At 42.5% G+C, this 288,358-nt stretch overlaps 5 protein-coding genes, 1 long non-coding RNA gene and 2 other non-coding genes across 11 annotated transcripts; 4 read left to right on the top strand and 4 right to left on the bottom strand.

Annotated features, from left to right (window-relative positions):
• Positions 1-80,977: 80,977 nt before the first annotated feature.
• On the bottom strand, positions 80,978-81,049 carry TRNAS-GGA (transfer RNA serine (anticodon GGA)). The gene has a single exon. It is a non-coding gene; the product is annotated as a tRNA-Ser (tRNA).
• Positions 81,050-81,828: 779 nt separating this feature from the next.
• On the top strand, positions 81,829-103,598 carry NDUFB6 (NADH:ubiquinone oxidoreductase subunit B6). Of its 2 annotated transcripts, XM_069574171.1 has the most exons (5): positions 81,829-81,994; positions 88,065-88,968; positions 92,471-92,563; positions 99,498-99,542; positions 103,428-103,598. In XM_069574171.1, the coding sequence occupies exons 2-5, from the start codon at positions 88,789-88,791 to the stop codon at positions 103,494-103,496; spliced, it is 387 nt and encodes a 128-aa protein (XP_069430272.1). In that variant the 5' UTR covers positions 81,829-81,994; positions 88,065-88,788; the 3' UTR covers positions 103,497-103,598. The 2 variants fall into 2 exon arrangements, with proteins under 2 accessions (XP_069430272.1, XP_069430273.1); XM_069574172.1 differs by lacking the exons at positions 81,829-81,994; positions 92,471-92,563 and having other exon boundaries at positions 88,667-88,968.
• Positions 103,599-103,713: 115 nt separating this feature from the next.
• SMIM27 (small integral membrane protein 27) lies at positions 103,714-104,926 on the bottom strand. The gene is made up of 2 exons (XM_069574173.1): positions 104,790-104,926; positions 103,714-104,463 (listed from the first exon to the last, which is right to left on the bottom strand). Exons 1-2 carry the CDS (start codon positions 104,832-104,834, stop codon positions 104,341-104,343), a joined length of 168 nt encoding a protein of 55 aa, XP_069430274.1. The 5' UTR covers positions 104,835-104,926; the 3' UTR covers positions 103,714-104,340.
• On the top strand, positions 104,475-115,643 carry TOPORS (TOP1 binding arginine/serine rich protein, E3 ubiquitin ligase). Of its 3 annotated transcripts, none has more exons than XM_069574166.1 (3): positions 104,475-104,835; positions 106,431-106,625; positions 112,098-115,643. In XM_069574166.1, exons 1-3 carry the CDS (start codon positions 104,833-104,835, stop codon positions 115,008-115,010), a joined length of 3,111 nt encoding a protein of 1,036 aa, XP_069430267.1. In that variant the 5' UTR covers positions 104,475-104,832; the 3' UTR covers positions 115,011-115,643. The 3 variants fall into 3 exon arrangements, with proteins under 3 accessions (XP_069430267.1, XP_069430268.1, XP_069430266.1); XM_069574167.1 differs by lacking the exon at positions 104,475-104,835 and adding an exon at positions 105,004-105,712; XM_069574165.1 differs by lacking the exon at positions 104,475-104,835 and adding an exon at positions 105,011-105,180.
• An 18,368-nt stretch (positions 115,644-134,011) lies between these two features.
• On the top strand, positions 134,012-181,429 carry RIGI (RNA sensor RIG-I). The gene is made up of 18 exons (XM_069574168.1): positions 134,012-134,203; positions 140,619-140,753; positions 143,767-143,948; positions 144,911-145,058; positions 146,099-146,221; positions 147,717-147,818; positions 148,217-148,370; positions 149,093-149,351; positions 151,449-151,611; positions 153,925-154,044; positions 157,655-157,812; positions 158,781-158,916; positions 159,992-160,140; positions 162,936-163,026; positions 165,573-165,743; positions 167,204-167,355; positions 177,756-177,899; positions 179,945-181,429. Exons 1-18 carry the CDS (start codon positions 134,098-134,100, stop codon positions 180,281-180,283), a joined length of 2,832 nt encoding a protein of 943 aa, XP_069430269.1. The 5' UTR covers positions 134,012-134,097; the 3' UTR covers positions 180,284-181,429.
• On the bottom strand, positions 173,130-179,240 carry LOC138432708 (uncharacterized). The gene is made up of 2 exons (XR_011253951.1): positions 179,081-179,240; positions 173,130-174,461 (listed from the first exon to the last, which is right to left on the bottom strand). It is a non-coding gene; the product is annotated as an uncharacterized lncRNA (long non-coding RNA).
• Positions 181,430-187,968: 6,539 nt separating the features above from the next.
• ACO1 (aconitase 1) lies at positions 187,969-254,526 on the bottom strand. The gene is made up of 21 exons (XM_069574169.1): positions 254,341-254,526; positions 229,151-229,269; positions 226,019-226,187; positions 224,513-224,650; positions 217,084-217,153; positions 216,797-216,980; positions 216,141-216,280; positions 213,910-214,081; positions 212,139-212,239; positions 211,060-211,176; positions 209,994-210,153; positions 208,338-208,473; positions 206,130-206,214; positions 205,200-205,356; positions 203,935-204,059; positions 202,259-202,363; positions 201,379-201,521; positions 198,011-198,158; positions 192,806-192,928; positions 189,578-189,763; positions 187,969-188,817 (listed from the first exon to the last, which is right to left on the bottom strand). The coding sequence occupies exons 2-21, from the start codon at positions 229,245-229,247 to the stop codon at positions 188,704-188,706; spliced, it is 2,670 nt and encodes an 889-aa protein (XP_069430270.1). The 5' UTR covers positions 229,248-229,269; positions 254,341-254,526; the 3' UTR covers positions 187,969-188,703.
• On the top strand, positions 200,790-200,861 carry TRNAG-UCC (transfer RNA glycine (anticodon UCC)). The gene has a single exon. It is a non-coding gene; the product is annotated as a tRNA-Gly (tRNA).
• Positions 254,527-288,358: the final 33,832 nt, after the last annotated feature.

Genomic DNA, 288,358 nt, shown 5'->3' with positions numbered 1-288,358 from the left:
GGGACTAGGGAATGACCTCACCGTAGGTCACGCCTTCTGACTCCTCAGGGTGTCTCTTCGAGCAGGAGTCCTCAGGCCATCCAGGCTGGGGGGAGCCAGCGCCAAGCCAGCTCCAGCCCCAGGTCAGGGCAGGGGATTCAAGGCTCAGGTGTTTCCACAGCCAGCAGCCTTGTGTGCAGAAATGGACACCCTGCTGCTCCTCTCCATTCCAGTGACTGGAGGGCCTCATTAGCCTGTGCACACTAACAGCTTTCTTTAGGGACAGCGGGGTCCATGGGGATGCGGAGGCTGGAGGGAAGCTGGAGAAGTGATGGAGTTTTCCAGCTCTCATGCAGTGCGACCTGACTTTATCCCTCCCTCCTGCTGCAATTCCAGCTGCCTTCCCCGCTGCTTTGTAGTCATTTGGGCCTTTTTTCCCCCTTCTGGAAGCCCCGATGACAGGACTTCATTATTGAGAACGTGGACCCAGATAGAAGCGCATTAGAGGGAGGAAAGTGCTGTGCGAGAGCCAGGAAGGGATAACTCGACGCCCACAGCAAGGCAGCCAACAGCGTGTGCTGTCCTTGAAAGGTGTGGTCAGCAGTTTCTAGCCCTGAAATACATCAAGCTGTCAAGGAGGCAGGCTGGCAAGTCCCTGGGGCCCTCTCCATCTCAGGCTCCCCTGGGCACCCCTTTTCCCTTTCCACCAGCCCCAGGAAGTTCTTAAAGGGCCACCCTTTTAAAAATACTATTTTATTTCCCCGAAGATTCTTTCATTATGGGGGGTGGAGTTCTTCATCTTTCTCTTAAAAAATAAAAAGGAATTATAATTGCACTGTCTTTTAGGGTCCCTAAAAGACTCTGATTGTAATTCAAACAATTATCCTGTCTCAGTGAAATAGTTTAAACATATGAGGCAGTAATAGCAAGTACTTTAACACTGCATACTGTGTGCTAGGCACAAGGTGCCACTTACATAACAACTCATATATTTCTTAGGCATCCTATTTATTCCTCAGATGTGATATTACTATTAATCTTCCTTTGACCAATGAGGAAACTGAGGCAACAAGAGCTTAAACAATTTGTTTGAAATCTGTGAGACCAAATATGTAGTAGATGTTGGAATTAGGAGACCAGTCTGGGCGTTCTGTGCTGTTACCCCTGGCTGGCTTCATACACGAATAGTAGTTCAGTCTCCCTTCAGGCCAGGCCTGGGTCTGCTTCCACTTCTGCAGTGCCCTGGAGATTGGGGCAGGAAGAGAATGATACCGTTTGCACTGAAAACTCATGCTTGCTAATTTCCCATGGTTCCTCCCCTTTCCACATTTGCAAACAGCGTGGTGGCATGTCCTCAGTTGCAGAGTCTCCACCTGCAATGGGCTTATAATCACTTGGGCAATCTGTTAAAAAAATGAAGAATGAGACAATGAGCATGTGTGTGTGTGTGTGTGTGTGTGTGTGTGTGTGTGTGGTGGGGAGTCCTAGACGGATAAGTCCCACTGTTGAGATCCACAGGAAGTGTCTATTTCATGAACATTGCATTCTACATAATACACCGAACACATTGTGGTAGCTCAATGATGCAAACTAAAGTTGGCAGTTTTGCTCTTTAAAAAAAGTAAACATGAACAAAAGCACTGTCAAAATCTTTTCTCTGTACCTATCAGCATTTGTGGGAGGTGAGCACCCACAATGACTGTACGTGACACTTCTCTGGTACAAGTTCATCCTCTGCTTTCTCTCCAGGGACCCAACAAAATTCTCTTTTTTTCATAGTATTTAAAAATAAGGAAATTGGTGGTGACATTTTGCAATATGGTATGACAACTGGTGAATTTGGAAAATGATAATGTAATGGAATTAGGTGAAACTGCTGAAATTCTTATGTTTCCCCATGGAATTCAGCCAACATTTTGTTTTCTATGATCCTGCAGAAATAACATGAAACAAAATTGAACTTTCTCATCAGCTGGAGAAACTGCAACTTCTGTTTATCTAGTTGTTATCACGTACAAAATATTTTCTCATGGCTTGGAATTAGAAGGGAATCTGAACTTTTGACTACTTATTGGAATTCTTGAAAAAGCCCTTGAATGGTAGGGAAATATAAGTAGTAAATAAACAGCCACCAGGAAATCCTGTAGTGGGAAGTTCCCAGAGAGTGAAGGATTCGGGGAACTGGAGGGGATGTTACTAACAAAGATTGGAGCCCACATGGCAACGGTGGTAATAAAGCAGCAGCAGTAATGCACCCCAAACATTCTCCTAAGTTTTCAGAGAGGGATGATCTCAGCACAGAGAACATGTAAGTATGGAAAGCACATTAACCAGAGTGCTGACCCCCTAGTGCAAACTCCAGTTCTACATGTCCTGCTCAGCCCAACTGCCGGCACCTTCAAAACCCTTAAAAGCTTTGTCTTAACAGCATCACTTATCTCCTTCTCTCGGGCCCCATCCCAGTGGCGAAGCCAGACCTATTTTTTTCTTGTCTCTTCGTAAAAGGAGCAGCTGGAACTTTCCTATTCTCCTCCATCCCACTTCTCACCCAGCTTCTAAACCTGGGCTCACTTTAACAATACCTTCAGCATCCAGATGGAGAGGAAGATTCCTCCAGAGAGCTGGGATCTGGCCGGTCCTTCCTGGTGAGGCTGGTTCTGCAGCCGTGGGCATGGCAACAGGAGGAGAATCAAGTCCTGCCAAGGCTTTTGTCCAAAACCCATTGGTTTAATGAAGGAACCATCTTCTTGTCTAACTGAGAACTAAGCACCCCAGAAAAGTCCACTGCAAAATACTTGAGGAATGGAAAGAGAACAGGTTTGAGAAGCTGGGTGATATTGAGGAGGTTCTCAATGGGAATCTTTTGTCTGATTATAAAAAAGTTTCAGTCACTCAAATCCATGCCTAATCAGTGCCCAGATACAGACAGATGGTCTTAAACTGGGATGCTTGAAACCTCTAAAATTGTACATAAAGTTGTGCATGTGTGTGTGTGTGTGTGTAAGCGTCTTCTAGAAAAGAGAAACAGTATCTTCCATTGTATTCTCAAAGGAGTCTGCTCCCCCATGCCCACTGTCACCAAAGTTAAAAACCAGTGACTTAGAGACCACATAATTTTTTTCTCAAGTTTAATCTTGCAGATTTTTAAGCTTACTGTTTTTATTGAGATATAATTGGCATAATATTTTAATATTAATTAATATAGTTGCTTTGATAGTAATTTGACATTCATTTAATATAGTTGCTTTATAATATTGCAAAGCAAAGCAACTATATTAAATAAATATTAAATTACTACCAAAGCAATATAGTTGCTTTATAATTTTGGGCCTTCCCTGGTGGCTCAGTTGGTAAAGAATCTGCCTGCAGTGCAGAAGACCCAGGTTCAGTCCCTGGGTTGGGAAGATCCCCTGGAGAAGGGAATGGAAACACACTTCAGTATACTTGCCTGGAGAATTCCATGGACAGAAGAGCCTGGAGTGCTGCAGTCTGTGAAGTTGCTAAGAGTCAGGCACGACGCAGCAACCAGGCACACTTATAATGTGCTAGTTTCTGCTGTACAACAAAGTGAATCAATGATCTATACATGTATATCCCCTCCCTCTGGGACCCGCCACCCCTACCCTCGAGGCCATCACAGAACACTGAGCTGGGCTCCTTGTGCTATTCAGCAGCCTCCTGCTAGCTGGCTACCGTACACATGGTGCTATATATATGTGATTGACTTCTAATATTAATAGAATTTTGAGCTCAAAGGAATCTTGGGGGTGATACTTAGTTCATTTTTGTTACTTTGAATTTTTTTCTGTATAAAAACTTGTCTGATTAACATGAAATGTTTCATAAATAGTGACGTCCTGTTGGCCTTCCTCTTCCAAAAACACCTTCCAAATGGATCTAGGGAACTGCGTCATGGTGACCTAGAGCAGAGCTGTAAGTAGCGGGATGATCGTTCACCCATATGTGCCAGAAGGATGGATGAGGGGGTGGCAGGAACATTCCTGTCCTATCTTCTGGTTTATTTTTACATCCTACTTGGAGCACAAAGATGGGACTTCATGGTTTAGAACCCCAAGCTCCTCCATTTCCAAAGGAACTGATAAAATTCTTTCTTACTAGAATTACCAGGCATAGTCCCACCAAAAGACTTCACGATTTTCATGGCCCAATTCCTCTCCAGAACACTTAAACATTTATTTCTTTTACTTTTCTGGTTAAAGCGGCTCAAAGATACATAATTTAAGATGATCATCATTTGAAAAACGTTTAATTTATCCAACACAAATATTGAAGAGCGAAATCACCTTGACACTTGGCACCCTTCACTGCAGCTGGGCTCACTCTTCCCAAGTCCAAGGTTTTCACCTGGTAAATGGAAGTTATTTTAAATTTCATTTATGTTAATTTTGGCTGCACTGGGTCCTCGTTGCTTTGCCAGGGCTTTCTCTAGTTGCAGCAAGAAGGCGCTGCTCTTCACTGCAGTGTTCGGGCTTCTCATTGTGGTGGCTCCTCTTGTTGTGGAGCACAGGCTCGAGGGTTCACGGGCTTCAGGAGTCGCAGCCCATGGGCTCAATAGTTGGCAGTCCACAGGCTCTAGAACCCAGGCTCAACAGTTGTGGGCCGCAGGCTTCGTTGCTCTGCAACATGTGGAATCTTCCTGGACCAGGGATTGAACCCATGTCCCCTGCGTTGGCAGGTGAATTCTTATCCACTGCACCTCCAGGAAGTCCTGGACGTTCTTTATGAAGAGCAGGGTGAGGAAACCTCAGGACTCTAATTTTTACATAAGATTCCTCTAAGGTGAGATGGGAAGCAGGAGAACAGTCAGCTGATTCTTTTAGTAGGTAGGTCAGAAAGGAAGCCTTCCTGTTAAGAAGTAGAGTAGAAAGAACTTGGCCACCACTGGCTGTTAGGGCAGGGGTGGGGGAGAAGTTAAGGATGACTCCCAGGCTTCTGAGTTGGCAATTGGGGCACACAGAAAGGAGAGTATAGGGGAGAAATAAATGAGACCTACCTTGGATATGTTGCATTTGGATCCAGGTGGAGGATTTGGTGTGCAGCTTGATATGAGGATCTGAAGCTCTAAGGAGAGCATTGGGCTGGAGATATGATTTGAAAGACAGTAGGATACCGGTAGCCTACACACCTACAGGAAGTTAGAGAAGAGGCTCTCAAAAAAGGAAAGCAGACAATGATGTCAAATATCTTAGAGAAGTCAAGTAAGAAAGAACCAACTGTCCACTGGCTTCAACAGTGAGGAAGTCATTGGCGGCTTTAGGATAAGCAGTTTCTGTGGATTTGTATGACAGAAGCCAAATTGTATCTGTTGGAAGATTGGATGGACAGCAAAAAGTGTCAAAATGGAATGGAGGTGACTCCAGAAGTCTGCATTAAAAAAGAAAAAACATACAGTGATAGATGGAGGATGCTGGAAGTTTTATTAGTTTTTAGGTTTGAGGAGACTTGAACACGGCCAAGTGATGATGAAAAGAAACCAGAAGGAGGGAAAACTTGAACCAGAAGGAGGAGAACAAATGAGTCATTGATCAAACACATTTCTGGAAGGCAGTGGAGTCCATTCAGGAGCACTGTGGTGACACTGGCCGTGAAGCAACCATCCTCCAGGACCTCAGGGAGGAAGGATATGGGTACAGATAAACGTGTGAGTCGGGGGCAGGGTTCTGAGGGAGGCCATGCTGGGTCATCTCATTTTTTCAGTTAAAGGGAGTGGGATACTTGAGGTGAGCTAGGGAGCATAAGGAAAGTGGCAAAACTTTGACCCTACCATGGAGAAGAGAGGAAGGGGAAAACTGACCAGTGAAATAGACAAGGTTGGCTCAAGGCACTGGGCGTCCAGTTGAGATGGGATATCCTAAGTGTGCATCCTGATGTATGCACTGTCCTACCCAGCTGTGTGTGTGTCTCTAATGCTTGGCTACCAGTGTGTAGAGCTGGAGAAGGCAGATCCATCTGGGTTAATTCAGGGTTGAAGATTTATAAGATGGGAGAAACAGCACAACAAAGGGGTGGGGAATCTGGGTTTTTCTGGGCAGAAAGTTGTTGAAGTGATGGATCACGGGATCTGGGCAAGAGAGGGAAAAGATGAAGCAGGAAAGAACTGATGCAAAGTGAAGGACTGAGACGATAGGGAGCACTCAAGTTGATGAAGAGCTTGTGAAGACAAAGAACAGGTTCCTCAGAGGAGAGCTGGAAAGCAGGTCGGGAAAGACAGGGAAGTGTGATCAGAGAATGCCTACACTAAAATATGTTTTCCAAAACACTCTATTTCCACATCATACTGTGAAATCTAAAAGTGCGTTACAAATGAAAAGATAAATGTCTGGTAAATTACTTGTTATTTTGTTTCATGTGCCTGTGGCTCTCTTCCACGTGATAATTCGGTTCTCTTTTCATTGATGGAGAAAAATGTGGACCAAGTCTTATTTCTCTGTATTATTTCTCTGATGCTTTGGCCATTTTATATTATTATTATATTAGTATTTTAAATGTATAATCTTGGGAAAGAAGCCAGTGTTTTCCATTTCACCCAGCAGCTGTTATAAGGATAAGCAAGATTTCAATACATCTGCTATCTCTGGCTTTGTCATTTCCCTAAATTTAAGTTGATTATAAGAAAATTTTAACTTACAGATCTCAAGAGGACAGATCACATCAATAGAGCCCACATGGCAAGTGACTGATGGTAACAAACTGGACCCAGGGGATGATGGAAAATGTCAGGAAGGCTGTGCACACCATTGTGACCTATTTTGGAGCTGGGCCAGAAACCTAGTTGGATATACACGGGCTAGATGGGCATCTCAGGTTGATAAGGTACAGGTTGCCTCCGTTCCGTTAAGGCTGCCTCCTTTGTGCTTCTGGAAGAGATGTTAAGAATTAAGTGTGTACATAATTTGAACAAGTTCAATGGGAGCATAAATATTTCCTTTGTTATGCCTCGTTTTGCTAAAATATGTATTTAGCAAGTATGCAGATTAGGTTGAAAAAGCAAACAGAATTTCGAGTAATGAATTAGAATTCCATTTGCAGAGCGAATTAACCTAAGAAATTGTGTTAGTCAGTAGGACTAAGGTGTGTTTCAAGAATCCTGTTCCACACAACTCTGTGTAAAATGGATAACTAATAAGAACCTACTGTATAGTACAAGGAACTCTACTCAGTGCTCTGTGGTGACCTAAATGGGAAGGAAATCCATAAAATAGTGGATATATATATATATATATATATATATGTATAGAACTGATTCACTTTGCCATACAGCAAGAAGCTAGCACAACCTTGTAAAGCAACTATGCTGCAATAAAAATTAATTTAAAAAATATGAAGGCATATCCAAATGTATATAAACAGATAATTGAAATCATGAACGCTATACAGTTTTGTGTTGCAATTATTTTCTTATTATTGAGTCAAGGTCATATGGATGTAACATATAGCGTGGTGACTATACTTAACACTATATCAAAAATCTGAAAGTTGCCAATAAAATAGACCTTAAAGGTTCTCATCACAAGGAAAAAAATTGTAATTAAGTGTGGTGATGGATGTTAAGTAGATTTATTGTAGTGATCATTTCACAATATATACAAAAATCAAATTATTGTGTTGAACACCTGAAACTAATATTTTTGGCAGAAGATAATGTTATATGTCAATTGTATCTCAATTTTAAAAAAGAATCCTGTTCAGTTGTTTTATAGCTGGACAGAATAAAGATGGAGTTGGCACGTGTTTGAGGGCCACCAGGGTCTATGAAAAAGATAGCAAAAGTAAAAAGGCAAGCAAGGATTTATGTTTGGGTCACCACACTCAGGGTGCTTAGCAGTAAGGTTCTGGTTCCTTTGCCAAGCTTATCCCTGCAATTTTAAAAATAGGGAACGTGTCTAGTCCATAATAGGCACTTAGTTAGATGGCAGGTGGTTCAGACAGTAAAGAATTTGCCTTCAATGAGGGAGACTCAAGTTCGATCCCTGGGTCAGGAAGATCCCCTGGAGAAAGAAATGGCAACCCACTCCAGCATTCTTGCCTGGGAAATCCAATGGACAGAGGAGCCTAATGGGCTATAGTCCATGGGGTCTCAAAGAGTCAGACACAACTGAGCCACTAACACTTTCACTTTCTGTTCTCATCCCCCTGTCTTTGCTACAGGCAGTGTTGTTGGTCCCTACGTCTCAAGGCATTAACATCATCTAATTCCCATGCTCTTAGTCTGCGCTCATCAAACCACCTGCTAATGGTAATTTGCCTTCCTACGTAGACTTTTCCAAAAAAGATCAACTGCCTGGAATGCTGACATGAATATTCTAGTTTGCTTAGCAGTTTTGTCTTTCCTTGTAATTAATGGAATAATTTTCTAGTTGTATTTACCAGTCTCTTGTGAGATGGCTAATTAGAGTGAGTTGCTGTCCCTGGTTCCAATGAATTTAGGGGAAAAAATGTAAAATTTTCCACCTTTAAAGATGATGAGCAGGCCCAGATTCTACAAAGCACCGGCACTCAGAAACCCCAGGTGATCTACTGCGAACTCTCTTTGACATTTTTTCTGTTTCAACAAATGCCATGCATGCCTTCTCAAATCATACACTGACAGGTTTCAGTGCCTAGAATTCCAATAAATTGCCTGTAACTCAATTAATCTTGACCATGGTGAGGAGCCTTGTGGTGAGGCCATGGGTCTCAAACTCCAGTCTTAGCTGAATGCTTGTAAAAATTCATATTCCTGGCTCTCCCCATAGAGATCCTGCCTCTGTAGATACAGGTAGAAACAGAGTCTGCATTTTTAAGCACAACCGAGTCTGATACACATAGTCAATGGACTTCACTTTGAAACAATTGCTTTAGATCACGGTTGTAGCTCATTTGTGACTATGCACCCTAGCAAGGGGATATTTTCTGTTCTGAGTGCCGTGAGTTCTTCCCCCACAGAGTGAAGCTTGATGCACCCAGAGGGAGGGAAGTGGGGGGAAGAAGCTAGTGTAGAGTAACAACAGGGAGAAAGAAATGCTGGCAACCTGGCGAAGGAGCTGGGAGACTTTCTGCTGGAACTCAAGCTGCTTGCCTGAGCCCGGTCCCCATCATGGAGTGAGACAATTTGTCTGCCTGACAGATTGGTCCTGTTGCCACACTCCCTCACTCAGGAGCATATTTCAGGTTTAAAGGGATGTTTCCTTTAATTTGGCAAAGGGCAGATAATAATGGTGGCAGCATGCTGTGTTGTAAATGTGTAATTGGCACTCTAAGAGGCTTCTTTCTCTTTGTTCTAGAGGTCAACAACACTGGAACCCTCCTCCAAATTTAGTGCTGGAAATCTTTATTTATTGGCAGTTGGCAGTCTCAGCCAGAGAACCACAGGATGCTATTGTTAGTTGCTCAGTCATGTCTGACTCTTTGCAACTCTATGGACCTTAGTCCACCAGGCTCTTTCCATGGAATTCTCCAGGCAAGAATACAGGAGTGGGTAGCCTTCCCTTCTCCAGGAGATCTTCCCAACCCAGGGATCGAATCCCGGTCTTCTGCACTGCAGGCAGATTGTTCACTGTCTGAACTACCAGTGGAAGCCCCATAGGAGGCTAGAGCAGGGGCTAATTCACAGAGTATGGTTGAGCCCCTCCCTGCCTATTTAAAAGATGGTGAAACCAAGACAGAGGGAAGACAGGCGATTCACCAAGTCCCAGGGTCTCATGGAGGAAGAAGTGGAACTAGAACTAGGTCTCCTGACCTTGTTGCAGAACACGCTGCTGCCTGCTCCAGAACCAGCTAACAGAAAGCTTCCTGCTGAGTCAGCACAGATGAGCTAGCGCTAGATTGGCCCTGTAGCTGTTTAAGCGTATTTTATCATACAGGAAGCAGACGCTACCAGATGCTTTGCATTTCAACTTCCTCCATCTGAGTCTACATAATTCCTTGCTACTTTAAGCAACCCACTTTTTTGGGTCATCTTTTTTTTTTTTTCTAAACCAGTAATCTTTCTAAGTCAGCATTCCTCCTAAACTAAGTGCAGTCGCCATCTAGTGGTTTGAAGATCACAATAAAGTTTCCTGTTGGGACTTCCCTGGTAATCCAGTGGTTAAGAATCTGCCTTGCAATGCAGGGGGCATGAGTTTGATCCCTGGTCAAGGAACTAGATTCCGCATGCCTCAGAGCAATTAGGCCCATAGGCCACAATGAAAAATCCCACAATTAAAGACCCTGTGTACTGCAACTAAGACCCTAACACAGCCAAATGAATAAATAAAGAACTTTGAAAGAAAACTTCCTGTAGAAGCTCTGTAGGTAGGCCAGTGGAACCAGAGAATTTTTACCACCTGGAAGAGAACCTGGTGGATCTACACACTGGACACCTTCACGTCACACAAGAGAAAAGTGAGGCTCCAGAGAAGGAAGCAACTTGCTGAAGGCCTCACCGGTTAGTGGAATCACATGGAAAAAGTTGACAATGTGAGCTTTGTCTGGTCCCACCCTCTTGCAGAGCTTTCCAGGTGGCGCTACCAGGAAAGAACCTGCCTGTCAATGTACGAGACGGAAAAGATGAGGGTTCAGTCCCTGGGTCAGGAAGATCTCCTAGAGGAGGAAATGGCAACCCACTCAAGTATTCTTGCCTAGGAAATCCCACGGACAAAAAGAGTCGGACACAACAGAGCTGTGCTCTGTGCCTGTGTCATGGGAGAGTGGTTCCTCCACACTTGGGCCTCCAGCCTCCACTGTTTTCCCACAGTGTCATCAAGCCAAAGCACTTCTCCACAATGAGAGGCTCCATCAGTGTGGTCGGTGGCTGGACAAGCGCCTGCTCTAGTCGAACCCACTGAACAGTGTGCTTGGCTTGCGGTTGGCGGGGTGTGCCTCCTGCCTCCCCTCCAGCCGCACACTTCTGCGTCCCTTCTGGTTGAGCGTCTCTTTCCCAGGACTCCTTTGTGTTGTGAGTGGGCTTCCTGACAGACAGCAAATCTAAGCATCTGCTTCCAGAAGTAGGGTGACTGCTCGGGCCTCATCCCCGTCTATTTATAATGTGTGTCTGCTTCAGGCAGTCCCAAAGAAGGTGCTCGGGGCAGAGCGCAGAGCACAGCAGACCTGCAGGAAGAGGCCTGGGCCGGACAGCTCCACGGGGAGCAGGCAAGGGCTTGGAAGGCTGCAGATGGTGAGGGTGCTAGGGTGGCAGAGTGTGGGCTGCAGTTTGTTTGTTTTTCCCTTTGTACTCCAAATAAGCTGAGGACTTTCTTTTTCTCGCTGAAATCCCCTGGGAGAAAATGGGGACAGGAAGAGTGGCAGGCAGAGGCAGCCCCCATAGGGAAGGTTTCTTATCCTGGGGTTCCCTGGAGGGCTTCCAAGTGGGATGCGTTCCGAAGCCTCTAGAATTATACACACAGATTTTGTGTCTGTGTATGTTTTCTGGGACAAAGAGTTTCTCTTTTTTATCAGCTCTTCAGAGGAGTTCATGACCCAAATATGTCAAGAACCCCTGGTGTAAATATCAAATCCATCTCCAAACTCTTCAGAATGAACCAATTTTTCATCCCATTCTGGAAGGTTCAGCCACGAGTGTTGCTTTCTCTTACCACCTTCTCACTCAGACCTGCTGTCATTTTTAAAAGCATGTGTACACATCAAAAACAAGTCTATAAGTAAAATCTTTCATTCTTTTACGATGGGTACATATCCAAGTCCCAAACTGAGGCAGGCAGAAAATATACATTTCTTTCACTTTTCTAAAATGGAAATTAACTTCTGTCATGAGCCCTCATTCCATCCTTGTGTCAGAGACTTAATCTGTATGTTTGAGATTTTCTGTTTCTCTCTCTGCCCCAGGGGATTATGTTTCAGTTCTGGGTGCTCACCTAGCATGAGGTGCCCAGATAGGACCAAGGCATTGAGCGCAATAGGAGGCATCTGTCCTCCATGTCATCTGTCCACAAAGGCATCTGCTGAGATCCACCTTTTGTCCCATTGAGTCCTTGGCCGTGGGACCACATGTGCCACCCCTGAGCTGTCTATCTTCTAGTCCTGGCCTTGGCAGACCTCCCTGCTGCCTTTTGTTTTTTGGCTGTGCTAGGTCTTCACTGGGGGCCCAGGACTCTTCGTTGCTGCAAGAAGGCTTCATCTAGTCGTAGCAAGTAGGGGCTACTCTCTAGATCTAGCGCCTGGGCTTCTGTTTGCGGTGGCTTCTCTTGTTATGGAGCATGGGATCTAGGGCATGCATGGGCTTCAGTTGCCCACCGCATGTGGGATCTTGTTCCCAGACCAGGAATTGAACCCATGCGCCCTGCATCGGCAGGCAGGCAGACTCTTAACCACTGGACCCCAAGGAAGTCTCCTTCCCTGCTCTCTTTATGATGAATCCTTGGAGCTGCTCATGGCTCTGCCCTCCTCAAGCTGAGGCTCTGTGGTCTGGCTTCTCTCCAGGGTGCACTGATCCAGGAAAGAGGGTGCTTTGGATCTCTCTTTGAGGTCCAAAGTTACCAAATTTTCCAATTTGTTTTTCCAGAAGAAGCTGGAAATTTTCACTTTATGTAAACTGTTCTGATTTTTAAACATTGAAAATTAAATGTGCTTTGGAAAAAGATCACTCCAGGTCAAATGAAAAAAACATCTGTGGCCCAGCTTAATACCTAGGGCTGCCACTTTGCGCCTCTGCCCTAAAGGCTTAGACTTATGCAAACCAAAGCAAGGGCAACACTCCACCCCTCTTTATTTTCTTTCTGTTCTTGGATATGTCACTGCTCTCCCCAGGGCAATAAACACAGGATTGCCTACTAGAACAGGAAAGAAGGGGAAAAGGGAGATATCTGGGGGCAAAACATTATATTTCTAAAGTATTATCCTTCTTTACCTTGATACTGATCTTTTAATGTAGGGTCTATATTTCATAAAAGTAAACTTCTTTTATGTCCAGGAAAAAAAGGCTCATCATTGCACAATATATTTTTGGTAATGTGATCCCACCCAGCAAATACTTTGAGTGGAATTACGCAGCTTTCTATTGGGTGTCCTTAGTGATCATTTAATTTTCGTTTCTGAGACTGGATTAAATAAAAGAGACACCTGAAGCCTAGAGGTAAGTGACTTGGCCTTGGCCACCCAGCAAGTCACTGCCAGCCGGACTCACAGTCGCTGACTCTCAGCTCTTTCTGTTTAGCACCTCCTCCCAGACAAACCAGGGCCCTGGTGGGCACTGTGCTCTGCTCGGGGTGGGAGGAGGCTGTGGGTGCTGAAATGGAGTGCTCAACTCAAGGAGGAAAGACCCAAGAGGCCCGGCCCCAAGAGAAGTTAAGTTACGGTGGGTGAAAACCAGAGGCCGTGATCATCAAAAGGGACTCGGGAGAGAGGGAGAATCCATGGACAAGCGGCAGGTCAAAAACCAGGAGTTTGGGCTGGGCTTTCTGGAGGGGCTTGAGACCTTGGTGGGTGGGTGGAAAGGACCACCAGTGACATCAAGGCAACCGGGACATTTTGTACTGTAATTGGGATACTTTTTACCTGAGAGATCTTTCTTAAAACTTGATTTCAAATTATATTACTCCCTTAAAACTGTCCAAGGGCTTCCTGTTGCCTATGGGACAAAGTTCTAACTCTTTGCTTATTGAAATATTTATTTATTTGGCTGCACCAAGTCTTAATTGTGGCATGCAGAGTCTTTAGTTGTGGCATTCGGGATCTAGTTCCCCTATCAGGGGTCGAACTTGGTCCCCGTGCATTGGGGTCTTGGAGTATTAGCCAGTGGCCCACCAGGGAAGCCCCCCTAACCCTTCTTTGTAACTGTGCCCCCCTGTGCATTTCTAATATTTTTCAACACCATTACTCAACCTTTTCATACTCTAGCCCAGTGGTTTTCCAACAGTATTGTAACTTGAATGAATGTGTATCACAATTGTCTAGAGGTCCTGAAAGAACAGATTTCTAGATCCCCATCTTCAGAGGTTTTTTTTCTTTATTTTTTTAATTGGAGCAAACTTACTTTACAAGGTTGGGTTGGTTTCTGTCACACAACAACGTGAATCAGCCATAATTATACATATATCCCCTCCCTGTTGAGTCTCCCTCCCCTTCCCCCATCCCTCACCTCTAGACCATCACAGAGCACCTGGCTGGGCTCCCTGTGTTTTACAGCAACTTCTCACCAGTTATTTATTTTGCACACGATAGTGTATATTATATGTCAGTGTCCATTCTCAGAGTCTTAATTCAATACATCTGGGGTGGGACCAGAAATTCTGTATTTCTCCCATGTTCCCAGGGGAGCCTGATGGTCTGGGCGCTATAATTTGAACACTACTGTTCCAGCCATGTGCTTGATTGTTCCCTGAGCCAGCAGCAGCAGCAGCAGCGTCGCCTGGGAGCTCTTAATACTTAGACATGCAGGTAGTCTGACTCACACCAGACCTATAGAATCAGAGTCTGCATGAAAAAAAGCCTCCTGTGATTCATATGATACTAAAATCTGAGACACACCATTCTGGCCTAATAGTTCTCTGCTCTGGCAACACCTTAGAATCACCTGGATAGCTTCACAAGCTTAATTTTAAAATTTCATGGGGGCCTGTGCTCCACCCCTAAAGATTCTGATTTCATCAAACTGTTGAAAGGGACAAGGTGTCTGTCGCTTTAAAAGCTCTGTGGGTGACCAGTATGAATACAATCCTGTGACTATGTGAATACATAGCAAGGCGGAAAATGACTCCCCTGGCCTCCCAGAATCACCACCACCTCACAGACGTCATGCTGCCGCCTTCCCTGCTGTTACTCCGCACTGCTCTCCCCTCGGCCTGCAGCAACACTTCTCCTCGTCCTTCAAAACCCATGCTACCGAACCTCCTCTGTGAAGAGGCCGCTGGCCTCTTCCCCAGCAGAGTTCACTGCTCCTCTTTCAGGAGTCCACGCTTGGTGCTCGCCATTGGAGGCAGATCATATCAAACTGTAATCATGCCTTTTCATATCTCTTTCTCTCCCTTGTGAACTTCTTTGGGGCAAGGAATCTGGTTCATTTGCTTTTTTTAAACTGTTTTTGTTCAGTTGCTCAGTTGTATCCAACTCTTTGCAGCCTCATGGACTGCAACACGCCAGGGTTCCCTGTCCATCACCATCTCCTGGAGCTTGCTCAAACTCACGTCCATTGTGTTGATGATGCCATCCAACTGTCTCATCTTCTGTTGTCCCCTTCTCTTCCTGCCTTCAGTCTTTCCTAGCATCAGGATCTCCTCCAATGAGGAAGTTTGTTGGTCTTGTTCCTTACTCTATCCCCCATGCCTGGGAAGAACTAGATGGAATGGATAGATGTTGAACAAGTGGTGACTGTAAGGCAGCTTGCTTTCCTCCTTCTCCTTTCCCTTGGATCATTCACACCAGGGACTCTAAGCTCTGTTTTGAATGCTGTAGCTTATCCCAAGTCAGGATCACCAGGAGCTCCTCAAAAGATGCTCTTGCTTTGGAAATTTACTGACTCCAACCACAGTTTTTGCAGGCAAAGTGTGAATCAACCTCCGGTAATATCCTAAGTGCTTCTTAGAGACATGGTAATCTTCGGTAATGACTGAATATCATAGAGTTGTAAGACCCTAACTTCTTCATTATTCACCCTCACCCTAGGTACACAGAAACACACAGATGCCCAAGGGAAGAGCTCAAGTTATACTGAGCTGTTGTACATTGAGCATCACTGGCACACCAGGTCTCCACACTGTGCTCTGCCCTTAAGAACTCAGAAGTATTTACTGTCCTGTGGGCTGAGTCAGCAGTGAATTTGACCATCTCTTGATGACAGCTTGTTTTGCCAAATCTCTGACAGAGAATGACAGAATTTTAGAACTGGAAGGGATCTTGGAGATCATTTCGTTTAACCTCACGTGTTTGATGGATGAGGAGGCTGAGGTCCAGAGACATGTCACTTGCCTAAAGTAACACAACTCATTTTGTTGCTGAATAAGAGCATTAGTTGGTGTCCTGAGTTCTTATTGTTGTGGTTGTTCAGTTGCCCAGTCATATCCAAATCTTTGAGACCCCGTGGACGGCAGCATGCCAGGCTTCCCTGTCCATCACCAACTCCCAGAGTTTACTCAGACTCATGTCCATTGAGTCGGTGATGCCATCCAACCATCTTATTTTCTATTACTCCCCTCTCTTCCTACCTTCAATCTTTCCCAGCTTCTGGGCCTCTTTCAGTGAGCAGGCTCTTCGCATGAGGTGGCCAAAGTATTGGACTTCAGCTTCAGCATCAATCCTTCCAATGAATATTCAGGACTGATTTCCTTTAAGATTGACTGGTTTGATCTCCTTGCAGTCCAAGGGACTCTCAAGAGTCTTCTCTAGCACCATAGTTCAAAAGCATCAATTCCTTGGGTGCTCAGCCTTCTTTATGGTCCAACTCTGGTCACCTGCATTTTCTATTTATCTTATTACCAGCTCTAGAATATGTCTTATGCTGGGTCTTAAAGCACCTCATTTAGGAATGGCAAGTCATTTTCTGTTCCTTATGACAAAAAAAGGACTTTAAAAGAAAGTTATGATCTTTAAAAAAAATCCTTTTGGGTTAAAAGTGGGATTAGGATGCGTTGAAATGCATTGGTCTCAGCTTGAAAGAACATGGTGAAATTTTTTTGCTCTTCAACTAAAAGCATTAGCCTCCGTTAAAGTTTTTCTCAAAGCATAATTCTTTTTTCCCAAAATTTATAACTTACAAAGAAACAAAACCAAAACAATGTCTCAACCAAACTGATTTATTCACTGTCTCAGAGATACACTTCATATTTGTAGAATATCCTCTCCAGCCTGCTCCACACTTTTAGTCCTGGCTGACCTCTATGCATATCTCTATATTTTTCCAAATCTAGTTAAATTCTTCTCCTCTCTAATTGTCTCTGGACTGCATGCTTTGCCTGAAACAATTTCTCCTTTTTGCTAACTTCCTTAATATTTGTTAGAGAATCTAATAATTATATATTAATTTTATTGTATATTGGGAGAAATATATTTCTAATATTTTAGACTCATGATTTCCTAGTGGATTTTTTAAAAGGTGGTTTAATTGAAAGTTGTATCAGTTCATTACTGCTGCAAAATTAGTCCAACACAATAGTTTAAAAGAAGGATGTTTTGTTGAACTTACGACTGGTAATTCGGGCTGGGTTCAGCTGGACTGAAGTCAGCTGGGTTCCTTCATGTGTGTGTGGTCAGCTGCAGATTTGCTAACTGTTTGGGGCTTGCTGGCTGTCGGCTGGAGGCCCTTCCTTTCCCTCCACGTATTCCATCATCCCCCATTATGCTTGCCAGGCTCTTTTTATGGCAGAGTCAGGGGTCCAAGAATATAGCAGAAACATGTAGAGTCTCTTGAGGCCTTTGGGAACTGGCACACCATCACTCTTCCTGCATTCTATGGGTTGGAGCCGCTCCCGAGGCCAGTCCTTCCAAATGGGAGGAGCTACAAAGTCACATTGCAAGGGGCCTGGATGCTGAGACGGAAAGAGAGCTATGGACATGTTGCCGTTGATCTACTATGAAAGTTGATTTAAAGAAAAGTACAGAGGCTTCCCTGGTGGTCCAGTGGTTAAGAATCCACCTCTCTTGAGGTTTGACAGAAAACAACAAAATTCTGTAAACAATTATCATTCAATAACAAAATAAAAAGAACCACCCCCCCCAAAATCCACCTCTCGATGCAGGGGACACAGGTTTGATCCCTACTAGGGATGGCATCACCGACTCGATGGATAAGAGTTTGGGTGAGCTCCGGGAGTTGGTGATGGACAGGGAGGCCTGGTATGCTGCAGTTCATGGGGTTGCAAAGAGTCGGACACGACTGAGCGACAGAACTGAACTGAACTGAGGGGAACTAAGATCCCACATGCCTCCCACAGCAACTAAGCCTGTGTGCGGCAACTCCTGAGCCCCAGTGTCACAACTAGAGAGAAGCCTGCGTGGTACAATGAAGTTTCCACATGCCACAACTAAGACCCAAAGCAGTCAAAAATAAGATGAATATTTTTAAAGAGAGAGAGAAAAAGTACAGGTTGTAGAAGACTCTGGTAAAGACTATGGAGTTGTCACCCAAACGGCTGAACAAAGATCAAAATGCAACCCATCTGACATTTAATCACTTATCGCCTTGTAACTATTCCGGTGGGACCACCCAGTAGCACTAATTTGGAGTGCAGTTAGAATAGGGCATTACCTATGTCTTGATCTTTTCAACTTGGATTTCCAGAATTCTAGCCCCATATAAGTCTTCCCTTCAGATCTCAGGATTGGAGTTGTCTGGGGGTGAGGTAGGGAGTGTGTTGGGGTGGAGGAAGATCCCAAAGGGCATCTCACAAAATGCTTTCCTCCACGCCCTTCAGGCAGCACACATAGCAGTGGTGGAAGCTGGATCATCCCCGTGTCTCTGGACACCAGTGTTTCTATCTTGCCATTACACTGCTCTAGTTTGGGGCAAGTATTTAACATAGAGATCAAGTTATTCTTATTTAGCCACTGTGATATACCCACATTGAAGCCAGGAACATTTTTCTTGGGTACTATGACAATTAAAATTTCAGTTTAAGAAAAAATTGGTAATGAAAGAATGGATATTTCCACCATTACTGAGTTCTGCCTCAGAGGTGAGATGAGGGGGTGAGGGAGAAGCATCCTGGGTTTCAGGATGAAATGCTAAAATGAAGTTATAATACATTGAAAATATAGTTCCTATTAACTTAGATTTCCATAAGCAACTCTTTATTACATAACTAGAAAAATGTAATTGATCAGCTCTTGCTGAGAGAGACAATGTAATCAAGTTGAATCTAAAAATGAAGGAAGGAAGAGGAAATGAACTCATAGAGAAGACACTGACTTTTCACGTATTACGTATGTGTTAGTTGCTCAGTCCTGTCCAACTCTTTGTGACCCTATGGACCAGAGCCAGCCAGGCTCCTCTGGAATTCCAGGCTCCATGGAATTCTCCAGGCAAGAATACTGGACTGGGTTGCCATTCCCTTCTCCAGGGGATCTTTCTGACCCAGGGATCGAACCTGAGTCTCCCACATTGCAGCCAGATTCTTTACTGTCTGAGTCAGCAGGGAAGCCCCTGTCAAGTATTGGGTTGACCAACAAATTCATTCAGGTTTTTCCATAACATCTTATAGAAAAGCCCAAATGAACTTTTTTTCAATTATGTATGCTTATATACATATATATGTATATATATGTATCTTTGGGCATACATCTATAATGTATATGTAAATGAAATGACAGCAATACAAGGGGGAGGAGAAAGGAATTAGAAATATTTTGTTATTAAAGGTGTTTACACTACCCATAAGGCACTATAGGGTTTTTTAAAAGACTTTATTTTTTATTGGAATATAGCTGATTAACAGTGTTGTGATAGCTTCAGGTGGACAGCAAAGGGATTTAGCCATAGATATACATGTATCCATTCTCCCCCAAACTCCCTCCCATCCAGGCTGCCACACAACATTGAGCAGAGTTCCTTGGGCTACACAGTGGGTCCTTGTTGGTTATTCATTTTAAATATAGCAGTGTGTACATGTCTATCCCAAACTCCCCAACTATCCCTTCCCCCATCCTCCCCTCTGCCAAATGCACTTTTTGGCCAACCTAATCCCTTCACACTGAGTGACTGCAAATTACCTGGTGCAGTGAGGGACCACAACAATCCTAGGAAGCATCCAGCCCATAGTCCTCATGACAGGCATTGTCATCAGCTGAAACGCTAAAACTGTTTCTTACGTAATGTATTTATTTCCTAGATCTGCCTTAACAAAGCACCACAAATAGGTGAGTTAGAACAACAGAAATTTGTTGTCTCACAGTTCTGGACACTACGAATCTGCTGCTGAGGTGTCAGCAGGGCCTGACTCCCTCTGAAACCTGTAGCGTAGGGATTCTCCTTTGCCTCTTCAGCTTCAGGTAGCCCCAGATGTACCTTTGTGTCTGGCTGCAGAGCTCCAATCCTCTGTCCTTCACGCCTGTTCACGTGGTTCCCTCTGTGTGTGTCTTTCTCTGTGTCCAAATTTGCCTTTAAAATAAGGACACCAGTCATACTGGATTAGGGCCCAGTCCAAAGACCTATTTTAACTTGATTACTTCTGAAAAGACCCTCTTTCCAAATAAGGTCACATTCTGAGGTCTTGAAGGTTAATGGCAGCATATCTTTCGGGGGGAACACAATTAAACCCATGACACATGGCATGGTGCTCTTTATTTGGAATAGGGAATTCATTTTATTACCTAAAATTTGTAAACTTGCCTTTAAAATATATAAATTTAAAACATGCCTCTCAAAAAGCTGTCTAGTTTCAAAAGTTCGCAAAGGAAGTCTTTAAAAAAAAAAAAAAGAAGATTTACCAAAAAATAGGAACTATTTTACCATCATAAAACTGAAAAAAAAAACAAGTTTTTAAACACATTTGAAACTGCATCTTTGTTGTTGTTTAGCCGCTCAGCCATGTCCAACTCTTTGTGACCCCATAGACTGCAGCATGACAGGCTTCCCTTCACCATCTCCCAGACTTTGCTCAAACTCATGTCCATTGAATCAATGATGCCATCCAACCATCTCATCCTCTGTCAGCCCCGTCTCCTCTTGTCCTCAATCTTTCCCAACATCAGGGTCTTTCCCAATGTGAGCTCTTCACATCAGGTGGCCAAAGTATTGGAGCTTCAACATCAGTCCTTCCAATGAATATTCGGGTTGATTTATTAGTGAAGATCACCTGGCAGATGGCTGTCTAATCATAAGAGATGTAAATGAGAGTTATTACAAAGGCATTTGATCGTTTTCTATAGTCCGTATATCTATTAAGGGCCTGTCTTTGTAACCCATGTGTATCTGGGGCCCCACCTAGACCCATCACCCTATGGTGCTATTGAGTGAAAAAATGTATCCCAGGGTTAAGACAAAAAATATAATTGGAAGCACTTTTTTCAGTTTCCTTTGATGAAATTCTAAGGTGGGGAAATATCCCTTAGTTCAGTTCAGTTGCTCAGTCATGTCCAAGTCTTTGTGACCCCACAGACTGCAGCATGCCAGGCTTCCCTGTCCATCACCATCTCCAAGAGCTTGTTCAAAATCACACCCATTGAGTTGGTGCTGCCATCCAACCATCTCATCCTCCGTTGCCCCCTTCTCTTCCTGCTTTCAGTCTTGCCCAACATCAGGGTCTTTTCCAAAGAGTTAGGTCTTTGCATCAGGTGGCCAAAATACTGGAGCTTCAGCTTCAGTATCAGTCCTTCCAATGAATATTCAGAACTGATCTCCTTTAGGATTGACTGGTTGGATCTCCTTGCAGTCCAAGGAACTCTCAAGAGACTTCTCCAACACCACAGTTCAAAAGCATCAATTCTTTAGTGCTCAGCTTTCTTTATACTCCAACTCTCACATCCATACATGACCACTGGAGAAACCATAACTTTGACTAGACAGACCTTTGTTGACAAAGCAATATCTTTGCTTTTTAATATGCTGTCTAGGTTGGTCATAGCTTTTCTTCCAAGAAGCAAGCGTCTTTTAATTTCACGGCTTCAGTCACCATCTGCAGTGATTTTGGAGCCCCCAACATAAAGTCAGCCACTGTTTCCATTGTTGTACCATCTATTTGCCATGAAGTGATGGGACTGGATGCCATGACTAAGTTTTCTGAATGTTGAGCTTTAAGCCAACTTTTTTCAGTTTCTTTTGGTGAAATGCTAAGGTGGGAGAATATCCTTAATAAATAGTAAAAGCCCCAAGAGAAAACATTCTCATATCTCCCTGTCTCCTAATGTAGACACGGGCACACACACACACACACACCCCTGTCAGTGACTTCTGAAGTGAATGCTGCTGCTGCTGCTGAGTCGCTTCAGTCATGTCTAGCTCTGTGCGACCCCATAGACAGCAGCCCACCAGGCTCCTCTGGCCCTGGGATACTCCAGGCAAGAATGCTGCAGTGGGTTGCCATTTCCTCCTCCAATGCATACAAGCATGCTAAGTCACTTCAGTCATGTCCGACTCTGTGTGACCGTATGGACAGCAACCCACCAGGCTCCTCTGTCCATGGGATTCTCTAGGCAAGAACACTGGAGTGGGTTGCCATTTCCTTCTCCTTCTGAAGTGAATGATTCCTCTCAATTTTCTCCCTCCAACTATTTTTAATACCAACCATGTGCTTGATCTTCCTCTCTCTCCTTCCCTTTCTTCTTGAGCCCTTTATTATAGAGAATAACCAGGTGTCTCTGGTTCCTTTTGATTCTTCCCCATGACTGCCTGTTTCTCACGTGCTTCAGAGCAAAGGAGAGCCTGGGATCCAATCCAGCAAGTCAGAGTCACCCTCCTTAGAAGAAGAAGTGGGAGAGGCTGTGACTACTCAGACATTAATATTTTGTCAGCTGCTGCACTTCTATATTTTTGGATGGTGTTACAGTTTCAATATGAAGTGAGTGGTTTGTTAATATAAAGCAAGTGGTTTTATTAATAGAAGCCACTTTCTTCCTGCAGCCACGAAATGAACTCTCAACTAATATTTTAGACTATCTCTTTGAGCACCCAATGATTAACCCCCTGAGTGCATTCATATAAGAAGGTCTTGGGAAGATGTGTGCTTGTGATCAAAGACAGTAGGGCATTGGTGACAGAGAACAAGGTTGAAAAGCTTGGGTTTCAATGTGAAAAATGATGACTGAGAGACAATTTGTTTTTTAAATCAATAAAATCATTAAAGGCATAGAGCATACAAGAATGTTAGCATAGTTCCCCAACTCCTGGATATTAGAGCTAAGCTAAAGCTTAGAACCCCAAAAGGAGGTATAATTCCAAGCAGCAATTTTATAGTTAGTCTGCGTCATTTAAAGTTTGAACCTCATGAAAAAAGGCTTTTAAATGAAGTCATGAGTATCCATAATCTCATATGAGTTGAACTTTATATACCCTCCCAAAGCTTTCCAATAAAATGCCTAAGAAAAGGCACAATAAAGACAACACCAGAAGGTAACGAGAGCACCATATGCTGTGGTCTAGTGGGAATTTCTACTAGAGAGAATTTCCGTGAACAGAAACACTGATGAATGTGCCCCCTCAACCCAAAGATAAAGTTAGAGAAGGACTTTAGCTACCTCTTATTCTCTCGCTCTTCGTAAATCTGAGATGTCTCTACTAGGAAAACAGGTAGCCGCCCATCTCTGTAAGGGGGCTGTTTTGTGTGATAGGTGGAGTTGTGGAATCAGCCCCATACCTGCCCCATCATTTCTCCTTTTATATACTTTGGAAACGAAAACTCCAAGTGTGCAGCCCAGCCAGAAGCAGAGGACATGTTTGTCTCCATCCAAGGGCCCTAAACTGGGGAGGGTGGGGTGTAAGTGCACACGTATTTGCATTCATACTGTCTGAAAGTTCCACTACTTCATTTCTGTGGACCTAATCTGGAAAAGAAAAGTGTGGAAAGTACACTGATTATGTCACTATTATTGCTATCAAACTGATTCTCCAAGCATTTATAGTTACCCTACAAGATGAGTTTCTGGGCTATAATCTGAAGATTATATTCCTCTTTGAATAATGTTGATATTAGGACACAGCAAAATTTGGGGAACCTTAACATAATGCCAAAGTGTCAGTATTACTAACACATATTTTATAATTCTTGGAGTTCAGTTCAGTTCAGTTCAGTTCAGTCGCTCAGTTGTGTCCGACTCTTTGCAACTCCATGAATCGCAGCACGCCAGGCCTCCCTGTCCATTACCATCTCCCGGAGTTCATTCAGACTCATGTCCATCGAGTCAGTGATGCCATCCAGCCATCTCATCCTCTGTCGTCCCCTTCTCCTCCTGCCCCCAATCCCTCCCATCATCAGAGTCTTTTCCAATGAGTCAACTGTTCGCATGAGGTAGCCAAAATTACTGGAGCTTCAGCTTTAGCATCATTCTTTCCAAAGAAATGCCAGGGCTGATCTCCTTCAGAATGGACTGGTTGGATTTCCTTGCAGTCCAAAGGACTCTCAAGAGTCTTCTCCAACACCACAGCTCAAAAGCATCTATTCTTCGGCACTCAGCCTTCTTCACAGTCCAACTCTCACATCCATACATGACCACAGGAAAAACCATAGCCTTGACTACCTGTAATCCCTGGGGTGCAATTTGAAGAAGAAACATGGAACCCCAACATGGGCAATGTAGAAACATACTGTAGAGGTAAATAAATTGAGGTTTTGCAGTTTCAGTGGGAAAGGATTCTCCTACAAATTCAAACCCCAATTTTAGCCACTCCATTAATATATACACTTCATAAAGTTGACTATTTTTGTATAGTAAAAGAGAAGAAGGAAAGGAAATTTTCCCTAAACTATTGTCTATGTTTGTAAAGTAACTTTTTTTTTTTTTGCTTTCAAGTTTAAAAATAACATATGCTTACTGTAGAGGACTTTTAAAATGATAGCATTGTATTACTACAGAAATTTTTTAAATAATTTTTTAATTTAAAATAATATTGTAATATAGCTATATTAATTATAATATGCCAGACATCATTCTAAACACTTGATATGCATTAACCATTTGGATTTTTAGAAAATATTTATTGATTTGACTGCACCAGGTGTGTAGTTGCAGCATGTGGGATTTAATTCCCTTACCAAGGATTGAACCCAGGCCCCTTGCATTGGGACCTTGGAGTCTTAGCCACTGGACCACCAGGGAAGTCCCAGTGATTTGAATTTTAACAACTCCTCAGATAGGTTTTATTAGTCCCATTCATAGATGGGGGAAGTGAGTCATAGAGAAATGTAAGTATTTATGGTCTTTTCTCTTTTATAATTTCCTTTTATTATTTTCTGTTTTTGAAGATCACTAATAGTTCTCCTTTAACTTTTTCAAAAACAGTTAACCCATATTTTTTCTAATTATCAAAATAAGACATGAAATGACATCTTCAGATTTTCTTCTATATGTGAATGAGGAATTCCTCTTCTCATCTCCCTTTCTAGCCTTTGTTAAGGTAATTTGAAATTTAACAAAATTGTTTTTATATTATATATCCTTTTCTCTTCCAGGATTACAAAAATATTCCATTTTGTAGCAAAGTTTACAATTCTTTGGATTTATCTCAAAATGTTTCCAATGCTCTCGCTAATTCTTTTACATCTTTCTATTTTTCCCTTAAATCTCAATTCACTTCAATCTTAAAGGGTTATTGCTTGCTTCTTACTTTTTAGGAGGATGCTTATGCTTGCTTAGTGGCTTCAGTCGTGTCCGACTCTCTGCTACCCCATGGACCATGGCCTGCTAGGCTCCTCTGTCCATGGGATTCTCCAGGCAAGAATAGTGGAGTGGGTTGCCATTTCCTTCTCCAAATTTAGATCACAAAGAACATTAAAGTCACGGCTTGATTTTCTGAAGAGTAAGTCCGAATTAAAAGGCAATGGCTTACTAATAAAAGTCATTCACATGTCTTAGGAATTACATTAGTGTTTTTTCTCTATATCCTCTTCAGAAATAAACTATAAAATCAGGGATACCTTGTCCAGAGTGATGGCATAACAAATCATGTACTTAAGATTGACTAAGGCCTAAAATAACTGTTATCTACCCTTCTTGCTACTACAAAGACAGCTATAGTGATTTGTGCTAAAGTAACAACAAAGACATCATCTGGGTAAATGAAAAAATTGAAAACTACTCCTAAATGCTGACCCACAACTCCAGACTTTTTCCCTAGATGAGTCTCTTTAATTCCTAAAACAGTAAGTCTTAAGAAGTTTTACTTCTTTAATTCCTAAATAAGTTAAGTTTTACTTCTGTTATTATTTAGTAAAATAATGGTGTGCCATATATGAGAAGGGCTCCGAAAAAGTTATTTTTAGAGAGGGGTTTATACACCATAAACAAATTATAGGTCAGCAAGTCAATTTAGGTTGAAAGAAAAAGTGTAACTATTAACATACCTAATAAATTGCAACAGACTGACAGATATTATCTACATTGAGTAAGTAGAACCCATAGTCTAGCAGTGTATCAGAATATTTTGGGTGTTTGGATCCAAAATGATCCCTATAAAAAGATACAAAACTGCTAGGATATAAAGTAGAGAGAGACAATTTTAAATGGTATTTTTAATAACAATCACGTACCGTGCCAAATACACTGCATGTTTAATTAACTGCTCTGCTTTCTTAAATTCACGTTTTACAACACAAGCTTTAGAAGCTGTAAAATGATTTAGCCCCCCATAGAAGTGAAATTGTCTCTCGATTGCCTTTACATCTATCTGAATGAATTTTTAAAATCTGGGTTGGAGCATTTTTCTCCTAAAAACTCTGAAGATGTAACTACGTTGTGTTCTGCACTTAGTCTGGCAGAACAGAAGGAGGACCCCAGCCTGGTTGTGGTTCCACTATGTACAACATGTTTGTTTTACTACATGCTTTTTCTGTATCCATACAATTCTAAACTTTTTCAGAATATATCTATGCATATGTCTTTTTTTTCAAAGGGAGGCAAGAGCTGATTGCTTTGGGAGGCAATACAGGTTAAGAACTCAAGCTCAGGGCTGGTGCCCTGGGATGACCCTGAGAGATGGTGTGGGGAGGGAGGTGGGAGGGGGGTTCAGGATGGGGTACACATGTCCACCCATGGCCGATTCATGTCAATGTATGGCAAAAACCACCACAATATTGTAAAGTAGTTAGCCTCCAATTAAAATAAATTAATTAATTAAAAAATAAAATAAATAAAATAAACTAGGAACCATTACAATTCCCCGCCCCCCAAAAAAAGAACTCAAGCATGGAAATCAAATAGTATAGATTGAATCTCAACTCTGCTCTTAGAGTTGAGACCTTTGTCAATTGACCCTCTCTAGTCTCAATTTCCTCAACATAAAGTGGAATAATGATAACACTTCACTACTTAGGTTTGTTACTGGGATTCGGTGAAGTCATGGAGGTGAAATAGCATGATACCTGACCCATAGCAAGTGGTATTATTTTTGTTATTAGGCTTATCGGGAAGATGGTTCACCCTTCCAATCTTTACCCTAACACAAGTTAAAGCAGACTGATATGATCATAGATCTTATTTCTCATGAAAATTTCCCAATAATTCCAAGAATAGAGGCAGTCACCAGCTGGAAACAAAGCATTGTTTTCTTGGAGGAGTCTGAAACCATCAGAAGCTTGCAGAAGTTGGCCAAAATGTCTCCTTTTTTACACATTAGTTTTTGGTTTGGATTTTGGGTCAACCAGAGCATTTTGAGCAACGTATGTGGAAATCTTATTCATAAGCGGAGCCATTGTTCTCCTCTACTCCTCGCTTCATGCATACGTGGTTTGTGGCAGTTAGAGCTGCTGATAAAGTAGGAAAAATAGACTAAATAGGAGACAGAGTATAATAGTCTGGAGGTATGTGTAGGTAGGAATACCATATGTATACAGTGGTATTCCTACAATAGATGGATGTATTCTGTTTTCTAGTTGGTGGAGACCTTGGTTTTCCTAATAGGGAAAGAAAGTGGTAAGAAGCTAAGCAAAACCTCCTGTTTTCTGCAAAAGTGAAGGATGTGGGCTCTGAGGCAGGAAATGAGAGATATGGGCCTCTCTGCTTTGCTGCTGTCTTTTTGATCACTTGTTTCAGGCAAAACCAACTGGTGAGTTATGAGGAAACTCACGCAGCCCTGTGAAGAACTGAGAGGAACTGAGGCCTCTCACCAACAACCAGCTCTGATTTGATAGCCACATGAGTGAACTACTTTTGAAGCAAATTCTCCAGCTCCAGTCTAGTTGAGTCCAGGCTTCTCCAGATAACTGTAGCCCCAGCTGACATCTTGACCACTTATGAGAGACCCCTAGTCAGACTCTAACAGCTGACTCACTCTCAAATTCTTGGCCCAAAGAATCTGTAAGAAACAGTAAGTGTTTATTTTTTAATTTTTAGTTAAATTTGTATTGGGATAAAATTAATATTACTTACAATTTACCATTTTCACCTTTTAAAGTATAAAATTAGTAGTTTTTAGTATATTAATGATGTGCGTCTTTCACCACTACCTAATTCTGTAATACTTTCATCACTCCTAAAATAAATCATTTACCCTAAAATAAATCCTGTGCCTCCTGTTTATTCCTGACTGCCATCCCCTGAACATCACTAATCCACTTTCTGTGTTTATGGATTTGTCTGTTCTGGACATTTCACATAAATGGAATCAGACAGTAGTTGGGGTAATTTATTACACAGGAATAGACAACAGCTACCATTCTTTCTGTGCATAGAACAACTGACATGGAACAGATTCTTTTCAACCCAATTTCATTGGTTTTGTAGTTGGAGACAGTCCCTTCACGATTCTGAATAGACTGACATTCAGTCTTGTTAAATTTTTTTTCCAGCTTTTTGTTTGATATTATACAAATGTTTGTTAAATTTTAATAAAAGCTGTGAGTGAGGCTGTGAGTTAGTTATCTATTGCTACGTGACAAATTACCACAAACGTGGCAGCTTAAAACCATGCACATTTATTATCTCACAGCTTCTGTGAGCCAGAACTTGACTGAGATGTGTCTTCTGCTCATGGTCTCACCAGGCTACAGTCAAGGCATCATCTGGGGGGCTTGTTAAGGGAAGAATCTGCCCAGGCTCACTCAGATTTGGGGCAGAATTAATCTCTTTGCAGTTGTAGGACTGAGGGTTCCAGCTCCTTCTCAGCTACTGCCTGGAGGTTGCCCACACTTCCAAATGGCCACCCTCAATGGGTCATGGGCTTCCCCACCATGACCACTTACTTCTCCAAGCAAGCAGGCAGAAGCTCGAGAATGAGTGTGCCAGCCAGCTGCAGTCTCATCAAATGTAACCGAGTCGTGGGACTGCCATCATATCCCTTTGCCATATTCCACTGGTTAGAAGCAGGCCACAGGTCCTGTCCACACCCAGTGGGAGAGGACTGTCCAAACACGTGAGCACCAAGAGACAGGGATCATGGCAGGGAGGGCAAGATCTCAGAGTCTGCCACAGATTGCAAACTGAATACCGTTTTAAACAGGATGTGGGGGACAATCCTGTACAGAGTCAAACTCTTTTTTCATTTTACGTTGTTTCTAAAAGACTAGAATTCATCTGATGGTACTTTTACTGTCTACTTTTACTCACGTTTTATCATTTTTGATACAGCATTGTCTAATTTTCTTCCCACACACACAGAAGAGATTTTCTTTTCTGAACTTTGCTCCAGCTCAAAAATGGAAAAATGAGCTGCAATCTAGAGCCACTTTTCATGGCTCTGATGTCTCCATAGAGTCACTTTCCTGAAAACTTTATGAGACGATGTAGCATAACGCTTATGAATGTGAGTTCTGGAGTTAGGAAAACTTGGGTTCAAAATTAGGCTCTGCCATTCACTTGCTGTGTCACCTAAGACAAGGGACTCAATTTCTTCATCTTAGCATAGATCTAATAATAATAGCTACATTGTGGGGTTAAGAGTATTCAAGGACAAAATGCATAGCAAGTGTTTAACACACTGTTTTATGTATTATAGGGCTTTCCTAGTAGCTCAGACTGTAAAGCGTCAGTCTGCAATGCAGGAGACCCGGGTTCGATCCCTGGGTTGGGAAGATCCCCTGGAGAAGGAAATGGCACCCCACTCTAGTATTCTTGCCTGGAAAATCCCATGGATCGTGGAGCCTGGTAGGCTATGGTCCATGGGGTCGCAAAGAGTTATGTATTATAAGCACTCTATTGATGCGAACTTATAATAACAATAATGACAATAATAATAAGTATTATTGATCCAAAGGAGAGTTTAAAGAAGGAGGAAGCAATAAACAGTATGGCATAGATGCCAGGTATGACAAGGGCTGAAGGATACCCAAGAGATTCAGCAACTGGAAGGCCACTGATGGTCATGGTGAGAGCTGCACCAGTGAATGGGGGTGTGACCGGAACAGTAATGCATAGGATATGCAGAGAGAATGGGAAGTTAAGATGGAAAAGCAGATGAGAAGGGCAGGAGAAGTTTTGAAGGAGGGACCATGAGGCCATATCCATGGCATGCCCTTTGCCTCTGTGTGCAGCGGGTGACAGAGTTCACCTCACAAGAGAAGAATATCCAGCAAGTCCCCAAACCTGTGCAGGAGATTTGACTTTTCCTCTTTAGGTTAATATATTTCTAACTCTTTCTTATAAAAATTTTTTTAAATCCAAACTTCTATTTCTGGCTTCTCTGTAGTTTGCTAAATTACACCTTTAAATATTTAAAGGTTTCCCGCATACACAATGAGCTGATGAAACGAATGCAGAAAAAGAAACTGTAAGAGGCAGGGGAGATTAGCAGAGGTTACAAATTCCCAGCTGGCATGGAAATGAATGGCAGAGACTTTGAACGTTTGAGGGAAATCAAATGCAAGCCAAGGATGGTAGATTTAGAGAGTTTAATATCGCACACTCAGTTGCAAACCCATTTGGCATGTGACCAGCTATCAGTATGGGTAAAATGGAGGCGCTGATGTTTATATTCTTTTCTGAGCTAGTTAGAGGATTTATTTGTGTGGTAATAGGCTCTCCAAGCTAGAACAGTGGGGAAGATGCTTGAGTTTGTAATTTATTATTATTCCACCTAGCATTGTATTTTGTGCCAGCAGTCACACTTTACCCAAGAGCTTTCTGAAAATTTCAGTTCATCAGCCAGAGGGAAGAATAGTTCTTCAATGATAAGGGCCGTGAGCTGAATGCTGTGCCTTTACCTTAAGGGGTGCTGGAAATATTATGCGATGCAGTACCAGACACTGATAGAGCTAAAGAGCTGCCTTAGTTCTCCCCCATGGGGGGAACTTATGGGAGCTTTAACAAGCTGTTACTGTGAGCCAGTAGGAAAGGCCCTGAACTGGAGCCCCAGAGTCCAATATCAAATCCTAGATCCATTGCTTACTGTGTAAACTAGGTCACTTCATACCCTCTCTAAGCCCATTTCTTCTTCTGTGAAATTGGGCAGTTAAATCAATCTCATGAACAGTTGTACAGATGAATGAGATTTTGTGTGTCTGGCACATTGAAGTTTCAATAGATTCCACCTGAATTTGGATTTATAGCATATCTCTATTTTCTATCCAGTAAATTGAATTCTTTCTGTGAATATAACCTGAGTAACAACTTCTAAGATCCATACCCCAAATATGGAGTAGTGAGTTCCCTGTTCACAGTTACTGCTGCAGCTGTGTGGCAGAACATGCATGGGGCAGAGTGGTGAAGTGATGTAATCTTGCTGCCCAAGAAGGCAGGACTCCTGGCTGCACCTCTAAAAAAACCCCGCTGGGTGACCTTGAAAATGAGATTGACTCTCTGAGCCTACTTTCTGGTTTGTAAATTGCACCACAGGGCAGTTGCTGGTGTGGAACAAATACATTCTGAGTTTTCTTCTGTCTTGAATATTCCCAGTGTAGATAAGAAGTTCTTTATACAGTGGGCTACTGAGTCATACTTTTGCACATAGTAATTCATTAAGAAGCATTATTGCCAGGAACTCTAAATTATTCCCATGGAAGAATTTAGCAGCTTAGGAAATTCATTGACAATAAATGAATTTGTTAACTAAAATGCAGTACAGTCCTATGAAGAAGACAATTTGTTTTTTATTATCATTTAAACGTATTAATGGCAACCCACTCCAATATTCTTGCCTAGAGAATCCTATGGATGCAGGAGCCTGATGGGCTGCTGTCTATGGGGTCTCGCAGAGTTGGACACGACTGAAGCAACTTAGTAGCAGCAGCAACCGTATTAAAAGAGGCCATTATCATTCAGTTCCTGAATTCTGTTGCATGAACATTTGTTGATTTAACAATTAAATAGATGCTTGCATTCTATATCAGCCATCTATGCGTTTGTGTCAAACAGGAGCCTGGGCTGTTTGGATGTTAGGGGATATAGGAGGGGCTGTGTTCTGAGCACTTGCCTTTCTGTGATGCTATTTGGTACTGTGGTCCTAAAATACACCTTTGCCTGCAAGGATCCTGCAGGCTAATTTCGGCAGCTGGGAGTGTGCCTGGGCTGTCATGGGCTTTAAGGTACGCTGCCGCAGGCAGTCACCAGCAGGCATCTGTCTCCAGATCCAGGGGAGCTCGGAGTGATGTGACCCCAGCCCCAGTATGGAGCCTAACGGAAAGTGATAAGTCATAGCTACACATCCAAATATTTTTGTCAGAATAAATATGGGACTTGTTTAAAACTTGTGTATACACATAGGAAAAGAGTTACCTTGATCACATAAGGATCAATGCTGACCTTGTTCAGGACCAATTACTGATGCAGACTAGCAGGGAAATTACGCCTATGCTTTGAGATGCTTGGGGTCCCTATCATGGGGTCTTCCTCTAAGCCACCGATCTCAGACCTGGTTTCAAGTCCTACTGCTACTTATTAGCAGTGTGGCTTTGGGAAGATATTCTTTTCTATAACAAGAGGTGCTCTGAGACGACCCAGAGGGATGGTACGGGGAGGGAGGTGGGGGGTGGTTCAGGATGGGGAACATGTGTATACCTGTGGCGGATTCATGTTGATGTATGGCAAAACCAATACAATATTGTAAAGTAATTAACCTCCAATTAAAATAAATAAATTTATATTTAAAAATTACCAAACAAACAAACAAACAAAACCAAGAGGCTAAAAATAGTGCCCACCTCACGCATGGTGAATATGAGAATTAAATGAGATAATGCATATTATATGCTTTGGAAAGGGCTTTTCACCTAGTAAACCCTGAATTGTTATAATTATTCATGATTATTTTGTTACTGTTATGATAATAAAATTTGGGGGCTCAGAGAGAGCTGCCCAAGGTCAGACAGCTAACAGCTAACTGGTCAGGCCAAGCTGAGCACCCAGGCGTATCTGCGTATGGTTCTACCACACGGTGCAAAGGAGAAATGAGCATGGGGACTCCGAGATCACCAACAGCAAAGGCAGAACTGACTGACCAACACTACTGTGGAGCAGTCAGTTCTGGGCAGAAGCCTGTCCGTCAGGAACAGAAGGAAGTGAGAATCAGCCACTTGTATAATACAACAGTCCTTCCCACCTTTCTTCCCACAGGCTATAGAAACACTACACCCGGGCCTCTGCTGAAACCAGACATACCTCAGCAGACCTAGTTGTGAACTGAGGTTAAAATGGAAAAAAAATACACACCAAGCAGTGCAACGAGTATAGCTCCTTTATTTCGTATAACTTCCCTTTTGTCTTCCTCTGCGCTGCTGTCAGACTGCGTGTCGCCCTGGCATACTCTAGTAGGCAATCTCCTTTCAAATTTTAAATTCAGACTGGGATACAAATGTCTCTGGTTTTCCTTCTCTCAATTCTGGAGTGTTGTTTTTTTTTTTTTTTTCACAGCCCTTCGCTCAGTCGTGTCCGACTCTTGCGACCCCGTGGACTGTAGCCTACCAGGCTTCTCCGTCCATGGGATTCCCCAGGCAAGAATACTGGAGTGGGTTACCATTTCCTTCTCCAGGGGATCTTCCCGACCCAGGGATCGAATCCGGGTCTCCTGCCTTTGAGGCAGACGCTTTAACCTCTGAGCCACCAGGGAAGCCCCCTTAAGGTGCCAATGTGAAGCAAAGCTGGGCAGGGGAAGTCCCGGCTTTAGCATCTGACCTCTCGCTGATGTTTTCTTTTTCTATTTTCTGTTCCTGTCTTATAGGAACTTTCCTTGGGTTACCTCTGAGTCCATTCTAACCATGGTGTAGGAAAAAAAAAAAACTATGCCTTATCAGACATATAAGCATCATTTCTTACCTCAAAGGGAGATTTTATAATTTATAATTTTTTTTCTCTGCAACATTTGGCTTTCAAGTCTTTCTGGCTATTAAATTTTTAAAAAGACATTTGATGTGATACTGACTTCCTCTTTCCCTAGGACAGTGTGACTCTTGGCCTATCTTTAGGGGAAAAAAAAATAACACCTTAATTACTCAGAAGTTACTAAAGAAATGATCAAAGATACTTACAATACATTATCCAAAAGACACTGGTTAAGATCCATAGTTATGCCATTAGGGTGGATCTTTCATTCATTCATTTGGGAATATTTAGAGAGAGCCAACAGAGGCCAGGCATCAGTGATGGCAATAAACCACTTTCTCACTTTTCAGAGTCCAGATAACAGCACTGAGGTCAACCACAAATATAATCGATTTTCATAGAACCTTGGAGAAGCCTTGGAAAAAAATGGGTTGGTGTTTTTCTGGACTACCTGTAATTAGAATAAAGATGCTTGCTTTTTGAGGAACCATTGCATCACACTCTCTGTTCAGAGGTGCTATCTCCCAACCCTTGGTTGCATTTTGTATTGGTTATTTGTTTTTGTGTAATAATTTACCCCAAACTTAGCAGATTAAAACAGCAGGTACTGAATATTTCACCTTGGGTCAGGAATTTGGGAGCAGCTTAGTCAGGTGTCATTGGCCCAGAGTGTCTCATACATTTGCCATCAAGCTGTCAGCCATGGCTGCAGTCACCTAAAAGGCTTGACTGTGGCTGAAAACCTGCTTCCAGACTCACTCAGATGGTTCTTGTCGGGCCTCAGAAGATCTGCTTCCAAGTTCACTCATGTGGCCCTCTCTGCCAGCCAGGCAACCTCATGACACGGCAGGTGACTCCCCCAGAGTGAGAGCAAAAGGGAGTGTCTAAGATGGCAACCACCGTCTTTTATAACCAATATCATAACTGACATCCCAGAACTTCTGAAGTATTCTGTTTGTTAGGAGCAAGTTAATAGATCCAGCCCACATTCTAGGAGAGGAAGTTACCCCAGTGTGTGAGTATCAGTAAGTAGGGATTATTGGGCACCATCTTGGAGAGACTGTCTGGGGTAATTTTTTTTTTGACCTGCCCTGAATGTGTTTTAGGTTACAGATCAAAGTATAGATTTCTATGATTTCCCCTAATTCTTTGGCATAAATGATCACAGGCATTTAATGAACTGTTCACTACATTATGCGTTAGTCTCAAACTCGTTCAGGCAATCCAGGCAATCCATGATGCTGATGCAGAACCAGTAGAAGAGACACTTCTTTCTAAGGTGTCTTCTTATTTTTGCTCGTTTAAAAATATTTATTCAAGATAAATGCAAATTTTGGTCATTCTAGGTAAACTGTTAAAATTGCATGTATTCCAATTTTTTACTTTTCTTTTTTGGTAAGGTGTCTTCTTATAAGCTTCCCTGGTGGCTCAGATGGTAAAAGCATCTGTTTGCAATGCAGGAAGACCCAGGTTCCATCCCTGGGTCAGGAAGATCCCCTGGAGAAGGAAACGGCAACCCACTCCAGTATTCTTGCCTGGAAAATTCCATGGATGGAGGAACCTCATAGGCTACAGTCCATGGGGTCACAAAGAGTCACTTACTCACTTCTTATATGCACTTGCTCTTTGCTATTGAGAGAGCATCTTGGGATACAGTTATACAATCTCAGATGAACAGTTAGCCTAGAGTCGCTCAGTCGTGTCCTACTCTTTGTGACCCGTGGACTGTAGCCCACCAGGCGCCTCTGTCCGTAGGATTCTCCAGGCAAGAATACTGGGGTGGGCTGCCATTTCCTTCTCCAGGGCAGATGAACAGTTAATGGGATGAATTAGAAATACAGGGAGTGTTTCCAATGATGATTCATGTCCTGACATTTTAGGAGCTGTTTTAACCACAAATGTACTTGAACTTATCACAGAATTAAAAATCAAGAAACCTGGATTTGAACTGCAAATTTGCCTCTAGCTCTTGACATGGGGTAAGTTACTTTACCTCTCAGAGGGTCTCTTTTCTTTATCTGGAAAATTAAAGCTTGGGCTAAACGGTCTCTAAGGGCTCTTCCAGCTCCACCAGACTGTGTCCCTTCAGCATAGTTTTTCTTCTTCAGGAGGTTTGTTTGGAACCAGGGATGCTGTCTTGCTGCTGGTTGTTTTATGTGTTGGAACTGGATAGATTGTTATCACTTGGCAATTTTCTATTTTCATTTTCTATAAACTACTAAGACATACTCCCACCAATCTTATACGGGAAAACATTGAACTTACCATGTACCAGGCACTTTGCTAAGCACTCTATAGGCGTTCTTATAACAATCCCATGAAGTAGATATCTTTTATTCCATGGTTTATGTAAGAAGAAACTGAGGCTTAGAGAATAATTTGTCAAGATCACAAGCTAATTATGATGGGAGCCAGAATTCTTTTTTTCATTTTAGTTTTTTTTAAATTAAAGTATAATTGACTGACAAGATTAGTTTCAGATGTACAACATAATGATTCAATATTTTTATACATTGGGGAATGATCACCATGATAAATCTATCTATCATCTCTCACCATGCTAAGTTCTTACGATATTATTGACTTATTTTCTATGTTATTCGTTATAGCCCCATGACTTACTTATTTTATAACTGGACCTCTTAATGCTCTTCACCAGTTTTGCCAGTTCCGCCTCTCTTTTCCCCTCTGCTAACCACTATTTTGCTCTCTGTATCTGTGAGTCTGTTCCTGTTGTTTGTTCGTTTGCTTTGTTTTTCAGATTCCACGTATCAATGATACCAGATGGTATTTGTTTTTCTCTCACTGATTACCATTTAGCATAATACCCTGTAGGTCCATCCATGCAGTTGCAAATGTCAAGATTTCAATTCTTTTTTATGTGTGTATATAGAGTACCATATCTTCTTTACTCATTTATCTATTGATAGATGCAAGTTGCTTCCATTCCTTGGCTACATAGTGCTGCAATTAACACTAGGGTGCATATATCTTTTTGAATTAGTGTTTTTGTTTTCTTTGGATAAATTCAGAAGTTGAATTGCTGGATTGTATGATATCCTATTTTTTCATTTGGTGATGGATCGCCGTTCTGTTTTCCACAGTGGCTGTTATCAGTTGACATTCCCACTAATAGAAGATGGTTCTCTTTTCTCTATATACTTTTGAACATCTTTTATTTCTTGCTTTTTTGGATGATAGTCATTCTGGCAGATGTGAGGTGAAATCTCATTAGTGGTTTTGATTTGCATTTTCCTGATGATTAGTGATGTTGAGCATCTTTACATGTGCCTGTTGGTGGGGCAAGAATTCTAAGGGTCAGTCTGGCTGGCTCAAAGCCAGGTCCTTGACCTTTAAGTTATCTCTTTTGTGCACCAGTTCCTTGGGTAACACCTATCAGTCAAGGATCCAGGATCCTGAGCAATGAAGCTAATCAAAGTGCTCTGGCCAGTGCAATAGCTTAGAAATGCTAAGCACCCCATGGAAATGAGCAGTATTCTTTCCAGAATAAGCTTGTCATGTAAGGTTGAGACTTTGAGGAAGGTGGGTCTTATGAGTACATATCATTTTCTGACAAGACCCCTAAATGTGTGTTGCTGAGGAGAGATGGAAATCAAGTGTGTGCTTTTTATTTTTCCTACTGTGATTTCTTATTCTTCATGAATGTACATTTGTTTGAAAATCTCCCCTCTATGTTTGGCTAGTAAGAGAGTTACAAAGTGGAAATGCATCTCTTGACCCCTTTGGCCCCCTTGGAGCTATAACCTTGTTGCCAGAAGGTCTTTCAAGGTAGACAGGATGGGACTCCCCGATGGACCAGTGGTCAAGGATCTGCCTTGCACTGCAGGGGACATGGGTTGGATCCCTGGTTGGGGAACAAAGATCCCACATGCTGTGGAGCAACTAAGCCTGTGCACCCCTACTACTGAATTCACATGCTCAGGGACTGCGTGGCACAGCTAGAGAGCTTACAGCTACTTCAGCTACAGAGTCTGTGCACTCCAGAGCCTGCACGCCACTACTGGAGAGCCCACACACCGCAGCTACTGAGTCTGTGCTTGCCACAGCTAGTCTGCACTCTGCAATAAAAGATTCCACGTTCCACAACTAAGACCCTAGGCAGCCAAATAAAAAGAAGAAAAGCAGACAGGACTCTGAGGCAGTTTTTTGTTTGTTTTATTGTTTATTATTTTGTTTTATTTGGGTTGTGTTTGTGTGTGTTGGCTCCTTTAGGCTGTTAGTCACACAACTAAAGCTTAGAATTGAGTTTCACCCACAGCACATTGTAGAATAGTCTGTAGGAACTTTCTCCGGGAGCCCCCTAACAAAGGCTGTCCCTGGCCCCTGGCACTTCTTAGCTCATGCTGATCATGCTGATGTTGCAACTCAAGCTAGTTTCTGCTATGGGCTGAGAAGGAAGGGCATCAGTTCAGCATCTCTTGTTTCTAATGGGCTGTTTGGGGAGGGGCCTTTTGGAGTTGGAAGAAATGCTATTTTCTGCAGCCATTTATTTGGCTGTTGCAATAAGGAAAATTTCCACTAATGTGAAGAATCCATTGTAAAGATTTTATTAGATGGGAATGGCTGCACCAGAATGATGAAAACTGCAAAGCAGCATGTATAATCGCTAACATTTCTGGAGAATTTTGCGGGAGCTTTGCACATTATTTAAATCCTTTCACCAAGCTTGAGTAATAGATACTATCTCCATCATGCAGATGATATGTACAGAGTCTAACAGATTGTTCAAAGTAGAAATCCTATAACTAGGAAAGCTAAACTAGAACTCATATCTCTCACAATCTAAAACCTATGTTTTAGGCTACTGTGCAATTTACCTGCTTATAAGTTTGAACTTTTTAATATGATTACATGTTGAAATATTTTGGATGCATTGGGTTAAAGTATATTATTAAAATTGATTTTACCTGTTTGTGTTTTTTTTTTTTAAGAAGGCTGCTAGAAACTTTAAAATGATGTAAGCCACTCCCACTATGTTTCTATTGGACAATGTGAGACAACAGATGTTTCATATCCCCAGGAGATGCAACTGGGAAAGTTGATTGGATTCCAAGCTTGGAAGGCCTTAAAGAATAATTTATGAATTACCCATAGTGTGCCAATATTGCCTACAGCTTACAGGAATATATTAATATAATGTCTTCACTCAAGGTTCACGGCTTTTATATTGCCTGGTAAGTGTAAATTTTAACATTACCACATCCAGGGACTTCCCTGATGGTCCAGTTGTTAAGAACCCACCTTCCAATGCAGAGGATGTGGGTTTGATTCCTGGTTGGGAAACTAAGATTCCCACATGTAGTGGGGCAACTAAGCCCATGCCACAACTAGAGAGTAGTCTGTGCACGTCAACAAAAATCTTGCATGCTACAACTGAGGCAAATAAATATTTTTTAAAGGTCAATATCCACAATTGTTTGAGCAGTCACCTTTCCCAATTCTTTGCTTATTGTGTTTTACGAAGTAGTTAAATAGTTGGAAAAAGCTACCAGGAATGAAGGTAAGGAAACAAGAGGGCACAATTCTGCAAGAGGATTAGGAGACAATTGTGTTGCTTCCATCTAAAAGTGATGAAAACCAAGGAGCTGAGCCATTAATCCAGGGTGCACTCTCTAGCAGGCCTCTGGCAAGAAGCATAACACTTACTTAAGTGGGTCACAGCCTGACTTAATTTCCATTCATGGAATTTGCTTCATTTTCTGGTGTCTCAGTTAGCTCCAAGGTGATGCTTTAAATAGTTGTGAGGGCATCAAGGAGGTAGTCAGAGCTTCCAGAGTAGTCATCATTAACTTCTTTTTGTCAGTATTTCTCCACCTTCTGATGAGTCTTCAGCAGAATCTGAGCTCTTCTCCTGGAATCCAACCAGCAAGCTGTTATCAGAATTGTCCAGCCACTCCTGAATACAACTGCCAACGAACTGGGAAGAATTGTGCAGGGAGAAATGTCAGCCTTGCTGAGTCAAGCAACTTTTTCAACCAAAAGCTGACTGGTAATTGTGCTGGGATTCACGAGACTGTATTAGGTTCACTCAGCCTAGATCCAGGTCCAGTCAGGCTATGCAGGCAGCGGGTACGCTACTAGCTCTCTGAATTCTGGGGTTCCTCTGGTGTGATTAGATTGTGAACGAAAATGAGAGTAAGAGCTGAGGGTTGATAAAGTCTATGCTACCTACACGCTTATGCTTTTGATTCAGATCTAGTCTGGATGAAGATGAGTGGTCCAGTTTAAATAGTCCCCCAAATAACTCTCATTTGAAAGTTCAATTGAATCAGGGCTTTGTAGACAAATGAATTGAAGTTGAGCCATGACCCTTCAAGTTAATGGCTACATGATTTTGGCCAAATCACTTTACCCTTCTGAGCTTCAGTTTCCTCATCTGTAAAATGGGCATATGCAAATTCCCTCCTGGTTGACGTCAGAGTTAATTGACATGTGCTTGTGGCCTCCAGCAAGAGTAATGCAACAAGTCATGCTAACTTTTCCCCTTCAATGTGTTTTATTATTAAAGCTTTAGTATAAATAAATACCTTTCTTGTGAAATCGAATTCCAACCTTTGGAACTGATCATGCTTACTCTAGAATTTTTTTTAACTACTTGACTTTGGAGATTGTCCAATTTTGATGATGATGATGGTGATAATGATTATTATGATGGATACTTATCTGTTTTTTTCTTTTTTTGGTCATACTGCTCAGCCTACGGAATCTTAGTTCCCCAACCAGGGATTGAACCTGGACCACAGCAGTGAAATTGTTCAGTCCTAACCACTGGACCACCAGAGAATTCCTTAATGAAAACGTATCGTTTATTCAGCACCTAACTGCAGCCATGAAATTAAAAGACGCTTACTCCTTGGAAGAAAAGTTATGACCAACCTAGATAGTATATTCAAAAGCAGAGACATTACTTTGCCGACTAAGGTCTGTCTAGTCAAGGCTATGGTTTTTCCTGTGGTCATGTATGGATGTGAGACTTGGACTGTGAAGAAGGCTGAGCGCCGAAGAATCGATGCTTTTGAACTGTGGTGTTGGAGAAGACTCTTGAGAGTCCCTTGGACTGCAAGGAGATCCAACCAGTCCATTCTGAAGGAGATCAGCCCTGGGATTTCTTTGGAAGGAATGATGCAAAAGCTGAAACTCCAGTACTTTGGCCACCTCATGCAAAGAGTTGACTCATTGGAAAAGACTCTGACGCTGGGAGAGATTGGGGGCAGGAGGAGAAGGGGACGACCCAGGATGAGATGGCTGGATGGCGTCACGGACTCGATGGATGTGAGTCTGAGTGAACTCTGGGAGTTGGTGATGGACAGGGAGGCCTGGCGTGCTGCATTCACGGGGTCACAGAGAGTCGGACACGACTGAGCTACTGAACTGAACTGAGCTGACCCCTGTGTTATGGCAATGCCATGGATGGAGGAGTCTAGCGGCTACAGTCCATTGGGTTGCAAAGAGTCGGGCACGACTGAAGTGACTTAGCACACAGTCTGTGTTAAGTGCTTTTTATATGTTATTTCATATAATCATCATAACCCCATAAGGCAGGTATTATCATCAACACTTATAGATGAGGAATGAGGTTAAGAAAAAATTAGTGACTTATTCAAGATTATAAAATTAGGTACAGAAGACCTGGGATTTAAACCCAGGCCTGTCTCCAACACTATCATGCTTAACCGCTATGTTACGTGGTATCCATTCTATTAGTTCGCCTTATTTTTCCTCAAACCAAAAGATTTTCTGTGTCCATAAAAGGTATCAAAATGTGCTTAAAAAAGGAACCATTCCCAACTTTAAATATCTTTTATAGTCTGAACTTACTTGATATATTGAAACAAAAATTTTAATTGATAAGACAATGAGGAAATCATTTTGATGAAAGAAAATTTAATTTCTTATTCTACATGGAAATTAAGAGAATAAATGTAATTCCGTGGAGAAAAGAAAATAAATTATCTTCAAACCAAAGTCTAAAAGAACTAATAGAGTTATACACAATTTATAAATAATTGTAGTACTTAAGGTTTATGAAAATGTTCAAAAATTTATAGGCATAGAAGATTGTGTTCTTTTAAATTCCAAATGTTACTTTTTTATGAGTGCAAAAATTATATAATACTCACTTGCTATCATATTATAGGATGTGAGAATGTTAAATAAATATGAGAAAATTGAGAATATGAAAAAAATTGACAAATTAAAGTAAACAATTCTATTTCTGAGGCCAAAGAAATATTTCATATAACTAAAGGGATAAACCAGTGAGCATTTTTCACGGTGGGGTTGGGGAGGAAATTCTATCTGTTGAGCTGACATCATTCAAGGCTGTTATTTGCTATTGCCAAGAGAGTTTTATTTTTTATTAAAATTCTTTTTCCTCAGTTTTGCCCAAAAGAACAAATGTCATTCTAATGCCAATATTGTCAAATGCATTTATTGCTTGGATTTACTTTTCTAAAATTTGCCCTCTCTTTCTTAAATAAAGGTACATCTCTCTCTAGGATACTAATTTTTTTTTTTTACTGAAGTGTATTTGATTTACATTCTTGTGTTAGTTTCTAGAATATAGCAAAATGATTCAGTTATATATATATATATACACATATTCTTTTTCATATGGTTTAAAAAGTTAATAAATTACAGAATATTAATGATAAATTATAGGGTAGCCATTACTTTGCCAACAAAGGTCCGTCTAGTCAAGGCTATGATTTTTCCAGTGGTCACGTATGGATGTGAGACTTGGACTGTGAAGAAAGCTAAGCGCCGAAGCATTGATGCTTTTGAACTGTGGTGCTGGAGAAGACTCTTGAGAGTCCCTTGGACTGCAAGGAGATCCAACCATTCTGAAGGAGATCTCCATTCTGAAGGAGATCAGCCCTGGGATTTCTTTGGAAGGAATGATGCTGAAGCTGAAACTCCAGTATTTTGGCCACCTCATGTGAAGAGTTGACTCGTTGGAAAAGACGCTGATGCTGGGAGGGATTGGGGGCAGGAGGAGAAGGGGACGACAGAGGATGAGACGGCTGGATGGCATCATGGACTCGATGGACGTGAGTCTGAGTGAACTCCGAGAGATGATGATGGACAGGGAGGCCTGGCGTGCTGCAATTCATGGGGTCGCGGAGAGTCGGACACGACTGAGCGACTGAACTGACTAACAAACTAACTATAGCTCCCTGCGCTCTACAGTAGGACCTTGTTGTTTATTTTACGTATGACAGTCTGTACCTGCTAATCCCAAACTCCTAATTTATCCCTACCCCCTTTTCCCTTTGTTAATCATAAACTTGTATTCTATGCCTGCAAGTCTATTTTTGTTTCATAAATAAGTTATTTTTGTCAAATTTTAGATCCTACATATAAGTGATATCATATGGTATTTGTCTTTCTTGGACTTGTTTTCTTAGTGTGATAATCTTTAGGTCCATACGTGTTGCTGTAAATGGCATCATTTCATCCTTTTTTATACTAAAAGTCCTAATTTTACGAAAGACGAGATTATTCAGAATAAGTAGAGTGTGTTTGAACAACTGGCTTATCAATGTAATTCACATTAACTACCTCAGAGGAAAATTTGTAAATCTCATGTTGCTATAATATATAGCATCTTCTCTGTTACATTTAATAGAGGCTATTTTTAAAGAAAAAGAGGAACCATTTACCATTTTGACTTTATTCATCTCATTATTCTACTGAAATGTCCCAATGACCTGTAAGTTGCTTACTTCACGACTTTACTTGTATCTCTAAGAACCGATGAGCATGCTTCGTTCTTGAAATGTTGTCTTCATTTGGCTTGAGACATCACTTTGTCATAGTTCTCCTATTCCACGGGTCATTCAAGTCCTCTTTCTCTTCTGACTCCTAAGTGTTGAGCCCTAAAAACCTTCTCATTTCTTCCTCTTTATTTATTCCCTCTGTGATACCATCCCCAGGCTCTTAGCTTTGAAAGCATCTATATGTCAGTGATTCCCAAATCTGCATTTCTAGCCCTCTTTTCTAAAGAGGACTCATAATCAACCATCTACTCAAATCTACACTTAAATATTGGTCAGGATCTCAAACTTAACCAGTCCTGAGTCAAACTCCCAATTCTCCACTGACAATCCTCTTTGTACTGTTTTCTACATATGTTAGCTCTGCTTTTCTAGTTATCCAGCCAAAACTACATTTTCTGTCTTCCTCTAGCACTCTACATTCATCAGTAAATCCTATTGGTTTTACCTCCAATATGTGCTTAGTTGCTCAGTGTCCGACTCTTTGCTACCCCATGGACTATAGCCTGCCAGGCTCCTCTGTCCATGGGGATTCTCCAGGCAAGAATACTGGAGTGGGTTGCCTTGCCCTCCTCCAGGGGATCTTCCCCACCCAGGGATGGAACCCAGGTCTCCTGCACTGCAGGCAGATTCTTTACCAGCTGAGCTACCAGGGAATCCTAAATGTATTTTTGTTCTTTGTTTTCAAACAGCACTTCAATCTACAGAATTCTTAAGGAAAAACAAAGCATCACACACACACAAAAACCCAGATATACTCACTGTCTATGTCCTCACGCACAACTGGCTGTATCATTGCAATTAGTTAAAACTGCTAAATTAAACATTTTAATGAAACTGATTTAGTAATTTTGCCTTCAATATACTATTTATCAAAAATCTGAGCACTTTTCACCACTTCCATTGCTCTTTACCTGGTTTAGGCTTCCACTGTATTTTAATCCCTCACCTGAATTATTTCAAAAACTCCTAGCTGGACTCTCTTCTTCCTCCCCCACTACACTCTGTTCTCCACTTAGAGGTGAGAATAATCTATTTAAATTGCAGGTAAAATCAAGTTACTCTTTTGCTCAAAACTTTTAATGGCTCCTTATATCATTCAGAGTAAAATCCAAAGACGATATGACCTGCCCTATATAACCTTTTTGGGCTATAACCTTTCTGCCTCTTAGTATGTTCATGGGGTCGCACAGAGTCGAAAACGACTGAAGCGACTTAGCAGCAGCAGCAGCAGCAGCATGTTCATTGGGTTTGCAAGGCAAAAATACTGAAGTGGTTTGCCATTCCCTTCTCCAGTGGACCGCGTTTTGTATCTCAAAGAGTCGGACATGACTGAACAACTCAACGACAACAACAATATAACCTTTCCCCCAGCTACCTCTCTCTTCTCATACTTTCATTTCTTGCTCCCTGAGTTCTTGCCTCTTTGTACATACACTGTTCCAGACGTACCCCTAGAACAGATTTCCTAGAACAAATAGCTTTCTCACTTTTCAAGGTTATTTGTTCAGGTGTTATCATTTAGAAAATATCTTCCCTGTGTATTCTTCCCCTCCTCCTTGGACTTCTGATATCCTTTATTCTGTCTTATTTATCTCTGTAGCACTTTTTACCACCTGACAGAATATATATTCACTTGTTTGTTTATTTTCTCCATTAAAATATTAGCCTATATTCCAGATTCCAGGAATGGCATGCTAGATGATTCCAACCAAGCTTCCCACTTGAAGACAATTAAAAAAACTGAAACACACACACACATTCTCATAAGCATCAGAGACCTAACGAGATATTAAGAGAGAACAAGGAAACAATCAGAGCCCTTTTGGACAGGATGATTTACTAATGATGAAAAGAAAAGTGAAAGGCAGAGCTTCACTGAGACTTTAGGAAATGACCCACTCTGTGCTCCAGAGCCCACAGGCTGAAATTTGGCTCTGAGGCAACTTGCTGGAAGCATTTGAGACACAGAGCTAAGCTTTTGAGAACTCAGATACATGAAGATTTGGGGACTGTATCCATCTCCTTCAAAAACAGTGAGGCCTTAATATAATATCCCCCTTTCTGACTTGAAACACTCAAAGGCTACATGCTGGAGGCACGGGATATGGATTTTCGTCTAGCCTGCACAAAACCTCAAATCCTAGACTGCTCATCTACTTGGGTGTTTTGTAGGGGAAAAAAGGAAAATACACTGTGGAAGAAAATAACATCATTCTAGGTCTCAAATTATCACCAAATGTTATTTTAATTTGGCCAGCAAACTATTAAAGGCTATAAAGCAAATGAAAATTTTCACTGAATGAAAATTCAAGACAAACGGCAACTAATATAGTTCTAAACCAACTAGCCACTCAGCATATGAAAAATTTCTCAGCATCGTAAGTCATCAGAGAGATGCAAATTAAAACCACAACAACATACCAATACCCATCAAATAAGACATAAAGAAGTCACTGATAACACTGAATGCTGGTGAGGATACAGAGCAACTGGAACTCCCAGGTATCACTGGCAGGAACATGAGATGGCACAACCACTTTGGAAGACAATTTGGCAGTTATTTAAAAATTCAATGTACACTTCTCTTATGACCCAGCCATCCCACTTGTAGATATTTACCCAAGAGAAAATAAGATATGTAAATGCTTATCCAGTGGTAAATGGATAAGATAAGTTCAGTTCAGTTCAGTCACTCAGTCGTGTCCGACTCTTTGCGACCCCATGAATAGCAGCACACCAGGCCTCCCTGTCCATCACCATCTCCCGGAGTGCACTCAGACTCACGTCCATCGAGTCCGTGATGCCATCCAGCCATCTCATCCTGGGTCGTCCCCTTCTCCTCCTTCCCCCAATCCCTCCTAGCATCAGAGTCTTTTCCAATGAGTCAACACTTCACATGAGGTGGCCAAAATACTGGAGTTTCAGCTTTAGCATCATTCCTTCCAAAGAACACCCAGGACTGATCTCCTTCAGAATGGACTGGTTGGATCTCCTTGCAGTCCAAGGGACTCTCAAGAGTCTTCTCCAACACCACAGTTCAAAAGCATCAATTCTTCAGCGCTCAGCCTTCTTCACAGTCCAACTCTCACATCCATACATGACTACTGGAAAAACCATAGCTTTGACTAGACGGACTTTTGTTGGCAAAGTAATATCTCTGCTTTTCAACATGCTATCTAGGTTGGTCATAACTTTTCTTTCAAGGAGTAAGCGTCTTTTAATTTCATGGCTGCAGTCACCATCTGCAGTGATTTTGGAGCCCAAAAAAATAAAGTCTGACACTGTTTCCACTGTTGCCCCATCTATTTCCCATGAAGTGATGGGACCAGATGCCATGATCTTTGTTTTGTGAATGTTGAGCTTTAAGCCAACTTTTTCACTTTCCTCTTTCACTTTCATCAAGAAGCTGTTTAGTTCCTCTTCACTTTCTGCCATAAGGGTGGTGTCATCTGCATATCTGAGGCTATTGATATGTATCCCAGCAATCTTGATTCCAGCTTGTGCTTCCTCCAGCCCAGCGTTCCTCATGATGAACTCTGCATATAAGTTAAATAAGCAGGGTGACAATATACAGCCTTGACGTACTCCTTTTCCTACTTGGAACCAGTCTGTTGTTCCATGTCCAGTTCTCACTGTTGCTTCCTGACCTGCATATAAGTAAACAACCATAAACATAAAAACCATACACCAATAGAGATTAATTAAAAAAAAACAAAAACAGGGCTTCCAGGGTGACTCCAGCTGATTCCAGGTTAAGAATCCACATACCAGTGCAGGAGATACAGGTTCAATCCCTGATTCAGGAAGGTCTCATACGCAACAGAGTAGCTACACCCATGCGCCACAACTACTGGGCCTGTGCTCTAGAGCCCGGGAGTCACGACTCTTGAAGGCCTTGCGCCCTAAAGCCCGTGTTCTGAAACAGGAGAGGCAACCACAGGAGAAGCCCGAGCAGCGCACCTAGAGAGAAGCCCCCGCTCGCTGCAACTAGAGAGAAGCCCACGCTTTTCTCTAAATAATAAATAAAGTTTTAAAAAACAAAAATATACAATGGAATGTAACTCAGTAATATTTACTGAATATATTATTTAATATTTTTAAATTATTAAGTAAGCATAATATTTAACCTGTAATAATACTACATATTATTTTTAAAAGAGAGTTCCTTGGTAGAAAGCCACGTTGAGCCTTTGGACACTGGTCTGATGTTTCGGTCACCTCTGTGGGCGGGTGACAGAATATACGGAAGCTCTTGAGAGCAGGGAGATGGGGAACCTTTACTTCAGGGAGGGCCGCAGCCCTTTCGCTTCCTGTTTCTCCTTCCACGTGACTCTCTTCCTTCTCATCTGACATGGCGCTCCTTCAGCCCTTCCCACTGTCCCCTGTGGCTGGGCTCACGGTCCCCTCTGGTACCAGACAGCCAAGGATGTTTTTACAGCAAGAGCATTTGCTGTGGGCTCAGCTGCCTCAACAATGTGGCCAATATTTCACGTCCCCTGGAGCAGGAAGGAGAAAGAAGCTTGTAACTTGAGGGCAAGACCTTGGTTTGCGCATCTGTAGTGACGCATCATGGCCAAGCACAGAGTCTTAGTTAGACATGCTGAACGCTCAATATATGCTTGCTTTGTGTCCAGATTTGGTTTCTTTAAAGATACTAATTGGTTCCTTGCATCCTCAAGTGTAGCAAATGCAAGCTGAAATTACTCTGGCAGGGGTGTGTGCTTAGTTGCTCAGTCGTGTCTGATTCTCTGTGACCCCATGGGCTGTAGCCCACCAGGCTCCTCTGTCCATGAGGATTCTCCAGGCAAGAATACTGGAGTGGGTGGCCATCTCTTTCTCCAGGGGATCTTCCCAATCCAGGGACTGAACCCATGTCTCTTGCATCTCCTGCATTGTGGGCAGATTCTTTACCACTGAGCTACCTGAAAATGATGTCCTCAGTTTAAGAATATCAACTATGTAATTTATGTTCATTCATTTATGAATTCAACAAATATTTACTGAACACCTCCTATGTCCTAGATCTACGCCAAATTATTTAGATTTAAGGGATACATATCCAAGAGCAAAAATCAATCATTAGTTAAAAGTTTCAACAATATATATTGACCTTTGCATATTTTGTCTCCTAGTGAATTTAATTTTTCTTCTCATTTTATTTTTCCTGTAAGGGAAGAAGATGTTTTTAGGCACAGATACCCTGGAACAGTGATTGGTGGCTCACTTTCCTGTCCTAGGAAGCTTAAAGGAATTGGTTCATTTCTGTGAGTAACAGTAGCTCTCCATGGTGGGGCATCTACATACAGGCAGATTGTTAAGGGTGCGAGTGAAGTACCAGGAGGGTCTGGGGAGCCTGTGTGTTGATAGCTTCAAATTATTTATCTACCCTCCCCTCCACGCCTGTGACTATCAGCTTCTTCAGTGTCTGCTTTGCCCTGAGGGGAGAAAGTTTCCCACACTTACTTTCTTTTTCTCAGTAGCAAAGATTCTATTGTTTGACTTTCCTGTTTTTTGCTATCTCAAGTTTTCACTGAAACAGTAATTGAATTCAGAGATTAAAGATACACAGGTGACTTGTCTATTATTAACTGTAGATTGTCTGCACCCTCCTACTCTCTCTCTCCCCAGAACACAAGGACTTCTTTCGTCTTGTGTTTTGATGATTTTCGTGTGGTTTTGTTTAGGATACTGACATTGATTTTTTAAAAAATCAAATTATTGTTGGGATTCCACAGAAAGGACACATCTAATAATGTTTAGAGACTTGCACATGGACAATAGAATCACGAACCATTTCTACTGATGCTAAGTGGTGATTGAATCACTTCAGAATCTTTCACACTTGATAAATTTTGCTGTCACTTAAAAAAAAAAGTAGATAATGTCATAGGACAGAAAGCAAACATTTGTACGTTTCTGTTATAAATCTCCTCCAAATTGTCTAGTTTCCACAAGCGTATGTTCTTTAATATATCACAACTATGATCTTGGTGGTTGTGGAGGGCACAGTAGGAAAAAAGGGGGATGGAGGGAATGTTCCAAATAGAGCCCAAGAGATGTCCGTTGCTGGGATTCAGGTACATCTGATATGTCCATCTTGAGGATTGTTAACATGGTGCACTAGGGACCTCCTGAAGAAAAAAATCCTAAAGGAAAGGGCAAAACCAGCAACAGGCTTGGCCAGTAAAAAGGCCAGAGGGGTCAGAGATGAGGTGAGTCTTCTGAGGATCTCCTGTTAGTGAAGACTTTGGTCACAGGGATCCAGCCTTCTATTGGCCATCTGCTGCTCAAGCATTCCCAGGAGTCAACTCTCCAACCCCCACAGTGTGATTATGTTAACAAACCAGACTTTGTTCCCTGCACCCTCCTGCAGTAAAGCCAGTCTAAGGACCCTGGGTTACTATGAAGAAAAATGTAGCATTTATTGCAGGAGACCAGGCAAAGAATTTAGGCAGCTAATGTTCAAAAGGCCTGAACTTCTTGCTTGGCACCCCACAGTAAACGCTACACTTTTCTTCACCACAACCTGGTGTGAATACTTTGGCTTTACTGAAAGTGGGTGAAGGGATCCAAGTTTGATTGAGTAGCAAAGAGCCAAATCCTACTGCTGTTTGTGACTCTGGTTAAATGTCACTTATCTGGGGTTGCCTTCCTTGTTCCCCTCAAGTGGCTCACCAATCATATTATCTGCCCTCACAATACTCTGCACTTCTCTTTCTTAACACTGCACAGATGATCACCAGGGCCTTTGCAAGGACCAAGCCCAAGTCCTCTTTATTTTATTGAGTCCTGGTAAGCCAGAGGTTCTTCCATCATCCATCTTCACTACTGAGCCACCAGGGAAGCCCTCCATTTATCTTGATTTGAAATAGTAAAGAAATGTGACCCTATTACAGGTTACATTTTTGAGTTTGAAACTAATGCATCAGAAATTTAATCAATAAGAAGCCACATGCAGGGTCAATTACTTTTTTATACGACCCAGAAAAGAATGCAAGCCCTCAGATAACCAACACATGGGTATGACCCTGCAGAAATCTCAGTGCTAATAAAAATGTTAGTGTGTGGAAGAGAAAGAGGCTGCATACAACTAGATAAATGATGTTCAAGCTGGTTTTAGAAAAGGCAGAGGAACCAGAGATCAAATTGCCAACATCCGCTGGATCATCGAAAAAGCAAGCGACTTCCAGAAAAGCATCTATTTCTGCTTTATTGACTACACCAAAGCCTTTGACTGTGTGGATCATAAAAAACTGTGGAAAATTCTGAAAGAGATGGGAATACCAGAACACCTGACCCACCTCTTGAGAAACCTATATGCAGGTCAGGAAGCAACAGTTAGAACTGGACATGGAACAACAGACTGGTTCCAAAAAGGAAAAGGAGTACGTCAAGGCTGCATATTGTCACCCTGCTTATTTAACTTATATGCAGAGTACATCATGAGAAACGCTGGGCTGAAAGCAGAAGCTGGAATCAAGATTGCCGGGAGAAATATCAATAACCTCAGATATGCTGATGACATCACCCTTATGGCAGAAAATGAAGAGGAACTAAAAAGCCTCTTGATGAAAGTGAAAGAGGAGAGTGAAAGAGTTGGCTTAAAGCTCAACATTCAGAAAACTAAGATCATGGCATCTGGTCCCATCAGTTCAGTTCAGTTCAGTCGCTCAGTCGTGTCTGACTCTTTGTGACCCCATGAATCACAGCACACCAGGCCTCTGTGTCCATTACCAACACCCGGAGTTCACCCAGATTCATGTCCATCGAGTCAGTGATGCCATCCAGCCATCTCATCCTCTGTCGTCACCTTCTCCTTCTGTCCCCAATCCCTCCCAGCATCAAAATCTTTTCCAGTGAGTCAACTCTTCACATGAGGTGGCCAAAGTACTGGAGTTTCAGCTTTAGCAGGTCCATCTAGTCAAGGCTATGGTTTTTCCTGTGGTCATATACGGATGTGAGAGTTGGACTGTGAAGAAGGCTGAGCGCCAAAGAATTGATGCTTTTGAACTGTGGTGTTGGAGAAGACTCTTGAGAGTCCCTTGGACTGCAAGGAGATCCAACCAGTCCCTCCTATAGGAGACCAGTCCTGGGTGTTCATTGGAAGGACTGATGCTGAGGCTGAAACTCCAGTACTTTGGCCACCTCATGCAAAGAGTTGACTCATTGGAAAAGACTCTGATGCTGGGACAGATTGGGGGCGGGAAGAGAAGGGGACGACAGAGGATGAGGTGGCTGGATGGCATCACCGACTTGATGCGCATGAGTTTTGGTGAACTGCGGGAGTTGGTAATGGATAAGGAGGCCTGGCATGCTGCGATTCATGGGGTCGCAAAGAGTCGGACACGACTGAGCGACTGAACTGAACTGAAGCACTTTGTGGTTAAAATTACATTTGGAAATGCATAAGATTTTCTTTTATTAAGTGAATAAAGAAATTTTGCCATTCTGCCCTTAAGACTTCTCCCGGGTGAGGGAGGGGGCACTGATTTACCTGCTTCCTCAGACTTGGAGGCTGCTTGTCTTATGTGCCCCATGTATGATCCTTTGAACTATTTTGGGAGTTTGAACTCTCTCTGAATTTTTGTCTCTATTATTCTTTCTCTAATACTTTAAATTGGTTTGCCATTCAGTGATCGGTTCCATATATGCAAATTGTTCTGCGATTCCAGAAGAAATTTCACATTCTAAGTGACTGGGAAAAAAAAAAAAAAGGTGTTAATTCTAAAAACTCTTTAACAGCCTACAGTCAGTTGCTATTAATTGTTCTTTCTTATTATCTTTAAAAAAAGAATGCCACTTTAAAACAAAGCAGCATGCCTCACTAATCATATCCCTAGGTTTCCTCTTTCTGCAAACTTCATGTTCCCTAGCCCAAGCAAGCTTTTTCTGAGTTTTTAATCTCAATGTAATTCACCTTTTTGTCTTATTTTTGCTGTTATTAACAATACCTTTTTAATGTATACATAAAGTGAGGAATACTATGTATAAAGTTAGATACAAGTTCTTGCTTATCAGTCTAAAATAGAAATTGCTTTCATTATACACATATTGCTAGACATCTCAAAATATTTACATGTGGGATACATGCAGATAATCTTTAATAATGCATATATATGCTTTAGAAAATGACATAACTGAATCTGGAAGTGCTCCAGTTTACAGATTCAGTTCAGTTCAGTTCAGTTCAGTCGCTCAGTCGTGTCTGACTCTTTGTGACCCCATGAATCACAGCACGCCAGGCCTTCCTGTCCATCACCAACTCCCGGAGTTCACTCAGACTCATGTCCACCGAGTCAGTGATGCCATCCAGCCATCTCATCCTCTGTCATCCCCTTCTTCTTCTGCCCCCAATCCCTCCCAGCATCAGAGTCTTTTCCAATGAGTCAACTCTTTGCATGAGGTGGCCAAAGTACGGGAGTTTCAGCTTTAGCATCATTCTTTCCAAAGAAATCCCAGGGCTGATCTCCTTCAGAATGGACTGGTTGGATCTCCTTGCAGTCCAAGGGACTCTCAAGAGTCTTCTCCAACACCACAGTTCAAAAGCATCAATTCTTCGGCACTCAGCTTTCTTCACAGTCCAACTCTCACATCCATACATGACCACTGGGAAAACCATAGCCTTGACTAGACGACCTTAGTCGGCAAAGTAGTCTCTGCTTTTGAATATGCTATCTAGGTTGGTCATAACTTTTCTTCCAAGGAGTAAGCATCTTTTAATTTCATGGCTGCAGTCGCCATCTGCAGTGATTTTGGAGCCCCAAAAATAAAGTCCTACACTGTTTCCACAGTTTCTCTATCTATTTCCCATGGAGTGATGGGACCGGATGCCATGATCTTCATTTTCTGAATGTTGAGCTTTAAGCCAACTTTTTCACTCTCCTCTTTCACTTTCATCAAGGGCTTTTTAGTTCCTCTTCACACAGATTAGGAAGCTAAAATACTTTTAAACTGAATTAAATAATTTTAAAAATCAATTATTCCCCATGCACAGAAATAAAACATGATTTACAAATGTATAGTCAACTTACGTGTGAATATTTGTAAATCACAATCTATTTAGAAAGAATAGATTCTATTTATGGATTATTGACACCACTTTAATGGATGATATTTATATTTTTAAATGGAATTTGGCAATTAAGAAAAACTGAGAATAAGATTATGGAGATAACAGAAGATTCCCAGAAAGAATTGCTAATAATTCCTATTTGCACGGTATGTGTATAAATTACCTTAAAATAACTAAACTAAATGACTACTTTGTTGAAAGAGCTATTTGCAAGATTAACTATTGCTTAGAGATGATTTTTAAGTTATCTATAGTCATTTGATTAACACATATTATTATTTTCCTAAAGGAAACCAAAAGAAGAAGTGATTCTCAGTTGTTGTGAAATACAGTAGAACAAGAAGCAAGGAAACTAGTAAAAGGTGGAAATATTATTTCTACAAGTACAGTAAATGAGAAAAAAGGCTGCAGAAGAAATGTTCATACATTGAGATATGGGGACATCATTTTCGCTTATTCATGATTTGGCTTAAACTTTATGCTAACTAGAACAGCCCATTTTGTGGCCTAGTAAACATCCATTGTACATCTGCCTGCCAGCTAAGGATCCATGTGCTGCTTCCACTGGCCTTTAAAAATTGTACAATTTAATAATTTTAAGTAAATTTACTGAGTTGTATAACTGTTATCACAATCAAAATTTCAGAATCACACACACATGTAACAGAAGCCCTCATGCCTCTTTGCAGTCAAAACTCTCCCATCTCACCCCACTACCCCCACTGCCATCCCTACCCCCTGCCCTAGGCAACCACTAATCTACTTCCTGTCCTTCCAGATGTGCCTATTCTGGGTATTTCATGTAAAGAGAATCATACAATATGTGGTGTTTCGTATGACCGCTTTCATTTAACACCACATTTTTGAGACTGATCTGTATGGGAGCATATATCAGTACTGGATTGTATTTATTGCTGGAATAGTACTCCACTGCATAGATAAACCACAGTCTGCTTGTCCATTTGCAGGTTCATGGACATTTGGGTTTTTCCACTTGGGGACACTCCTACCTATGTTAATGCTCCTATGAACATTCACATACAAATCTTTGTGTGGATGTAACTTTTCACTTCTCTTGGACAGTTTACTAGGAGTGAAATTCTTGGGTCATCTAGTAACTCTATGTTTAACATTTTAAGAAACTGCCAAATGTTTTACAGAATGGCTATACCATTTTATACTCCTACCAGCAAAGGACAAGAGTTATAGTTTCTTTATACTCTCACCAATGCTTATTATTTATCTTTTTATTCATTGGCTTTGTTAGATATTTTAAATACTGTGGGGAAACCCCATACCACCTTCCTAGATCCTTAGGTGGGTGCTGCTGTCCTGAGCTACATTTTTAGAAATAGATTCAGTTCAGTTCAGTTCAGTTCAGTCGCTCAGTTGTGTCCGACTCTTTGACTCCCCATGAATTGCTTGCAGCACTCCAGGCTTCCCTGTCCATCACCAACTCCCGGAGTTTACCCAAACTCATGTTCATCGAGTCAGTGATGCCATCCAGCCATCTCATCCTCTGTCGTCCCCTTCTCCTCCTGCCCCCAATCCCTCCCAGCATCAGAGTCTTTTCCAATGAGTCAACTCTTTGCATGAGGTGGCCAAAGTACGGGAGTTTCAGCTTTAGCATCATTCCTTCCAAAAAACACCCAGGACTGATCTCCTTCAGAATAGACTGGTTGGATCTCCTTGCAGTCCAAGGGACTTTCAAGAGTCTCAAATAGGTTAATTACCTATTATATACTTATATATATATGCATATACACAGAGTACATCATGTGAGATGCAGGGCTGGATGAAGCTGGGATCAAGATTGCCAGGATAAATATTAATAACCTCAGATATGCAGATGATACCACACTTATGGCAGAAAGTGAAGAACTAAAGAGCCTCTTGATGAAAATGCGAAAGGAGAGTGAAAAAGCTAGCTTAAAACTCAATATTCAGAAAACTAAGAGCATGGCATCTGGTCCCATCATTTCATGACAAATAGATGGGGAAACAATGGAAACAGTGACAGACTTTATTTTTTGGGGCTCCAAAATCACTGAAGATGGTGACTGCAGCTATGAAATTAAAAGACACTCACTCCTTGGAAGAAAAGCTATGACCAAGTTAGATAGCATATTAAAAAACAGAGACATTACTTTGCCAACAAAGGTCCATCTAGTCAAAGCTATGGTTTTTCCAGTAGTCATGTATGGATGTGAGAGTTGGACTGTAAAGAAAGCTGAGTGCCAAAGAACTGATGCTTTTGAACTGTGGTGTTGGAGAAGACTCTTGAGAGTCCCTTGGACAGCAAGGAGATCCAACCAGTCCATCCTAAAGGAAATCAGTTCTGAATATTCATTGGAAGGACTGATGCTGAAGCTGAAACTCCAACACTTTGGCCACTTAATCAGAAGAACTGACTCATTTGAAAAGACCCTGATGCTGGGAAAGATTGAAGTCAGGAAGAGAAGGGGATCACAGAGGATGAGATGGTTGGATGGCATCACTGATTCAATGGGCATGAGTTTGAGCAAGCTTTGTGTGTTTATGATGGACAGGGAAGCCTGGCATGCTACAGTCCATGGGATCACAAAGAGTCGGACATGACTGTGTGACTGAACTGAACTGAACTGAACCCTTTGTGGGAGCTTAGGACCTGTGCATATCTGCCAGCTGTTGTATTTAACTCTAGAAACATTAGTACTTTTTAAAATAATATTGCTCTATTTAAAGCTTACTGTGTGTGTGTACTAGAGACTCTTAATTATACCCCAACATCCAGTCTTCCCTTTTTACATAGAAATATAATTATTGGATGGGCAGAACCAAAAAGTGCATTTCCCTTCCTCCTTTGCAGTTCTGGGTGTAGAAACATAACTAAGAACAGGTGAATGGGATGTGAGCCAAAATATAGTGTATTCTGAGACCAAAGAAGTGAGCCTTTCACCTTTTTCCACATCTTTACTGGAAAGTAGGAATGATGGCAAAGGCTGGAGGTGCCCTCTTGGATACCACGTGCTAAAGCCGGCAGAGCATCAGAACTGCAGGCAGGTCTCTGACCATTCCAGGGCCACCGCAGCAGTCCCAGATTACTTAGTCAAACTTTAACAAGAGAGCTAAATGCCTTATTTAATCCAGGGTTATTTTGAGGCTCTCTGTTACAACAGCTAAAATGTGAAGTCACTAACATGAGCATCTTTGCTGATGAAGATGATCACACAAAGAAAGGCAAGGTAATGTAGGAAAAAGAGCAGTGGGCTCAAAGTGAGACTAGGGACAACCCGGTGGTCCAGTGGTTATGAATCCACCTTCCAACGCAGGGGACGCGGGTTCCACCCCTGGTCAGAGAACTAAGAAGCCATGTGCTACAGGGCAACTAAGTTCTCCTGCCACAACTACTGAGCCTGCACACCTGAAAAAGAGAGTCCGTGTGCTACAGCTAAGACCCGACACAGCCGGATAAACAAATTGATTAATTTTAAAAAATGTTGCTAGAGATTTAGCCTTGCCTTTACTTCTAGTCAGCTTTGTGACCCCAGGAAGGTCTCTATATTTGTGTGTGTGTCCTCGTCCATAAAATCAGGTGATTTTTATACAGTTAAAAATAAATTATTAAAACTTGCAAGTGAAAAGCGTCCAGTTTCAAGAGTATTTCACTCTATTCATTTCCATTGGTAAAGCAACTCAATAATACTTTAAGATGTATACAATTGAATCTTTGGTGCTATCTTTCTGTAATAAAATAAGATGCTAATCATCTTTAGTGGCTACGTCGTTTGCACGGGGCTAAGAATTCTGTATGTAACTCTGTGAACCTGCATGCTTAGTGTGTCCAACTCTTTGTGATCCCAAGGACTGTAGCCTGCCAGGCTCCTCTGTCCATGGGATTTTCCAGGCAAGAATACTGGAGTGGGTTGCTATTCCCTTCTCCAGGGTGTCTTCCCAACCTAGAGATTGAACCCATGTCTCCTGCTTTGACAAGCAGATTCTTTACCTCTGAATTCCCTGTAGATTAGCTTTTTAAAAACCTTTCCAGTGGATGCCATTATTATTCCCATTTCACATATATAGAGCACCGTGAGGGTAAGTACCTAGCTCTGTCATGCAGGTAGTGAAGTGTTGGAGACAGGAGTTAGGCTCCTGGGATCAGAGTGCAGGAGCTCAGCCACTGCCACCCTGCCCTATAGTCACTATACCTAACTAGCACTTGTGAAGCATTTCAGGAAATCAGTGGTGTTCACTGAAGAGCTTGGCCTTTGTGACTGGGAGACATTGTGACTGGGAGGCATTCGAATACTTTAAAATGAATAAACCACTCTTAAAAATGTGCTCACTGGGTTAAGGTGACATGTGCAGGAGTCATTGTGAAAAGAACACAGAACTTGAGCTAACGGTGAAGCACATCTGCCAAACGCTGAAAAGAGGACAAGCAGCTCTCAGGAACCGATGACCCGCAGCACTGGGCGGCGCGATTGTTGGGCTCCAAGGACGCAACCTCCTGGATCTGGCTGGCAGCTGTGATTCAAGGAGGGCCTGGCTCCAAGATGGGCTGTTTCCTGCCTGATGCACTTCACAGAGGCACATCAGAGAAGCTAAGCCTGATGGACTCTGAACACTGGTTGTGTGTGTGTGTGTGTTTTTTTCCTGGCAACAAAACTAAAACTGCACCTAGGGATTTATCCACCCTTTTGCTGATCTCGATGTGAACCATGCAGTGAAATCCCTGTACACAGCACTGACTGTCTCCCAGGGAGTTGCTTAAAATGCGGCTGAGCACAATGGAAGCATCAAGTCTTGTTGGAGTCAGCACACAGAATTAATCTCTGAAAGTAACTAAAGAATTCGTTACACTCTGTAAGATAAATAAATGCAGAGTATGGTAAAGTCAGAGGTGTTCAGCGCAGCTGCTTTTAGGAGACATCTTGGGGAAGGATATTCTTGGGTCACATTTTTAATGCCACTCTGGTACCTTCTATGATTGCAAAAATGCTTGGGGTTTCTTTTTCTTTACATGTATTTAATATGTGAGGTTTTAAACTTGCCCCTATTCACCTTCCATTCTTTTTAACATTGGGAAAGGAAAAGCAAAGTATCTTGGCTGTTTTTTTTTTTAAGCTCTTAGAAGTATATTTTTTAGTGAAAGTTGCTGTTGCGTCCGACTCTGAGACCCCATGGACTGTAGCCTGTCAGGCTCCTCCCCTATCCGTGGAATTCTCCAGGCAAGAATGCTGGAGTGGGTTGCTATTCCCTTCTCCAGAGGATCTTCCCAACCCAGGGAAAGAACCCGGGTCTCCTGCATTGCAGGCAATTCTTTACCATCTGAGCCAGCAGGGAGGCCCAAGTATATTTTTTAAGTAAATATGAAATTGGGAACTCGCTCACTCTTTAAAGCCACTACAAAATAAGGCTCTCTGCTTTTCATCCCATCCTTAGTTTTATTTTTACCTTGACTCTGAATTTCATGCTTTGGCTTTTTTTCTGAATTTGATTCAAACCATCTGCTTGGAATCACCAACACTGCTTATTGCAAAGTTATTCTGAGACTTTGGAGTAAAGGATATCAGATCAGAGAATGTTTGTCCCTCAGTCCCAAGGAAGTGAACAAAAATTTTGCTTTTCAGGAGGCCAAAAATTCAGCAGCAGCAGTCAAAATAGAAAAATGATAAAACTTCATGTAATAAAGTTTGAAAAGTAGCTCTTAATCTTGCTTACCACAACACCCACTCCCCAGGAAGAGAAGTGAGAACAGGTGAGTCAAAAAATTTTCTGATACTCTGAATTCACCTTGATTTGAATAGAAGTGGCCAGAAGGTGAGTGTGGAAACTCTGAGAGTAGGAGCTGCTCTCCATACCACTGTGGATCCCAGCTGAGGCTAGAGGGGCTGACAGGCCTGGCTGTTCTCCAAGGTCATTGCTGAGCTGGAGGAGCCAACCAGAGCCCACGGATTAGGAGACCCCTGGCCCTCACTGGGAAGACTGCCTGAGGAAAGAACATTCACTGTGACTCAGAGAATGTGGTTTAGGATCCCAGCAAGAGCTGCAGGCAGGTCCAGAGGAGTTCTTCCTCTCAAGACTCGAGCTGCTGAAAAGTAAATAGAAAATGACATCCAGCCCCCAAGTTGCTGTCCACTGGTTTGATAGTTTCCAGGGAAGGTACAAAGGAGGTCAAGGAGAACTACAGTAGGTCAGAGAAACTAAAGAGAAGCAGAACTTCCCAATTATAGCTTGAGCAAATAAAAATAAATGGCATGTAAAGAAAAAAAAAAGTCATGTCAACTTTATTAATCTGTTAGAAAGAAGGGGAGAGAGAGAGAAAACCAAACACGAAGGAGACAGCCTAGAAGAAAACAAAACCCAAAGAACAGAAGAAAACTCACCAGATTGTCTTGTGCTAAAGAAAAACTTTAAAATAATGCTATCAGTAAATAAGAACTCAGAGACGAAGTGCTGAAACAACATGAAGAGATGAAAGAGACTTGCAAGGCTAAGGAAACCCATCAGAACCAAAATAATGCTATTATAGATCTAACAAATAAATTAGACATCAAAGAGCGGTCTAGACACGACTGAAGAGTTACTGGCATTGAAGAACACCTTAAAACCATCACTATGAACACAGAAGAAGACTACCAAGAAGCTCAAACAATTAGGGACAAAATAAGGTGTTCAGTTCTAGATGACACAAAACAAACAAAGATAATTATTGTCCCTGAAATAGCATATTCAACAACAGGAGATAAAAATTATTCAGAAATACAATGAAGGAAAATTTCCCTGAAATGAAAGAATGGAATCTGCTATCTTAATGGTACACCATATACCCAGAGACTATTCGATGTATAACAATAGACATTGATTAAGATATTTAACTTCAGGGATAAAGAGAGGTTTCCTGAGGCATCCAAGCAGAAAAGGCTAGTTGCCTACAATGGGGAAAGGTCAAACTGGCTCCCTCCTTTTCCACAGAAGATGGGTAAGCAAGATCTACAATTTCTGCAGGAAACAGTGTGAGAGCCAATGATGTTATACTAAGCCAAAAGGCAGACATTTCTAAATACAAAACAAACTAACGAAAGGAAGGGGCGGGGGAAGGAAAAGGAAAGAATGAGGAAAATAGAGCCCATTTTAAATGCATACATTCACACACTCACACATTTCTTTGACAATAAAATCAAGCCAATCAAGAGATAAGGTGAAATCATCTAATTTTTCTTTCAACTTTTTTTTCTGAAGTTGTCAAGGATTAAGTTTTCAAAGGAAACCTCACCTATTTCAGGGCATCAAGGAGGAGGAGGATTGGAATGTTGGGGATAGGGAAGTGGGAACGAAAGCATAAAAAGTCAGTCTTTATTAAGGTCTTGCATCAGTCTAACCCTGCCTGTGCTTCAGAGCCTCATAGGGTAACATGAAAATAATTAGCTCTGCCTTGCAAGGTTATTGAGAGGAGTAAGAGAGAAAAGGTATGTGAAGACCAACAGGACCTCTGTGTTCTAAGCGCTCAGTAATTGTAGTCTCTTTCCCACTCCCATCCGTTCCTATAGCCCTAAAAGCTGGTGTTTGTTTTGTTTTGTTTGTTCACTTAGGCTCACTTTCCATTATGCCACTGTAGTTTTTCAGGTTGAGTAATTTATGGCTTAATGTGAATATTTGCTAGCCAACTCTTCATAAATCAGCCTGGAGATAATCATGGGCTTTGGCATTAGAGCTAGATTTCAGTCCTGGTTTGCCCCTCTCATATATATAATAAGAAAATCTGGAGAATAAGAGAGAAAAGAACAGAAGCAATACTTGAAACCATAATGACTGAGAATTTTCCCCAAATTAGTGTCCGACAAAAAACCACAGATCCAGGAAACTCAGAATGTATTAAACAGGATAAATGCCGCCCCCACCCTCCGTCCAGCCATTCCACAAGCAACACCTAAACATATCGTTTTCAAACTGCAGCAAATCAATCTAAAGGGGGAAAAAACAAAACAAAACAAAACACCTTTCTTGTAGAGGAACATCTGACTTCTCAGAAACCAGGCAATCAAGAATAGAGTGAAATATTTAGTGTTTTGAGAGAAAGAGAAAAAACAAGAAACAAACACCAACCTAGAAACCTGTATCCTGTGAACTTACCCTTGAAAAATGGAGAAGTACTTCCTTAGATGAACAAAAATTGAGAGAATTTGCTGCCAGTAGACCTGCCTTGCAAGAAATGTTACAAGAATTTCTTCAGAGAGAAGCAAAATGAAACAGGTCAGAAACGTGTCTACAAAAAGAAGAAAAGAGCATTAGAGAAGGAATAAGTGAAGGTAAAATAAAAGCTTCCATTTTTTTATTCTTAATTTATCTAGCAGATAACAGTTTTGAGAAAATAATAGCAATGTATTCAATGATTACAGCTTATATGCAAGTGAAATGAATAACAGCAATGATATAAGGGGTGGGAGGGAAGAATTGAGAATATTGTGTTACTGTAAGGTGTTTGTACCACCCATGAAGAAATAGGGTGCTATTTGAAAGTAGACTTGGATTAGTTGTCGATGTACATTGCAAATTCTAGGGCTCAAGTGGTAAAGAATCTGCCTGATAAAGCAAGAGCCACAGGAGAACTGGGTTCGATAGCTGGGTCAGGAAGAACCCCTGGAGGAGGAAATGGCAATCCACTCCAGTGCTCTTGCCTGGAAAATCCCATAGACAGAGATGCCTGGTGGGCTACAGTCCATAGGGTCACAAAGAGTCGGACACGAGTTGAATACTGAGCATGAGCGCAGGTATTCCATTGTATATATGTGTATGTATGTACACTTATACACTTATACATGCGTGTAAGTATCTATACCACATCTTCCTTATCCATTCATCTGCTGATGGACACAGGTCATTTCCATCTTGGCAATTGTTGTTGCAGTCTAGGCAATTGTAAATAATGCTGCTGTGAATGCTGGGGTTCATACGTTGTTTGGAATTATTGTTTTTGTTTTTTCCCAGATATATACCCAGGAGTGGAACTGCTGGGTTGTGTGGTAGTTCTATTTTTAGTTTTCTGAGAAAGCTCCATACCACTTCCACAGTGGCTGCACCGAATTACATTCTCACCAATAGCGTACAAGGAAGGGCTCACTTTTCTGAACACTGTCACCGGCGTTTATTTTTGTTCTTTTTGATGATAGCCGTTCTGACAAGTGTGAAGTGATATCTCATTTTGGTTTTGATTTGCATTTCCTTGATGACTAGCTATATTGGGTGTCTTTTCATGTGCCTGTTGGACATCTGCATGTCCTCATTGGAAAAATGTCTATTCAAGTCTTCTGCTCATTTTTTAACTGTTTTTGTTTTTGTTTGCTTGTGGTTTTTTTTTTTTTTTGATGTTGAGTTGTATGAACTGTTTATATATTTTGGATATTAATTCCTTATCAGTTTCAATATTTGCAAGTATTTCTCCCATTCAATAAGTTGTTTTTTATTTTGTTGATGGTTTCTTTGCTGTCCAAAACTTTTAAGCTTAATTAGGTCCCATTTATTTATTTTTGTTTTTATTTCCTTTGCTTTAGGAGACAGATCAAAAAAAAAATATTGCTATGATTTAGGTCAAACACTGTTCTGCCCATGTTTTCCTCTAGGAATGTTGTGGTTTCCATCCTTACATTTAGCTCTTTCATCCATTTTGAGTTTATTTATTTGCACTAGGAAATATTCTAATTTCATTCTTTTACATGTAGCTTTTGGTGTTTCCCATACCACTTATCAAAGAGACTGTCTTTTCTCCATTGTATATTCCTGCTGTCTTTGTCATGCATTAGTTGCCTGTTTAAGTGCATGGTTCTATTTCTGGACTCTCTATGCAGTTGCATTGATCTGTGTGTGGCTGTTTTTTGTGCCATTACCATACTGTTTTGATGACTGTTGCTTTGTAGTATAATCCAAAGAGGGAGAATGATTCCACCAGCTCTCTTCTTCTTTCTTAAGATTGTGTTGACTATTTGGGATCTTTTGTGTTTCTGTACCAATTTTAAAGTTATTTGTTCTAGTTTTATGAAAAATAGGTTTTTTTTATAGGGATCACATTATATTTATAGATTGCCTTGAGTAGTATGGTCATTTTAACAATATTAATTCTTTCAATCCAAGAATACAGTATATCTTTTCCATCTCTTCATGCCATCTTCAATTGATTTCAACAGAGCCTTATAGATTTCCTAGTATAGGTCTTTTACCTTTTGGGGTAAGTTTACTCCTAGGTATTTTATCTTTCTTAATATGATAGTAAATGGGATTGTTTCTTTAATCTCTCTTTCTGATAGCTTAAGCATATAGAAATGCAACAGATTTCTGTGTATTAATTTTATATCCTGAAAGTTTACCAAATTTATTGATGAACTCTAGTAGTTTTCTGGTGACATCTTTAGTATTTTCCATGTATAGTATCATTTCATCTGCAAACAGTTTCACTTCTGTCTTTCCAATCTGAATTCCTTTTATTTCTTTGTCTTGTCTGGTTGCTGTGGTTAGGACTTCCAATACTATGTTGAATAAAAGTGGTGAGGCCTACTTGTCTTGTTCCTGATCTTAGAGGGAATACTTTCAGCTTTTCACCATTGAGTATGATGTTAGCTGTGGGCTTGTCATGAAAAGAAACCTACTTTAAATATAAATATAGATTAATAGTATATCTCTCACACAGAATTTTCCTCAGCATTCCAGACTCATATGTCCAACCACCTACCTGATGTTGCTTTTTTAAATATTCAAGAACCCTCTTAATCATCATAAAAACTATGACATAAGCACTATTATTATTCTCATTTTGAAAACCAGAAAACTGAGGCCCAGAAAAGCGCATTCTTTAAATTTGCATAACTGATTAGTGTTTGATGGAATTGAAACCCAGAACTCTCCGTCCTCAAATTTCATGCTTTTGCTCAATATATCATATTATTGCCTCTTAAAATTTACATCAGAGGAATGGAGGTAGCATGCTTGAAATAATAATAATAATAATAATAATAATAATAGCTATTACTGTTAAGAAATGGAACCAGGGTATTTGAATAGGAATAAATCAAAATTATAGAGGCTTCCCTGGTAGCTCAGCAGGTAAAGAATCTGCCTGCAATGAAGGAGACCTCGGTTCAATTCCTGGGTCAGGAAGTTCCCCTGGAGAAGAGATAGGCTACCCAGTCCAGTATTCTTGGGCTTCCCTCGTGGCTCAGACAGTAGAGAATCCACCTGCAATGTGAGAGACCTGAGTTCAGTCCCTGGGTTGGAAAGATCCCATGGAGGAGGGCAAGGCAACTCACTCCAGTATTCTTGCCTGGAGAATCCCATGGGCAGAGGAGCCTGGTGCACTACAGTTTATAGGGTCACAAAGAGTCAGACACAACTGAGAGACTCCACACAGCACAGCAGCACTCTAGACAATTCAAAACTTAGACAATACAGTAGAATCTTAGGGTTGGATGGGATTTTGAAGGTCATTTGATCCATCCATCTTTCTTTCTTACTTGATTCTGAGACATTTTTGAGGTCATAGTATTTTTTTTAAGAAATGTTTTTCATTTAAAGGGACTAATATTGCTTTTCCTGAGCAATGAGGAGAGAAAGTAAACCACCTTGATATTATTTCAACTTCTGATTCCAGTTCTGTCTAATGACCTGCATCCATGATTTTTTTTTTACCTTGTAATTTGTGCATTGTGACCCCTCTGTTGGTTTCTCCCCCCTCCTTTTTTTTTAAAATTAAATTCGTTTGCGGACTTCCATGGTGGCGCAGTGGTTAAGAGTCTGCCTGCCAACACAGGGGACGTGGGTTCGATCCCTGCTCCAGGAAGATTCCACATGCTGCAGACCAACTAAGCCTGAGCGCCGCAAGAACCGAGCCCGTGCTCAGCAATAAGAGAAGCCACGAGATGAGAAGCCCATAAATAGCAACAAAGACCCACCACATCTAACATAAATTTAAAAAAAAAATTCATTTGGATTGAGATTCTCTCACTTAGTTGATACTGCATTTTGGGTGTCTCAAGCCATTTCATAGTAAACAGGTTGAATACTAAAATTCATCATTTTCTCTGCCAAGCGGGCCCTCTCCTGGTGTTCCCTTTCCCAATGATTTGTGCCACCATTAGTCCGGTTATGCCAGTCAGAAACTCAGGAGTCATCCTGGCTTCACCCCCCTTTCACTTCCCACACCTTGCTACCATCGCAGCCAGTCCTATATACCACCTTCTACAGAGCTCTCGACTATCCTTGTCTCTCCACTTCTACTGGCACCGCGTGAGTCAGCCTCTAGACTGCATTGTTGGGGTAGCCAAGTAACTGGTGGCTCCACTTTCGTTTTCGTTCCTTCCATTTTGCTCTTCAGAGTGCAAAGTAATCTTTTAGACACAGTGATCTCCTTCCTTGCTTAACATCCCACAGTGGCTTCTCATTGCTCTTAGAAAGGTCAAATCCTTTGAACACTGCCCCAAAGTGCTACATGGTCCCTCAGCCTTTCAGTGCTTGATACGCATTGTTCTCCCTCCTATGGTGGGACCTCAGTACCTGCAGTTTCCTCAGTACACGCTCCAGACACTGGCAAATGAGAAATGTTCCCTGCCATGTCAATAAATAAAGTATATTTCAGCTGTCAGCCACTACCGCTGTCCCCAGTGGTGCACCCTGTGGAGGCTGAGGATGGGAAAGAAAAGGATACTGGTCCTAGATAGCTAAGGTGCCCATCAAAGGAACTGTTTCAATGAATCCAGCATGTTCCCATACATAGAGAAGCACTAAATTAATTAACTTTAGATGTCTGGTTTTCTTCAATTAATAGTAATCTTTTGATGGGCCTCCCTGGTGGCTCAGTGGTAAAGAATCTGCCTGCCACTGCAAAAGACACAGGAGACGTGGGTCAATCCCTGAATCGGAAAATCCCCTGGAGAAAGAAATGGCAACCCACTCCAGTATTCTTGTCTGGGAAATCCCATGGACAGAGGAGCCAGGCAGGCTGCAGTACACGGGGACACAAAAGTGTTGGACACCACCTATCGACTAAAGAACCATCTTTTGATGTTCCAACTATTAATTCCTGGTCTTTGTTGAAAAACTCTTATATATTCTGACTCCTCCCTTACCTCTTCAGAGAGGTTCCTAAGAGGCTGCCTTCTGGGCTTGAAGTCCTCAGAGAGTCCATGAAATAAAACATAATTTTCAACTTTTAGGTTGTGCGGTTTTTTTTTTTTTTTTGGTTAACACACTCTTTCCTATCTTTTCACTCAATTAACTAAGACTCTGTGTGTTGATTTTATATCCTGCAACTTTACTATATTCATTGATTAGCTCTAGTAATTTTCTGGTGGAGTCTTTAGGGTTTTCTATGTAGAGGATCATGTCATCTGCAAACAGTGAGAGTTTTACTTCTTCTTTTCCAATTTGGATTCCTTTTATTTCTTTTTCTGCTCTGATTGCTGTGGCCAAAACTTCCAGAACTATGTTGAATAGTAGTGGTGAAAGTGGGCGCCCTTGTCTTGTTCCTGACTTTAGGGGAAATGCTTTCAATTTTTCACCATTGAGGATAATGTTTGCTGTGGGTTTGTCATCTATAGCTTTTATTATGTTGAGGTATGCTCCTTTTATTCCTGCTTTCTGGAGAGTTTTTTGACATAAATGGATGTTGAATTTTGTCAAAGGCTTTCTGTGCATCTACTGAAATAATCATATGGCTTTTATTTTTCAATTTGTTAATGTGGTGTATTACATTGATTGATTTGCGGATATTGAAGAATCCTTGCATCCCTGGGATAAAGCCCGCTCAGTCATGGTGTATGATCTTTTTAATGTGTTGTTGGATTCTGATTACTAGAATTTTGTTGAGGATTTTTGCATCTATGTTCATCAGTGATATTGGCTTGTAGTTTTCTTTTTTTGTGGCATCTTTATCAGGTTTTGGTATTAGGGTGATGGTGGCCTCATAGAATGAGTTTGGAAGTTTACCTTTCTCTGCAATTTTCTGGAAGAGTTTGAGTAGGATAGGTGTTAGCTCTTCTCTAAATTTTTGGTAGAATTCAAGCAAAGTCTACAAGCAATAAATGCTGGAGAGGGTGTGGAGAAAAGGGAATCCTCTTACACTGTTGGTGTGAATGCAAACTAGTACAGCCACTATGGAGAACAGTGTGGAGATTCCTTAAAAAACTGCAAATAGAACTGCCTTATGACCCAGCAATCCCACTGCTGGGCATACACACTGAGGAAACCAGAATAGAAAGAGATATGTGTACCCCAATGTTCATCGCAGCACTGTTTGTAATAGACAGGACATGGAAGCAACCTAGATGTCCATCAGCAGATGAATGGATAAGAAAGCTGTGGTACATATACACAATGGAGTATTACTCAGCCATTAAAAAGAATACATTTGAATCAGTTCTAATGAGGTGGATGAAACTGGAGCCGATTATACAGAGTGAAGTAAGCCAGAAAGAAAAACACCAATACAGTATACTAACACATATATATGGAATTTAGAAAGATGGTAATGATAACCCTGTATGTGAGACAGCAAAAGAGACACAGATGTATAGAACAGTCTTTGGACTCTGTGGGAGAGGGAGAGGGTGGGATGATTTGGGAGAATGGCATTGAAACATGTATAATATCATATAAGAAATGAATCGCCAGTCTAGGTTTGATGCAGGATACAAGATGCTTGGGGCTGGTGCACTGGGATGACCCAGAGGTATGATATGGGAAGGGAGGAGGGAGGGGGGTTCAGGATTGGGAATACGTGTACACTCGTGGCGGATTCATGTTGATGTATGGCAAAACCAATACAATATTGTAAAGTAATTAGCCTCCAATTAAAATAAATAAATTTACATTAAAAAGGAAAAAAAGCTAAGACTCTGCCTCCTAATACAAAAACTCAAAAGGAGAAAAAGCCATTTTTCCCACTTCCAGGCAGGCACATGATCTAAGCTTGGACAAGCACACCAGTCTTAAGGGAAAGTTGCAAAAAGCGCAGGGCTGATTAGTGATTATTCTGGGCCGTGCAGAGGGAGAGCTCAGTGTCGTGATGACAGGGGTGACAGTCGTCAGGGGGACAGGAGCCAGCTCCTGTAGCCGAGTCTCGACTCCCGTGGTTCCTGCCTTAGTCTGGTTCTTTAGCATTTCTATCAATTCTATTTCATTGTTTTTGTGTTTATTTTGCTTTGCTTTGTTTTGGCCACTGTGTGGCTGGCTTGGGCCACTGCTGGAGGCCTGGGCTTGCTCCCTGGACTGCCAGGGGATTTCCTCATTTCTGTCAATTCTGTGAGCCATCTGATCCCCTTGTAGGTTATTTTTTTCTACTTAACTAGAGTCAATGTCATTTTTATAATCAAGAATCTTGATGAGTAGTAACAGCGTGGTTCCCTTATTAATGACTGATGACTTATCTGCAGGAGAGGGTGTTCTCTGGTTATTTTGCCCATCATTGCATTCAAAGACAGACAGCACAGTGCCTGGAATATAATTAGGACTCAGCCAGTGATTTTCACATGAACAGATAGATTCCTCTGGATATTTCAGGAACACTTTGCACTGATTGACTATATTGTAATCTTGGTTTTGCCTTTAAGGACACAGGCTTTGTCTTATTCATCTTCGTGTTTTGCCCAGGGACTGAGTCTGCCTGACACATAGTAGGTGTTCCAGGGGTGTATGTTGATTAAATGGGAACCCCAGGTTAACTGTTTTGAACAGATGGCTGGGAGATGATTTTAGCGTCACATGCCGAATTCACATCTCTTTCTTCCCCTCCCCACCCCACCCCATCCCAAGCACTGGAAGTAGGTCATATACCAGGGTACCCTTTGTACTTATTTAGTTGACTCTATACTTTTCTTGATTAAAAGGTAGCTACCAGCATAGGTCAGATTAAAGATTCCAATTGTCTAGGGAGCTCAGCATTGGAATTCCAAAGAATGTATGTATATTTTTGTCACTGTCCTCACTCAGTGGACCTTGTGGATTTCTCACCTCTATATTAAAAAAAGAACTTCATTGAGGTATAACTTATACACAGTAAAATCCAGCAATTTAAAGTGTATACTTTACTGAGTACTAGCAGACGCATGCTGCTCTGCAATTGCTACCACAATCGTGATACAGAACATCTCATCACGTGTCTCTTTGCAGTCAGTCCTCACCTCCCCCTCTTAGCCCCTGACAATCACTGACTTCCTATCTATCCCTGTAATTGCACCTTTGTCAACATTCAGACAAGGCACTTCTGCCGCATGCAGTCTTTTTGTGGCTGGCTTCTTTCACGCAGCACAATGCTTCTGAGAGCCATCCTGGTCGGTGCTTGTATCAGTAGGTTGTTCCTTTTAATGCTGAGTCGTATTCCATCACCGGGACATAGGACCATTCGCTTACCCATTTACCAACTAATTCACTGGGGTTGTTTTCAAGGCTGGACTATTACGAATGTAGCTGCTATACATATTTGTGTGGACACATGTTGATTTCTTTGGGGTAAATCTAGGAGTGGGATTGCCAGTTTAACTTTCTAAAAAATTACCAAACTGTTTTCCAAAGTGGCTATCCCATTTGGCATTTCCATCCCCAGCATATGACAGTTGTGACTGGCATCCTTGCAACACTCCGCGTTATCATTCATTTTAAGCATTGTGCTGTGTTTAGTTGTTGTCATTGGGTTGTCTGTTTGTTTGCATTTCCCTCATGCCTAATGATGTTGAGTATTTTGTTATTTGTCTTCTTTGGTGAAGTGTCTGTTTCAAATATTTTACTCAGTTTTAGAATCAGATTTTTTTTGTTATTATTGAGTTACAAGTGTTGCCATGTGCGTTAAAAAAAAAAACAACAACCTGCTGGTATTTGGACTGGAATTGTGTTGGGTCCATAGATCAATTAGCAGAGAATTGTCATAAAAAATATTTTGTTTTCTTATCTGTAAACATGCTATCTATGACTCTGCATTTATTGTTGTTGTTCTGTTGCTCAGTCGTGTCTGACTCTTTGCAATGCCATGGACTGCAGCACACCAGGCTTCCCTGTCCTTCACCATCTCCCAGAGCTTGCTCAAACTCATGTCCATTGAGTCAGTGATGCCATTCAACCATTTCGTTCTCTGTCATCGCCTTCTCCTTCCTTCAATTTTTCACAGCATCAGGGTCTTTTCCAATGAGTCAGCTCTTCACATCAGGGAACCAAAGTACTGCAGCTTCAGCTTTAGCATCATTCCTTCCAATGAATATTCAGGGTTGATTTCTTTTAGGATTGACTGGTTTGATCTCCTTGCAGTCCAAGGGACTCTCAAGAGTCTTCTCCAACACTACAGTTTGAAAGCATCAATTCTTCTGCACTTAGCCTTCCTTATGGTCCAACTCTCATAGCCATACATGACTACTGGAAAAACCATAGCTTAGCTTAAATGGGCTTTTATTGGCAAAGTAATATCTCTGCTTCTTAATACGCTCTCGAGGTCTGTCAAAGCTTTACTTCCAAGGAGCAAGCATCTTTTAATTTCATGGCTGCAGTCACCATCCACAGTGATTTTGGAGCCCAAGAAAAAAAAAGCCTGTCACTGTTTCCATTGTTTCCCCATCTATTTGCTTTTTCACTCTCCTCTTTCACCTTCATCAAGAGGCTCTTTAGTTTCTCTTTAACACTCTGTTATTTTCATTTTAATGTGTGCAGGATCTGTAGGATGTCCTCTATTTCATGTTGGTGAATTGGGACCGCTCTGTAATTTTTCTCAGAGTGCATGCAGGATGCATCATGAGAAATGCTGGGCTGGATGAAGCACAAGCTGGAATCAAGATTGCCAGGAGAAATATCAATAACCTCACATATTCAGATGACACCACACTTATGGCAGAAAGTGAAAAAGAATTACAGAGCCTCTTGATGAAAGTGAAAGAGGAAAGTGAAAAGGTTGGCTTAAAGCTCAACATTCAGAAAACTAAGATCATAGCATTTGGTCCCATCACTTCATGGCAAATAGATGGGGAAACAGTGGAAACAGTGACAGACTTTATTTTGAGGGGCTCCAAAATCACTGCAGATGGTGACTGCAGCCATGAAATTAAAAGATACTTGCTCCTTGGAAGAAAAGCTATGACCAAGCTAGACACCTGATGCAAAGAACTGAATCATTGGAAGAGACGCTGATGCTGGGAAAGATTGAAGGCAAGGGGAGAAGGGATGAGATGGCTGGATGGCATCAGCGACTCGATGGACGTCAGTTTGAGTAGACTCCGGGAGCTGGTGATGGACAGGGAGGCCTGGCGTGCTGCAGTCTCCCTTCTGTTTCTATGAATATTTTCTTCATGTACGCAAAGCTCTGTTATTAGATACACACACATTTGTCATTATCAAGTGTCTCTCTTTGTCCCAGATAACATTCCGTGTTCTGCAATGTACTTTGTCTGAAAATATTGGTGTTTGCGTGGTGTCTTTTCCATCCTTTTACTTTTAATCTGTGTATTTGTATTATAGTGAATGTGGGGCTCCGCTTTCGCACACTGGTATTGTCTCCCAAGACACTGATGCTCTGTTTATTTCTCTCTGTATTTTTCTGTGTTACTCATTTATGGTAGTTTCTATTACTATGTTTCAAGTTTACTCATCTCTTACTCTACAGTGCTTAAGCTGTGGCCAATGTCACCTGTTGAATTTTTCATTTCAGAGATTGTAGTCTTATTTTCTAGAAGTTCCATGATTCTCTTTTTTTATATATCATTCAGTTTTCCCCTGTTCATTCTTACATTTCTTCTACCTTCTTTAATATACGAAGCGTTTTTATTACTGCTTTTAAAAACATCCTTGTCTGCTAATTCCACTATCTCTGCCATTTGGGGCTCAGGTAATTTTCCCCCTTGGTTATAGATCTTATTTTTTCTTCTCCTTCATATACTTGGTAATTTTTTAAAAATTGAATCCTGGATATCATGTTGTTTACTTTCTTAGATGATGCATTTTGTTGTATGCCTTACATAATGTTGCCTTTCTTCCTGATTGTTTCAAGGCTTGCTTTAAAGCTTTGTCAGGCTGACCATACTGTAAAACAATCACCCTTCAATTAAAATAAATAAAAACTTTAAAAAAGAGCCTTGTTAGCCAGGATCCAGAGTAGCCCACTACCAAGAAGGCAACACCCTTCTCAGGTCACTGTCTGATGTCTTTTGTGTTTTGAGATGTCTTCACCATTGCTGGTAGGAACATGAACCATTCCCAACCCTGTGTTTGCTGCAGGCAGCGTTTGATACATGACTTCTTGGACTTCTTTATCTGGACTCAGATGGTTTTCCCTCACACATGCATAGATCATTATCCCATTACTCCAGAGCTCTCTCTTGGTTAGTCTCCTCCTCTTAGAGAGGAGGCTAGCTACCTCGGCCTCCTCAGAGTTTAACCTCTGTGTCCTCAGCTCAGTGAGACTGCTGCTCTCTGGGTTATCACTTCCTATACTACAACCTGGGGCTTCCCAGGCAGCGCTAGTGGTAAAGAACCCACCTGCCAATGCAGAAGACATAGGAGACACAGGTTCCATCCCTGGGTGGGGAAGATCCCCTGGAGGGGGCACAGCAACCTGCTCCAGTATTCTTGCCTGGAGAATTGCATGGACAGAGGAGGCTTGCAGGCGACGGTCAGGTCCTTAGGGTCACACAGAGTTGGACATGACTGAAGCAACTTAGCACACATGCATATACTACAACCTAGAAACTTCCAGGCAGAAAAATGGGAAATGGGACAATTGTAGGGCTTGCCTCATTTATTTCCTTTCTCTTGGGGGTTACAGTCCTATGTTGCCTAACATCCAATGTCTGAAACTGTTACTTGATACATGTTACCTGATTTTCTAATTTTTTAAGGCAGAAAAGTAAATCCAGTCCCTGTGATTTCATCATGGCCACAGGTAGGGTTACACACACATTAGTTTGGCCAAATTTAATCCTTCAACTCTCTATACACACAAACGTGCAATTTTTGTGGTCTAGAATTTAATGATTAAGGATATATATGGGTACCATAAGTTTGGAAGAACCAGGATCAGAAATGATTTCAACATAATGTTTAAGATAACTCGGATGACCACACTACTGGTGGGAAATTATTCTAACCTGAGTTTACTGCTCTGATTTCTTGTCTATAACTGTGAATATACATTAGAATGGTTTAGAAATGTTGAACATAGTGTGATGGCTCCATTAAAGTTAAGAAGCACCCTGAAGAATGGTAGGAGTGAAGTAAGAAGGCTCTGATATTCTCTTTGTTTCTGGGAACACACTAATGTTGCTATTACCAGATTTGCTAGAGGGATTATGAGAGCTGAAGTGGTAGGAGACCCCATCAATGGTGTCCTTTGAGCAAGACTGAAGGTTGGGGAGGGGAAGGAAGGAGAAAGTCAAAAAGCCACTATCCATTTCCCTGACTTTTTTTAAATTTTCAATCAGATGCACTCGCTTCTTGCATTGAGAGGTGGTTCCTAACACAAATGATGCTGGATTTAATGGATGCTCAGATAGAAAAGAGAGACACTAGTTGTGTCTTGTCAGCAGTTGCAGAGATGCCTTATAATGGCAACTACCAGCTTCTGGTTGCTAAACACTGGCCTTGCAGCTTTTTACTATAACCATCCCATTTTTAGTTTCAGAGAATATTTTAATTGGTTGGCTTTGACTTATTTGGGGTTGTCAGAATCCGCATAACCTTGCAGAATAACCTTAGGGATTTTGAAATCTGTGTCTCAAAATAGAGCTGGGAAAAAAGGAGGAGTAGAATCTGTGTTGGTTTTAAAATCCACTTGGAGCCGGGGAACTTTACAGAGAAGGCTGCTTTCTGGACTCTCCAGCATCGTTGCTGATCTTGCACTTTGGGGAACAGGTTGTCATTTCAGTGTCGTCCGGCTGTTTGTTTCAAATGATCTGTTCAGAACAAAATATGCCCTGTTAAGAAAACTCTGGGCTAAACTCTTTTACCAAAATAGTTTGTCATACTACAAGATGAGATTTGCTACATCAATAGTATTTTAGGAAAATCAGCTACAATTGATAATGAAGTGCCCTAGATGCTTGAAAAGATATGAGAGGTGTAATGCATTAAAAAGCCGTTCATCTCCAGCTTTGTAATATTTTGAAACAGGGCCATCTAGTGGAACTATGAAACCACGAATGCATCCTCTAAAACCATACGTTCAAGTTTTTTAAATAAAAATAAAACTAAAAATTTCTATCTTAAAATTTTTAAAATCCCTTTAGTCCCTTTAAACCCCAATTAACTGTTCTTTATAGAAATAATCGGACAGAAATAAATATCTGGACACTCAAATCCCTGTTGTAATTAATTTCTTATAATCTGTGGAAACACATTCAATTAAGTTTCTGAAAGTTCTAATTTGTTTACTTTTTTCCCTTCCTATGAAAAATAGTCCCTTCTAGCCTGCCTTCTCTCATACTGTCACACCTTCCACCATGAAATCTCACTGAAGAATGAAGAAATGTATATGTTGGACAATCTGAGAATTGAATAAGACAGAGTATGATGTAGAATTAAGAACTATTTGCTACAAGTGGAACTGGAGATGAATCATCAAACACAGTGCTGAAATTGCAGAAGGTGTCAAAGAGTGTTTCCTTGGACTGTTTGAAGAGAACAGACCTCCCCTCCAAACGAGATGGAAGGCTTGTTCACCAAATGCATTTTATCCTCTTCCTGGAAACTTAGCTAAATTGCATTTTGCAGCTTTCCTTCAGGTGGAGTCCTTTGATCTAGTTCTGGCAAGTGAAATGTGGATACATGAGACATATACCCCTGCCCCTTCCAGGCCTGACTCTTAAAATCCTTTGCACCACGCTCCCTTTTTCTCTAGTCTCCCCTGCCCCACCCTCACCACCATCTGGTGGGAGTCATTGCCCACACAGAACATGAGTGCTTTTCTCGTGCTGAGTCTTCCAATCTCTGCCTTTCCAATGGAGCCTGCCCCTGTCCCCTGATCCCCACAACCTATAACGACAGTGACATGGGCATGGGATATGCTCTCATCATTTTAAGCCAATGAGACTTGATGATTATTTGTTCATTACCCTGATAAATACTGGAGAGAAAAAGAAATGGAGGGGGAAAAAAGAATATGAAGTGAGAGGACAGTAAGGTCCAAATTTCCTTCAGATACATTGAGAAGCATTCTCTTTTCTCCAGGTTTCAGAGTAAGCACGTGGTCAATGAGTTCTGAAAACACTTGGTAGATCCGTTGGACGTAGAAGCACAGAGTGCCTCCAGGTAGGGTTGGAGCTGACGAGGTCAGGAAGGTGGGCTGTGGGTGGAAATGATGAAGGTGGGCTCAAGATGCTTCCCACAGCTTGAGACATGGTGACTGCAGTGTGAAGTGTTTACAATATGGGAAACATGGGAACAAGATTTGTCAGTTTCAGCCCCCAGACTCTTATGTGATTATGCATCAAATCAGGCTAACTAAACTTTTCAATTAACTCTTTTCAAGATATTCTGCAAGATGTGGGTCTATGCCTGCCTCCATATAGTAATCGGCGTTCCAGGTATATTCAGGCTAGGTAGAGTGGGTTATCCCCAAAATTCTTCACCTGAGCCACTGATGGAAGCAATACTTGGCACAGGTTTTAACACACAAAATGTCTTTTAAGTGAGCAAAAGAAATAGAAACCACTGAGTCACAGAGGTCAAAGTTTTGCAGAGGAGCTGGGACTGAACTGAACCGTGGGCGGGCAGAGAAGGAGGGAAGCATGCCTGGTGGCAGAAAAGAGAGAGGAATAAATACGGAGATGTTGTTGAGGAATAGAAAGGCAATTGGTCTTATGGGATTGAGGTAGAGGAAGAGGGTGAAATTAAGCAGCAAAGAGAAGATGAAGGCAGGTGACTAAGAGCCTTGAAAACCATCACTGAGTTTTGTATTTGAAGCCAGAATGGATGAGCCCGAGGTCCCAGGCCAACCAAATACTGTCCTTGCGCAGTCATTTGTTCTGGTGTCTGCCATCTTTCATGTTTTCCCCACGGCATACCCATGAGCATTTCAGACTGAGAGAGGGTCTGACTAGTTACCCTGCTCCTAAATCTAAACACTAAGAGATAATGAGAAGTCCTAGACTGTGCTTCTTCCTGGAGTGCCCTCTATCCCCGACTGCCTGATGATGCTACGCCAGCCTTCAGGATCCTGCTCTACCACCTTTTGCCCTGCAAAGCCTGCCTGAAGCCTTGTCCAGGAAGCTGACCACTCCTTCCCTTGCGCAGCCACAGTACCAGATATAAATCACCTCTGAGGAGGATTAAATGCATGAAAGTACTTCAGTTTTTAAATATTTCTTTTTGTTTATTTAGCTGCATGCATGCCCAGTTCTGTCTGACTCTGCGACCCCACAGGCGGTAGGCCATCAGGCTCCTCTGTCCATGGGATTTCCCAGGCAAGAATACTGGCGTGGGTTGCCATTTCTTCCTCCAGGGGATATGCCTAACTCAGGGATCCAATCTGCGTCCCTTATGTTTCTTGCATTGCAGGCAGGTTCTTTACCACTGAGCCACCTGGGAAACCCATATCAATTGTAACTCTTGCTTATTGCATGCTTTTATTACTTACCTGGCTCCTGTACTAACTGTGGATTTCTTGAAGGCAGGATCTGTGTCTCATTTAACTCTCTATTCCTGACTCGGAGAGCAAGCCCTGCCATTTCTTGGGTGCTCAAGATGAATATATGGTAAATGCACAGATGGATGGATGAATGAAAAGTACGAAGTTTTGTTTCCCCAAGGTTGGAGACTTCACTCACACAGGCAGCCATTACATACTCTTATTTGTTTACACAACTGTCTTCCTGTATTAGATCGTAAGGCTCCTTGAGTCTTATTCACAAATTTATTCTTAGCACATTTCAGTATCTGGCATATTTTGGGGAGGAATAAATTGTTCTCTATTCTTCTAGGTCCTTCTGGCTGGTCTAAGAATTAAATTGACATGAAGTAGATTAACAGGAGAAAATCAAACAAAATTTAATAACGTGTGTACATGGAGAGGGGTTTCCCAGGTGGTGGTAGTGGTAAAGAACCCACCTGCCAATGGAGGAGACATAAGAGATGCAGGTTCGATCCCTGGGTCAAGATGATCCCCTGGAGGAGGGCATGGCAACCCACTCTAGTGTTCTTGCCTAGAGAATCCCATGGACAGAGGAGCCTGGCGGGCTACAGTCCATAGTGTCACACAGAGCTGGACATGACTGAAGCGACTTAGCCCACATGCATACATGCCAGAGACCCAGGAAAATTGAATAACTCCCAATGTAAGTGAAGACCTCACTTAAATACTGACCCAGGGATTGAACCCGGGTCTCTTGCCTGGCAGGCAGATTCTTTCCCATCTGAACCACTAGGGAAGCCCACCTTAAATACCATGTTTACCTGAAGACAAAAAAAGGTTTGAGACTTCAAAGGGAAGGAGAGCTATCCACACGAAGACGGAAAAGCAAAAGTTTAGTAAGCAAATGCTTGATGGGCCATGCTGCGTGAATGAGAAAGTGTGGAGAATAGCAATAACTCTTGGGATTATGACCACTGTATCTTCATGCTCATGAAATACACAAGCAAGGAAAAGAGAGCAAAGAAGCCATCTGAGTATTCCCACCACTCATCTCGTTACAGAAACCCATGAATACACCAGAGCAGGTGTGGGAGACCAAAGATAACTTGGGCACAACCAAGAAATAAAATGTTATTTCAAAAACTCAAACAGAAAAGAGCTAAATTTTCATAATGATAAAGAATTTTAATGTTAATTAAAATTCTAAACAGTACTTTCCTTTTCTATTACTAATGGGACCTAACGACCCATATCAGATCTAGTTAAGTAAAAAGTGAAGACAGGGCTTTTCCTGGCTGTCCAGTGGGTAAGTCTCCGGGTTGCCATTGCAGGGGGCCTGGCTTCCATCCCGGATTGGGGAACTAAGATCCCACAGCCCACGAGGTACAGCCAAAGGAAAAAGAAGTTAGTTTTCACTCTAGTCCCCCAAAAGCACACAGCTGCTCTTATGACTACAAGCTTACTGTGTTTTTCTATTTACTTTATTTACTGTTGGTCATTATTAACTTTATAGTTTATATATATTAATAGCATATAGTTATTTTTATTTATAATTCATATGTGCCTATAATACATAGTTATTATTTTTCAGAAATAAACCTATGTGATATTACAATAGTGTTTTTCAAATGTGAGTAATGTAATAATCCCTTTTAAAGAAGGGAAAGCAAATTATTTCATATTCCTAGAATAAAGTAATTTTCATGGCAACTTTCCTTAAATATTCACAAATAAGAATTCCATAAAACCTGTCTATATTGTGCTTCAACTATAGAACATAAATTAACTTACAAATTAAAAAATAACAAAAAATTAATAAAATTCAAATAATGGATATGTTGTAATTAAAAAAAAACAGTGATACTGGGTTGAATAATGGAGAGATGTATTTGGAGTTTTCTGCTTCATTGCATATTGCCTTGATTTTGAACATGCTGGAATATTGCATCATTGAGCACTGCTTTTTATTTTTCCTTTTATTTATTTTTTTAATATATTTTTATTTTTTTAATATTTTTTTAATTTATATATATATATATTTCCTTTTAAACAATGATACTAATTTTAACCAATTTGTTGTTTTGTTGGGCTGATCTGTCAATAGCATCCACCAAATTGCAATAATAACATAATATTCTAACAACAAGAAGGCATAATAAAAACCTTTTCTTTTGTCTGTTTATTACCTCATCTCCTGAATAAACTGTTGCTAGTCAAAATAGACAAAGATAGGATCTTCACTGTGAGGTGCTATATGCTGTTAGCTGGCTCCATCTGCCACTTTTCTACCCCTCCTGACTGTGAAGCCTTGTTTACAAAGTGTCTGTAACATCACATGGCCTTCCTGTGGCTCCCATACAATTGTAAACACACATGCACATTTGGGTATATGGTTATAAGGTAGTCATTGAGGCAATGGAGAGTATGCTCGCATTATATTTTTTAAATTATCATTGAAATGAAAACATAAAAGTTAGAAACTCTTGCAGAGAATTGGAGGATACCTTCTGTGTTATAGAGATAATGGTTTTTATCAATCACTCTTTCTAGGCTGATTTCTGATCAGCATCACTTGCCACTGAAAGTGCAGGCATCCAAACAGATGTAAAAACCTGATCAGTGGACATTGTTGACTACTGCTACTGGACACTGTTGTCCAGGACTACTAAATGCCTAATATGTCACAAAACTTAGTCTGCTCTGCTCATCTCAGAAGGAAATTAAGACACTTGTAGTCATGCCAACTGGGAGAAGGCAATGGCACCCCACTCCAGTGCTCTTGCCTGGAAAATCCCATGGACGGAGGAGCCTGGTGGGCCGCAGTCCATGAGGTCGCTAAGAGGCAGACACGACTGAGCGACTTCACTTTCACTTTTCACTTTCAAGCATTGGAGAAGGAAATGGCACCTCACTCCAGTGTTCTTGCCTGGAGAATCCCAGGGACGGGGGAGCCTGGCGGGCTGCCGTCTCTGGGGTCGCACAGAGTCGGGCACGACTGAAGTGACTTAGCAGCAGCAGCAGCATTCATGCCAACTAGGCTCCATAGGTGGTTCAGCTCAATGCCCTGTCTCTGGCACACCCTTCTCCCTCTGTTAGTAGTGAACTTCCCCGTGAAGCTGCTCACCGTATTAGTTTCTGTGCATGTCTGAAACACTAGTTGGAAATTTGTAGGCAAAGGTAAAGAAAGCTGAGCGCCGAAGAATTGATGCTTCTGAACTGTGGTGTTGGAGAAGACTCTTGAGAGTCCCTTGAACTGCAAGGAGATCCAACCAGTCCATCCTAAAGGAAATCAGTCCTGAATATTCATTGGGAGGACTGACGCTGAAGCTGAAACTCCAGTACTTTGGCCACCTGATGCAAAGAACTGACTCATTGGAAAAGACACTGATGCCGGGAAAGATTGAAGGGAGGAAAAGAAGGGGATGACAGAGGATGAGATGGTTGGATGGCATCACCAACTCGATGGACATGAGTTTGAGCAGGCTCCAAGAGTTGGTGATGGACAGGGAAGCCTGGCGTGCTGCAGTCCATGGTGTCACAAAGAGTTGGACACGACTGAGCGACTGAACTGAACTGCTCCCTCTTAAGCACCTTCACAGATTTTTCTGATCAACATAAGCAAGCATGGTTTCCCCCTTTCCCCTTTTAGAAATAATGATGCCTTGTATAGTGAAGTGAAGTTGCTCAGTCGTGTTCGACTCTTTGCAACCCCATGGACTGCAGCCTACCAGGCTCCTCCCTCCATGGGATTCTCCAGGCAAGAGTACTAGAGTGGGTTGCCATTGCCTTCTCCAGGGGATCTTCCCAACCCAGGGATCGAACCCGGGTCTCCTGCATTCCAGGCAGACGCTTTACCCTCTGAGCTACCAGGGAAGCCCTATATTGTATAGTAGGATGATACAATGTTCTTTAAAGCGGAAGCACAAGATGAATGAATCTTACTGGGATATAAAGGAATTTACAGGGAAAATAAATATTTTTTCAACAGTAGTCTTAAGCAATACTTAAAATGAAGACAACACAAAGGTTTTAAAATTTTGATTGAAGGAAGGAAAGGGAACGTGGATGTGGAACTCTCATCTCAGTTCCTTCTGGCAGACTCAGACAGGTGCAGGGGTGTTGGTAGGGAGGTGGTTTGCTGCACGCATTTCAGCCTTCTGTCCCACACCATCTAAAATCCACAGCCTCCATTTCACATCTGCCCCAACTAGTGCACTTGCAGCAGTCAAACTGAACTGGGTTTTAAAACCTTAGGTAGAAATACAGGCCCTTATTATTGTGTGCTAAGTTGCTTCAGTTGTGTCTGACTCTTGGCAACCCCATGAGCTGTAGCCCACCAGCCTCCTCTGTCCATAGGATTCTCCAGGCAAGAATACCGGAGCAGGTTTCCATGCCCTCCTCCAAGGGATATTCCCAACCCAGGGATCGAACCCACCTCTCTTACGTCTCCTTCATTGGCAGATGGGTTCTTTACCACTAGCACCACCTGGGATGCCCACAGACCCTTACTGCTGCTGCTGCTAAGTCGCTTCAGTCGTGTCCGACTCTGTGTGACCCCATAGACGGCAGCCCATCAGGCTCCCCCATCCCTGGGATTCTCCAGGCAAGAACACTGGAGTGGGGTGCCATTTCCTTCTCCAATGCATGAAAGTGAAAAGTGAAAGTGAAGTTGCTCAGTCGTGTCCAACTCTTAGCAACGCAATGGACTGCAGCCTACCAGGCTCCTCCATCCATGGGATTTTCCAGGCAGGAGTACTGGAGTGGGGTGCCATTGCCTTCTCCGACAGACCCTTATTAGATGGATTCAAAGTTGAAGAGGTAAGTTTATTGACAGAAGACAACTTCTCACTTTATCTCCTGACTCCTTATTTTCCCTGCCCACTGTTCCTTAGCTCTTTCCCAGCCTTATGAGCTTGTTGCTGTTGCTGCGGCTGCTAAGTCGCTTCAGTCGTGTCCGACTGTGTGACCCCATAGACGGCAGCCCATCAGGCTCCCCCGTCCCTGGGATTCCCCAGGCAAGAACACTAGAGTGGGCTGCCATTTCCTTCTCCAATGCACGAAAGTGAAAAGTGAAAGTGAAGTCGCTGAGTCGTGTCCGCCTCTTAGCGACCCCATGGACTGCAGCCACCAGCTTACCAGGCTCCTCTGTCCGTGGAATTTGCCAGGCAAGAGTACTGGAGTGGGTTGCCATTGCCTTCTCCATATGGGCTTGTTAAAGAGACCCTATATAAAACCCCATTTGTTAGATTTTATGATTTTTCAGAAAGTTAGAGTGCCCTCTTGTGGGAACATCAGGTAGTTATCCAAGTGCTGCCAACCATCTAAATTTGTGTTACCTTTCCCAGGTGTGTTGAGAGGGACAGGCTCCCCAATTGTGCTTTGTTTTTATTTAACTAATCTCGATGGATTCCACAGCTATAGGTAAATGGAAAGGGGTGGAAATATGGTAGGCATTAACCAGTGGAATAAGGTCATATTTTCCAAAACAATACTAATTTCTGCCCACCCCCCCCCAACTTTTTAAATGTGGTGGTGGTGGGAAGTGGGGAAAAGGGTGGTAAATTTCCAGAGCAAGTCAGAATAAGGACCCTCTATTCAAGAAACTACTAGATGTGTTTAATTCTTGGTTGGTTGTTTAGTTGTTGTGTCCAAATCTTTTATGACCCCATGGACTGTAACCTGCTAGGGTCCCCTGTCCAAGGGATTTCCCAGGCAAGAATACTGGAGTGGGTTGCCATTTTACTTTCCAGGGGATCTTCCCAAACCAGGGACCAAACCTGCATCTCCTGCAGCTCCTACTTGGCGAGTGGATTCCTTACCATTGAATCACCAGGGAAGCCCTGTCTTTACTCACAAAGAAAACACTTAGGCTATCAATGCCTTACACAACCCCCCTGGGAGTAATTAAACACCCAGGGACTTACACAAATATGACTATCAAGTGATCGTATCTCATCATAATAGAGATGAGAGCGCTCACCTAAGCTGTTATAAGACATAATGAGGGTTACTAAGAGCTTAAAGACAAAATTTGCTTACTACTTCAAGGCATAAATCTTTTTTTTTTTTAATTTTTATTTTTTTTAGTTTTTTATTTTTTAAATTTTAAAATCTTTAATTCTTACATGCATTCCCAAACATGAACCCCCCTCCCACCTCCCTCCCCATAACATCTTTCTGGGTCATCCCCATGCACCAGCCCCAAGCATGCTGCATCCTGCGTCAGACATAGACTGGCGATTCAATTCACATGATAGTATACATGTTAGAATGTCATTCTCCCAAATCATCCCACCCTCTCCCTCTCCCTCTGAGTCTAAAAGTCCGTTATACACATCTGTGTCTCTTTCCCTGTCTTGCATACAGGGTCGTCATTGCCATCTTCCTAAATTCCATATATATGTGTTAGTATACTGTATTGGTGTTTTTCTTTCTGGCTTACTTCACTCTGTATAATCGGCTCCAGTTTCATCCATCTCATCAGAACTGATTCAAATGAATTCTTTTTAACGGCTGAGTAATACTCCATTGTGTATATGTGCCACAGCTTTCTTATCCATTCATCTGCTGATGGACATCTAGGTTGTTTCCATGTCCTGGCTATTATAAACAGTGCTGCAATGAACATTGGGGTACATGTGTCTCTTTCAATTCTGGTTTCCTCGGTGTGTATGCCCAGCAGTGGGATTGCTGGGTCATAAGGTAGTTCTATTTGCAATTTTTTAAGGAATCTCCACACTGTTCTCCATAGTGGCTGTACTAGTTTGCATTCCCACCAACAGTGTAGGAGGGTTCCCTTTTCTCCACACCCTCTCCAGCAATTATTGCTTGCAGATTTTTGGATCGCAGCCATTCTGACTGGTGTGAAGTGGTACCTCATTGTGGTTTTGATTTGCATTTCTCTAATAATGAGTGAAGTTGAGCATCTTTTCATGTGTTTGTTAGCCATCCGTATGTCTTCTTTGGAGAAATGTCTATTTAGTTCTTTGGCCCATTTTTTGATTGGGTCGTTTATTTTTCTGGAATTGAGCTGCATAAGTTGCTTGTATATTTTTGAGATTAGTTGTTTGTCAGTTGCTTCATTTGCTATTATAAGGCATAAATCTTTTAAAATATTTCATATACAAGACAGTAAATGAGAGGAGTATAATTAAGCCCCATTTACCTATTAGTCAGCTTCAAGCATTACCAACTCATTACTAATTTTTCATTATTTAGAAGTAAATTGCCGGTTTTCCAGTGGCGCTAGTGGTAAAGAATCCGCCTGCCAATGCAAGACATAAGAGATGTGAGTTTGGTCCCTGGGTCTGGAAGATCCCCTAGAGGAGAGTATGGAAGTCCGCTCCATGCTTGGAGAATCCCATGGAGAGAAGAACCTGGCAGGTTACTGTCCTTTCATTCATAAGTATTTCAGAAGTTAAATTTAAAAGATTAAGAATGCCCCTTTAAAAATACAACCACAAAATCATAATACATGGAATGAAAAGTAATTTCTTATTATCATAAAAAATTGAGAAAGTGTTCAAATTTCCCTCATTATCTCTCTTAAAAAAATATTTAGACAAGTTTTAGGTTTACAATAAAATTGAGAGAAAAGTACAGAGGTATACGCCCTGTTTTCACACATATGTAGCCTCCCCCAATATCCACATCTCTCACCAGAATAGTGCTTTTATTTTAAGCCAACAACAAAGCTACATGGAAACATCACATCACACAAAGTCCATGGTGTTTACTCTTGGTGGTGTGAATTCAGTGGGTTTGGACAAATGTATGATAACACATCCTTCATTATAATAGTATCATACAGAATATTTTTACTCCCCTAAAATCTTCTGTGCTCTGTCTGTTCATCTCCCCCAACCCCCTCCAGCAACCAGTAATCTTTTATTGTCTTCACAGTTTTGTCTTTTAGAGAACGTCATGTAGTTGGAATCATACAGCATGTAACTTTCTCAGTTTGGCTTCTTCCACTTAGCTATATTCCAGTAAGATTCCTCCATTTTCAATGGCTTGATAGCTCAGTTCTTTTCGGCACTGAATAATATGCCACTTTCTGGATGTGCTGTTCTGCGCTTAGTTGCTCAGTCGTATCCACTCTTGGCGATCCCATGGACTGTAGCCCGACAGGCTCCTCTGTCCGTGGGGATTCTCCAGGCAAGAATACTGGAGTGGGTTGCCATGTCCTCCTCCAGAGGATCTTCCCAACCCAGATCTCCTGCATTGCAAGTGGATTCTTTACCATCTGAGTCACCAGGGAAGCCCAGGAATACTGGAGTGGGTATCCTATCCCTTCTCCAGGGGATCTTCCTGACCTAGGAATCGGACTGGGGTCTCCTGCATTGCAGGACGATTCTTTAGCAGCTGAGCTACCGGGGAAGCTCAATAAAGTATTTTAAAGCTAATGTTTTTCCTTTTTATTTTTTAAAATATAATGCTATTGCACACTTAATGCTATTGCAACTTCGCTCAGTTGTGTTTGACTCTTTCTTTGTGACCCCGTGGGTTGTAGCCCACCAGATTCCTCAGTTCATGGAATTCTCCAGGCAATAATACTGGAGTTGGTTGTCATTTCCTTCTCCAGGAATATCTCCCTGGAGATATTCTCAACTCAGGAACAGAATCCCAGGTCTCTCACATTGCAGGCAGATTCTTTACCATCTGAGTCGCTAGAGAAGCCCTGTCTGGATGTACCACAGTTTATTTAACATTCACCTACTGAAGGACATTTTGGTTGCTTCCAAGTTTGGACAAGTATAAATAAAGGTACTGTAAACGTTTGTGGGCAGGTTTTTGTGTGGATGTAAGTTTCTGACTCCTTTGGTAAATATCAAAGAACAAAATTGCAGGATTTTACTTTAAGAGAAAGTTTCATTTTGTAAGAAACCTCCAGTTCCAGAGTGGTGATACCATTTTGCATTCCTACTAGCATTGGATGAGAGTTCCTGTTACTCCACATCCCTCTCCCACAGCATTTCGTGTTGTTAGTGTTCCAAATTTTGGCACTTCTAATGGGTGTGTAGTGGCATTGTTTTAATTTGCACTTTCCTGATGACATATGATGTGGAGCATCTTCTCGTACGCTTACTTTCCATCTGTATACCTTCTTTGGTGAGGTGTCTGCTAAGATCTTTAGCCAGTTTTTAAATTGGGATGTTTTCTTATTGCTGTTTCTCTTAATTCTATAGGTTCTCTCTCTCACCTCCATATATTCTTTTAAAGAATCCGAGCTGCTTGTCTGAAGTTTCTACAAGTTAGATTTTTCATAATGTATTCATATCATTCTGATGTTATTCCTATGTTTCCTGTAAATGAGTGGTTAGATCTAGAAACTTGATCAGATTCAGGCTCCGTTTTTTGTTTACCAAGACTCGTTCACAGGCAGTGAGGTAGTCTTCCACCAGGAGGCGCAGTGGCTCTCTGTCAAGGATGTCAACCTCTTGATCTGGGCATTGACTCATTAACAAACCAATGTTTGCAAAATAGTAATATTCTAACTATGCCATCTATTCTTTTACTAGGTTTTTGTGATCTTTTGAATAAATGTCTCCTTATCAACTATTTTGTTATTTTATGATTTATATAAAGAGGCCAGAAAAGTGCTTGATTTTTCCTCTGCTTATTAGTTTTCAAAATAATGAGTTGGTTCCCTAACACCCCATGGACTGGGGTCACAAAGAGTCCTACACGACTGAGCGACTTCACTTTCACTTTCGCTAACACCATCAAAAAGTGACCAGTAAGGTTTTTTTTTAATCATAGTGAAAAAAAATCATGATTTTTTAAAATCATAAATCATTTTTTAAATCATGTATGTAAATGTATCTGATATTTTTCATTCACCCACTGAAGTCACCATACTTATTGATGCTCAAATCATTCCATCTTTGACCAGTGTAAGTCTGTTCAAGTTGTCTCCTCAATCATTTTGACACCACCCTATTAGTCTTTAAAAACCTCCCTGCCTTCAGCTAAGATAAGATGTTCCAGGCTTATTTTACATTTCCAACGGGAACCTGAAATTAGTTATTTCTCCAAAGTGATGGTTTTCAAAGTGTGATTGGGGAGCCCCTGGGTGTCCCTGTGATCCTATCATGGGGTTTGTGTGGTCACAATTATTTTCGTAAAAATACTAAGATGCTATTTGCTCTTTTAAACTCTCTTTGTCTCACAAACACATACAGAGTTTCCCATGGTTACATGATGTATGATATGATGATTGAATGTAGAAGCAGCTATAAGAATTCTGCCATCATTTATTAAGCCAGACATTAGAAAAGTTTACAATGGCACTCTTCTAAGTAGTTTTTGTTAACAGATTTTTTAAATTTTTCCACGTTTTTATGTCTAATGCACTAAACATCAATAGATATAACCCACATCAATAATCTCTTTGGGGCTCTCTCACAATTTTAAGAATTTAAAGAGATTTAGGGAACAAAATGTTTTAAGAACAACTACTCTAAGGAGTCTTGGTAGGAGCTAGAGATATTCATGGTTACTGGGTTGGCCATAGTCCCTAGGCCGTTTCATAGGCAAATTTATATATAACATTACTACTGTCCTCCCTTTTTTGGATAAAAGGTACTATGTACACTTCCCTCCACGTAGCTTTTTTCCCACTGAACAATATTATGTTTCTAGGAACTCACTTCATTGCATTCGTTTACAATTTATTCAACTAGCCATTTGTTGAGGAATTTCCATATTTTATTATTTATGGTGCTGCAGTAAACAAATTTGCAATAGTACTTTTACTATTTACTAATAGAACAATAGTACTTTTACTACTATATCTTTAGGACAGAATTCTAGAAATGAGAATACCGGATCAAAGGGTGAATGTGTACAACTCTGCTATATACTGAGATTCTTTTTACTTCTACAGTACAGATGAAGGAAAGCTTCCCCCAGTGGCTCAGCTGCAAAGAATCCGCCTGCAGTGCAGACCCCGGGGTCAGGAAGATTTCCCCGGAGAAGGGTATGGCACCTCACTCCAGTATTCTTGCCTGGGAAATCCCATGGACAGAGAAGCCTGGCCGGCTACAGTCCAAGGGGTCGCAAAAGAGTCAGACACGACTTAGCAACTAAACAATAACAGCAACCGATGAAGGAACAGACTGAGACAGCTGCTCAGGGTCACTTTTTCAGTCACTGACAAAAGACTTAATGTCTCCACACACTCTGTAGGTCACAGGAAGAGAAAATTCTAAGGTGGGAGAGCAAATACAGCATTTAACACTTGGACGTCACATTCATTGAGTCACATATTCTCATTCTTCCAATATCCAGCACACCAGTTCTTCCTTAACAGAACCTCTAGTCCTCCGACCTCTCATACCCTTCAGGTAACTAAGCGGCCTCCGGCCCCCGCCCCCGCCGCTTCTGGTAGTTTGGACCAGTACCGCCGGCGAGGTGTGCAGGGCTTTGCGCATGCCCAGCCACTACGCGCAGGTTGGAGTCGCTCGGAGGCAGGAACGTAGTGACGTTATAACGGCGCGCCGCTCCCAGGCGTCCTCGCAAGGTCGCTTTGCAGAGCGGGAGCGCGCGTAAGTGACAAGACCCTGGTTCGGGTGCGCGCCGACTCCTGCTGCCTTGGTATCAGCAGCGACATGTCGGGGTATACGCCCGACGAGAAGCTGCGGCTGCAGCAGCTGCGAGAGCTAAGAAGGCGATGGCTGAAAGATCAGGAGCTGAGCCCCCGGGAACCGGTGCTGCCTCCGCGGAGAGTGTCGCCTGTGGAGCGATTCTGGAATAAATTTTTGCAAGACGGAGCTCTCTGGAAGAACGTGGTGAGTGACCGCCCTCCCCAGCCCCCACCCACTCTCGTCCCATCGCAGTCCACGGCCTGGCTGCTGAGACAACCTGTTCGCTATAGCTGCGTTAAGGACTAACTCGCTCTGCCCCCGGAAGTTCCCCAAGGGAGAGTCAGGTTCAGTCGAGACTTAGGCTTGTCTGGGACTCCCTCTGGTCCCAAGAGTCATGCGCTGGAAGTCAGGAGTTCGGAGCTTGTGTGGCTTTGGGATTGTCTTGCCCTTTGTCTCTCAAGTGTGATGAGAAGGAGGCGAATCTTTGCCTAGATTATACAGGATGCTACAGGTTTGGCTTTCTTTTGAACTGGGGAAACTTTTCCTCAGAAGGATGGCCAAGGATTCACTAGAGTTAAAATTCAATGATTTTAGTATCCAAGGACACTTTGTGATTTTTGAGGTTGAGATTACACAGACCAACTAACACTACCCTCGACTACCCGAAAGCAGGATAATCCTCTAGCTGGTAATGCAGCTCCTTGTTAATTACTGTAAAAGAAGAGGTCCTGTTGATATGTTGTTGATAGCTGTGAAAAGAAGAGAAGCGAAAAGCAAAGGAGAAAAGGAAAGATATACTCATTTGAATGCAGAGTTCCAAAGAATAGCAAGGAGAGATAAGAAAGCCTTCCTCAGTGGTCCCTGCAAAGAAATAGAGGAAAACAATAGAATGGGAAAGACTAGAGATCTCTTCAAGAAAATTAGTGATACTAAGGGAACATTTCATGCAAAGATGGGCTCAATAAAGGATGGAAATAGTATGGACCTAACGAAAGCAGAAGATATTAAGAAGAGGTGGCAGAATACACAGAGGAACTGTACAAAAGGGATCTTCACGACCCAGATAATCACGATGGTGTGATCACTCACCTAGAGCCAGACATCCTTGAATGTGAAGTCAAGTGGGCCTTAGGAAACATCACTATGAACAAAGCTCGTGGAGGTGATGGAATTCCAGTTGAGCTATTTCAAATCCTAAAACATGTTGCTGTGCCAGCAAATTTGGAAATCCCAGCAGTGGCCACGGCATTGGAAAAGCTAAGTTTTCATTCCAATCGCTAAGAAAGGCAATGCCAAAGAATACTCAAACTACTGCACAGTTGTACTCTTCTCACTCGCTAGTAAAGTAATGCTCAAAATTCTCCAAGCCAGCTTCAACAATACGGGAACCATGAAATTCCAGATGTTCAAGCTGGTTTTAGAAAAGGCAGAGGAACCAGAGATCAAATTGCCAACATCCGCTGGATCATTGAAAAAGCAAGAGAGTTCCAGAAAATCGTCTACTTCTGCTTTCTGGACTATGCCAGAGCCTTTGACTGTGTGGATCACAGTAAACTGTGGAAAATTCTTCAAGAGATGGGAATACCAGACCACCTGACCTGCCTCTTGAGAAATCTGTATGCAGGTCACGAAACAGTTAGAACTGGGCGTGGAACAACAGACTGGTTCCAAATTGGGAAAGGAGTACGTGAAGGCTGTATATTGTCACCCTGTTTATTTAACTTATATGCAGAGTACATCATGAGAAATGCTGGGCTGGATGAAGCACGAGCTGTATTCGAGATTGCCAGGAGAAATATCAAAACCTCAGATATGCAGATGACACCACTCTTATGGCAGAAAGTGAAGAGGAACTAAAAAGCCTCTTGATGAAAGTGAAAGAGGAGAGTGAAAAAGTTGGCTTCAAGCTCAACATTCAGAAAATGAAGATCATGGCATCTGGTCCCATCACTTCATGGGAAATAGATAGGGAAACAGTGGAAACAGTGTCAGATTTTATTTTGGGGGGGCTCCAAAATCACTGCAGATGGTGACTGTAGCCATGAAATTAAAAGACACTTACTGCTTGGAAGGAAAGTTATGACCAACCTAGACACCATATTAAAAAGCAGAGACATTACTTTGCCAAAAAGGCCCGTCTAGTCAAGGCTATGGTTTTTCTGGTAGTCATGTATGGACGTGAGAGTTGGCCTAAAAAAGCTGAGTGCCGAAGAATTGATGTTTTTGAACTGTGGTGTTGGAGAAGACTCTTGAGAGTCCCTTGGACTGCAAGGAGATCCAACCAGTCCATCCTAAAAGAGATCAGTCCTGAGTGTTCATTGGAAGGACTGATGCTGAAGCTGAAACTCTAATACTTTGGCCACCTGATGCAAAGAGCCGACTCATTTGAAAAGACCTTGATTCTGGGAAAGATTGGAGGCGGGAGGAGAAGGGGACGACAGAAGATGAGGTGGTTGGATGGCATCACCGACTTGATGGACATGAGTTTGAGTCAGTTCCGGGAGTTGGTGATGGACAGGGAGGCCTGGCATGCTGCAGCCCATAGGGTTGCAAAGAGTCAGACATGACTGAGTGACTGAACTGAACTGAACTTCCTTAACCACCAATATGTACATTTAACACATCCTTTTGTTTTAGAATGGCATTCCTGGACTTTACTCTGCAGAAAATCATTCAAGTGTTGTCTTTATTTTCGGGGTCTCTTCACATTTTCTTGAAGCTGTTGTTAAATCACATCAGTTATGGGTGATGAATACTGTATCTCAGAATTCCTTGGGACTTTGCCTAAAAATAGTGGTAATAAGTAACACTTGGGTGCTTACTTTGTGCCTGGCACTTTTATGTGTGTTAAAACTTAAGTTTTTACTGCTGTAATGTAGAAAACTTTTCTCATCCTCTTTGTGAATGTGTGGAAATGGAGACCTACAAAAATTCAGTGATTTACCCATGGTCACAGGGCTAGTAATTGAAGGAGTTCACTTTGAAATCCATGTGTATCTACTTTCTTACTGTGCTACAAAGTCTGGTGCAAATTTTTCAAAGAATGTATTCAGTGCTAATGTATGGTGGTAAAATTCAACCCTCCTCCCCTCTCCCACTCTGTATCTCTGATATTACTCACTGGCAGCCACTGATTGAAAGTTGACAGCCAGTGATTTAAGGAAATAATTGTTTGTTGAAATCTGTCTTACCTTACTTAGAGTTAATGTTCTTTTCCATAATCATATCTCTTATAGCACTTATAATCTAGATTATCCATTACCTGAAAGGATAGGTCTCTTTCACTGAAATTGGCTGCCATCGAAAAACTCCATTATTAGCTGTCTTTTGCCTTTCTTTTTAAAAACAACGTGTGTTTAAAGGCACCTCAAAGTGAGCTTAGGCCACCCTTATCCCAGTAGGTAAAACATTCTTTTTCCAGCATTAGTGTACTCAAGGTTGTCCAACCTACATGTGGAATGATACAAATGGTGTTGATCATGCATAGCTGAAGTTAATAAATCAGGGAAATGACTTTACCTGAAAATTCTGTAGTTTTGATTACTCTGGTTAAATCAGTTTTTAATGCCATATTTTATCATAAATTTATATTAAGGATATTTTTAGAAGTCTTTTTAAAGGCATACATCTATGCATATATTACTGTAGTTTGGCAAAAAAAAAAGTGAGAAATCTATTTATTTCGTGTATTTTTTTTCTCCCCCAGATCTATAAGACATACCGACACAGTATCTTTGCTTTTACTCATGTACTTATTCCTGTCTGGATTATTCATTATTATCTCAAGTATCATGTGACTGTAAGTATGCTTTAAGTATGTGTTTTTCAGAATTTATTTATTTTGAACAGTACTTGTTTATTTAAGTGTATTTGACTGCGCTGGGTCTTTGTTGCTGTGGCAGGCTTTCTCTAGGTGCAGCGAGTGGGGGCTGCTCTCCGTTGCAGTGCACTGGCTTCTTGTGGTGGTGGCTTCTCTTGTTGTGAAGGACAGGCTCCAGGGCAGTGGGCTCAGTAGTTGTAGCACATAGGCTAAGTTGCCCCCTGGCAACTGGGATCTTCCCCGACCAGGGTTGGAACTTGTGTCCCTGGCATTGACAGGCAAATTCGTAACTACTGGACCACCAGGGAAATCCTAGAAGATACTGTTAATATTACACAAAATTATTTCCTCTATGGGTTTGCCTTACCCTCTTCTACTTAGTTGGAATAATCTGCCACTGATAACTTGGTCTTGAATTACTTTGAATCTTTTCAGTAGATGGCTTAATGAAACTTAACTAATGCATGGTTTTTCAGAAAGTTAATTTTTTAAAATAATTGTATTTGTTTATTATTTTTGGCAGTGCTGGGTCTCCATTGCTACACGGGCTTTTCTCGCGGGGGCGTTTTCTAGTTGCAGCATGCAGGCTTCTCATTGCAGCGGCTTCTCTTGTTGCAGAGCACAGCCTTGAGGGTGTGCATGCTTCAGTATTTGTGATGCACGGGCATCCCCGCAGCATGTAGGATCTTCCCCGATCAGGGATCGAATCCATGTCTCCTGCAGTGGCAGGCTGATGTATTTAACACAGAGCCACCAGGAATGTCCCAGAAAATTTAATCTTTATATTAGTTGGTTACAACTTGAATCGTATTTCCTCATACAAATGATGTTTTAATGATCAGGAATGTAGTTGATCTAATAATACTGGTGCAAAATTAGGGTCCTGAGTCTGGAAAGGAGAACAGAATTTCTGCTCCTTTTTTTATTGAGCACAGATCTGATATAAGATAGAATTCAAAATGGATAAAGTTCTTTGTCATCATTTCCTTTTCCTTTGTTCTATCTGGTTTTTCACAACTTACTTTCTTTAGAATTCAGTGTGTCCAGAACGTTTGCATGTGATGACTGAACTCAGCCTGTTGCCTTATTTTAAAGGTTCAGGATACCTTGGTGGGAGCTCTCCACGTGGCACTAGCGGTAAAGAACCTTCCTGCCAATGCTGGAGACATGAGACACGGGTTTGATCCCTGGGTCAGGAGGATCCCCTGGAGGAGGGCACGGCAGCCCACTCCAGTATTCTTGCCTGGAGAATCCCATGGACAGAGGAGCCTGGTGTGGGCTACAGTCCATAGGGTCGCAAAGAGTTGGACACGACTGAAGCGACTTAGCACAGCATACCTTGGTGTAGGGTGTTAGATCCCAGGCATGGTGAGGAAAGAGTACATTTCAGGGAGTGGAATGGAAGAAGAGTGGTGATAGATGCCTGCCCAGCGTGGAGTCTTATAACCCAAAGAGTGAGGAGGATATTCTTGTACCCAGGGGTGAATGTTAGGTCCTGAATGGGTGGGGGTTGGGGGTTGATGAGTGTACCTGTGTGGATAGCTGCAGCAGCAGCAACCTGGGGTAGGAGATTGGAACCTAAGCATGGAGAGGAGGACATCAGGGAGAAGTGTGGTTTGGGGCAGTGATGGAGTTGGCAAGCCAGAGTAAAGTGTCAGAACCTGAATGAGGTAAGGAGGTTATTTATACTGGAACGTGGTGGTGGTGATGATAGGAGGTTGGTTTTATGCATGTTGAATTCTATGTGGCAGGCAGTGAGAAGCTTTCCACTTTTAAATAGGAGAGTGAGTTGATAAAGTGATATACAGTAAGTCTCCTACATGTGAACGAATTCCATTCTGAGAGCACATTCATTAAATCCAGTTGTTTTTTTTTTTAAGTCCAACCAAGTTAGCCTAGGTACCCAACTAACACAGTGGTCTATGAAGTACTGTACTGTAATAGGTTTATAGTATTTTTCACACAAATAATACATAAAAGTGACAGTGAACAACAAAAGTACCTTGAAGGGTACAGGAGTACAGTATAACAGCTGACATACAGGGGCTGGCATCAGGTGAATGAGTAAGGAGTTACTAACTGGAGGAGGGAGAGGGGGTGGAAGATGATAGGGCTGAAGGAGTATCAGCAATAGGAGATGGAGGGCAAGCTGCAGTTTCACTCAGGCCTTAGGTGATTGGACATGCAGACACATTTACATCTTTGAAATTTTGTAACTTGAAGGTTTGTGTGTAGGAGGCTTGATCTGTTTTGGAAACAGTGACTTTATTTTCTTGGGCTCAAAAATCACTGCAGACTCCCTGGAAGAAAAGCTGTGACCAACCTAGATAGCATATTAAAAAGCAGAGACATTACTTTGCCAACAAAGGTCCGTCTAGTCAAAGCTATAGTTTTTCCAGTAGTCATGTATAGATGTGAGAGTTGGACCATAAAGAAAGCTGAGCACTGAAGAACTGATGCTTCTGAACTGTGGTGTTGGAGAAGACTCTTGAGAGTCCCTTGGACTGCGAGGAGATCCAATCAATCAGTCCTGAATATTCATTGGAAGGACTGATGCTGAAGCTCCAGTACTTTGGCCACCTGATGCAAAGAACTGACTCACTGGAAAAGACCCTGATGCTGGGAAAGAGTGAAGACAGGAGGAGAAGGGGATAACAGAGGATGAGATGGTTGGATGGTATCACCAGCTCAATGGACAAGAGTTTGAGCAAGCTCTGGGAGTTGGTAATGGACAGAGAAGCCTGGCATGCTGCAGTCCATGGGGTCGCAGAGAGTCAGACACAACTGAGCGACTGAACTGAACTCATCTATTTAGGAAAACATAAAAATGTAGAACTGTAGGGCGAGTTGGAGGGAGGAAAGTACTGATGTCAGGCAAATCAGCAGAGGCTGTTGCAGTTTACTAGATGTTAGTTGATGAGAATCTGATTAGGGCAGAGATAATAGGAATGAAAAAGTAATGAGCCAGAAGATACTTTTTAAATAAATAACCCAGGGTGGGGATGAAATAAAATTTCACAGTCATTTTGACTCTAAAATTCTTAGCCTTGAAAGTTCAGGGAAGCAAAATTTGCCACTTCGCAATGTCTCTTTGGCATGCAGATTAAAATGACATGCTGCTACTGCTAAGTCACTTCAGTCGTGTCCGACTCTGTGTGACCCCACAGACGGCAGCCCACCAGGCTCCCCCGTCCCTGAGATTCTCCAGGCAAGAGTATTGGAGTGGGGTGCCATTGCCTTCTCCGAAAATGACATAAGCCACTCCCATTATGTTTCTATTGGACAGTGTTAGACAAGAGCTAGAGCTTCCCTGGTGGCTTAGATGGTGAAGAATGTGCCTGCAATGCAAGAGACCCCGGTTTAGTCCCTGGGTCAGGATGATCCCCTGGAGAATCCCCTGGAAAAGGGAATGGCTACCCACTCCAGTATTCTTGTCTGGAGAAATTCCATGGACAGAGGAGCCTGGCGGGCTACAGTCTATCAGGTCACAAGAGTTGGTCAAGACTGAGCGACTAACACTTTCACTAACTTCTTAAAATAATGTAGATTAGAAGACCTGTTCCAAGAACGGAACTATTACCATAGATAACTATAATATGAACTCTAGATGTGGTAGACAGGAAGGAACCTAGCAAAGGCTATTGAAATCCCCTACTGTGTCCCATCGTCTCTCATGGTCCAGCAGACGTTTGTTTCCCAAATTTTTGCTTTTCCATCTCCATGTGAATTGCCTTCCTCTCCAATTAAGTCCCAAACACTTACTCCCAGCATCTGCTTTTGCCTTTAGCCTAAGATGGTATTTAACTCATTTGGGGAGTTACTTGGTTCTCCTGGGTCTCTCCGATGTGTAGATGTTACTGAATTTTGTTTGCTTTTCTCCTGTTAATCTGTCTCATGTCAACTTCTTAGACCAACCAGCAGAGCCTAGAAAGGTAAAGGAAAATTTCTTCCTCCACACTAGGAGGACTTTGTAAAGGAGGGCTTTCTGGGATGGGGAGGAAGTAAGTTTGCTTAGGTGCACGTGCTGCCCTGTCAGTGTCCGTGGCAATCTGAGTGGACATGGGCTGTCTTACATGGTAGAAACATGAGATGAGTGGAGGCCAGTGGGAATGAGGAGTTGGGGGTTAGTGTTTCACTTTAGAAACCAACAGAAAATCTTTCTTCAGCCACTAAAAGGGGGCAAACAATGTATGGCTAAGGTCAGAGTGTAGTTTACATTTCTGTCACTGATGAGCTTAGACAAAGTTTTATATTCATGTTCACTTACACGTCCACAGCCCGCTTTATATCATGACGGTGGTGGTTTAGTCACTAAGTCGTGTCCAACTCTTGTGACACTATGGACTGCGGCCCACCAGGCTCTTCTGTCCATGGGAATCTCCAGGCAACATTACTGGGGTGGGTTGCCATTCCCTTCTCCAGAGGATCTTCCCAACCCAAGAATCAAACCTGGGTCTTCTGCACTGCAGGCAGATTCTTTACTGACTGAGCTATGAGGGTAGCCTTGTATCATTATACCTCTTATTTTTTTCAGGGTCTTAACATGCAGGACCCTGGAGAAGAAAAAAATGTTACTGTCTGTGAAATTTTTTTAAAACATCTAAGAGTGGTTTTTATGTGCAGGAATAACTGTTCCAGTTACCCGAAATATAAATTAATATTCAATTTCTTAGTTTCAAATTTAAAACCTTTTCTTAATTTTTTAAATTCAATTTTAAAATTCTGTTAACTAGATATACATCTAGTAAAATATGAACAGTCTCTTTTCTTTGTTCTTATTATCTTTCGATAATTCAAATTGAACTTCCATAAAACAATTCCACTTACAAACATCATCAAATTCTCTTAAATGTTTTAAGCTGAATTTATATTTATATATTCAGTTTTATTTTTAAGTATTTATGACAGGGGTCCCAACCTCAGGACCAACCTCCAGGTTCTAATGCCTAATGATCTGAGATGGAGCTGATGTAATAATAATAGAAATAAAGTGACAGTGAATGTAATGTGCTTGAATCATCCTGAAACCACTCCCCGCCTCACCCCCTGGAAAAATTATCTTCCAGGAAACTGACTCCAGGTGCCAAAAATGTTGGGGACTGCTGAATTTTATAGGACACGTTAATGACCCTTAAAAGGAAAATCTTATTAAATTTAAAATTCACACATCTAAATGCATTTTAACTAGAATCCTTATTAAATTTGACATTCACCTGTTTATACCCTGGCTTAATTTACCTTGTCATAGCTATGTTTAACTGAATATTTCTAGGATGGAAAAAATACTTATCTCCTCAGAGAAAAAGATTTTAACTACCTGCAGTTGCTAGGTTGAGAATTTGAGCCATTAATATGGTAGCTTATCTGAGGAATTCATACTTCTAGATGATTTTTCCTGGACAGATGGACATAATTAAAGGCTTTGTGTCAGTAGATGTCCACAGGCCTCTCCTTTACTTTATTCTTTCTCTTGGTTTGGGTAGGCCTGCATCCTCAGTACTGTTACAGCCAGTTCACTTCAGCTAATACCTTTATGCTGCATTAAATTGAACATTCTCTGTGAAGATATTTCAGTATCTTCTTGCCTCTGGCTAATACCTTTATGCTGCATTAAATTGAACATTCTCTGTAAAGATATTTCAGTATCTTCTTGCCTCTGGCTGCAGTTTTGAGAGACATTTGAATGTCCTCACATTGTTTTATGAGTTTCTCTCCTGCTTTTGGTTCCAATTTGCCTAAGTCTTACATCATGCCGATAATCTTTTAAATGTTTGGTGTCATATCTTGTTACAGATGTGTGTGCTTAATAAGTACGTTTATTTAGCACTTCCTGTGTGCAAGGCACTGTTCTAAACATTGTAGGGATACAGCACTGAGCAAGGCAGATTGAGTCCTTGTCTTCAGGAAATGTTTGCTCTAGTCTTGGAGACTGGCAGTAAATAGATAAGCAAATGTTGTAAGTTAGTGTTACAGCAGGTGGTTAAGTCTGTAGAAGAAAAACTTAAGGGTAGAAGACTAGAGAATGACAGGGACTGCTATTCAAATTAAGCTTCTTTGAGGAAATGCTCTTTGAAAAACGTTAGTGAACTGGGGATATGGAGAAAAGCGTTTCAGGCAGAGGAATCATGAAGTGGGAGGGTTCTGAGGCACAAGCAGGCCCCACAGTGTCCTAACGCAGAGGAGCCCCTGCAAGTACAGTGCAGGCGGTGGGGTGGGGTAGGTAGCATGAGATCAGAGAGTTGGCCAAGGACGCTGGCTTTTTTTCCTTAAGAATTATGGAAGTTGAGCAGAGGAGTGATGCATCTCAATCACTGTAGGAACTTCCGTGGTGGTCCATTGGTTAGGACTGTGAGCTCCCAACGCAGAGGGCCTAGGTTCGATCCTTGATCAGGGAGCTAGATCCCATATGCTGCAGCTAAAGAGCCTGCATGCCACAACTAAAGACCCTGCGTGCTGCAACTAAGACCCAGTGCAGCCAAGTAAATATTAAAAAAAAATCACTCTACTCTTTTGCAGTGTGGAGAGTAGACGGTAGGAGAGCACACGCAGAAGCCAAGAGACTAGTAGGTGAAAAAATGGTAGCAGCTTGGATGAGGGTAGTGAAGTGGTGAGAAGCTCTTAGATTCAGGATAAATCCTCAAGGGGGAGTCAGCAGGATCTGCCAAGCAGTCAGGGTTTTTGACCTTTGTAACTAGGAGAATGAAAGTGCCGTTGCAGAGATAGGGAATAGTTTGGGGCTGAGGGATGTTAAGTGATGGACCTGGTTAAGTTTGCAATGCCTGTTTGATCAAGTAGATCTTGAGTAAATAATTGAATGTATGAGCCTGAAGCTTAGTAAAAGTTTGGGATATGATCGATGTATTTTAGAAAAAACTCTAAAACCATAATTAACAGAGAATTACTTTTATTGCAGACAAAACCATATACCATCGTTGAAAAGAAGCCCAGAATATTTCCAGTAAGTCTTAAAACATCTATTTTCTCTTTTGCTTATATTTCTCTCTCCCTTCCCAAATGATCATTAGACTAAAATTCTTCTTGCTGAAAGTTTTAAGTACCTATTGCATACTCTTAAAATAAAAAAAAGAAAAAAGGAGGAAATAGCGTGATGTACCAATTGGAGTTAAATCTGGGACATGGGCACATTCTCTTCACTCTGGCTGTAAAACTTGTGTGACTTTCGTAGTCCTAAAGTGAATTGAAAGTCCCAATAGTTGTTCACTGGTGCCCTGTTTCATGTGGGTTAAGGATTCAGGGCACTGTCCTGAGCAGACACCTGGGCATTGCAAGAGCAACTGAATTCTTCTTTTATTATTTCCAAACTTATTATCATTTCCTATGATAGTTTGACCGTAGCCTCTCCATATGTGAACTTAAAATGTTATTGTGTGCTTTAAATTGTACACTGTGGATATGTAGGCTATAAACCTAATTTAAAATGATTCTTTTTACCATTAAAAGGTTACTTATTAGTCAGTTGGTATTTTGCTGGCTGTTCATGAGGTTATTGTTTAGAAGAGTCAAATACATGTTATGTTCTTTTCCCATTTCTAGTCACAGATAATGAATTAATTACCATCAATCTCTAAGTTATGTACTTCAGAAAACAAAACTGTAGATTCTTGCTTCCATCAGATGACATAGTCACAATAATCCATTGACAACTGCAGTCGAAGGGAATTTTAGGGAGAACCACCAAAATTGGCTAACTCTTCCAGCTGGAATTCTGCTTTAGGAAATAGGAGATTTCTTCTGTATTTGTGTATAATTGGTGTTTGTCAGTGCCCAGTTCAGTTCAGTTCAGTTGCTCAGTTATGTGCGACTCTTTGTGACCCCATGAATTGCAGCACGCCAGGCCTCCCTGTCCATCACCATCTCCCGGAGTTCACTCAAACTCACGTCATCGAGTCGGTGATGCCATCCAGCCATCTCATCCTCTGTTGACCCCTTCTCCTCCTGCCCCCAATCCCTCCAGCATCAGAGTCTTTTCCAATGAGTCAGCTCTTCGCATGAGGTGGCCAAAGTACTGGAGTTTCAGCTTTAGCATCATTCCTTCCAAAGAACACCCAGGGCTGATGTCCTTTAGAATGTACTGGTTGGATCTTCTTGCAGTCCAAGGGACTCTCAAGAGTCTTCTCCAACACCACAGTTCAAAACCATCAATTCTTCAGTTAGCCTCATTTATCTTGCTGGTTTCAACCAGTTAGATAATTTATTTATTCTTCCATTTATATGTTTGTTATGTATTTTGCCATTGCTGTTTGAAGGGAAAGGAGGAGGATCTCTTTAGAAGACCAGTATTTTTTGCTACTGTGGTTCTTTCCTGTTTCTGTACCATTGACCCATTTGAGAAGTTGCCCCTTTGAGGACCTAAGAGTGCTCATCTGTACATACCTTGGAATAGGATAGACAGTAAGAAATAAACCCCCAAATCACAGTGGCTTACCAAAAGTTTATTTCCTGTTGATATAACAGACTAGTATAGATCAATTATAGTTAGGCCATTGAGAATATGCAGCTCCAAGATCACAGGGTTGAATATCTCAGAGGATGATTTTAAGGTCTAAGCTTGGATGTAGCTTACATCAATCACTTCTATTCAAGTCCTATTGGCCAGGACTTATTCTCATGGTCCCAGATATCTTTGTGCTTTTTTGTATTTCCCAGCTTCCCATACCTGGAGTTTCTGCCACAATCTATCTTTCTAGTCAACAAATGGCTCTCTGCTTCCTTCTTCCCACACATGTAACATAAGACTTTTTCCTTGGGAGAAACCCCAAGATCCCATTCCATCAATACAACCTGAGACTGCCAGATGAGGCACAGTAATATCTGTCAGGGTTAATCTTAGAGATTCTTCTCTTAGAGACTTGAGGGTCAATGACAAGTGAACTGTATCCCTTGTCCCCCCAACCACACCCATTATTCAACAGTGGAATGTGGACAGCGTAGCAGTCCCTTGGTTCTGAAACCCCACTGGTCAAACACTGTGAAGACTCCTAACCCCTGTGTGTGGGAAGTTACTTGAATGGGACTGATTTTGCTTCCGGAAGAAACACTTTTGTTCATTGTTCTTCCTGACTCCTGGCGGGGGAGCGCCATGGAGGTGCATCCTTTGTTTTCCTTTATCAATCTAGACCATATCTAAAATGAGGACTGGGAAATATGCCCTTCTTAGGGTTGTACAGCCTTTAAAGTCTACCTCAGGTTCACAGAAGGTTGAGGGCCAGAGAAAACAATCGCAGGCTTTTGTTTCGTTTGTTTGGTTTCTTAGACCATGTAGTTCTCACAATTGGCAGGCACGGAAAGAAAAACCTGGTAGAAGTCTTTGTGCTTCTAGTCAGTCCCACCTGCCAGTATCTGTGGTTTGTACACATAGTTACCAGGTTCTTTCATTGCATTGTCCTCACCCTGCCACCTCTCTACTCAGTGGCAGCCCTATGTGGAAGCCACTGAAACATACTGTGGCTCAAAGGCTACCTTGGCTTCAGTCTGATCTTTGCATGGTGCTGGGTCCCTGTGTTTACTCAGCTTTATGGGCTTCTCAGAATCTTCTCAGTGTTAGCTCCTATTCTTTAGAGATTCAGAAACAATCCATCTGATTTTCTAATATTGCATGGTCCTGAATTTTTAGATTCTTATTTTTATTTCTCTTCTCAAATCAGCCACTTCTTAGCTGGGCTTACGTTTCTTAAAGTACATTCCTAAGGCAGCCATTAGTGTACTGGTTAACCCATACTATAACTTTTTTCCAGGTACTTCTCCTAGAACCTCTAAGTTATTGGTGCTTCTAAGTGATTAGTGCCTTTTGTTTCCATCTATTAGCCTCCAGTGCCTGTGGCTTGAAGCCAGACTGCTAAGCCAGTGCCATGTAGATCAATTTTTATTACAGCAGCATTCATACCAGTTCAGGTTATTAATTTCTGTGTAAGGGTAAAGCTAGCTGTGGTAACAGGTTTTCCCCAAAATGTATACTGGCTTACACTAATACAAGTTTATAGTCCTGAGCAACCAGGACAGGGAATGGCAGGTGGTGATGGGATAATTCTGCCCTACTCAGTCAATTCATGGACTGTCGGGCTTATGGAATGTGCTATCTTAAACAGAGAGCTGAAATGAAAGCTAAGTACTTTGCCTAAAATTATATAGCTTGTCAGTGGAAGATTCCAGGATTCACACTACTTGGTTCTAGCTTTGAAGTCCCATCCTGTTCTGTGACACACGCTGTATCTAGGTGTGGAAAGTTAGAAAGACAGCTGGACCAGCTGCCTAGGCAAAGTTTGCAGGTCTGTCTTTAATATCTGTTCTGAGCCAAACAGTAAACTGGTGGCTGCCTACCATATTTAGTTGCTGGGAATATATACCACCTTGTATTGAAGTGATGGAGAAGGAAATGGCAACCCACTCCAGTATTCTTGCCTGGAGAATCCCATGGACAGAGCAGCCTGGTGGGCTACAGTCCATGGGGTTGCAAAGAGTTGGACACGACCGAGCGACTTCACTTTCTTTCTTTCTATTGAAGTGAAGCTATTTCCCTACAACTTCTTTCTAGGGCTTCTCCTATTTTTTGGGGCCAAGCAAATAAAGGTCATCCTTCTGTCACTTTGTAAAGACAACTTTCATGTTCTTTGTGGTCGTTTGGTTTGAGTAAAACTTCCCCTATTTGTTCCTTATTCCTTAAGATTTTGGATACTGCTTTCTTATCTTTAGACAGCTTCTATTTTACCTATGTCATTTTTAAAGTTTGAATGCCAGAACTGAGCTAGGTTTTCCAGATGAGCTCAGAGGGGAACTGTTACCTCTGCTGACAAGGTTTATCACTAATGCACCTTTGTTTTTCTAGGGTGATACAATTCTGGAGACTGGAGAAGTAATCCCACCCATGAAAGAATTTCCTGATCAGCATCATTGAAGATTACTTTAAAATTTCAAAGGTGTATGAGCCTAAGTTTGTTGCTACATTACCAACTTATTGAAAGTATTTTCTGGAAAAGTAATAAAATTTACTCACATATGTGTCATCTGTTTCTTCCCAGCCTATGCCATTCTCTCTGTACAATTTGAGACTGAATTATCTAACAATAAGTAAAAACTGGACAGGCTAAATAAAAATATGGTCAGTCACCTACTTTTTCTGGCCATTTTTAATCTGGAAAACACAACGTAGAAACTTGTTTAGTCACATGACAGTTTTTTCTTACACTGTACTTAATCTAGTTGATGTGAAGGTATACAACGGAATGAAATGTTGCAGTAAAAATAAGAACAGAAATTACAGCACACTTTGTTTTAACGGCTTTCTGGAGACATTTCAGAAGTATTTTAGAAACTCTAGATCAAAAGACTGTCAGATTTACTTTGCTTTGTTATCCTTCCTCCTGTTCTTTTCCTTCAACTCTTTTTGAACTGTAGCTCGCCAGGCTCCTCTGTCCGTGGAATTCTCCCAGCAAGTATATTGGACCGGGTTGCCATTCCTGCTCCAGGGAATCTTCCCCACCTAAGGATGGAACTGGTGTCTCCTGCATTAGCAGACAGAGTCTTTACAACTGCATCACCTAAGATCCTTGTGCTTTGTTATATGAGAACCTAAAAGACAAACCTCTTGGTATATGAAAAATCGAGAATTAATGGTTACTATAACGGACGGTATACAAAAGTGAATTTGGAATCATTGTATTAAAGATTTTACTTTAAATCGAGACATGTATCAGACAGAGGTAAAGAACTGTTTATACATGAAATCAAATCCAGAGGAATTACAAATTTTCGTTCATTCCGAAGATTTTGTCTGGGTATTCCTTGCTTAGTTGTCGTCGTGCAGCTACAGTTGATGCATAGATGACGTATCCCCAGGAGAGCAATACGACCGCGAGGAGCAACTAGGAAATGCAAGAGTAGGAGTGAAAACAACCTGTGAGTGGCACGTCCTCCCGGCCCCCATCAGGTTGCCGCGCACGTTGCTAAGGTGGGGATTTTAGTGACAAACTCGAATAAATGTGTTTCCGGAAGCGAGTTCACCCAGTAGCCCTTACGTAAGAAGCGGAAGACCGTGTCCTCCAGGAAGAGGCGGAGTCGAGGTTAGGGAGTGAAAGGCTTAATTCAAGAATGGATTTTAGAGTTTCTGGGCGCTGAAGATATAGGGGACCTTCCACCCGCGGGCCTCGAACGTAGAACCCCGTGGAGGCCCACCAAGCCCAATACCTACCGCGGAATAAATCCGGTCTAGGGTGCGGCGACTCACTGGCTTCATGGTAAGGCGGTGGCGGTGGTCCGCGGGCACGGGCGGAAGCCGCAGGCCCTACTGTAACCTGTGGGGCGGTGGCTGCCGGGCGGCGGCAGCCATCTTTCAGCCGGGCGCGAGCGCCCGCCCACTCGCCTCCCCGCGCGTTTCCCATCAGCCCGGCCGGCCTCTTCCGCCCGGAGCTGGGGGGGGGGGGGGCGGTGTCACGTGCCCGGGGGCCTAGCCCGCTTTAAGGGGAGGAAGGGAGAGAAACGAGAAAATAACGTTGGAGATGGGTTTGTTTTGCCGCTGTGAGGGAGAGGCTTGACTCGTCAACCGGTCTTTCAGGTGTAGAGCAGTATTAATGCGAGATAAGGTACCGTCATGTGCATTTAAAAGTTTATTTGGAAAAATAATCCACGGTTTAAGTATTACGCCGACGTCTAGCACTGAAAGAATTAATGTTTCTAACCGGATAACCACGGTAACCAGGTAGCTCGTGTATTCACCTTTTAGAGTACAACCTGCTTTTATATAACTGACGAGTCGTTGTGGGACTTCCTGTTACTGGAGTTTCTTAAAAGTTTTTGAGAACGCAATGGCTTGTTGATATCAGCTACTTTTAAGAAGAAATAACGTGGCACGAATTACCCGGCATAATGTAGCTGCCAATTAGCAAGTGCTCATCGAGCGTTTGTATGCTTAGAACTGTAGCACGATCAAATATGAAGCCAAAGGATGGGGTTTGGCACGCGGGCCGTTTTACCAAGTTCAGCTCTAGAATGTTCGGGATGCTTATATTTGAAGCGAAGAATGGGACAACCGGGCTGCGTCAGGCACCAGACGTTTTGTTTCTGTAATCTAAGCTATCACCTAAACAGGGTTTTAATACATATTTCGGAGAGCAGGTAAGGAAAAGACGTTATCTGTTTCGGGAAGATTTCAATTCCCACTGATTTTACGTCAGATGATAATTCATCCTGACTGGAGTTGATCTCTCAAAATTGATTTGGGATTCCATTGGAATCCTGGTGGTGGTTCTTAACTTTTCAGTCCAAGTACATTCCCTTCCGGATAACTCGGTTCATTAATCGAACACCAGAGATAGTTTGAGTAACTTCTCGCAGAATTTGGCAAGGTTTAAATGAGACCCCAGCCCTTGTGGCTCAGCTAGTAAAGAATCCGCCTGCAATGCGGGAGACCTGGGTTCGATCCTTGGGTTGGGAAGATCCGCTGGAGAAGGGGAAGGCTGCCCACTCCAGTATTCTGGCCTGAGGAATTCCCTGGAGGTCTCGCAGAGTCAGACATAACTTTCAAATGAGACCAAGTTAGTTGTGTCTTCCGAGTAAGTCAGAAGCGAACTTTAAGATCCCCTGGTATTTATTCGAGTTGACGGTACGTTAGCGATTTCGTCCTCAGGGGTCACGTCGCTCTCCTTCCGGGAGCGGAGGCAAGTGGGGGAAGGGCCGAGCGCGCGAAGGCCCGCCTTCAGTGCGGGCGTCCTCTACCGCGCATGCGTCACGCGGGCGGGTGCTGTGTTTTGACGCGCTGGAGGCCGGCGAAGTGGGTTTTGGTTTCTGCCCCCGCCCCCTGTCTGCCATTGGTGATGAGCGCTTTACGTCACAGGGGTCGCAGCAACCGCCGGGGTCTCCGCTGTCTCGCGAGGAGGGTGAAGCGCCCCCGCCTACTCCCGCTCCGGAGGGCCGGCGGAGAAGTCGTAGAGTTCGCCTTCGTGGATCCTGCCGTCACCGACCCAGCCTTCTGGGCCGCCGGGAACTGGCCACGAGCGCCCCAGTCCGGCCTGCGCCGGCATCCTCTGAGGTGAGTGAGGTCGGGAACAATGGGGCGCGGGGGTCCGAAGGGGGCCGGGACGGCAGGAGCTCCAGCCTGCAGCGAGGCCCAAGAGCGAGAGGGCTGCGGTCCGGGCCTGAGGCGCCGCGGTGAGCCGGCGGGCCAGGCTCCGGGCGAGCGGCTTCTGCGGCGCACCTGTGGATCCGTGCCGGTGGGCGGGGGAGGGCTGCTTTCCGAGAAGCGCTCCCGAAAGCGCGAGCCCAGCCGCGTACTGGAAGGAGCTTGGTCTCTGGGTGGGGGGGTTGGTGGGGGGAACCCGACACAAAGCACGAAATGTTCGAGTCTTGAGTCGTGGCATCGCTGCTGCCAGAGGTGTGACCTTGGATGGCCCCCTAATCTCTCTGAGCATGTCTGTGAAATGGGAGTAACAGTATTGGAGTTCGTTGTGATTATGTAATGCACGGGGTGCCTACCTTAGATCCTAGCAGGTGGCAGTTCTCAACCAAAGGAAGCGACTGTCTCTGTAACTCTCGTGGTTGTCTGTTACACCCCGTGAACCTGTGACTTCATCCATCGACTCAGTGCATCTCTCTTCACGGGCTACTTTGGTAGACTGGAAGGGGGCAGTAGTGAGGGGAAGCAAACAGTGCTTTGCGAGGAAAAGTGAATAGAATTTTTGGTAGGTAATTTTGAAGTTAATTGAAGATAAATTCAGAAAGAGTTACAGAAGATTTAATAACGGCGAGAGTTGGGGGTTTTGTTTGCTTTTAGTCTCTGGCTTTGGAAGCTATACAGTCAGCCAAAGCAGTCATGTTTAGCTGGAATGGGCGGCTTTAGAGAGTAATGGTTCCCAAGCAGTTCCTTTTATTGTTGGACCTGGAATTAAATTTCGTTGAATCTGGTCAGTGTTTAAATTTTTTAGGGTGTGGTTAGTTGATCGTTTAAATTGTTTGATTTCTTGGTATTGATGATTAGATTGCAGTGCATAGAGGTACACGGTTTCTTTAAGGTCACAAGAGATAAGGTCCCAGATTGTTTATAATAGTTGGGACTGTTTAGTTGATCCACCTGTGAACCCTTTTTAGCCATTTCGGTTAGATACAATAAATACGGTAATGATACTGATATGAGGATCATTCGCTTGTCATCCTGTTGGGCATTTATAATCAGTTAGGGGTGATGGAAATTACAGAAATTAATTTTATCTTCACGTAACATGGGATAACAGTATTAAGTTCTTACTCCCCACCAAGCACTATGCCAAGGGTTTATGTGGAATATATCTCTTCACACAACCACCTTTTCAGGTGGATACTGTTAACACATTTTAGAATTGAGAAAAATGTAAGGTTTTGAGAAATTGACTTTCTGCAGATCACACCACTAATGAGTGTTTTGATTCTCAGCCCTGATTCTGCGTTAGAATTAACATCACTCCATGAAAACATCACTCTGTCAAATTTTTAAAATGTGAGGTGTTTTTAAATGTCCAGTCTATGGTCTAATTTAGATTTCCAGCCTCCTGCCTCTTTTTATCAGCCTCCACCTGCCATCCCTCCCCCCAGTTCTAAAGATGATACATTTTATTTAGAATTCGGGAGGCAGTTAAGGGGAAGGGTTCAGAAGAACTGATTAATCTTCTCTTCTTGGGGAAATTAATTTGAAGTCCTAATTCCTAGAGTACTAGGATAGAGAAACTTTTATTGTCATCAGGTCTGCCTTTGCTGCCTAACCCAGAATTCTTCCAGCAAAACTACAAATTTTTTTTTTTTTCCAATATATATTTGTTTTGCTCTGCTGGATCTTAGTTGCATGTGGGATATAGTTGGCTGGTTTGGTATTGAACTCAGGCCCCTTACTCATTGGGAGCGCAGAGTCTTAGCCCCTGGACCACCAGAGAAGTCCCCCAAATCTTTAAATCTGTCCCCTTGCTATCTCTGTTTTATGCCTTAATTTGTATTTTTGAAACAGCTTTGTTGAGATATAATTTATATTTCATCTATAAAATTCACTTCTTTAAAATTTATAATACAGTGGTTTTTAATGTGTTTATGGAGTATATTTCTTCAGTTATAATTGAACATTTTCATCATCCTGGAAAGAAACCTTTATAATCCCTACCCAGGCTTCCCCTACACACACCCAGCAATCACTAGTCTGCTGCTGCTGCTGCTAAATCTCTTCAGTCGTGTCTGACTCTGTGCGACTCCATAGACGGCAGCCCACCAAGGCTCCGCCATCCCTGGGATTCTCCAGGCAAGAACACTGGAGTGTGTTGCCATTTCCTTCTCCAGTGCGTGAAAGTGAAATTGCCAGGTAGTGTCCGACTCTTAGCGACCCTATAGACTGCAGTCCACCAGGCTTCTCTGTCCATGGGGTTTTCCAGGCAAGAGTACTGGAGTGGGGTGCCATTGCCTTCTCTGAATCACTAATTTCTATCAGTTCTCCTGTTCTGTACATTTCATATAAAATAGCATATAATGTGATATTTTGTGATTGATAATGAAAAGATTTGTCCATGTTGTAGCATACATCAGTACTTTGTTCCTTTTTATTGTCAAATATTCCATTGTATGGATATACCGCATTGTATGGGTATACCACAGGTGGAGGCAGCCTCCACCTGCCAGCACCACCACCCTGCCTTGCACCCCCAGTTGTAAATATGATAAATTTTAGAATTCATCAGTTGATGAGCATTTGACACTTTTTAGCTATTAAAACACTTTTTAGCTTCCCAAGTGGCACTAGTGGTAAAGAACCCACCTGCCAATATTGGAGATTTAAGGGACACGGGTTCTTTCCCTGGGTCAGGAAGATCCCCTGGAGGAGGGCTCGGCAACCCCCTCCAGTATTCTTGCTTGGAGAATCCCATGGATAGGGGAGCCTGGCAGGCTACAGTCCCTTGGGTCGCAGAGAGTCAGAACTTAAGCAACTTAGCAACAATGGCTGTTCATTTAAAAGTTTTTGTGTGGGCATGTGGTTTTGTTTCTTTTGGATAGATAGATGTAAAATTGCTAGGTCATGTGGTAATTCTACTTTATTTGAATTAGCACATATTTTTAGTATTTAGTGGTGATTTACATTCATTGCCATTGTATGATGATTTACATGAATACCATTCTTTATAGCTAAAGAAACTCCTGTGTAGAAATAGGAAACAGAACTAAGGATTTTTTTCGTTTTACCTACTATACATAATGTTACTCATCATTCTTTATACACTTGTGCTGTCAAATTGGTTAACAGGCTTATAAAACTAGGGAAAGGAGGACTAAAATTCCATCTTAAAAAACGTATAATTAGTGAAATTTTGTTTTATTTGAACTTAGAATTATCAAATAATTTTCTTTAATAAATTCATTCTGGGTTGTAAATCTTTGTGTGACCTGGAAATGTTTAGTAAACACCAAAATTCTGTATTCCAGAAAAACAAATAAAGGTAAACTGTATTACCTAGAAATTCTCCAGTTGTTTTAAAAGTCTAGTGATTTCTTATATAGAGAGGCAAACTAAAGTCCAGAGTTAATGTGGATTTCTCCAGTTGACAGAGTTAGTTTTTGGTGAAACCTGGTCATCATCAGTCCAGATCTGATGCCCTCTCCACTCTTTTCCCTAATGGCCACAGAGTCTCTTAACAGTTTTTATTTTTAAAAGATTTCCCCCCCTGAGTCAGAGAATTTAAAAATATGAGAAGTAGGGGGAAATGCTGAGAAATTTATGTCATTGTTTTCAGAGTTTAAATACATTTGCAAAAATGCAACTAGTATTAATATATTTATAATTCTCTTCTGTTTAAGAACAGTGGTAATTTTTGCATTCCCACTGTAGAAGACAGAGGACTGGAGGTATTTGGACCCCCTTGAAGAAACTCATTTAGCATTGATTGGTTTCCTATTAAGATACAGCTCTGAGAAAGCTAAGATGCACTAGGTGAGCAAGTTAATTTGAAGTCTGTGGTGAAATACTTATATTCTGCAATCACAGATTTTTGTTGTGGGTTTTGTTTTCTGTTAGAGCTAGATATGGCCAGTGAGTCTCTCATTTAGAAAATTACAGTTTTATTATTTGACTAGATAGCAGTTGACTGGTCATGAGACTTCCTGTGATAGAAGAGGTGGAGAAAGATGGATAATAGGCCCAGGAAAATATAGAAAAAACTAACATTTAATATTTATAAAATGATTAGTATAGAAAGCAACTAAACAGGGAACAAGGCCCAGATGTAATGCAACTAGATTTCAGTTCTTGAAAATTCATTTAGTAAGTTATGGGCCAATGTAAACTGGTAAATTTCAAGAAAACAACGAATTTTTTAGATTCTAGTGAGAATAGATAAGGGGAGGAGTCTGAAAGCATGATTTCAAGATACTTTGTGAGTGACTAGATTAAACAAAGGTGAAGAAAAGCTTCTTAGGGATACTGAAAGGAGTCAGTGATGAACTGAATATAGTAACAATAGTAACAGTAGTTAACATTTACTTAGCAGTTGCTGTAAACCAGGGGACTGGCCTTGAATGCTTTTACAGTTATTTCATTTATTTTTTATTTATTTATTTTTCAACTTTAAAGTTTTTTTTTTTTTTTTTAATTTTAAAATCTTTAATTCTTACATGCGTTCCCAAACATGAAACCCCCTCCCACCTCCCTCCCCATAACATCTCTCTGGGTCATCCCCATGCACCAGCCCCAAGCATGCTGTATCCTCAGTTATTTCATTTAATAATTTTCACTAACAGGTCTTTTTTGAGTTTGAAAGAATCATCCACAGAACTGTTTCAAGTAGGGGAACTTTATGGTGTACAAATTTTCTCACTAAAGCTGTTTTTAAAAGTACATATATAATATCACAAACAAAACAAGTAGTCCATATTGTTTGGAGTGTATGTATGAAAGATATAAAACCATACATAGAAATAACTGAGAATTGTGATATTTTTGGTTTTTGTTTTCTGGAGAAGGATGGGCTTGGGGGAGTGACACATAAAGGGACGGTTTAAAAAATCTGGAATAACCATGAGAAAATGTTAGTTGCTAAATCTGAGTGGTGGATATTTGGCTGCTTGGTATATTTTCTTTTGCACTTTATTGTATATATCAAATTTTCCTCAAATTATCTTTTAAAAAGGAATAATAGCATAGTATAGAATATTTGAGAGCTTACTATGTACCAGGCACTTTTTCTAAGACCTTTTTCTTTTTTTAAACATCTTCACAAATCCTGTGAGGTAGGTTCTAGTATTAGTGCTTATCAGATGAAATTGAAGCATAAGGATAATAACTAGTCTATAATCATACTGGTAGTGTGGAACCTGGATATGAACCAGGAAATCTGACTTTAGAGCTTGTGCTTTAAGTACTGTATTACTATGCTACGCTGTCTCTTTATGTTACAGACATGTACTACTTTTCACTGAAGTATGTTTCAGTCATTTGCATTTTTTTCAGATTTAGTCATTTCACTTTTATCAGGTTACTGATGTATTTTTTTCCCTTTTACAGATAATGGCATCAGCCGCTAAGGAATTTAAAATGGACAACTTTTCACCTAAAGCTGGCACTAGCAAATTGCAACAGACAGTACCAGCTGATGCATCTCCTGATTCTAAGTGTCCTATATGCTTGGATAGATTTGATAATGTGTCTTACTTAGATCGCTGTTTACATAAGTTCTGTTTTCGCTGTGTTCAGGAGTGGTCAAAAAACAAAGCTGAATGCCCACTGTGTAAGCAGCCCTTTGATTCTATTTTTCATTCTGTGAGGGCCGAAGATGACTTCAAGGAATATGTCCTAAGACCTTCGTACAATGGCTCTTTTGCTACTCCTGATGTCCGACGATTCCGCTATCGCACAACTATGACAAGGGAACGAAGTGCTTCTGTTTATTCACCTAGCAGTACCGTGAATAGAAGAACAACAACTCCACCAGACAGTGGAGTATTATTTGAAGGGTTAAGCATTTCAGCAAGACCTAGAGATGGTGAAATTCCTCCATTTATGAGACAGATTTCAATAAGGCCAACTACTACAGATGAGAGATCTTTGCGGAAAATTCAAGAACAGGATATCATTAATTTTAGGCGAACTCTCTATCGTGCTGGTGCTCGAGTTAGAAATATTGAAGATGGTGGTCGCTACAGGGACATTTCAGCTGAATTTTTCCGTAGAAATCCAGCTTGCCTTCACAGATTAGTCCCCTGGTTAAAACGTGAACTGACAGTTCTCTTTGGAGCTCATGGATCTTTAGTGAATATCGTCCAGCACATCATCATGAGTAATGTTACTCGCTATGACTTGGAGAGTCAGGCATTTGTGTCTGATTTGAGGCCATTTTTGCTTAATCGGACTGAGCATTTTATACATGAATTTATCAGTTTTGCTCGCTCTCCATTTAACATGGCCGCCTTTGATCAGCATGCTAATTATGATTGCCCTGCTCCTTCATATGAAGAAGGTAGCCATTCTGATTCTTCAGTCATAACGATATCTCCAGATGAAGCTGAGACCCAAGAGCTGGATGTTAATGTAGCCACTGTTAGTCAAGCACCATGGGATGATGAAACTCCAGGACCTTCTTACTCAAGCTCAGAACAGGTGCATGCTGCCATGTCTTCCCTTTTAAATACTTCTGACAGTTCAGATGAAGAACTTGTAACAGCAAGAGCAACATCTCAGATACAAGGAGTACAGACCAATGAGGACCTAAATAATGACAGTGATTCTTCTTCAGATAACTGTGTCATTGTTGGATTTGTTAAGCCACTAGCTGAGAGGACCCCAGAACTTGTTGAACTGTCCTCTGATTCTGAGGTGGAGTTAGGTTCTTATGAGAAAATGGAGACCATGAAGACACAAGAACAAGAGCAGTCTTACAGCTCTGGTGATAGTGACGTTAGCAGATGTTCATCTCCACGCTCTGTCGTTGGAAAGGATGAGCAAATAAGTAAAGGTCGTTGTGATTCTGGTACAAAAATCAACTCAAAGAAGGAAGAGAAACGATCTATATCATTGTCCTCTCTCAGAGACCTGAGCTCATCCCTCAGAGGAGACAGAGTTTATTCCCCATATACCCGCAGACACAGAAAGAGGGGAAGATCGAGAAGTTCAGATTCACATTCCCAGAGTAGGAGTGGGCATGATCAGAAGAACCGTAGAAAGCATCATGGGAAGAAAAGAATGAAAGGCAAGCGATCCAGAAGCAGGGAGAGTAGTAGACCTAGAGGTAGAAGAGACAAAAAGAGATCAAGAACCAGAGATAGCAGTTGGTCAAGAAGAAGCCAAACTCTGTCTCTAAGTAGTGAAAGCTCTAGCAGATCAAGGTCTCGTAGCAGTGATCATGGTAAAAGAAGATCACGGAGCAGAAATCGAGATCGTTACTATTTGAGAAATAATTATGGCAGCAGATACAAGTGGGAGTATACTTACTATAGTAGGAACAAGGACAGGGATGGCTACGAGTCATCTTACAGGAGAAGGACTCTGTCCAGAGCTCACTATTCCAGACAATCGTCAAGTCCAGAACTTAGAATTCAGTCCTTTTCTGAAAGAACAAATGCTCGGAAGAAAAATAATCACAGTGAAAGGAAATACTACTACTATGAAAGGCATAGATCGAGGAGCCTATCTAGTAGTAGGTCAAAGACTGCATCTACAGGGCCTGACCGGATGAGAAATGAAAAGCCTGGTGGGAAACGAAAATACAAAACACGGCATTTGGAGGGGACCAGTGATGTTGCTCAACCATCTCATGAATTTGCTTCTAAAGTAAAGGAAGGTCATTATTCAAAATCTTCATCAAAATTGGATGGAGGCTACAAAAATGAGAGTGATAGCTTTTCAGATAGCCGGTCATCAGACAGAGAGACAAAGCACAAGAGGAGAAAAAGGAGGACCCGCAGCCTGAGTGTAGAGATAGTTTATGAAGGGAAAGCTACCGATACAACCAGACACCATAAAAAGAAAAAGAAGAAACATAAGAGGAAGCATAAGAAACACCATGGTGATAATGCTCCACATTCCCCAGTGGTGATTACCATTGACAGTGACAGTGATAAAGACTGTGAAGTAAAGGAGGATATAGAATGTGACTCTAGTGGTCCTCAAGGCCCTCTCCAAAGTGAAGTTTTGGCTCCTTTTGAATCTAAAGATGTAGTTACAATAGAAGATGAATTTGGTGTCCTGAGCAAGGAGTGTGATATTACCATACTTAATAACAACTTGAATAATGCCAATAAAACTGTGGATAATATACCACCCCAGGCAGCTTCAATTGAACAAACTCTTGATGTAAGAGAAGAGAGCACCTTGGCCTCTGATTTGGAGAACCAACCCAGTAATGTCTCTTTTCAGACTGAGCCATTAAGGACATCATCGTTAATGTCAGTGTCTCTTGGTAGAGACCATGATGTGTCTTAAAACTGCCAAAGCATCTCTTTGAGAATTCTGATGGTATAAAAAGAGAAGAAAAAAGAACAGTGTCATCTAGTGCAGTCTGTTTAGAGATGACACTTCGTGAAAACTCTTTTCCCTCTTAAAAATATTTTGTGATTTTTTTTTTTTGGTGTTAAAAAAAAATTTGTAAAAATCATTATTTGTTCAAAAAGTATGTATGTTCCACCCTCAGAGATATGCACTTTCAAGTGAAGAAAATGATATTGCTAGCAGTTTATTTAAAACTTGGGATCATTTTTAAATAAAAAATAAAAATTTTAGAAGTTATTTCGTAAAGCCATATGGTATTGCCATATTTTTAAAGTAGCCAATGAGTATTTTTGAATTTCTTTTTGAGAGTATTCTGGAAATGTGTTATAAGCTAGAAGAATCCCTTTGGACAGTCTTTATTTTTCTTCTTAAAAATTTGTATGATTCAAAACCATTTCTTCAGGTTAAATTGAGGCATTTTAATCTGCACAGCTTATCTTGACATCTGCCAAAAGAAAAATTTAAATATTTCCTTTATATACTTGTTTATCTGGACTGCCAGTAAAGCAAATGTGTATTCAACAAAAGAAAAAAATAAAACAGTAACACTTTAAAACAATCCATAAATTTTTTTTATGCAGTATTTTTTAAATCATTTTAGTGGAGCTAAAATCTTGTAAATAGTTAAGGCTATCCTTGTGTTATAAATACTGAATTTCACAGTTTTAATGTGAACTGCATTTAACCTCAAACAGTTTTAATGATTATTTTAGTTCTTTGATTATGAAGAGTATCTTGTTTTCTGTCTTCAAAATGCAGTTACAGCTTACTAAAAACAAAACAAAACCCTTGCCTGATTTCTTTTACTTAAATAGTTCTTTTACACAAAAGAGGGCTGTGTTTGTGTTCTTCTGTTTCAGAGGTGATAAAAACTGCTCAGTATTGGTAGCCTGATTGATGTACTTTGGGCACCTCATGCGAAGAGTTGACTAATTGGAAAAGACTTTGATGCTGGGAGGGATTGGGGGCAGGAGAAGAAGGGGACGACCGAGGATGAGATGGCTAGATGGCATCACTGACCCGATGGACGTGAGTCTGAGTGAACTCTGGGAGTTGGTGATGGACAGGGAGGACTGGTGTGCTGCGATTCATGGGGTCGCAAAGAGTCGGACACGACTGAGTGACTGAACGAACTGATTGATGTAGGATTGATTGCCAGTGAACAGTGGAACTTGGATTAGGTCTAAATTTAGGTGTCACTTTGCCTGGCTCCCTGCTATGTTCGTTGATTGTTCAACAGAAATTAGAATGCCTGCTGTGTGGCAGGTTCTGTTTTAGGTTTTTAGAGATTCGATGACAGAACAAAGCAGGTATGTTCCCTGTCCTCATGGGATATTTATGTATATATATATATAAACATTACAGACTATAAGTTATCTAGAGAGAAAGTATAATTTCCTATAAGAGCATACAGTGGGGGCCTAATCTTAGATGGAAGTGATGGTTGAGAAAAGTAGCTATTAAGCAGGAGCAGAGTTAGTAAAGGAGATGTACAGAAATCCAGGGGTGAAAAGGAGTCTGGTATATTCCGGGAATTAAGGCAGGTTTTATTAAGGGACAAGAGTATGGGACCAAGCTTTGTAGGCTGTGCTTAGCCTACGGGCAGTAGGAAACTGGTTTAAAGTGATGAAAATCTAAAGTTGATATTGACAGTTTTGGTAAGCTCAGACATTGAGAGGTTGTGGGATGATTATAGTTAATCAAGAAATATGAAATTATGAAATGACTAATTTTTCTTAAGTATGTAAGTGCTTAAAAATGTAAGTGTTGTTTTATTGCACATTCTGCTTTTGCATAGTATTTTAATGAAAAAGCTCAAAGCACTAGTGGAAAGCCATCTTCATACATGGCACCATTACATCATTCTGTTCCGGCCCCAAATTTCCAAGTCTTTGATTCTTTTTTCTCCTTCAGCCTTCTCATGCAATCAGTAAATCCTGGTTACTAGATATTTTTCTAATGTTTCTAATGTGTCTGTACCATCATCCAGTCTAGAGAGCCCAGATCTCTTCACTTGTGCTACCATAATGGGTCTGCCTGCATCCACTAGTTGCCTCCATCCATTCTTGATACAGCTTTCAAAAGACCTTTACAAACATTTTTTATCATTTCATTCTACTTAAAATCCTTCAGTAGCTTCCTGTTATTCTTAGGATATCTATTAAAAGGAAACAAACGTCCAAAAACATATGAATTACAAACTTCTGCGTCATTAGAGACTCTAGTCCATCTTCAGCTTTTCTCTCACTTCATTTGTGCCTTGGCCTCACTGACACGCTTTGGGTCTGCGTGTGTGCTGCTCCCCACTAATTCACAGCCTTCATGCATATCAGTTTTCTTCTACTGGAAACTAAACTCTGGCTAAACTAGGTTAGTGTTAGTGTGCCCTTCCATCCATTCCTGTCAATCATTCGCTCTTCAACAACCCTGGATTCCTTTAGAGCATGCATCACTGGTTGCAGTTGGTTACTAATGTCCTCTTTCTCACCACTTCCCTTGTGGCTCAGCTCGTAAAGAATCCGCCTGCAGTGCAGGAGACCTGGGTTTGAAACCTGGGTTGCGAAAAATCCCTGGAGAAGGGAAAGGCTACCCATTCCAGTATCCTGGCTTGGAGAATTCCACAGACTGTATAGTCCATGGGGTTGCCGAGAGTCAGACACAACTGACTGACTTTATTTTCTCTCTCACCATTCTGAAAGTTCTTTGGCAACTGTGTGTCTGCTGTAATCCCTTTTCTTTCACATAGGATATGCTTAAAACCCTTACTGGGTGGAGGTATAGGTGCTGGAGATTTTAAAAATTGCCTGAGACCTGCTTTCATGAAGCTACATAATAAGCTTTCAACCAAACATTACATTCACATAGCTTATTCATCCAAATCTATTGTCAACGAGTAATTTTCTATTACCTCAGGATTTAGTTTTTGGGACTTATTTGTGTAAAGGAAATGCAAGCATTTGTGCTTGTACTGATGCTGTGATAAATAGGAAAACTTACTGCTTCTTAGTCTAAATAGTTAAATTCAGCCTTAGCTCGGGGAAGGTAATCCAAGGGCTTTCCTAACGCATCTAGTCTAATAATGGGTGGTGTGTACAAAAGGGCGAGGGTTTATGCAAGGTCATTTCATGGCCTTTGCTTATTGGGAATTATTCTTCCATCATGGAGAATAATTTCAGTCCCCTCTAGCATAGGCTGCAGACAGTTGAGCTAGCCAGTAACGTGTCTGTGAACTTGGAAAGTTTTTTCAGAAGGTGCTTTTGGGTGCTGAAAACCACCACCCATTGTCCCTACCAGTGATGTCAGGGGATGAGAAATGGGAAGGGGTTCTTCACAGAAAACAGATTTCATCAGTATTCAGAGCGTGGATCCATTTCTAACACTAAGCTCAATAGACCTTTGTACTAATGAAATGGTGACTGATTAATCACTCTGATAATGTAGAGACCAGAATTTGTATAGGTCTGTCTGGTAATTGGTGCCTTTAGGAAAACCCACGGGCATCTGAATCATGATCATGTAACCTACCCTCAAATGGTCCAGAAAAAATACATAGTTGGAGAGGAATAATGATAAATTGTGGGAAAATTTAAGGTGAACGAGGGTAAAATACAGGAATTCTCTGTACTTTTTTTTTTTAGTAATTTTTGTGTAAGGATGAAGTAATTTCAAAATGAAAGTGCCTCCAGGCCTTCAGGGTTGCCTGCATATGAGAATATATTAGTTACCAGCCTTGGATATTTTCCAAAAGGGGGCAAAAATGACAAAAGAAACGTGACTGTTAAAGCCACTTTCTCTTCAGGAAAGTAGAAGTCACTAGACAGTTTATAAGGCTAGACCTGTTGAAAGTGAGGGTCTTGTCTGAGATACACAGTTAACTACTCTTGGTTCCATGCTCAGAAGCAAGCTTGTGAGGGTATAAAACCAAAGGAGAGTTTGCTTAATTTTTGAAATTTTGAATGGGTGGGAGACAAGATTTTGGGGAAGGAGCTCCTAGAAGGAAATGGCAACCCACTCCAGTATTCTTGCCTGGAAAATTCCATGGACAGAGGAGCCTGGCAGGTTACAGTCCGTGGGGTCGCAAAGAGTCAAGACACAAGTGGGCACATGCAGACATACTTCTAGAATGGGGAAAGTTGAGAAAGGGGAGGGACAACTGGCGAAGCAAAATGGAGAGGGGGTGGTTGCAGGACGCAGGTACGTGAACTAGTAGCTGCAGAAGGAAGTAAAAATGCACAGAGACATTGGTGGGTAGATGGCTGTGCTGAAGTGGTTCATTATCTGAAGCCTCTCCAGGAAGCAGGAAGCGGTGCCATCCTCTGAGAAAGATAGGTGGTCAACAGGATTGGGCTTGAGGAGCGGAGTGGAAAATGCTGCTTAAGGGGTGGGAAGGGGTTAGCCACGAATTGCTGGTGAGTGGGGAGGCCTCAGGGTGATAGTGGGATGTTTATGGGGCCCTGAAGCTTGCGATTTTGCTCTGGTAGCATTCAACTGTGTGGAAATAGAAGCAGAAGTTAAAGTTGGACATGGAGTATGCCTTCCATGTTTACATAGCACACGAACAAATGGATGGATTTATCTATGGTTAAAGTATCGCTGAAAGTAAGTAGCAAAAGAGAGGGTGGGCTAGGGAGCTGAGTGAGATAAATGTAGTTAAATCGGTGTGTTCTGGCATCTGGGCTGAGTAGGGAAGGAAGTGAAGTTACAAAATGACCGTTAGGGAACAGTGATTGTCAAGGGATTCGTTTTCCAGTGAGGTTCAAGTATGTATATGTGGGGGTACGCCTTTTTCAGAAGACTGAAAAATGTGTTAGAGAATGCCTAATTCTAGCCTTGATTGAAAGTAACCAACATGACTGGAGGTGAAGGTGATTGGATTTGAGGACAATGATCTGTGAGGCTAAGTATTGTCTACATGGAAGAACACTGGGTGATGCTGGGACATAACAGGATGGAGAAGAGAATGGCAGTTGTGCCACAGGTGTCACGTCTCGTCCTTCAAACTACACTCGTTTCTGCTACAGCAGCTGACTCATGCACCAAAGGTGACCAAAGCTTGGGAGATGGCTGCTAAGTCGCTTCAGTCGTGTCCCGACTGTGCGACCCCATAGACGGCAGCCCACCAGGCTCCCCCGTCCCTGGATTCTCCAGGCAAGAACACTGGAGTGGGTTGCCATTTCCTTCTCCAATGCATGAAAGTGAAAAGTGAAAGTGATTAATTTACTCATTTTGAATTTTCAGTCAGTAACTGAATCTTTTAGGTGTTGGGAAACAGTAAGTGGTATATGGCTGTTTTTAAAAGTAATGTTCAGTGTTAAAACGGCACAGAAATTAGTAAATTTTTTCCTACTTTACTTGGGGGATGAGAAGTACCACTGGATCTGTACCTGAGAAAAGCAGGAGGTAAGAGACAGAGAGTTCAACTTAGACCAAGGTCTGAGTCCAAATTCACCCCAGTAGAAACTGGCTGTGATGTTTGCAAGAACGCTAGGTGGTATGCTTTCATATGGACATGGGACAAAATTAAAGCCTCCAGTATTTGCCTGGAGTAGGCTGGCTTCTGTTTCCCTGCAAGGTTGTCTGTACTTCAAATAGGTAACAGTTCTCTCCTAGGCAGGAGGCTATGTCTCCGCTTTCCTATCTGCAAAATTCGTTTCTTCATCAGATGCTGTATACTGTCGTCCAAGACTATGCTAAGTGCTAGGGTAATAAGGATGAAAAAGACAGTACTGACAAGAATTTCGGGCTTCCGTGGTGGCTCAGACAGTAAAGAATCCGCTTGCAATGTGGGAGACCTGGGTTCAGTCTCTGGGTCGGGAAGACAAGAATTTTAAAGAAGGTGGGAATGGAACAATCAGGTTGTTATAAAAACAACTAGATATAATGAAGAAGGTTTAGAGTAGGGAAAGTCTCAGCAAAAAACCATCTGAGGAGGGCTCTGGTGGTCCGGTGGTTGGAACTCCATGCTTCCAATGCTGGGAGTGTGGTTCGATCTTTGGTCAGGGAACTAAGATCCTCATGCCTCTGATTTGGAGAACAGCCAGTAATGTCTTCTTTTCAAAGAAGCCATCAAGGCTGCTGCCATCTCCATGGACATCACTAATGTCAGTGTCTCTTGGTGTGGCCAAAAAAATATTTGAGAAGCTCTTTGCAGCAGTTCAGTCAAAAGGACCTATAGGACAGTAGTGACCCAGAGGAGAGGCTGGATTCAATAGATTTCTGAGGTAGAACAGACAAGATGTGGGCAGCATTTCGATGAGGCTGGGCTGTGAGGGATAGGGAAGAGTCTGGTAGGACCTTTTTTTTTTTTTTTTCATGTGAGAGAGAATGCTGCCAATATTCAAGGTAAGAAATACAGGAATTAGCGATAGTTGGGGGAGAAAAATGAGTTCAGTTTGAGGTGTTTGAGTTGCCTAGAGCTATGCTATCCAATAGAGTCACCACTGGCTACATGTGGGTGTTGACCACTTGAAATGTGGTTAGTAAAACCGAGGGGCTTTTGGATTTCCCTGGTGGTCGTCCAGTGCAGGGAGGGGACACAGATTCGATCCCTGGTCCAGAAAGATTCACATGCCAGGGGGCAACTAAACCTGTGTGCCACAACCACTGAGCATGCATGCTGCAGCTGTTGAAACCCGTGCACCTAAAGCCCATGTTTGGCACTCTGCAACAAGAGAAGCCACTGCAGTGGGAAGCCCGGGCACCGCAGCTAGAGAGTGGCCCGTGCTCTCTGCAGCTAGAGAAGGCCCGCCTGAGGACCCTGGAGCAGCAACGAAGACCCAGAGCAGCCAAAAATGAAAAGGCAAAACCTAGAGGACTTTTGAATTTCACTTTAATAGTCACACAAGGCTTGTGGCTATCATGTTGGCCAGGACAAGTAGAAAGTATGTCCACAAAAATTCTTTGCACAGCATGGAATAGAGGCTACCTATGCAGATGAAGATTTCCAGTGGGTAGCTGGAAGTAGGAGTGTATATCTTGGAAGAACAATTGGGGCTAGAGACAGGATTGAAGAGTCACTGGTAGTCAGAGTAGTAATGAGGCTGTGGGGATGGATGAGACCTCCCAGAGAAGGGAGGCAGAGCAAGAAGGGAGGAAGGCATCAGTGAGAAATCTAGAGAATACAACCTAAAGTCCAGTCGCTCAGTCATGTTCGACTTGGCGACCCCATGGACTGCAGCACACCAGGCCTCCCTGTCCACCAACTCCCTGAGTTTACTCAAACATGTCCATTGAGTCAGTGATACCATCCAACCATCTCATCCTCTGTAGGCCCCTTCTCCTCCCGCCTTCAATCTTTCCCAGCGTCTTTTCAAATGAGTCAGTTCTTTGCATCATGTGGCCAAAGTATTGGAGAATACAACCTAAAGGAGGCTGATAAAACGAGATGCTTTCCAAAGAGACTAAGAAGTGTTTCCTCTAGTTTCATATACTTTCTTTTTTTCCAGTTTTATCTGGTATCTCCTGTGCCAAATACATACAGTGTCCTACACACGGTATAACACAAGAAGTGTCCTTTATTTTCAAGTTCTTGAGTACCTCACTGTATCTTCATGTGATCATTGTATCAGGAACTACTGCTCTGGGTAGATCAGGTTAGACTGCCTCTGAGGATATCTAATATGACTTAGACAGAATTCAGGAAGAGGAGTGACCATCTTTTGACCTTACTAAGTCACCCTTCCTTGCTACACTTTCCTTCATACCCAGCTATGATTTTCTGGATTATACTTAAATCAGTTCATTGCAATACCCTCCAACTTTCTGTCCTCATTCACATCATTTAGGGGTTGGCAGTAGTTTCCTGTAAAGGGTCAAATAGTAAATATTTTCAGCTTTAGGGGCCATATGTAGTCTCTGTCGTATAGTCTTTAGTAGTATGATCTATAGTTTTTCCCTATAGCGCTTTAAAAATGTAATAGCATTTTTTAGCTTGCAGCCTGTAAAAACCAAGCCACATGCTAGATTTGTCCTGCAAGTAATAGTTTATTAACCTGTTACCTAGCAAGACCTCAATCTGGGTGAACCCATCTCTAGACTTGTCCCTACATACATCCTGCCAAGTGTTCCTGAAGGAAATCAGTAACTCTATAGATTGTTAACATAAAAACAGTCACCAGCCCAAACTTCGTATGATACACATTCAGTTCAGTTCAGTTGTTCAGTCGTGTCCAACACTTTGCAACTCCATGGACTGTAGCATGCCAGGCTTCCCTGTCCATCACCAACTCCCGGAGCTTGCTGAAACTCATTTCCATTGAGTTGGTGATGCCATCCAACCATCTCATCCTCTGTCGTCTCATTCTCCTCCCACCTTCAATCTTTCCTAGCATCAGGGTCTTTTTCCAGTGAGTCAGTTCTTTGCATCAGGTGGCCAAAGTATTGGAGCTTCAGCTTCAGCATCAGTCCTTCCAATGAATATTCAGGACTGATTTCCTTTAGGATTGACTGGTTTGATCTCCTTGCAGTCCAAGGGACTCTCAAGAGCCTTTTCCAGCATCACAGTTTGAAAGCATCAGTTCTTTGGTGCTCAGCTTTCTTTATAGTCCAACTCTCACATCCATACATGACTACTGGAAAAACCATAGCTTTGACTAGACAGACCTTCGTTGGCAAAGTAATGTCTGATTTTTAATATGCTGTCTAGGTTGGCCATAAATTTTCTTCCAAGGAGCAAGTGTCTTTTAATTTCCTGGCTGCAGTCACAACCTGCAGTGATTTTGGAACCCAAGAAAAGAAAGTCCGTCACTGTTTCCATTGTGTCCCCATCTTTTTGCCCTGAAGTGATGGGACCAGATGCCATGATCTTAGTTTTCTGAATGTTGAGTTTTCACTCTCCTCTTTCACTCTCACTAAGAGGCTCTTTAGTTCCTTTTTGTTTTCTACCATAAGGGTGGTGTCATCTGCATATGTGAGCTTATTGATACTTCTTCCAGCAATCTTGATTTAAGCAGGTGACAATATACAGCCTTGACTTACTCCTTTCCCAATTTGGAAACAGTCCATTTCTTGTCCGGTTCTAACTGTTGCTTCTTGGCCTGCATACAGATTTCTCAAGAGGCAGGTCAGGTGGTTTGGTATTCCCATCTCTTGAAGAATTTTCCACAGTTTGTTGTTATCCACACAGTCAAAGGCTTTAGTGTAATCAATGAAGCTGATGTTTTTCTGGAACTCTCTTCTTTTTCAATGATCAACAGATGGCAATTTGATTTCGGTTCCTCTGCCTTTTCTAAAACCAGCTTGAACATCTGAAAGTTCTTGGTTCACATATTATTAGTGCCTAGCTTGGAGAATTTGAAAGCCTAGCTTGCCTCCCAAAGAAAGGCAATGCCAAAGAAGGTTCAAACTACCACACAGTAGCACTCATCTCACATACTAGCAAAGTAATGCTCAAAATTCTCCAAGCCAGGCCTCAACAGTACATGAACCAAGAACTTCCAGATGATACACATTAGTGGACAAGCTTATTACTCTTCCTCATTGATACAATGGATATTTCTCACCTTTTCCTCTTCAGACCTTCCATTTCTCTCCCACACACTCCATATTGATTGGGCAGACTAGTCAGTGCTAAGCTCAGGCAAAACAAAAAACAAAAGAAACCCTCTAGCACATTATCATCAAAATGTATCAGAAATGATAACCTCTAGCACATTATTAGAGACACTGCCTGCCTACTTGGTCTTAACTGGCTTTCTCATGTGTCCAGTTAACTGGTGGGTCTGCTGACCTAGGCTGGCCTCAGCTAGGATTACTTTCCATGTGGTCATTTATCTTGTAGCACATTAGCATGAGCTTGTTCATATCATGGTCCTAGGGCTCCGAGAGAAAGCAGAAGCTTGAAACCTGACTCAGTATTGACACACTGTCATTTCCTCATTCAAAGTCGTAATTCCACGCAGACTCAGGGGAGGGAAAAGTGACTACTGTTGATGAGGGGAACTGCAGTTACCTGCTGCTGCTGCTGCTGCTAAGTCGCTTCAGTCGTGTCCGACTCTGTGCGACCCCGTAGACGGCAGCACACCAGGCTCCGCCGTCCCTGGGATTCTCCAGGCAAGAACACTGGAGTGGGCAGCTACTTGATAACAGGTTGTAAATACTGAGAAAAGTGACTTGTAATCTTTGCTATCAACCTGTGATAGCACTCATCTTTGCACAATGAAGTTCTCTTTCTCTCGGCCTCCGTTCTCAGACTTTCACATGCATCAGAATCACTGGGAGAGTTTGTGAAAACACAGATTGCTGGGCTCCACCCACACAGTTTCTGATTCAGAAGGTCTGGGATGCCAAGAAATGTGTTTTTCTCACGAGTCTCCAGGTGGTTCCTCTGCTACCGGCCTACACACTAGTTTGAGAACCACTAGTTGAGGCTCATCCCTCCCTGTGTGTTCTGGGTTTCACTTCCGTTCACTTTAATAACAACTTTGATTTTGCAGTTCTCCTCCTTTTCCCTTATCTCTGACTTTGCTGTCCAGACTGAGGTCTGTGGCCCACCACGATCAGCATCACCCGGGAGCTTGTTAGGAATGCAGTCTCAGGTACACTGGATTAGAATCTGTACTTTTATCAGCATGATTCGTGCGCACAGTGATGTTTGAGAAGCACCACCTGTGGGCTGTCCTCGTCAGCAAGCGAGCCTGTTCTTGATTTCCTCCTCCAAGCTCGCCTCTCTTCCAGTGTCCGTGTTAGCAGATGGCACCCCCACTCATGCAGCTGCTCAGGGGAAACCAACGGGTGTTCTCCTTGATTCCTGTCTCACGTATCCTTCCTCCAGTCCATCAGCAAATTGTCATGGGGGTTTTAAGTTTACACATCCAGCAACTTCAGCACTGCCACTGCTTTGACCCTAGTTCAAGAGTCCACTCTCTCTCACTGGGACCAGTGCTGTAGCTTCTTACCAGGTCGCTGCTCCCGCCTTCCCCCTTGCAGTTTGTTTGCTGTTCTCCTGCTCAAAATCCTGCGTTAGTTACCGAGAGTGCTCAGGATCAAAATCGTCCCTGTCTTCCGTCAGGCCGTATTTGACTGCCTTGGCCGCCTCTCTTTCCCCAGTCCATCCCACTCCCACAGCCCTGCTAACCTTTATTTTTTTTCCTGCAGACTCAGTTTACTATCACCTTCCAGACTTTGTAGTTTCTCTTCCTTTGGAGTAGAACGCTCTTCACCTAGCTGGCATGTTCTCCCTTGATATGAATCTTCCCTGATCAATCTGTATAGCATAAGCAGCCCCCATTTGCTCTTTATTCCCCTATCGTGCTGCATTCTCCTCACTGCTCTTACCTGACATCTAGTTTCTTGTCCGCCTCTCACACTAGAATGTCATAAAGTCCATTTTAGTCACGGTGCGACCATTTTCAGTCATTCAGACCAGATACCTGAACTGTAGGCTTGATTCTTTTCCCTCTTCTTTTCTGCAGCTATTGACGCAATCCTGTCTCTAAAATATATCTCTTCTCCTCTCCACTGCCACTGTCCTTATCTAAGCCTTCATGTATCTTCCATGAGTCACCTCCCAACTGAACTACTGGTTCTGCATAGGAACCAGGAAGAATGTTATCAGATTATGCTGTTTTGCTTAAAACCTTGCGGTGTGTTCCCACTGCCCTTCATTCCTTGCATTACAAGGCCCTGCTTGCCTCTTCAGCAGCACTGCCTACTATTTACCCCTTGTTCTTGAAGTTCCAGCTACCAGTGTTTTTCACTTTTTCTTGTTGACCTGTTTCTGTTTTCTGTCCCCCTGCATGAAATCCACTGCCCCAGCTTTTTATGAACAGTTGATTCCTTCTCATTTTTAAAGATCCAGCTGAATGAAGTGTGGCCTATTCGGAAAAATACACCCTTACCATTGTATTAAAAGCTTTTTTCCCAATGTCCATTATTTTCTGACTCATGACTTTACTTGCATTCTTTGCATTACTTCACAATGGTCAATTTCTTATTTATGCTTTTCCACCTGAGGGAAACTTTTGTCACTTATCCCCACGTACCCAGTTCTTTTCACAGTACTGCGCAAATGTGCTGGTTAAAGGTAATGGCCAGGTGAGCTAGCAGTTCTGCCGAATCCTTTCTTCTCATTGTTCTGTGATGCTTTCCTTCTTCCGCTTCTTCTCTGACCTCTCAAATGACTCTGTTTATGGAACTTCAGTTCTTTCCGATTCTACACTGTAATTGTTGATGTTTAATTAATTCATTGTTATTCAAAGCTCTGTAGCATAAAAGGAGGCATGTCTTTCTTTTTTAAAGGAATTTTAGATCTGATTTTCCTTCCTCAGTTAAACATTTAAACCCCATTAGTGGCAGAATAGCTTGTATGAGAAAACAGTGATAAAAATGGACAAAATATAAAGAACAAGTACTTGGAGGCATTGAAAAAAAAAAGCAGGAACTAGAGGGAAGCAGAATACTGAATGACGGGAACTGTACTGCATGAGAACTGCATTTATTTGACTTTTCTTCTGAGGGTTCCCACTAGTGCATCTGTCAGTTTGCACACAAGCAGAGAGTCACTGAGTTCAATGGCAAGCCGTCACTGAATTAGAAGCTGAACCCTGGGGCTGCCACAGTGATGACACTGAGGGGGAAATTTCTGAAAGGAAACAGAGGGACCCCTAGAATTTGTGTATAACGTTCACTCAAATCCTTCCATGAAGGGAAGAATGCAAGGGCCCAGGTAAGCAACAGCTGGAAGGCTGGAAAAGCTTCACAAGATAGCTGGAAAGGGAAGGCAGAATTTGGGGTCTGAGTTTCACCAACTTGGAAAGGCAGTGGAAACATGTAGAGCTTTTCACTAAAACCCTCAGGGCCACACCTTAACAGAAAAGACTACATCCCAAATAAGGGAATCACCTTGCATAAAGGCAAACTTTTAACAGAGGTGTGAAACCCACCAGAACTGTGAAACAAGGCCTCTATAATTTCAAAATTAATAGCTGGTAAGTTAGTATATTAGATAAAAAGCAACACTCCCCAAAGTAAAATAACAGAATCCAGAGATTCTACAGCATATCTGTGATGTCCAGGGTAAAATAAAAGATTATTAAATGTGTGACGGAATCCATAGTCAAGAGAAAAAAAAGTTACAAAACCATAGTGTGGCACCTCCCTATGGTCCGGTTGTTAAGACTCAGTGCTTCCAATGCAGGTGTGCAGGTTTGACCCATGGCCAAGGAACTAAGATCCCGCATGCTGTGTAGCATAGCCAAAAAAGCAAAAAGAAAGAAAAAACCCAACACATACTGTGAGATAATCCACATGGTGGAATTAAGCAAAGACTCTAAAGATAAAATTAGAAATATATACATGAACTTAAAAGGCAGCTATAATGATGAACATAGAGTTTCTCAGCTGAGAAATTGAAAGAAGAAAAAAACAGTGGAAATCTTAGAACTCTTCAAAACAATATTAAAAATGATAAATTCACTGGAAGCCTAAACAACATATTGGAGGAACCAGAAGAAATGACATCAGATGGAAAAAAAACATTATCTACAAATGGGAATGAATAACACTTGAAATTGTAAATGGGAAAATAGAAAAGAAAATAATTATTTTATTTAAAAGACAACTGACTTTTTACAATAAAGCTCATAGCATTGTATTATGTGGTTTATAATGCATAAAAAAGTAAAAATTAGGACAATAGCAAAATGATGGGCTGGGATGGGTGCTTGCAAGGATCTTATATTTTTACTTGATGTGGTATAATATTAATTATAAGTAGACTGAATCAGTTAAAGATGCACATTGTAATCAATAGAGCAACCACTATATAAGGTTGCTCATACATACACACACACACACACACACACACACACACACACAGGGACAAACTAAAAAGAAGACAATTTATAGCTAACAAAATCAGATGCAACAAACAGCAAAATTACAGTTTAAAACCCATAAAATGACTAAATATAAATAGATTTAATGTTCCAATTAAAAGGCAGAGATTGTCAGACTGGATAAAAAAGGAACACCTAACTATAAACTGTATCCTAAAGGTACACTCTACATATTAACAGAAGTTGAAAATAATAGGATGGAAATGATACACCATGCAAACGGTAAGCATGAGAAAGCTGTATAACACGCGAAGTAGACTTGATATAACAAGAGTCAGTACAGACGAAAAGATTCATAAAGACACCATTTATCAGGAAAGCAACAGTCCTAAATGTGTACACATCTGATAACAGAGCTACAAAATTTATGAAGTAAAAACTGATAGAGCAAAAGGGACACATGGACAAACCAGTAATCATGACTGGAGATTTTAACACCCCCTCTCAGTACTTGATACAGCAAGTAAAAACTATGAATAGTAAAGACAGGAGGCTCGAACCACACTCATACACCAACCTGACATAATTGAAATTTATCAAATGTTATACTCAAGAACTATAGAATACACATTCTTCTTAAGTATATCTGAAAGGTATATCAAGATAGTCTATATGCTGGGTGATAAAGCAAATTCCAATAAATTCCAAAAGACTGAAATCCTACAACGTATGCTTTTGGATCACAGCAGTTTAAAATCGGAAGTCAGTAACATCAAGCTATTTGGGAAATTCCCAATATTTGGAAAATAAACAGCATACTTCTAGTTAACTCATAGTTTAAAGAAGAAATCACAGGGATATTAGAAACTTTCAAATGGAATGATGTTGAAAACAAAATGTATCAAACTGATGGGATTTAAAACTTCTCAGCTGAGGAAAGGAAAATTTATAGCCTTAAATGTCTTTTATTAGGAAAGAAAAATGTATAAAATTGTGATTTAAACTTCTAACTTACCAAACTAGTAAAAGAAGAGCAAATTAAACCCAGTGGATGTAGGAGAAAATAATGATTAGAGCAGAAATCAGTGAAACAGAAAACAGAATAACAATGAAGCTATCAAAGCCAAAGTTGGTTTTTGAAAAAACAGAGTTGGTAAATTCCTGGCAAGACTGATTTTTAATTGATGTATATTTGAGTCACAATGTGTTAATTTCCGCTATACAGCAAAGTGATTCAGTTATATATATATGTTCTTTTTTACATTCCTTTCCATTATCATTTATTACAGGATACTGAATATAGTTCCCAGTGCTATACAGTAGGGCCTTGTTGTTTATTCATCATATATATAACAGTTTGCATCTGCTACCCCCAAACTCTCAGTTCATTTCTCCGCCACCCCACTCCTTCTTGGCAACCACAAGTCTTTGTTCTCTATGTCTGTGAATCTGTTTCTGTTTTGTGGATAAGTCATTTGTGTCATATTTTAGATTCTACAAGACTGATTTTTTTAAGGTAAAAAGATAATAAAGAATATCATGAATAGGTTTATACCAACAAATTTAATGATTTAGAGGAAATGGCCAAATTCCTTAATAAGCACAACTTAACCAACACTGATTTGACGTCAGGTAAAAAATCAGGGCTTCCCAGGTGGCTCAGTGGTAAAGAATCCGCCTGCCAATGCAGGAGATGAGTGTTCAATCCCTGGGTCTGGAAGATCCCTTGGAGAAGAAAATGGCAATCCACTATAGTATTCTTGCCTGGAAAATCCCATAGACAGAAGAGCCTGGTGGACTTCAGCCCGTGGGGTCACAAAAGAGTCAGACACAACTTAACAACTAAACAACAACAACAAAAAATTAGAATGGCCTTATATCCAGTAAAGAAATCGAACTGTTATGAAGAATCTTTGTGTATCAATCTAGAGGGGTGGGGTGGGGTGGGAGATGGGAGAGAGGTTCAAAAGGGAGGGAATATATGGTGTACCTATGGGTGATTCGTGTTAAGGTTTAACAGAAAACAACAAAATTCTGTAAAGTAATTATCCTTCAATGAAAAATAATAATAATAAAAGCATCTTCAAACAAAACTCCAATCCCAAGTGGCTTCACTGGTGTATTCTGTTAAATATTTAAGGAAGGAACAATACCTGTCTTACACAAACTTTTGTTTTATAAGGTCAGCATAACTCTAACATTACAAGAAAATGTACGACCATAGGTACAAATGTATGACCATAGATAAAAAATATTAGCAAACTGAATCCAGAAATATATTTTTTAAAGGGTGCTACTTCATGATCAAATGTGATTTATCCTGAGAGTTCTAGGTTGATTTAATATTAAAAAATCAATAAATGAAATTCAGTATATTTGAAATTCAATATATGATCACCTCAACAGATATTAAAAAGCTGAGAAATTTGACACCTATTCATGATTTAAAAAAAATAACTCTGAGCAAAGTGGAAATGAAGAAAACATCAATCTGATAAAGGGCATCTAGGAAAAACCAATAGCCAACCTGTTTACTGAGTCTAAGCTTGTACCACTCACTGTATGACTGGCCAATAAATTCAGAGACAAGTTGCTGGGGCAGGGAATAATGACTTTGTTTGGAAAGCCAACAGACCAAGAAGATGGTGGACTAGTGTCCTAAGGAACCGTCTTTCAAACGTGAAAACCGAGCCGCCTTTTATATTGTGACTTCCCTGGTGGTGCAGATGGTAAGGGATCTGCCTACAATGCAGGAGACCCGGGCTCGATCCCTGGGTCAGGAAGACCCCCTGGAGAAGGAAATGGCAACCCGCTCCAGTACTCTTGCCTGGAAAACCCCATGGGCAGAGGAGCCTGGTAGGACACAATTGAGCAACTTCACTTCACTTCTTTTATATTAAAAGGGGAAGGGGTGTGGCTGGTTGTTTCAAACTTCATGGCATTGGAATCCTTTGTTCTTACTGCTGTTGACCTAGGTCTGGCATGATGTTCCTACAAACCTCCGACAAGACAAATATTATGCTCTGCTTTCAAATTTTTATCTCTCTATGAATGGAAAGGTGTTAACACCTCTAAAGATCGGAGTCTTGAGAATGGACTGCCCTGTAAATTTCAGGCTCAAGGCAGCATTCTTTTGAGTTTGAGGAGCCCTTGGTACAGAGTCAGTGCGACTAAGCACAGGCAACAGACCACACAAGTTAGAGCTAAAGGGATGGATTCAGTATGGAGTCAGGTTTGTTCTCTGTTACAGAGTTTGTAGTTAAAGTGAACATTGATTGTTTCCCTGCTTAGATTAGTAATAAGGTAAGGGTGTCAACTCACTAGTTTTATTCAGCTTTCTTTTGAAGCCACAGGAGGTGCCATATGGAAAAGAAGCAAAATAAAAGGCATAAAGATTGGAAAAGAAATAAAACCCTGTATTCCCAAATGGCATACTGTTTACATAGAAAATTTTAAGAACTCTATGGAACAGTAACTCTCTAGAGCTAATAAGTGAATTAGTGAATTGCATAATACAAGTCAAATTAGTCAATTCTATATACCAGCAACAAAAAGTTTGAAAATGACACTTTAGAAACAATTCAATTTACAGAAGCCTCAAAGAATGTAAAATAGTTAAGAATAAATTTAATAGATATGTAGAAGATCTGTACTTGTAAAACTATAAAATAATGCTGAGGGTAATTAAAGACCCAGATAAATGAAAACTTATGTTCATGGATTTGAAGGCTCAATACTGTTAAAAATGTCATTTCTCCTCAAGTTCATCTGTAGGTTTGATGTAGTTCTGATCAAAATCCCAATATGCTGTTTTAAAAATAGGAGTTGGCAAATAATATTTCATGAAAGTGAAGGTCACTCACAGGTGTCTGACTCTTTGTGACCCTACGGATTGCAGCCCGTGAGGCTCCTCTGTCCATGAGATTCTCCAGGCAAGAAAATTTCATATCAAAATCCAAAGATCCCAGAACAGTCAATGTACTTTTTTTTCCTTTGGTATTTTTAAATTTATTTGGCTGTATCAGGCCTCAGTTGCAGCACGCAGGATCTTTAGTTGCAGCACGCAGGATCTTTAGTTGCAGCATGTGGGATCTAGTTCCCCACAAGGGATCACACCAAGGCCATCTGCACTGGGAGCAAGAGTTTTAGCCACTGGACCACCAGGTAAGTCCCAATATAGTCTTTACAAAGAGACATAAAGCAGTATCAACAAATAGATAAGTGGAACAGAATAAAGTTAGAAATAGTGCACAGCTGATTTTTTGACAAAGGTGCCAAGCCTATTCAAAGGGAGAAGTTTTCAAGGAAATAGTTTGTGTGAAACAAGTATGGAAAAAGTGAAAGCTTGACCTCTACCTCCTCCCACAACAAAATTAATTCGAGATGCCCATAACCTAAAGATAAAAGCTGAAAACACAAAGACCCTAAAAGAAAACACAGAATATCTTTAGTAGGCAAAGATTCACCAAAGAGGACACAAAAGGCAGTAAACAACGAAAAAACTGGTAAATTAGGTTTCACCAAAATAAAAAGGCACCTTAAAGAGAATGATGTAAGTCACAGACTGGGAGAGGGTATTTGGACTACATATATTTGACAACAGCGCACTATTTCATACCAGGCAAAAGCCCAAACCAAACCAAACAAGCGAGCAACAAACTGACCAGCGTGTGTATTTCCTGGGCTTGCATCCCCTGAAGCTCTCTCACACTCCAGGTGGGGAAGGCACCACGGGATGGCCACTTTGGAAAACAGGTGACAGTGTCCTGTAAAGTTAAGACACTAGACCACAGGACCCAGACAACCTGGGCAAAGTGGTTACACCCGCATACATCTCCCCAAACTCATAGAATTATAAATTAACATCTATGCATTTTATCGTATCTCAACTTTACGGCCCTAAAAGCAAAACAGAAAGTAAGATGAAGTGAACACCACAGAGAAACTCGCAGGGGTCCCCTTGGGTCCCTCGGGATCCGCGAGCTGGCGAGGAAACGAAACCGAAACTGCGCGGGGGACCCGCGGTTGATCACGGAGCCTGGGGGGCCCCCCGCCCCTAGTTTCAGTTTCGATTTTCCCCCCGCAGCCCGGCTTCCCCTGCAGCTCCGCCTCCGCGAGGAGTGCTCACCTCGCCAAATTTCTCGCGCCTCACAGCTGTGTTTTCGCCGAGCGGAGCCGAGCAGAGCGCAGCGGAGCCGAGCAGAGCGCAGGCGAGGCAGCGGGTCGCGGGGAGCAGAGTCGCCGGCATGACGGCCGAGCAGCGGCGGAATTTGCACGCCTTCCGCGGCTATGTCAGCAAGATCCTGGACCCTACCTACATCCTGAGCTACATGACCCCCTGGTTTAGGGACGGTGAGTGGTTGCCGCCTGCTTCTTGGTGCAAGAAAACAGTTCAGGATTTCTTTCTTATTCCACCCCTCAACGCCCTTCCCGGTCTTTCAGTCAATACAGTTAACGCAGGGTTTGTGGCGAGATCTTCGCAATATTTTAGACTGGGGATTGTCAAGAGTTTGAGAAGCCCTTGGAAGCCCACATGGGGAAACTGAGTCCCAGCGAAGTGAAATGACTTGCTTAGAGCTGCACATTTGTTTAGACTTAAAGCTGGGGAAGCATGTCGCTGTCCGTTTCATTTATGTGTGCTAATAGTTGTGTCCGTCTACTGTGTTGGTCTTTGCGCTGACATCAGAGATTCAGAATAAGATACAAGCCCTTCCTTAAAATACTTTAAAGTCCAAGGGGTTGGTGGAGACAGGCGAGGACCGAAGTACACAAATGCTAAGAAAGTGCTGTACTCCGGGAGAAGTTGAGACTCACTCTGCCAGATCTGGATCTTATCAGCAAATGACTGGAAACTTTTATAAATTTGATTTTTATTTTATATTGGGTATAGTTGATTTACAATGTTGCATTAGTTTCATGTACAGCAAAGTGATTCAGTTATACCTATACCATTCTTTTTCAGATTCTTTTCTCATATAGATTATCACAGAATATTGAGCAGAGTTCTAGGTGCTATACAGTAGGCGCTCCATAGATGACCTGTTTCGTATATAGTAGTGTGCCCACTCCAGTGTTCTTGCCTGGAGAATCCCAGGGACTGGGGAGCCTGGTGGGCTGCCGTCTATTTAGTCGCACAGGGTTGGACACAACTGAAGCGACTTAGCAGCAGCAGCAGCGGTGTGTGTATGTTTATCCGAGACTCTTAATTTATCTCTCTCCCCCATCTTTCCCCTTTGGTAACCATAAGTTTGTTTTCGTAGTCTGTGAGTCTGTTTCTGTTTTGTAAATAAGTTCATCAGTATCATTTTTAAGATTCCACATATAAGTGATATGATGTGATATTTGTCTTTCTCTGTCTGAGTTCACTTAGTATGATAATCTCTAGGTACATCCATGTTGCTGCAAATGGCATTATGCCATTCTTTTTTATGGCTAATATTCCATTGCATATATGTACCATGTCTTTTTTATCCATTCCTCTGCCATTGGACATCTAGGTTGCTTCCATGTCTTGGCTACTATAAGTAGTGCTGCAATAAATACTGAGGTGCATGTATCTTTTCAAATTATGAGAGGAGCAAGACTCACTGGAGGGAATGGCTTTAGGCTTCAATTCAGGTGTTTCCCCATAGCATATGAGTCCCGTGATGATGGATAATGGCCATTTTACAGATTGGTATTGAGGTACTTTGTGCCAGAGGTGAGCAGAGCCTTGGGGAGAAGAGAAGGGAGGGGCTGCCTGGAAAGAGTTGAGGTGAAAGAGGGAGCCTGCTCCAAACACCTACATAACTTTCCTGATGTGAGGCAGTTTTTTGAAACTGTATTAAAGCAGACAGGTAACTTGAGTGCTAATTGCTATGCACATCCGAAGCACAGGCTGTGGAGTGAGGAGTGAAAGAATGCCACCAACACAAAGCATTCCCCCTTAGTAGCTGTGCTCAGAGAGAAGTAACAAAATAACATCCTACTGACCGCAGAGGAGTTGGGGCCCTTGAAGAATGTAAGTGGTGCAAGACATCTGTCTCTTCTAGAAATCCTCCAAAGAGTGGAACACTAACTATGATGTGCATCTCATTCTTTCATGTACTGTGTATTGACTTAATAACCAGCAACTCAGCAGTTAGGCTGTGTCAGGCATTAGGCTAGCACTGGCTAGCATTAAAACATACTACTACTGCTGCTGCTAAGTCACTTCAGTCGTGTCCAACTCCGTGCGACCCCATAGACAGCAGCCCACCAGGCTCCCCCATCCCTGGGATTCTCCAGGCAAAAACACTGGAGTGGGTTGCCATTTCCTTCTCCAATGCATGAAAGTGAAAGTGAAGTCACTCAGTCGTGTCCAACTCTTGGCGACCCCATGGACTGCAGCCTACCAGGCTCCTTCATCCATGGGATTTTCCAGGCAAGAGTACTGGAGTGGGGTGCCATTGCCTACACGTATTAGTTAATAGGAAGCATCCTTTCAGGAAATGAAGGATCGATAGGAATGGTTCTGCCCTGAGATTAGAGTGCATGTGTGAAGTCAGGTAACTGAGCATAATAAAGTGTGGTGAGTGCATTGATGGAAAACCATAGTATGCTTATGGGAGTGCACAGGTGGGATTGTTTTTTAATATATATTAACTTTAATTTATAGTTATAATACAGCACAATAAAAATATCAAAAGTTTCTGTGGAGTGTGTATCTCCCTGAATAAACCTTAAAAAAAAAAAAGACAATAAACTCCTCATAAAAGAAAAAAAACCCCACATGATAAGTTTAAAAAGTGAGCTTGAGTAGCTCAGTGGTAAAGAATTGCCTGCCAGTGCAGGAGACATGGATTCAATCCCTGATCCGGGAAGACCCCACGTGCCGCGGAGCAACGAAGCCCGTGCTTCGCAACTATTGAGCCTGTGCCCGAGACCCCGAGAGCCGCAACTCCTGAGCCATCTGCCACACCTGCTGAGGCCTGCATGCCTGGAGTGCGCTCCACAGCAAAAGAAGCCGCTGCAATAAGAAGCCTCCGCACAGCTAGACAGTAGCCTCATCTCTCTGCAGCTAGAGAGCCGCCCACGTGGCAGGGAGGACCCAGTGCGGCCAGAAATAAATAATTTTTTAAAAGCAAGCTTAAAAATACTGTGTATAATATTATCTTATTTTTGAATGTTAACAATACCGTAGAGTTCTCAAGTCCAGCCCCATAGGCAGCTGTTTGCATATAGTTGGTTGACATCTTTCCTGTTCATTCCTTTGTATCATCACATAAACTCTGCTTTTCCACCCACTTTTTCTGTTTCTGTTACACTGATTAAATTCTCTATACCTCCCCTGCCTTGTTTTCTCAGCTCTTTTGGTTAAATCCTAACCCCAGGCTTCAGAATGTGACCTTAAGACCCAGCAATCTTGTGCCTAGCTGTATATGTACTTAAGAGAAATGAATATTTATATCCACACAAAATCTTGTACATGAATGCTTATAACATTACTGTTCATAAAAGACAAAATGTAGAAACCTAAATGCCCATTAACTGATGAATAGATAGACAAAACTGGTGCATCCATACAATGGAATATTATTCAGCAAGGAAAAGGATTAAATATGATACATGATTACAATATGGATGAACTTGAAAACATTATGCTAAGTGAAAGAACCCAGCCATGAGGACCACCTACTCTATGATCCCGTTCATATGAAATGTCCAAAATAGGCAAATCCATAGTTACCATGGGGGAAGTAGGGAATGACTGCTCATGGGTGTAAGATTTCTTTCTACAGTAAAGAAAAGGCAGTAAAATTATATAGTGGTGATGGATTTACAGCTATAAAAGCCATTGAATTTTATACTTTGAAAGGGTTTGTTTTATTGTTGCAGAGACCTTGGCAGAAAAGGGAGGCGTTCCTTCCTGTCTTCTTGCATTCATTCAGCATACCTTTGCTAACTGTGCATTGAGTACTAGGTCTTCTAAACTCTGAGAATACAGAGGTGAACCTGCCCAACAATTGGAATCACTCCCTTAGAATTTACATCCCACTGGCAATAGGACTTCCCTGGTGGCTCAGACGGTAGAGCATCTGCTCAATGCGGGAGACCTGGGTTCAGTCCCTGGGTCGGGAAGATCCTCTGGAGAAGGCAATGGCAACCCACTCCAGTGCTCTTGCCTGCAAAATCCCACGGATGGAGGAGCGTGGTAGGCTACAGTCCATGGGGTCACAAAGAGTCGGACATGACTGAGCAACTGACTTTGCTTTGCTTCGACAGTGGGGAAAATGATCAAGTGTCAGGTCATACGAAGGTAACTTTGGTTATCCGCCCAGACGTGGAGTTACTGTGCAAAATCAGTAAGACCACCAGCTGGTTGGTGGATAGTTGTCTGTTACCTGGCCTCACTGTGTTTTCTTTAGCTCCTTTTGCTTTTTCTTTTCTACCATATTTCCTACCATCTGTTGACCTGAAATAAATAGACTGCCAGATATTTCTCCAGCAAAGACAGACTTTTTTCAGGATCAGCAGAGAACTGCAATCTGGGATCTGCAATTGTGGCAGCCCCATGCAGGTCCCTGCAGGGCAAAGGAAGAACACTTTTATAGAGGAGAAAAGGAGCCTGGGAGGGGCTGTAGTAAACAGTCATTGGCTTTTCCTTGGCTCACTCCTTGCCAAGAAAGAAGTCTGACTTCTTCCTCTTGGGCTCTGCTATGGGCATAGATGCATTGGGGAAGGAAATGGCAACCCACTCCAGTGTTCTTGCCTGGAGAATCCCAGGGACGGGGGAGCCTGGTGGGCTGCCGTCTATGGGGTCGCACAGAGTCAGACACGACTGAAGTGGCTTAGCAGTAGCAGTATGGGCACAGGGCATGAGAGTGCCCCCTTCTGGTCTCCTGACTCTATTGTGATTTCTGTTTACTAATTTTTTGTCTTAACAAAAGCCTGGAAATAGGACCATAAAAGGACCTTTGTTTATTCTAACTCTGGTTGCTGTTCAGTTCAGTTCAGTCACTCAGTCGTGTCTGACTGTTTGCAGCCCCATGGACTGCAGCACGCCAGGCCACCCTGTACAACACCAACTCCTGGAGCTTACTCGAACTCATGTCCATCGCATCGGTGATGCCATCCAACCATCTCATCCTCTGTCATCCCCTTCTCCTCCTGCCTTCAATCTTTCCCAGAATCAGGGTTTTTTCAGATGAGTCAGTTCTTCGAATCAGGTGGCCAAAGTATTGGAGTTTCAGCTTCAGCATCAGTCCTTCCAATGATTTCCTTTAGGATTGACTGGTTGGATCTCTTTGCAGTCCAAGGGACTCTGAAGAGTCTTCTCCAACACCACAGTTCAAAAGCACGAATTCTTTGGTGCTCAGCTTTCTTATAGTCCAACTCGCACATTCATACGTGACTACTGGAAAGACCATAGCTTTGTCTAGATGAACCTTTTTGGCAAAGTAATGTCTCTGCTTTTTAATAGGCTGTCTAGGTTGGTCATAACTTTTCTTCCAAGAAGCAAGTGTCTTTTAATTTCACGGTTGCAATCACCATCTGTGGTGATTTTGGAGCCCCCCAAAATAAAGTCTGTCACTGTTTCCCCATCTATTTCCCATGAGGTGATGGGACCAGATGCCATGATCTTCGTTTTCTGGATGTTTAGCTTTAAGCCAACTTTTTCACTCTTCTCTTTCACTTTCATCAAGAGGCTTTTTAGTTCCTCTTCACTTTCTGCCATAAGGGTGGTGTCATCTGCATATCTGAGGTTATTGATATTTCTCCCGGCAATCTTGATTCCAGCTTGTGCTTCATCCATCCCAGCATTTCGCATGATATACTCTGCATAGAAGTTAAAGAAGCAGGGTGACAATATACAGCCTTCACATGCTCCTTTCCCGATTTGGAACCAGTCTGTTGTTCCATGTCCAGTTTTAACTGTTGCTTCCTGACCTGCATATAGATTTCTCAAGAGGCAGGTCAGGTGGTCTGGTATTCCCATCTCTTGAAGAATTTTCCACAGTTTGTTGTGATCCATACAGTCAGAAGCTTTGGCATAGTCAATAAAGCAGAAGTAGATGTTTTTCTGGAACTCCCTTGCTTTTTTTCTGTGATCCAACGGGTGTTGGCAGTTTGATCTCTGGTTCCTCTTCCTTTTCTAAATCCAGCTTGAACATCTGGAAGTTCACGGTTCACGTATGAAGCCTGGCTTGGAGAATTTTGAGTATTACTTTACTAGTGTGTGATATGAGTGCCATTTTGTGGTAGTTTGAGCATTCTTTGGCATTGCCTTTCTTAGGGATTGGAATGAAAACTGACCTTTTCCAGTCTTATAGCCACTGCTGGGTTCTCCAAATTGGCTGGTTGCTGTGTCCACTGTAATTGTCACTGATGACAGGAGTGGTTCTATCCTCACACCCTTTTAGTCCTGCAATTAATTCAGACTTTTGAACAAGAAACTTTCAAATGTTAGAAGAAGCCATGGTTTTTCTACCTAACCTGGTGCTACCATGACTTCTCACTTGTTATGAGGAGACTCTTGCAGGCATCTTTAAGAGACTCCTTTTCTTATGAACTGCCCTCCAGCATGCGTCCAGACTTCCACAACAGACTAGGAGAAGTTTCCAGAGAGGCTGGGGGTAGGGGTGATTGACCAAGACAGAGAACTTGCTCTTTCCTGCAGGTCCTTTCATTGCTGTGACTCCCCAACCCCGTTTGAGAAGATCTGACAACGCTTCCAATGATCAGTGGTTTTACCTCCAGTGATTAGCAGTTCTGAAGTTTGATGAGTCCCTCTTGCCTCTGTTTGTAGATGTGGTGCAGCGTATTCAGGCCGAGAAAAACAACAAGGGGCCCATGGAGGCTGCCTCACTTTTCCTCCAGGTCCTATTGGAGCTCCAGGAGGAAGGCTGGTTCCGTGGCTTTTTGGATGCCCTTCACCAAGCAGGTTAGTTCATTCTTTTTACTCACAAATCAGAGTTATTACTTGACTGTTTAAAGATTCTGTAAAGGTGAAATTCTATTAATTTATAAGTATCCACGTTTAGTTTATGTCTCTTAATCTGAGGCAATGTAAAGACCATTTTCAGGCGGATGCTATAACTGCCTACTTGAAATTTCCAAAGGAATCTACAGAGAGGTTATTACAACTAATGGAACAGTTTAGCATATTTATTGGATATAAGATCAGTATACAAAAATTAGTTGTATTTCCACCCACTGGGAAAAATGGCAAATGTAATCCAAAATGAAAACCATATCTAATAGTAACAAAGTTATATTTAGCAATAAATCTAACCAAAGATGTGTGGAGTCAATAGAGAAAATGACGAAAGGGTTTTGAAAAAATATAAAGAAATTCTAGGGAATTCCTTGGTGGTCGAATGGTTAGAACTCTGTTCGTTCACTGCCACGGCCTGGATTCAATCCCTGGTTGGGGAACTGAGATCCTGCAAGCTGTATGGCAAAACCAAAAAAAAAAAAAAAAAAAAAGTCCTAGCTAGGTGGAGATATATACCTAGGCACGTGGAGAGGAAGACCATAGAAGTGGCAGTTCTCCCTACACTGAGCTATACATTCAGTACAATTCTAAATAAAAATCCCGCATGCTTTATGAACTTGACAAGCAGATTCTAAACTGTATGTGGAAGAACTATGACCCAAGCATAGTCAGTACACTTCTAAAGAAGAGTTCAGTAGGTTGGGGGTTCCTTTTTTAGCTATCAAGATGTATTAAAAGTCACAGTCATTGATACAGTGTGATGATGGTCCTGGTATTGAACAACTGACCAATGAGACAGAGTGGAGAGCCTTCAATCAGACTCATATATTTATGGAACTCTGATGTACTGGAGATCACTGGGAAAAGAGGATTATTCAGAAAGGAGGGACTTTTTGATACACTGCAGTAGGCCATTTCAAATGGGATAAACCAGGCAAACTGTAGCTTTCATATCCATGTGGATACAAATAAACTTGTCTTCCTTACCTCATTCCACGTACATCCATATACTTGCACACACACAATAAGTCAAAAGAATTCAAGACTTAATTCATAATAGCAAAAGGTCAACTATTTTAGACCGGTATATAGAAGAGCATTTTTCTGACCTTAGGGTATGACAAGATTTATGAGATAAGACCTTAAAACATTAACCTAGATTGATAAATTTGAGGATATTAAAATTGAGAGTATATGTTTATCAAAAAACACTATATAGAAAGTGAAAAAACAAGTGACAAACTGGGGGAGGATATTTTCAAACTACATTTTCACCAAAGAATTAGTATCCATGATATATTTAAAAGGCTTAAAATCAATTTAAAAAAAAAAGAAAATATTTACAAGGCAAAAGATGTGAAGTGAGTCTTCAAAGAATAGGAAGCATGAAAGGTTAATAAACATGAGAAAAGATTCTCAGCCCAATTAGCAATTAGGAAGTTGTAAATTAGGAACATAATAGCAAAATCCAGGAAGTCCAACAGTTCAGTTCAGTCGCTCAGTTGTGTCCGACTCTTTGCGACCCCATGAATCGCAGCACGTGGGAAGGCTCAAAGAGGATTTTTAATAATGGGAAATCTTAAGGATGACAGTCCTTATGGAGTGTAACTGCTACAACTGTTTTGAAAAACAATCGGCATCAGTTTGTATAGTTACAACTCTCCTTCTATCCATCAGTTTCACTGTTAAGTATATGCCCAGAGAAATTCTTAACACATGTATTCCAGAATGTACATACAAAGAATGTTCATACTATAATCAGTTGGTAATGCCAAAAACAAGCAGGCAAAGAAACAAAACTAGAAGCAACACCAGTATCCTTCAGAAAGAGACTGGATAAATACATTTTGTGATATTTACACAAGAGTCGATTATCCTGCAATGGAGATATATGAACATAGCTACAGATGACAGCATTAACTTAGAAATGTAATATTAAACTTTCTAGAAAGTCAGAGAAAATTGCATTTAGTGAAGAATAAAACTAAAACATTTCAAACAAGCTTAAACTAGACATGTATTCTTTAGAGAATTATATGCCACACAACTATTCTAAGAAATCAAGAGTGATAAATCAAATACAGGATAGTGCTATCTTTGCAGGAAGATAGAAGAGTGAGAGAGAGGAGACACACACCCACTAAGGTACTGGAATATTCCAGGTATTAAGCTGGGTAATAGCTTCATATGTGCTAATATGGTCTTTATAGTCCAGTGAAAAGAGTGTGGGCCTGATAGTCAGACAAGCCTGGTGGTTCTCTGAAGAGAAACTTAGAGCCAAGCATTCCTGGATAATTCTAGTTGGAAATAATTTTTTCACTCAAATTTCCCATTGTACTTACTATTCTTTCCTTGGAATAATGTAGGCAGTAAGGCTCTGAGGGTCAGGAATTAACATTTATATTTCTTTTTGCCCTTTTTTACTACTTTGCACTGAGAAGATACTTAGCATGATGGTTTGACTCAATTGAAAGAAAGGCAAATCAGAGATTGTAGGTGAAGTCCCTGGGATACCGTGGAAGGAAGAGGTCTTACTGAGACCAAATATAAGACCTCAAATTTATTCTCAGTGAAAGTGTCAGTCACTCAGTCCTGTCTAACTCTTTGTGACCCATGGACTGTAGCCCGTCAGGCTCCTCTGCCCATGGGATTTTCCAGGCAAGAATACTGGAGTGGGTGGCCATTCCCTTCTCCAGGGGATCTTTCTGACCCAGGGATTGAACCCGGATCTCTCACATCTCCTTCATTGGCAGACAGGTTCTTGCCACTAGCTCTACCGTAAATGCGGGGTGCCTAAATGAATATTGAATTTTCTTTTTGAAAGATCGTAAATAATGGAAGTGATTTACAGTTGTTGTCAGTTTTCTCACAATACATTCAAATGTGATTTCTAAATCTTAATCTCAACATATTTTTTTAGTTGGTATCCTAACAGCCCCATTTTTTCCCTACTTTTCAGGTTATTCTGGACTTTGTGAAGCCATTGAAAGCTGGGATTTCCAAAAAATTGAAAAATTGGAGGAGTATAGATTACTTTTAAAGCGTTTACAACCAGAATTTAAAACCACAATCAATCCAAAAGATATCCTTCCTGAAATATCTGGATGTTTAATTAGTCAGGAATGTGAAGAAATTATTCAGGTATTTTAATTAATATTAAATATTGAATTTGGGGGAAAAATTTGACCATGAGGAATGTCTTCTGTTTTCTATGTTATTTTAGAACTGAACAATATCATTAAAATCTACTACTAAAGTCCTCAAATCTAAGGTATAATTACCTAGAAGGATACTTTTATTTGTGATCTGAGTAATCAATTTGTGTCACAGATTTTGTTCAGGTTTGCCCTATTTTCAGTTAAGATTCCTTTATTTTGTGAAGAATGTTTTATACAAATTTAAATAAAATCAAACAGTTTAGCAAATAAAAAGAAAAAAGGTTATGGACTCCAGTGGTTAAGTATTCAGTCTCTGGACACAAATCAATTTTGTTAATCCAAGCTCAGCCACTTACTAGTGGTGTGATCTTGGGCACATTTAGTGTCTCTAAGTCTCTGTTTCCTGTATAAAATGGCAATAATAATAGTACCTTATTAGTAAGGTATTTTTATAGGCTTTGAATGAGATGATATAGGTAAAGTGCTTACATATCTCTGGCACATAATAGTAATTGCTCAATGAATTTTAATTATCATGATTAATAATAATAACCATGTAAGTCTCACTATCCAGAAAAAACTATTTGTTAATATTTTGTTATGTCTTTCCAAATATGCCTATGCCAGTATACCCATATTTTGAATAGGTGTAAAGTAGTTTGTTTTCCTAATATAGCTGATGTTAATATAATAACATCTCAGAGGAGGTAAGAGCACATGGCTTGACATGGTGATACCATGTGTAAGAGGACAAGGATAAAGGGGAGTGTATCTTAAAAGATCAAGTCACACTGGGGCAAGAACGGTCGTGAAAGAGGCCTAGTGAACCAGAGCATACGATGATTTTAAATTTGATAGTGTTTGAATTGACGTTTCTTCAGTAAAAACTCATAAAATGAAAACTTGTGAAACACTTGATCAGTCCACTGCAATTGTCTTCCTTAGATAAGTTCCAACAAGGGGCTGATGGCAGGTGCAGAGAAAATGACTGAATGCCTTCTCAGATCAGACAAGGAGAACTGGCCCAAAACGTTGAAACTTGCACTGGAGAAAGAAGAGAGCAAGTTCAGCGAACTGTGGATGGTAGAGAAAGGTAGGATATTTGGAAGGGTGCGAGGGTCTGAAAATAGGTCCTTCTTCATAGTTCTGCTTGGAGCTTCTTGCATTCCTACCTGCTTTTCACTCACTGTCAGAAGCATTTTTCCCTTCAAATAATCTTGGCTATATCTCTAGTGAGAGGCCAGCGTGAAGTTGAGTTCTGGGAGGTAGGTGGTTCTTTTTATCTACAGAATTAGTTGGGTTGTATATGTCCCCTGAAAATGGATCAGGACAAACCCTTTCATCCAGAACTAGCCTATCTGCCCAGAGTATTTGGGGGAAAGGCGGAATCTGAGCTCACTCTCTGGGTTTAGATGATGAGAGAAATAGCTTGAAAATTCTAGAGGTAAAGGTTCAAACTCCACAACTCACTGCCTTTTCAGAATAGAATCATCTTAGACACTATCTGGTGGTTCTCTTGCTTAGAATCCATCTGGAACCGAACTAGAACAAGACTGAAAGGAAGAATCTGTTTTGATTAAGTGGCTGAGCTATCCCTTGGCTTCCTGAAGCTAATAACATCTTCTCGGAGCATTATTTTAAGGGCTGAGTTTGATAAACCATCTGAGTGTCTGGTCTTAGCCTTTCAGAGTCTTCTTTAAGATCATAAATTGTTTCAGAAATTATGTCTAAATACACATCTGGTGTCTTGGGTCAGGTCAGGAATGGAAGACAAGAGTGTTTCTGCTAATAGGGCTTGTCTTTGGCGTGGTTGTGGATTGCCTAGGGATCTTGTTAAAATGAAGCTTCTGATTCATTTGGGGCTCAAGAGTTTGCATTTCCAACAAGCTCCTAAAGAAGTTGCTGGTCCGTGTTCCACACTTCGAATAATAAAGTCCTAAACAACACTGGAGTTCAAACTTCAAATCAAGATTTCAAATTCAAAAAGATTTCATTTCGTTGTTTTAAAAGGTAGAGGGAACGGTTATGAGAAATTGTAATGGAAGTTTAAAATTTTATGACCTCTTTGTAGGGCTTTCACCATCAAGATCGTAATCAGATAAAGATGATAAGATGTGTTTTGTTTTCATAAAGGTGCAGAAAATGTTCAAATGAAAGATCTTGAGGATGATGAAATGAAAACTTTGGACATACAGATTGTCTACAAGGAAGAACCAGAAAACCAGAATCTTAGCCAGAATCCCTGTCCTTCTTCAGGTACTCAGCATTGTTGGTTCTTCTCCATAATGATGCTCCTGAGATATTTCGAGTGGAGTCATGTCTTGCAGCGCCAGAAGTCATAGCCTAATAGAAAGGTTTCTAAGGAAAAATCAGAACAAAAAGAGAATCTATGTTAAAACAGATATGTTCCCTACGACTAGAAATACCATTCTCTCCCTTCCATAGCGCTTGCCAGCTTCTTCCTTTTTTCCCCTTCTTCTTCTTTTTTTTGTCTTCTTTTATCACTAAGGATGTGCATGTCTACACTGAAAATGCAAATAGAGTCCTCCCAGAAGCTCAATGCCTGTGACCTCTGAAATCAGCCCTGCTTTCTAAAGAAATACTTCTGCTCTTTGTGAGTCACTTGTTCAGTTTCCTCTCAAGATCCCAGGGCTGCAGTGTATGTTGATAAGTGTGTGTACTGTACAAATGTGTGGGCCTGAGACGTGGAGCTGGGGCTGAGATCCAGCCTGCGTTGTTTGCCAACACAGTGCAGTGAGGGGCTATACCCTCCAAAAGGGAGTCCTTTCTCTAATTCACACAAAGGCACTATGAGTTAACTGTGTCCCTATAAGGCCCACTTTATGTTTCTAGGAGCATATTTTCCCGAGGAGACCAGAAAGCAGCATAATAAATTAAGTAAAGAGTAGTTTATAAAAGGGCATCAGAGGAAAAAAAAATAGGATCAATAAAGAAGGATTGGAAGAAGAATGTGATTTGGGGATAAGAACATAAGGTGAGAATTGATGGACTGTTTCTGCAATAAAATGATACACATTTTTGTCACTCCAGAATAAAGTCAGTGAATGTCAATTGCTTTAAGTTTTCTGACAGGTAAAGGTCCTTAGCGAACTCACTTAACCATTTAGAAATTTCCATTTACTTTAAAATAGGTAGGTTAGACTCCACGGATGATTTCCAAGGTCTTTCTAGCTCTTAACATTCTGTATGCTTATCTGTTAGTGAGGTACCTCTGATTATTTTTTTAAAACTTCTGATTCTGTTAAGAGAGAATACCATGTGAGAGCCTGCAGAATTATAAAGCACGGTTGCTTGTCAGTAAGAGATTACTTTGGAGTCTGGTATTCAGTTCAGTGTTTTTCAAAGACCTTAGAGGGATTTGTGGTTTTGTCTCATGCGGCATTTCCTTTAACTGGTGGTGATCTGTTTTGCCCTGGATTAGGCCATTCTTGCTTTAGTTTCTCCTGATTAGGCTTCCATGATTGTTTCAGAAAGAAATCTTTGAGTTTTTTTTTTTTTTTTTCTTTTTCTCCTTTTTTCCTTCCTGCCATTGGTACTTTGTTATTGAGGGAGAATTCTGTATTTCAAATCAGTGCAGAAGCTGGAATGGTTAATTAGAGACAAGAATTCTAAACTTTCTTAAATGAGGTCTTTCTTGCTACAGTCAGATTTCTTGTCCTTTGGAAGATAGTGTTGACTTGATTCCTCAGAGTGGTCACTGTTTGCTAACTTAGCTTCTGTTGTGTTACAGAAGTGCCTCCTGCTTATAGCCCATTGAAACCAAGAAATTTCCAACTAGAGCTTGCTTTACCTGCTCAGAAGGGAAAGAATACAATAATATGTGCTCCTACTGGTAAGTGGGTGCAATTACTGAAATAGTTTATTTCTCTGTTTGTTTCCTTTTGTCCACTTCATTGAACACTGGGGCCAAGTAGGCAAATTTCAATTGTTTCATTGTTCCATTGATCTTTTGAAAAAACCGTTATTCATATAGTTTCATAGTGTTTTCAGGGACCCGAGGAAGGGGAGAGAATGCTTGCTTTCAGCTTCCTGCAGTCCCTGGCTGTGTGCGAGTGCCTAGGAAGTAGCTTGGTTTTTGCGAGTGTGAGTTCTACAGTTGTTAATCCACCCTCATCATCCGTTTACTTGTCAGCTCTGTGGTTTTAGAGGAGCCCCCAGTAATGACCTTTCTATGGATGTATTTTAGTATACTATTAGTTACATGTTGTCTTTCTCTTTATATGTTAAAAGGTTGTGGAAAAACCTTTGTTGCCCTTCTTATATGTGAACATCATCTTAAGCAATTTCCACAAGGACGCAAGGGGAAAGTTGTCTTTTTTGCTGTTCAACTCCCGCTGTATGAACAGCAGAAATCTGCGTTCTCAGAATATTTTGAAAGACTTGGGTAGGTATAAGTTGGTCCAGCTTTTTTTTCCTCTAGGTCATGTAACCGATGTGTTTTGTGCTTTGTTTTGCTTTTAGAAAACCATGATTCAAAAAACTTACAGTAGATTAAGCTTTTTAATAATTTAGAGATAACTCCTTTATGGATACACCTGAAATCCTAAACTCCTTTGATTAAGATAAATTTTATATTTAAATGGCACATTTCACTTTTTTAATGATTTTATAATTTATTTAACATCACTCTTTTCTCTGTTCTTTCACGGTGGTGGCTTGAAAGAATTATTGTTGGCCCTCTGTATCCTCAGGTACCACATGGAATACATTCTATTAATGCCAGCAATTCTTCCTACATTATGCTTATTGATCACTTACTCTATGTCAGACACAGTAAAGAATCTACTGACAATGCAGGAGATCCCAGTTCGATCCCTGGGTCGAGAAGATCCCCTGGAGAAGAGAATGGCAGCCCACTCCAGTTTTCTTGCCTGGAGAATCCCATGGACGGAGGAGCCTGGTGGCTACAGTCCACGGGTCACAGAGTCTGCACGGCTAACACTCTCCCTTTTTTCACTTTTCTGTGTGTCAGGCTTTGCTCCAAGCACTTACCTTTTCTCCAAATCCATTCCTTTTGAACTTAGGGAGAATTTAATTGACATTCTGATTTTTGTGGTTCCTTATTCACATCATGGTTGCTAATGGGAAATTTCTGTCATCTTCTAGGTACAAAGTTTCAGGCATTTCTGGAGAGATAGCTGACAGTGTCTCTGTGGAACAGATTGTTGAGAACAATGACATCATCATTTTAACACCACAGATTCTTGTGAACAGCCTTAAAGATGGGACTATCCCATCACTCTCCATCTTTACTTTGATGATATTTGATGAATGTCACAACACCAATAAAAACCATCCATATAATATGATCATGTTTAATTATCTAGATCAGAAACTGGGAGGATCTTCAGACTCACTGCCCCAGGTATGTCCAAAGTCAGGTGGATTTCTTCCTAAGTCCTATTTACTTACCCTTGTGGCCATATTGAGGATGTCCTTCTTAGATCCTTGCATACTGTATAACTCATTAGGTTAGTTTTGATTGATTGATTCATTTATTGACTTAACAAATATGTATTAGGTACCTCCATGTGTCATGCCCTGTGCTAGGCGCTGGGCCACAAATATAAAAAGATAGTCCTTGCCTTCAAGCAGCTTAAGTTTTGTAGGGAGCCAAATATGTGAGAATTATGTCATAATTTATGGTAATAACACACAATGGAGTTCTACAGAAAAGAAATAAAAGTGATCTTAAATGTGCTATGAACGTAAAGCAAGACCTGATAGAAGTTAGGATAGGTAAAAGCTAACAAGAGTTTATAAGGAAAATAGCTGGATGGTTTTCAGTAAAGGCTACTGTGTGTCTAGAGGCACAGGGGTATGAAAGTGCATAGGGGCTCGAGAAGCTTAAGGTTTTTTTGGCTGTATGGCTTATGGGGACCTTAGTTCCCCAACCAGGGATTGAACCCAGGCCACAGCAGTGGATGTGTTGAGTCCTAACCACTGGACTTGCAGGGAATCCCCAAGAATCATGATGTTCTTCATATTGCCTGGGTGCAGAGTCTGAAGTTGTGGATAGCCACCCGTGGGGCAGGATGGGAGAGAGGGAGTGATTGACAGAACAAGAGGCCAGGAGAGACGAGCAGCTATGGGCTGAGTAGATACATTAGTACAGGAGAGTGGACGAGGCGATGTTTTTGGTGTCATCAGAGGGGAAGGGCTGAGAGGAGTCAAGACAGAGAATAGTTTATAGGTGGGGGCAGGAAGGGTATGGAATCCCTGGCATTTTCTCTTGAATGAAGGAGAGAAAGATGGTTCACTGAGAATAATCAAGATGAGAATGGAGGTGGGAGCTCAGGGTGCATGGAGAAAATTTGAAATGGGAGACACAACTGAGAGGAACACAGATGAATGGCCTGGTATTTTTGAGGCCAAATGAGGTTGGAAACCATGCCCTCTGTTTACCAGTCTCACATTGGTGTTGCATTCTCTAGGCTTAACAATTAACCATTGAGGAAGCACAGGTTAGAAGAAATCCAGTATGGTGCCCAAAATTCAGACAGAATTCAGTAGAAATCACATTTCTTACAGTTTTTTCTTCTAGAATAAAATTGATAGTTAACTAGATTCCTTGTTTATTTGAATGATTCACTCAGTCATTCAATATTTGAGTGACTCTTAGAGGAAGAAATAAATATTTATTAGAAGACCATTAAACTAAATTCTTTACAAATGTCATCTTATTGAAGTCACCCAGCTACCATTTTTTAAAAATTGAAGTTATCACTTTTTTAAAATTGAAGCTACTATTTAAAAAAAATTGAAGCATATTTGATTTACAGTATTAATTTCTGTTGCATTAATTTCTGCTATACAGCAAAGCAATTCAGTTGCTCTCATATTCTTTTCCATTAGGGTTTATCACACAATATTGAACATAGTTCCCTGTGTATATAGTAGGACATTACTGTTTATGCATCCTGTATATAAAAGTTTGCATCTGCTAATCCCAAACTCCCAGTCCATCCCTCCCCTGCCTCTTTCTCCCTCGGCAATCACAAGTCTGTTCTCTGTGTCACACATCTTCCAGTTTAAATGGCTAAAGTTGCCCAACTTTACAGAGAGATGAAGATTTTTGTCCAAGACACCCAGCCAGTGTGACATGGCTGAGATTGAAATGGGAGTCCTTGCCCTTTCCAGTGTATTGTCCTGTGTGTCACAGGGGAAACAGGGGTAAAGACGAGAGCAGTCCTGCCTGGAGAGGGTCTCTTCTCTGGGCTCCCGTGCTGACCCGTGCTCAGCTGCAGAGCAGTGCCTCCTACCTTTACTCGGCGCTTCACCTAATGGGGACCTTTCCATTTTTGATGTCGTAGAGAATGTCAGGGGCAAAAAAAAAAAATTCTTTATCTGAGGTTAGTTTAAAAAATAAAAACCCTACTTTATCAGGAAAGAGTTACATGAGGGATTGTGGAAACATCTTGCTATTTCCCAGACATCTGACAGTTTGGAATGCTCCTCACAGGTCGTTGGGCTGACGGCCTCAGTTGGTGTTGGAGATGCCAAAAATGAAGCCGAAGCCACAGAATATATCTGCAGACTGTGTGCTTCTCTTGACACGTCAGTGTTAACAACAGTCAGAGACAACTTGGAGGAACTGGAGGAGGTTTTTTATAAGCCCCAGAAGCGTAAGTGGGATCCAGTCACAAGCCCTATGGGACTTTGTTACCCTCCGCTATTCTTAGTTCAGGGTCACATAGATGAACGCTGAATTCTTACCCTTTCTCTGTCTAGAGGGAAATATTTATCTGCCAACGTGGAAAATAGTCATATTTCCAGCTTCTCTCCCCAGTGAAGCTCAGGAGTGGCCTGTAGAAAGCAATCCTTCTCACTGTTCATTTCCATAAACCTTAACAAAGGTACTGGCTGTGAGAGAGGTGCTGAGAACACCTTAGCATGTAGGTGGCTCGGTCCTTCCTGCCTTCTGGGCCTGAGGACAATACTGAGTTCCTATCTGTTATTTGAATATGTATCTGGAATTTTGGTTGAAGTAAAAGTATCTGAACTCATCATGTCTTTCCTCAAAAGATCAGAATATGATTTGATTACTAAGATTGACTAACAAAGATTGATATTTCTTGAATATCAATGCTGTACTAACCCAGCAAAGGAGAGAGGGTACGGAAGACACGTATGACTTCACCCCTCGCTCTCTAAATAGCACATGACCAAATGACTACAAGGCAGAAGAAACATGCCTAAGACAGTCAGGGCGCTGGCTGTAAGGAATGTAGACAAGGTGCTCAGCCTACGGCTTTTGATGTCATATGCAAATTTCTTTGGGCTTCCTCAGTGGCTCAGCAGTTAAAAAAAAAAAAATCTGCCTGCTAGTGCAGGAGGCACAGAAGATGCAGGTTTGATCCCTGGGTCAGGAAGATCCCCTGGAGAAGGAAACGGCAACCCACTCCAGTATTCTTGCCTGAAAAATCCCATGGGCAGAGGAGCCTGGTGGGCTCCAGTCTAAAAGAGTTGCAAAGAGTTGGACAGGCACGATTTTTTTTTTTATCATCTGGTCTCTCCCACGGGCTGAGCTTCATCTCCTTTTACTTCCCACAAACCCAACCAAGTTGCATTTCTCTGGGCTCCTGGGATGGAGGAGTCACGTGTGTTCTCCCTCCAAGCTTTGTCCATCCCAGCCTTTGCACATGACTGTGCTCACTCCTCCTCGCCTCTTCCCCTGTTTATCCCCTGACATTGCCGCCCCAGGAAGAATGAGAGAAGCCTCCCCATGCTCCGTGGCACTTTGTGCGTACTGTGTCACCGCTCTCTGCCTGGTCGTCTGGCTTGTGTATTTTCTCTCCTAAGATGACAGCCTTCTCTGGAGCGCAGCGCATGTTCTTTTCAGCTATCACCAGAACCCAGCATGTTCTGCAGATACTGCAAAAATGAATATTTGGAACATTGTGAACACGCCCGGGGGTTAGGTGGGAAGGGAGAAGATCAAAGAACAGAGACAGGACTTAAAATATGGTATTTGTAGAAACAAGATGGATATCAGCCTAGTCAGAGCAGGAGCTCTGTGTTGAGTTAACAGGAAAGCCCGAGTAAGAAGTTGAATTAGGGAAAGGAAATGCCGGCCCACTCCAGGATCCTTGCCTGGGATATCCCATGAACAGAGGAGCCTGGAGGGCTATAGTCCACGGGGTCACGAATGAGTTGGGCATGACTTAGTGACAAGAAAACAGCCACGGGGCATTTTTGAGGGAAGAAAACAGTCCCAGGAAAGTTGAGGTGCTCGCCAAAGGCCCCAGAGCTTTTGATGCAGAGTCTAAACTGTGGCTGAGGACTCCCAGCTCCCAGGTCTCTTGATTCTGACCTCTTTCCCCAGATACGCATGTGGAAGTCTAGAATCTGAAGTGTGCCTGAGGGCTTCCTTGGTGGCTCAGTGGTAAAGAATCCACCTGCCAATGCAGGAGACACGGGTTCAGTCCCTGGTCCGGGAAGATCCCGCATGCCATGGGGCAGCTAAGCCCTTGTACCACAGCTGCTAAGCTTGAGCTCTAGAGCCTGGGAGCTGCAACTACTGAGCCCACTGCTGAAGTCTGCATGCCCTCGGGCCTGTGCCCCTCAACAAAAGAAGCACCACAATCAGAAGCCCACGGACTCCAGCTAGAGAGTAGCCCCTGCTCGCCACAACTAGAGAGAAGCCCAGCAGCAATGAAGACCCAGCACAGCCAAATATAAATAAACAAAATTATTTTTTTAAAAAGTTGAATTTAGACTTGGATCATGAAAAATGTTAGAATGCGTGCATTCAACACTAGGGAGTGGCTGCAAGGTGTCTTGAGTATTTGTTTCATCATTCAGATGACCTGCCTGTGAGCTTGGGGCCTTGGGTTTTACAGAGGAGGTGACAAAGGCAGAGAAAGGTTTGGAGATATCTGCGTTCAACTATGATGTGTTCTTCCTGAGAAATACTAACTTTCCTTTGATGGCTCTAGTTTTCAGGAAAGTGGAATCACGGACTACAGACAAATTTAAATGCGTCATATCTCAGCTGATGGCAGAGACAGAGGCTCTAGCAAAGAGTATCTTTGAAGAACTTGGGACTGTAACTCTTGGTGAGAATAACCTCATTTTGTCTTCTCTCCATCTGGGAACGGCCATCTGTTGTTCACTGGGGTCTTTTTGCACTTTTCTTAGTCCAAACAATGTCAAGACCATACCCAGAGTTTAACTTTCTTGTTTATGTTATTCATGAGGCTTATAAGTCCTCCTTTATTTTCTCTTGCTTTTTTTTTTCCTTTTTAAATCCAAAGTAAATCCACCTAGACACACACACCTGAAAAATACCATATTTAATTCAATCCATTGCTTTCTTGACCTTCCAAGTTTAGCTTTCCATTATATGAATGAAACCACCATTGCCCGGAAGTCTTGGATTCAGACCTACGGGTGACCTTTGATTCTTTATTCTTTTGAGACTCTCTTGAAGTTGCCAAGTTCTCTTCTCCTTTTTAAAATCAAGTAATTAATTCATCGGGTATTGTGCCAGGTACTATGCTAGGTAAAGGAAGCACCAAGATTAAAGACAGTCTTGCCTTCAAGGAACTCAGCATCAAACAAAGATGTGAATAGTCACCCTGTAGCAAGGCAGGGTTACACACTGCTATTACGGGCGCACAGGGGAGCTTAGGCCAGGACTGGGCTGTAGGGAGGACTTCCTGGGGGAGGTAATGTGTGCGACAGATCTTGAAGTCAGCCAGGTTAAGAAGGAGAGGTGATCAAGTGAGGTCAAGAAGACAGCAGTTGCAGAGGGAAGAGAGAGCACAGTGAATTTTAGAATCTGCAGGATTTCATGCCAATTCTAACAGGTGACTAGTAGAAAGCATGGTCCTGCAGGCCATGCTGAGTTTGAATTTTATCCTAGAAGTGGGACTTCCCTGGTGGTCCAGTGGCTTAGACTCCACACTCAAAATGCCAGGGGCCTGGCTTCCATCTGCAGTCAGGGAACTAGCTTCCCACACAACTCAGAGCCAGCGCTGCCAAATAAATAAATAAATATCCTAAAAGCAAATGGGAAGCAACGCACGATTTTGAACTGATAAGTTCTGTGATGAGAAATGAAGAGAGCCAAACTGAGGCAGTGGAGATGGGCTAGTGAAGGAAGCAGGCTTGTGCAAACAGAAGTGTTCAGATTTAAGAGCTCCCTGGGTTTGGGTGGGAGTGAGCGAGTGTGGGGCTTCTCTCTTGGCACCTGTGTGTGCACTGGCAGGTGTTACTTGTTCTAGAGCAAGGAGCAACTTGGGCAGGCACAAGTGAGCTTAGAGTTTCGGAGATGTTGAATTCTCGTCTCCAAGGTAACTTCTGCGTCTGAGCTTCTCTCACGCTCAGTCTCTCTGCTTTCTTTCACAGCTTGATTTCTAACAACTTATTCTAACAGCTGCTTTGCCTGCCTCTACCCTCTTTCCCGTCGAACCCCCATTACGCAGCTCGTCTTCCTGGGATTACCCACTTTATCTCGTCAGTATCCTGCTGGCGATCCTGGTTCTCCAGGCAGAGCTCTCACGGCGGCCGCTCACCTGGCCGTGCGCGCCCTGCTCGCACAATCTGGTTCTGCTTCCCTCGCCAACTTTCCGCTCCTTGCCTATTAGCAGTTCCCTCGAACAAATTCATTCCCTTGTTTGTTCATTCAGTGCTGGGCTAAGTGCTCGGTGGTGGGAACACAGCGTGGACCCTCAGACACAAGCCCTGCCCTCACGGCATTTTCGGTTTGGCTACCGGCAGTGCCAAAGGCGGGTGAGTGACAGTGTCGAGGCAACACGGGGTGGGGGAGTGGTGGGGTGAGCGGTATTTCAGGCAAGGAGACCGGCGCCGGGAGAGAGTCTGGGGGCTTTCACTAGTCCTGAGAACTGTAGGGAGGAAAGTTAAGCAGGTAAAGGCCAGAACACAGAGCCCCCTGTGGGCCAGACTAGGAGTTTGGCTGGAGAAACCCACTTAACACTTGTGTTTTATTTTTTAAAGCATTTATTATTGTTATTTTTAACATTTATTTATTTGGCTGTGCTGGGTCTTAGTTGCGGCATGTGGGATCTAGTTCCCTGATCAGGGATCAAACCCAGGCCCCCTTCGTTGGGTGTGCAGAGCCTTATGGGTGTGCAGAGCCTTAGCTACTGGACCACCAAGGAAGTCCCTCAAGACTTAAAAACAATACATGTATTTATTTATTTGGCTGCACGGAGTCTTAGTTATAACACGCAGGACTTTTGTTACGTCATTTGGGACCCTGGTTCTCTGACCAGGAGTCAAACCTGCACCCTCTGCTTTGAAGGGTGAAGTCTTAACCCCTGGACTGCCAGGGAAGTCCCTCCCTACAGGCTTTTAATCAGTGGATTAGCATTGTCTCTCATCTGCAATTTTGGAAATTCCCTCCAGTTGTTGAATGGAGACTGGACTGGAGGGAAGGGGGAAGGAGGTAAGGAGATGAGGTAGGAGGAGATCATGGTATTATCCAGAAGCCTTAGGACATGGTCAGGGTTGTGGAGGTGGAGAAGGGTGGGCAGACATGGCTTTCTGCCTTCTTCTCGTCTCTTATACCCTCCCGCCATCTCTTCACCTGTTCAGATACTGTCAGCTGCTTATTGCCAGATGGCCTAGCTCATTTTTGCACCTACCTAAGTTCAGTAAATACCTGTTGATTACTCTGGTTTATTGATAGTCCCCTTGTTTGTAGATTGGGTTACTGCTACTTGTCTGGGTAACCACCTTTGTTTCTCTGATTAAAGATGAATGGGTGAGGGGATTTCCCTGGTGGTCCAGTGGTTAAGAATCTCCCTTCTAATACAGGGGACGAAGATTCAAACCCTGGTCTGGGAGCTAAAATCCCATATGCCGTGGGACAGCTAACTCCGTGTACCCCAGCTAGAGAAGCCCCCATGCAGCCACTAGAAAAGCCCCTGTGTGCTGCAGCAAAGACCCAGCACAGCCAAGAAAAAAGGCAGGGGGGCAGTTAGGTTTTATTCCATGGCCGTTGTTTGGCCTCTGGGCTGTTTGGTTGTCAGCTCAGAGAACTGGTAGAGCTTGGGTATGGGACACATCTGGGTTTGAATTCCTGTGCTCCCTCTATCGGAGAAGGCAATGGCACCCCACTGCAGTACTCTTGCCTGGAAAATCCCATGGACAGAGGAGCCTGGTGGGCTGCAGTCCATGAGGTTGCTAAGAGTCAGACATGACTGAGCGACTTCACTTTCACTTTTCACTTTCATGCACTGGAGAAGGAAATGGCAACCCACTCCAGTGTTCTTGCCTGGAGTATCCCAGGGACGAGGGAGCCTGGTGGGCTGCCGTCTATGGGGTTGCACAGAGTAGGACACGACTGAAGCAACTTAGCAGCAGCAGCAGCAGCAGCAGCAGCAGCAGCTCCCTCTGTATACTAGCTGTGTGACTTGGCGTGATGATTTCACTTCTCCAAGCTTCCATTTCCTCATCTATAAAGTGTATCTACGTCATGGCGTTGTGAAATGAAATTATAAATACAAGACATGTTGATTCTTGGTATGTAGTCGGTATTCAGTAAGCAGTTGTGTTTGTACGTAGACACACTGCTGAAAACTGTCTCAAGAGAAATACTCTTAAGGAATCAAAAAAATTAGAAAGCGAGACATGCTTAGAGCCTTAATGACTAGCCAGATGACACAATGGAAAACAGGTTTTTTTTTTTTTCTTTTTCAGAAAACTTATCTCGCATTCAAAATAGGAATTTTGGGACACAGAAATATGAACAGTGGATTATCGCAGTTCAGAAAGCGTGCATGGTGTTTCAGATGCCAGACAAAGATGAAGAAAGCAGGATTTGTAAAGCCCTGTTTTTGTACACGTCACATTTGCGGGTATGTGGCTTCTTTGGAAAAGGATATTTCCCTCGTAACACCTACTGGGAGCTGTGCTATGGCAGCTGAGAGAGCATCATTTAGGAACTTTCCCGGTGGTTCTTATGAAGCAAATGCCAAAAGCTATCCTATTCAACATCTGTCTTTGCTCTCTGAAACCTGGCCCTAGAGGCCGAGGGACAGAAACAAGGGCCGTGGGTCTGTGCTGTACCTCAGTATCCCCAGATTTGACCTCAGGGGTGGGGAATATTACTGTAAATACATGACCAGGGACAGCCATCTTTAAAGTCTTTAAAGTTCAGTAGGTGGGTCGTGTTGCCATAGCTTGAAGCATGTTTTCCTACCTTTGGTCAAACCACGTGCTAGGAAGTCCAGAGTCTGTAGTTGTTTGCTGGTTAACCAAGAACTTAAGCAACAGTTACCACCATCACCTCTGCTTATCGTGCCATTGAAAATATTTTTAAAATACATTCAATCCATATGAATTTGTAGAATTTTAATGGACTTAACTGAATATCTGATGTAAGGGGTCAGCGCCATCATTCTGAACAGGTGCAATTCAGTGATGGTTTTGGATGTACAAAGAGGTTAAGTTGAATGTCCAAATTATGAAGCAGGTTGATGTGGAAGTTGCTTTACTTTCATTTTTGTGATTTAATCTTTGACATTTGTTTTTCATGTAATTTTCTTTCTCTTCCAAGGATTCTAGGATCCAAAGTGATCCGAATTAATGACTAATTCTAGCTAATTGAGGTGTTTTCTTGTTTTGTTTTTTTTTTCTACAGTATGGTTCTAAGGTTTTATTGCAGTACTGTTAGAGATGATTCATCTTTAAAAACTTAAGTTGGAATAGACTTGAGACAAGTTTATTATTAAAATTAATTCTGTGTTAAGTACGGTGAAATGAACTTAAGTACAGCAGTTGTATTAGACATTAGAAACATACTGAAACTTTCCATTTTCAACAGAAATATAATGATGCCCTCATTATCAGTGAGGATGCACGGATGAAAGATGCTCTGAATTACTTGAAAAACTTCTTCAGCAATGTCCGGGCAGCAGGATTTGATGCAATTGAGCAAGATCTCACTCAGAGATTTGAAGGTGGGTGGTGTTTCCAGGGGGAGGAAGCCAGTGGAACCTGGAGACTCCAGGGGCAGTGTACACATATGGCGTCACACTTAGCAACACCTGGTGATGCTCAGGGACTTGTTCTGGGCTTACGGAGATAGGATACATGGCAGGACTGTGAGACTTCAGGGAAATCTGCACTTAGGAGAAGAATATGCTGCTTACACTATTTCCTGTTTCGAAGAAGGAAAAAATAGGATTTGCAAAGGATACATCCCATAGAAATAGTCAATTGATAGGAACATTTTTTTGGTTTAACTTTTAGTAATTTGATAAAGATTTAAAAAATATAAAAAAAGTTTTAATGATATTAAGACTGTAATTTGAGCTAACTCTGCGAGATAGTGAAGGACAGGGAAGCCTGGCATGCTGCAGTTCACGGGGAGCAAAGAGTTGGACACAACTTGGCGACTGAACAAGATTGTAATTATGTACTTCTATATAAAGAAGAAAACCGATATGGCTCTTGATGCCACTGTGTTCATATTAAGAAAAATATAGGAAAATATTAAGTGAAAAGTAAGTCTGTCTTCTTCCTCTCTCAAATGCCTTTTCCCAAATAATAATTTTTTGGGTCTATACCAAAGTATTAACTATAGATATGCTAAATACTGAACAACTAACTTTTTTGGGGGAAGGGAAATTTATGCATTTATTAGTGTATTCAGTGTATGCATTGCATTGGTGGTTATTTATTGTAAAATTCTGGTCAGAGATTGAGAGATGAAATGTTTGAACTGTAGCTAAAGGTTGCAGTGTGTTCTAAATTACTAGAATTTATAAACCTTTTGTGGGCTCCCAGGTGGCACTAGTGGTAAAGAACCTGCCTGCCAGTGCAGGAGATGCAAGACATGTGGGTTTGACCTCTGGGTCAGGTGGATCCTCTGGAGGAGGGCATGGCAACCCACTCCAGTATTGTTGCCTGGAGAATATCGTGGGCAGAGGAGGCTGGCAGGCTATAGTCCATAGTATAGCAAAGAGTTGGATGTGACTGAAGCAACTTAGCACACGCGCATAAAACTTTTGTAAAATATTCCCCTTTTTGCAGAAAAGCTGGTGGAACTAGAAGATATTTCCGTGGATCCCAGCAATGAGAACCCTAAACTCAAAGATCTCTGCTTCATCTTGCAAGAGGAATACCACTTAAACCCAAAGACCAGAACCATCCTCTTTGTGAAAACCCGAGCACTAGTGGATGTAAGCTTCTCCCTCCTTGTGGATAACAAGTTTACCCAGTACAATTTCAATTAAAAGATTGTCCATTCTTTACTTCTTTGCAATTAAGCATCCCTATATAGGGTCTGTGTGGGTCTGTTTCTGGGCTCGTTATTCTATTCTGATTTTCTCTTTGTTTATCCTTACACTGATACCTCACTGTCTCAGTCACTCTGGTTTTTAATGCCTTGATACCCTCACAGCAAGCATTTCACAAATTTTTATTCCTTCCATCAATTAAAAAATTTTTAGCTGTGTCTGTGGGCACCTAGTGGTACCTCACTAAGGTTTTAATTTGTATTTCACTAATGACTAATATGATTTATCATTTTTTTCATATGCTTGTTAGCCATTCATGTATCTCCTTTGGTGAAGTATCTGTTTACATCTTTTGCCCATTTTAAAATGGAGTTTAACTGGGTTATTTATTATTGTTGAGTTTTTAAGTTATTGTTGTTAGTTTTTTGAGAGTTCTTTTTTCTGACAAAAATGTCCTCTATCAGAATTGTGATTTGCACGCATTTTTCTTCAAGATCTTTTCATTCTCTTAACCATATCTCTTACTGAAAGTTTTAACCTTTGACAGGTCCATTTTATCTTTTTTTTTCTTTTTGTGGATTGTGCTTTTGATTTTGTGTCTAAGCAACCTTTGCCTACCCAAGAGCACAGATTTTTTTCCCATGTTATCTTCTAGAAGTTTTATAGATTTAGATTTTATATTTAATTCTACAATTCATTTTGAAGTATGGATTGAGATTTTTTTTCTCTTAGCATGTGGGTATCCAGTTATTTCATCATATATGATGAAAAGACTATCCTTTCTCCATTGAATTGCGTTTGTAACTTAGAAAGATCAGTTGGCTCTGTTCTTGTTGGTCTATTTCTGGATTCTGTTTTCTGTTCCATTCATTTGTACATCTATCCTTTCACCCATCCTATGCGGTCTTGATTACGGTAGCTTTATAGTAATTAAATCTTGAAATCAGGTAGTGTGAGTCTTCCAACTTTTTAATTTTTTTCAACATTGTCTTAGCTATCTTTCTTTCCCTTTCTATTTTTATTTTAGAATAAACTCATCCACATCTATGAGAAAATCTATTGAAATTTCATTTGGGATTGCACTGAACCTATAGATAAAACTGGGGAGAAATGATTTAATAACAATGTATCTTTTTTATTTAGGTAGGGGTTCTGTATTAGTTACCTACTGCTGATAACAGTTTATCACAAAACTAAGTAGCTGGAAACAACAGACATCTATAATGCATATGGGTCAGTAATCTGGAAACAACTAACTGGGTGTTTCCATCTCAGGATGTCTCATGAGGCTCCAGTCAAGTTGTTGGCCACGGCTACAGCCGTCTCAAGGCTGGGAGGATCAACGTCCAACCCTACTTGTGTGGTTTTTGGCAGAAGATGTGCTTAGCTCATTCATGGGGGCTTCCCTGATCACTCCGTGGGTAAAGAATCTGCCTGCAATGCAGGAGACACAGAAGACACGGGTTTGATCCCTGGAGTCAGGAAGATCACTTGGAGAAGGAAATGGCAATCCACTTTAGTTTTCTTGCCTGGGAAATCCCATTGACAGAGGAGCCTGGAGGGCGACAGTCCATAGGGGTCCCAAAGAGAGTCGGACATGACTTAGTGACTAAGTGTGCACACGCATGCTTAGCCCATCCATGGGGGCCTCTCCACAGGCCGGCCTCACAAAGAGGTGCTGGCCTCCCTTAGAGAAAGTAATCCAAGAGCGGTTGAGAGGCCGCCTAATATCAAGGTCACAGCCATGCTATAGCTCCAGCTTGGAAGCGACTCCCCTCAGGTCTGCCTTATTTTATTCATTAGAAGCAAGTCAGTAAGTTCAGTGCATACTTGAGGGGAAGGGACTGAACAGGATCTGAATTCCAAGGGGTGGAGATCACTCACAGCTACCTTAGGGGCCGCCTGCCACATCTTCTTTGGTTTCTTTTATCAGTGTTTTGTCATTTCCAGCATACAGATTCTGCACGTATTTTGTTAAACTTATACCTAAGTATTAATGCTATTATAAATGATACTTCTGTTTGTTGTTGATATTTAGAAATACAACTAATGTCTGTATATTGATCTTGTGTCCTGAGATCTTTCTAAATTCACTTATTTTCTACCTACCCACTATTCTGAACCTTGCCTTTTTCACTGAAAAAAATGTCTTAGATATTGAATTATATTGGATTACAAAGATAGACACCATTTTAGCTATTTATTGCATAGAATTCAATCATAAGAAGCTTTTGATTCCCCAGGTCTGTTAGTCTGAAAACTACTTCAGCGTACTTGTCTGTATACTTTTTAAAAATTGAAGTAGAGTTGAGTTATGGGATTGTATTTATTTCTGCTGTACAGCAAAGTGATTCGGTTATACATATATACACATTCTTTTTAAATTCTTTTCCATTATCACTTACTTTAAGCTTTTTTTCCACTTGCATTGTTGTTTAGTCACTAAGTCATGTCCAACTCTGTGAGTGGGACTGCAAACTCATAAAGACTCTCAGTCACTCCTATGCCAAGTTCCCCTGTCCTCCACTGTCTCCCTGAGTTTGCTCAAATCCCATGTCCATTGAGTCAGTGGTGCTATCTAACCATCCCATCCTCTGCCATTCCCTCTTTTTGCCTTCATTCTTTCCCAGCATCAAGATCTTTTCCAGTGAGTCAGCTTTCCAAATCAGGTGGCGTATATTCAATATTGAATCAATGCAGATAGTATACAAAGAGTGACAATTGCTTTGTATTTTCAGGCCTTAAAGAAGTGGATTGAAGAAAATCCTAAACTCAGCTTTCTAAAACCTTGCATATTGACTGGACGTGGCAGAACAAATCAAACAATGGGTATTTATATATAGTGCATTAGATCTAATATATATATAAGAACATATGTGATCTATTTTAATTCTTTCTTAGTGCTTGTATCAGTCAGGGTTCAACCAGAGAAGCAAAACCAGTAGGAGATTATAAATACATACATATATACATTCATATATAATATATAGCAACACACGTATATTGTACACAGACAGGCACACAGGGATTTAGTTCAAGGAATTGACATACACACCTGGACTGGCAAAGCCAGTCTAGTCCACAGGGCAGGTCAGGACCAGGTGGAACCCCATAGGCGGATCACCTCAGTCCTCTTTTCAAGGGCTGCCTTGTTTGGGTCAGGCCTGCCTAAAATGAAGTCCCTATTGAGTAACTGTATCAACTGATTTAAGAAGTTTAATTATATCTGCAGATTCCCTTCACAGAGACACCTAGGTGAATATCTGGGGACTGCAGTTCAGCCTAGCTCAGTGGACACATTGAAATGCCATCACCATGCTCAAATGTCAGAAACTTGTAGACTTTCCTCCTCCCATATGTCCTGCAGACAAAACCGAAGTTTTGTTTTGTTTTCAATATTGTTTAAGTATATTACTCTCTTGCTCAAATTTTCAACCAGTAGATTAACTGGAAATAGAAATGCTCTCTTTCTATTTTATTGTTATTCTTTAAAGTATAAAAAACTTATATGCATTATGTATTTTATAATTTAAAAAAGTCCTAGAGATAGTCCTAAAATCTAGGTAGAGAGGGTTAAAGGATGAAAGGCTCCCTTTGATCCTAGGTGGCCAGTCCTCATACTGACATTCTCACAGCCTTGCTCCCCACACCTCAGTGACAAGCAATGACAGGTCCTCACTGTATCTCTTATTTAAGCTGTTTATAAAAAACAGTCCTGCCCTCAGTCCTCGGTCATCACCCTTGAAGTTTCCCTTTATGCAAAATTTAAACTTCATTAATCTAAAAAGCAAAGTCAGATTTTGAATAGTTGGCTTACCAAATGAGGTCCAACACTACCTTGTGGTTGGAATTAGAGGCTTCTGCTGTATGACTCCAGCATGAGTCCAACTTGATTTTCAAGCTTTGTTATTCGTCCATACGTAAGCCCCCAGAAGATATTTGTTTGTCCATCCCTCCATCCATCCATCCATTCATTCATTCATCTATCCATCCACCATCTACCCACATTCATTGCAAACTCACTCTGTGCCAGTAACTGTGCTTCTGCCGGGCAGCCTCCCCCTCCTCCTAAGTCTAGACCACTAGGGCGGAGTCTCCCTCACCCACACCCGACAGCACACAGTTCTGGCTCCATTCATTGTCATTACATTGAATTATAGTTTCCCATATATAGCCTTCTTCCGCAAACCAGAAGCTCCCTTTAGATAAAAATGAACCTTTTAACCATTCTATCCTTATAATTGCAGAATAAATGTTTGATGAGCAAATAGTTACGTTCAGAAATTAGTGAAGTGTGGTGTCTGTCTTGGGCATGTTCATTGTTCAGTAGATCATGGCGAAAAGAAATTGTTTTGGCCTCAGCAAAATATATCTCAAGATTTGGGACAGAGTTGGAATTTTTATAAATTCTGTTAACTCTGAGGTGGAGACCACTTAAGTTCCTGCTCTTCTCAGTGTTATCAGTGGCCGGGAACTGCACAGTGGTAGGGTCCTCAACTGAAATCCCAAGCCTGGTTCTGCTAGTAAGCTGTCAGTTCACCATCCCTCCAAAACATCCAGGTCTTCACCTGTAGGAAAGGGGAATCATGACATTTGCTATATCAACCTAAAAAGGGCCTTGTGAAGTTCCAGTGAGTAAGTAGATGTGAAAAGGTCTTGTTAGCTGAGAACTCCTGTACGTGCACAAAGATGTTACAGTTAGCTATTGATATATATTTTTTTTAATTTTTATTGGAAATAGTTGATTTATTGGAAGTAGTTGCGTTAGTTTCAGGTACACAGCTAAGTGAATCAGTTACACGTATACATGTAGCCACTCTTTTTTTTTTAGATCCTTTTCCTGTGTGGGCCATCACAGAGTACTGAGCAGCTTCTTCCTGGTTCTCTTTTGTATATAGTAGTGTGTGTATGTCAGGCCCAGTCTCTGTTCATCCCTTCCCCCCTTCCCCTCTGGTAACCACGTTTGCTTTCTACATCCATGACTCTACTTCTGTTTTGTAAATACTTGCATTTGTACCCTTTTCTTTAGACTCTACACATAAGTGGTATCCTATGATATTTGTCCAGCTGTTGGTATTTTTTCAAAAAATTTAATATTTGCTTTGAGATATCGTGACTGAAACCACCTAGCTAATAGGTGCTGCAGCTGGAATTTGAGGTCAGGCAGACTTGTGACAGAGTCCAAGATGTTAGACCCCCAGCTTATCTACTCTAAAGCAAGGACAGGGATAGGCCCTTCCCCGAGGCTGTTGTGAGATCTTGAATGTAAAGCACTTATCACAGTACCTGGCATGTCGTAAGCTTTCCATAATTAACAGCTATTTTTTTCAAGGGTAAAGTTCCCTCTTGGTGAGTTATGTAATGCCCTCTGACAGGAATGACCCTCCCAGCACAGAAGTGTGCATTGGACGCATTCAGAACCAACAGAGACAGCAACATTCTGATTGCTACCTCGGTTGCCGATGAAGGCATTGACATTGCTCAGTGCAATCTGGTCATCCTTTACGAGTATGTGGGCAATGTCATCAAAATGATCCAAACCAGAGGTAAGAAGAGCTTTGATGCCAGGGCTCAAAGGCTACCATTTTGTCTGACTTGTGAATGTGCCTGTCATTCCAGCCCTTCTCCTTTACTGTGACTGGTGGCACAGTGGACCCTTCTATCACTGGCCCTTACGGTGACCTACTTGGTCAGGATGGGATGGCTACAGTTTTGTCCACAATTTTGTCTTTGTTCTTGGTCACAATGAATACTGCTTACTTGGTTAATATTGGCTGACATGTTGATGGAAGGAAAATTCCAGCTTTGAGGCTTCGGCAGTCACATGTAAGCCGTTTATGGTTGTGCTTAGGTGCTGGTGGGTCCCCTGTGTGCCAGAAAGGACATGCAAGGAGTTCTCCCACTGGAACTAGGCAGCCTCCTAACTAGTCTTTCTTATTTTTTCTTAATTTCCGTAACTACAGCTGCCACATTATTTTTCCTGAAAAACAGCTCTGAGCATGTCACCTCCCTGTATAGAAACTCCCATAGTTCCCAAATGTCCTTGATGTTAAAGCGTTTTCAAAATCCGGCACCCTCTTATCTTTCCAACCTTTTTTCCCATTCTTCCACTTTGTGCATTATCCACTTGAGCCTACCTGGCTTCATCTGGTTTCCTTTTTGAAGGGCTTGCTCATGTATTGCTGCTGCTGATCTTTGTTTCTCTTCCCCTGCTTCCACATCACCGGTTCCTCAGTCTCCCAGCTGAGATGATTAGTAATCATCTCTAATTTGAATGCCCGTGGCCCTTTTATCCATCTTTCTTATACCACTTCTCATTTTCCACCTATATTCTGGTGGTTGTGAACACGTCTCTTTTTTAAAAGTTTTGTGTGTTTGTTTTTGGCTCTGCTGGGTTCTCTCTGCTTTTTGCTTGGGCTTCTCTCCGGTTGTGGTATGCTGGCTTCTCTTTATGGTGGCTTGTCTTATTGCTGAGCACAGGCTCTAGGGTGTGCAGACTTTAGAGCACGTGGGCTCGTAGTTGTGGTGCACAAGCTTAGTTGCCTCGTGGCATGTGGTATCTTCCTGGACCAGGACTGTAACCTGTTTTCCTGGCATTGGCAGGTAGATTCCCGTCCACTGAACCACGAGTGAAGTCCTGTGAACATATCTTATTTCCCCATTTCCCCATCTGTTTATCATTCATCTTTGGGGCTGTCACAATGTCATCCTGGAGGTGCCTGCTGGGTTGTCTTTAAGCAGTGTCTCTAATAATGTGTCTGTCCCATCACACTGCACCAGGGAGACTGTGAGCAACCAGCCTAAAATGGGCTCCTTGTTTGTCTGAATGTTTAATGTGCAGCTGCACACCTGCGTTTGACTCCACACCCTACCAACTCGCTTTTCCAGAAAGTGGGATTCAGTGAACCAAAGCTGAATTTTAGGAACATCCCTGCTTCTTTCACATTCTCAGATTTGTCAGAGTTTTACATCAAAGACACCAAGTAAAATGTTTATTTTCTAACAGGTAGAGGAAGAGCAAGAGGGAGCAAGTGCTTCCTTCTGACTAGTAATGCTGATGTAATCGAAAAAGAACAACTGAACATCTGCAAAGAAAAAATGATGAATGACTCCATTTCAAGCCTGCAGAGATGGAATGAAGCAGTATTTAAGGAAAAGGTAAGTCTTTGCATCCATGTTACTCCTTCAGAATCTAACTGTAAGCCATGAACAGGGACCGTGAACATGGTTGGTACCTGTTATCATTTTGCTCTGAGTGTTTCTTAGGTTATATTTTTATTTTTTTAAGTATTTGTTTATTTGTCTGCATAGGGTTTAGTAGCAACACGTAGGATCTTCGTTGCAAAGTGCAGGCTTCTCTCTAGCTGTGGCACACAGGCTTAGAAGCTGTGGCAGACTTAGTTGCCCCACAGTATGTGGGATCTTCGTTTCTCAACCAGGGATCAAACTCTCTTCCCCGGCTTTGGAAGGTGGGTTCTGAACCACTAGCCCACCAGGAATTCACCCCACAGCGAATATCAGGTTCATTCTGCTTTACTTCTCAATGAGCTAAAATACATTTTATTAGCGCTAATGCTTGAAGCTATGCTTTTAGATCTAAAAGGAAAACAGCTAGAATAGTTCCTACACGGACAGTTCATTTTGAGGACAACACCCTAACTGCAAGACACAGCTCTTCTTAGTCTTTTCTTCACACCTCTCTCTAACGTCTGGAGTCCTCAGGGAGAAGGTCCTGGCGCACTGTGCTTGGAGCTGTGCCCAGTGTTGGAAGGCCTGTTTACACATATGGATGAGAGAGTGGACCTTGATGGAGCGTGTTGGCTCCGTCCAGCCTCTCACTGGTGAACTTAGTTTGACTTTAATTTTCTTTATGACACAGCATGGAAGCAGATTAGGGAAAGAGACACACACACACACACACACACACACACAGATACCCCCACACACAGACACCCATACTTTCTCTAGACTGTTTGCAGAGACTTCATCTCAGACTCTGGAAACACTGGACCCTGCAGGCCTGGGGAAGAACTTTAACGTTAGACAGTGGTTCCAATCTCAACTCTGCCACTTACAAAATGTGTAACTTCAGATAGTTCCTCTTTGAAATTATCATTCTTATATGTAGAGCTCACAGGGTAGTTTTGGAGATACAGTGAGATGTATGCATTGCTTCCTACAGTGCCTGGTTTAAGTGCTTAAAATGGGAGTTGTTACAGGACAAGGGTGAGAGGCCTATTTTAACTTCATGAAGATGAGTCTTATAATTCAGTAGACTAATTCCATAGAGTTCATAATTTTGAAAAGTCGTAATCTGTATGCTCAGAAAAGTATTGAGAAGGAATGAACTATGGAAAGCAAACTAATGCTTACTGTAGGAAAAAATTACGTTATGTCAGTGTTGACTCATTTTAAAAAACATTTCTTCCTAAAGTTAGGAGAACAAGATATTTGAAAGTACCTCGTCTACATTTTCACTGAGAAGATTTGCAGGGAAATTCTTTAGTTCCTCTTAATTTCCCCCCTTAATTTTACTTACGATAGGGTTTTTTCACTGAGCCACTTCTCCATTTTGTAAAATATAGGGATGATGCTGATTAAAGGCTTTAAAACCTTTTTAGCTTTGGCATAATTTTTTTAATCTCCTCCACTAGGTAATGTTGTGCTTACACTCACGTGTGGCAAAAGCAATAGAGTAAAAGCCTGTTGAGGAAGACAGAGGCTGGAACAAACATATAGATATTCTTTTTTTAAAAAAAATAATTTTATTTATATTATTTTTGGTTGTGCTGTTTTTGTTGCTACCAGGACTTTTCTCTAGCTGCAGTGAGTGGGGCTACTCTCTAGTTGAGGCAAGTGGGCTTCTCATTGCTGTGGCTGCTCTTATTGGGGAGCATGGGCTTAGGAAGTGAAGGCTTCAGTAGCTGTGGTTCTCAGGCTCTGGAGCACAGGCTCAATAGTTGTGGCACACGGGTTTAGTTGCTCCACAGCATGTGGGATCTTCCTGGACCAGGGATTGAACCCGTGTCTCCTGCATTAGCAGACGGATTGTTTAACACTGAGCCAACAGAGAAGCCCTAGAGTTCAATTTTTTTTTTTTACTTTTTAAAATTATATTTTAAATTAAAATTTACTTTTCTGTTTTTTGACTTTTTTTTCAAACTTTCTATTTTGTATTGGGGTATAGCTGACTAACAATATTGTGGTAGTTTCAGGTGAATAGCGAAGGTACTCAGCCATACGTTCTTTTGTAGCCAACGCATCAGGTCATAGAGTGCCGTGAGGAGAAAATGGACTGTTGTTAAGTATCTGTTGAATTAGGCTATTTAATTCACACTGGGGAATTCCCCTAACATGCATTGAGTGAAAATGGGCAGAGATGGTAAAGAGTGAGCAAGGACCCAGCTGCAGGGTGGCCAAGAGTCTCTGCTAGCTGGTAACTCTGTGGCGGTTGGGAGCGCAGAGTCTTGGTCTTGTCCCTGTCCGGTTGTGGTGACCAGCGCACACTGCCATGTTGAAAGAGGCGGGCTTTGCTGTCAAGGGAAGAGGCTTAGGAGAAGTATACCAAGGTAGGGGAAACCTTATTCTCTTAAAAGTCAAAGGATTTATGGTTCTCGGGGTGAGCCCCCTGTCTGTGGCGTTTTGAAAAAGCAAAGACTAGAAATCTTGTCAAGAAAACTAGAGATACCAAGGGAACATTTCATGCAAAGATGGGCTCGATAAAGGACAGAAATGATATGGACCTAACAGAAGAAGATATTAAGAAGAGGTGGCAAGAATACACAGAACTGTACAAAAAAGATCTTCATGACCCAGTTAATTACGATGGTGTGATCACCCACCTAGAGCCAGACATCCTGGAATGTGAAGTCAAGTGGGCCTTAGGAAGCATCACTACAAACAAAGCTGTGGAGGTGATGGAATTCCAGTTGAGCTATTTCAAATCCTGAAAGATGATGCTGTTAAAGTGCTGCACTCAATATGTCAGCAAATTTGGAACACTCAGCAGTGGCCACAGGACTGGAAAAGGGCAGTTGTCATTCCAATCCCTAAGAAAGGCAATGCCAAAGAATGCTCAGACTACCACAGAATTGCACTCATCTCACATGCTAGTAAAGTAATGGTCAAAATTCTCCAAGCCAGGCTTCAGCAATACGTGAACCATGAACTTCCAGATGTTCAAGCTGGTTTTAGGAAAGGCAGAGGAACCAGAGATGAAATTGCCAACATCCACTGGATCATCGAAAAAGCAAGAGAGTTCCAGAAAAATATCTATTTCTGCTTTCTTGACTATGCCAAAGCCTTTGACTGTGTAGATCACAAGAAACTGTGGAAAATTCTGAAAGAGATGGGAATACCAGACCACCTGACCTGCCTCTTGAGTAACCTATATGCAGGTCAGGAAGCAACAGTTAGAACTGGACATGGAACAACAGACTGGTTCCAAATAGGAAAAGGAGTACGTCAAGGCTGTGTATTGTCACCCTGCTTATTTAGCTTCTGTGCAGAGTACATCATGAGAAACGCTGGGCTGGAAGAAGCACAAGCTAGAATCAAGATTGCCGGGAGAAATATCAGTAACCTCAGATATGCAGATGACACCACCCTTATGGCAGAAAGTGAAGAAGAACTAAAGAGCCTCTTGATGAAAGTGAAGGAGGAGAGTGAAAAAGTTGGCTTAAAGCTCAACATTCAGAAAACTAAGATCATGGCATTTGGTCCCATCACTTCATGGGAAATAGATGGGGAAACAGTGGAAACAGTGGCTGACTTTATTTTTTTCTGCTCCAAAATCACTGCAGATGGTGACTGCAGCCATGAAATTAAAAGATGCTTACTCCTTGGAAGAAAAGTTATGACCAACCTAGATAGCATATTCAAAAGCAGAGACAGTACTTTGCCAACAAAGGTCCATCTAGTCAAGGCTATGGTTTTTCCAGTAGTCATGTATAGATGTGAAAATTGGACTGTGAAGAAAGCTGAGCTCCGAAGAATTGATGTTTTTGAACTGTGGTGTTGGAGAAGACTCTTGAGAGTCTCTTGGACTGCAAGGAGATCATGCCAGTCGATCCTAAAGGAGATGAGACCTGGGTGTTCACTGGAAGATCTGATGTTGAGGCTGAAACTCCAATACTTGGCCACCTCATGCGAAGAGCTGACTCATTTGAAAAGACCCTGATGCTGGGACAGATTGAGAGCAGGAGGAGAAGGAGATGACAGAGGATGAGATGGTTGGATGGCATCACTGACTCAATGGACATGAGTTTTGGTAGGCTCCGAGAGTTGATGTTGGACAGGGAGGCCTGGCGTGCTGCAGCTCATGGGGTCGCAGAGTCGGACATGACTAAGCGACTGAACTGAACTGGACATTGGATCTGAGCACCTGGGCCCTTTATATCAAAAAACTTTGCACAAGTGAGGGAGGAAGTTCAGAGTGCATTAAGGCAGCCCTTGAGTAGGGGGAAAGGGAGCTTGTGCACTCTCTTCTCCACACCCACAGCTGCCTTGTCCATTACCTCCGTGTGGCTGACTTCCCCAGAGCACTGTGGCCCTCGGGGACCTCTGGTTATTCTGCAGCCATCTAGCTGAACCTGTAGACGGCCCAGAACCCTCCAGAAACTTATTTCCGTGATGGAAGCCTCAGGATCTGATTGGACTTCATTCTAGAGCAATAAAGTATAAAGGATATTTTTCGTAGTTCTAGTTGCGGAGGGTCATTTGAAATCAAAATGAAGAAGCCTACTTTCCTTTCTTAGGAGTAGAGGATAAGATTCAGGGTAAAAGAAAGTTCATTTTGGCTACAGAATTTCCAACCTGATCTCTGCCCACGACTGCATACAATCAGGTATTCATAGTTTCGCTTTTCTCACCTCAGTGTAGGGAGTTACGCTGCTTCCCAACCACAGGTGGGCGAAGGGGAGACCGTGTGCTCTAGGCTTAACTTGTGACTTTGGTTAAACCTCTTTATCCAGTTACTCAGTTTTACTTAGTTTTCAGTATAGAAGTAAGAGTTTTAATTTTTAGGATTTATATTTATTGCCTTTAGTGACATTTAAAATATTTGAGATTATTACAATGGAAACAGTGAAAGACTTTATTTTGGGGGGCTCCAAAATCACTGCAGATGGTGACTGCAGCCATGAAATTAAAAGATGCTTGCTCCTTGAAAGAAAAGATATGACCAACCTAGACAGCATATTAAAAAACAGAGACATTACTTTACTAACAAAGGTTCATCTAGTCAAGGCTATGGTTTTTCCAGTAGTCATGTATGGGTGTGAGAGTTGGACTGTGAAGAAAGCTGAGTGTTGAAGAACGGATGCTTTTGAACTGTGGTGTTGGAGAAGACACTTGAGAGTCCCTTGGACTGCAAGGAGATCAGTCCTGAATATTCATTGGAAGGACTGATGCTGAAGCTGAAACGCCAGTACTTTGGCCACGTGATGCGTAGAACCGACTCATTTGAAAAGACCCTGCTGCTGGGAAAGATTGAAGGCGGGAGGAGAAGGGGACAACAGAGGATGAGATGGTTGGATGGCATCACCGATGCGATGGACATGAGTTTAAGCAGGCTCCAGCAGTTGGTGATGGAGAGGGAAGACTGCATGCTGCAGTCCATGGGGTTGCAAAGAGTCGGACACGACTGAGTGACTGAACTGAACTGAACTATTTAATTGCATTTTAGTATATGTAGGTGATTTTTTTAAATTGGATGCCCAAAGGGAAAGTTTATATTTGTACCTTTTTCCCGTCACATTCCCCCCACCCTGAGCCTGCCTTAAGTAATGATCAGAACCATGTCTGAGAAATTAAAATTCCTCATAGGGAAATGTATATCATGTAACCCAGGAATTTCGTTTCTAGAAATTTACCCAGAGGAAATAACGAGGCAAATGCACACATCATGCAGCAGTTTTATAACAGTGAAGATGTGAATTGGAAATCGGGCACATTACGCTTCCTTTATTCTTACAAAGACAATGAAGATAGTTACAGGTGGGATGGAGTAGAGTGGGGAATCAGGGGAGAGGAAATCATATTTTGATTGCTTTCCTGGCCTATATTCCAGGCCTAAATTTTTTAATATAAATCAAGCTTTATTTGAGTTTGAAGTGCTTTAGAGATCCATGGCTTCTCAATGGGTGATCAGTAACCAGTACAAGGTATACGGGGCTGGGACATTTCCGCTCACAGTGACAATAACTGACTCATCCGTGCAGAACATGGGCTCTCCACCAAGCCCTGCAAATGCTTATTTATATCAACAGGTCTCGCAGCGATCCATGTGGTTAAGCCTCTCATGAAGTCACGCTCTGGGAGGGAAACTGAGGCATGAAAATTTTCAGTGTCAGTAGATCACACAGCTAGGTCGGGGTAGAGCTGGCAGAGTCCATCTGGCTAAACTCTGCATCTGTTGGCCTGACCAGAACTGTTTGAAGCATAAATCAGTTCAGTTCAGTTCAGTCGCTTAGTCGTGTCCAATTCTTTGCAACCCCATGAACAGCAGCACGCCAGGCCTCCCTGTCCATCACCAACTCCTGGAGTTCACCCAAACTCATGTCCATCGTGTTGGTGATGCCATCCAGCCATCTCATCCTCTGTCGTCCCCTTCTCCTCCTGCCCCCAATCCCTCCCAGCATCAGGGTCTTTTCAAATGAGTCAGCTCTTTGCATGAAGTGGCCAAAGTATTGGAGTTTCAGCTTCAACATCAGTCCTTCCAGTGAACACCCAGGACTCATCTCCTTTAGGATGGACAGGTTGGATCTCCTTGCAGTCCAAGGGACTCTCAAGAGTCTTCTCCAACACCACTAGGACAACTAAAAAAATTTTACTGAGTAATAGAAGGTAAATTAAGACAAAAGAAACCCTGGGACTACCCTGGTGGTCCAGTGGCTAAGGCTCCAAGCTCCCAATGCAGGGAGCCCACGTTCAATCCTTGGTCAGGGAACTAGATCCCACATGCTGCAACTAATACCGGCTGCTGCTGCTAAGTCGCTTCAGTTGTGTCCGACTCTGTGCGACCCCAGAGACGGCAGCCCGCCAGGCTCCCCGTCCCTGGGATTCTCCAGGCAAGAACACTGGAGTGGGTTTCCATTTGCATGAAAATGAAAAGTGAAAGTGAAGTCGCTCAGTTGTGCCCGACTCTTAGTGACCCCATGGATTGCAGGCTACCAGGCTCCTCCGTCCATGGGATTTTCCAGGCAAGAGCATTGGAGTGGGGTGCCATTGCCTTCTCCGACGTACCAGCACAGCCAAGTAAAAAACTTTTGAAAAAGAAAGAAAAGAAACAGCATTTTCTTGAATGGCTGACTATTTTAAAGCTGTGCCTTCACTGCAAATCCAGTTGTGCATTTATCATAGCCCACAATCAAAATAGAAATGAGGCTTTAGCTTTGTAAAATAGCTCCAGAGTTTATATAGACACATGCATGAATGAAAATAGCGATGGCATTTCTGAAAAAATAACTCACGAATAGATATTGCCCTACCCAGTACTGAAGTACAAATCACCATCATTAACATTTTCATGGTTCTTGGCAAAATACTAGCCTAACAGACCAAGACGAATACAAGGAGCATTAAAGCTATGCCAGGCAGTCCTGATCAATTATTAACTCATGTTACCTCCCAACAACCTATGAAGTAAATGCTGTGACTGTTCCCATTTTACATTTGAGGCGCTTGCCCAGAATGACACGGCTGTAAGTGGTAGGAACAGGGCTTACACCTAAGCTGTCTGGTTCCACCTGGAACATTGGATAAAACAGAGGCAGCCCCACAGACCAGTGGGGCAGAGCAGACCCTTCCACAGCCAGCTCTGCTCTGTAATCACCATGCTCTTTCTTCCTTGATGTTTGAGGTTTCAGGGCTTCTTCTTCTGTCACGTTCTTCTCTTTAGAGAACTTCTTTTTGCTCTTCTTTTAGGGAAGGGAACGTCTGCTGGTGCACAAATTCTTAAAATAATTTGTTTTGCTTCACCTGAGAATGTCTTGATTTCCTCTTTATTTCTAAGTATATATTGCTGCGAATATAGGCATTTGGATTGACAGGGTTTTCTTTTAGCATTTGAAAAATATTGTGCCACTTTTGTCTGCTGTCCACATTCTCTGGTGAGAAATCTGGTGTCATTCAGATGGTTTTTCCCTTGTAGGTAAGGTGCCATTTTTTTTTTTTTTTTCTGGTTGCTCTCAAGATTTTTTTCCTGTGTGTTTAGAGAACAGACTTGTGTTTGCCAGGGAGGAGTGGATCGGGGAGGGAAGCTTGGGATCAGCGAATTAAATGTAAACTGTTATATGTAATAGTTTACACAACAGTAGGATAAACAAGAAGGTCCTACTGGATAGCACAGCGAACATATTTAATATCCTGTGATAAACCATACTAGAAAAAAATGTGTCTATATGTGTGTAGCTGAGTCACTTTGCTATACAGCAGAGATTGGCATAACATTGTAAATCAACTACACTTCAATTGAAAAAATATTTTAAAAGACAATATAAATCAAATGATCTGGACTTCCCATAGGATAAATCTCTTAAAGGTGAAATTACCATCTAAAAACCATGTAAATCCAGAAATAGATAAATAAATGAAGGTAAGGGGCAAACCATACATACACACCGAAGTTTTTTCCTGTGTCTTTAGTTTCCGGAAGTTTAACTACAATGTGTCTTGGTGTGGTTTCTTTGCATTTATCCTGTTTGGATTTGTCCAGCATCTTATGTCTGTAGGGTTCTGTTATGCAAAATTTGGGAAATGTTTAGTCATTGTTTCTTTGAGTACTTTTTAAGCTCTGCTCTTTCCCCTCTCCTGTCATAACTGTTAGATCTTTTTAAAGTAGTCCTAAAGTTAGCTGAGGCTCTGCTCATTTGTTAATTTTTTTCTGTTTGCTTTCTGTTGTTTAGATTGGGTCATTCCTGTTGTTCTGTCTTCCAGTTCACGGATTCTTTCCTTTGTCCTCTCCGTTCTGCTATTGAGCCCATCCACCAAACTTTTTGTTTTGGTTATTGTATCTTTTAGTTCCAAAATTTCCATTCTGTTCTTCTTTATACCTTCCATTTCTTTGTTGAGCCTCTAAGTTTGTTTGTTTCAGGAGTGTTTATGATGACCCATTGAAGCATTTTTATTATAGCTAGTTTAAAGGTTTTGTCAGATGATTCTCAAATCTCTGTCATCTCAGTGTTAACATCAACTGGTTGTCTTTTATTTTCCATTCAAATTGAGATCTTTCTGGTCTTTGGTATAAAGAGTGATTTTTAAATCAAAACCCAGAGGTTTTCATACCAGATGATGAAATTTGGGACCTTAACCTTCCGTGTTAGCTGGCTGCTTCTGATACTGTTCTGGCAGGGGAGGTAGGTGACCCTGTTTCATAACTGCCAGCTGAGGGTAGAAGTCAAGGTTTCCTACTCAGCTTCTGTTGATGTCAGCAAGGGGAGGCTCCTTGTTACTTCCGCTTGGGGATGGACGTTCTGGACCCCAGCGTGATCTCTATGGATTCTGCAGACAAGGGGGGCTACCCTGTGGCAGGAGTGAAAATCCTGGCTCCCTGTGTGGCATTCTCTGACACCACCAGGGGGGAGTGTTGAGATGCTTCGTATCAGCCCTGCGAAGTGGAATTCTAGGTTCCTCCCCACTAGATTCAGGGTTTCTTGGTTCTTTTTTTTTTTTTTTTTGGTCACTGTTGTTGATTTCTCTCTGTGGAACAGCTAGTGTCTAAACGTTTTCTGTCTCGCTAGTTGCCCCTGTCTTCATCCTTTGGCTAGAGAGACAGGCTTTTGTTCAGACTTTCTGTGTGTGCCGAGAGGTATTTCTGGTTGCCAGCTTCTTCGGCCCCATGTCTGGGATATATACACAAGGCGAAAAAAGACAAACCCCAGGGATCTCACTCACATGTGGTTTCTAGGGCCCCATGGTTCCTAGCTGGTCTGCCTTCTTCTCTTTGTCCTTCAGAATCTTATGTTTATTTTATATATAATGTTTCAGTGTTTTTAGTTGTACTTAGCCAAGGCCTAAATTTTGAGGTAGAATGTAGTCATCCTAGACGTTTAACTTTAATGTAATTCAACAATATTCTTTGTGGTTTGGAAGGGAAGAGAGAAAAAAGATTTTAGGTGGTGGGGGACTCTTCTGCCTGCTGTTCTATTCAATAGGTTTATACCTTGGGAGTGGGTATTTTATTCCTAAAACAGTCAATGCATATCATATGTCTATTTGTGAAGGATTTTAAAAGTTTTACCAACTACTAATGTAGAAAGCATGGTTCGCATGACTATTTTGTGGACATCTTTCATGCTTTTATGGATCTTTGATGAAGATATGGAAAGACTAATTGGAGAGGCCACAGTTAAACACTGACTAACAAAGAATTAGGAGAATCAAAATTATCTGTGGGATTTTTATAAACAAAACCAGGTACTGTATGTTCATAGAAGTTGTATAGGAATAAATTATAATGTACGGGGTGTGTGTGTGTGTGTGTGTGTGTGTGTGTGTATGTATTAATTATACCGAGAGTACAAATCTAAAGGTTTTTTGGTCTGCTTTTTTGCACTTAGATTCACCAGATACAGGTTCAAGAAAAATTAATCAGGGATAATCAAGGAAAAGTAAAACCTGTTGTTGATAAGAACAATAAACAACTGCTCTGCGGAAAGTGCAAAACCTTTGCATGTGACGCAGCCGATATAAGAGTGGTGGAGGTAAGCGCGCTTTTCACGGAGAGCACTGGGCCATTGTTTAGCACTCATTAAAGCTTATCTATCAGTGAGAGAATTATAGTAAGAATACTCTTATTTCTTTTGTTATCCTGGCCAAGGTCCACGTATTTTTAAAAGGCTAAAACATTTAAAAGAAACCCTGAATGTTCAACAGTAAAGGAATACCTTAAAAGCTGCTGCTTAACTAAATATTGTATAGCCATTACAAATAATTGTTATGCTAAATGCAATGTGGTATTCTGGATTAGATCCTAAAACAGATAAAGGTATTATTGGAAAAAGTAGTAAAATTTATAGCTTAGTAAATAGTAATGTAGCGATATTAATTTCTTAGTTCTGACAAATATGCTATGATATGTAAGATGGAAGTGCTTATTAAGGAAGCTAGGTGAAGGGTACACAGGACAGTCTTTCCAACTTTTCTGTAAATCTGCAGAATAAAATTTTTTAAACAAAATTAGGAAGCTTATGTAGTATAAGGAAAAACTTTTTACAAATTAATGGCAAAGTGGAAAAAACCCCAGGATACAAAGTAGTAAATATGCTATGATCAGAGCAGTGTAAAATAATAGCAACAATACCACCATCACCACCACCAGTGAAAACACTTAAGTTTATACCAAAAAAGGCTAGCAGAAGTATACTAAAACATACTAACATTTTGCAGTGAGACGGCATGATTCTTTTCTCTTTCTACTATTTTATGTTTTCTTAAGAAAATTTTTTTTAATTGGAGTACAGTTGTTATACAGTGTTGAGTTTCTGCTGTAGAACAACGTGAATCAGCCACAAGTACACATGTCCCCTCCCTCTTGAGCCTTCCTCCCACACCTATTTTAAGAGAAGTTTTCTAAACTTTCTTTTGGGGATATGGATCACTTTTACAATGGAAGCAAAATCACTTGATTTTAAACACATCTGCAGCTTAGTTTTCTATTTTTTTTTTTCTTAAAACCTTTAGATAAAGGATTAGAAAAGTCTCCAAAGACAAAAATTGGACGTAACTCTGTTGCTGCTGACTGGGGACAGTGGAGGGCCTGGGCTGGTTCACATGATGAGTTGTTACATTAGGGATGTTTAGTCTTCAGAAAGCAGAAGTCTCTAGTCAGTCCAACACTGGAGCAAGAAACACATTTAGGTCTAATACTAGCAAGTTCCCATACCTTTCTGAGTCTTTTCCTTTAGCTGTAAAAAGTCCTTTCAGCTCCAATTTGGGCGATTTTCTGTTGAAATAGCCCTTTTAGACTCTGTTTTCCTGAGGGCCTGGTTTGTAGGGTCTGTATGGTTCCGTGCACTGTGAACTTTGTTCTGGTTTATTCTAATGTTGTGGGTGGGGCCAGTGGACAGCTTAGGCCCTGAGACTCTTCAGATACACACTGACCCTTTGTTGTTCTCTGTGTCCTTGGGATTCTTCTGTCACGGCCACTGGTGAACTTGGGCTTCCCAGATCTTCAGCAAATAAATACCCCTTTGTCTCTGAATTAATACCGAGTATCTGTTAATATTTTCAGGGGTTTCCCTGATGGCTCGGTGGTAGAGAGTCCACCTGCCAATGCGGGAGACTCAGGTTCCATCCCTGGGTCGGGAAGATCCCCTGGAGAAGGGAATGGCAACCCACTCCAGTATTTTTGCCTGGAGAATCCCACAGAGAGAGGAGCCTAGCCGGCTACAGTCCATGGGGTTGCAGAGCCAGATGTGACTTAGCGACTACAACAGTGACAGTCTATTTTCAGGAGCCAGGTTGCCTGGAAACTTCTTAGTCCTTCTCTGCATGAAGTGTCCCCCATCAACTCACTGGTACCTCCACGCCCACCCTCACCTCCATCTGTGTGGTTGGGAGTCAGACTGCATGGATTCTACTCTGGTCTTGAGGCAAATTCACATTTCCTCCCTACTCCATCTGTAAAAGAAGTGGGATCCTGCCTCCTTCTCATCTCAGATTATTGTGGAATTTTATTTTTTAAATCACAGTTACATTCTGGTTCTAACATTCTGTTTCGGGTGCTATTCAATCCCTTTATCTATAGGAATGCCATTTCACTGTGGTTAGAGATGCTTTCAGGGAGTGCTTTGTGACTAAGTCACATCCCAGCCCGAAGAAATTTGGGAATTTTGAGAAGAAATCTAAGATCTTCTGTGCCAGGAAGGACTGCCTCCATGACTGGGGAATTCACATGACGTACAAGACATTTGAGATTCCAGTTATAAAGATCGGAAGTTTTGTGGTGGAAGATGTTGCGACTGGAGCTCAGACACTGTATTCAAAGTGGAAGGACTTTAATTTTGAGAAGATCCCATTTGATGCTGCAGAAATGTCCGCTGGTGCTCAGGACCTCAATCTGCAGGCAATGAATGGCCTTGAATGAAGAAATTAGACCTGTGGGTAAATCATGGATCTCTTTGTACTACGGTCAAGTTATTTTTCCTATGGCTTGTACCATACTGAGTATTTATCACTCAACTTCTATTCGTTTTCAGCAGTTTGTACTGATACTATATCATGTCTGTCAAGCAGAAGGGAGTGGATTAGAGCACTCGATTCTTTGTTGGCTGGGAAAGCTTGGGAAAAATGAATAAGCCTTAACTTGTTGCCATCCTTCCTTTCAGAACCCACTGCACCCACAGCCAATTAGATACACCGGGATCAGTGAATGGGTGAATGGACTGGTGAAAGGTTTTCCATTCTTCCCTTTCCTTAACCCACTATGAAGTCAAGTGAAGTCACTCAGTTGTGTCCGACTCTTTGTGACCCCATGGACGGTAACCTACCAGGCTCCGCAGTCCATGGAATTTTCCAGGCAAAAATACTGGAGTGGGGTGCCATTTCCTTCTCCAGGGGATCTTCCCAACCCAGGGATCGAACCCGGGTTTCCTGCATTGCAGATTGACGCTTTTACCGTCTGAGCCACTAGGGAAGCCCCTATGCTGAAGCTGAAACTCCAATGCTTTGGCCACCTGATGCAAAGAACTGACTCATTGGAAAAGACCCTGATGCTGGGAAAGATCGAAGGCGGGAGGAGAAGGGGATGGCAGAGGATGAGATGGTTGGATGGCATCACCGACTCCATGGACATGAGTTTGAGTAAACTCTGGGAATTGGTGATGGACAGGGAGGCCTGGCGTGTTGCAGTCCATGGGGTCAAAACGACTCAGAGACAACTGAGCAACTGAACTGACTGACCTACTGTAAACTGGCTTTTGCCCTTAACTATCTACTGAAATCATTTTTGTCAAGGTCATCAGTGACTCGGGTTGTCAGATCCACTGGGCACTTCTTAGGATGTTTTTGCTGTTTTTGCCCTGTTAAATACTTCTTTCTCGGAACTCTGTCTTGGCCACTAGCTCTTGTAACTCTTCCCCAGTCTTTCCTATTGGCTTCTTTTTCTGATCCCTCACGTGCTGGTAATTCCAGAGGTTCAATGTACATACATATCCATAGGCATAAGAGTCACATATACTTGTATTCTCTGTGTAGCAGCGTGTGGCATCTATTATTAAAACTTAGCAATGGACTTTTTTTTTTTCTTTGTTGGCTCTTTGACCTTTCTCCTTTAAAGTTTAGTTCTTTTTCTTCTTTTTAAATTTTTTAAATTAATTTTTATTGGAACGTAGTTGCTCTGAAGTGTTAGTTTTTGCTGTAGAGCAAAGTGAATCAGTTTTACATATACACATAGCCCCACTTTTTTAGATTTCCTACCCAGTTAGTTCACCACAGATGACTGAGTAGAGTTCCGTGTGCTAAACAGTATGTTCTCAGTCGTGGACAATTATTAGTCATGGGGATGTGTACATGATACAGTGATCCTTGCAAAGCTGATTCCTGTTGTTTCAGTTTATTGTACATCTTGCCTAATTAATATTTTTCTTAATCTGTGCCATTGCTCCCTTTGGTCATCTCAAGCCGTTTTCCAGTAATAGCGGATGGTCAGCATTTGGACTGTGTTCTCAGGTAGGTCCCTTGGATGACACTGAAGGGGCAGTCTGATTTGGCTGTCCATTCTGTTTAAAAAATTAGAATGCATGCAAAGGTGTCCTGTGCCTTTTAACAGTGTTTGCTGATGCGCTGGAGTTTAGTTTGGTGTGTTCCAGACAGAGACACCTGAGTTTTGCTGTCTCCACCCAGGCCAAGGTATTGTGTGTTCAGCTCAGGGTAGGCTCTGTAGTAATTTAAGCAAATTCCTAAAACATATGAGCTGTTTGTAATTCCCTAGGATCGTCAACGGCTTAAACAAACTTGCAAACGTCATAAAATGTTAGTATGCTCAATATAAGGGATCACATAACTTTTCAAATAGCACCTATTTGTACCTGAAGGCTATTTGGTGTCCAAGAGACCACCCAGACTACCCAGATCAATCCTGGAGATCAGCGGGGTGACGCACTACCACCACCTCATCCTGGTTTTGATCTGATGACTGGTTTTGCAGGCAGAGTCAGAGAGCTTACTATTTACGTAACTACTCCTTGGCTTAATTTTCTTCATCTGCCAAATAAGTATAATGCATACCTGTAAGGACTAATGGAGAGTTTTTAACTGAAACAACATATGAGAAGTCCTTGATTATACATAGTAGTTGCTTGATCATGGTTACTATTAGAAGTATTCGTAGTAAGACATAATAAAAATGCATTATTTAAGCCGACTTACTTGCTGATTTTTATTCATTTTCCATTTGTATTTTGTAAGAGTATTAAGGTTCTGATCACCAGTTTTAATGTGGGCTTTTTTCCCACACCACCAAGCAATTTATCAACTGGGTGTCTTACCATTCAACTCAGTTCTGACATTCTCTGCCTGGAGATGGTGTCAGAGCCCTACAGGTTACGGGCTCAGTCCTAGAAGAGTGCCTGCCTCCTCCCTACAAAGTGTTACTACCTGTGCTTCTGACCAACAAAGGTCCGTCTAGTCAAAGCTATGGTTTTTCCAGTAGTCATGTATGGATGTGAGGGTTGGACTATAAAGAAAGCTGAGCACCAAAGAATTGATGCTTTTGAACTGTGGTGTTGGAGAAGACTCTTGAGAGTCCCTTGGACTGCAAGGAAATCCAACCAGTCCATTCTGAAGGAGATCAGCCCTGAATAATCACTGGAAGGACTGAAGCTGAAACTCCGTAACTTTGGCCACATAATGCAAAGAACTGATTCATTGGAAAGGACCCTGATGCTGAGAAAGATTGAAGGTGGGAGGAGAAGGGGACGACAGAGGTTGGATGGTTAGATGGCATCACCAAATCGATGGACATCAGTTTGAGTAAACTCTGGGAGTTGTTGATGAACAGGGAGGCTTTGAGTGGTGCAGTCCATGGGGTCACAAAGAATTAGACATGACTGAGTAACTGAACGGAACTGACCAATTGAATACGGATGAAAGTTATAGTAACCTCCTCTGTGGGCTTAATTTGCTAGAGACTCATAGGACTCGAGATTATTGGTTTATTGTAAAAGGAAATAACTCAGTGTGGGGATTGTTCCTACAAATTAGCCAAGATGGCAGTGGTCAGGCTCTCTTGCCCCATGACCTTTTGCTGTCACTTCACGTTGTGTAAATAGTGCCTTTGCATGGTTATGTAACAGCTGAGGTCACTTAGAGAACAGCGCATGCATGCCATGATGTACCTGCGTGGCCTCGGGCCAGTTTTTGTTCTGTAAAGCTATATAAGCCCCCCCTGAAAAGCTCTTTGAGGGGAGTAAGAGTTGTATTGAGTTGGGTTGCGTAGTAAAGCATGTCTGCCTTCCCACAGTGAGTAAAGGAAGTCTGCAGTTCCTTCCCAGGTGGCTGCGTGGTAAAGAATCCACCTGCAATGCAGGAGACGTGGGTTTGATCCCTGGATCGGGAAGAGCCCTTGGAGGAGGAAATGGCAACCCACTCCAGTATTCTTGCTGGGAAACCCCATGGACAGAGGAGCCTGGAGGGCTACTGTCCATAGGGTCTCAAAGAGTCAGACACGGTTGAAGCGACTTAGCCTGCATGTTCACAGTTCCTACGGCTCCTCGCATCTTCTTCCAGCTTCCTTGCCGTGCCTCGTCTTCCCTGGGTTCATTGAACAGTGAGATACAGCGAGACAGTTGGCGTAGTCAGCAGGATACAGCGAGACACTCAGGAACAGCCAGATGAGAGAGATGCATAGGGTAAGATATGCAGAAAGAGTTCAGAATTTCCATGTCTTCTCTGAATCGCTCTGTGTTCATACACCTGGCAGCTCTTTGAACCCTGTTCTTTCGGTTTTCTGAAGGCTTCATTATGTAAGCATGATTGATTAAGTCCCTCTCACCTCCCCTGAGGGCAAGGGATAAGACTGAAAGTTCTAACCCTCTGATCCTGTGATTGTTTTCCTGGTAACCAGCCCCCATCGTTAAGTATTAGTTGCTCAGTCGTGTCTGACTCTTTGCGACCCCATGAACTGTGCTACCAAGTCCCTCCATCCTTGGGATTCTCCAGGCAAGAATACTGGAGTGGGATGCCATTCTGTTCTCCAGGGGGTCTTGCCAACCCAGGTCTCCTGCACTTCTCAGGTCTCCTGCACTGCAGGCAGACTCTGAGCCACCAGGGATGCCTGCCTTTCCTTAGGTGTGGTCCAAAGGTCAGTCATTAACATAACCAAGACACCTTTGTTGCTGTTACCACTTGTGAAATTCCAAGGGTTAAAGGAGGAGCTTAAGATTTTTCAGGGCTGGAAAATCTGCTGGAAATCTAAATAATTGAGTTTGGATGAAGGTGAGTAGCCCTTCCTTCTTTACAGCCAACCGAAGAATGCAGACGAAAGCTGAAACAAGAAAAACTCAGAATTTCCTTGTTTCACGTTAGCCTGAAGTCAAGCCCCTGCAGGTATAGAGCATGGAACCGAGTAGGCATTTGGTTGAGACTTGTTGAAGGAAAGAAAGCAGTAGTAAGGATTTAAGAATTGCACACTCTTGGCCGACGCCCAAATGGTCACTGGATTTCTAGATCAAAGGCTGCGTTTCAGAACCAACTGGGAGTCTTTTTCTTGGGCACATGCCTAGCCCCCTTAGAACATCCTGGCAGGGTGGTAGCTTTTGAACTTCCTCAGGTGGTTCTGATATAATCTGATACAACCACTCTTTTGTTAACTGTGGGTCCCCGCCAGTGCTGACCTTGTGATATTTCCCCCGAAATGAAAAGTCACTTTCAGTCTAATGCCTGATTGTGTCACAAGGCCAGTAAACTGACTCCCACCCTTAAAACTGATAGTATTATTTGAATTTAAAAACAAACAAGCCAGCAGGTCAGTGTTTGCTCAAGTGTGACCCGTAGAACGTGGTGCTGTGCGATGCTCTGCAGAAAGCAGTTCTGCGGGCAAATAGGCTTCCATGTTGTCTGTTACCCCTTCTCCCCTCAAATGAACGACTCACAGCACACTCTGCCACTGTGTATCTTGGGTCAGTCCCGCAGTAATAAGGCCCCGGTAACCCCGTGGTTCCCAAATACACTGACCCAGCTGCTGCTGCTGCTGCTAAGTCGCTTCAGTCGTGTCCGACTCTGTGCGACACCACAGACGACCCCCATATTCACGGGACGTTATCAACATCCTGTAGAAGAACCACAGTAGCAGATACTCGTAAGCCCTGATGCTGACCAGATGACTGGAACTGAATTAGAGTATTAATTTCAGGATCATACCAGTAACTTTTATTCTATCATGTAATAAAACTATAAATTCCACTCAACAAATCTGTATTTAAAATGCAGACCTCAGTTTTGAGGATGCAAATTATTAAAACTGTTAAATATCAACTATAATTATATAGTCTTTGTACAGGTGAACAAAAACAACTTACATGGTAAATTCTGTTTGTGGTCAGGACATTTAACAGCTTCCGAAGAAGGCAGCCCGTGGAACTTGGGTTCCTGTTTTTCAGAAGCAGCTCTCATGCCTCTGCCACACTGTCCTAACTCAACCCTGAAAGGCCAGCTGTGCCCAAAATAAGGTTCTTCATTTAGGTGACTAGGAAACTCCCGATATTTTTGGCCTAGGGGACACTGGGATCTAAGATCACAAACTATTAACTGTTATCCCAGAGCTGTCAGTGGCCATATGCCCCGGCACACAGACTGGCCCAGAGTGAGGCCGTCACAAATGACTCACTAGATCCAGTCACCCCTGTGGCAATGCCCACCTTGGTTCTTGAGCCCTTTTTTTTTTTGTTTGTTTAGGCAGTTTGAATTGTGCTTCTAACACTGTTCTAAGAGTCCTGTCTAATATATCCTCCTAGATCACTTTCCACCTACGTGAGCTGTTCCATAGCCAAAGATACATGTGCTTATTCGTTGCAAGAAAAATGTCCATCAGTGAACTCACTGTGCGCCAGAAGCACTTGTTTCTCTAGGAGGGATCAGGCAGATACGAATTTAGAAAACAGTAGAACAAAGGAGATGGGAACCCCATAGACAGGAAGGAGGGGCTGGGCCCAGCACGCTTCTCACCTGGAGAGTAAGCACCCAGTGCCTTCTTGAGAAACCAGGTGAAAGGGGTTTATTTGTCCAGCCTGGTTGAGAGCAAGGATGGGACACTGGCCCAATATACTTTATTAATGAACACGATAGAGGGTGTTTGGAAGGGAGAGGAGAGAAATTCAGAGGTGAAGCGACCCCATTCCAGAAGTCATAGCCGCAAGAATGTCTCCCCATGAGCACTGAGGGTGGGAAGCCAGGCTGCTCCCAGGCTCAGCAATGGAGGCCTGAGGGGTGGATGTGTTTTTTCAGCCCTTAGTGTTTTTATGCTAGGACTGATTTTAATATGTGGGTCACAGGGTTTTATTGTACAACAGGGTTCTGTTTGTGATTTTTATTCATGAACAGAAGCTAGATCTCAGAATCTCAGAGGCAAGGATGCTCGGGAACCTGCCTTGTCCATTATTTGGGGGAGAGCTGGGGTCAGGATTTGATCCTGGGTGTTCTGGCGCTAGTGATAAAGATTCCGCCTGCCAGTGCAGGAGAAACAAGAGATGTGGGTTCGATCCCTGGGTCGGGAAGATCCCCTGGAGGAGGAAATGGCAACCCACTCTGGTATTCTTGCCTGGAGAACCCCATGGATGGAGGGGCCTGGCGGGCTGCAGACCACGGAGCTGCTGAGTCAAATGTCACCAAGTGAGCGCACAGCCCGAGTTCTGCTGACCAGCCCACAGGCCCTGAGTGCTGAACGCTGAGCCTGACATTCATTGGCGGGAGATCAATTGGTAAGGTATAAGGTGCCCTGTTACAGACTGAACGTGCCCCCCCTCCACCCCAAATTCCTATATGAAGTCCAACCCCCCGCTGTGACTCTGTGGAGAGGGGCCCTCTAGGGTAAGCTTAAATAAAGGTCACGAGAGCCGGGCCCTTGTAGGAAGAGACCCCAGGGAGCCGGTCCTCTCACCCTTTGTCTGCGCACATGAACTGAGGGAAGGCCACTCGAGGACACGGGGAGAGGTGGCTGGCTGCAAGCCAGGATGAGAGCTCGCACCAGAAAATGAATTCGCTGGAACCTCAGTCTTGGACGTCTATCCTGCAAAACTGTGAGAAAATAAATTTCTGATGTTAGAGCCACTCAGTCTATGACATTTCATTATGCGGCTGGAGCAGACTACGATGCGTGCCCTGAAATGACTGCAGTGATGAAAACGAGCAGATGACCCAGATGAAGAAAAAAAAATTATGATCTGTTCACCAAGCTACATTGTCACTGCCCCCAGGCTATTGCTGCTGTCCTGTGTGCTTGTAAATGAGGTTCAACACAGCCATTTAACCTGCATATTATTGATGTGGTTACAAAAAAGAACTCGAGGGACTTACCTGGTGGTCCAGTGGCTAAGGATTCCGTGCCCCCAGTGCAGGGTGCCTGGGTTCAATTCCTGGCCGGGGAGATCCCCCCTGCCACAACTAATTGTTCTCATGTTAAAACTAAGACCTGGCACAGCCAAATAAATATATTTTTGGAGAACAAAACTCAAAGATCACTCAGACTTCAGGAACCTGCAGTCTGAAATTTGCTCTGCTCTAAATATCACAAAATGAGGGCCACACACACAGCAGAATTCAATACCAAAGTCAACATTTTTCCTTGAAAATAGATTTAATCTTATTCAAATTAGAAATGTTCTGCATCTCTCTCCAAAACCACCTCCAAAATTCTCCTCTTGATATATGAAAAGTCTTCTAGGGAAGCTTTATGAAACTACTGAAAGAAATCTCCGTATTTCTTCAGTGTGGATCTGTCAAAAGGTACGCAAGCAAAAATTTTCACTGAGCTGCTCACGGGAGGAAAGGGCGGGGTGGAGGGACTAGTCACCACGTGTGAACACATGCCCCTCTGCCTTGTCAGTTAACACTGGTAGCGCGTACAGAGGCGAAGGACTCTCAAGGGGAAGGTTTCACTGGGCAGAGGGTAACAGAGAGGAGCCAGAAACTGGGCAGGAGACGGACGTGTGTTCACCTGAACATTAGAGGCTAAGAGTGAAAAATCAACATTCAGTGATCAGTGACCTTAAAGGGCTCAACTCTCCCTTCTTGGCACAAGTGACGGTCCCACCATTCTAAGCTCCCAAATTCTAGAACAAGATAAAAAGATTAACAAAAATAGAGCATGTGGGAACCGCTGATTCTGTGTGCAGAGGATCCACGCTGGAACCTCAGGGCGCCCTGGGCAGGCAGCACCCCTGCATGGAGGAGAGGGTCGGGGGAGGAGGCCAGCGGCGGAGAGGTTGCCAACCCAGGGCCTGCGGGCTGCGGATGCTGTGCTCCCTCTTGCCGCCGGGCAGCTGGGACGCCCCTCTCCAAGGAGACCAGGGCCTACTTGGTCATCTTGCGGATCATGTAGTTGAGGATGCCCCCGTTATGGAAATAAGTGAGCTCCACGTCGGTGTCAAACCTCATGACAGCCTGGAAGGTCTTCCCGGTATCCAGCTGGGAGGACGGAGAAGCAGAGAAGAATTGCTGAGGGAGGAGACGAGCCAGCCCTCAGACTGCCCCTCCAAGTTCAGTCCACGCCCCGGCAGCACCCAGCACCCGGAGCAGGTGCCAGCCGGCCCCAGCCCAGACCCGCTGAGGAGTAAGCTGTGTTTTACTTAACAAGATGCCCCAGGTACTGATCTACAAGGTAAAGCCCTGCAGAGCATCTGTGATGGAAGTGAGAGACACCAGAGAATTAGAAACAGCCTCTTGGGGCAGCAATTACTAGCGATGTTTGGAATATTTTCGAAGCTTTCACCAGGGACGGCAGGAGGAAGGAAGTGTTGGCAGCCAGCAGGCGCTTTGTTAAGGCTGTCCCCTAGGCGCTGGTCCAGAGGCTCACCCTGGGACACGGCTCAGCAGCTCAGTCTGCCTGGGTGGCTAGATCACCCTGGGACCACGGGGCCACACTTCATCCTCACCTTACCCAGGGCTAATCTGTCATTTTCACCTCAGTGCTCATCAAAGCCAGGGCCTGGGGTGAGGTGCAGGGATGGGGTGAGTGTGTCTGTTCACATTTTTATAATAAAAAGGTGTTTTAAATGCCCTGTCCCTGAACTTTTCATCACTATTCTCCCAATGCAGGAGACACGAGTTCAATCCCTGGGTGGGGAACTAAGATCCTGCATGACCAAATTAAAACAAACAAAAAAAAGACTGATGACGAACAGGGGTCCCTTTTAGCTGGACCTGGCATGGAAAGGCACTGACTTACCTTGATCTGGACTTTCATTCGTGGTTTCAGGGTTTCTGGAATGCTGATAGTGTATCGCTCACGCCCGGTGAGTCCCAGGGTGTCTGCACTCTCCCCAGGGAGGTACTCTAGAGGGATCACCCCCATCCCGACCAAGTTACTTCGGTGAATACGCTCGTAACTCTCCGCTAGGACAGCTCTGATTCCCTGAGAAACCAAGAGAGTAAGTAGTTCAGACAGTTTTTCTTTAGATACACAGACGCCTTACAGAAGGGTTCTTAGGTCACAACTCTTCTCCTGCCTAAATTCTTAAATACCAATTAATCCTTTACATAAAATGTTGCCATTGTGAAGAGCACCGTAGCTGACCGACTGCCTCCACTGGATAAGCAGCATGTGGGCAATGAAATGAACTCTCTGCTTCTACCCCCACCAACCCTGGATGGAGACACTGGTACTGTGCCCTGCACCCTGGGAGTCGGTGGTCTGTGAAGATATTTGAACCCACAAAGTCTAACCGCACACTTAGTTTGTGATACAAACTCTCATTGTGTCTGGAAACCACACTACAAATAAACACAAAGAAAATTCATTTTCCCCCTTGAATTTTGGTATTATTGTAGGCTGTATTAGCAGACACAGAAGATTTAATCAAAACACAACTTTCAGAACATACTACAGAGAAAGGAACTGGTCACCTGCTATGTGCTGCTTTTATACCTCCTGTTTCAACGATCAAATTGCACTGAATATAATCTTGATATAAAGCTTCCTATAAAGTACATTTTATTGGTAACCTATAACTGACAATATACAGCAATGATCAGTAAACCAGGATACCTGATTAACTAGAACACCCAAATCTCAAATATTAGTTAACTGTAATATAATATTTAGACACCCGTAAAAGCTCTCAACATCCTTTCAGAGCCCCTAAATCAGGGTCACTCAGGAAGCTTGTTAAAAATGTAGATTCTTGGGTACTTACTACCCCTGATCAGAATCAGAATCTCTTGCAGAAGCATGAGTGGGAGAAGATGGGATTCTTTAAGTCTGGAGAACCATGGCTAGACAGAGGTGTTCTAAGACTCTGCTGATATTACAGTCACAAGGGGAGGCTTTTAAAATCCAGACGTCCAGGCCTTTCACCTTACCAACCAACCCAGAACGTCTGGGAATGAGATCTGGGCATAGGTATTTTTAAAATCACAAAGTGTTTCCAAGTTTAAAAACACAGATTTAAAAGAGCAGATTCTTTAGGACAGTAGGTATTTTGTATAGATTTATGTACATATGTATTGTGTATTTATTTGGGGGGAAGGGGCAATGGTTGTAAACACAGGTTATTCACGCCCCAAGCTTTGTGAGGAGGGCTGTGTGGGGCTGCAGGTCACGCTGCCCGGCCTTCTCTGCCTGCAGACAACGTGGCTGAGGCTGGCCAGCTACAGAAGGAAGTGTGTGCACGGCCGACTGGGCAGACAGAACTCAGGGCAGTTCTGTAGAGAAGCTGACACTTGTGGAGTCAGGACCCTAAAAGATGGCTGTTCCCTTGCTCTTTGTATACCCTCTACTCTCCTGGTCGGGCTTCGCCTCCGCCCTACCACCTGCGTGCTTGCCCTCTGACCCTTAAGCCAAGACGGCCCCACCTGTTAGTTCATTAAAGGGAAACATTTACCCTCTGATGGCTGTTACTTGAGGGGCTATGAGGGACATGCCCCAGCTCTGGTCTCCCTGTAACTGACAGCCAACCTGATGTCAATCCCTGCTCTAATAAATGAGAGGAGCCGCCCCCTCCTCCCAGGGGTAGAAGTGTGCCCTGCCTGCAGTGAGCCGCACCCCACGAAGCTTCAGATGTGTAAGAGCCTCCCTCTGTGAGATCACTGATGCCAGGCTCTTTCCCTGGCCCTGTGGCTGGTGCAGCCCCACCAGACTCGAGAGCCCCGTGCCAGGACTCGCCTATCCAGACCTTACTGTCTCCCGCCAGCCCCCGACTGTTCCTGCTCTCACTGCTGTTGGCAGCGCCCGGCTCCCTTCCTAAAAGCCTTCCTTTTGTAATTTCTTAGGTTCTTTTCAGCAGTTTCTAGAAAAGGCAGGCCTTCGACAAATTACCAACTAATAACATATCTTTTCTCCACACTGCCCCCTCCACTGCAAACTGATGGACTTAAAGAAAAGGGGGCCGGTGTTGGTAAGACCTGGGCATCTGGAGGGCTGTCTGCCAGACAGCCATGTATTTTTTACAGTACTTGTGGATATCAACTGACTTAGCATCTGCCAAGTGCATGGATTTGCTCAAGCCATCGTTATTTAAACTGATATCAGCTAAGCTACTCTACCCCACCCTGAGCACGGAAGCCAGGCACTAGGAGTGGCCCTGCTTTCAGGGCCAGCAAAGGGGCCAGAGGTAAAAACTCCGTGGGGCCCCCTCCTACAGGGACAGCTTACGGGTCAAGCCCTGAAACGGCTGAAGGTTCTGAAGAGTTGTCTGTCTACACACGGAGAGGGCTTCCTTTTCTGCTGAGCCTGTGCACAGACCATTCACTGGCAGTAAAAAGCAGCTGTAAAAAGTGCATTCCCTGAGTTTATTCAGAGCTCAGGCTCCTGGGCTTCCCTTGTGGCTCAGCTGGTAAAGAATCCACCTGCAGTGTGGGAGACCTGGGTTCGATCCCTGGGTTGGGAAGATCCCCTGGAGAAGGGAACGGCTACCCACTCCAGCATTCTGGCCTGGAGAATTCCATGGACTGTATAGATCATGGGGTTGCAAAGGGTCGGACACGATTGAGAGACTTTCACTTTCAGGCTCCTGATGTTTTCCCTTCTGTGAACCTAACAGTCAAGACAGTAGCACCAGCTTATTCCTCACATTGACCTGGGAAAAGGGCCTTAAATAAGCTTCAGGTGCTAACCTGAGAACATTATGAAAACCATGAAACTTTCCCCATTAAAAAAAAAAAGACACACATTCTACACTTCTGGATGTAATTTCATAGACTTCAAGATCCTCCAGACACACCCAAAGATCCATGGCTCCCAGGATAGCAACATGTGATGGCGGGGAACCTGGTGACTCACTTCACTCCGGGAGAGAAGCCCCGATCTACCAAGCAGGAGGCGAGGAAACAGTCCACGCTTCCCCGAGCTTGCTTTGCTCTCCCACAGCATCTTCTTGGAAAGTAAAGCCTTCCCCCCAGCTTCCCTTCTGGTTCAGGGGGGCAGCTGCCTGCAGGGCTGTCTCTGCGTCCTACTCACCAGGAGGAAAGGGCCCTTGGCAGCCCAGTCTCGGGAGCTGCCCGAGCCGTACTCTTTGCCGGCCAGGACGATGAGGGGTAGGCCCGCCTGCTGGTACCGCTCAGCCGCGTCGAACACATCAAGCTGAGGAGAAGAGGAGGAAGGTTTTACCGACAGAGTGAAGGCACAGCGTGCAGACAAAGGCCAGTGAGTCCTGGGGGGACATTCAGGAGTGTCTGTAGTCGGCCAAGCCAGTGTAAAGTCAATGGCAAGCTCAACCAATCAGTTGCCTGGTCTACAAATTTCCAGTTAATTCTGTCTATTAGTACTTACCTCTATCAAATAGAATTTTATACTCTTAAGTGAAATGCCTTATTGCCCTAATTTTAGAAAAACATTCAAATCCAAGGGCATCAGGGGGAAAAAGGAAATTAGAGCAGTTTTTTTTTTTTAAACTCTTCCATTGATTAAAATATTTTAAAGCAAAAGCAGAGAATCCCACCTGAATGTGGGTTTTGATTCTGTACCAGAGATGATCGTGATGGTCAGTTGTGAACACAAAAACAGGTCATGTATTTGGAAATTACAAAAACGCAGACTTTTATTCATTACCCTTCTGCTAGGAGCCAGCATGGGGAATCCTGCCCGTGGCAAAGGTCATGAGGAAGGGGGCCTAGCAAAAAGCAAAGGCTGACCTCAGACCTCATGGGTACCCCTGGATTTTCCTGAGCATCTACCCCCCAAACCAGAGTCTGCCTGCTTTATTGTACTGTGCTTTCCACTCTTCTGACATAATAGGGGGCGATCCCCGACCACCTTTCTCTGGAAAGAATTAACTTAGAGCTCCAGTTAACCGTCTCCTGCATATAAAAGGAGTATCTCAGCTCAAACCCCTCTGATGGCTCTCTAATTTGCCTGACAGTTAGAGACTTTTACAACTTGTGATTGTTTACAGCCCCTGAACCACGAGAGGCACTCAGCTTAAAATGTCTTAAAGATATAGAGCCTTTTCTAAAGAGCTAAGAATTATATTGGTGATGAGTTTTCATTGTTGAGTCAATGACTGCTGCCAGGCCTCCATATTCTTTATCTTTTAGGCACCTGGAGGATAGTAATCAATGTAATTGGGATATAGAAAAAGGAATATAGTAGTTTTGATGTTAGCAACACTAGACTTTTGAGTTAGTGATAACTAACAGTTTGTTATAAATCACTGTACTCCTCCTTCCTTGTTATAAATTGTTGTGTCCTTGCTATATAAGAATGTAACCTTAATTAGTGCTTTCTGAGAGTGGCACCAGACTTTAGTAAGAACAACACTTTTAAGGCAAATAAGTTTTCTGGTTGACAGACCCTTCTCAGAAAAGGGCCATAAAATGCTAATAGGCCTCCTGGCCAGAAGATGATATACATCTTGTGTATACAGCTAGGTATGCAGAGAGAAAGCCTGGTCTCGATAAGAGTCAGGGCTGCTGACGCTGCATAATTTTGTATTATCCATTGATCTCTATGTACAACCAAAAGTATAAAAAGCTTTTCTGGACAATAAAGGACGGATCAGTTTCTTGGGCCAGTTCCTGGAAAGACTGGTTCCTCCGTGTCTTCTTTTCTTTCTTACTCTATTTTCTGGCTGATTCCCATATGGGGCATAGAGGCTAGCCATGTCTACTTATTTGCCCAGGCTTCTAAGACCTATGTGAGAGGGAGTCCAAGGCGGGGCACCCTCTGCTATTCAAGCAGGTGCCTGTGGCCCTACGTAGATGGTTCAAGTCCCTTGTCTCAGGGCTTTATTGGCTTTCTATGTAAACCAAGGAATACAGCCTCTTTCTCCCCTCTATTCTCTTAACTGCAAACTCTTTCCTTATCTCTCTCTAAATCTATATATCTCTCTCGCCACGCTGTCCCCGCTTCGGATACCCTGGATCCAACCGGGGCTGGACCCCAACACCCTTCTACATGGAGATCAAGGAAACAATAGTAGAAACACCGATGAAGCACCAATCAATAAAGGATAAGAAAGGGTTAAGGAATCTCTTAGTATATATGAGAAACAGCTTTAACAAATAGATTCATTTGTTTCTCATAGGAACTCTGAACATTCTGCTGAGCTGAGGCTTCACAAAGACAGGTGATATCATTGATGGCGAATAATGAAACTTTTTTTTTCTGTCGCTACTTAAGTCAGAAAATAAGATCCATCCAAAGAGGGAGTGTTTGATTTAAAAGGAGCTCTAGAAAGGTATATAATCAAACTCTCAAGTAGGCTTTCACAAATTACTATTGTGGTGAAAGGATGGAGACTGTGGTTAATGTCACACGGCACAGCCTAAATCTAGGTAGGATCTGTCTGTCTTCAGTTGAACAGAACTCACAAATATAGAAACAGTTGAAAAAAAAACAAAACAGAGTAAAAGTCTGCTCTAACCAAAAAGCCTGGATGCTTTCAAAGACTAGAAAAGAAACAACCTACCCGATATTTTCAGAGGTATCTATTGCTAGTTTGGATATTAAGAATGTGGGAGTGTGTGCTTTAAAGTGCTTTCAAAACTACCACAGAGCTGACAGTCTCCACGGCAGAGACAGGGACTCCATGGCAGAGCGGGTGGTGGAACCCAGCTGTGCGGACTCAGCAGGTTCGAATTCTGGGTCCTGCCTTTTCTCTTGCAGCAAGCAGCTTATAAAGCATTGGCTCCCTGCACTGGCCCTCTCTTCTAAAGAAAGCATAAAAGTTAGTGGTCTCTTCTGATATCTCGCCTCTGGATCCCTAAGTATATAATTGGTCAGTTCATTTCTCCTTTTTTATTATCCATTAAATTCCTACTTAGAGGATTTAGTTCTTTCAACTACCACTCTTGTAGGGCCCTCCCCCTCCCCAACCTCTCCTCTCCAGGGCTTTCTAATATCACTGTCATATCTTTTTTTATTTTTGGCCATACGTTTTGATTACATACATGCAATTTTATTTACAGCTGAGCCACATAATGGACTCAGATTTCCTTTTCTTGGCAATTAAAAAAAATTTATTTCCCACTGGAAATAATAAATTTGTATGTGTGTGTGTGTGTGTGTGTGTGCATTCACCTGTTTCTGTGTCCCTACCCATTAACTAACGAATATACTACCTAAAGTATCGATACAAGTCTTTTCTGAAGACATTCACAGCTATCAGGCAATTTACTTTGAAAATCTTTCTCACGGGGTGTCACTCCTGATGCCCTCATTCCTGTGGACCGCTTACTCTCTGAGGTGTGTTCACGTGACAGAGGAGTCTTCCTTCCCCAGCATCCTGGCGATTCCCTGCACTTCCTTTTCCTGGGTCCTACATCTTCCCCTATATTTGGTTTATTCTCTCGTTTTGGTGGAACACAATTACCAAGTAGCTTTCTGAGGCTGGGGCTGGCACATAATTTTTAAGGCTTCTGAATATCTGAATGTGCCGTTGCTTTACCCTCACTCGGCTGGGCGTATGAGGGATACAGACTTTAGAGTGCCGACAGCTTTCCTCAGCCTAAGTCTCCTAGGTTGCCTTGAGGGCGTCTGACCCCCAGAAGAGTGCACGTAAGCCTCTTTCCCCCTCTCCGAAGTTTCTAGGTCTTCTCCTACCTCTGCTGTTCTTAACTTCATGGAGATGTGACTTGGAGTGAGCATTAACCATGTGGCTGGGTGGGCTCAGTGGACCTTTCGATCTGGAATCTCAGATTTTGCACTTGAAGAATTGCTTGTGTTAATTCTTAACAATTTCCTCTCCGATCTTATTTGTTCTTTTTAGCATCTTTATTCAGTCAGATGCTGGCCCTCCTCGGTTCAGGCTTTGGTTTTTCTTACATTTCCTATTTTCCCCTTTGTCTTTCTACCTTCTGGAAGATTTTCTCAACTAGTCAACTTTTCCTGTGAAAATTTTAGGGACCTTTTTTTTTTTTAAGAGCTCCTTCTTGTCTTCTGATTACAACAACAGAAAATCATCTCTTATCACTCTGACGAAATAACTGTTTTTCTTAGTTTTCTTCTACGCTGTGCATTACCTGTTTTCCTCTTTATTCCTCTGTTTCTTGTCTAGGTCTGTCTTTCAAGTTCAAGGCCTGACTCCAATGTCTCTTTATCTCTGATGCTGTCTCCTTATTTAAGCTGAGGCACTAACCATCTGACTAGGAGTTCTGTGCATGGTAGGGCTGTCAGTGAGGGACCCCATCATGACAGCTGGCATCCCAGAGGCCCTCAAAGTCTACTAACTGCGAGCCCCTGCTTCGTCTCTTGGGGATTTTACCATTCATTTGGACCCTTTCCCTTAGTAGTCTATTGTCCCTGCTAGTCACTGAACAAATATGTCCTGGCACTCATGTTGTGCTGGATGGGCTTCCCAGGTGGTGCACTGGTAAAGAACCCACCTGCCAATGCAGGAGACACAAGAGATGTGGGTTTGAGCCCTGGGTTGGGAAGGTGCCCTGGAGTAGGAAATGGTAACCCACTCCAGTATTCTTGCTTGGGATATCCCATGGACAGAGGAGCCTGGCGGGCTATAGTCCATGGGGTTGCAGAGTTGACTGAGTGACTGAAGCACGTATGCCACCCAGGGTTAAGCCTCAGAACCTTAAAAAGTACGAAAAGTGAGGCTCAGAGAGGTAGGCAGATTGCTGAAGAAGGCTCCACAGCTGGTCTGAGGTGGAGCTAGGACTTGAACCCAGGCTTGTCTGACTTCAAGGGCAGGCTTTCCCACCTCTCCCCATGCCTGCCCTCTGTGAACAGACAATTCCAGCTCTAATAAACCACCTCCACGTGGTTCCCATTAGGACCCAAGCAGGCCTGCACAGTCCTCTACATTCTTCCTTCCCTAACGGTATGATTAATTAAATTTTACTGGAGTCATAAAACAGCACTTCTTAGTAAATATCCTCTACCTTAACCTGGAATTTCCTCTTCAAGTATTCTGAACCGATGAAACCTCAATCGGAGGCCTTTTAAGCTCAACTCCTAAGAAACTAGATTTAGTTAAAGCATGAAGCAGAAATCTCTAAGCAGGAAAAGGCCTCCCAGTTTAAAGGGACTCTTCTTTAGGGATGAACTCTACATATATGGAACACTTGGCAAGAGGGACTATGTAAAGCAAGAGGCAGGAGGAGGTGTGGAAAATAAAAATAAGACCAAAGGGAAAGTGACAGTGCAAGCACTGAATCACCCAGAGCCTGAGAAATGCTGGCTTCTAGAGGAAGCAGAAGACATCATACTCACAACTTCACCAGAAGGCAGATGGATAGTCTGTGGTGCCTGCTTGTTCAAGAATTTGTTTAATAAGCGGATGTTGGCAAATGTCCCCCGCGCCATGATGGCATCGTTCCCGCGGCGGGAGCCATAGGAATTGAATTCTCGAGGAGTCAGGCTGGTAACGAAGGCAGGAGAGAAGCTGGTTTAGGGAACTGAGAGATTAAACCTGGCTTACACCATGAAAGGGGGAAAAAAAATCACAAACCTAGGTATTTCTGTAAGTCTACTAAGTATTGTTCTCCAAGGTGGAAAAAGTGTTTCCATAGCTTCGACTGAGGGCACAATGAGAGGTGGCAGGTGCGATGGTGAATCTATAGCCTCCCAGCATCACCCTACAGTCTTATAAATCTGGGTAGAGCAATTGGGAGGAACTTTAGAAAGAGCATTTTATTTATTCAGTAAGGTAGCCTATAAAGCTTCATAAAAAATAAAATGTTAAAAATGGGTGGGAAAAAAAAAAGGAAGCAAAGGGAATACTCGGGTAGGTCAGTTTGGTGGAGCCAAGAGTGGGGGACACATAAAATATATTCTATAAATTAAACAGAAGAAGGTTCAAATTTGTCCAGGAACTCAATGCAATTAAAAAACACGTAACTGGCAACGTGACTTAGTATCACTGTAAGATCAAAGCAGGGCAGGGACGAAGGAGCAGAACAAGAACTGCTAGTCCTAAAATCAAAGAAAAGTCTGGTCTGTGGGTCCGAATGAAAGGACGTTTTGAGACGTCAGGAACAACATCTTAACAATGAACAGTGACCAGTTCACTGGGATGTTTCTTAAAATGCTAGGAACCATGTGTGTTGATGATTCATTCGTTAGTGCAATTCTGAAGACTGAGAATCTAAGCATGGGCTTCAGGAGTAGGTGAGTGTGTCTATGAACCCCTGAAATTATGTCCAAAATGTGGATATGTATTTTTCGGGAAAGGTGTATTTCCTTTCATTCTATTCTCTGAAGAGTATCAATAACCACCAATCAAAAGAGGTGTTGGTTACTTCTCTCTTCCTAGTTCCTTCTTCCAGCCTCAACTCTGTTTCTCTAGCTTCTCTGTCCTTAGAAGCCTTTCCCATTCATTCATTCAACAGCTTTTCACTGAGCACCAACTACATGCCAGGCGCTGTCAGGTGCCTGGGATACAGCAAATCCCTGCTTTCACAGGGCTTACATCCTAGAAGGTAGAGACAGAGAAGTTTTTTAAAAAGGGCATCCTACACAAGTGTTACTAGATTGTGGTTAATACCTAAGAAAAGGTAGGCCAGGGCAAGAAGAGCATGGTGGGCGTGACCTTATGGAGGAAGACTTGAACTTGGCGTGGGAGTTCGTTAAGAGGGTATCTTGGGGAAAGGCATCCGAGAGGAGAAAACAGTCAGCTCACCTGAAGGCTCTCAGGCAGAGGGGTACTTGGCCTTGTTTGAACATGCAAGGAACCAGATGGTGGGCAGTGTGTCCCGAGCAGTGTGGATGAGGGGACGAGCAGGACTCCCAGACCCACCTTGAACATCTGCCCTTTGCTATTTGCTGATGGACTTGCATCTCCCACTCAAGACAGAACCATCCCTTTAAAAGCTCATAATATGAGAACTTCCCTTAGGTGGTCCAGGGGCTAAGACACCACACTTCCAGTGCAGTGGGCCCGGGTTCCATCCCTGGTCGGGGAACTAGATCCCACATGCCGCAACTAAGACCCGGCCCAGCCAAATAAACAAATAAATGTTAAAATCTCGTATGTATTAGGTTGGCCAAAAGGTTTGTTTGGCTTTTTCCATGCCATTTTAACAGTAGACAACCCTGAGTGAACTTTTTGGCCAACCCACTATCTGTGTATGGGTAGCTGCCATACATTTTAAAAAGTAGTTGTCCCACGTTAAAGAAAAGTCTCAACATGACCACTGTGAGTTCACCTCCGCTGGATCTGGGCTGTCTTCTTAAACTCACAACACGCACATCCTGGGGGACAGGAGACATTCTCAGTCTGAGTGAACAGACTGCCCCACGGGATGTACTAGGACAAGGCAGAGACTGAATGAGCAAGAGAGAAGGGGAAAGTTGTGAGGAGAATGGGTTACCCGCCCAGCAAGTGGGAGGAGGGGCAAGGGAGCTGCCTCTCCCACAGGGGAAAAAGGAAAAAAAGCTTCAGTGCTGTTTCTCATACTGGCTCTGGGCCCTGTCCCTGACGAAGGTGACTCAGCACGTGGGGATGGGGCCAGGAATGTTCATCTCCCCAGAAGAACCTCAAGGCAAGTCAGGTCTGGGATGGACACTGGCTGGTATCGGTGCACTGTGGTGGTGGTTTAGTATCCAACTCTTTGCGACCCCATGGACTGTAGCCGCCAGGCAAGAATACTGGAGTGGGTTGCCATGTCCTTCTCCAGGGGATCTTCTTGACTCAGGGTTTGTTAAATAGCAGTATATAATATTAGTGTGAAAGTGAAAGTGAAGGTGCTCAGTTGTGTCCGACTCTGCGACCCCATGGACTGTAGCCTACCAGGCTCCTCTGTCGACGGGATTTTCCAGGCAATAGTACTGGAGTGGATTGCCATTTCCTTCTCCAGGGGATCTTCCCAACCCAGGGATCGAACCCAGTCTCCTGCACTGTAGACAGACGCTTAACCGTCTGAGCCACCAGGGAAGTCAATATTAGTGTAATACCTGTTAAAATAGGTATATGACTGAAGGATTGCTGAATGGAGGTGTAAACTGCAAATCCTCAAAGCTGTTCTCTGTAAAGAACATGTCCCTTGGGACTTCCTTGGTGGTCCAGTGGATAAGACTCTGTGCTTCCAATGCTGGGTCCTGGGTTCAATCCCCAGCCAGGGAACTAAGATCCTATGTACTGCAACCAAGTCCATACGCCGCAACTACTGAGCCTGTGCACTCCAGAGCCCACACGCCACAACTAGAGAATCCATGGGCTGCAACAAAGACCCAGCACAGCCAAAATAAATAGTAAACTAAAACACAACACATGTCTGTCAACTAGGAAATGTCAAAGCATTTCTGGTTAACCCCCTGCCAAGTGCTTCAAGTATAACCAGGCCACACAGGGGAAGAGTGGAGCCTTGTACATAAACCATCAGCCAAGCTGGTGGCAGGGATGACAGCCGAGTCTAATAAGTAGACTTGCTCATAAAGAAGGTCTCTACGTGCTGGGGTTCATGTGCTGGTGGATTCTCTAGTAGCTTCAAAGCTACAAACAGAAAGAGTGATTGGTTTTCAGGCTCCAGGGTTCAGTGAAAAACTGGAGTCTGACTCCAAACAGACCTCATGAAAAGAGGACTAATGACCTCATGCTGTCCCTTCTGTCTTCAGGCCTCCCCTCTCCCATCGTTACTTACCCTCTGTTAGTTAAGTAGCGAGCAGCAGGGCTGTTTCTTGCGATGTTTCCAGCTGGAGAGATGTGGTCTGTTGTTACTGAATCTCCCAAGTTTAACAGCACATAGGCATCCACGATAGACTTAGGGGGCTGAAGATCCAAAGTCTAGCAAAGAACACAGAAAGTCAGTGTTTGCCCGGCTTTTCTCCAACGCATCACCAGGGGAGCCTCAACAGCAGTGGTCCATGGATCTGACCCTGATGACAGCCCTACATCAACACACAGAGAATTCTAGTTTTATTGGGTTTATCAGGGGTGTTTAGTAAGGCAAAGTGAATTTATGCAAAACATCCATATCTCACCCTTGAAGGAGGTGAAGTATTGGCACTATCCCCTCAAAAACAAAAGGGATGCTGCGGCAAATGACAGTCTTTTTCCACATCCAGAGAAGGTCCCAAACGCTGGGTACAGCAGGAGTCCTGCCTTCTGCTCACATCCTCTCATCCCCTCCTCCCACCTGGAGAGCACAGACTCCTGATCATCAGTTTCAGAGAAGATTTTCCTTGTTTGTATGGGTATAAGGCTTAAGTATGGCAGGTCCTTGGGGCTGTTCTCCTGGACAGTCCCCCTCAGACGTTACTGAGTCTCTATCCCCGTGATACTTGATCTCCAGGGGTCTCTGCACAGCCATGTGGAAGCCCTGGACAGACAAACCACAGGCCCACTCCAGCCAAATAACCCAGCTTCCTCAAGCTCTCCTCAGTGTTATCTGCTCAGGTTTGTAAAGGTTTTAATGAAGTAGGTAGTCAAAGTGAGGGTACTGGTTAATCAAGTAGATTTTACAAGCCAAGAAACTTTTTGAAGAACTCATTTTGTTAAGAAAAAAAAAAAAAAAGTCCTACCAGGTCTTCAAAGAATGGTGGTGATTTAATGTATGTAGATTTGGGATTCCAGCAATATAGCTTATCTGACGGGGCTGCTAAGGCATTCCAGCTCTCATTTACAGTCTTGGGGAGAAAAAGAAAAAGGAGAGGCAGGTCTAAGCACAGTTCATCCTGAGGAAAACTTAACATGTGAACATAATATTCAAGCTAAGAGTACAGTAAGACCAATTCTTAGTCTAAATGGTCACACAACATGTCTATACAAAGATAACACCATGCTAAGAAATTTAAAAATACACATGCCCTGTAACAGGCCATCTCTTAAATGACCCCATGGACCTGCCTCCTGGGAATCCTACCTGTAAATGAACCCCTCCTGCTGAGTGAGGGCTGAGCCTAGTGACTCATTTCCAGGATGAGGTTACAGAGACTGCCTTCTGTCTCTTCACCCTCTTACTTGCTCTTGCTGGCTCTGCCAGAAGCCAGCCACCATGCTGTGAAGAGACCCACCAGTAAGGTCCTGAGGGGGCCCTCTCGCTGACAGTCAGTGAGAAGCTGCAGCCTTCACCCACAGCACGTGAGGTCCTGTATCCTGCCAATGACCACACGAGCGGTCTAAGAACTGGCTCCTCCCCAGTCGAATCATCACGTGAGGCCACAGCCTCAGATGACACTGGGAATGAAGCCTTGTGAAGGCAGACACAGCCTGTTAAGCGGCACCTCCATTTCTGACCCATAAAACAGATAAGAAATGTTTGCTGTTTTAATTCACTAAGTTTAGGAGTAACGTGTTGCAGAGCAACAGGTAACTAACACATATAATTTACGGAATAACAATCCAGGTTGAACCCGAGGAGAAATTATTGATGCTCTGAAGATCTGGGGAGGTAGACTTCTGGTCACAAGAACATTAGATAGTAAGTGACAGCCACTATGCGTTCAAATTGGCTTGAATTTGCGCCACATGTCATTAACTCAGCCTCTGGAGAAATGCATTTAACCCAGTATCCACCAAACTCCCTTCAACCATTTCCCAACGAGCAGCTTGTGGGATTCAGTGTGTGAGTGTGACTCCCATTTGACTCTGCTCCCCAGTCTGCCCTCATATTTCAAGCCACCAGCCCCACCCAGAAGCCCTGGGGTCAGCCTAACACAGAAACCAGGGAACAGGGTAACATTCGAGTCTTGGAAAGTGATATGGAGCCCCATACATTTCCCCCGTTTGTAAAATGCATAGCAAGTTTGTTTTTTAATTTCAGCAGCTTGATAGTTTGGTGCTTCCAACTGAGTGGCTTTTATTTGTATTACTCTTTGAAGCAGGCAACTAAATCTGAGAGGTGCGTTCAGCCATGTGCCCCTCAGTGACACCCTATAGTGACATTGGGCTCCTCGACCACAGCCCATGCTCTCCCTGGGCTGTCAGAGGAAGAGGGGAGCCATGCAGAGCTAGCCAGGAGCCACATCCATGCCGAGTCCATGCCTCCTGAGCCTGCTGCTCATGTGTCCAAGTCTGGGAACATCTGGGGAGAGTTGGGTCTGGAAGAGCCTGAGTTGTAGGAGCACAATGATTGCCCCACTTTCCCAGTTATCTGAAGAAATGCTACCTTGTCTAGTTGACACCGGCACTAGCCTCAAGGTTGGCAGAGAAGACGCAGGGGAGCGACTTCCCCTTGACACTGGGGCGGGGACCTCACCTCTATTTTCTGGTAGACCTCCTTAAACATCCCGGGGATCACGTACTGACGCTCCACTGCCTGGATCTCATCTCTGGTTGGCCAGATATCTTTCAGAAATACTTGCTGTCCCTTGGCATTGACACCTGGGGAGAAAATGTTTAGTAGTGAGATGAACTTCACCTCATATCCGGTTTTCATGGTCACAGGCAGTCAGCCCAGTCTCACTGTTTAGGGAAGCTACGTTCAGAAAATTCTCTGTGCACACTGAGAAAACACTCAGCCACCGCCCAGAAGAAACACACAGGATAGGCTCCCAAGGGTTATCCACAACACTGCTGTCAACTGGTCAATACGTAACGCGGTTTCACGTGTTTCTGCTTACATACCGTTGATGCATTCACATTGAACTCTGGAGCCTGTCTCACCTGAGGCCTGTCATAGCCTTCCTGAGCTCAGGAATACTCCACAGCACTTTAGCCCTACTCTCCGGTCATTTTAAACAGTAAAACCACCAAAAAAAAGCACAAATGTGTGAAAAACATCATGCTATCCAGAGCACAAATAGAACCATTTGCAGTAGAGACTTGAAATAAAAATACAGAGTGTCACCTTGCTTGACCTCAGCTGAGAGCAGGCACAGTGAGTGACTCAGGGATTTCACCACCTTGTGCATGTCTGTGAGAGACCATGGGAGGGTGATAAGTGCTGATTCTGGGGGTGAAAATCCACTTCAATGAGGAGTCAAATTTAAAAATATGGAATACATATGTAACGAAGATCAGCTGCATGTCTAAAGCTAACATTTCCTTAAAGTAAATTCCAGGGCACTGTTTTCATATTATCTAATCTGCATAGCATGGACTGAGGAGGGCACACAAGGAGGCCAGGGGAAAGGAAAAAAAAGCATCATGTCCCCCAAGCTTTGAGAAGCTGCACACCGCGGACGTGTTCTTACAGCACAGGTATTAAAACCAGGCTATCATGAGACTGAAGCAGGAACTGGAAAGGGAGGGACTGAAGCAGAGGCCAAAATGGCAAGACCTCCGTTACTCTAAGTGTTTCTTTCCCTTTTTGTCCCTTCCCCTTTCGTAAATTCTTGTTTAGCTATTTCAGTTATGTCTTAGCTGTGTGCTGGGAAAGGAAGCAAAGACCCTTCTTCCTCCTCTGATCTTTGGAGGTTCTAGGTTTCATTATTTATTAAGGAAAGCAATAACTATTTTCCAGTAACGTTTTCAAATTCATTTGGGGAAAAAAAAATTGTAACCCCGCAAATCAGATCTTACCTAGTGGCTCTTTCTCAAAGTCGATCCTGATGGTCCCAGCAATCGCATAGGCTATTACTAAGGGCGGAGAGGCTAAATAGTTGGCTCGGGTATTGGGGTGGACTCGCCCTTCAAAGTTCCTATTCCCAGACAGTACTCCAACAGCTACGAGGTCTCCCTGTATGAGGCAAGGGGGAAACAGGTGGCAGAGACAATAGACGGCCTGGGCTTCCGACCTATCTGTTTTAGCCCTCCTTTAAGTCAAGGAGCCCTTTAGGCTTCCCCTGCACTTGGGCCTCTCCCCAGGGAAGGAGACCACAGGGTGAGCCTGGGGGCGACATGCTGGGTCAAGAGCAGCAGAGAGACGCCCTGGATGGTTCTGCTCAGGAGCAAATACCAGGTGGGTCAGAAGGCAGCATCCTAGTTATTCTGCAGCCGGGGGCCTGAGAACAGGTGGGGAAGATGACAGGTTGACAGTCAGAGGAAGCCACACTGGCTGACAGGGATTCCATAATCAGTGCAAGCAGATGAAATAGTATTTTTCCACGCTATAGAATTTATGGGACAAAAATCAAGCCAATGAGCTTATGCTCAGTTGTCTGACTTGGAACCAGCCTGCAGACAATAGGAACAAATGATTCTGGCGCCTTCGCACGTGTGGGGCATGCGCCGGCCAGGCACCGCACTAAGTCCTTAGCGTCCACTATCACCAGAGAGCTCGCAGCTTTCTGGAACACGTACTGTCATCACTTCCCGTTTACAGTTGTGAAAACTGAGGCACAAAGAGGTTCATGAACTTCCTCAAAGATATATAGTTAATAAGTTTAACTCAACTCCAAAGACCACTCTCTTAACCACATCCCATGCTTCCCTGAACGTTCTTTAAAATTACCAGCATTTCATCACGTATCATGTGAAAAAGAAAGACCCGCAGGCTGCCCTGCTCATTACCTGTACGATGGCCTCGACCACAGCTTCCGGTAAGGGCCCGCTGTTGCCGATGCAGGTCATGCAGCCATAGCCCACCACGTCAAACCTGGGGCGGGAGAGAAGCACGGGATGCAGAATGACTCTCAGGGGGCCCACCTGCCGGTTCCTGGAGACCACTGACTTAAAGAAGGGTAACACAGGGCTGTTCCTGTGAGGCTTCCATTCTCGGGAACACTTTGATCTACTATTCATCCATCCCAAATCATTCCATTAAGGCTCCTTTTTATAATTCACTTAAAAAAAAAGACTGAAGTATAGGTGATTTTATATTTATATTCTATTTGACCTATTTTATACCTAGTAGTGTGTATCCTTTAATCCCATACTCCTAATCCCTCCCCCTTTCAAATCCCTGATTTCCCCTTTGGTAACGAGAAGTTTGCTTTCTGTATCTGTGAGTCTGTTTCTATTTTGTAAAAAGACTCATTTACATCGTTTTTTTTTTTTTTAAAGAGTCCACATACTACTGCTAATATATAACATTCGTTTTTCTCTGTTGACTTACTTCATTTAGTACCATATTCTCCAGGTCCATCCATATTGTGGTGAATGGCAATACTTCATTCTATTTTATGGCTGAGTAGTGTTCTGTTATGTATGTATCTTTTTATCCTTTCATCTGTTGATGGACACTTAGGTTGCTTCCATGTCCCAGCTATTACAAATAGTGCTGCTGTGAACATGTGGTTGCATTTATCTTTTTGAATTAGTTTTTGTCTTTTCCAGATATATGCCCAGGAGTGGAACTTCTGGCAATATAGTAGTTCTACTATTTTTAGTTTTTTAAGGAACCTCCATACTGTTTTCCATATTGGTGACACCAGTTTACATCCTCACCTACAATGTAAGAAGGTTCCCTTTTCGCTATACCCTCCACAGCATTTATTATCTGTAAGACTTTTTGATGATGGCCTTTCTGACTTGTGTAAGGTGATACCTCATTGTAGTTTTGATTTGCATTCCTCCAATTATTAGTGATACTGAGGATCTTTTTATGTGCCTGTTGGTATCTGTAAGTCTTCTTTGAAAAAATGTCTATTCAGGTCTTCTGCTCATTTTTTGATTGGGTTGTCTGTCTGATGTTGAGCTGTATGAGCTATCTGTATATTTTGGAAATTCACCCCTTGTCGGTTGCATTGTTTGCAAATATTTTCCTCCCATTCTATAGCTTATCTTTTAATTCTGCTGATGGTTTACTTTGATGTGCAGAGTTTTTTTTTATTCCGATTAGGTCCTATTTATTTTTGCTTTTGTTTTGCCTTGGATATTGTCAGAGAATATTTGGCCTATGTTCCCTTCTGGTAGTTTTATGGTGTCATGTCTTACATTTAAGTCTTTAAGCCATTTTTAGTTTATTTTTGTATATAGTGTGAAGAGTATCCTAATTTCATTCATTTAAATGAGGCTGTCCAGCTTTCCCAAACCACTTATTGAAAAGAGTGTCTTTTTTCCATTGCATATTCTTACCTCCTTTGTCAAAGATTAATTAACTATAGGTGAATGGGTTTATTTCTGGTCTCTCTATTCTGTTCCATATAATTTACTTTTATAATTAATTTACTTTTTAAATTTATAAGTAAATTATGAGGAGACTACCTAAATGATCTGTAATTTTTAAAAGTTGAAATCAGATATCTGATATCTTTATTCACTACTGTTATTATATATTCCCAGGGACTTCCAACTTTTATGAGGTACATGATAAAGATCTATGTCAATTATATTAGTAATAGTGGGTTACTAGGAGAAGCTGTATTTGGAAACAAATAATTGACTTCAGTCATAACATTTCATAACATTTCTAGGCATGTGAAATAATTATTTTCATACAGAGGGCAGACTCTCTGCGGCAGAGCCGATATTAGCCCACAGCACACCTTCATGTAACTGAGAAAAGCTGCCCCTTCCCTAGGAGGGCAGTGCTACAGTGGAGCACGGGCTTGATATCAGCCCATGCTCTCTTCACAGATACCCTTATCTGATGAACAACCAGCACAACTGTACAGGAAGGCCCTGTCTGTTGGAAAGTGAGGGTTTAAGTCTGCATTGATGAAAGACTATGCAGTTAGATACCATCAGATAAGCTTACATCCATCTCAAGCTGACTGCGCAAGGTATCTGCGGAATACAACGCAACAAAAGCAATGGTGTAAGAGACCCCTCCCTCACCCAAGCTGAGACAGGTAAGGCATGACTCCGCTTTCCCGCAGGTAGTAGGTGACCACACCGCTGCCAGGAGACAGGCTAGTTTTGATGTAAGGCTTCACGCTCAGGCCCGCATCCACAGCCTTCTTTGCTAACAAGCCTGTGAAACGGTAAACACAGACATGGTTGCGGGCTGCCCACTCCAGGTGCCACAGACAGTTCAGGAAACACTGACTTTGCTCTGCACTTCCTGCACAGCCTGACAGGACCCCACTCACACTGGTGCTTTCTGCCATTTTTGCTGCCTAATAGAAACCAAAGCCTGGCGTGCTGTAGTCTATGGGGCCATAGAGAGTCGAACACGACTGGGAGACTAAACGATAGAAACCAAACGCTCACTGGCACAAAGTCACTCATGTTTGTTCAGCAAGCTCAAAATGAGCCATGGACATGAATGACATAAAAAGAGAAGTGCTTTTTGTCTTTCAAAGAGATAAACCATTCATGATTATACTAGAGAGCGGGTTTTTAATTTCTGGAGGGAAAGCAATCTTTCTAATTATATTTAGATTAAAAATAATTGCCAGGGCCCCTTCTTAAAGTATACGAATTGTGTACTAGTTGGTGAGGAGTAGAGTCCATCTAGATGTTAAAAATCTTGCTCTCAGATATTTCTTAAAGTGGAAGATCAAGGGCTGCTGGGTCACTTGATTCTGGGCAAATCCAGAGGCTATACAGGGACACTTGGGTGCTCTGACTTGGGACATCTCATGGAAGTAGGAAAGAAATACGGAGTGTGGATATTAAGAGACAAGAAGCTACAGACAAGCTGGTGTCTTACCTTAAGGAAACACATTTGTCCAAAGCTTAGGGGGCAACAGACGAATTCTTGGACAAAGAAAGTTTTCCTTATGCACCTGTCCAGTTCATAAAGAAAGAACTATCTGTGTGTGGACATAAGAGGAACTCTTCGGGATGTTTTAAAATTTGGCAACTAAAGGGACCTTACATTAATGAAACTCTGCATGTAAACATTAAATAACCAGAATTTGTGTAATAGGCAGATAAGTTTGATCAACCAAGTGCCCTGTGTGCTAATTCAGATGCCCTTGACAATGTATCTAAGATTAAATGCCACTGTATGAAAAGGGATTTTATGAAGAACAATCTGTGGCATGAAAACATTTTTTCCTTTTTAAAATTCTGACACAAGATTCTAGGCTTTACCAGAAATTCATCTTTCTTTCCTCTCTCTTCCTTATTTTCTGTGTTAATTCTAAAGACCATACTACTTTAAATATTTTGTATTGGGCACTGTTTATTGAATAAACATTTCTGGGCCAATTAGTCTCTGCATCTGGGAAGGATAAGGTTCAGAGAACTATGAAAGTCAAAGTGTTAGTCACTCAGTCGTGTCCGACTCTTTGTGACCCCATGGACTGTAGCCCACCAGGCTCCTCTGTCCATAGGACTCCAGCAAGAATACTGGAGGGGGTTGCCATTCCCTTCTCCAGGGGATCTTCCCAACCCAAGGATCGAATCCGGGTCTCCTGTACTGCAGGTAGATTCTTTGCGGTCTGAACCACCAGGGAAGCCCCATACACAGAACTTAATTAAGCCCTTGGGTTATGTCTTGGAAATTCCCACCCACATGTCCACATGACCATCAGATGTATTTACCTGCCCCTAACATCACAGATGGATTACTGGTGTTTGTGCAGCTAGTAATGGCAGCGATTACCACAGAACCATGAGCAAGGGTGAACTTGCTGTTATTATAGATAAATGTCTTATGGTCATTATGATGGTCTGGAGCAACCTGGAATCCTTTAAATCCTTGCTATAGGAAGAAAAAAAGAAGATATATATATATATGGTCAAAAGTTCTCACTTTGGAAGGAGAAGAAGCACTTTGGTAATTATAATTCTTAAAACATAAACATCTCAGCTGGTAAACTCTGAAATGCTACAGAAAAATTAAAGTTCCCTTTCCTCTTTTTAAATCTTTATAAAAGGGAGTCTTGATTTCTGAATCTTATTTTGCTTTGAAATTATTAACAATTACCTCCTTCCCACCTTAAATAGTGAAACGCTAAAACTACAAATTTAGCTTAAAGTTAGTCTATCTAGAGCAAATTAGTACAGATTTAATGGCCACAGAGGGCACAGACACTAACCATAAGGAAATTTAGAAAAAAGTGCCATAAGAGTCTAGTAAAAGAATCAGACGTGCAAATAATATAAAGTACCAACAATGAAGTTAAAGGATATGAAACGCCATCACAGGGGTTTAGACTGATGCCAGAACGTTCAAATGAGGGAGAAATGACTTTGTGCTATGAGATCTGAGGTCATGCTGTGGAGGAGCTGAGAGATTGGGGCATGCTGGTGAGGAAGGGCATGTGGGCAGGTGGGGGCATGAACAAAATTAGTGGCCAGAATAGCTTGTTCACGCAGAGTGAATTCTGTGGTGAGAGTCAGGTGAAGAGCGGATATGCTCTGGAAAAGGAGAGTTAGGAAAAATGAAGAGGAGGGTTGAGTGTGTTTATAGGCAATAGAGGGCTGTAAGGAAGCTGCTCAGCTCTTAGCTAAGGTAGGAGGAGGCACCAAGGGGTTCAGTTTGGAGAGGAAATGCCTTCAGTACTAGGCTTCAGGAAGATTCATCATCGAGATGGGTGAAAAGAAGCCTGTGCATGAAGAAGCCAGGCATGGGGAGGGTCTCCATCCACCTCTCCCAGCTCCCTACCTTGGCCCCCAGGCAGCTCTCAAAGTCCTTTTTCATATCAGACACGGCGACTTTGTCCTGAGGCCTTTTGGGTCCGCTGCAGCAAGGCACTACTGTTTTCAAGTCTAACTCCACAACCTGTCCACCCAGAAGAAAAGGAACCACAGAACCGTCATTATACCCACAAAGCAAAAAAAAAAAAAAACAACAGCTGTGCCAGAGAATTTACACAGCAATAAAAACAAACCAAACTAACACATTCAAAACCAAGAAAGTCAGGGTCCCTTTCTAACACTGAAGGGAATTTCCAGAGATCCAGATGGGCACTTGGTAGCATGCGACAGGCAGAAGCCTTGCCCACTCTCAGAAAGACCAGGGTGGGCGCTATGGCTGCTGCGGTCTTCCACTTGGCCCTCGTTATAAAGCAGCCCATACATCCTTTCTATTGCTTAAGTTAGTGTGAGATGTGTTTCCTACTGAAATGACAGATAAACCACTGTAATTTTTCTAAGATGACTTGGGGGGATGTTGTCATTAAGTCATCAATGCCAAGAAATGGGTCCTAGTCTGATGGAGTATTTCCTTCCCTCAGTGTGTTAATAATAGGAAAGGAAATAATAGTCCCACATCTGGTTTACCCTCCGATCTTGGCTGTAGAGAAAAGTGGGGTTTAGTTTGCACCCTAGACAATGAGTGAAGATAAGCAGTAGATAAATCTGAACTAACTGATTGGCTCACACTTAATCGATTGGCTTGCACTTTCATTTGTTTCCCATCTATAATTCTGATGAGCTTATCAGCCTTTAAATAGCTCCAGTCCTTCTAAACTTCTTCTCCAAGGGTCGTCTACATCAGAGGAATAAATCAAAAAAGGAGACACTCAACCTAATGGTCAGGAAGAATGGGGGAAGTTATGTTATTTTGTTATGTCTGCAATTCCTTATCTTTTTTATTTTTTCAGCCTTTAACACCCTGTTCTTTTGTGATAACTTGGCAGTGACTAACTTCCTACAAGTACACTCCCCCTAGGAAAAACTTTCACAATTAAAACCACAGGCTTGAGGAAGAGGAAACGTGTTCAATGAGAGGTGCTCCCATACCTGGGCAAAGTCTGGGTCTTGAGAGGAGTCACTGAAGTCCCGAAACATTCCTACAGCCTGAAGATACTGTTTAATATGCTTTACTTTTTCTTTGTCACGACCTAATGGGCATTTTAAGAAGTAGCAAGTAACAGATGTCAGTATTTTCTGATGAAACGAATACCGTCAGTAGCAACTGCATAAACAATGAGGGCTTCACTTAAAACACTCCAAGCCCTCTGCTGACACTGTAGCCTGCAGGCTCATGGTCTGACTTTCCAACTGATGCTGCTGTTTACTAGGGACCATGAACCAACCTGCTGTTCTATCGAAGGGACTGTTTTCTGAAAAGGATTCTACTCTTAGTTATAAGTACTCCTCTCTCTGGGTTATAGTTTTTTTTTTTTTCCCAATTATTTGGCGGCACTGTGTGGCATGTAGATCTTAGTTCCCTGACCAGGGATGAAACCCATGCCTGCTGCATTGGAAGCACGGAGTCTTAAATCACTGGACCACTGGGGAAGTCCTGATTATGGTTCTTAATTAAGAGGCTCCTGAAAGTGAAAGTGAAAGTGAAGTCGCTCAGTTGTGTCTGACTCTTTGCGACCCCATGGACTGTAGCCCACCACGCTTCTCCGTCTGTGGGATTTTCTGGGCAAGAGTACTGGAGTGGGTTGCCATTTCCTTCTCCAGAGGATCTTCCCGACCCAGGGATCGAACCCAGGTCTCCTGCATTGTAAGCGAGACGCTTTACCGTCTGAGCCACCAGGGAAGTAACACTAAGAGGCTCCTAAGGCTTAGCAAATTGCCAAAGTGCCCCTCCTATGCATCTGCCTTCAACTGGCCATCGACCCTCAACATTCTACATTAGCCCTGTTAAAATAGTAATTCCCCCCACCTCCTATCACAGAACACGAGCTGTGTGCCCAGCACTGTGGGCTACACTTTTTCAATACATTATTTCAATCTCTAATCCTTTATCCCGACCTTCTGAGACAAACACTATTATTATCCTCATGTATAGATGAGGAAATACTGGCTCAAGAAGATTAAATAACTTTTCCTGGAACACAGGCTGTAAATGGCAGAACCAGGAGCCAAAGCTGAGTTTAACTCCAAAGTTCAAAGTTCTAACTCATGATACTGTATCACCAGGAATATGACCCCAAATGCTCTGCTGTTTCATTCAGAAAGCTCCTGGTTGCAGGAGATAATATGCATGGTTTGCCCAAATGGACATGCAGAACTCCCCTTTCTCTGACAGTAAATTAAGACTGCTGGAGAGCTTGATTCTTGGATCCACATCAGATCAGCATTTGTTGTTTGCCTGTTCATTTTCACTGAATTGTCAAGGTCATCAGCTGTCAGCAAGGATCTTACAACAGATGACTGTCTGATCTTCTTTAGCATATTTATCATGACCTGTTGTTACATTCCAGCGTTCACTACACCCCATGTCACCCTCCCCATGAAAACACATGGGAGAAATTTCTCTTAGGTTTCCGTTAAGAAAGGGTTCGCCTTCTCTAAAACCATTTGTTTCATTTCAATAGATGTTAGAAATTCAGTACCAGATCAGTAAGAGGTTCAGTGGCCACCTCTAGATCCCAGAACCCAATCTTATCTCTGGTGTAGTTTGCAGCTTTCCCCTCCCTACCATCCCTTCCCTTCTCTTCTTTAGGGTGATGCCTCCACTGTTTAATTGAGGGACAGAGGCAGAAGGTAGCACTCCGATTGTCAGCTTTCTCTGAACTATACAAAGGACCTTCTGTTCTCAGGGTTCTGCACTTACCTGTCTGCACCAGGTACTTGATACTGACTTCATCAACTGGGAAAAAGGCGGCAGTGGCCCCATACTCTGGACACATGTTGGCAATCGTAGCTCGGTCGGCAATGGACAGTTGGGCTACTCCTGGCCCAAAGAACTCGACAAACTTGCCCACTACCCCAACCTGGCGGAGGTGCTGAGCAACAGGATAATAACAGAATTTGAGATTTGATAACCCACATTTTTTTTTCAGCATTTACTTTTTATGGTCATGCCAGGTGGCACGCAGGATTGCAGTTCCCCAATCAGGGACTGAACTCGTGCTCCCCACTTTGGGAGAGCAGAGTCTTGACCAGTGGACCAACAGAGAAGTCCTGATAACCCTTATTTAAAATGCAGAACTATCCCCTTGCCATTCTCATAAACTAGCCTTGTGAGTCAACACAAACAATAAATTAGCCCAATATATTTTGGTTTATGGGCTTCCCAGCTGGCTCAGTGGTAAAGAATCTGCCTACCAATGTAGGAGACGCAGGCTGGACCCTTGGGTTGGGAAGATCCCCTGGAGTAGGAAATGGCAACCTGCTCTAGTATTTTTGCCTGGAAAATTCCATGGACAGAGGAGCCTGGCAGGCTACAGTCCATGGGGTCGCAAAGAGTCAGACACAGCTGAGCACACATTATAGATTACTCTTAAAAATAAAACTTAAAAAGCAATGCAACTAATACAACATGGTATCCTGTAGTGGATCCTAGAACTGAAAAGGGACATTACTACAAAGACTGGTGGAGTTTCTAGTTTAGTTAAAAATGACATACCAATGTTAACTACTATTTCTGATAAATGTACCATGGTTATGTAAGATGTTAACATTTGGGGGAGCTGAGAGAAAGGTAACAGAACTCTGTATTACCTTTACATTAACTCGCCTATAAATCTAAAATTATTTCAAAACAGTTCTTGAAAAAGAAAAAATAATATAAAAACACAATATTAAGAAAAGTTTTTCAAAATGAGAAAACGTTCTAAGGATTAAATAAGTTCTTTCAACGTAAATTAGTTATGATTTGCACTTACTGAGTAAGCAAATGCCTTGTTTCCAAGTGTATAATGAATGAATATCCTGAACACAGGTATAAGTCAAAGGTAACCAAAAGATTCAGGCAGTCTGACTCCCACAGCTTTTCCATACAAGCCATCAGCCAGAGCTGCAGCATCAGTGACCAGCTTGGGCCTGCATGAAATCAGTTTCATGAAGTGTGGACAGCCACATAGACAGGCTCTTCTGATTATGTGGAATTCTGCCAAATTTTGTGGGTAAAGCCTATATTATTCTACACTTGCACGATGTGGACATCTCTGATAAGCTATAATATTCAAACGCATCCAATGCTGATTTCCATGACGATTAAATCAAAAGTATAGTACCCATCTCAAATACCCCAAGCCTCCAAACTATACAACCAGAAAAAACTTTGTGATAATAAAAAAATTACTTTTCTAATAATCTTTCAAAATGAAACTGCCTTCTTTCTGCAAAGCAAGCAAATCATTATAAAAGATTACTTTCAACAAGGGCAAAAATAAAAAACAAACAAAAAAACAACTAACTAGTATTTTCCAGCTTGGAAAAACATGTTACAATAATGTAACTTAAAATACACAGAAAGAAATTTTAAAAGTCAAAAATTATTCATAGAAAGAGTTCGCTATTTACATACAAAGAAGAACCACATGGAAAAAGTACAGAAGTATACAAATATGCATGGATAAAGGGATTTAAAATTCAAAAAAAATATGCATGGAAATGATTTTGTACAACCTCAGCACAGTGATTATCTCTAGGAATGAGGAGGGTGGCTTTAGCCATAAACATTACATTTCACTTCTTTAAAAAATGTACATACAGAGAGAGCTCTGAAGCAAAAACAGCAAAATGTTACCATCTGTTAAGTTTATGTAGTGGGCATATAAGTGTCATTTTAACTTCTGTGTATTTAAACTATTTCACGGTTTCAAAAACTTTTTTTTTTAAAGAAAAATATCCATGCAGCAACAGAAGAGTAATGTGAACCTAATGATCTGAAATTTGACCACAGAATTCTCACCTTATCTCGTCACTTTTAAAGTCATCAACGTACTGTTTCCTAGCATTTCTAGAGCACATGGAAACCAAGAAAGAGTCCATCAAGGACTTCCTTCCAGTTTGTCACTGAGACTCTCTAAGACCCCAGAAGAGGCAGCACTTGGTTACCTTGGTGATGGTGAGCACGATGTCAGTGGATGTTACCAGGGGGTGGGGATTGCCCACCAGCCTGTAGCCGATCACCTGGGGAAGCACCATGCTGATTGGCTGGCCCAGCATCACAGCTTCTGCTTCGATACCACCCACACCTGTATGCAGTAACAGTTTCAAGACTCCTCAGGCATAGTTCAGTATCATTAATAAGTAGTCAACCCACCCTCAGTATTTTACTAGTGTAGAGTTATATTTCCATAAAGAACAGTTATCTTTCCTCTATTTCCCTCTACAGAATTTTTAACAAGTGTTTCTCAGAGTGTGGTCTCCCAACATCTAGATCAAAATCCCCACGATTCCACACTGAAAAGGAGAGTGAGGGTCAGGAGTATCCATTTTTAACAAACTCTCCGGGTGGTTTTCATTTATTTTAAATGTCCCTAACCCCTTGTTCCAATTCATTCTTCCAAACATCATACTGACTGCATAAAAGGCACAAAACACTTTTTGGGGTACTGGAAATATAACAGTAAGCAAAACAGACAAAAATACTTCTCTGATATTTGTTGGTCACTCAAATTCATGCTGCTGGAATGTAATGGGATCAAAGTAAATCGAGGTCCATGCCATAGACCAGCACATATGGAATAGGAACCCAAAAGAGCACTCACCCCAACCAAGGACACCCAAACCATCAATCATGGTGGTGTGCGAATCTGTGCCCACAAGGCTGTCTGGGTAGTAATATCCATCCTGATCAAAGACCACTCTTGCCAAATACTCCAGATTCACCTGGTGGATGATTCCTGAGCCTGGTGGAATAATCCTCATGTTGCAAAAGGCCTGAGAGCCCCACTACGGTTGAGAAATGGGAGGAACACTGTGAATGCCAGCTCACCTCTCCCTCGCACCCCACACATATGAAGAATCAATCAGTGGAACCAAGCTCTGCCCGTACCTTTAAAAATTCAAATCGTTCTTTATTTCTTTCAAATTCCAAGTCTTGATTCTTCTTTAAACTGTCTGCCCTGTCAAAGAGAACAACTAAAAGTATAAATTTTAAGACTTAAAATGTTACCAGTCAACGCTATTGATGATAAGCCAAATGGCATATCATCTGGGTAGTAGTGCATTTCTTCACATGGCAAAGAAGAGTTAACTAAAGAAAAAAGAACTTTATTTTTGATTCAGGTGATTTTTTTTTACCATGCCTTTAAACATGGTGGGTAGAAAACATTGAGTGAATCTAAGTAAAAACTATTCTAATCATAAAGTCTGAGTCTTAAGAACAGACTTAAGACTTTTATGAGGAGAACAGCAGTTTAGATTCTTAAAGAAGCCTTCTTTCCATACACCTTTCTCATCTGTGACTTTGTTACAACACCTCTCTGAGCTGAGCCATGCCTGAGCCTGGCATTTTCATCTATTTTATGTTGGGAGACAGGAACCCAGTGATGCCAGGAGGCACAGGACTTTGTAGGATCACAACCTCCTATCCTCCAAATGGAGGTTTACAGGGCAGATGGTGCTGCCCAAGAACATCTATAAACCCCAAAATACATGCCAAGGTTTGCTCAAAGTCATTCCATCCATCAGGATGGACATGGACAATGCAGAGCATCAGGAAGCTTTTCTAGAATTTTTATAATCAAACTACATTGTTTTGAGTCAAGGTAGTACATCCTAGTACACTGAGGGCTCCATCCCTCTGGTCCCCACCTGTGTCTTCAGGTCCTCTACCTTCATCCTAGTACACTGAGGGCTCCATCCCTCTGGTCCCCACCTGTGTCTTCAGGTCCTCTACCTTCCTCCTAGTACACTGAGGGCTCCATCCCTCCGGTCCCCACCTGTGTCTTCAGGTCCTCCACCTTCATCCTAGTACACTGAGGGCTCCATCCCTCCAGTCCCCACCTGTGTCTTCAGGTCTTCCACCTTCATGACTCAGAATAAGTCACAGTGGCAACTCTGCATGATTAGCACACAGGAAGCACGTGTAGACTATGCGTCATGGACTGGGTGCACATAGGAAAGGACAGTAAAATTAATAGCTAAGAGCCAAGTTACACCTCACTAATTGATAGTTAACACTTACTGACATTACAAGAGCTAGGTACTAAAGCGCTTTACATTTATTTTCTAATTTAGTCTTCAAAATAGCGCTTTAAGTTAGGGGCAACTAATATCCACATTTTTTTCAAAAGGAGACAGACAGAAGGTAAGGCGCTCAAGACTACCCAGCAAGTACATGATGGAACTGGTATTGAAACCCAGGCAGTCTGACTCCAGAATCGATGTGCTAAATTCCTATACTGCCTCCTTGCAGTAGTAGTTACAGAAACTGCAGCAGTGGTGCTGGTATTGTAACAGCAACAACTACCATAATAATTGCAGCAGAAGCCAGCATGCAAGACTGCACGATGCATCATGGACTTTACAACATGAACTCATTCAATCATCATAACAACCCCTCACGTAGGTACTACTATTATCCCAAAGTACAGAAGAGAAAGCCAAGGCACAGAAAGATTAGATAATTTTTCCAAGTACACTGAGGGCTCCATCCCTCCAGTCCCCATCTGTGTCTTCAGGTCCTCCACCTTCATCCTAGTACACTGAGGGCTCCATCCCTCTGGTCCCCACCTGTGTCTTCAGGTCCTTCACCTTCATCCTAGTACACTGAGGGCTCCATCCCTCTGGTCCCCACCTGTGTCTTCAGGTCCTTCACCTTCATCCTAGTACACTGAAGGCTCCATCCCTCCACCTTCATCCTAGTACACTGAGGGCTCCATCCTTCCACCTTCATCCTAGTACACTGAGGGCTCCATCCCTCCAGTCCCCATCTGTGTCTTCAGGTCTTCCACCTTCATCCTAGTACACTGAGGGCTCCATCCTTCCACCTTCATCCTAGTACACTGAGGGCTCCATCCCTCCAGTCCCCACCTGTGTCTTCAGGTCTTCCACCTTCATCCTAGTACACTGAGGGCTCCATCCCTCCGGTCCCCATCTGTGTCTTCAGGTCCTCCACCTTCATCCTGGTACACTGAGGGCTCCATCCCTCTGGTCCCCACCTGTGTCTTCAGGTCCTCTACCTTCATCCTAGTACACTGAGGGCTCCATCCCTCTGGTCCCCACCTGGGTCTTCAGGTCCTCCACCTTCATCCTAGTACACTGAGGGCTCCATCCCTCTGGTCCCCACCTGGGTCTTCAGGTCCTCCACCTTCATCCTAGTACACTGAAGGCTCCATCCCTCCACCTTCATCCTAGTACACAAGGGCTCCATCCTTCCACCTTCATCCTAGTACACTGAGGGCTCCACCCCTCCAGTCCCCACCTGGGTCTTCAGGTCCAGATCCATATTCCCAATGTATCCTGAGCATCTACACCAGGAACACTTTGGGCACCACAAATGCAACAGGCCAAATCCTAATGTGTGACCCTCCTCCCTGCATCTCCTCCTTGTCCTTGTCTGTCCATCCCTCATCTAATGATCTCCTCTTCTCCCACTTAGTACCTACAGCTAGCAGAGTATTTATTCCAGAAACAGTCTCCTGCCCAGTTTCTCTCAATCTAGTCAACCTATCTTTTGTACCATCACCAGAATTTGGTTTTCCAAAATACAGATCATCACAACCCATGTTGAATCTGCCAGGGGATCCCATTTTCTAAATACAGTACAAATCCCTTTCTTTAAAAGACAAGGTCCTTCAGCCTGACCTAAGAATTCCTTCATGCACTCTCTCCCATCCTCCAGCCCAAACTTTCAGCTTCAGCGGCACTGTGGCCTTCATACTCCCCCACACCACACTTTCCTCATGCCTTCGCATGCTCTGTTCTCTCTGTGTAGAATGCCTTTCCAGTTCCTTGTGGTAAACATGCCTGGGGACCTAGACTAAGTGATACTCCTGGAAGAACCTCCCAACTCTCCAAGTTAGAGATTTCGTTCCTACACTTATTAACTGCATTCAAGCTATGCATTCTCTAATCTCTCTGCTTTTTGAGACTAACCTGCTTCTTGAACAAATACTGGCACACAATAGGTCTGTTAAATAGAATTATTTTTAATTAAAAAAAAAAAAAGCAAAGGCATCTTGGAACATTATTCTTAATCATGTATGGCCCTGCTCTATCTCTTCGGCTGTACTCTGAGCACACATGGACTCCCAGTCATTATGCCTCCTCATCCTCCTGTTTCTAGAAGGACGTCAGAGCTCCTTACAGCAGAAGCAGGGCTGGAAGAAGACCATTTAACCCGCAGAATTTTGGGACCATCAGTTTGATATAAATGACACAGTCACAGGGCAAGCAGAAGCCAGAATGTTTAGGCTGCTTTATGATATGTTAATTCTAAGTTAAAAAAAAAAAAAAGAAACCCATTAACAACAACCCTTTTAGTCACTAAAACAGAACAACTTTCATGCTAACCTTGGCTCTTTCCTTAACTTAGTTCTAGTTACTCAAATGAATAAACAGACCTAGAATTCAGAGTTTTCCACCACTCAGAACTGCACCACATTTACCCAACCTGGTGAGTTTTTAATAAGATCTCTGAATGTGAATGGCCTCACAGATTAAAGAGGAAATGTTCCCTTATTTACATAAATTGAAATCAGATCTGGATGTAGTTCCAACTTTCTGAGTATTACATTTAATGGTACTCTAGAAATTCACAGAAAATATTTATAGAGGAAATAGTTCGTAGTTCGGACATGCTTGAAATCTGGTTGGAAATTGTTATATTCTTGTTGGGATTTTAAAAAAGATTATTTCTGCGATAACTTTGAAAAACATTATAATAATGCATTAGTTAAATTCTTGATCCCTGAAGATAGTGTGAAGCCAATTACTAATATTCAAACCAAGGAAAGAGCTTAGAAATACTTAAGAGAAAATTCACCATCCTATCACTCCTTACTCAGTTGTACTAACTCATTTCTGGAAATAGCTGGAAATAAGCCCACAGCACAGAGTTCCACAAAAGCTGAGACATATCACATTTAATTCTTTACAAAAATGAGGAAACAGACTGGGAGGTCAAATTGCAAAACCAAACTCAAGAAATAAAAACAAAACATTAGCAATGAAAATGCTTCTCACAGAAATGTTTCTCTCGAATTAAAAAAAAAAAAGTGTTTGCTAGATTTGGGTATCATTTTAGATTAAAGCTCAACCTTGGACTTTGTGTTTTTCAAAACAATATTTTCAGTATTACAGTATAAATGAAAAATGTCCATAAAAAATTGAAACCTGAGTTGACAGATGTCACAGCTTCAAGAGGAAACCAAGTCACAGTTGGTGTTGATTCAGATTCTTTACCTACTTAAGAGTCAGGAGTTCTTTGAGTTTTGAGTCAAATAACTTCAGACATTAAAACAACTGCAATTCTGTCTCCACCAGTACTTTTACCTTCCAGGCCAGGGAAATAAAGGTAAATCCGTGAGGCCAATGAGAGGCTTCAAGAAAGATAAAAGTGGCCCATGATTCTGTGAGGTTGTTGTTCAGCTGCTAAATCGAGTCCGACTCTGTGACCCCATGGTCTTCCCTGTCCTTCACTATCTCCCAGAGTTTGCTCAAATTCACATCCATTGAGTCAGTGATGCCATCCAACCATTTCATCCTCTGCCACCCTCTTCTCCTTTGCCTTTGTGACCTTACTTTTTATTCATTTCTGAAGTGGGACTTTAGGAAACATACTTACTCTTCAGTAGGACAACAGTTTGTGTATTTTTAACTCTTCCCTTTGAAATAAAAATATTAGATTGAGCTCATGTAATTTAAGGGGAAAAAAAATAAGCCTAAGGATGGGTTGAGTCCACAGGAAAGGAAAGAGCTGGCAAGTATCCAGTCTGCTTGTTCCAAGAACTGACAGTTCAGGAGACAAAACAGATTTCTCTTTATTCCTGAATTTTTCTGGTTTGGATATTGGCAATACTAATTTGAGAATGACCAGTTTCTACGTTTCTCTTAAGGCTATATGGAACCCACTTAAATTGCCAAGGAAGCAAATAAAGGTTTTGGGGTTTTTTTTTTTCCCTTTGTATGGCTGGTTTCACATGCTTAAATGAACTTCTATTATAAAAACAACAGCTTCTTATTGTAAAAATAAAGAATAGTTACAATTGCTTAGCAGTTTGGCACCTCTCTTTCCAATTCTCTAATCTCTGCCTACCTTTTAATTGTGGAGAAGGCAATGGCACCCGACTCCAGTACTCTTGCCTGGAAAATCCCATAGACGGAGGAGCCTGGAAGGCTGCAGTCCATGCGGTCGCTGAGGGTCAGATACGACTGAGCGACTTCACTTTCACTTTTTACTTTCATGCATTGGAAAAGGAAATGGCAACCCACTCCGGTGTTCTTGCCTGGAGAATCCCATGGATGGGGGAGTCTGGTGGGCTGCCATCTATGGGGTCGCACAGAATCGGACACGACTGAAGAGACTTGGCAGCAGCAGCTTTTCATTGAGCTGGGATCATTCTCACAGGCAATTTCTACCTGGCTCCTTGAGCTAACACATGAGCATGTTCCAAGTGTTATTAAGGATTTAAATATAACCCTAAAGGTTACTTAATATATTTATTTTAAGGATGTGATGTAATTTAATAAATCACTCTCCTTTGTTGGGACACCTAGAATGCTTTTAGGTTTTCTCTATTATAAATAATCCTTTAAAGAGCACTATTTAGTCACTAAGCTTCTGCTGAATTTCAGAAATCTATAAAGGGTATGTTTAGAAGCAGAAATCCCAGGACAAAGGATATGGCAATTTCTAAGGATCCAAATACACAGTGCTTTCATTATTTCTAATTTCCAGCACTATCAGCAGTGTATAAAAGTGTCTCCATCATGACACCTTTATAATTAATAACATTTATTTTCTAATCTTAACTATGTTGATAAGAGAAAATGGTATCTCAAGGGTTTAATTTACCTTTTTATTACTTGTAAAGTTGAAAAGGTTGTATATGCTGTTCACCATTTTCTTTTACTGTGCAATGTCTACTTTCCTTTGCCCATTTATTTGCTGGGTTTTACTGCTTCTTTTCTTTTTTTAAATAGGTTACACGTACTCTGTATATATTAAGGCTATTAACTCTATTGAAAATATTTTTCAAGTTATCTCCTGTTAACTCTGAAGTCCTTACATCTATAGTTTTTGTGCCTTTGTTTCATTCATTGCCTCTCAATCGAGAAAAGTCTTTCTCATCAAGACATTTGATACATATAAAGTTACATTTTCTTCTAAATGTTTGATGATTTAATTTAAAAAATATTAATGCTTTCAATCATAGGTACTGTTTTTTCTACCAAAGAATTAATTTTCCCAGCATTGTATGCAGAACAGTTATTTCTTTTTAACTAAGGTTCTATCTAAAGTTGGAAATAATTTTACTTAGTTATGTTTCTAGGTGAAGGTATCAGCCTTCTAGCAGTACCTGGCTGCCCTCCCTGTATTCATATCCTTGTTGTATAATCTTGCAGTTACTAGAGTGTATGCCTCCACCCCTGACTTTGGGCTCAACCGCGGGCCTTGCTCTGATTAACATCATTGTGAACAGAAGTGATCAGATGTCAGTCCCTCATCAAGGCCTCGAGAGATACTGCAGGTTCCTGCTTGCTCTCTCAAGCCTCTGCGATGCCCAGACAGCTGCTTTCTTCAAAGCAGCCCACAGAGAATGGGGTAGGCCCAGCTGCCCTGCAGATGTGCAGTGTAAGCAGTCAACCCCGTCAAGGCTGGGTGAGGCACAGCTGCCCAACCGCACTCAGCTGAGATTAGCTGACCTCCCAACTAATTGGTAGATGTGTAAGAGATACATTTTTATCATCTATTGCCACTGAGATTTTACTGGTAGGTTATTGGTAGGGTTATAACAGGAAGAGAGAAGAGGATATCCTGAGCTGTAGAAGAAACAGCAGAAAAGAAAGGTACAGACATTATGGACACTCATGTGGAGAGGCAGCGATGGCTGGATATAAAATAATTACTTGAAATCAAAAGAGGAATAAGGATCCAGTGGTTAGAAAAGGCAAAACAAAACACCCAAACACTTTTAAGGTCACACACATACTTGTACGAACAAGCCCTCTTGGCAGAAATCTGTCTGTGTTTTTCACCCAAACTTCAAGCTTAAACACAGCCTGCTCCCCTGAAGGAAGCAAATAGAAAGAAGAAAAGATTAATGTCCCCATCACTAAAAAAAACAAAAAAACAAAAAAAACTTCAAGGGAAAATATATAGTAAGTTTGAGTTTTTCTGAATATATCTTTCAAAGATTTTTCTTCTCTTATTTAGTGATACACACACACACACACACACACACACACAGAGAAAGACTTATACTTCAAGATTTTGCACAAAGCAGAAAACCCAAATATTCATCCTAGTCTCTCACCTTCTGTTGAAATCAACCTGGATGGAATGATCAATGACAAGATCAGCAGGACAGATGGGGTTTATTTTCTCTGGATTGCCTCCTAACTTTTTCACAGCATCACGCATGGCAGCAAAGTCAACCACAGCTGGCACACCCCTAAGAAATGGGAGAATTAAGCAGAAAACAAATCTGTTAAACAAGTGTTATGTGGGTTTTTTCCAGCTTTTGTTTCTGCTGAAAATATTGGCAAGAGGGCTATCTCACCAGTGGAGTAAATGATAGATGTCAGAAAAGTGAAAGCTGCTAAATACATTTCCTTGAGTGGAAATCACATCAGTAATGAGCATCATGGCTGAGCAGTACCTCTATATGCAATTTTATTCCTGCATTAAAGTTAACAACCAAAGTGGTTTAGGCAGAGAAACTGTCAGAAAGCTGGCACTTAAAAACTTGGGAACTTTTTCTATCACTGTTCCCTGCTCACATGGTGGGCTCGCAAAGTCTTTGGCAAGACATATAGATCACACCCTTCAACTTCAGACCAAATTTAAAGGAATGGATGTAACTCAGAAAAGCAGGCTGTGAATCACGCTTATATTAAGCGCATCCTTCCTTTTTATTATATTAGAGAGTAAAATATGAGTAATCATCCTCTAAAACAATGAAATTTGGTCTCCAGAAGGAATAAAATAACATCGTTTAAAAAAATGACAAGGTAGGCTGTGAAGGGGTGAAGGGCTTCCCTGGAGGTCCACTGATTAAGAACCCACTTGCCAATGCAGGGGACACGGCTTCAATCCCTGATCCAGGAAGATCCCATACGTCCCAAGGCAACTCAGCCCGTGTGCCACAACTACTGAGCCTGTGCTCAAGAGCCCAGGAGCCGCAGCTGCTGAAGGCCACGCACTGAGAACCTGTGCTCTGCAAGAAGAGAGAAGCCAGCACACCGCAGCAAGAGAGGGCCCCGCTCACTGTAGCTAGAGGCCCGAGGGCAGCAGTGAAGGCCCGGTGCAGGCAAAAGTAAACAGACAAATCAGCAGATTGCCTTTTTAAGTGAGGCTGTGATGGGAAGCAGTTCTTGGGACTAGCAGGGTGTGAGCAGACATAACAGCAACACATCAGGCCTTGCAAACTACGCATCTCCCCTCCGGTGATACAGGTCAACATTCCAAGGATGTCTGCTTAAAACCTGGCTCCCTGGGTGACCGGATGTGGGGGAGAAAAGATTCTAAGACAGTTCCACTTCATGCTGTCTCTTTCAACTTTTTTGCTAGTACACTGAGGGCTAGGATCATCAAGGTCAAGGACAATGACCTCTGCCGTTGGAAAAGGTGGATGAGTCCCGTCCCTGAGATTATCTCTTGCCATCTGGGGTGACCGCCCTCTTTTGCTTTCAAGTGTCGCTGAATATTGAGTGAAAAATCACACAATCACTGTGTTGTTGTTTTGTTTTTGCCTTTAAAAAGCCTTCTCTACAGAGTGACAAGGGAGGGAGAGGAGAGAGTAAGGTGACACGAGGCTCACGTAAAGTCCTGCAGGATGACTCGGGCAGGCTTAAAGGGCACTTCTATGTTCTTATGCTGCATGACCTTCCAATTCAGGATATTTTCAACGTCATTCTTCTTCACCAAAAATTGATCACAGTTCCGAATGGCTGCCTCCAGGAGAACTCTGATAGAAAATGGTAAGGATCCTAGGAATAAAAGGAGAAAGCATAACAAAACAAACAAAAAACCATGAGCCATCTTATTATCAGAGCTCTTTAAAGCCTGTCTCCATCCAAACCTGATGCAAGGCAACATCCCCTCTAGTCTTTCAACAAGGAAAGAGAGCACATTTAAACTGATTTCAGCGATTTGAATTATCAGAATATTGAATGGGCTTGAGACATTCAGTTATTAGAAAATAGCTAGCGTGTGAAAAGAGTACAATTGTGTGGTAGTCTGAACATTCCTTTGTATTACCCTTTGGGATTAGAATGAGAACTGACCTTTTCCAGTCCTGTGGCCACTGCTGAGTTTTCCAGATTTGCTGGCATATTGAGTGCAGCACTTTCACAGCATCATCTTTTAGGATTTGAAATAGTACTCTGCCTGGAAAATCCCATGGATGGAGGGGCTTGGTAGGCTGCAGTCCATGGGGTCGCTAGGAGTTGGACACAACTGAGAGACTTCACTTTCACTTTTCACTTTCATGCCTTGGAGAAGGAAATGGCAACCCACTCCAGTGTTCTTGCCTGGAGAATTCCAGGGACAGGGGAGCCTGGTAGGCTGCCGTCTATGGGGTCGCACAGAGTCGGACACGACTGAAGTGACGCAGCAGCAGCAGCAGCAGCAGCAGCAGCAGCAGCTAGAATTCCATCACCTCCACTAGCTTTGTTTGTAGGAATGCTTCCTAAGAGCCACTTGACTTCACACTCCAGGAAATCTGGCTCTAGGTGAGTAATCACACCATCGTGGTTATCTGGGTCATTAAGAAGTTTTTTATACAGTTCTGTGTATTCTTGACACCTCTTCTTAATCTCTTCTGCTTCTGTTAGGTCCTTGCTGTTTCTGTCTTTTATTGTGCCCATCTGTGCATGAAATGTTCCCTTGGAATATCTATTTTCTTGAAGAGATCTCTAGTCTTTCCCATTCTTTTTTTTTTTTTTTTCTCTATTTATTTGCATTGTTCACTTAAAGCTTTCTTATCTCTCTTTGCTTTTCTCTGGAACTCTGCATTCAGTTTTGTGTATCTTTCCCTGCCTTTCGCTTCTCTTCTTTTCTCAGCTATTTCTAAGTCCTTCTCAGACAACCATTTTGCCTTCCGGCATTTCTTCTTCTTGGGGATGGATTTGGTCACCACCTCCTGTACAGTGTTATGGACTACAGTCCATAGTTCTTCAGACACTCTGTCTACCAGATCTAATCCCTTGAATCTGTTTGTCACCTCCACTGTATAATCATAAGGGATCTGATTTAGGTCATACCTGAATGGTCTAGTGGTTTTCCCCACTTTCTTCAATTTAAGCCTGAATTTGGCAATAAGGAGTTCATGATCTGAGCCACAGTCAGCTCCAGGTCTTGTTTTTGCTGACTGTATAGAGCTTCTCCATTTTTGGCTGCAAAGAATATAATCACTCTGATTTTGGTATTGACCATCTGGTGATGTCCATATGTAGAGTTGTCTCTTGTGTTGTTGGAAAAGGGTGTTTGCTCTAACCAGTATGTTCTCTTGGCAAAACTTTTGTTAGCCTTTGCCCTGCTTCATTTTGTACTCCAAGACCAAACATGCCTGTTACTCCAGGTATCTCTTGACTTCCTACTTTTGCATTCCAGTCCCCTATGATGAAAAGCACATTTTTTTTTTTTGTTGTTAGTTCTAGAAGGTCTTGTAGGTCTTCATAGAATTGTTCAACTTTAGCTGCTTTGGCATTAGTGGTTGGGGCATAGACTTGAATGTTGAATGGTTTGCCTTGGAAATGAACAGAGATCATTCTCTCAGTTTTGAGACTACACCCAAGTACTGCATTTCAGACTCTTGTTGACCGTGAGGGCTACTCCATTTTTTTCTAAGGGATTCATGTCCACAGTAGTCAGTATAATAATCATCGTTATTAAATTCTCCCATTCCCATTTTAGTTCAGTGATTCCTAAAATGCCAATGTTTATTCTTGCCACTTCCTTTTTGACCACATCCAATGTACCTTGATGCATGGACCTAACATTCCAGGTTCCTATTCAATACTGTTCTTTACAGCATTGGACTTTACTTTCACCACCAGACACAGCACAATTGGGCATCCTTTCCACTTTGGCTCGGCCTCTTCATTCTTTCTGAAGCTGTTTCTCTGCTCTTCCCCAGCAGCATACTGGACACCTACTGACCTTGGAGGCTCATCTTCCAGTGTCATATCTTTTTGCCTTTTCATACTGTTTATGCGGTTCTCAAGGCAAGAGTACTGGAGTGGTTTGCCATTCCCTTCTCCAGTGGAGCACGTTTTGTCAGGCCCTGACTAGCAGGGACATGTCCTTCTGCTGTCCCATGTAGCTGGAGGACGTGCCCAGTGCCCTGGCTGTCCCACTGCTGGTTCTCGTTGAGCGTGTAAGCCTTCACTGGCTGCTGGGCATGTTGATCACCATTCCACCCGGGGGCCTGGGCAAAGGCCCTTCTGGAGTTGCTGGCTGGAGCTGACTGATGTTGGAGGAAACCCGGGAGCGCAGGGCTCCCCAGCCTCTCTGCTGCCACTGCCCGCCCTAGGGCCAATCCGCCACCCAGTGGCCTGACTGTTGCCGCTGGCTGCCTACTACCTACATAGTTGTTATTTAACCATATCATTGACTCTTTTGGGGCCTCAGCTTCCTCAGGACTTTTTAATGTTTCTGAATATAGCCTGACAGGCTTGTTATTCAGATCAAATAATATACATGTACAAATACTCTCTATATCAAGTGTTATATAAATGTTATATGTATATAATCATTATCTACTTGAAAATGAGCAATGTAAGAAGGGTGCGTGTGTGTATTTCTGTGGTTAATCCAAGACCATTCAGCCATTCTCTGCTACTCCCTCTTCCAACTTTCCTAAAGGCTGATTTATCAGGTAGTTTACTTATTATGCAACTGACACGCCAACTGCTATCAGAGCATTTATATCAAAGAGCCAGGTGCCTACCATATCTGGAATCCTCCAATTTATTCAAATTGAAGAACTTCTTTCCTGGTTGTGCAGGATCCAAAGGCTCAACAAGGTGTGCGAATGGGTTGCTCATGATTCCTGATGACCACGTGTCCCTGAAAAGGCCAGAGAACATTTAATTCCTCCTCTCAAAGCTGGATCTTATTTATTCCAACGAGTATTTGCCCTCTTTAACAGTTATGATACACACTGACTTCATGAAATCACTTATTATCTTTTCAGAGTGGTGGGAAGGTGGGACACGAATACCAGAATGATATTCTTAGCAAAGAAAATGACTTCTGTGAAGCTCCTATGAAAGCTAGCATTCACCTCTCATGAGTGTACGATTCCAAACTTCTTTTGTCTTATATCTACAACTTTCCAACATGGCACTGATAAGACATGAGGCAGAAGGGAAATGAAGGAAGTGTCACACGGGAAATTGCAAACACATGAACATCTGAGCTGGATTCATGCTTTGCTTGACCAGAGGTAAGAGGTCGGAGCAGGTGACACTGTACAACTACATAAAACCTGAACTCTGGGAAAGCAGGCTTGGAAACAGCTGTTTTCTTCTGTAGCTGCCTCTGCAGCATTTTAAATAAACTTGTTAGTTAGAAGTCTTCTGGACTCACTTTTACATAATGGTAGCGAGAGTGTGTTCACATCAAGGAATCTTTAAGGTACCTGGTAGATGTATAAAAGGCTAAACTCACAAATAAGTTCGGAGAGGACCCTCTACCCCAGCTCTGGGCAGAACTTCTCCTGTATCTTTTTATAAATTGTAAGTGGTGAACGAAAAAGATCTGGCCTGCACCATACAGATAAACAGCGATTCAAATAACTAAAAGACTTAGAGTAAAACACTCCAGGGCAGGAGCTGGAAGACTTGCTTTCTAAATCTACGTCTTTGGCGAAAATCCTTATCAGTCCATTCTTCAGTCTTAATTATTATATAAGAATAGTAAAATTTCCCTACTTAATCCAAGGTTTTATGAATAAATATTTAAAAGTTCAACCTATTTTGGGGATGACTGATATGAAATGATCAACATATTACTATAAAATGAGAAAAATGAAAAGATATGTATCTCGATAAACCCATCATAAATTGGAAATACCATAAGCTGAAATGCATTTAATGTACTAAGCTACTGAACATCGCAGTTTAGCTAAGCCTACCATGGATATTCTCAGAACTCTTAATGCTAGCTTACAGTTGGGCAAGATAACCTCACACAGAGTTGAATATCTCATGTAATGTATTGACTACTGTATTGAAAATGAAAAACAGAGTGGCTGTTTGAGTACAGAATGGCTGTGAGGTTGTTCATCCCAGGGATGGCATGACTGACTAGGAGCTGCGGCTACAGCTACTCACGATCACAGTAGAGTACTGTACCGCATAGCACCAGCCCGGGCAAGGATCAAAACTCAAAACTCAGAGTGTGTTTCCACTGAATGCCTATTGCTTTTGCTCCAAAGTGGTGAAAAAAAACAAAACCGTAAGCTGAACCACTGTAAATCGAGGACTGTAGAGAAAAGAGCTGTTTGTAAGGATGAGCAGTGACAGTGGCTCTTGTCTCCAGAGACAGGCCCATGTTTTCATCAAGACACAAAACAGACTGGTTCCTTTAGGGAATGAGTGAGTTAAAGTTGCTCAGTCGTGTCCAACTCTTTGCGACCCCAAGGACTGTAGCCTGCCAGGCTCCTCTGTCCACAGGATTCTCCAGACAAGAATACTGGAGTGGGTTGCCATTCCCTTCTCCAGGGGATCTTCCCAACCCAGGGATCAAACCTGGGGCTCCTACACTGCACACAGATTCTTTACTGTCTGAGCCAAGAGGGAAGCCCCTTAAGAGGGACAGAGGCCTGAAAGTCAGGACCGGGAGGACAACTCACATTTATCGTATATCCTTTGGTATTGTTTGCACTTTAAACTGAGTACAAATAAAGTTGTTTGAAAATGAGTTAAAAACTTAAAGAGAGAGAATGTGTTCATTCACTCTGTCTGAAGCCCAGTGCTGGGCTATTCTGATGAGAGGCAGCTGAATGAGGAGTAGCCCTGCCTTCCTGGAGTTCCCCGTGCAGGAGGGCCGGGATGGTCTGGGCACCTGTAATGGACAGGAGAGAATGCAGTGGAAAGGCATGTGTGTGTGAGAGAGATAGTGTGTGTGTGTGTGTGTGTGTGTGTCTGTCTGTCTGTCTGTCTGTGTAGAGGTGGAGCGGGTGGGGTGGGGGTGGGGAAACGGATCTGATTCGCACCTTGTTGCTAGGAGTGGCTTCTTTCCCCTGCATCCATATGGTTTTTTTTTTTTTAATCTTTATTGAATTTGTTATAGTATTGCTTCTGCTGTGTATGTCCTGGTTTTTGGGCCTCAAGGCATGTGGGATCCTAGCTCCCCAACCAGGGATCAAACCGGTACTCCCTGCATTGGATGGCAAAGTCTTAACCAGTGGGCCACCGTGGAAGTCCCGTCCCACGTGGTTTTTGCTGGAGCTGCAATTTGGTGAGCGAGGCTAAAGGCCAAGTGACTGCCTTCTCTAGGAATTCTGGAACTGAAACTACAGAAAGGCCAGCAGGGGACACTGGGGCATGCTGCAGCTCTATTTACAAAAGCATGCACCCCAGGTCATCTGCAGCAGAATTACCTGGGGATCTTTCTTGTTAAAAATAGACTCCTGAGTCCCAACCCCGCTCCCCAAGCTGCTGAATCAGAAGGGACTGGGGAAGCAGCAGGACCCAATAATCTCCCAGGTGTCTCTAGAAGGTGTCCAGTCTGAGAATCATTGCTGGACAGTGTGGAGGGTCAGGTGAGGAACGCCCGCTTACTTCAGAAGGCAGTGAGGTACCATGGAAGGGAGATATGTAAGATGGTGAGGGAATGAAACCAAAATGCCACCCCAATTCAGGAAGGGGCCCTGAACAAGGGAAGCAGGCAGTGCCCGGCCAGGCAGCTCAGGCATTGTTTGCCCAGCCAAGGGAGCAGCACCCACTTGGCTCCAGCCACAGGCTGCATGCAGGAATGCCAGCCCGGTGTGGACGGTGTTCAAGCGAGGCTGGCAATCTGGATTTCCACCCAAACTCTCTTGATTTACAAATGCTGGTAACTGTATTTTCCTAAATGACTGAGTGGGCCTGCACCATGATGGCCAAACCAGACACGCCCATGGGCGAGCCCTGACCTGCGTTCTCACTCAGCCTGGCAGATGTTTTGGAGGAACGGTAGGAAACTAAAGAGAAAACTTGGGCAAGGAAACTCTGGAAGTGTTGGGGACCTTTTGCAAAACTAGGCATGGTGGCCAGGTCATATCTTTAAAAAGTCTTAAGTCACATTAAATCATTTCTGTTTCTCTGTCAAGCCCTAAAAGGGCTAGTTTGCCAAAATTCTATAGGCAAACCAGTTGCTAAATTGTACCCATATCTGCCATGATGCGCTAAGAACTCAACATGTCAATTTGCTTCCCTGAAGCTTACAAATGTGGGCTTCCCAGGTGGCACTAGCCGTAAAGAACCTACTTGCCAATGCACAAGGCATGAGTCGCAAGTTCGATACCTGGATCAGGAAGATCCTCTGGAGGAGGGCATGGCAACCCACTCCAGTATTCTTGCTTGGAGAATCTCATGGACAGAGGAGCCTGGCAGGCTACAGTCCACGGGGTAGCAAGGAGCTAGACATGACTGAAGCGACTCAATACAGCTTACAGATGCCCCCAGCAGAACTCTGGAAGTCTTACATGATTCTTGCTGTTCCTACCACCCTACAAAGCCAGCTGGTATTTCAGGATGGATATATGTCTCCCTGGTGGCTCAGATGGTAAAGAATCTGCCCGCAGTACAGGAGACCTGGGTTTGATCCCTGGGTCGGGAAGATCCCCTGCAGAAGGAAATAGCAACCCACTCCAGTATTCTTGCCAGAATAATCCCGTGAACAGAGGAGCCTGGTGGGCTACAGTCCATGGGGTCGCAAAGAGTCAGACATGACTGAGCGACTTTCACTCATTCACTCACATATGGTGACCAGTGTGGCTCTTGTAGAAAATATGTTGTGTAACACACTATCTGCCTCCTTTTTTCTTTAAAACCTACATAATTATCTAGTTTCAGTACATGAATGAAGGAAATCTTACTTGCAGAAGTTAGGAGACAGACAAACCAATTACTAATCACTAAGTATCAGGATGTACCGTTGACTTCATACCATCTTCTATAACCCTGGCCACAACTCTGTAAATTTCAGCCTACTATTACTCTCATTTTATAGCAGAGAAGACCGCAGCTCTGAGACATGAATAGCTCGCCACAGGGCAAACATCCAGTTAGAGGCAGAGCTAGGCTTTGATCTCTGGCTTTCTCTACCAGCTCCTTGTGGCCACCTCTCAAGGTGTGGCAACTCCTCATCTGAAGGAGGTGCTGGCTGGAGGCCACCAAGCAACCCCTAGTGTTGATGAAAAGCCAGGAGACTTGCGGGCCTGCAAAATCCTCCTACAAGCCTCAGTTCTGAATACTAGAGTCGCCTTTCCTTCTATCCAGGGCTCAGCCAGCACAGTGGCCTGGGCTGGGCACTGATTGCCACATGTCCCTTGCCACTCTGAGCCCCAGGGCAGTGGAAAGCAAGAGCAGCTGTATTTTTGCAACCCCAAACTGGTTTTGCTTGGAAGTTGGGAAATGTCTACTCCTCACCCTTCTCCCCCAACCCCTGCTTTAAATCTGGAGGGTTCTGGAAATCAGAGCCACTCCAAAGTTTCACTCACTTTATCGTTTGTATTTCAAATGATATTATAGGAGTTCACAGTGCTTCGGGAACCCCAAGAGGGAGCCAAAGTGACCACATTCCAAGCAGGGTGTGAGGAGAAGGATCTCTGCCTTGGGGATGAGCCAGACCAGAGCAGAATCTAGGCATCAGGGATACACGTAGGTCTGCCTGACCCTCTCTAGAACCCTCAAACCCCATCCCCAAGCCTCAAGTATTATTACTAAGGGACCTGCAGGCCCCAAATTGTCCTGAGACCTGTGATTTTGCTAGAAACCCCACCAACTGGCCAGGGAATCCTGTCTACTTCCACAGTCACAGAAACCACAGACCTTGTTGCTTCAATTCCTTTCCTATCTGCTCTGCCTTGTTCCCTTTCATCTGTTTTATCTAACCCCCATTCAATACTAATAAGAGAGGAATGAACAAACAGGATTGTTTTGGAGAGAGTGGAGTGTTATCCTAGGTTTTTTTCTTTTATGGAAAGAGGAAAGGTTAGTGTATACATGGAAATACGTTCGGGTTGCTGCCTCTTCTGTTCCACAGAATAAGGTGGTACTGCATGGAGGCAAAGGATAAAAAGAGGAAAAGAAAAGAAGAAAAGAGATTTTTTAAAAAAGAAAGGAAAGCAGGGGAAATGTTATATTTAAGCAGTGAGTTTGCAGCTCATTCAGCGCTTGTCCTTCCTGAACACTTGTGTTGAGAAGGCCAGAACTGCTGACCTTTGCCTCTGAATCAAGCGGGACCCAGGGACAGTTATTAAACAAAAGGAATCCAAAAAAGGGACCTTTGTACTGTCTCTGAAACCCTTCACTACATCTGTGTACATTTTGAAAGAAAAGATAATTGTTTGGTAGAGAAATGGGTGTTTCTCAACGCTAACCCATCCTGAAATACCAGCTGGGTCACTTAGCATGACCCTTACAGGTACATTCTGTGCACGGAGGAGTGGGAGTGGGGTAGGGAGTGCTGGACACCAGAATTTTAAAGGAAATCACTAAAAATACTAAACAGTAGGCATGGGTGGGCAGAGCTGAGACATTTACCAAGTGAACTGTGCTCCTTGTAAAAAGCTCAGTGCAGGGATCCTTTCCAGCCGCAGACAGCGCTGCTGCCAACTGATCTTTGGCTTCAGTTTAGGGCTCGGGCGGGAGGCTTGGAGAGGCACCTTCACTTGTGCCTAAGCCACACGGCACCAGCCCATCACCATGCCCCGTGTGCTTGTGCTCAGTCGCTCAGCCACACCCAACCCTTTCGTGATCCCATGGACTGTAGCCCACCAGGTTCCTCTGTCCATGGCAATTCTCCAGGCAAGAATATTGGAGTGGGTTGCCTTGCCCTCCCCCAGGGGATCTTCCCAACCCAGAGACTGAACCCACGTCTCCCGCACTGCAAGCAGATTCTTTTACCATCTGAGCCATCAGAGAAACCCACCACTCCCTAGGTGAACACAGTAGATGCTGAGGATGCAATGAGATAAATCAGAGAATGTTGAGCCTTCCTTGAAAGAAACGTAGATATCACCAACATTCCCCTGACGAGGAAATAGAGTCCCTAAAAAGAAGGTGATAGCCTGGGGGGTGGTTACAGGATTGTTAAGTGGCAGAACGAGGAAGAAAATATATCTGATTTTCCTTCCAATTAAAAGTACATTTCCCTGGCAGGGGTGAAAAAAACAAACAAACAAACAAACTTAAAATCCTCCATAAATAGAGTTTAAAAAGTACTACTTAGACATATTACAGTCTTCTGGCACTTTCATGAGTTAGCTTTATAATCATTCACTGAGCCTTCTATGGTTCAAAATTCCAGAGAACTGACTGACAGCTAAACTTTGGGAAAACAACTTGTGGTTAAGTTTTTAACTATCTGGATGTTCTGGATGACTAGTTTATTCTAAGAGAGGCAGATGAGTAAGGGTAAATCAATCCTATAGATGTAAATATCAGACTCACATACTATTGTATAAGTAAATAAAAACAAGAAAGATATAAAGTTAAGGTATACAGATAGTTAACAGCCATAAGAAAAGATGTTCAACATGACTTCTCATCAGAAAAATGCAACCCAAGACCACAATGTCAGTGGTTTTGCAAATCAAAACCAGTCTCACACCAATAAAAATGGCTACCATGAGAAGAAGACATACAGATGGCTAACAAACACATGAAAAGATGCTCAACATCAGTCATCGTCAGAGAAATGCAGATCAAAACCACAATGAGGTACCACTTCACACCAGGAGAATGTCTGCGATCCAAAAGTCTGCAAGCAATAAATGCTGGAGAGGGTGTGGAGAAAAGGGAACCCTCTTACACTGTTGGTGGGAATGCAAACTAGTCCAGCCATATGGAGAAGAGCGTGGAGATTCCTTAAAAAACTGGAAATAGAACTGCCTTATGACCCAGCAATCCCACTGCTGGGCATACACACCGAGGAAACTAGAATTGAAAGAGACACATGTACCCCAATGTTCATCACAGCACTGTTTACAATAGCTAGGACGTGGAAGCAACCTAGATGTCCATCAGCAGATGAATGGATAAGAAAGCTGTGGTACATATACACAATGGAATATTGCTCAGCTATTAAAAAGAACACATTTGAATCAGTTCTAATGAGGTGGATGAAACTGGAGCCTATTATACAGAGTGAAGTAAGCCAGAAAGAAAAACACCAATACAGTATATTAATGCCTATATATGGAATTTAGAAAGATGGTAATGATAACCCTATATGTGAGACAGAGACACAGATGTATAGAACAGTCTTTTGGACTCTGACGGAGAAGGCGAGGGTGGGATCATTTGAGAGAATAGCATTGAAACATGTATAATATCATATGTGAAACAGATCGCCAGTCCAGGTTCGATGCATGAGACGGGGTGCTCAGGGCTGGTGCACTGGGATGACCCTGAGGGATGGGATGGGGAGGGAGGAGGGAGGGGTGTTCAGGATGGGGAGCACATGTACACCCATGGCTGATTCATGTCAAGGTATGGCAAAACCCATACAATACTGTAAAGTAATTAGCCTCCAATTAAAAAAATAAATTAAAAATATATATAGTATTAAAAAAAGACACAATCTCATAATCTTGCAAGATAGGTGAATTAATAATATAACTATTTTTCATGAGAAAAAAGAGAAAAGACCACAAATATTACATATATATATATTACACATATTATATATATGTGTAATGGAATACTACTCAACATGAAAAAGAATGAAATTTTGCCACTTCTACCAACTAGACTTGAAGGAAATAAGCCAGACAAATATGATATATTTTCACTTACACATGGAATCGAAAGAATAAAACAAATGAACATAACGGAACAGAAACAGCATAAAATAGACACAGAGATCAACAGGGAAGAACAGAGGGCTCAGAAATAAACTCACACGCGGATGGTCAGTTAATCTACAATCAAGGAGGCAAGAATATAGAGTGAAGGAAAAACTCTCTTCACTGAGTGGTGCTGGGAAAGCGGACAGCTACGTGTAAAAGAATAACATTAGGACATTTTCTAATACTATGCACAAAATAAACTCAAAGTAGATTAGAAGCCTAAATATAAGACCAGAAACCATAAAACTCCTTGAAGAAAACATCGGTGGAACACTCTCTGACGTAAGCCATAGCAATATATTGGACCTGTGTCCAAAAGCAAAATAAAAATTAATCACGGGACCTAATTAAATATATAGCTTTTGCACAGCAAAGGAAACCATTGGCAAAATGAAGACAACCTATGAAATTAGAGAAAATATCTGCAAATAATATGACCAATAAAGGGTTAGTTAATATTCAAAATACATAAACAGCTCATACAATTCAATACCAAAAAAAAAAAACCCAAACAACTCAATTAAAAATAAGACCTAGAATAACCTATGTAAAATCTTAAAAAACCTCACAGATATAAACAAACTAGCGATTAATAGTGGGGAAGAGACGGTGAGGAGGGCAAGACAGGGGCAGAGGACTTCGAGGTATAAACTACTATGTATAAAATAAGCTACAAAGATATATTGTACAGCACAGGGACTATAGCCAATATTTTATAGTAACCGTAAGTGGAGTATAACCTTTAGAAATTGTGAATCACTATGTTATACCCCTGAAACCTAGGAAAAGATCAGAAAAATATTGGTACAGTAAAATAAAATTTTAAAAAGATATTCATTGTGGAAACATTAGAATATGCAAGTAAACGAAAAGAAAATAAGTCACCTGTAACACCATGGTGTGGAGTTTCACTTAACATGAATTTTAAATGTATTTGGATTTTTAAAAAATGGATTAGACCTCACATTGTTTTGTAAACTGCTTCCCCCCCCCCCCCCCCCCCCCGCTGATCAGTAGACCACAAACATCTTTATGGAGCCATCATGTGATTTTTTTTTATATGGTATTTTATATCACTTTTAACTACACCATAAAAATCTCTCCTTCAGTCATATAATAATTTATTTACATTTCTTATTATTAAAATGTGTAGGTGGTGTCCAAGCATTAACATTCAAACACTGCTTGCACTTTTTACATACACTTCTTTAGATAGGTCCTTAATCCAGTTCCTCAAAATAAACCCTGAGCTTTCAGTTCCTCGAAGTAGGACAGCTGGGTGGAAGGATCCAATAGCTCCATTTGGATACACATCACCAGGCCGCCAGGGAAAGGCTGTACCAATTTTATGACCCTTCTCTGAAGCAGAGTAAAAACAAAAGTGCCTAAACCAGGGAACATAATTTGTCTTTATCTTTAGACATCTGAATTTCTTCTGTAAGCTCTCTGTCTGCCAGAAAGGCCAAACTGAGTGACGCTGAGATGGCCTCTGGTGACCAAATGTTCTCATACCTGAAGGGACTTTGCTGAGTTATTCCTGTGGACGAGACTCAGCTCTGTAATTCGGGAGAGGCGAGGACTTGCCTCTTGGCCTCTATCTGATCTCGAGACCTGCGGTCTGCAAGATTCCCCTTTACAAGAAGGGAGCCCTGACAACCTGATGCATAACCTGACCCCATGCTCAGGGGCACTGTGCACCTCGCTGGTTAGAGCCGCGCAAGTGACCGATTCCTGACAGCGTGGGCAAAATCTCTACTGGGATCAGTGAACTCTGCTACCTGTTACCCAGACCATTTTCAAGCCCAGGCAGCAGTCTCACTAATGGCTTTTGTGAGGGAGACTGAGTAGCTTATGGGCAGTACACTGCTAAACCGTCGCTCTTGCTAGAAGACTGTCGTTGTAGTTGTTTAGGTGCTAAGTCATGCCTCTCTGTGACCCCATGGACTGCAGCACACCTTCACTATCCTTCACTTCCCTGTAAAGGACTGTCTCCCAGAGTCTGCTCAAACTCATGTCCATTGAGTCAATGATGCCATCCAACTATCTCATCCTCTGTTGCCCTCTTCTACTGCCCTCAGTCTTTTCTAGCAGCAGGGTCTTTCCCAGAGAGTCAGCTCTTCATATATCATGTGGCCAAAGTATTGGAGCTTCAGCTTTAGCATCGGTCCTTCCAATGAATATTCGGGGTTGATTTCCTTTAGGATTGACTGATTTGATCTCCTTGAGTCTAAGGGACTCTCAAGAGTCTTCTCTAGCACCACAGTTAGAAAGCATCAGTTCTTTGGTGCTCAGCCTTCTTCATGGTTGTCCAACTCTCACATCCACACATGACTACTGGAAAAACCACAGCTTTGACCAGATGGACCTTCATCGGCAAACTGATGTCTCTGCCTTTTTTTTTTTTTTAAAGATTTACTCACTTGGCTGTGGTGGGCCTTTGCTGCTGCACAGGCTTTCTAGTTGCTGAGAGTGGGGACTACTCTTCAGTTGCAGTGCTTGGGCCTCTCCCTGTGGGGGCCTCTCCTGCTGCAGAGCACAGGCTCTAGGGTGTACAGGCTACAGCAGTCGTGGTGGAAGGGCTCTAGAATGCTGGCATGTGAGATCTTCCCAGGCTAGGGATTGAAACGGTGTCCTGTGCATTGCAAGGTGGATTCTCAACCCCTGGACCACCAGGGAAGCCTAGTCGCTGCTTTAGGCCTACGCTGTCTAGGTTTGTCACAAACCTAGACACTTGCTCCTTTTATTTCAAGGAGCAAGTGTCTTTTAATTTCATTGCTGCAGTCATCATCTGCAGTGAGTCTGGAGCCCAAGGAAGCAGTCTGTCACTGTTTCCATTGTTTCCCCAACTATTTGCCATGAAGTCATAGGACTGGATGCCATGACCTTAGTTTTTCCAATGTTGAGTTTTAAGGCAGTATTTTCACTCTCCTTTTTCACCTTCATCAAGAGGTTCTTTAGTTCTTTTTCACTTTCTGCCATAAAGGTGGTGTTATCTGCATATTTGAGGTTATTGATATTTCTCCCAGCAATCTTGATTCCAGCTTGAGCTTCATCCAGCCTGGAATTTCGCAATATTCTCTGCAAAGAAGTTAAATAAGCAGGGTGAAAATATACAGCCTTGACGTACTCCTTTCCCATTTTGAACCAGTTCATTGTTCCATGTCCGTTCTAACTGTTGCTTCCTGACTTGCATACAGGTTTTGCAGGAAGCAGGTAAGGTGGTCTGGTATTCCTACCTCTAAGAATTTTCCACAGTTTGTTGTGATCCACACAGTGAAAGGCTTTAGCACTGTCAACGAAGGAGATGTTTTTCTGGAATTTCCTTGCTTTTTCTATGATCCAACGCATGTTGGCAATTTGATCTCTGGTTCCTCTGCCTTTTCTAAATCTAGTTTGTATATCTAAGTTCTTGGTTCACATTCTACTGAAGTCTGGCTTGAAGGATTTAAGCATTACCTTGCTAGCACGTGAAATGAGTGCAACTGTTCTGGTAGTTTGAACATTCTTTGGCATTCTTTGCCCTTCTTTGGGATTGGAATGAAAACTAACCTTTTCCAGTCCTGTGGCCACTGCTGAGTGTTCCAAATTTGCTGCATTTTCACAGCATCATCTTTCAGGATTTGAAGTAGCTCAACCGGAATTTCATCACCTCTACTAGCTTTGTTCGTAGCGATGCTTTCTAAGGCCCACTTGACTTCACATTCCAAGACATCTGGCTCTAGGTGAGTGATCACGCCATCGTGGTTATCTGTGTCATTAAGACTTGTTTTGTACAGCTCTTTTGTGTATCCTTGCCACCTCTTCATAATATCTTCTGCTTCTGTTAGGTCCATACCGTTTCTGTCCTTTATTGAAGAACAGAAGACTGCCTGGGACCACATACCAGCTGACAGTGATGGTATCTGTTTGGCACAGTCAGGTTTGTAGAGATGTTTGCAACAGGTGAATGATTTTAGCTAGATGCCAGCGATAAAATAAGATTCACCTTTTCAGGTCTCTCCCCAGGCTTTGGAGATATAATTCCAATCACATTTAGCTGCTTCTGCTGCCACAGCTGAATCCTCTTAGGTTATTTTGTGACAGAGAAAGGAGCATGGATGTGAACGACCCCTGTGACCAACCACAGGATTCCCAGGTACCAGCAGGAAGGAGCAAAGCTGTAACCCAGGCCGCAGAACTCCCGTCAGTAGTGGGTGGGGTGTCTCTTGTGCCATCCAAACACTTCATTTAGGAAGAGATGGGAAGCTGGGGACAGACAGGTATACACTGTGTATTTAAAATGGATAACCAACAAGGGCCTACTGTAGAGCACAGGGAACTCTGCTCGATGTTATGCGGCAGCCTGGATGGGAGGGGAGTTGTGGGGAGAATGGATACATGTATGCGTATGGTTGAGTCCCTTTGCTGTCCACATGAAGCTACCACGACACTGTTAATAGGCTATACCCTAGGGCAAAGTTAAACATTAAAAAAGAAAAACAACACACACAACTATAAGCGGGGAGAAAAGGGTTTGGGGTGGGGTGGAGACTGTGCCTATCAGTTCCCTGGAAAGTTTCTATAGTTTGAAAGGCTTTCAGGTGATTCACTGAGAACCTCTGTGCTATGGTTTAAAGTACAGACAACATGCCCTCTGAATTACTTACTGAGCACATCTAAGACAGACAGAGTGGATTTTTTAAATCTGTGTAGACATCAGAAAGAGGTTTATTCTGTAATTCATATGGTTTATTCACCTTGCTTCTCACACTTTCCGAAATATACCCTTCCTGATTTTTCCTAGCTTGCAATCCAAAGTAACATAACATCACTGCATCTCTTAGAGTTTACTTCAGTTCACTCTCAAGATTAGCTGTGCTTCCTTTTCTTCTGTTTAAAGAGAAATTAATTGGTCCTGCTCCCAAACTGACTGCTGTGTATCTAAACATCATGCTACTTATAAACAGCTTTTTGTCAAAAGTGAGATTCCAAGAATGTCTATGTAAATATAAACACGATTGAGGTCAGAACCATTCAGGCCAGCAAACCACCATGCTGGTCGACTTGGTTCTTTTACAAACGAGAGAGCTAGAAATGTTTGTTTTTTTTGCTTTATTTGATGCAGATGCATCTGGGAAGCTGGAATAGCTAAATATCTCTGAATATTCTCAGCATGTGTGTGTTAGTCACTCAGTTTTTGTCCGACTCTTAGCGACCCCAAGAACAGCAGCTGGCTAGGCTCCTCTGTCCGTGGAATTCTCTAGGCAAGACTACTGAAGTGGGTTGCCATTCCCTTCTCCATGGGATCTTCTCAACCCAGGGATCAAACCCAGGTCTCCTGTGTTGCAGGCAGATTCTTTACTGTCTGAGCTACCAAGGAAGCCCAATTTTCAGAGACCAAATCATTTCTTTGATCTTCCTAGCTGTTCATAAAAGTACTTGGGGAAAAAAAAAAACACAAAAAATAATACAAAAATCTCTTAAATGTGATACTTGCAACCAAAAGAATTTTAAAGGAGAAGTCATAAGTGCAATTATCTATTCTGGCAGAGAATGGGGGGAAAAAAGGTAGTGCTGTTGTATGAAAAATGGGGCAAGAAAGAATGGTCATGTCCTAGGTCTCGAGTGGCCAAGTGAGGGCCCTTGGCTTTGTGCAGGAAAGAATTCAAGGTGAGCCATGGTAAAGTGAAAATGGGTTTTTTTAGAGAGACCCACACTCTGTCCATAGATAGAGTGTGGGCCATCTCCGAAGGTGAGAGGTGGCCCTAGGGCATGGGGTCCTCTTGGAAAGGGGACCAGACCCCGAGTGTAGGGGTGGTTGGTTTCTATGGGCTGGGGAATTTCACTAGATACTGAGGAGGAGGAATATTCTAGCTATCTTGGTGAGGGGGTGGGGATTTCCAGGAACTGGGGCAACTCCTGCTTTTTGACTTTCTATGGTTGGCCCTATAACTGTCATGGCACCTGTGAGACATTTAGTATATGCTAATTACAGGGCTTGCCTGGTGGCTCAGATGGTAAAGAATCTGCCTGCAATGCAGGAGACCTGCATTCAATTCCTGGGTCAGGAAGACTCCTGGCGAAGGGAATGGCAACCCACTCTGGTATTCTTACTGGTGAATTCCATGGACAGAGGAGCCTGGCGGGCTACAGTCCATGAGATCCCAGAGTCAGACATGACAGCATTAATGTGTTACAGCGAGTGTACAATGAGGCTCGAGGTCTGTGGGAAACTGAGTCTCCTGCCATCTTGAATCTAGTGGTTTCTACCCAGCTTCTGTCATATCCTCAGAATATGTTCTTCTTTCAAAGGCTGCACCCTGTCCTCTTCCCTCCTGTCTCAGTGCAGAAGGAGGGTCTTGGAGAAGGAATGGCTTTATAAGAATATTAGCAAATCCATCAGCACATTTTTCTCAGGCACTGATTAATGCAAGGTGCACTTTACACCACAGAAATTAATGAGACTCTGCCTTCAGAAAGCTTTGCAGTCACACAATAACTTGTCACTCTGGGTTACAATTTTAACTTATCACAAGTTAACTTATTACAATTTTAACTAACTCTTTTGTCTCATCCTGGACCACTGGCCAGAGTGCTCCACATATATTCCTAGAGTTTTTAAAAGAGCTGTAACAGTTTTTGAAGGATTTAGTTTCATTCGATGGAGAAGGAAATGGCAACTCACTCCAGTACTCTTGCCTGGAGAATCCCAGGGACAGAGGAGCCTGATGGGCTGCCGTCTATGGGGTCGCACAGAGTCGGACACAAATGAAGCGACTTAGCAGCAGCAGCAGCAATATCATTCGAAATAAGCCACAGAACCTTTCTAGGCCTCAGTTTCCCAGTCTGTAACACAGGGCTACTTGATGATCTAAAAAGTCCTTTCTGGGTGAAAAAGATTCTATAATTCATTCATTCACTTGTTCAATGTATCTTTAGATTAACCATGTAATATGTCTTAGGCACTCAGGAACAAAATTGACAAAGCTCCCTCATGGTGCTTCCATTTCAGTAGGGGGAGACTAAACAAATAAATACAGAAACAGAATGTCAGGCTGTGACCGGTTCCACGGATAAAGCAGGACCAGGCAGTAGGGCATGTTCTGTGAAGCGTTATCAGGTGATCAAAGAAGACCTCACTGACATGGAGCCACTTGAGAAAAACTGTGGAGGAAGTGAGGGGAATCTGGAGGAGGGGTCAGATCACATGCGAAGGCCCCGAGGTGGGTCTGAGGGAAGGCAGAAGGGGTGAGCGAGGGCAGGAAAGGAGAAGACTGAGGTTGGGTGTAGCAGAGCCCGTCACCGTAGGAACTCGGACCAAGGGCCAACCACAAAGTGCGCTCCTAACTTTAGAAGTGGTTTAAACTGTACATTTCCAACACCAGAATTTAGGTTTGGTAAGATACTAACTCATAATATGAAAACATCTGATTGTCATTTAAGAAGTAGCTACTTCCTGAAATCTAACCTTTCTGTTCCTCCAAACTTCATTAAGTCACATTGGAAATTTTCAGGATGTATCATAGAAGTGATCATGACTCACTCAGCAGATGTGCACAGCCACAGCCAAAGGCAGTGGTCAGAATTTGGGTGGATCATAGCCCTGTGACCACGGCACTGTCTGAACAAGCCCCCCTCGCCTCTTTGAGGCTCAGTGCCCAAGATGGCACATCACCGCATGCAATTCCCAACACAGAAAGCTTGCCTGACACATCTTTTAAGCTCATTTAAAGTTAACGACAGTAGCACAAACCCCAAAGAGCAGAAATAGTTATTTTTATTTTCTGGTATCACTACGAGCTAATATAGATAGGTTCATAAGAAAGTCTTGGTGAACTTCACATTTATTATTCTGGAGATGCACTGAGGAAGGCAAGTCACTGTGCGGTCATGGAACATTTGTCCAGAGAGTAAAGGAAGAAGCAGGGCAGGGAGGGATCTTCCTTGGTGGTCCAATGGCTGACTCTGTGCTCCCAGTGCAGAGGGCTCCATTTCCATCCCTGGTCAGGGGACTAGATCACAGGTTGCAACTAAGACCCAGTTCAGCCAAATAAATAAATAAATAAATAAATAAATAAATAAATAACTTTTAAAAAAGGAAGCAGCAGCAGCAGCAAGGGCAGGACCCATCAGAACTAGGCATCTTAACTAGCCCGCTCTGGACCTCATCCTCTTCTCTTTGAGGCCAGTCCTCTTTAAGGCTGCCCTTCTTAAACTGCGGTTCCCTACCCTGCAGCAACCCACCATCACCAGTAGGGTTTCCAAAACGACACCTGCAGAGACCCCAGCCAAGCCCTGATATATCTGAGTCCCAAGGGCAAGGGAAGCGACGTGAGTCCCTCGAGCTCCTACCTCACTTAGTAGTTCCTTGGTAATGAACTTCTCTAACTCGAATTTTAGAAATTAGAAAGAGTGTCACCACAAAAGGGTTGGGCATCAGGATGCCAGAGGTCACTCCGGGCAGCATTTCTCTCCATGAATTCACCGAGGTTCTGAGGTGATCTGCCCCCACCCACTTCAGCACTGCTGGGATCCAACAGTGATGACTCATGCTGGTCAATTTCTCAGAAGTTTGAGCTATAAACCCACATTTCTTGGTTTTCCAGAAGAAAGGCAGCAGCAGGGAGGACCTGATGCTACTGTTTTTTTTTCCCCAGTCAGGTGGTTAGGAGTGGGAAAGCAGCTGCCAGATAGCAGGAGTGCTGAAAGGGAACTCAAAGTCAAGTGTATCTGCCCTTAAGCCCAGCTCTTGAGCAATAATGCTGTAACCCCATCTCAGTGGCCCACAGGGCCACGTAGCATCCACATGCAATGGCCACTTCACTGGGTCAAAGATGGGACAAGTATTAGAGCAGCATTTGACTACGACGCATCTGGTTTCTGAGCCGCTGGTCTGTCCAAGAAAAGGGACTACTGCAGATTCAGTTTTACATTCGACCGTGAAAGACACTGGTTTGACTTTGATGGGAAAAAGACATAGCGCTCCCCCCGCCTCCCCGCCATCTTCAGTTACACAAACTGGTCAGGAGGTTATGACATGATCAAGCAGTCCATCCCGCAGCAGTGGTGGATGCAGGCCGATAAAGGGAACTCCACGGGGGATTCCCTGGCGGCCCAGTGGTTAGGGCTCCACACTTCCACTATAGCGGGCACAGGTTCAATCCCTGGTCAGGGAACTAAGATCCCACATGCCTCACAATGCTGCCAAAGACAAACAGACAAAAGAAGCATCGAAGGAGAGCACCTGATCCAGTATGGGAAGGGGTCAGGAAGGCCTCTGGGGACAGGTGACACCATGCAGGAGTCTTGGAGAACTACACTGAGGGAGGGAGTCAGGGAAAAAATATTCCGGGCAGAGAAGACAGCACATGTGAAGGTATGGAAGTGAGACCCCGTGGATGTCACAGAGCTGTTCCACGCGTCTGAAGGGGAGGTTCATGATGGCGGAGCTCAGAGGAGAGGGGAAGGGTGGGGCCCGTATCACGAGGGACCTTGAAGAAAGGTGCAGAAAGACTTGAAGGGAGACATGTTAAAAGGTTCTTAGCTGAAATCTTCAAGATCTGATTGGATATTATACATCCCTCTGGTAGAGGTGGCTTCCCAGGTGGCGCTCATGATAAAGAACCCACCTTCCAATGCAGGAGACATAAAGAGATGTGGGTTGGATCTCTGGGTTGGGAAGATCCCCTGGAGGAGGGTGTGGCAACCCACTCCAGTATTCTAGCCTGGAAAGCCCCATGGACAGAGGAGCTCAGTGGTCTACAGTCCATAGGTTGTACAGAGTAGGACACGACGGAAGCGACTTAGCATGCAGGCACGCTGGTTGAGATAGGAGCTGACTTGGGGGAAGGATGCTAGACTGGCATCAGGGAGGCAGGTTATGGTGCTGTTGCAGTCATCAAGTCAGAAGTGGGGGGCAGGGCAACAGATCCCGGGGGCAGCTAAGAAAGGAGAACGGGCTGAGGGTGGGGGAGGAAGAGCGATCTCGGATGGCTCTGTGTTCCCCATCTGCGCAACGTGGCAGAGCCAGTGACCAGGACAAACACCTGGGTACTGCTTTCAGACGGAGAATTTGCCTTGAAGAGGAATGGCAGGCAGCAGCACACATGGGCCTGGAGCTCAGGAGATCTGGGCTAAGAGAAGTGTGGACAGGCCTCTGCTGTGAGTGCTACATCACTCCATGGCGCTGCAGCCAGCTGATGTGAGCTGAGCCCCTGTGGAGTGCCCGACACTTTGTCCACAGCATCTAATATGGTCCCTCAACAACTGTGACATAGAGATCACCCCCCAGCTGCACAGATGAGAAGACTGAGGATCGCAGACGATACGTATTGATAACCTGTCAACACCCCATGGCTGGAAAGTGGCCAGTTTGTGTTTTGTTTTTAGTTGCTCAGTCGTGTCCGACTCTGCAACCCCATAGTCTATAGCCCGCCAGGCGCCTCTGTCCATGGGAGTTTCCAGGTGAGAATACTGGAGTGGGTTGCCCATCCCTTCCCCCGAAGATCTTCCCAACTCAGGGATCGAACTCGTGTCTCCTGCATTGGCAGGCAGGCTCTTTACCACTGAGCCACCAGTGGCCAACTCCCTTGCCCTATGTGTTTCCAAACAAGCAGAGAATCTTATAGTTACTCCTCATCCAAAAACCTACATTAACCAAATAGATTTAAAAAGTTAAATCTCACTTTTTAAAACAATCTTCCAACTCTAAAGTACATATGTGAGGACTAGATAATTTGGATAATTTGAGGTAGTCATGTCCGACTCTTTGTGGACTATAGCCCACCAGGCTCCTCTGTCCATGGGATTCTCCAGGCAAGAATACTGGAGTGGGTTGCCATTCCCTTCTCCAGGGCATCTTCCTGACTCAAGTATCAAACCACGGTCTCTTGCATTGAAGGCAGATTCCTTACCATCTGAGCTACAAGGGAAGCCAATAGAGTAGTGAGGACTAGATAGCTGCCCTCTAATTGCCCCTAAAATACCCCTGATTTCAGTATAAATTTGTATAGATGTATATTTCAGTATAGATGATTATATATAGTAATCATACATATAGATTAAATTACATATAGTATATGTAATTTCAGTACCGATGGCTTCTGAAGTATGGGTTGATGTAAAAAATCCATTATCAGGCATCACCAGCCTTAAAATGTAACTGATTCCTTATCTGAGCAGATAAGGTTTTATGAAACATAACAATTCTTATTGTTTTGGCTGTGCCACAAGGCTTGTGAGATCTGAATTCCCTGACCAGGAATAGGATCCGTGCTCCCTGCAGCGGAAGCTCAAGTCCTAACCGCTGGACTGCTGGGGCAGGCCCAGCATAACATAGCAAGTGCTGGTCTTGATGCTACCACTATTACACAACTATCCTGAGTATGTCTGTGTAGTTCTCGCATGTAACCAACTGTCCACAATGATTCGTTCACTTCTCTTTACAACCAAAAGTTCCAACCTGGTAAGTCTGTAGCAGAACTCTTTCTTAGACCGACACGCCTCCTTCAAGAGCTAAGCCACAATGTGTACTTTGCTTTGTAAGTTTACAGTCATGATCATGAAAGGATGATGAGGTTGAAGAATAATGAAATGCTCCATCCGTGTCAGTTTGAGCAAGAGCCCAGGCAATTCCCACAGTTCAAAGATGGGTTTCCTCAAAGTTCTGAAGTCACAGAAACAGAAATGAGAGAGAAGCCCCCTAGCACTCATACAGAGCAGCCTTGCCAATTCATCAGAAAGTAGATCAATTTCTACAACCTGAGGAATTTGGAAAGTGATTGGTTCAGAGTGTGCTATCACTTTGGTAGTTTTATGCATCAGGATATACACACTGACTTCAAGAATCTGGTCTGGCTCCCAAATCCATGTCATGTTTAGAGAGTTTCCTGGCTTTGCATGTTCCCCATAGCCAATCCCAGAGAAGGGGGCAACAGAGGATGAGATGGTTGGGTGGCATCACTGACCCAATGGACATGAGTTTGAGCAAGCTCCAGGAGACAGTGAAGGACAGGGAAGCCAGGCATGCCACAGTTCATGGGGTCAAAAAGAGTCAGACACGACTTAGCAACTGAACATCCCGGCTTCAAGAACCTGGTCTGGCTCCCCAGTACACGTCATGTTTAGAGAGTTTGTCTTTGGATGTTCCCAATATTCAATCCCAAAGCCCTTTGGTTTCCAATCTACTCTTAAAATCAGACTCTGCCACTTTCTGTCATAGACAAGATTCACTCTAGCTGTCTAAACCTATTTACTTTTTGCAGATTTAAGGTAACATTACCTGATTGCACTGCTCTGCCCAGCTCACAAGGGCCACTGTGATTATTAAAGGAGGCACTAGATGAAAAGATGATGAATACTGGAAATGACTCTACACCCAGGAGCTACCAGTATTCATGACATTGACTGATATCAACTTACTTCATGGGGCGTGTGGACCCTACGTGTAGTCTATTTCTTTTACTGAAGATTTAAGCCTACATCTTACAACATGATAGATATTCTAAAAGAGGGTCACTGTTTCCTGTTGAGGAAAAAAAGCACTCCAGAATCAGAGAGGGCTTCCAGATACATGTGAAAAAATGACAACAGACCAGAAAGATAATTTCCTCAAAAAAAGTTGCCTTTTTTATGTTGGCTCAAATTGGAGATTCTTTTTGTTGCAGTTCTTTAAAAATTATGTGGATGAGATAAAACATTTGTGATCCTAGACAATATGGGAAAAATTTCCCTTGAACATGATACATTTCTCTTGTAATCAAAAATGTTCTCCAGTGCTTGAGTTAAATTAATTTAGCATCTATCTCTTGAGCATCTTCTCTGCACAAAGTATTGCTTCCCTGGTAGCTCAGTTGGTAAAGAATCCACCTGCAATGCAGGAGACCCCGGTTTGATTTCTGGGTTGGGAAGATCCCCTGGAGAAGGGATAGGCTACCCACTCCAGTATTCTTGCCTGGAGAATCCCCATAGACAAATGAGCCTGGCGGGCTATAGTCCATGGGGTCACAGTCGGACACGACCAAGTAACTAAGCACAAGCAGCACAGGAGAAAGGGAGAAAGGAAAACCTTGTTTTACTCGAATATTACAAAGATGATGATCTGGCTAAGGAGACTGAAATAAGCTTGCTGTTTGCAAAGGGTCATAAGAGAGGCCAGAGGAAAGAGACAGCTGTGACTAGGGGAGGTGAGAAAGCCTTAACAGAGCAGAACTGGGAGACAGGAAGAAGAAAGGCCAAGAGGCAAGCAAACGCAGAGGCAGAGAAGCGGGACCACATAGCAAGTGTGTGAAACCCACTCTAGGGGTTCAGTCATGCTGACTGCAGGGCACAAGACTTTAAGATTTTGCTACAGCAGTCAGCACATGCTTGATACTAAAAAGACACAACAAAGAATACTTTTTTTCATTAGTTTATACAGTTGAACATAAAGATGTTAATGTTCATAACTGCTGAAGCTGGGGATTTATAGTCTCCATTTCTTTGTATGTCTGAAGTTTTCCATTAAAAACGGCTAAAAAAAATTAATGAAGGCCAGTGAGTCTGGGGAGGTAGTCAGCTGATGGCTTCTCGGGTGATGGTGCAAATCCAATAAGAACTGTCTAACCTCTGGGTCACTTGGAAGGAGAGGGCAGGGCTGATTGGAAGGAGAGATTGGAGCTGATCTCACAGGGGGAAGTAGACACCACACAATGTGACTGAGGGCTGTTTTTGTTTCCCCCCTGAGTCGCTTTCCACACACTTCTTTCTCCACTTCCCACTGGGAGGAAGGGAGTAGCAAGGGTCTGCTACTGGCCAGGTTGCATGGTCCATCTAAGCAAAACGAAGGCAATTATGTTGTCCTCTGTATACAAGTAACTGTAGGGGCTATTTCTGGTCATATCAAGTTTAATACTTGTTTAGTGGTTGCTAGCAACTATTAATCGGAGGAGGCAATGGCACTCCACTCCAGTGCCATTCTTGCCTGGAGAATCCCAGGGACTGGGGAGCCTGGTTGGCTGCCGTCTATGGGGCCGCACAGAGTTGGACACGACTGAAGCGACTTAGCAGCAGCAGCAGCAACTATTAATAAGCAAAGTGAAGATAAATAAAAATCTACTGTACCCCACCACCAAGAGAAAGCCACTTGGCATGTGGGCATATCCTTTGCCCCACTTGGTGCGTGGGCACATCAGAATGTACATGAACATGCTTTCTCTTCTCATAACTTTCTCACAGAGAAACAGTCTTGGGTATCACATTTTTAAAATTTTAAAACTGTACTTTATGACATTTCATGAAATAGCACTTTACAACAGCAGTTTAAGGGGGGTATGATGATCCACTGAAGAACAGTCTGATCTGGTGGCTTCTAACCTTACATCAAACTATACTGTTCAAGAATGTTTTGATCTCAGAGGGCTCTCTCCTAGTATCATTTTGACTTAATATATATATACCAGTATCACAGATACTAGTTTAGAAATGTGATGTAATAAAGTAATTTGTTTTCTTGGGAGAGAGGGAGTAGTGGTAACATTCTTATCAGAGAAATACTCCTATCTTCTTTGAAAAAGTGTATGTTGTTGGGATTTCAGTTTTTGTTTTCAGATTGTAAAAGCAATACAGGAATGCTGCTAAACAGGTGGTCATATGGTATCATAAAGAGTAACAAGGAGAAGGTTCCTGCCTTTTTTCTGACTCCATTGCCCAGAACTGACTGTTAATGGTTTGGGATGTCTGTCTTCCAAACATTTATAAGGCCATGGTGTGTGTATGTGTGTCCAGTTGCTAAGTCGTGTCTGATTCTTTGCAACCCCATGGACTCTACCCTGTCAGGTTCTCCTGTCCGTGGGATTTTCCAGGCAGAAATACTGGTGTGGGTTGCCATTTCCTTCTCCAGGGGTCTTCCCGACCTAGCGATAGAACCCTCATCTCCTATATTGGCAGGCAGATTCTTTACCGCTAAGCCACAATGGTGCTCTTATAAGGCTATATATGTACCTAATTTCTATCTGGAACTTGTGCTGACAGAGCAAGAAGCCAAGGAAGAAATCCAATGAGGGGTCCCCACCTACCACACAGCAGCCTGCAGGACACTGGGGTCTGGCAGAGGCTGAGGAAGGGCCACCCACAGGGACAAACACCCCCCAACCCCGAAAGTGGAAAGGGAAAGAGCACCAAGACTGGGAAATCATATTCCAATAAATGCAAGGTTGCACAACCACACACAGAAGTGATCATGGAGGAAAGGGAGGCAATAACATGCCTCCCTGTTCTCTTCGAAATCACTTCCGACCCACTTGGAAGCTCTTGAACAAACTCCTTCACACTTGGCACCGGCTCCCTATGGGCATGTCTCTGAACCCATAGGTCCTGTGTGCCACATCCCCACTACAATCTGAAGGCATACATAGGCCACCTCTGCAGGCACAGAAATAACCCAAGGCATCTGAGAGCCTTGCCAGTTTTCAGGAGGCGTGCAGGGCTCATTATCTTTTACGTGGGGACACAGTACTTGGGTTTCCAGAGTCAGGTCAGCTTGGTTGCAGCTACCAGAGGTTAACCATCCTTCCTTGGGGTGATCCGTGTTCCCATTCAGAGGAAGGATCACAAACAAGAAGCGGGATCAATGACTTGAGCCCCTGAAGCATTTCCTACTCCAGTGGTTCTCAAAGTGTGGTGCAGAGGACTCTAGGGATTCACAAAGTCAAAACCACTTTCATAATAATACCAAGATGCTATTTGATGCTTTTACTTGCACACATTCAGGAGTACACAGTGGAGTTTTCCAGAGGCGATATGACATGTAATACCGCAACAGACAATGCAGAAGCAAGATATAAGAACCCTAGCTGCCACTTATTAAAACTGATAGGAGATTTGCAAAAATATAATACAATGATACTCTTGTCAGTAACATTCTATTTTGAAAGGTATGGTTATTTTCATAAACACATATCAACATATAATGCATGCATGTCTGTGTGCTCAGTCATATCAGACTCTTTGCTACCCCCATAGACTGTAGCCCATCAGGCTCCTAAGTCCACGGGATTCTCCAGGCAAGGATACTGGAGTGGGTTGCCATTTTCATATCCAGGGGATATTCCCAACCCAGGGATCAAACCCACATCTCTTATGTCTCCTGCACTGGCAGGTGGATTCGTTACCACTATTTTTAAATGAGATACTAAATATATTGAAAAATTCTGTTTTAGTTATACATGATAAATATTGAGACACATAACCCACATAAAAGCTCCTTAATATACTAATTTTTAAGAGTGTATAGGGGAGTTTGAGAACTGCTGAGAGGCTGTTTCCGACTCTCTGCCCGCGTTCCCGCAACACACACACACACTCACTCACTCACTCACTCCTCCCTGGGTCTGTGAGTCTTTAGGATGGACTCTGTCCCTACGGCTGAGAGGCTGTTTCCGACTCTCTGCCCCCATCCCCGCAACACACACAGACACACACACACATACAGACACACACACACACACAGACACACTCACTCACTCCTCCCTAGGTCTGTGAATCTTCAGGATGGACTGTGTCCCCACCCCTTCCACCGAGGGTCTCTTCCCTCCTCACTCCATTTCCCCCTTACCACCTGGTGTGGACTCCCCGATCTGTCGGAACCCCAGTGGGAAATGTCCCTCCCTCGCCACCCCCAGCTCGACGAGGACTCCCCGGCGAGGCCCGCACACCCTTCTTGGGGGCAGGAATCCCCGCTTCAGTGTGCCGGGACAAGTCGCAGCGTGGATTCTCCCGGCGGCCCCCACAGCCTCGCCGACTCCCGGCTGAGGCCCGCACAAGCTCGGCGCGGACTCTCCCGGCGGCCGGCACAGCCCGGGCGAAGGAGGCCGAGGAGAGCCATTTCCAGTCCCGCCCCGGTCCTCGGCGCGGCACGGGCTGGGAACAGGGTGGAGGGGTCAGTCCCCAGGAACTAGTCCCGATTCTCCCGGCTGCCTTCCCGCTCCCCCGGGCGGCCCGGCGCGCTGCAGCCCGGCTCGGGGAGGCGGCCCGGGGTTCCGCCGACCCGCATTCCCCCGCCGGGGCAGGGCGGCCGGCGCTCGGGCCCGGGGACCCGGGTTGGGCCGCGTCGTACTCACCGCGGGGCGCACGGCGGACTCCGACTGGCGCGGGGAACCAGGCTGGGGGCGCTCTCCCGGGCTGAGTCCAGCCGCTGGCGCCGCTCCGCCCCCTGTCGCCGCAGGGCCGCCAGCCGAGGGGCGGGGCCGAGCCGGGGCCGAGCCGGGGCCGGGCCGGGGCCTGCGGGCGGGCCAGGGCCTGAGGGCGGGGCGGGGCCTGCGGGCGGGGCGGGGCCTGCGGGCGGGGCGGGGCCTGCGGGCGGGGCGGGGCTTGCGGGCGCGGAGACCTCGCCCGGGAGGGAGCGGGGTAGCTGGGGGTCAGCTGCAGGAAGCCGCCTCAGGACAGGATCCTCCCATGCTGGCCCAGGCCGGGGACACGCTCACTCTTGGGCGTGGAGTGTGACTGCCCAGCTCGCAGGGAGGGAGCTGAAGGGGCAGGTGAGAAATGCAGCTTTTAAAAATGATTTGACCATCACTGTGGAGGCTTCCCTGTCCGACACCCCGGTACGTGGTCACCTCCCCTCTCTCCCCTTTGCCCCCACCCCGCCCCCACCTTACCGCCTGGCAAAGCGAGCCGAGTGACTGCCAGGAGTTCAGAGTTTCCATGGTTATGGAGTGCAAAGTTTCAGTGTTTTTTTTTTTTTTTTAATGCCTAGCAACACTTCCTAATGCAGGCTGTTCACCTGTCAGAAGTCAGAGAAATGACTGAGTTGACTCAGCAGGCCTTCCTCACTGCGCCTAGTTTCTATAGGTTGGTTGGCGTCGCGCCTGCTCAGGCAAATTTGACTGATTAGATCTTTCTAGAGAAAAGGTGAGGGTTTTGCCCAACTTATATAAAGAGTGATTGTAGTTTTCTATCTTGAGTATATGGATATACGGCTTATAGAAAGGAGTAGTGGCTATCCCCATAGGGGCCAACCTGTGTAACGTAGCGTTTTTAGCTTCCCAGGTGAGGCTAGCGGTAAAGAACCCGCCTGCCAATGCAGGAGACATAAGAAAAACGGGTTCATAACCCTGGGTTGGGAAGATCCCCTGGAGAAGGAGGAAATGACAACCCACTCCAGTATTCTTGCCTGGAGAATCCCATGGACAGAGGAACCTGGCGAGTTACAGTCCATGGGGTTGCAAAGAGTCGGGCACTGCTGAGCAACTAACATGGCTGCTACTATATTCAAGTTTGAAGAAGGACATATTTACTGTGTAGTAAACATTGCTTCCCAGGTGGCTCAGTGGTAAAGAATCCACCTGCCAGTGCAGATGGAGGCATGGGTTGAATGCCTGGGTCAGGAATATCCCCTGGAGGAGGAAATGGCAGAATCCCCATGGACAAAGCAGCCTGGCGGGCTGTAGTTCATGGGGTCGCAAAGAATTGGACATGACTGAGTAACTGAGCGCACACACACACATAACAAGCATTATATTTTTACTGTATGGGAGAAGACTTTCTTCCTACCCGCTTTCTAAACTGTTACCATTCACATCCATTGAACAAACTTCCCTTGAGTGGACTGGGGTCCCCTTAGAGAGTATGTGCAGAAGGCTGAGGGGTAGGGAGAAAAGACATCCAGCTAAATTTTGATTCTTAACCAAGGCAGCCCTTCACAAAGCAAAATTTCTTAATGTTCAATGATAACATACATGTAATAGGAGAGCTGATAATCCTTGACAGGAAATAATTAAATCAGAACTATAAAAGGAATTGAGATTTATTAGTAAACGCTCTGGCCAAAACTGTGAAGGAAAAAGTTCTCGCGTCACCCTACTCTTTTGCTCTTGGGCCTGTCACCAGGAATGTGTGGATTGCAAAACCCAGTGACCTCTCTTCTGTTCTTGCCCTTGCTGACTGCTCTGTGGTATTTGATACTGGTAATAGGTCTTTCCTTGAAATTTTAACCTCCTTTTGGCTTTAGAGGCTTCTACTCTCATGATTCACCTCTTCTTAATTTGGCCCCTCTTTCTTAGGCTCTTTCAGTGCACTTTTTCTCTTCTCACTTTACATGTAACTCCATACACTGATGAAGTCTTCGTCATCTATTTTCTCTCTATGCAAACTTCCAGCTAAAGTCTGCTCTGTCTCCATCATTTACCTTAACCTTCTTCAGATCTCCACACTCTTTTAACAGCAGCTATTTCTGGAGCATTAGCACTTGAGTAGGAGAAGGCAATGGCAACCCACTCCAGTACTCTTGCCTGGAAAATCCCATGGCTGGAGGAGCCTGGTAGGCTGCAGTCTATGGGGTCGCGAAGAGTTGGACACGACTGAGCGACTTCACTTTTCACTTTCATGCATTGGAGAAGGAAATGGCAACCCACTCCAGTGTTCTTGCCTGGAGAATCCCAGGGATGGCGGAGCCTGGTGGGCTGCTGTCTATGAAGTCACACAGAGTCGGACACGACTGAAGTGACGCAGCTGCAGCAGCAGCAGCAGCAGCAGCAGCAGCAGCAGCAGCAGCAGGACTTTGCTGGTGATCCAATGGTTGAGAGTCTGCCTGCCAGTACAGAGGATATGGGTTTGATCTCTGGTCTGGGAAGATCCCATGTGCTGCAGGACAGCTGGGCCCAGGTGCCTCAGCTACTGAAGTCCATGCTCTAGCACCCATGCTCTGCAAAAGAGAAGCCACTGCAATGAGATGCCTATGCATTGCCACTAGAGAGTAACCCCTGCTCATCACAATTAGAGAAAACCTTCACGCAGCAACGAAGACCCCGCACAGCCAATAAACGAATTTCAAAAGTATATAATTATTTAAATGAAATCATTGGATACTCTGAGGTTATAAGTTACTAGTTCTTTGCAGACAAGAAGAGGAGCTTAAATGTTCCAGGAGGGAACTTTGGTCTGTTCCTATATGGTCTAAAATTCTTTATTCATTTATTTTCAGGCCTGTGTCTCCCTGTTAGACAGTCCAGAGTTCCCTGCTACAGCTCTGTAATTTAGGTGCACTCAGGTAAAGATGCTCTCCATCCTGGGGATGGAGGTGTTAGAAATCATATCACAGTCATATTACTGTTCTGACTCTGCTGCTACTGACTTATTTAATATTTTTTTCTGGATAATGATCTGTAATAAGTCTTTCATTGCTGAACATATTGTTGTTATTGTTCAGTTGCTCAGTTTTGTCTGATTCTTTGTGACCCCATGGACTGCAGCACCCCAGGCTTCTTGGTCCTTCACTGTCTCTCAGAGTTTGCTCAAACTCATGTCCATTGAGTCAGTGATGCCATCCAGCCATCTCACCTTCTGTCATCCCCTTCTCCTCCTGCCTTCAATCTCTTCTAGCATCAGGGTCTATTCCACTGAGTCAGTTCTTCGCATCAGGTGGCCAAAGTATTGGAGCTTCAGCTTCAGCATCAGTCCTTCCAATGAATATTCAGTACTGATTTCTTTTAGGATTGACTGATTTGATCTCCTTGCAGTCCAAGGGATTCCGAAGAGTCTTCTCCAACACCACAGTTCGAAAGCATCAATTATTCGGTGCTCAGCCTTCTTTATGGTCCAACACTCACATCAACACATGACTACTAGAACAATCATAGCTTTGACTATATGGATATGTGTCGGCAAAGTGATGCCTCTGCTTTCTAATACGCTGTCTAGGTTTGTCATAGCTTTTCTTCCAAGGAGCAGGCGTCTTTTAATTTCATGTCTGGACATATACTTGATATTTATGTTGTACCTACTTGTATTGTAAATGCGCATGAAGTCCAGAAGAGATTCTTGCATTCAGGGACTGTGGCAGGTAGAGAACCTGCCTCTGTTCTCTTCCCAGCAGTCCTGCAAAAGAATGTAAAATCTGAGAGGAAATGGAATTACAGCTTTAAGGATTTAAAAAGTGGCAGCTTGGAAAGGCAGTTTCCCAGTACAATATCACCACCTGCCGGATCCAGGCACTAAGTACACCCATTTTAAAAGGGGGAGTAGCAATTGATGTGTTGCCAAGTGCTGGTTGAAGATGAATGCCTGGTCCTTACATAAAGGCTTAGGCCTCTGCAACCTGATGTCCCCATTCCTGGGTGAGCTAACTCAGACTTGACAACCAGTAAGGAAAAAGTCGGGGTTCCCTAGTAGCTCATTAGTACAGAATCTGTCTGCAATGCAGGAGATGCGGGTTTGATTCCTAGGTCAGGAAGATTCCTTGGAGGAGGAAATGGCTACCCACTCCAGTATTCTTGCCTAGGAAGTCCCATGGACAGAGATGCCTGGTGGGTTATGGTCTGTGGGGGTCGGAAAAGAGTCAGATATGACTTAGAAACTTAACAACAGCAAGGAAAAAGTCCAGTCTTACTTGTTAAATGGAGATTGTATGGCCTGGCCCCAGCAGCATCTTAGTTTATTTGAAAAAATGGCAGCTATTGCTGATAGCTTACAGTGAATGGTGCCACTGAATTCATGGTCTTTGAAGGAGAAGATTTAACTCCGGGACCAAAGACAGTCTCAGTCAGTCAATGCTTTGTGTAGATTTTATTTAAAGTGAAAGTAACAGAAAAAGCTTCTGATGCAGACATCAGAAGGGGGCTGGCAAGTACCTGCCTCACTGGTTTAAGCAGGGTCTTATGTACTTCTCAGACTTCCCTGGTGGCTCAGATGGTAAAGCGTCTGTCTACAATGCAGGAGACCTGGGTTCGATCTCTGGGTCGGGAAGATCCGCTGGAGAAGGAAATGGCAATCCACTCCAGTACTATGGCCTGGAAAATCCCATGGATGGAGGAGTGTGGTAGGCTACAAGTCCATGGGGTCGCAAAGAGTTGGACACGACTGAGCGATCCACCTCACCCATAACATTCATCCAAAGCCTAGAAATTAAAAAAAAAAAAAAGGCATGTCCTTGAACAAGAGATATTGCTGCTTACAAGGCCTACTTGTCTAAGGCAAAAGAAAGTGAAAAAGAATGTTTGCCTCCTCCTTAAAGGGCCTTAGGCTTGGACTCCTTATCAGCCTGCCTAAGTTAACCTCTCATTGCTTTGGAAACACTTTATCCTCCATTCAGTTCAGTTCAGTCACTCAGTCGTGTCCGACTCTTTGTGACCCCATGAATCGCAACATGCCAGGCCTCCCTGTCCATCACCAACTCCCGGAGTTCACTCAGACTCACATCCATCCAGTCAGTGATGCCATCCAGCCATCTCATCCTCTGTCGTCCCCTTCTCCTCCTGCCCTCAATCCCTCCCAGCATCAGACTCTTTTCCAATGAGTCAACTCTTCGCATGAGGTGCCCAAAGTACTGGAGCTTCAGCTTTAGCATCATTCCTTCCAAAGAAATCCCAGGGCTGCTGTCCTTCAGAATGGACTGGTTGGATCTCCTTGCAGTCCAAGGGATTCTCAAGAGTCTTCTCCAACACCACAGTTCAAAAGCATCGATTCTTCAGTGCTCAGCCTTCTTCACAGTCCAACTCTCACATCCATACATGACCACTGGAAAAACCATAACCTTGACTAGACGGACCTTAGTTGGCAAAGTAATGTCTCTGCTTTTGAATATCCTCCGTTATACCACCTGAAATAAATCTATCAGTTTATTGGGGCCCTTTGTTCACAGAGGTTCATCTTAATGCCTGGTTCACTGATGGTTTGGCTAAGTTGACTCTTAGTGCCCACTGGCCTGCTTCCGATGTTCAGTGGCTGCTCAATATATGCCATCTTGAAAACTTGTGTGGTTGTCCACTCACTGGGCAGAACTCAAGGCCATTCTCATAACTCTGGCCAATATTCCTTTTGATGAAAGAAATTTTTTTTTTTTTGACCTGGTCCTTGGGATTTTGCCAACCATTTAGCTGACTGGTCTACTATCTGGCCTGCTACTTGGAGTACGTGTAGATGAAACAACTCTGGCATCTCTGGTGGGAACACTTTAGGCCCCAAATGTGTGAGGGTGGGGACAGTTCATAGTCTTGTTGTCCCGTAGGTCCACCACCAACACTGGAGTCAGATAACAACTGCAGCTGACATTCTGTGGGCGTGGCTGGCCCTGAATTCCTCTGCCTGATGGCAGATGCTCATGCTCTGCACATGGACCCCCCTGTAAGCAGGTACAGCCTTGTTTCATTGTGACTTCGAAATTCACGTGCTTTTCTGATCCTTGAGAGGTCTTTGGTTATGCTGTGTATGGAAAAGGAGTCTACAACCCCTTATAACACTGCCCATGTGATGTAAACACTGCCTTCTGTAATTGTTGGCAATGACCGCAAAGATCTGTAGGTTAGTGTAAATTCTCATGGCTTGTAGTGGATACTAGATAGCCTTACACTAGACTGCATCCTGACTGAAATAAAATCCCTTGGTCTCCCCGAGGACAGTTGCCTGGGCCCCGGAAGGCATATTTAAGTCAATACGGCAGGTTAATTTTATCTTGCCTTTGGAGTCCTAGTGACAGAAGCCTTGATTACATGCAGTATGAGAACATTTGAACTGATTTAGTTCTAGCTGCTGTTGGTTAGGGTAATGAGAGTGGTCAACAGTATGGCATACTTCTGTGATTTTTGCCAGAAGTCAAGACAGGGAGGAACAACAGGTGGATTGATGGGGAACGCAATCTTCCATGGCCCCTGCACATTTTTGCTGGATATGCCAAGAACACAAGGTCCTGTCTGCTGTTTACACATGCCGTTCCTTAGGGTGGTGTTTACAGAGAGCAGAGATTGTTAGAATTATATAAAGTCAGGCATGTGCCTCAAAATTACTAGGTGAGGAGAGGAATTGAGTGAGACTATAGATGAAACAGTATTGTCTAAGAATTTATGATCGTTGAGTCTGGATCATGGGTGCGTGTGAGTTCAAAGTGCAGACTTTGTTATCACTATGCGTGCGTGCAGTCTCTTTAGTCATGTCCACCTCTTTACAACCCTATGGACCGTAGCCTGCCAGGCTCCTCTGTCCATGGGATTCTCCAGGCAAGAGTACTGGCATGGTCCCATGGGAGGGAACGATGTGGAAGAGCCTAAGTTCTTGTGAATTCCCAAGTTCATTGCTGCTCCTCTGCAGCACAAACCTACTGTATGTATTACATCCTTCTGGGGTCCTCCATGTCACTCACTCCCATGGGACCCGAGGCAAGAACTTGATACTCATGCCATTTGCTGTGCCTTGAGTAATCAAGTTTTTCTATGACCCAGGAGTCTCCTGCCCCCTGCCAATATTCATAAATCAGTAACAGTCTCTTATTAGCTTGAAAGTACAATATAATCTCAAACCCTCACGGGTATCTGTGTTTTTGGGGAGGACAAAGGATGTTACGGTTTTTGCTTGAAGTCACCAGGCACAAAGTTAGTTGTGTAACTTTGTTTTTATATTGAGGAAAAGAATTCAGTTCATTAAACTTTTCCTGAAGCTGCACCAAATTTTGCAGAGCTTGAAATCTGGCACTTTTTCATTCAGCCACTTTTTAAGTTTTATTTAAAAACTTTAAAATAATGAAAGGTCTCAGCCATTTACAAAAGTAGAAATGTGAGCACTAGAATTGTGAGCACCGATATAGATATCCCTCAGCTTCAGCAATTTTCAACTCATAGCTAATCTGATTACTTCTGTATCTGTCTCCCATCCCTGATAACTTGAAAGCACATTTATGAAATCATATCACTTCATTTTTAATATATTTTAATTTAAAATGATTGACTGAAATTTGCTTTGTTTTATAGTATCTGTATTCTTTGAGTTTCCAAGAACTATTTTGTGAACATAAGATATATAGCACCTTTAATAATAATCGATGGAAAACCATCACAATCCTCCTTCTCCTTGATCTCTGAAATATTTTAGAGGTACCCAAACTGTACATAGTGGTAAATGTATGTTGCTGTTTGGTCGCTAAGTCGTGTCAGACCACTGTGACTCCATGGACTGTAGCTCACCAGGCTCCTCTTTCTTTGGAATTTCCCAGGCAAGAATACTGGAGTGCGTTGCTGTTTTCTTCTCCAGGGGATCTTCCTGACCCAGGGATCGAACCCATGTTTCCTGCATTGGCAGGTGGATTCTTTATCACAGAGCCACCAGGGAAGCCCAGTAAATGTATAGGGTTGAGTTTTTTAGTTATTTTAAACATATAAAAAATCACATATAATTTTATAACGAGCTTCTATGTGCCTGTAAACAAAGAGAACACATTGAACAAAGAGTGTCACCTTGATAGCAAAGGGTTAAATAGAAACTGCCTGCAGTCTCCCACCAAGAGCACACAGGAGGAGAATTCTGGGCGGAGAAAGACGTTAGGGGGGTGGCGGGGGTGGGGTGGGGGAAGCATTCTGTGTTTTGCATATTGTGCAGCTAGATGGTTAAGATGCATGTCTAAGGAAGAATTTTAACTACCCCAGACTGTTGCATCTTTCCATTCATAGAAAAACACTAAAGTCATTAACTTGAGAGATCTGTGTTTTTTTGTGTGTGATTATCAGTAATCTTTTACCAAGATGGATGCTTGACTACATGCATTTTCCTGCAAAAAATTCATACATAAACTAGCTCCTCCCCCACTTCTTCAGAGCAGTTCCTCAGGGCTGAAAGGCTGTCTCCTGGGTTGTTGTCCTCAGTAAGGTCCCCTAAATAAAACTGAAACTCACTGCTTTTATGTCATTTTTTTTTCAGTTGACATAGCCATGACCCAGACTCAAGTCTTTAGACAATATTGTTTCTTCTATATCCTCACTCAATTCTTCCTCACACCTGATAGTTTTGAAGCAAATATCTGACTTTATACAATTTCATATATTATATATTTTGTTTTAAAAATGTAACCACAGTACCGTCACATAACAAAGTTAAAAATAATTTCAGAATATCATAAAATATCTCATCTGTGTTCAAATGTTCCTTTCTTATAAAAATTTTAAAACAATTTGCTTGTTTAAATCAGGCTCATTCTCTTTTCTCTGTTAATTCACAGGTTTACATCCTATTTTTTGATTTGTTGAAGTAATAATTGTGTTCTACCACCTGCATTTTGCTGATTGCATCTCTATGATGTCATTAATATGTTTGTTCCCTGCAGTAGATGGGCTTCCCTGATAGTTCAGCTGGTGAAGAATCTGCCTGCAGTGCTGGAGACCCTGGTTCGATTCCTGGGATGGGAAGATCCTCTGGAGAAGGGATAGGCTACCCATTCCAGTATTCTTGGGCTTAATTGGTGGCTCAGCTGGTAAACAATCCGCCTGTGATACAGGAGACTTGGGTTCGATCTTTGGGTTGGGAAGATCCCCTAGAGAAGGGAAAGGCTACCCACTCCAGTATTCTGGCCAGGAGAGTTCCATGGACTGTATAGTCCATAGAGATTGCATCTTTATAAGGTCATTAATATGTTTGTCCCCTGCAATAGATACATGTATATTGAAGTGTGATTAGATTTATGGTTCCCATGTTTTACACAAGAAGACTTCATAGATGATATGTATGTGTGAGTGCTTGCTCAAGCATGTCTGACTCTTTGTGGCCGCATGGACTGTAGCCCACTAGGCTCCTCTGTCCATGGAATTTTCTAGGCAAGAATACTGGAGTGGGTTGCCATTTCCTTTTCCAGGGGCTGTCCCCAATCCAGGGACCTCTTGTGTCTCCTGTGTTGGCAGGCTGTTTCTTTAGCAGCTGGGCCACCAGATGACATTGTGTAGTTTTATCAGGAGGTATACACTATCTGATTGTCTCCTTTTATGTGTGAATGTGAGCAGGCATTGATGATCAATGGCTAGACTTATTAATCTTTATAAGTTGCAAATGAAGATATTATAATAGAATCAAGTTGACTCCTGAGTTCTTTTGACATAACCCAGTTGTCCTTGATAGTGTCCTTGCTTTCTGGTGTAACAAGAGCTTCCTTACTTGTTTGTATAATACATTTTCTGTTCCAGATCTAGAACCTGCCATCTCTCAAAAGAGTCCTGGCTCCATTTAGTGGGAACTGGTATTTAAAGATATAACCTGGGCACTAGAGGTCCTCATACCTGCATGTTCTAATGGTTTCCCCTGTTTTCTTCAATTTAAAGTCTGAATTTGGCAATAGAGTTCATGATCTGAGCCATAGTCAGCTCCCAGTCTTGTTTTTGCTAACTATATAGAGCTTCTCCATCTTTCGCTGCAAAGAATATAATCAATCTTGCCAGGGTCCAGCCCCGGTGGATCCAGGGTAATTCAAAGGGGAGATGGAGTCGGCGTCTTAGAAAAGAATTATTTAATTAGAAATATAAAGATTAGGAAAGAATAGTGTAGTAGGAAAATTAATGGAGAAAAGATGCTGAATAACTTGGTTTATGTGGAAAACCAATAAAGTTCCAAGACAAGGAACTTGCACCGTCTACGTGGGCCACCGGCACCCACTTGAATAGCAGAGGGTGCCCTACCTTGGGCTCCCTCTCGCATGGGTCTTAGAAGCCAGGGCAAATAAGTAGACTTGGTGAGCCTCTGCGTTCCAAGGGATCAGCCTGAAAAGGAGAGGGAGGGAGAGGGAGAAAGAGAGAGAAAGAGTCGACAGGGGGGAGGCCAAGCTTTTACAAAAACTCCATAAATTTATTTTTAAAAGGTGTTTATATACCCTAAGTTTTACATAATGGAAGATACACAGTCATGCAGGGGCAGCAGTCCTGACCCTTTCTGTGTATCTTTTTGTACACAAAAGGTCTCAGGTGATTTACGTTATCTTCTGGCCAAGAAGCCTGTTAAAACTTTATGGCTCTCTTCCTTAATGAATGTTAATCTCATTTCCCCTGAAGTGTTTTTCTTTAATCTGCATCACCCTCAAAGCACTAAAGTTACATCCCTATAGAACAAAGGTGCAGTGGGTTGTAACAAAGAAGAAACTTAACTCAAAGATCTATGTTGTTACTTGTTTTTTCTCTATACCAACTATATCAACAAATAAAAGATATGAAAAGTTGGCAGCAAGTATTGGCTCAACAAATGAAACCTTCAATCAGTCCTATTCTAATGATTTTGACTCCTTGGAAGCCCCTACATTCCTAGGATGTTTTAAGCTTCCCATGCCTCTCTCGGTTGGGAGGCTGCAAACAATCACATGCGCAGCTGTAAGAGTCCTGTAGGCAGGCTAGAAAGCCATCAGAGGGGTCTTTGGATTGAAACACTCGTATTATGCCCAGGAGACTTATTATCTAAAAGCTCTAAATTACCTTTTTCCAGAAAAAGGTGGTGGGGGGACAGCCCCCTGTTAATGTCAGAAAAGTAGGCGAAAAGCACAATGAAGTAAGGCAGGCAGACTCTGGTTTTGGGGCAGATGCATGAGCAGATTCAGCGAGGCTCCCTTAAGGCCGGACTTGCCTTTGCCTGTCGGACCCCTTAACCTCATGACCTTTGCCACGGGCGGGACTCCTTGTGCTGGCTCCCGGCACAATCTGATTTCAGTATTAACCATCTGGTGATGTCCATGTGTAGAGTTATCTCTCGTGTTGTTGGAAGAGGGTGTTTGCTATGACCAGTGCGTTCTCTTGGCAAAACTCTGTTAGCCTTTGGCCTGCTTCATTCTGTACTCCAAGGTCAAATTTGCCTGTTACTCCAGGTATTTCTTGACTTCCTACTTTTGCATTCCAGTCCCCTACAATGAAAAGGACATCTTTTTGGGTGTTAGTTCTAGAAGGTCTTGTAGGTTTTCATAGAACCGTTCAACTTCAGCTTCTTCAGCATTACTTGTTGGGGCATAGACTTGGATTACTGGTGATATTGAATGGTTTGCCTTGGAAACAAACAGAGGTCATTCTGTCATTTTTGAGATTGCATCCAAGTACTGCAGTTTGGACTCTTTGGTTAACTATGATGGCTACTCCATTTCTTCTAAGGGATTCTTGCCCACAGTAGTAGATTTAATGCTCATCTGAGTTAAATTCACCCATTCCAGTCCATTTTAGTTCACTGATTCCTAAAATGTCAGCATTCACTCTTGCCATCTCCTGTTTGACCACTTCCAATTTGCCTTGATTCGTGGTTCCAGGATCCAGGTTCCTATGCAACATTGCTCTTTACAGCATTGGACCTTGTTTCTATCACCAGTCACATCCGCAACTGAGTGTTGTTTTTGCTTTGGCTCTGTCCCCTCATTCTTTCCGGAGTTAGTTCTCCACTGATCTCCAGTAGCATATTGGGCACCTACCGACCTGGGAGTTCATCTTTCAGTGTCCTATCTTTTTGCCTTTTCCTACTGTTCATGGGGTTCTCAAGGCAAGAATACTGAAGTGGTTTGCCATTCCCTTCTCCAGCGAACCATGTTTTGTCAGAACTCTCCACCATGACCTGTTTGTCTTGGGTGGCCCCACACAGCATGGCTCATAGTTTCACTGAGTTAGACAAGGCTGTGGTTCATGTGATCAGATTCGTTAGTTTTCTGTGATTGTGGTTTTCCATCTGTCTGCCTTCTGATGGAGAAGGATAGGAGGCTTACAGCAGCTTCCTGATGGGAGAGACTGACTGAGGGGGAAACTGGGCCTTGTTCTGATGGGCGGGACCATGCTCAGTAAATCTTTAATCTAATTTCTTATTCATGAGTGGGGCTGTGATCCCTCCCTATTACTTACCTGGGGCCAAACTATGGTGGAGGTAATGAAGACAATGACGACCTCCTTCAAAAGTTGCATGCAGGCACTGCCACACTCAGTGCCCCTGACCCTGAAGCAGACCACAGCTGACCCACGCCTCTGCCAGAGACTCCTGCACACTCACAGGCAAGTTTGGGTCAGTCTCTTGTGGGGTCACTGTGCCTTTCTCTTGGGTCCTGGTGTGCACAAGGTTCTGTTTGTACCCTCCAAGCATCTATTCCCCAGTCCTGTGTAAGTTCTGGCAGATCTATGGTGGGGTTAATGGCGACCTCCTCCAAGAGGGCTTATGCCATACCCAGGTCTGCTGCACCCAGCCTCCCTGCCCCTGCAGCAGTCCACTGCTGACCTGTACCTCCCCAGGAGACACTCAAACACAGTTCTGTCTCAGTCTCTGTGGGGTCTTTGGGTCCTGGTGTGCACAAGGTTTGTCTGAGCCCTCTGAGTGTCTCTGGCAGGTATGGGGTTTGATTCTAAACGTGATTTCGCCCCTCCTACCATCTTTCTGGGGCTTCTACTTTGCTCTTGGACACAGGGTATCTCCTCAAGGTCACTCCAGCTCCATGCAGCCACCGCTCCAGACTGGGAGCTGACTGTGGCTCAGATCATGAACTTCTTATTGCCAAATTCAGACTTAAATTGAAGGAAGTAGGGAAAACCACGAGGCCATTCAGGTATGACCTAAATCAAATCCCTGAATGATTATACAGTGAAAGTAACAAATAGATTTAAGGGATTAGATCTGATAGAGTGCTTGAAGAACTATGAGGAGGTTCGTGACATTGTTCAGGAGGCAGATATCAAGACCATTCCAAAGAAAAAGAAATACAAAAAGGCAAAATGGTTGTCTGAGGAGGCATTACAAAAAGCTGTGAAAAGAAGAGACGCTAAAGGCAAAGGAGAAAAGGAAAGATATACCCATTTGAGTGCAGAGTTATAAAGAATAGCAAGGAGAGAGAAAAAACCTTTCCTCAATGATCAGTGCAAAGAAATAGAGGAAAATAATAGAAGAGGAAAGACTAGAGATCTCTTCAAGAAAATTAGAGATACCAAAGGAACATTTCATACAAAGATGGGCACCATAAAGGACAGAAATGGTATGGACATAAGAGAAGCAGAAGATATTAAGAAGAGGTAGCAAGAATACGCAGAAGAACTATACAGAAAAGATCTTCATGACCCAGATAATCACAATGGTATGATCACTTACCTAGAGCCAGACATCCTGGAATGTGAAGTCAAGTGGGCCTTAGAAAGCATCACTATGAACAAAGCTAGTGGAGGTGATGAAATTCCAGTTGAGTTATTTCAAATCCTAAAAGATGACGCTGTGAAAGTGCTGCACTCCATATGCCAGCAAATTTGGAAAACTCAACAGTGGCCACAGGACTGGAAGAGGTCAGTTTTCATTCCAATCCCAAAGAAAGGCAATGCCAAAGAATGCTCAAACTACCACACAATTGTACTCATCTCACACACTAGCAGAGTATTGCTCAAAATTATACAAGTCAAGCTTCACTAGTTACATGAACTGTGAACTTCCAGATGTTCAAGCTGGATTTAGAAAAGACAGAGGAGCCAGAGATCAGATTGTCAACATCTATTGGATCATAGAAAAAGCAAGAGAGTTCCAGAAAAAAAATCTACTTCTGCTTTATTGACTGTGCCAAAGCCTTTGACTGTGTGGATCACAAGAAACTGTGGAAAATTCTGAAATAGATGGGAATACCAGATCACCTAACCTGCCTCTTGAGAAATCTGTATGGAGGTCAGGAAGCAACAGTTAGAACTGGACATGGAACAACAGACTGGTTCCAAATAGGAAAAGGAATACGTCAAGGCTGTATATTGTCACTCTGCTTATTTAACTTATATGCAGGGTACATCATTAGAAACACTGGGCTAGATGAAGCACAAACTGGAGTCAAGATTACTGGGAGAAATATCAATAACCTCAGATATGCAGATGACACCACCCTTATGGCAGAAAGTGAAGAAGAACTAAAGAGCCTCTTGATGAAAGTGAGAGAAGAGAGTGAAAAAGTTGGTTTAAAACTAAACTTTCAGAAAACTAAGATCATGGCATCTGGTCCCATCACTTCATGGCAAATAGATGGGGAAACAATGGAAACAGTGACAGACTTTATTTTTCGGGGCTCCAAAATCACTGTGATGGTGACTGAAGCCATGAAATGAAAAGACCCTGGCTCCTTGGAAGAAAAGCTATGACAAATCTAGACAGTGTATTAAAAAGCAGAAATATTTCTTTGCCAACAAAAGTCTGTCTAGTTAAAGCTATGGTTTTTCCAGTAGTCATGTATGGATATGAGAGTTGGACTATAAAGAAAGCTGAGCACCGAAGAATTGATGCTTTTGAACTGTGGTATTGGAGAAGACTCTCGAGAGTCCCTTGGACTGCAAGGAGATCCAACCAGTCCATCCTAAAGGAAATCATTCCTGAATATTCTTTGGAAGGACTGATGCTGAAGCTGAAACTCCAATACTTTGGCCACCAGATGCATAGAAATGACTCATTTGAAAAGACCCTGATGCTGGGCAAGATTGAAGGCAGGAGGAGAAGGGGATGACAGAGGGTGAGGTGGTTGGATACCATCACTGACTCAATGGACATGAGTTTGAGTAAACTCTGGGAGTTTGTGATGGACAATGAAGCCTGGCGTGCTGCAGTCCATGGGACTGCAAAGAGTCAGACAGGACTGAGCGAGTGAACTGAACTGAGGGGTCCTCATTGCTGTTGGATTGGTCTTTGTGGAAACAATGCCTTTTCAGTATATAGAGCCTTTGTTTATTGTTTGCAAAGTATATCATTTAGAATATTTAATTTTATTTGTGATTATTTAAATTATTTTAAGGTTTCAAAGTTTTGATAGTATTTGTAATAAGAAATATGTATTTGGTCTTTGTCCCTGTTTCTAGCACAGAGCTCCTAAAACCCTTGGCATTTCCTGAGTGATTAGAGCATACATCAATTCAGTTCAGTTCAGTCGCTCAGTCGTGTCCAACTCTTTGCGACCTTGTGAATCACAGCACTCCACGCCTCCCTGTCCATCACCAATGCCCAGAGTTCACTCAGACTTATGTCCATCAAGTCGGTGATACCATCCAGCCATCTCATCCTCTGTCGTCCCCTCTTCCTCCTGCCCCCAATCCCTCCCAGCATCAGGGTCTTTTCCAATGAGTCAACTCTTCGCATGAGGTGGCCAAAGTACTGGAGTTTCAGCTTCAGCATCATTCCTTCCAAAGAACACCCAGGACTGATCTCCTTTAGGATGGACTGGTTGGATCTCCTTGCAGTCCAAGGGACTCTCAAGAGTCTTCAACACCACAGTTCAAAAGCATCAATTCTGTGGTGCTCAGCTTTTTTCACAGTCCAACTCTCACATCCATACGTGACCACTGGGAAAACCATAGCCTTGACTAGATGGACCTTTGTTGGCAAAATAATGTCTCTGCCTTTGAATATGCTATCTAGGTTGGTCATAACTTTCCTTCCATGGAGTAAGTGTCTTTTGATTTCATGGCTGCAGTCACCATCTGCAGTGATTTTGGAGCCCCCCAAAATAAAGTCTGACACTGTTTCCACTGTTTCCCCATCTATTTCCCATGAAGTGATGGGACCAGATGCCATGATCTTCGTTTTCTGAATGTTGAGCTTTGAGCCAACTTTTTCACTCCTTTTTCACTTTCATCAAGAGGCTTTTTAGTTCCTCACTTTCTGCCATAAGGGTGGTGTCATCTGCATATCTGAGGTTATTGATATTTCTCCCAGTAATCTTGATTCCAGCTTGTGCTTCTTCCAGCCCAGTGTTTCTCATGATGTACTCTGCATAGAAGTTAAATAAGCAGGGTGACAATATACAGCCTTGAGGTACTCCTTTTCCTATTTGGAGCCAGTCTGTTTTTCCATGTCCAGTTCTGACTGTTGCTTCCTGACCTGCATATAGGTTTCTCAAGAGGCAGGTCAGGTGGTCTGATATTCCCATCTCTCTCAGAATTTTCCACAGTTTATTGTGACCCACACAGTCAAAGGCTTTGGCATAGTCAATAAAGCAGAAATAGATGTTTTTCTGGAACTCTCTTACTTTTTCCATGATCCAGCAGATATTGGCAATTTGATCTCTGGTTCCTCTGCCTTTTCTAAAACCAGCTTGAACATCTAGAAGTTCAACTCACATACTGCTGAAGCCTGACTTGGAGAATTTTGAGCACTACTTGACTAGCGTGTGAGATGAGTGCAGTTGTGCGGTAGTTTGTGCATTCTTTGGCATTGCCTTTCTTTGGGATTGGAATGAAAACTGACCTTTTCTAGTTCTGTGGCCACTGCTGAGTGTTCCAAAGTTGCTGGCAAATTGAGTGCAGCACTTTAACAGCACCATCTTTCAGGATTTGAAATAGCTTAACTGGAATTCCATCACCTCCACTAGCTTTGTTCATAGTGATGCTTTCTAAGGCCCACTTGACTTCACATTCCAGGATGTCTGGCTCTAGATTAGTGGTCACACCATCGTGATTATCCGGGTCGTGAAGCTGTTTTTTGTACAGTTCTGCATATTCTTGCCACCTCTTCTTAATATCTTCTGCTTCTGTTAGGTCCATACCATTTCTGTCCTTTATCGAGCCCATCTTTGCATGAAATGTTCCCTTGGTATCTCTAATTTTCTTGAAGAGATCTCTAGTCTTTCCCATTCTGTTGTTTTCCTCTGTTTCTTTGCATTGATCTCTGAGGAAGGCTTTCTTATCTCTCCTTGCTATTCTTTCGAACTCTGCATTCTGATGCTTATATCTTTCCTTTTCCCCTTTGCTTTTGCTTCTCTTTCCACAGCTATTTGTAAGGCCTCCTCAGACAGCCATTTTGTTTTTTTGCATTTCTTTTCCATGGGGTTGGTCTTGATCCTTGTCTGCTGTACAATGTCAGGAACCTCAGTCCATAGTTCATCAGGTACTCTGTCTATCAGATCTAGTCCCTGAAATCTCTTTCTCACTTCCACTGTATAATCATAAGGGATTTGATTTAGGTCATACCTGAATGGTCTAGTGGTTTTCCCCACTTTCTTCAATTTAAGTCTGAATTTGGTAATAAGGAGTTCATGATCTGATCCACAGTCAGCTCCTGGTCTTGTTTTTGCTGACTGTATAGAGCTTCTCCATCTTTGGCTGCAAAGAATATAATCAGTCTGATTTTGGTGTTGACCATCTGGTGTGTTATGTTAATGGAGTGGATTTGGGAAAGCACGTAAGGATGGGAACTGATAGCCAGAGGTGCAAACCTGTGATTAGGTTTGGAATGTTCAGTCCCACCCCTTGACCTTTAGGGAGGGGAGAGGAGCTGGAGGTTGAGTACGTCACAGCCAAAGATTTAGTCAATCCTCTGTAATAAAACCTCCATAAAACCCCAAAGGGGCAGGATTTGAAGAGCCTCCTGGTTGGTGGACACGTGGAGGTTTGGGAAGACTGGTGTGCCTGGAGAGAGAATAGAGGCTCTGTGCCCTTTCCCCTTACCATGCCCTGTGCCTCTCTTCTATCTGGCTGTTCTTGAATTATATCCTTTTGTAAAAAACTGGTGATCTAGGAAGTAAAATGTTCCTCTGAGTTCTGTGAGTCATTCTAGCAAATTAATTGAATTGGGAGGTTGTTGGATCCTCCCATCTATTGTAATTTGGTCAGAAGCACAGATGATAACCCAGACTTGTGAAAGTGAAACAGTGAAAGCCACTCAGTTGTGTCCAACCACCTGGACTGTAGCCCTGCCAGGGTTCTCTGTCCATGGGGATTCTCCAGGCAGGAATACTGGAGTGGGTTGCCCTTCCCTCCCCTAGGGGAATCTTCCTAACCTGGGGATCAAACTGCAGTCTCCTTCATTGCAGGCAGATTCTTTACCTTCTGAGCCACCAGGGGAGTGGGTTGTGACTGGCACCCAAAGTTGGGGGTGTTAGGGGCAGGGACAGTCTTTTAGGACAGAGCCCTTAATCCATGGGGCCTGATGCTGTGTCCAGGGACTGGCAGTGTGCAGTTGATTGTAGGGTGGCTAGCTGGTGTTGAAGAATTGCTTGTTGGTGTGGGGACCCATTCCACATATACACCCTCAAGGTGGGTGTAAAGTCAAATCTATGAAACCCGGTATATCCAGAGAAATCTAGGTTCTGTCCCTGTCTTCTTCAGCCTATTCTTACTACCTCCAATGGGTATCCTGGTTTTTTTTTGTTGTTGTTGTTGTTTTTTGTTTGTTTATCCTTCCACTTAATTTAACAAAAGTAAATATATGACTGTTTTCTTATTCTTTTCTTTCTTAGACAAATAACAGCAACCTACACACATTTTATCCCTCTTGCTTTTATTTTTTTGCCCAACCATGTATCATGGAGATCACTCCATAGTGGTAATAGTGCCTTTTCCCATTCATTTTTATGACTTTATAATATCCTGTTATGTGTATGTACCATTGGTAAACATTTTTGTCTCCAGTCTTTGCTAAGAGAAATAGTCTTTCAAAGAAAGACCGTATATTTTTTGCATAGAGTACTAGCAGTGGTATTGATGGGTCAATGGGTAAATCCATGTTACTTTTGCTAAATATTGCCAAATTCTTTTCTGTATCAGTTAGGTTTTGCCATGAATTAAATGTTTGCATCCCTCCCCCCTCCCCCAAGATTTGTACGTTGAAATTCTGATGCCCTAATGTGACAGTATTTGAAAGTGGGGCCCTTGGGAAACGATTAGATCGTGAGGATGAGGCCCTCATGAATGGGGTTAGAAGAGGCTAGAGAACTAGCCAGGTCTCTTGTTGCCATGTGAGGCTACAATATTAGCAGCTGTAACTTCTTCGGCAACCTAGAAGAGGACTCCTGCTAGAACCTGACTGTGCCGGCACCTTCTCTTTAGCGTCTACAACCATGAGCAATATTAACACATATTTGTTGTTTCAGTCACCCAGATTATGGTCACTTGTAATAGCAGCCCAAACTGACTAAGACAAAGGCACATTTGGAAATAGAAACCACACTGTTGTGGTCCAAGCAGACATGGGGCACAATGAGCAAATGAGTGGAGAATAAAGTTTATTAGAGAGCAAGACACTAATAGTCAATTTTTATAGCCTCAAGACAAAGAAGATTCCTATTGGAATGGTGGCATTAGGTGATTGGTTAGGATGCTATAGGGTGTGTAATTGGATGAGTATTTTACCTAATATGGGGTCAGGGAACTGGATGGTTTAAATCCAGAGGCTCATGGCAACAGTTGCTATGGAGCTTCATCAGTTCCTCAGATTTTTGTACTGTGACCTTGGTATAAAGCTCTATACACACCAGCTATTTGAACCAAAAGAATTTTGTATAATATAAAGACTTCCTAGGTGGCGATAATGGTAAAGAATTCACCTACTAATGCAGGAGACATAAGAGATGCAGGTTCAGTCTTTGATTTGGGAAGATCTCCTGGAGGACGGCGTGGCAATCTACTCCAGTATTCTTGCCTGAAAAATCCCATGGACAGAGAAGCCTGGTAGGCTATAGCCCATGGGGTTGCAAAGAGTTGGACATGACTGAAGTGACTTAGCAAAGGCTTGTTCAATAGGTGTGTGTTAGTCACTCAGTCATGTCCAACTCTTTGTGACCCCATGGACTGTAGCCCAACCAGGCTCCTCTGTCCATGGGATTCTCCAGGAAAGCATACTGAAGTGGGTTGCCATTTCCTTCTCCAGGGATCTTCCCAACCCAGGGCTTGAACCTGGGTCTCCCACATTGCAGGCAGTTTCTTGATCAACTGAGCCACCAAGGAAGCCTCACTCCATAAATGTTATTGATTCTTGTTGAGTTGCTCAGTCATGTCTGACTCTTTTTGCAACCCCATGGACTGTAATGCTCCAGGCTCCTCTGTCCATGGGATTTCCCAGGCAAGAATACTGGAATAATTTGCTATTTTCTTCTCCAGGGGATCTTCCTTACCCAGGAATTGAATCTGCTTCTCCTGCATTGCAGGTGGATTCTTTACTGCTAAGCCACTAGGGAAGCACTATAATGTTATTAATCAGTTCAGTTCAGTTCAGTTCAGTCACTCAGTCGTGTCCAACTCTTTGTGACCCCATGAATCACAGCACGCCAGGCCTCCCTGTCCGTTACCAACTCCTGAAGTTCACTCAAACTCGCGTCCATCGAATCCGTGATGCCATCCAGCCATCTCATCCTCTGTCGTCCCCTCTTCCTCCTGCCCCCAATCCCTCCCAGCAGCAGAGTCTTCCAATGAGTGAACTCTTCGCATGAGGTGGCCAAAGTACTGGAGTTTCAGCTTCAGCATCATTCCTTCCAAAGAAATCCCAGGGCTGATCTCCCTCAGAGTGGGCTGGTTGGATCTCCTTGCAGTCCAAGGGACTCTCAAGAGTCTTCTCCAACACCACAGTTCAAAAGCATCAATTCTTCGGCACTCAGCTTTCTTCACAGTCCAAGTCTCACATCCATACATGACCACTGGAAAAACCATAGCCTTGACTAGACGGACCTTAGTTGGCAAAATAATGTCTCTGCTTTTGAATATGCTATCTAGGTTGGTCATAAGTTTCCTTCCAAGGAGTAAGCGCCTTTTAATTTCATGGCTGCAGTCACCATCTGCCGTGATTTTGGAGCCCAGAAAAATAAAGTCTGACACTGTTTCCACTGGTTCCCCATCTATTTCCCATGAAGTGATGGGACCAGATGCCATGATCTTAGTTTTCTCAATGCTGAGCTTTAAGCCAACTTTTTCACTCTCCTCTTTTACTTTCATCAAGAGGCCTTTTAGTTCCTCTTTACTTTCTGCCATAAGGGTGAAGTCATCTGCATATCTGAGGTTATTGATATTTCTCCCAGCAAACTTGATTCCAGCTTATGCTTCTTCCAGCCCAGTGTTTCTCATGATGTACTCTGCATAAAAGTTAAATAAGCAGGGTGACAATATACAGCCTTAATGTACTCCTTTTCCTATTTGGAACCAGTCTGTTTTTCCATGTCCAGTTCTGACTGTTGCTACCTGACCTACATATAGGTTTCTCAAGAGGCAGGTTAGGTGGTCTGGTATTCCCATCTCTCTCAGAATTTTCCACAGTTTCTTGTGATCCACACAGTCAAAGGCTTTGGCATAGTTATTCATAGTTGAATGTAAAAAGACAAAAAAGCAGCGACTGTAGGCAGCTGCTCCCAGCCCTTGGCTGAGGTCACTTAGAGGAGAAGTCCTTTGGAGCTGCACCTCAGACCTCTGAGAAGATGATACTGTTGGACTGGTGGGTGGTTCTGAGTTTGAAACAGGGAGCCTTGTGGGCCCAGGACCCCGACTTGAAGGAGGAGAGGGCCAGTTGATTTTGATGTCTCTATGGGGAGACAGAGGTTTGCAAGTTCAGGGAAAACTGAATTTGCTGCTCTGTGAAGGTTTCTCTGGTGACTTCCCTGGTGGCTCAGAGGGAGAGAATATGTCCGCAATGTGGGAGACCTGGGTTTGATCCCTGGGACAGGAAGATCCCCTGAAGGGGGAAGTGGCTACCCATTCCAGTACTCTTGCCTGCAGAATTCCATGGACAGAGGAGCCTGAAGAACTGCAGTCCTTGGACACAACTAAGCGACCAACAATTTCACTTTCACTTTCTGTGAATGTACTGCCACTGCAGAGTGAAAGCTCTGCAGGGCTGATTCCTGGGAACTGCAAACAGACAGGACACACCCCAGGAAACAGGATGACCCCCAGGAAACAGACAGGATGCCCCCAGGAAACAGACAGGATGCCCCCCAGGAAACAGACAGGATGCCCCCTAGGAAACAGACAGGACGCACCCCAGGAAACAGACAAGAGGCACCCCAGGAAACAGACAGGATCTTCCCCCAGGAAACAGACAGGATGCCCCCCAGGAAACAGACAGGATGCACTCCAGGAAACAGACAAGAGGCACCCCAGGAAACAGACAAAAGGCACCCCAGGAAACAGACAGGACACCCCCCAGGAAACAGACAGGATCCCCCCCCCCCTCACCAGCAAACAGACAGGATGCCCCCCAGGAGACAGACAGGACCTTAGCAACAGAATATTTTGTCAGACTTGCAGATTTTTGCCATCAGATGATTTTTTTAAACAACAAGCTATTATCTACCTTATAAATTGTTGTAAAGTATAGCAAAACATGGAAGATATAATAGTTCTTACTGCTTTTATGCTTATTACATATAATGACTTTAACAATGCTTGTAAAACAATACACAACTATACCGAAATGCAGCTGACACAGACTAATGGACAGTTCTGTGACCAAGGATAAAATGACTGCTCAATATGGCTTGAACCATCAGCTGGCAAAAGTGAACAATAGAATCTTTTGTATATTTTTTCCTTGGAAATTTACAGTTTATCCTGCTCAGATTTACGCCTCGAACAGCTTTTGCTATAAAACAAAAATCTTTGTTTAAAAAAAGTTTTTACTCCTTGCTTTATTTTGAGATTGGGCTTCCCTGGTACCTCAGCTGGTAAAGAATCCACTCGCAATGCAGGAGACTTGGGTTCAATCCCTGGGTTGGGAAGATCCCCTGGAGAAGGGAATAGCTACCCACTTCAGTACTCTTGCTTGGAGAATTCCATGGACAGAAGAGCCAGGTGGGCTACAGTCCATGGGGTTGCAAAGAGTAGGACATGACTCTTTGATTAACACAAAGAGGATTGATTAACACACTTATTTTAAGATCACCTACATAAAAGGGAACATCTAGAAAACACCCTTGTCGGTTGTTTTCATTGATACATATTTTGACATTACATATAGAAAGCCAATTAGTCATCTGTAATTTCTATACCTTTACTGATAAAATAATTGTTTCCTTACCTCTCTAGCTAGGTATCCCAGTCTTTTAAGTATATTGAGGATCAAAACATGCTTCCTGCTGGGGAAAATTACTCAGAGATACATCCTCTTACATTCTAGACACATTCTCCATTAAGTTTTGAAACCTTTGATTGAAATCTGCAAAGGTTAAGTCATCATGTAAATAGCAGTGCTATTAACAATCACAAAATTAATGAGAATAATAATGAGTTCAAGTGTGTAAAATGCCAGAGTTAGCATAAACATTGTAATGCCTCTGTGTATGACATTTTTGTTTTGCCATAGGGAAAAGTTCTGTGAGCTGGTTGCCTAAGTGGAACTGACACATTATTACTACAAATAAGCTTCTCATTATCTATCACTTTTTGGAGCTTTTGGAGAAAGCAAAATGATGTATTCATGAAGGAGACACTTATGGCTGTGCAGTAAAATAAAAAAAACAAGCTGGCTTAAACAGAGGTGAAATTTAAAACACTTCTGTATATCACTTTCATTATCACTGTGAAACTAAGACACATTCACTGCAAAAAACTTAAAAAATACATCCATATGCTCATTCATGTGTATGCACACACACACCCACATACACACACTCCATTAAAAACTGCCCACAATTCTTCTACCCATGAATGACATGAATGACTTATCACTGGTGGTATGTTTAGTTCTATAGGTCTCTGTCTTATCTCAGTAAGTGAGGAACACACAATATGTATTTTTATTTGTTGTGTTTTTGTCAAAATATATCATAAACTTTTCTCAAGCCATTGAAATTTAATTGAAACCATGATTTTTATTCTGCTGCATAATATTGCATCACACAAATAGGTTGTATTCTACTTAAACTTTGGTCATTCCACATTTTTAACTATGTAAAAATTTCCTTATTTTTCATTATAAAGATGAACATTTTTATGCATAAAATTTTGACCACACTTCTCATTATTTCCTTTGCACAAATTCCTAGAAGAATTGCTGGATCAAAGGATTTGTACTTTCTGAAAACTTTTAAATTGTGTTTACAAATTATCCTTCAGAAACTTTGTATTAGTTTAAATTTCCACCTTCTGAGTCAGAATAACTGTCTTTTGGGATCCTTCATAATGCTGGATATGAATTTTTAAAAAATTTGATGGGGTAAGTTGGTAGTTTGTCCTTGTTAAAAATTTCTATTTCTTGGATATTAATTTATAAATAAAATTATAAGACCAACATATTCCTGATTTAGCTTTGATCAAAATGATAGTTGAAATCAGAGGCCATGCATTTCAGCATCAGAAATCTTGAGAGGAAAAATAATTGCTGACATGATGGTTTGAAGGTGTAAAGAATCAAGATAGTCATTTTATGCTATTAAGGAGATGAGGGCAAAATGATAAAAGTGTGATGTTTTTCAAGTGTAATATTAGCCAGAACTACACTGTTTTGATTACTATAGCTTTGTAATATAGTTTGAAAGAAGAAGATGTGATACCTTGAACATTGTTCTTCCTCAAGTTTGCTTTGATATTTGGAATCTTTTGTGGTTCCATATGAATTTTAGGATAGCCTTTTCCATTTCTGTGAAAAATGCCATTGGAATTTTCTTGGGGATTGCATTGAATCTCTGGATTGCTTTTAGTAGTATGTCATTTTAACAATGTTACTTCTTCCAGTTCATAAACATGGGAAATCTTTCCATTTATTTGTGTCTTCTTCTGTTTCTTTCATCAATGTCTTACAGTTTTATTGGCTAAGAGAGTAGATCTTAAGCATTTTCACCACACACACACAAAGGGCAACTATATGAGCTATTGGATGTGATCATTAGCTTGATTGTGGTAATAATTTCTCAATATATACATATATCAAATTGTGTAACTTAAAATATAGAATTTGTATTTGTCAATTGTACCTTAATACAGCTGGAAAAAATGGTTTAGCCTTTTGGAAAAAAAGTATAAATATTAATTAGGTTGGGGAATAAAGTTCTGGTCAAAATTTACATATATGTATATATATATATTAGTGTAGGAAATATTCTTGCCTGGAAAATCCCATGGATAGAGGAGCCTGATGGGCTACAGTCCATGGGGTTGCAAAGAGTCAGATACAACTGAGTGATTGAGCATATATATATATATATATATATATATATATATATATATATCATCATGAATTTGGATCTGGCTAGTTTTTCAGCAACATGTTCTTTAGTGACACACTGATCTTTAACCTTGAGATTTTTTAAAAAATTGTTTTAATTTTGTATTGGGATATAGCCAGTTAATAAACAATGTTGTGATAGTTCCAAGTGAACAGCAAAGGGACTCAGCCATACATACACATGTATCCACTCTCCCCCAAACTTCCCTCCCAACTAGGCTGCCAGGACTATTATAATTCTTGGCTGTGTTGGGTCTTTGCTTTTGTGCTTGGGCTTCTTCTGGTTGTGGTGAGCAGGGGCTGCTCTTTGTTGCGATGTGCAGGTTTCTCATTGTGGTGGCTTCTCTTGTTGCAGAGCATGGGCTCCAGGCATGCGGATTTCAGTAGCTGCAGTATATGGGCTCAATAATTGTGGCTCACAGGCTCTAGAGTGCAGGCTCAGTAGCTGTGGCACATGGGCTCAGTTGCCCTGTGGCATGTGGGATCTTCCCGGACCAGGGATTGTACTTGTGTCTCTTACATTGGCAGGCAGATTCTGGACCACCAGGGAAGTGCCCATCTTTGAGATTAGTTTAGAAAACTATTTTGGAGTGGAGAATTTTATTTATTTAACACAGGTTATAGACATTTATATTTGAATTTTGTAGTATTTCATTAACAGTTTATGAATTTATTGACCTTGTGATAATTAAACAAGCCATACAAAAATTCTCTTGGAAATACATGGATTATATGATAGAAATATGTGGTATTTTAAACAAACATTTAAAAGCTAAATACAATTAAAAGTTACAGAAAATAAGTAGTATTGATCAGGATGTAGAGAAATTGGAACCTTTATACACTGCTCGTGGAAATACAAAGTAGTGCAGCCATTTTGAAAACAGTGGAAGCTTTTCAAAATGTTATATATACTTATCATATGACCCAGCAGTTCTGCTTGGGTATAGGTATATACCCAAGAGACGTGAAAACATATGTCCATAAAAACATGTATACATAAATGTTTATGGAAACATAATTTATTAAACAACTCAAATGTCCATCAATTAAAGGATTCATAAACAAAAAGTGGTATATCCCATTTAATGGAATATTTTTGTTGTTTAGTTTGTTGCTAAGTTGCGCCCGACTCTTATGTGACCCCAGGGACTGTAGCCTGCCAGCCTCTGTCCGTGGGATTCTTCAGGCAAGAATACTGAGTGAGTTGCCTTGCCCTCCTCATTGAGGGGATCTTCCCAACCCAGGGATTGAACCCATGTCTCTTAAATCTCCTACATTGGCAGGTGAGTTCTTTACCACTAGCATCACCTGGAAAGCCCCACTAAATGAAGAGAATCAGTCATAGAAGAACACATACTGTATGATTCCATTTGCATAAAATGTCCAGAGCAGGCAAATCCTCAACATAATATTAGCCAATCAAGTTTATCAGCATATAAATAGGATAGCATACCATGAAAAAGAGATTTATCTTAAAAAAGCAAGAGTAGTTCAACATTTGAAAATTAACCACTGTAATTCACTATATTAACAGATTAAGAAAAGCTACAACCATCTTAATAGATGGAGAAAAGATTCAGCATTCACTCATAATAAAAACTTTGGCAAACTAGGAACAGAGGGGAACTTCCTTAACCTGATAAAGGGCAGCTACAGTAAACTTATAGCTAATGTCATGCTTAATGGCAAAAGACTGACTGCTTTCCCTGTAAGATCAGAGACAAGGCAAGAATGTCCACTGGCACCACTTCTATTAAATTTTTTTCCAGATTCAAGTCAGTGAAATAAGCCAGGAAAACGATAGAGTTTATAAAACCTGGAAAGAAAGAACTGTATTCTATTTGTGAAAAGTGAAGGTGAAGTCGCTCAGTCGTGTCCGACTCTTTGTGACCTCATGTACTGTAGTTTACCAGGCTCCTCCATCCATGGGATTTTCCAGGCAAGATTACTGGAGTGGGTTGCCATTTTCTTCTCCATTCTATTTGTAGGTGACATGAATAACTATGAGGAAAATCCCAAAGAATTTACAAAAGGATTATTAGAACTAAAAAGTTGGTGTAGCAGGGTTTTAGGATACAAGGTCAATATATAAAGTTCAATTGTATTTTATGTATTAACAACAAATGGTAGGAAATTAAAATTAAAGATCAGTACTGTTTGAAAAAGTACAAAAATTATAATAGGTATAAATCTCAAAAAAATACATGTGGAATCTGTGTGCTGTAAACTAAGAAACACTGATGAATAAAATCAAAGAAGAACTAAATAGAGAGTCATACAGTGTTCTTGAATATGAAGCTTCAATATTATTAGGATATTAAATCTTTCCAATTTGAGCTATAGATTCAATGTAACATCAATCAAATCCAACAGGATTTTTTTGGTAGAAGTTGATAAGCTGATTTTAAAATTTCCAATGATGGAAAGGCAAATGAAATAGAGTATCTGTAACAGTTTTGAAAAAGAAGACTCAATCTGAAACATTCATTGTATGTGATTTCAAGATTTATTTTAAAACTGTTTCAGTTAAGATAGTATAGTATTGGCGAAATAATAGATACATCGATCAATGCAAGAGAATAGAAAGTCTGGAAATATACATACATATATATATATATGTATTATTAAAAGACAGTTGATTTTCAACAAAGATGCAAATGCAATTCAATGGAAAGAGGGCAGGAAAAATTATATATTCATATGTAGGAAAATTATTTTCAATCCATACCTCAGATTACAGTCAAGAATTACTCAAAATAGATCACATCTTTAAATCTAAAATCTAAAACTATAAAAGTTCTAGAGAACAACATAGGAGAAAATACTTATGTGTATTATTAGTAACCTTCCAAAAAAAAAAAAACGCATAGATTTCTTAGATATGACACTAACCACACAAATCATAGAAGAAAAATATTGAGATCCCCCCACCAGACACATACCTTTTTATTTCCTTGAAATATGAAAGTATGTTTTATGATTTACTGATTGTTATTTGTCAGAGAAACTAACAGGAACTTGAACACTTTATTTTTAAGAGCCATTTTAGGTCCACAGAAAAATTGAATGGAAAGTACAGGGTTCTCAGGTACTCCTCGTATTCACTCTTTCACTAAGTGTCTTGCATTTAAGATTATTCCATGTCTTTTCATGGTTTGATAGCTTAATTCTTTTTAATGCTGGATAGTATTCTGTTATCTGGTATACCACAGTTCATTTAATCATTCATCTATTGAAGGACAACTTGGTTATTTCTAAGTTTTGGCAATTATAAATAAAGCTGCTTTGGGGGCTTGCCTTCCCTGGTAGTTCAGTGGTAAAGAATCTGCCTGCTAAAGCAAGGGACACGGGTTTGATCCTTGGTCCAGAAAGATCACACATGCCATGGGATAAATAAGCCCACGAGATACAATTACTGAGCCAGTGATCTAGAACCCATGATGCTGCAACTACTGAGTAAACCTTGCTTGCCACAACTAGAGAAAGCCCATGTGCAACAAATGAAGGCCCAGCACAGCCATAAGCAAATAAATAAATCTTAAAAATAAAATGCTGCTTTAAACATCCACATGCAGGTTTTTATGTGGACATTAGTTTTCAGTTCATTTGGGTAAATATCAAGAAGTGCAATTGCTGAATTGTGTGATAACAGTATGATTAGCTTTGTAAGAAATTGCCAGTTGGCTTCCAAAGTGGCTGTACCATTTTGCATTCCTGCCTACACTGAATGAGTTCCTGTTGCTCCACATCCTCTCCAGCATTTGATGTCAGTGTTCTGAATTTAAGTCATTTTAATTTAGGCATGAAGTGGTATCTCCTTGTTGTGTAAATTTGCAGTTCCCTGGTGACATATGATGTTGAGCATCTTTTCATGTGTTTACTTGCCATGTGTATGTCTTTGGTGAGGTGTCTGTTTAGGTCTTTTGTCCATTTAAAATCAGATTGTCCATTTTCATATTGTTGAGTTTTAAATGTTCTTTGTATACTTTGTATTACAGTCCTTTGTCAGATGTGTGTTTTGCAAATATTTTCTCCTAGTTGGTGTCTTGTCTTCTCATTCTCTTGATGTTATCTTTTACCGAGCAAAATTTTTTAACGTTAGTGAGTTCTTTTATCTATGGGTCAGGCCTTTGGTGGTGTATCTAAACAGTCCTTGTCATACCTAAGGTCATCTAGATTTTCTCCTACATTATCTTTTTATTTTATAGTTTTGATTTTACATTTAGGTCTGTGATCCATGTTGAGTTAATTTTTGTGGAGGGTGGGAAGTGGTGTTTCAATTTTTTGTCTGTTTGCATGCAGATATCCAGCTGTTTCAGCACCATTTGTTAAAAAGACTCTTTGCTCCACTGTGCTGGCTTTGCTCCTTTGTCAGAGATCAAATGTTGCTGTATTTATGCAGCTCTATTTCTGGGCTCTGTATTCAGTTCCATTGATCTTTTTGACAATTCTTTTACTGATATTAGAGTCTTGATTACTGTAGCTTCATAGTAAGTCTTGAAGTCAGGTAGTTAGTCCTTTAATATTGAATTGGCTATTTTGGGTCTTTTACCTTTCTATATAAACTTTAAAATCTGTTTGTGGGTATCCATAAAATAACTTGTGCATACCTGGGGTAAGTCCCTTTTGGTTGTGGTGTACCACATTCTTTTTATACATTGTTGGGTTTGATTTGCTATTATTTTGTCAAGGATTTTTTCATCTATGTTCATGAGAGTTATTGATCTATAGTTTTCTTGAATGTTTTTGTCTGGTTTGATTTAGGGTGATGCTGGCTTCGTAAAATGACTTGGGAAGTATTTCCTCTGCTTTTATAATTTCTTTCTTAAATGTTTAGCAGAATTAACCAGTGAACCCATCTGAACTTAATGCTTTTTTTTTTTAGAAGTTTACTAATCATTGATTTACTTTTGTTCATAGCTAAAGTCCTCTTCAGATTTTCTACTTCTTTTTGTGTGAATTTTGGCAGATTGTGTCATTCAAGGACTTGGTTGATATCATCTAGGTTATCAGATTTGTGGGCACAGAGGTTGATGGTTTCCCTTTGTTATCTCTTCGATGTCCATGAGATCCATAGTGATGGCCCGCTTCCATTTCTGATATTAGTAATTTGTGTCTTCTCTCTTTTTGCTTAGTTACCCTGGCTAGTGGCTTATCAATTTTATTGATTTTTAAAAAACCTAACTCTGTGTTTTATTTATTTTCTCTATTGATTTCCTATTTTCAAGTTCACTGATTTCTGTTCTAATTCTTCTTGTTTTCTCTTCTGTTCCCACTTGTGTCTTCCTGTCTGAAACTTCATAGTTTTCATTAAGGCTCTTATTTCTTGCTGTTTATGAACCTCTCTGATTTAAGGTCCTCTTAAGTTGTTTCTTCAGGTCAGAGATTCAATTTGTGAAAGATTAAGAGGACTTGTGGGAAAAACTTCTCTTCTTCCTACAACAACTACTCCTATTACTATAATCTCCCACTTATTGAATATGCATTTAAAGGTATTTAAAGAAGTGATGCTGAAGCTGAAACTCCAGTACTTTGGCCACCTCATGCGAAGAGTTGACTCAGTGGAAAAGACTGATGCTGGGAGGGATTGGGGGCAGGAGGAGAAGGGGACGACAGAGGATGAGATGGCTGGATGGCATCACAGACTCGATGGACGTGAGTTTGAGTGAACTCTGGGAGTTGGTGATGGACAGGGAGGCCTGACGTGCTGCGATTCATGGGGTCGCAAAGAGTCGGACACGACTGAGCGACTGAACTGACTGACTGACTGACTGAGGTTATTTAATCTTCAAAATAGTCCTACAGAGTAATTAGTATTATTTTACATGAGGAAAGAATATTCCAGAGGTAAAACAACTTGCTCAAGTCTGCATACTTGAGTATGCAGTGAAAGAACTGGGTTGTAAATTCACTGCCGATATATAGTCATAGAGATACTACAACATCACAGGCATTTTGAAAAACATCTTACACTTGAAAAAGTTTTAAGGGTAGTATATTTTGTTTATGAGACAGTGGTGTTGCTTTGTCAAATGGAGGGAATGACTTATTCAAAGGTAGATATTTGTTGATGGGTGAGGAACGGGGAGAGTTCTGTCTCAATTTTTAGTATTAGTCTATGATATAAAACTGACTGGCCCTTTTGGATGCCCATGTTTTGTCACTTATAAACTATAACAAGTGAGAATTGAAATGTTATGTCCCATATTTCACTTGGCCTTTAAACTATGATTTTTTTTAAAACAAATGATCATATCCTATATTGGTTTAGATGAAGTCTATGCATGATACTTCTTTATTCCTTTATATTTTATTTTGGAAAATCTGGCTTGACTTCCTTTAGGAGGTGAGATTGTGATCCAGGAAAGCTCTCAGCCCAGCGATAGTGCCATGAACTCAATGTCAAGTTTAATAGCTCTTAAAAGCAGAGAGCTTAAAGCTAGGGAGATATACTTAATTATTGACAGTGGAAGCTTTTTTGAGGTTCTTAGTGGCAGAGAAGTTTCCATAGGATAGCAAGGGAGCACTTCATTCCCAGATAGTATTTGCAGTATTAAATCGTGCCAATAGATGGAGAAGTTGTTCCATACAAATCAGAATGCTTGGTTTTTCCGAAAAGACTAAAGAAATTCAGGTTTCTGGCAAGTGGAAAATGGATTTCCGCAATAAAAATGTGAAACAGGAAAAGTGGATTACTTATAAATTTTAATAAGAAATAACTTTTAACGCGGACAGGAATTTCACTAATTTCAATTATATCTACATGAAACCCTTAGTACCTCCACTGTTTTTACAATTTAACTGTGGTACTTTTAGATCTGTGCATATGCATGAGGGTATGTGTGTGTTTATTTTATACAAAATGCTCTTGTACATAAAGGATTTTTAACAACGTACAAAATTTTATAGGATAAAAAAGATAAAACATAACAATTTTAAAGTGGAGCAGGAAAGAATGAAATGAACCTAGAGAAATAGCATGTCTTGACTTGGTTCACAAATCTGACCAGGAGCTTCCTAGCAGCTAATGCTAGTAGGAAGACAGGATCAGTGCATAATCCAGTGTCTATGTCATAAGAACATGACAAGTGCTAGGAGAGCTATAATAATTATGAGGTATAATGAATATTCTGGAGCTCCCCAGGTAGCTCAGTGGTAAAGAATCTGCCTGCCAATGCAGAAGACACAGGAGATGAGGGTTCAATCCCTGGGTCGGGAAGATCCCTGGAGGAGGAAATGGCAACCCACTCCAGTATTCTTGCCTGGAGAATTCCATGGACAGAGGGGCCTGGTGGGCTCCATGGGGTTGCAGAGTCCAACACTACTTAGGGACTAAGCACACCCACACACATAATGATGCTAAGATCAGAAATTATGTTACTTGGGGATTCAGGAGAAGGATGCTATGTCACATAATACATACTATTCTTACCTTAAGTACATTAATACTTAAAAAATAATTTCATTTATTTTTTATCTTTGGCTGTGCTGGCTCTGTGTTGCTGCGTGGGACTTTTCTCTAGTTGTGCTGAGCAGGGGCTCCTGTCTAGGCTTCTCATTGCGACGACTTCTCATGTCGCAGGGCACAAGCTCAATAGTTCTGGCACATGGGCTTAGTTGTTCTGAGGCATGTGGGATCTTCCTGGACCAGGGATTGAACCCATGTCTTCTGCATCAGCAGGTGAATTCTTCACCACTGAGCCACCAGGGAAGCCCACATTAATACTTTTAACATGACTGCAAGTCATGTAGTGTCAGGTGGTGGTCAGTGCTATTCAGCTGAAGGAGTTGGAGATACAAGAGGGAGGGTTAGCACCAGATACTCCCATACCTGTTGTGTAGCTTTCTGATTTAGTTTAATTGAAGGATATAATTTCTAATCCACCAATCCTCCATAAATATTATTTCTCTAACTGAGGGGTTTGCTAAGGATGGAGGGTTGCTGTGAAGACGAGATCACGTGTTATGTGAAGAACTCTGGGCTCTGAGTCTGGAGAGAGTCCTCACTGAAAGCCATCAACAACCAGCCTGAGCCATGCACCAGTCTCGGCCAAAGGACGCACAGTACCAGCCACGGCTGACTCATGTGGTTATCTGGGTGGTCTCTTAAGCATAGTAGTGTAGTTTTCAAAAGTGGTTTGAACTGGAATAGCTTTGACATCCCTTTCTAGAAGGAATCCCTCCAGCCTCATGTTCGCACATATATCCTAGTTTCAGACCTCTTGTAGGCTCCTGGGTCCTGTTCATGTTTCTAGACTCTCTGCACATCTTCTCTAGCTTGCTCTTTCTCTTACGCTGTCTGTGATGTCCCAAGGACATTGCTGCTTCAGATCCTGAAACCCAAGCCAGACTTCTGCTGTCCCAACCATTTAAAAATACCGCTGTCCAATGAGGTTTCCCTCTCTTTCCAGGAAGGAAGGTTAGACCACAGACTTAAGGTTTTATGGCTTTATTCTTGGTCAACTTCCTACAATCTGTGAGTCTGTGACATATTTATAAACTTTTCAGAGCAGCTTCTGGGGC

This window comes from Ovis canadensis, chromosome 2 (genome assembly GCF_042477335.2).
Source record: "Ovis canadensis isolate MfBH-ARS-UI-01 breed Bighorn chromosome 2, ARS-UI_OviCan_v2, whole genome shotgun sequence".
NCBI lineage: Eukaryota > Metazoa > Chordata > Mammalia > Artiodactyla > Bovidae > Ovis > Ovis canadensis.
Note: the sequence above shows the minus strand (reverse complement) of the source record. Positions and strands in the feature narration are given on the sequence as shown.

Excerpts from the sequence above, each read along its gene's own strand:
- TOPORS (XM_069574165.1), top strand. Across the intron at positions 106,626-112,097 it reads CTGCGCCGGCATCCTCTGAG|ATAATGGCATCAGCCGCTAA; the intron begins GTGAGTGAGGTC and ends TCCCTTTTACAG.
- SMIM27 (XM_069574173.1), bottom strand. The coding sequence starts at position 104,834 with ATGAAGCCAGTGAGTCGCCGCACCCTAGACCGGATTTATTCCGCG. Across the intron at positions 104,464-104,789 it reads TAGACCGGATTTATTCCGCG|TTGCTCCTCGCGGTCGTATT; the intron begins GTAGGTATTGGG and ends TGCATTTCCTAG.
- NDUFB6 (XM_069574171.1), top strand. The coding sequence starts at position 88,789 with ATGTCGGGGTATACGCCCGACGAGAAGCTGCGGCTGCAGCAGCTGCGA. Across the intron at positions 88,969-92,470 it reads GAGCTCTCTGGAAGAACGTG|ATCTATAAGACATACCGACA; the intron begins GTGAGTGACCGC and ends TTTCTCCCCCAG. Across the intron at positions 92,564-99,497 it reads ATCTCAAGTATCATGTGACT|ACAAAACCATATACCATCGT; the intron begins GTAAGTATGCTT and ends CTTTTATTGCAG.
- ACO1 (XM_069574169.1), bottom strand. The coding sequence starts at position 229,247 with ATGAGCAACCCATTCGCACACCTTGTTGAGCCTTTGGATCCTGCACAA. Across the intron at positions 205,357-206,129 it reads TGGTCGAGGCCATCGTACAG|GGAGACCTCGTAGCTGTTGG; the intron begins GTAATGAGCAGG and ends TGCCTCATACAG. Across the intron at positions 188,818-189,577 it reads GAATGAAAGTCCAGATCAAG|CTGGATACCGGGAAGACCTT; the intron begins GTAAGTCAGTGC and ends CCGTCCTCCCAG.
- RIGI (XM_069574168.1), top strand. The coding sequence starts at position 134,098 with ATGACGGCCGAGCAGCGGCGGAATTTGCACGCCTTCCGCGGCTATGTC. Across the intron at positions 154,045-157,654 it reads ACTTGGGACTGTAACTCTTG|AAAACTTATCTCGCATTCAA; the intron begins GTGAGAATAACC and ends TTTCTTTTTCAG. Across the intron at positions 165,744-167,203 it reads CAAAATGATCCAAACCAGAG|GTAGAGGAAGAGCAAGAGGG; the intron begins GTAAGAAGAGCT and ends ATTTTCTAACAG.